The sequence below is a fragment of the Neopsephotus bourkii genome, unplaced genomic scaffold (genome assembly GCF_033783945.1).
Source record: "Neopsephotus bourkii isolate Nb327-2 ecotype Australia unplaced genomic scaffold, CSIRO-AGI_Nbou_v1 NB_1655, whole genome shotgun sequence".
NCBI classification, from domain to species: domain Eukaryota; kingdom Metazoa; phylum Chordata; class Aves; order Psittaciformes; family Psittacidae; genus Neopsephotus; species Neopsephotus bourkii.
In genome coordinates this window covers 3,464,842-3,753,199 of record NW_026902129.1, presented here as the reverse complement: position 1 = coordinate 3,753,199, position 288,358 = coordinate 3,464,842, and the positions used below count along the sequence as shown (strand labels likewise).

Here is a 288,358-nt window from a genome sequence, read left to right as displayed (position 1 = left end):
GTTGCAGGTTTTAAGGCTCGATGTCCAAATGCCCTGAAGACACCTTAAGGTTTTACTAATACTATTTATTTATATGGTAGGTTCAGGCCAAGCCAGGAAGGTAAGTATCAGCGCTAAGAATACTTTGAATCAAATCCTGTCAGCTTCTGATTAGAGAATTGCTTAACAGGACCCAGAAAGTTAATGACAAGCACCTTTGGTCTGATTGTGCTATTTCTGAATTCCTCACGGCAGTTTCACAAGTAGGGAAGGGTTGAGGAATAGAGGGACCGGGTGTAAGAGGTTCCAGCCCACCCCACACCTGCACTTAGCTGCAGTGTGGCCAAACCTAGTCTCTGAAGATGGTTAACCCACGCTTCCCTTCACCTGCCATAAGTCTCACTGGATCTCAACCAGCTCTATGCAAACCACAATTGTGGGGAGTAGGGACCTCAAAGAGAAAAGGCTCAGCTGATTGATGACTTCTTAAGAGAAAGGGAAGAGGAGTGATAACACAGGAACAGGAGGAAGACCTGGTGATAAAAGTACTGCCCGCTCATTGTTCCTCCGCCACTACTTCCTCCAAGTATCTTCTGTGAGCTACTGAGGGTGTCCTGCAGCTTCATGGTAGCTTAGCTTATGCAACGATAAAGGTCTGCAGCAAAAGTTATCTGATGCCTCCCTGGCAAACAGACAATGGCCTTAAGCAATATGTCTTGTGGAATCCTGTGCTGCACATGATCTTTCCACTGGATTAAGAAGACTTAACGTATTCGAGCTCTCCATTAAGTGCAAAGCTGGTTGTAAAGAACTGGGTATACAGCTGTAGTGAGTGCAGGTTATCTCTGTGCGGCACATTAGACTTGTGGCTTACTTTTGTGCAAATCCTTTAGTATTCCGTAAGGTTAGAAGTGTTGTGAGGTTAGAACTGCACAGTTATGTGAGCAGTTATTCCCTCTAATCCTAAGGAATGCTAGATCAAGCTCTGTCTCAAAAATAATTAAATCTTTTGCATTCACTCCTCCCATTTCCATTGACTCTTTCAGATCCTCTCTGCTCGGCTGGTTAGAAACCTTATTTCCCATCTGAGGTGTAGATGTGGCTCATTTATACTCAGTGTGAGTTGAACATCTAGGGGAAATCCAGGACACATGGTATATGCAGTACTTGAGATAGACTGTAATTGCATAGTGGAACTTCTAAGGAGCTCTGCTTGATGGATGGAGGTGTTTGGAGAAGGGTGGTGCCCCTGAAGTTGTGAAAGAAGTCTTTTTCCATGTTATCAAAGCATGAGCCTGTAGCTCAGCTGGTCTCAGTGGATGGTGAGGGTAGGAAAGATTCTCATTTTCTAAGCCAAACTTATAAAACTTCCAAACATCTTTTGCCTCTTGAGCTCAAGTAACAATAGGCTTCGTTTTCTCAGTTTCAGCTCCATTCACTGAAACGAGAAGTACTGGTTCCCAGGGGGGAGATTTGATGCTAAGTAAAACAAGCTGTGTGCAATTACTGCTTTCTGAAAAGCAGGAGAAGCTGGGCCAGCACAAATGGTAAGGTTCAGTTCTTGATAAGATTTCTTCAGTGGTATTGAAGGGCAAACCCCACAGCCCTAATTCAGCTGAACATCCCCCATGTCATATCCTGACCAAACAAAGACTGAAGAATTTGTCTGGGGACTGCAGTCACTTCTTCAGTCCCTTCTCAAAACAAAAAAATAAATCAAAACCATAGCATTTTCTACTGCATCTCATTTTGCCATAGCATTTCTGATTGCTAGGGAGGATAAGTAGTGTAGAGCAAGTCAGTGGTATCTGAAGATCAACCAACACCCTGCACTCACAGCACTTACATGTTCTTCCAGGTTTGTGAGTTTTGCTTCTCTTCCATCATTCCTGCTAGAGCTCCCTGCCCTATGCACAAAGACTGAGAACATCCACTTAAGTCTGTTTAGGGGATTGTTATGACGGACACGTCAAGAAGTCTTGGCTTCTTGTGCTCCTTATGGAGCTGTGTGCATTTCATAAAAGGACAGGTTCTCTGATGGCCTCCTATGTTCTTGCAGTGTCAGTGTTGGAGGCGGTGGTTTCCCATCCTCTCCCCAGTCTCTTCTGAACCGCTATCAGCAAGATAACTGGCTTTACTTCAGAGGCTTGTGCAGCACTAAGGGAGGGCAGCAGACAAGGTTCCAGCTGGAGTGGCCCTGCAGGTGCCCAGATATAGTTGCCACCAGCTGGGCATATAGTGCCATCGAGGACACAGGAGCCAGAAGACAGTGCAGATCCTGCTCTGAAAGGTATGGCATTACGAGGCCAAGAGGTGTTAGGGGGTGTGGGGTGTGCAGAGTGCAGCAGAGGCGTTATCGCCCAGCTTAGCTGCGCACAATGGGGACGTGCTGTTGTGATGTTAAATACGCTCTTTACCATTTCCCAGGATGGTTCCTAATCTCTGTGTTCTGCTGCTTCTCTCCCTGAATCTTTGTGTAAATGGCAGATGGGCCAAGAAACAGGCTGTATCTTCCACAGAGGCAAATGTACTTGTTCTTCTCACTGCCTATCTTTGCAGGCATCGTTTCAGGACTTTCAGGGTGTCTGTGAGCTGGGATCTATCCGAGAGGCTGTCAGCAGTCAGCTTGCCACTGCAGTGGAGCTGCTCATTTCGGACATTCTCAAAGTGTTCCCTTGTTCTGCTGCCTGCCTCACTTGGTCCTCAGAGAGGCTGTTAGCACTGCTGGGGCTTTGAAGTGTGAGGTTTAAATTCAGCCAAAAGATGTTCTTGCTCTTGCCTCCTTCTGCCCTGTTCTTCACCTTACCTTACTGTCAGTGAGGATGGGTTTTGTTCTGCATTGTCCGGAATGGCTCTATTTTAGGAAGAACAGGGCTGCTTTACTGTGTCTTGAGACTCTGTGCCAAACATCCTTGTACTTTGAGGAAAAACAAGGGGGCTCCTTGAAGTACTGTCAGTGTCTGAAGTTAAATCATGCAGCTCTGCTCTTGTCAAAACACACATCTGTGTTTACTGAGTATCTTACGTCTTTAGTGCAGTTTTTTTAAAGACCTCTTCCTCCGAACGAGCTGCCAAGGATAGTTTCAAGACACAATCAGAGTCCTAGTGTTAAATACTGCTGATGAATAATGCCCCTCACAGAGCCTGAGATGGATAGCAAGTTAAATTGTGTAGTTAAACTAAACTTTGTGTAGTTCAGAGCCCCTATTCAGGACACTGCTTACTGCTTTGTTGATTGCTTTTGGCATCTTTTTAAAAAGCAAACCAAACCCAGACTTGTTAGCGTCGTTATTAGGCTTTTGGAAATAAGTGAAGCAAACTCTGAAGATGCAGTAAGAGCTGTCTCACATGAGGCAAACAGGGACACAGTAACCGAACCGCTTACTCTGTATTCAAAGCGCAGCACACATGCAGTTTACTGCAGCAGCAGCTTACAAGAGGATGGAATGTTTTATAAAGGGGATCTAGAGAAAATGAGAAAAGAGTACATGACCATGTAGTGGTTAGTGATAACTGCTCCTTTTAGCTCCATGCTGAGCTTCAAAGCAAATAGCTAAGCCCTTCTGGCTAAAAGCAGCATGATTGCTGGACAAGTGCATGCCCTGGAGCCCACTGTTCTAGTTACAGCAGGTATCCTTCTGTTGTATTAGGTCATTGTGAAGCTTAAAGTCATGTGTTTGCTTCTAAGAACTGCAGTAATCATAGTTTCAGAAGTATTTGGCCATTTTTATTAATAATTGCAAGATTTATTTAGTATGTCTGGTTGGTTTCTAGTCTTCTCCAGCAAAGAGGAGTGAGGAACATAACCCCTAACTTTCTGGTCTGGGTTAAAACATTTCGCTACTATAAGGGAGGTGCAGCCTTGCAACTCCTCTGATGGAGGAGGAACTGAACCTGGTTCTCCCATGACAGCCAAATTGAATTGCTGGTTATAAAGGCACTAGGAACGTCACCACCACTCGATCACATCCTCTTTCCTATCTAGCTGTGCTTAGTCAGGATGAACCACAAGAGGGAGGGACATGAGGGTGGTAGGTGTGAGGTCTTGGGAGATGTGTGAGGTGTGTGAGCCACGGTTGGTGACATCAGGCACTGGGGTGAGGCAGCTGAGGTGTTTTCCATGTCTAAATGAGTTACCTTTTGTCAGCTGGGCTGGTAACAGATTACCTGCAAACTATGGGCTAAATGTATGACCTTGAATCTCTGCTTTGCCAAAGGGCAAGTGCCCACTGCCAGGACAGAACAACTGAGAATAAACTTCACCAAGCACCTTTTCCCTCACACTTTCAATGGTTATCCTAAACTCACAGATAAATACTGAAATAAGTCTTATTTGAATGTAGCCTCAAAACAAGACCTTTTGTACAGAGAAATCACTCTTCTCTGGTGTTAAGGAATTCCTTTTTAGGATTATTTTTTTTTTGTACATTCTTGCCAATGAATGTATGATGTCTTTGAACCTGAACCTACAGAATATACTCAAGCTAGTCAGTATGGTTATCTTTTTATTCCCCAGAGGTTAATTTCATGTAACTCAGCAGATCCCTGCTTCCTCTGCTCTGTCCTTTAACCACTAAGGCCATTGCCATATTGTAAAGTAAAGCTATTTGTGAGGCTGGGCCATGAGCCATATTGTAAATTGATTTTAAAACAGGGCAGGGGAGTGGGGTTGGGGAGAGCAGAAAACCACCCAGCAAGACCCACTCTTTTTTGGCCTCCTGGAACTAACAGAGGGAATTGTGTACTCCTATACAAAGTGAATGTGCCATGGGCAGTGGAGTTGTTTCAATTCAGTGACTTTTTACAGCCACCCCAGACTTACTTTGCATAGAGGCATTCAAGGAGCGAGGCGACAAAGAATTAGGGAGGAGGTCACACAATCTGAAATGAAAATGTCATTGTGGGAAGATGATCAAAGCATGCACCCAGGGAAGATAGATGCAGACCGCCTAAAACAGCTGTGCAATTCTTTAGGGACTCGGTGGAGTTTTCGCTGGATCTATGTTGCAATTGTTCTCATGGGTCATGCTTTGTAAGTCCATAGCTTGCTCGAACTTGTAGTGGTGTGAACTTGATGAACTTGCTGCTTGGGTCATTTGATATTTATTTTAGTAAGGTTTTGTTTTAGTGGGGTTTTTTCCCTCCCCCCCACCAAGTAAAATACAACTGAAAAGCAACACTCCAGGCTCTTCTACAATACTAATGTAATCCCATAGATCTAAAGATCAGAACTGAATATAACAAACACAGAAAATATACTTGAAGAGATTAGAAGGATTAAATAAATAGCTTTCTATAGAATTCAGTTTTGAAAACCTTGTTGGATGTGGTAGAAAACTGAGGTGCAACAGTGTGTGTGTGACCATCAAAGGGGTGCATTGAAAGGGCTTAGATGTATTCTGGAGGGCTTTTTGAATGGGAAACTTACAGGTTGCTTTCCTCTCAGTGCTGTAGTCTTTTCTGCTTCCTCCTTGTCAGCTGTTGAAGGAGTGGTTCTCGTTCCCAGATCTCTGAATGTGTTTGATTTGGGTTGCTGCTCCAATTTCCCAGCTGTTACTTGAAGGCCCTTTTGAGGTTTGGAGTATCTTCTCTGCCTCACTTGTTGAGCCCACAAAGGCCTCCAAGAAAACTTAGGAGATTTGCCAAAGCATACAGGGTCAGAGGGAGTCCCCAAAACTGTGGCCGCCCTTGCAGAAACAGCAGGCTTGGCAACTGCAGCCTGGTAGTCCTGGGAAGCAGTGTCGTTTGTTTATCCAGAGAATCAAGAGCACACCATGAATCTTTTTTGCATGGGTAGGATTTGCAGTTTGTCTTGCTCATGTCAGTGGCCTCATCTCTGCAGCGTCCAAATAGTTCAGCCTGAAACATCCCAGGCACGGCATTACACTTGCCGTTGAACCCTCCCCTCATTTCTCTCGGATCCCACAATTGCTCCTGCCAGAAGGTTGGATGTTTATTGGACCGAAGAGAAAGGAGAAAAAACAGAAAGAAGAATGCAGTGAAGCTGTTCTGTGGTAGGACTGCTGATGTGTTAGACATCCAAAATCCCCAGTGCATAGACATGCCATCTTTCAGATGACAGTCTTACAGTGTATTAGGGCTTGGGAGCTTTTTAAGCTTAAGGGTAAAAATAGATGGATTCAAAACATTATGAGAATAGTCACCATTCTCTTTGCATTCAGTCATAGGATTAGTTGAGAAGACACTGAGTGATATCCAGCAGACGAACAATTGTTGGCCCTGTCCTGGGATGACCCCCTGTGTTAATTCTCAGTAGCTAGGCTGTGTTAGGTTGTGGTTACGGCAGATGGGTGTGCCATCTGCAGGTGGCTGTGCTGTGTCCTCCCTTGGAATACAATTCATGGATTATTTCAGTTTCTACTTTTGAAACTACTAGAAAAATGAGAACACTATCACACCTTCCTGCCTGCTGTATCATCTAGCCAGGTTCTTCCCAAGCAGTGCTAGTCTGTTCGGTCTACCTGTGGTGGTTACTAGGTGTGTGTGCCTTACATGTCATCATCTTGCATTTGTTCAGGTACAAAAGACTCATGGTTACCCTCATAACCATTAGTAAACATGGATCTTTTAGTGTGATTAGCACTACACTAATATGGAAGACCATCCACTGTCATCTTCCAGTCTCTGTTATGATCTGAGAGGGTGTGTTCCTTTTTCCTTTTAGGGAACATTTTAGCTCATCTGCTGCTGGTAGCCATATCCTATGTTTTGTTTACTGGCTCTTCCTATAGTCCACTTACCCTTTTGCTTGTTATTTAGCTGAGTTATATGCATATGTTTTTGACCTTATACGCAGTACTTCATAGCTATTTGATAATTTTGGGTAGGCCTTTTGTGTGTTAACAGGGCAGGAAAACAAACCATCTAAATTTCACAGTAGTTAGTGTTGCAGCGTTTCGCATGTGAAAAACAGAGTTTGAGGATCACATGATGGCATGCATCTCAGAGCATTCATAACTTTCATGCAGTAAGATGATTTCCTAATTTAAAACCCATCTGCTGACACCACTTCTAACTTCACTGTATCTAGCCAGACCACGCTGAAATGATGCATAAACCTTGTTGTGGAGCCCATGGAAAAGGAGTGAGATCACTGGAAATTCAGCCCAGATTCAGTCAAGTCCTGGCCACAGTGTACTTGGTTGGTTCACAGACTCTGGAGAACCGGCTCAAATTGTGGTTGACAAACACTGTGCCGTTATCTACATATGAATTGCCACATGAAGGGATAATTCTTCTCTTCCTTCCATGAAGTTGTTCTTTCTTGAGCTCTGTGGCACCTTTTTTACACTTCCTCTGAATGTCGTTGGTGAAAATGAAGAGAACTGTGTTCAGGCAAGCTAGAAGAGGAATTTTAATGTTTGAGGGTGATCTGAAGAACTGGGTAGGAAGCTCAGGTGGGAAATTGGAATAAACGAGAAATGAGCTGTATCACCCAAGCCTCTGGGATTAAATGTCAGGAAGTTACATGTTCTCCTCCAGGCACAGCCAGTTCAAACCTTTTATTTGGAAGTAATGTTGGTATAAACTGTTTCCTTGCCAGGATCCCTGATCCAAACTCCTCTTTCCCACATTGTCCTTCCTCCCCTCATGCACATACTTGTTTTTTTCAGTGTAAACCCCTTGCAACTCGGAGAGGAGCTAAAACAGCAGTATGGTTCATTGATGTGGCTCCTGGTCCCAACCCCATATGCGTGCTTCAGCTGGGAAGAGTGACAGTATGAAACAAAGCTGGGAACTCCATTAGTGGGCACCAAGTCCACTGGATGAGGCCTGTGGACCAGTGCTCTGAATTGCTACCTATCCATGGGCAGGTTGGTTAATGTTTTATCCCTACCTTTCCCCTCCCTAAAGCCAGAAGACCTTACATGTGACCACCCATCACTCAGAGATGCATGGAGCTAACACTGCTTCAGGCCGAGATTTCCCAAACTGGTACTAGGCTTTTAAAATTTACTTGAGCCTAAAAAGTCCCAAAATACAGCTCTGATTTTTAGAAGTGTAGCTTGTTTGATAGTGATTGTATTGAAATAAATAGACTTAGGTTCACTTCCAGAAGCCTGGATAAACTCTACATTTCCTGATCATTTGAGCTTTCATGGGTGGTATTTATTGTCAGTTTTTGCCCCCTCTTTCTCAAGTTGTTTGAAGGAATGAAAGAAAAGTAGAAAAAGTATCCTGCATTAGCTTTTAAACAGAGAAATATAAACCTCCTTAAACTGTATTAGCATAATGTATTTAAAACTTCAAAGAAATACAAAGATTTTGGCATGCCACACAAAAGAGTGGAATTGCGTTTTATCCAACTCTGAAAAGCATGCTTTGTTTTATGCTGCCTACTGATGCTCAAAATATCCACCTTCAAAAGTGAACTTTTCCATCTGTGAACAGTGAACAGAATCCCACCAGCACTCTCCTTGTTCCCATGCTCCTGCTTCTTAGTGCATTCAAACCAAGTAGGGATACTAACAAGGATTAAACACAAATAAAGTTAAAACCATGGTTGTTAGCAATGCATGGTTGGATTAATTTGCAAGACTGTTGTCTCTTTTTTATCCTTACTACAGCTGATTGAGCTGTGCTTGTACTTGTGGGCAGAGACAAAGAGTAGAAAACATAATCCTCAAAGTGCCTAAGAAATTTAAGATTAGAAGATCATTCTACACAACCCCCCCCATAAGGCTTACGATCAAGTGTCTGCAAGTGTTTGCTTTTGACAATGAGATAAAGATATTTCCGTTTCAAATAATGAAAGAGAAAATTAGTTTTCTGCCTAGCAGAAAAGTTATGTACCTGACTTACGAGGCAGCAGAACAAGCTGTTTACACTTGCAGAGGATATGTAGCTTTCATCTTGCACTTCCACCTGCTGCCTTTACTTTGGGGAAAGGCATGTTTCAGATGAAATAGTAGTCTAATGTTTGGTCTTCCAGTGCCTGGATTGGGGAAGGAGTACAGAGTTATCTTGTAAAGAGGAGTGGGCATGAATAAAAATGATGGATAGGATTTAAATGTCTGATTTGTATTACTGGTTTGTATTTGTGCTGCTATATTTGGGAACGTTTCTGTTAAAATGTAAGCACATCCCAAAGTAGAGCAATTTTATCAAGTGGGCTGGGGCTGAGATCCCACGATGTGACGTGACAGTGCCCCACAGCTTAACACCCTCCAGCTGTGGGTGAGATGTTCCTGCATGAGAGAAATAGCCAGCTGTCCTCAGCAGAAAATTCAGAGAGGGATGTTCTCATGTTTATTGCTATGCTTCGGAAAAGAAGCAGCTGGTATTGCATGTTACCTGTTTATCTTCCTCTTGTCCTTTTCTGTTGTTTCCTAAGGCATCCCTTGTACAGCTGCCAAATACACCCTTTGCAAGTGAGAAAGATTAGCTCAATCTGAACACTGATCAGTTTATTTTTCCCAGGTTTGTTAGAAGATGCTGCAGCCAGTGGTTATTAGTGACTCCTAACATTTGAATTCATCTCCTGTTACTGCCAGTCAGGGATCAACAGACAGATTACGCAATGAAATAACTCATTTCAAGAGATTTAAGCTCATAAATACCTTTTCTAGGCTTTAGCTGCATCTCAGCTTCCCATTTGCAACAGGCAGTCCTATCTCAAATGAACTACAAATCTGTGATAAGTTATGAGATGCCTAATTATTGTAAAGGGAAGAAGTGTCTGAATGCAGTGCATAGCAAGGGTCTTGGAGACACAAGGTGTCTCCTTGTGTGTATATCTGCCTCTTCCTTACTGGGGTTCTTGCTAGCTTAAAACAAGAAATAGAGAAAGTTCCATGCCTGAACAGTTTCTTATGCCATTAAAGCTACTAGAGATTTTTTGTGACTAACATTTTACAGATTTTATGGAAAAAACAAAGTCTTTGTCGTCTCTCTGGTTCTCAGAATAGTTTGGTGATTTAACTCCTTGGAAATGGCTTTTCTTTTTCATCTGTTCATTTCCTCAGTCTTACTTTATGCAAGAGAGTATTTTCAAAAATATTCCAAAAAATGAAGCAATACAGGACAAATGACTGAGGTTTTGGTACACAGCAATGTATTTCTTTGGGGATCTTTGAAGCAGATGATGTGATAGGCAGAAATGTTTCACTGTAGCTTCAGCCTGGGGAACTTGTCGTTTCAGAGCAGCTGGAACATTGGCACAAGCTCCCATGTTATGTTTTTTCTTTAATCCATTCATGATTCCCCCCCACCAGATTATTCCACTCTTTGGCTTAAAATGAAAACAAGCAAATCCACTACGCACCTAGGAAAATATACAGCTCCAGCCCTTGCCTTACGCAAGCCTCAATCCACGGTCACAAAAACTAAACTAATGTGCTCCAACTAAGAATGTAGCCTTTAATCCTTTGTCCAACCACTAAAATGGAATAATCAAGAATGATTTATGGCCTGAGGTTCAGATGGACGTAAGTGCAAACGTACCATAAATCCTTCCTCTATTTTTGCCTCTTTTATTTTGTTGTTTTCTTAAATCCAGCCAGCAGTGTCTGCCCTCCCGAGCTTTAGACTCATCTTGTCTTCACAGATTGAGGTTGACAAGGAAGTTAACTTTCCAGCTGGGAGGCGTGCTCCATGTTCTCTTCCTAAACACTTTTCGTGTTTTTGGTGTGTGCTTTATACGCATTTTGTCCAAGTAGAAATAGCACGAAATAGTGTAGTCATGCAGTCTGTCTGAGGTTAGTTTAGTCTTGGACATTTTTCACCCAAACTCTGTACTACACATGAGAATCTTTTATCCCAACTCTTCATTTCCATGTTTTGCTCTTCATACTCCCAAGTTCTCTGCTGCTGGCTGAGGATCCAGTAGAAAGCCATGACTTTGGAGGAGACCAGAGACCTGCCTGAAGCAATCAGGACTGGGCTGCTGTTGCTCTGAAGTCTGGATCATTATGTGGGATAGAGTTTAAACAACATACGTTAATTCTAGTGCGCTAGCTGCATTAAAAAGTGTGAAACCGTGGCTCACTATTAGTCTGTGTTGGTGGTTTGTTGTACCTTTGCCAGTTAGCTTTTAAAGTTAAACATGCCTAATGGACTAATTCATGGGGAAAAGATGACAATAAGGTATCACAGAAAGCAGATCCACGGAATAATAATAATGGTGATGGAAAACATGGTGAGTGGAAGGAAAGCAATTCGTTACGATAAAGGGATTAGAGACCTTTCCTTTCTTTTCTCTTTTTCCCTCCTGAGGATGGGAGAATGTGTCCTTCAGATGTTCTGGGCACCACAGGTTTTTTTCCATCTGGAGGCCAAAACTGGATCATTGCAGTAAATCGGTCTGATTTCCTTTGTAGCATTAGCCACAAAAAGCCCCCAAATTAAGCCTTGATCAAAGCCATGTGTGGAGGAGGGGGCAAAAGGAGCCATGCCATGAAATATCAGCTGTTCCTTCTAGGCAAAATGTACATGCTTCATGTGGTTGGCACATCCTGGTGCTTGAATTTTGTGTGACTGCAGAGCCTTGGCAGGGGAGCTGCCACTTGGTCGGGATGGTGTCCACATGCTGAGGCTGTGAGATAGGAGGTAGCAAGGTAAAGGATGGCTGGGGTGCTGCCTTCTGTATATGTGTGTGTAGGTCTGTTTACTTTCTGTTAGCAAAAGGGAGACATACAGTTATGTCATTGTATAGATAAAGCAATGCTGTGCTGAGTCTGGGCTGCATCAAAAGGAGCATCACCAGCAGGTCAAGGAAGGGGATTCTCCCCTTCTGCTCCTCTCTGGTGAGACCCCCCTGCAGTCCTGTGCCCAGCTCTGGGGCAACAGCACAAGAGGAATGTGGAGCTGTTGGGGCAAGTCCAGAGGAGGCCAAGGAGATGCTGCGAGGGGTGAAGCAGCTCTGCTTTGAAGGTGGGCTGAGAGAGCTGGGCTGGGTCAGCCTGGAGAAGAGAAGGCTCCTGAAGGGGGGACTTAGTGCAGCTCCAGTGCCTAAAGGGGCTACAAGAAACCTGGAGAGGGGCTTTGGACAGGGGCCTGTAGGGACAGGACAAGGGGAATGGCTTTAACCTGACAGAGGGGAGACTGAGATGAGACACTAGGAAGAAGTTCTTCCCTATGAGGGTGCTGAGGTGCTGGCACAGGGTGCCCAGAGAAGCTGTGGCTGCCCCATCCCTGGCAGTGTTCAAGGCCAGGTTGGACACAGGGGCTTGGAGCAAGCTGCTCTAGTGGAAGGTCTCCCTGCCTGTGCCAGGGGTTTGCAACTGGATGAGCTTTAAGGTCCCTTCCAACCCAAACAATTTGATGATTCTGTGGCGTCTGTTACATTTCATGGGTCTTTTACCCTGAACTTCCACTGTTTGTACTCTAAAACAAGACACTGAGCTAGATGGATCTTTCAGCTGAGGCAGTATGACAGGTCTTATGTTTCAGGATAGAGAGGAACTAATCCATACGTATTGAAGAGCCTTTCCATTGCTTTCCCCCCGGGAAAGAGGTGAATTTTACCAGTTTTATAAAGACGAGACTGACAATCTGCTGGGGTTTTTTTATTCCATGTTTTCGTTTCCTCTCAGTTAATTAATCTGTACAATGTGCTTTATTAAAAAAACAGTGCTGAGGCTCAGGGCCTTGTTTCTAAGTAATTGCATAAAACCTGCCGGTTCCCAAGGCTTGTTGAATACTCCTTCAAAATAGATTTGTCAAGTCAGGAGCACACTGGCTACCTGCTTTCAAAGATGCAACTTTTCAGCTTTCACAAGAAAGCTTCATGGATCTTTCTTTTGGTGCCCTGAAGGATTGAAGTTGAGGATTGGTTTTACTCCTGGGAAATCGTTGTGAACTGTTGAATTTGCAGGGTATTTTGAGATAGCAAATAAAGTTTAAGCGAGAAGAAAATAATGGACTAGAGTAGATGAAGTACCAGCTTCTTGGTTGCAGGCATAAACTATATCTTGGTTTAGACCCTGGTGTGCTCTGTTGAGCCCTTTTATTGTATCTATCTGAATAAATCCAAAGTAATGCCATAAGAGTTCAGCAGAGAGACATTCTGACATAACGAGCCACTCTGAATTTAAAGATAATTCGGCCCATGAGGTGAGGGTTTCCTTTTGGCACTCAGCAGCCTGTCCAGTTCTGCATTTCCCATCTGAAATCAAGCAGTACTTCCCAGACCCTCCTTGTAGTTAGAATCATAGAATAGTTAGTGTTGGAAAGGACCTTAAGATCATCAAGTTCCAACCCCCCTGCCATGGGCAGGGACACTTTGCACTAAACCATATTGCCCAAGGCTCTGTCCAACCTGGCCTTGAACACTGCCAGGGATGGGGCATTCACAACTACCCTGGGCAAGCCATTCCAGTGCCTCACCACTCTTATAGTAAAGAATTTCCTCCTTATATCCAGTCTAAACTTCCCCTGTTTAAGTTTTAACCCATTGCCCTTTGTCCTATCACTGCAGTCCCTAATGAAGAGTCCTTCCCCAGCACCCCTGTAGGCCCCCTTCAGATACTGGAAGGCTGCTATGAGGTCTCCACGCAGCCTTCTCTTCTCCAGGCTGAACAGCCCCAACTTTCTCAGCCTATCTTCATACAGGAGGTGCTTCAGTCCCCTGATCATCCTCATGGCCTCCTCTGGACTTGTTCCAACTGCTCCATGTCCTTTTAATGCTGAGGACACCAGAACTGCACACAATACTCCAAGTGAGGTCTCACGAGAGCAGAGTAGAGGGGCAGGATCACCTCCTTCTTTTAAAGTTCACAGAGTGCATGTCCGAGAAGCACACAGATTGCAGGCGCGGACTCCAGTATTGCTTTGTAGGAACAGAATCCACACGGAGGTTGCAGCTTCTCCAGTGATACTGACAGCGCGCAGAGTGAGAACACGCACTGCGGAGGTGTGTGCAGTGCCAGCAGCTCATGCAGATTAAATATTCAGTCCCTTTTATTTCACTTGTGTCAGTGATTTCCTCCGCCAGGCTTCAGTGGTTTTAAAAGTGCAAACCTGCTGCTTTCTTCATCACTTGCAGGGCCGCTGGGACCTGCACTCAGCATGCTCCATGGGAGTCAGCAGCTGCTTGAATCAGAGAAGGCATGTGGCTGATTGAATCACCTGTCATATTGATTTATGGAACTGGAAGGTCATTTCTTTGTGGCTTGTAAGTGATTTTTGGGTTTTTTTTTTTGATGAAAAATGTAAGAGGAGAAATTGTCTATTACCTCTTTATTAAGAAAAATGTAAAATTAATGACTAAAGATAGATTGATTTTTATCATTGCAGTGAAGGAAAAAAACCTGTCTCACATTATGGCATCAGTAATATATTGAGAAAGGAAAGTCTCAGTCACCACTTACAGTTTCTTTACACTGTACTGTACTGATCTGTCTACTGGTTTCTGCCTTGTTGGTTAAGTACATTGGCACTCCTCTTTAGACGATTTAGGTATTTGCTCTGCAAGCTCTTGCCATAGGTTAAAATAAACCTGCTTACAATGCACATGTAGTTGCCTGATCTGCTTGTTACAGCTCTGGCATTGCGATTCACCCACCTAGCATCCAGCTCTTCATTTCATGCTTGTTTCCAGCGCATAGCCTGTGGAGTAAAATGTTGTATAAGAAAGAGGAATCTGTTCTGTAAGAATCCGACAGGCATACCCAAGGTACAACTGCAAGAGATCTATCACAATTTAATGAGGAACAACTTCTTTGTCTGGAAGAATTTAGCTTTTTTAAGCTATTAATTGGCAAAAAAACCCCCACAAAACACCAAAGATGAAAGGCTGAATAAAACATATTTTCATTTATCTTCATTACACTAGTCTGAGTATGTCTGGAGAAGCCTTTTTTTTCCTGGCATGCTAGAAATCATGTGCAAAAGCAAAAGTTAGTCTGTTTGTTTTATTCCTTATAAAGACTTTTCCGCATGTCTTTCATTCCTTTCACCCATCACTCCTTAGTAGGAATGTTGTTGATCGCATGGATAAGACTGAGGGCAAAACTCCATGAAGACCCACGGGTGCAGAGTTTCAACTTTGGTCTCCATGTATCACATGCATCAAACACTACTTCTATTTTTGTGGAAGCAAAAAGCTTTTCAATAGTGAGGCTCCTGGTCACTGAGTAATATAGAAAGCAGAGCAATGCCAAGGCTGCTACCCATCAGGAATCCTCAAAATAACCAGAAGTGCCCCATGGGAGACTCAGAGCTAAAATAAGTTAAAACTCAAACTATGCAGAACAGATTTCAGAAACTGAAATCACGGTTTGCAGAGCTGCAAATTTATGGTACAAAGTCTGAGTTTTTTCTGCTTTTTCACCTCGCTAATGAATTGAACAGTATTTTCTTGCCACACACCAGGAAATTCTATTCCGTGGACCAATGCGATTACTGGATTAGCGACCGAGCTTGGTTTCAGTTCTGGCAACAGAACTAGGTAGATCCACAGGGAGCAACTGGAGAATTACAGGATTTATAGAACTGCTTAGAGCTCTGCCACAAAACTCTGACAGTTTAAATTAAAATCAAAGGACGGACTGACTGTATTGGTGTATACTGTTAATAGAGATTTATTTCTTTACCCCTTCACAGTGATAAGTCAAAGCTGATAAAAAAAAACGCATCCTTTCAAGAGAGCTTATTGTGAAGCCCTAGTGATTGCTCTGAATGACAGCCTTTGGGCTCGCAAAGTTAGGAAAGGTGGATGAACTGATTTTAAATGTGCAACAGTTTTTGCTGTTAGAGGCAACTCAAATCAGTCTTTTCCTGTTTAACTTCCCATAAATGTTTATCCTAACTTTTCCATTATTTTATGCCCTTTTGAAATTCTTGGTTCCAGACAGGATGAGAAACAGAGCTGCAGTAATTCTGTGGAAGACATGGTTGTTCCATCATTTCTGGCTTCTCAAGAAAGAAATAAGTACTATTATATTTTCCATATGAGAGAATAACCATATGCTTCCAGGTGCAGTGACCTTTCAGATTAAGCGAATAAGACAAGAGTAGAAAGCAACATCTTTGTGAGAGGGTGGATAGTGTTGGCCCGATTGCTGCTGTCTGGAACCCTGCTAAATAATTTACACTGGTGCAAAGTGGATATACAGTGCTACCAGATTGCAGGGGCACATTCACGTTCACTGCACAGGAGTTCAGATGTCAACATAAGGCACCAAAATGGGGGGGGGGGGGGGGTGGAAGGAGAGGGTGAAAGGAAAAGGCAGAATTTATTTATATGTTTAATGGCAGGAAAACCAACTTTGGGTTTTCACAGCCCATTTGCTACAAACCCAAGAGATCTTGAGTAGCTTGGATAGGCATAGACATCCAGGCTCTTAACTGAAGCAAAGTTGACATGGTTTTTAGACTTCTTTCCTTATTTCCTCTTCCATGCCAGGTGTTGAAAGTGCCCACTCTCCCTCTCTCCTCACCTTTCTCACTGTCTTCCCATGGGAGGAGCACATAAGGCTCTGCTGTGGTGGAAGGGCCACTAGCTGGACCATGCCATTAGGAACATGTGCCTCCCATCAGTGCTTTGCCCTAGGAGAAGCCTTGCTCCAAGGCAAACGCTGCTCCATTATGGGTGGTTTCATACCCTTACTGGAGGTCATCACATGCCAGGGGTGTCTGGTTTACTGACATCAGCCAGACCTGATGTAAGGGATCTCCAAGCTGAAGAGAGACTGTGATACTGTATTGCAACAGGAAGCGCTGCAATAAAAGAACGTGGAATGCCAAAGGGATGAGACACTTGCTCAGCATTCAGGAGATTGTAATTTTTGTCTGTTATTTTCCAAAATGAGAATGTCTTTAGAGAGGGGAAAAGCAATGAAACGCAGTTTTCCTCCTTCTTAAGCAAAATCCAAACATCAAATAATTTCAATTTTCTTTTATTTAAATAAATAAATAGATAAAAACCTTAAAAATTTAAATTAAAAAAAAAAAACCCACGCATACATAGAATATGTCCCATTCCTGGCAACCTGCTCTAGTGGAAGGTGTCCCTGCCCATGGCAGGGGGTTGGAACTGGATGAGCTTCAAGGTCCCTTCCAATCCAAACCACACTGTGTTTCTATATTTACATGGATATGTATACTTCTGGTTGTTACAATTATTCTTGGCTTTTCTCCCAGAGAAGTTTTGCTTTGTACTCAGTAGCCAGTGATGGCTATTCAGGAACGTCTGCAGTGCTGCAGGTCTCCTTGTTGATCCTCAGACTTTTTACATTGATAAGAACTTACTGTTTTCTTCCTCTTACAGATGAAATACCGACAGTGACACAAGAAGAGCCTTTTTGTTGTTGTTTCTTTTTTTTTGGTTGGTTTTTGCTCCAGGTTTCTCAGAGTTGGTGCAGGGCTGAGAATGATGGTCATGCAAACCATGGCCAGGAGCTCAGTCCTTCCCACATGTGACTGCTGCATTTCAGCACTGTGTGAAAGCAAAGGAGATTTGCTGCCTCTCTGAGGAAAGTCCTGCAGGGACATCCTTCTGCAGCAGTCTGATAGGGAGAAAAATGCGTTTGCTCAAGACGTGTAATTTATCCACACAGAAAACTTGCTTACTGGCTACTACTTTGTAGTTCCTATGAGCCTTTAACAGATACAGTCTGTCTATTATATTTCCCATTTTGAAGAATGCTTTTTCATCAGAAGGGAGCAATACTCTTTTCCTCTTTGTGGCAGGGTTTGAGGACACAGGATTGCTCTGGTTTTTGTCCTGGGCAAGCACACAGGTCTGCAAGAAACTCGAAGCACTTTGGAATAAGAGTCTAAAGCCCTAATGGATGAGAAGTGCTATGTAAATCAAAGGTAGTGAAGATACAATAAAATAGGAAGTAATAAATTCTGGAAGTAAGCTGGTCAGCTTGTATACAAAGTTTGGTTTAGATTTATTGTGGGGTTTATGTTGCGGTGTAAAAGACTGGGGCATAAAATCACTTGACAGCAGTTCTCTGGAGAGGTGGTTTCAGTCTTCATTTGGCAGAGCCCTCCTGGCCCGTAATTCACTTCTAATGGGATTGATGACAAGTAAATGTGAAAGCAAGGTACTTTCAATAAAGTGAATTAACACTCATCAGAAGGCTAAACAACCACTAAAAGTATGTTAAGGTGCTGCAAATCAGTTTAGTTGAAAATAGTTTAACCTTGTGTGTTTTGTGCTGGTGTGGATTTGTAGGAGGGTAGCAGGTAGTGGGGAGGGTTGAGTTTTATCAGGGCTAGACTATGGCTTTTTTTTTACTCATCTACAATTTATGTAAGGAGCCAGTATCTCATAAAGCCCAGGTACAAGTATCTTGCTGCTGGAGTTGTTGAACTGGAGGTGAGATGGGTTGTCACTATGCAGAGGTTCCTGTTGTATCAGGATTTGGGACACCTGAGTTTTACTTTTAGCACTGTGTAATTTCAGGCCAGTCACTTTCTTTTAACCAGCTTTGATTTCTTCCCTATAAAACAGAATATAGAGATATTGTGGAGCAGGGTCACCTCAAAACAGATTTCTTAAATCCTCCAGCTCAGGAAACCAATCTTACGAAGCACTTATCCCACAGAGAGTGGGAGGAGCTCATAGGTCTTTCTCGCCAAATATTCCTTATGTTAGAGATAATGGTGAGTGGCAATTCTTCATGATCTACATTGTCGCTCCAGGAGCTGATATAGCAGCTGGGGATGAAATAGCAAACCAAAAACCAGCAGACATGAATTTGTGCTTTATCAAGGGCATATCTGGCACAGCGTTTGCAAGTTTAGCTTCCCATTGCATGACCACTTACCCACAATGTTTTGGAGAGGCAGCAATACCCTTCAGAACGAGCGCTTCCATAGTGGAGCCATAATTCCTATTTCTGTGTTGTGAAACCTTCTCTGAAACAAAGTAAGACCCTGCTATGGTGTTACCTGATTCTGATCAAAAGGGAAATACTTGTTTGTGTGTGAGGAAAAGAGTCTGAAGAAGGTCCATTTAACTTTCATTGGAAAGAACAGTAATGTGCATTTGGACTACCGTGTATGGATTTGGGTTTTTTAATTATTATTCCTTGACTTTATTACATTTCTTTCCTTTTCTTTTTCATGCAGTTCTGCCATTAAGTATTTAGACACTAATTCGTGGAATTTGTACTACAATGTATAGCACCAAACGCTCTTGTGGAGCAGCAGACAGCACGTGAGTGAGTTTTCTACGGTAGCTGTGTAACCATAGGTCTTTCCTTGTGTAATTCAGCCATTTGGAGTATCTAACAGAGATGGGATGGGGCAGACTGGAAGGCACAGTTCTCCCCTTGGCAGTCAGATTAGCTGAGCCAGAACCAGTTTAATAATGTCCTTAATTTCATATTATAAGAAAGAAGGAATGTTTAGTTGCAAGGGTCTCTGCATGGCTGCTTTCTTCCAGGATGTCTTTGCAATCGCAATGAAGTCCATGTGACATACAGGGTATTTGTTTTGTATGGATAAAAAACTAGTCTGGGTTTCAATGAAAGTTCTATGCATAGAAAAAGAAAAAAGAAAGAAAGAAAACCCAACTAACGTGTATGCAAGGGTTAAATAAATTTATTATTACCATGTACACTGTAAGGAACTTACGTAGGAAGGAATGTCGGGTAGTTCTCAATGCAGTGTTTTGCCAGAAAAGTTTAAGTGTTTTATGGACTCAATTACAAACTCTTTGATGGCACTGGCAGCAGGAAAGGCTGACCTGTAAGTTACAATGCACCCTTTAAGCTGCAGCCAAAGACCTAATTAATAATAAATCCAGCTGCTGCAACCGCAATCTACTTTTCTGGGCCATGTAGCTTTATAGGAAGTGACCTGGTAACACAGAAAGTCAATATGTGGTTTCTTTCATACTAATATGCATTTCTCTCAGTCACAGAGCCAACAACCAGGATGCAGTTCTTCCTCAGTGTAGAAGGAAAAGCAGAAATCTTGAGCCCCATTCCTAACTGACTTTTCCATTATTTCCTCTGTCTGTGTATGACTTCTGAAGTGAGAACAATGTTTTTGCATGACTAACTGCTCTGAATTCACCTTCAGAATGTATCTACAGGACTAGAATTTGGCAACAGATATGGTCATCAGTATCTCCTGTGTATGCATCTGCTTGCCAACGTTTAGGTGGTGCTTTGGTCATCTGTAGGCTAGACTGGATTTCTGTCCCTGAAGTAGGATCCCATGTGGCATGGACTAAACATTTTGCACCTAATTTAGGGAAAACAGAGGATTGCTTTGAGGAGGTAGTAGGCAGGAGCTGGGTATTTTTATGCCAATGAGTCACATAAAATGCTGCTGCCAGTATAGTTTTACCTATTGAAATTGCTTTCCATGGTCTGGGATGAGGGATTTCCATACCATAATGTAGATTATCAGTTTTCATCCTGAGAAATGGATAATAATGGTGTAGGAAGCTTACTACTAATAAATGCCACACAGTCTATAGTTCATAACTAAGTTGCAGAATGACTTTACCAGTTTTAGAATGAATTCTGGTAGACATCATGTGAAAAAGTGGTATAACCCCAGCCAGGAGCTCAGCCCCACACAGCCAGTCACTCACTCACTAACTCCCCTCACAGGGGGATAGGAGAGAATTGGAATCCTAAGAGCAAGAAAACTTGTGGGTCAAGAGCAAAAGCCATGCACACAAGCAAAGCAAAACACAAAGTCCATTCACCCCTTCCCGTGGTCAGGCAGGTGCTTGGCCGTCTCCAGGAGAGCAGGGCTCTATCATGTGTAACAGTTACTTGGGAAGACAAAACAGCATCACACCAAACATTTACCTCTTTCTCCTTCTTCCCCAGCTCCTGAGCATGATGCCCTGTGGTATGGGACATCCTTTTGGTCAGCTGAGATCACCTTCCTGGCTGTGTCACCTCCCAACTCCTTATACACTCCCACTCCACTCACTGGTGGAGAGTGTAAGTAGAAAAGGCCTTGACTGAGTGTAAACACTGCTCAGCAATAACAGAAACATCCCTGGGTCATCAACGTTTTCAGCACAAATCCAAAACAGCCCATACCAGCTACTAGGAAGAAAGTTAGCTCTGTCCCAGCCAAAACCAGCGCCAGGGCATCATCACACCTAGTCTGATCTTAATACTGTCACTTATTGCAACATCTGGGAGCAGAATGTGTGTCTTTATTTGATAGGTCAGGCTGTCCAGGGGGTTCCTCCTCTGTCAGCTGTGCTGCAGAGCTGTGGTCTTGGGCAGAAGGGCTGAAACTGGAGAAAAATCCAAACATTGCAGTCTAAGTCATTGCTCCTGCCAGCTGCTTTCCAGGCTGGACACCCCTGGCAAGGGCTTCAGTAGCTGGTGTGGCAGAGACAGGGCTGCAGGATCCCACATTAACAGTGTACCTGACAGTACCTGACACTGCAGAAGACCTGTTCTAGCTGTAAGGGTGAGGCTGGGCTAAACGTGTCTTTCCATGCAGCATGGAGGTCTGTAGGGAGAGTTTTCCAGAGGAACTGTGTCTGTTTATAGGGACCTGGAGTATACTTCAGTTTCAAGACGGTAATTCTAGACTTACTGCTAAGGTTGCACTGGGGTCTTTTGGTAACTGACTGATGTACTCTGAGAGGTTGGGATTTAACCCTGGAGACATTCAGGATGATTTCACAAGCTGTGTTACTTGGAGAGAGGAGTAAGTGTGATATAGGGAGCCTATTGCGATGCCTTTGGCTGGCATCAAAAGGACAAGGCTGGATTCAGTTGCTACAAACCTCTAGCAAAGTTCTGCCCTGGGCTGCTGCCCGGAAAACTGGCTATTTTGGAATAGTAAGTCCTCCTTTTGGAGCAGAGATTGCTGATTGCATGAAACCTTGTCTGTTCTCTTGAACTACCTCCCCTATCCCATGCTCAGTGTGTTGATGTCAAGTCCCATAGCTCCATCGAGGTGTAGCATGGATTTGGCTGCATGGAAGGAGCCCCTGCCAAGTGGTTGTTAACCCTGTTAGTGTGAGGCTGCTTGCTGCACCTTCGGTAAGGTGCTTCAGTTAGCTGCTGCCTGTTGCAGTTATCTGCCTACTACTGTGAGTTGTCTCCCAGTTGCGTTTATGGTGAAGCAAGTGTCCTGTACCACTGAGGACCCACGGATGCTCCTTGCTCTGGCTGGAAGATGAGAGTCTTGCTGCCTATGCCTTGTTCTGGGTTTCTGTGCCTCCAGGCTATAAGAGTTGCAATAGTGCAGTAGCAGGATTCAGCACATCCAGGAAGAGCTGGCTGTTTCACATATTATTTTGCTGACTACTTCGCTCGGTTTTATGGTGTGCCTCCAAGACCTTTCAGACATCACTGGTTTCAACTCATCCTTTCCCTTCCCCTCTACCAGTGGACCCACGCTTCCAGGCTGCCACTGCCCTGGAGCTTTTGGGAGCAGGATATCCTTGCTTAGAAGCCTTAAGCCACCTTCTGCTGTTTTTCAGGTAGCTTTCCATGAGTTATTCCCTTTTTACTTTCTGGATGCTTTTCCCTCCCATGTGCTCCATCTCTGTGTGCTGGAGAGTCCTCTGCATGCAGAGTAGCTTTTGCAGGCTGGGTCCAAACTGTGTCAGTGAAAGCACCGAGGCAATTTTCCCATGTAATGAATACACCTCACGTGATGCCTAAATCAGATTAGAATGGTGCCCAAGGTGTGTTTTTAATAAACAGGAGAAGAAAATCCTATCCCACCCTACCACCTTCCCCTCCGGTTATTGGGGTATTTCTTTTAACTTTGTCTTTCAAGACTGCTTAAAAATGTGTTTTTGGCCTGCTCACTCCCTTTAATCAAATAGCAAGAAAACCACTACGGGCCTTTCAATCCTGGTAAGCATCTAGTTGCAAATAAAGGATTTTTTCTTGCTCTAAACTTAATCTGACATCAACATCCAAGGGTTAAATTCAGCCATCATTCAAAGCAAGGCAGATTCTGATTTTATTTCTTGGTTAAGCTGTGCTGTGGGAATTATATGCTATTTTCTGGTATCCCTGGAAGTGTAAAACAGGTGTGTGATAGAGTAAAAATGGCAGTAAATGTCTAAAAGACCTCCAGCTGAGAGCTTGTGTCAGATACCGATGTGTTTTGTTTCGTTTTCTTTCTTCTGTGTTAGAACTCATCTGTTGCAAACTGGTCAATGTGAGGATTAAAGGAAATACTCTACTTTTGTGTCTTACCTACACAGAGGAGGAGTTTCAAAGCCTTGGCTGCGCTTGGCATCCCCATGTGTCTGAAGGACCTGGAAGGGAGGGCAGAGAACAGACCCTGGGGAGCGTGGGGCAGGGGTAACTCAGTGGCTGGGCTGGCAGCAGGAAGACTGAATCACAGCCCTGTGTCCTCTGCCTCCGAGCTGAAAGCACCTCCCTTCCCCTCTCCTTAACATTAACAGGGTTTTTCTGATCCCTCAGTCAGCACGGTGGAACAGCAGTCTAGCCTCAGAGGGAACATGATGTGCGTTTCATGCTTGCGATGTTCTTCTGTATTATATTTGTATGAGGTGCTTTTAGTTTCAAGGAGTGGGTGACAAAACAGAGGGGAACTTCACTGCAGGAGTAAAGCCCATGCTTACTACAGCCTTAGTTTAAACACGTTTGGGTTTGTGAGCTGGCCCAAGGAGGGCTGCTTGGAGAAGTGACCCTTTGGGGATATGTTCCTGGCCCTATGCCAGAGGTAGACGTGATGCCTCTGGAAGCACCGCTGTGCCAGCGTGAGGATTTTGGTAGCAGGCAGCATGCCCTTCGCCTGCCTGGCGTAGCTCTGCAGGGTAGAGCAGGGCTGTGATCCTGCCCTCTCTCCAGGGGCGTTTTGCTGGGGGCTAATGTATGAGGACCTGCCTGACGGCCCAGCTGGCTGCTGCAAAGAGGAGGGAAAGGGGGGAGCCTGCTGAGCCATCTTGTCTCCTGCCCTTACCCACTCTCAGTACCTCTGAGGTGTGTAGTTCTGAAAAAAAGTGTGGTTTGTGGAGTTTGGTGGTCAAGGAAGGATGATTTGGAAGGAAAATAGGAGCTTAAAAGAGCACTTTTCCTATGGCAAAAAGTGCTGAAGATGACCAGGGCATCCCGCAAAGATGCTCCATGATGGCACCAGCACCCCTGTGCTCACACTGCTGGGCAGCAGAGAGCTTCCACAGCACCTCCTCGTGCTTATACCCTGGGATGAGCCTCAGCCCTGGTCACAAGGGACCCCCTTCATCCTCAGAGCCCCCTTTCACGTTGCTGTGAAGTGAGGGTTTGGTGAGATACGTGCAGTAGTATAATGCAGGCAAGGAAAACAATCCTTATGAGTGCAGGGGAAAGCCCATGCATGATGGGAAGGCAGAAGGGATGGGAGGAGGGTTGAGTTTGGGGCAGGCACTTGAGTTAAGGATTTCTTGGCTATTTTTATGTTTTAATTCCTATACTTAAAAATGACTCAATTGTTCTTCCTCATACGATATAATGGGCCCCATGAGAAATTCCCTAGGTTATATGCTTTGGATAACTTCACTTTTCCAATATGTGCTTCAGTGTAGGGAGCAGAAAGGTTAAATGCCACAATTGCCAAAGGACTTGCCTTGATTGAGGAGCCCAAAGAAAACAGACTTTCTTGTGTAAAACTCCTCTGGAGCACATATCAAAACGATACAGAAAGGCAAAGGCTGGCTCTGTGTTTTATGATGCTAAAAGCAAGGGTTGGCTTGCGTGGGGAGTGCTTTGCGATGTGCCAGACACTCTGACATCAGAGGAGGGCCTCAGCCATGGAGATCTTTGGGGATTTAATGGACTGGAGGTTACAGCTACTGGCAGGACCAGATTGGGTTGTATGCAGACTCTCGGGAGCACAATATCCTATGCCACAGTCCTGGGTGAGACAAGCAGCCTTGTCTCAAAGTCCCTGTCCTGACCACAGAATGTGTTTTTGCCCTGAAATACTGTCAGATAGGAGCTCCCTGTGTCACACAGCAGTGATAGCGATCTGCTTTCTCCTGTGGATGGAGACAGGGGCTCCTGCTGCAGTGAATGATACCGGAATTACTGCAGGGCTAAGCAAAAATGTTTTGTTTAGGGAAAAAGAAAGAAAAGAAAGAAACTAAACCAACAAAAATCAATGAAGGGGATAGTCAGGGCTGGCCAAATTGCAATGTGGGAAGGATGGGAGACAGAACTCAAAGAGCTTTTGGTTCATTAGCAGGCAAACATGCTGTGACAGCTCATTGTGAAACAAATGCTTTTCTCCATATGAAAATGCAGGTGTTTATTTAAAACAAAGGCTGAGGCTGAGATTCCTTTCTGTGGCTGACTGCCTGGGTATATGGCATCCTCAGTAATCACGGCTTTACCTGTTCACTCAGGAGCAGGGAAATCTAATGGCCTATAAATAAATAAATGTGTGATCACTGTATTTGTGCAGCATGTGGCACAGTGGAGACCTGGGGCTTCTGGGGACTACTGCAGCCTAAATCATAACAGGAGGACAAGCACCTTGCCGTGAGCAAGCCTGTTTTAAATTAGGTCTCTTACTGAAGTTAGGTGAATTATACTTTCTTAATACATAATTTTGAGTGCATATGATTCCCCAGCTCTAACAGTGCATCTTTTCATTGCTTTCCTCTGCAGAGTCGATATATTTCAAGTATTGAGTTACTCCCAAAACGATGTGCAGTGTTTCTAGGCATGGTTTCACCTGAACTCCATTGTAAAAGATACCCAGCCACTGATTCGTAACCTGGAGCCATGAAACATGCATTCCAAGCTCTAGTTGTTGTGTAGAGAAACACACAGATCAACTTCTGCAGCATTGCAGAAACTCAACGGGAATGCTGAAGGTAGGATAGTTATCAAGATTTGTGTTGAATCATTAAACCTACAAATCAAACTGGCTGGTGGGTTTTAAAAACAGCTTAAGAAAAAATGAGATTGGAATCTGTACTTTTTTGAAACTGAAAGAGTTTGTGCGGATTATCTTGATCTTATACTGTTGAGAGGGAAAATGTTTAAATGGGGAATTCTTTTACTTGGATGGCATCAGTATTTTGTGTTCTGGATTTTTCCATTTCTGTTGACCTCACAGGGATGAATTTGAATGTACATATTACTATTTTATAGTGGTTTATCTGACAAATCTCTTTGAAATGACGAGCTTTGGCTCGAAGAATTAATTCTGCAGCATTCGGTTTGAAAGATGTTTTCATCTTTTTGCCCCGCTTCAAACTGGAAAAATGTCAAAATATCAGGAGTTTCTGGGAAGTTGAAGTGTGCTGTTTCTGACCTCCCAAGTCCCAGGCCCATTATGCAAAGCCCTGAAGCATATCTTGCAGTTCAGTTCAGGTTATTGGGGATTTATGCATGTGTTTAATAACTTCGTTACATAGCTATAAAGAGAAAAGAATAGCTTCACACTGTGTCAAAAATATTACCATGGCCCCTTTTCAAGCCCATAATAATATAGTATTATTATAACTGTAATTTAGAAAATTATTGCAGTTACCCATTAATTAATTTCTTGGCACTGAGGGCAGCCCCATGTTGATGGGCACTTTTCAAGTGTTATTCAGTGCTACATGTATATTGTGCATATAGAGAGAAATATGTCCATGTCTGTGAATGCGTTTATTGTGTAAATGAGAAGGTATTTTCTTGCACAGGCTTCCAATAGTTAGAATAAACACATTCATAACAGGTACAGGTAACTTTATAAATAAGATTATACTATACTGCTTTTACAGTAACAGGTAGTTCACCTGGGACACATAAAGTGTTTTTTGTTGTAGACTTCAGATCAACACTGAATGGCTGAATAGATTGACATTCAAATGAAAATCAACAGGATGATATTACCTGAATGATGCATATTTATTAATTGGTGGGTTTAGTCCTTTGAAAAGCTGTAATGTAAATTCAGTAAATAATCCGGATTGCATTTCAGCATTAAAAAGAGTGGAACCTGCCATGTGGAAAAGTGTGATGCCCGAAAAGCTATGAGCTGATTTAACTGACTAATTTTCCCATTGACAATATTGTCATAAAAATTAAAGTTTGGAATAAAAAAAGAAGTATGTCTGATATTCACCAGGAGTGTTTGAAAAATAGCATGCTAGAAATAAGGCAAGGCTTCAATTTTGATTTATAAGAAGCTGTTCATCTGTGAACAGGAAAAGTAAACGTTATGACCCAATTAACTTTGCATAAATAGATGTAGCCCATTTTGTGGAGGCCATTCAGCAAGAAAATGCATCTGTTATTACTTTGGTAAGAAAGAAGAATGTCCTGTTTATAAATGTGTTTACCGAATTAGATCTTTTCACGTTGTTTGCCATCACTGCATTAATTTGTAAGGCTCCAAACTTGAAACTGACAGTAAAGTTTTCATAGATTTCTCTGAAGATGGCCAAAGTGTGTGAGAGAGCTCATGGAACATTGCCTCTGAGAGAAATGTTGAAGGTACTGTGAGAATCTTATATGATAAATGCAATGAATCTTCAGTCTTACCAACTCCTGACAGACTGCCATGGACCTAAGCCTGTGAAGGAAGATCTGAAGGCCACCTGCACTTGTGCATTGATGTATCTAAATAACCAAAACAAGGTAATACCTTTAATATATCTCTGTATTACAGCTCCAGATACATTAGATCACCATGGGGAGCTATGTAAAACACTGGATGTGTTTTTAAACCTTTGTTGCAAGAACACTGTTGCTTCAATTTGGAGCCATGAAGTAGAAGTAATGGCTGCATCAAAATGAACGCTTCTATGGGTTAATGAGGGATGTGATTTAGAGAATCTTTATTGTCATGCTCTACTTAATTAAAAAAAAGAAGAAACTGAGGCTCTTCTGGCCAGTGCTGTGAAGTAAGTGTGTACACAGGCCCCAGAAAGGCACTTGTACAAGTTCATTGAAGATAATGGGGCTACTCAAGTGTTCGAAGATATATCAGAGATACACGTATGCTTTTAAGTGTGTTACTGACTTCAGGCCAGTAGTAGTGGAAGAAAGAGGATTTCAGGACAGCCACAATAAAATTAATTAAAATCTTGTGCATGAATTTGAGGGGTCATGTAAGGTGATCTCAATCTCCTCACCAGTCCCTCAGCCTAAAACTTCTGGCTGTTGACTGTCTCTCAGCCTCCAGGAGCAATTATTAAGACTGCTGGAGGTCAGCTCCTGCAGACACATAGCACGAAATGGGTCTACATGCTTTTTCTCCCTTACAGTCTTTCTGTTGATACTCAAGCTACTTATGCTAGAGTTTAGACAAGGTCCCCCCCCTTTTTCTTCTTCACATTCTCTTTTGAATAGTTTAAGTTTTGCCCCTCATTATTTAGAATTTGTGTTTTGTTTTAGGAAAGATGCAAGATTTTGGATTGAAACATGAGACTTTGGAACCTCTTTTCTTATGTTGCTCCTGTTTGCATTGTAGCAATGGAACGTGAGCTCTTGAGCCGACCACAGTAAATATGTCAAAGCTTCTCAAGGGTGTTACTTCTACATTACACTAATTGTACCCAAAATGAGCTTTCCTATTATACCCTTGACAGATTTGATAAGACATAGTCCACTCTGGCTTGAGCAAGCACCAGCAGATAGTCCTGCCTTGTGTGCTGACAAAACCACTTCCAGTTTTGGAGGAAACCGAGACATTTGATACTGAGAGTACCACACACCATGCAGAGGCTTGTAGGATAATGTCTTATTTTAATTCAGCTTGTTTGGATTCTGATGAGAACCCTGCTGTTATTTAATTTTCTGCAATCAAGCTGGAAGCTCTCCTGGCTCCGCCAGTATTCCAAAACATTAATTTCTTGGGGTGGTTGCAAGCAGCTTCCAGAGCCCCCTTTCCTAAGGTGGAGGTAAGCCCTGGAGCCAAGAGCCCTCACGTTTTAGCAGCTCTGGCAGCAGGATGGTAACCCTCAGGCCTGCCTGCTCTGGGGCTGAGGAGCAGATGCACGTGTGAGCTGCTTTGAGGGCTTCCAGGATCTGAACACCTATGGCCTCAGAGAAACCCTTCAAGAACCCATGTGTGGCCCAGAATCCTCAATTTAGTAAAAGTTCAGTGAAAACAAAATGTTTGTTTAAAAGCAATGGCTTTTTTTTTTTTTTTTTCAAGGAAGCTTTGTTTCCCTGTAAAATTTCCAACCTGCACCACCGAAAAGCCCGTTTATGCCTTGATTTATTATAAATTCTTGGAACACACATCAAAAGTCTTCATGCACGGAGCTACCGCTTACTTTGAGGAGAGCCTGTGTTGTATAGCTGATTATAGAACTAAATGTAATTACTTCTTCCAAAGTATACACAACAAAATCTCAGTGTTTTTTGTGTATTGGTAGATCTTGGTTATTAGAGTTTATATATGAATTTTCATCTATGCCAAGCATGATGTGACGAGGCCAGATGTTTTCAGACCTATCCCTATTTGAGGAATATATTGCAGGTCTGTGTTCTGCATGGTGAAAAAATAGCCAACAGGAGCTTGGGAAAAATTACTTATTTTCTTCTCTGATGTCTGTCTGTACAAATAGAAGGGTATATGGATTCTTTTGTGACTCTTCAGCTGGGGGGAAACTATAAGAAGCATTTCTGTCTCTCTTTCCATCAACCAACCACCTCGCCCCATGAGATGGGAGGTTTAGATGCAGGATACAGAATCTTTGTGATTTTGCTTTGAAAAATGAGTTAGTAACTAGCTCCATCTTCATTTACAGATCTACACTCTGACCTTTTGGATTCATGTTTGGATTGCTCTGATGATAAATGAGTACTTCTCTTTAACAGGCTTATCTGTCCAGGAAGTGGCAAGGGGTCTGGGCTACAAAAATGTGACCCTTTTGGTGATTCTGCATCATCCGGGAAAGGATTGATGCTCCAGATGCAGGATCGTGTCATTCTCCCAAGCACCTGCTTGGGGCGATGTGACCTGGTTTGTCCAGTGCTCTTCCTCTTGCATGCCAGGCGCTTGGAGGTACCCCTGTGTTCAGACTGTCACCGTGGCACAGGAGAGGTAGCTCACCCTGTTTGTGGTAAGGATTGGTTTTTTGGGACCACAGACAAGTGACTTGGTTTATTTATTTAAGGAATCATTTATGATTCAGCTTCCTAATCTGGTTTCTGCACTGTTGAAGGCCAGCTTTGGAAATGCAATAGGCAGCTGGCTGCATATTATTTCATTGGCCTGAAAGTACCATCCAACTAAATGTCTGGTGAGTGCTTAGGTTCGGTATACCTAGCAGTGAAACATTTAGCCTCTTGAAGTGACAGCCTTTGAATTAGACTTTGCAAACTTAGCCCACAGTTTGTTTGAAGGTAACTGGTATGTCACGCAAAGCAAGTATGCTGGAATGCAATAATGCAAGCTGAAGCTGGGGAGGCATGTTCATATTTGGAAGGCTGTGAAAACCAGACAGAGAGCAGACGTGCTTAAGAGAGAATTCATTACAAAGCTGGTGAACAAGGAGTGAACAATACCACGTTGCTCATACAATCACTCAGGGCTTTCATTGATATTCATTATTCACTCCTGTGACTCAGAAAGCAGGAAGATGCAGTCTCTGATAGAGGGAATGTCCCAAAGTGAATGTGAACTTTTGGTTGCTTCCAGGTTATTTATCAACTTACCCCTTGTTCTTCTGTTCTTGGACACCCCATGCTTCCATACTCTACGTACAAATGAAAAATAAGGTACGCCTCACATAAATGTATTTCATCTAAAGCATAGTAACATTAAGGATGAAGAGGGATAATGTAATTTTTCAGCAAATGCAGATGTTAAAGGCAAAGCTCAGATCCTAATCCAAGGCCCATGAAGAAGCAGAGGTGTTCAGACCACCCAAATTTAGCCACCCAACTTGGCTGCTTAAGCTAGCCGGCTAGGCTCTCCAGGTTCCCTCTGGAGTCAATGGAAAAGCAGAGCTGGGGAGAGAGAGACTTGCTTCCAGGAGCAAGTCAGTAAGTCTGTGTCAGGCTCCTGTTCTGAATTGCCTCTAGGAGAGCTCCTCTATTAAGAGAGTTTAAGGAGGCAAGCCAGGTAACTTAACCAGCTAGGCTGGGCGCCTGAATCCAGTGCTGTGAAAATACCTCTTCTTGTGCCATAGCAAGCAGTACCTTTACATCTGTCCATTTGTGAAGGCCCCAAAAGAAGTCCATTTTTCCACTTACCCTCAGTCTGTGTGTGTGTGTGTGTGTGTGTGTGTGCATGCTTCCCACCTTTCCAGAGTTCTTTGTCCCTTCTTTCCCTTGGACCTCAAGAGATGCACAAATTGTCTGCTTAGGAGGTTGGAGGTACCATTCACACACAGCGTAAGTGATGTCTAGTAGTAGAGGATGTCGGCCTTTATGGTTCCTTGTCTTTATGTCTTTCTACAGAAAGGTATCGTGGTTTCCTGTAATAGAAACATTTGTAGCTAGAATCATCTGGCCTCACAGAGCTGGTTGGACATCCCCTGATCAGACAGGAGTCTGCTGGAAGACGGTGAGTTGGTAGAACTGAAATGCTCTGCTGAAATAGATTAATTTTGTTGGTGTTTTTTGAAGGAAACCAGGCAAAGCACCTGGCTGCCTGGCTCGGTGCTGGGTCAGCCAGGAGGCAGGCAGGTCCTGAAAGAGTTTGTTTTGCCAGAACCACCAGGATGCCAGCTTGTCACCGTGACACTCAGCATAAAGAGTTAGCAACTCCTCAGGGGTTATCACAAAGTGAGAAATCGTTTTCCGGCCAGTTCTGAGCTACCTAAAGTTGTGGTTTGCTTTTTGTCTCTTCCCCTTCCTCCCCCTTCCCTATTACTAGGGAAAACCAGTTCATCTGAGGATCTGTTGTTACAGTTTGTTTTGCTTTCCCTCCCCCTTGTTCTAGTGCTCAATTATTTCCGATCTGCATGTTTATTGTTTGGAAGCAAACTCGCTTTCCTGCTCTTTCACCCGATGCTTCCTTCCAGAAGGTCTATCTTTCTGGCACTTGGAGAATGTGTGCAGCTCTAGCCTTGCCAACAGATGAGCTGCAGGCAGCTGCTGCTAGCTCCACTGCTTTCAGCTTTGCAGTATGTACTCAGACACAGCAAGGAAGGAAGGAATATAGCACAGACTTTGGATATCTTTTCATACTCCAAGAAGAATTTATTAAGGGACTTTATATCAGGCTGAATCAGGTAAGGGAAAGGAGGTGATGACAGGGACAGAGTGATGGAGCAACTGAAGTAGTTGTCTCTGGAACCTGAGAGCCAAGACTCTGTAGGCACATCCCGCTGGATACCTGGTCATTCAGGCTCAGGAATCACAGTCAGCCCACTGTGATAACACCACCCCTGTCCTGTCTGCTGCTGGCTGTGGAGTTGGTGTGCCTTGGCCACAGCAGCATGATGGAGTTGTAGGGGTCAAGCAGGGCTTTGTCCTGGGCCAGTGTGACTGTTGACAACCAAAGCAAGCCATTATGTATGGAGTTACAGCTTCCCGTGTAGCCTGGGAGAGGGAAAGCTGGCTAGGATGCCTGTATTTTTCTTGAAATCTCCACAAAATGCGTCACTTGGCCATTAAGAACTCTCCAGAGATGAAAGCAGGAGATGTGGTGCCATGCTGAGGCCAAAATATACAAAAGCCCTATTAGATACCATTTCAGTGGAACATAATCAGTGTTCCTTATCTGAAGGAAGGCAAACTATTTGCCTACCCTTCTGCCCGAGAGTCCATCTCTGGCTGTTGTAAAGTATGAGGAGAGCCACCTTTATAAGAAGGGTCTCAAATGTATTTTGTGAGGCCAAATTGCAAACACCCTGCCCCTGTTCTGCCTCTCATCCTGGCCTTGCTCATCTCCTAATGAAACAATGTAAATGTGTGCATTGAAAGCCGTTTATCTGTTGTGCCTAGCTCGACATGCAACTTTATTATCTGCAAGCCATTACTTTTTGATTGCTTTCTCTCTGCCAGGAATTCAAAGCAAGAAAATCTATTTCAGTCTCAGTAAAATGACAGGCTACCCCAATTTAGTGGGGATCTCATCAGTTCTCTCAGGCAGACAGTGTTAGAAAATTATACAGGGACAGGTCCCCATAATAAATCAGCTCAGGCATCTGTGCTTTTGATGCATTTATAATGATGATGGTGATATTATGTATGCGCAGAGTACCTTTCATGCAAAAGGCTCCCACACTTTGCAAACTATATACAACCATAATGTTGTATCTGTGCAGCACTGGAATACTTGTGGGGTTGTTTTATATAGCAGCTTTGATCTAGAAGCCTCAAAAACACCAGTGGATTCTTGTTTAAACAGGAGACCTTCCAAAAAAAATTGCTCTCTGATGCAAGATTAATTCATGGCAATCACATTCTTTTGGAGTTGTGAACCGAGTATATTCCAGCCTCCACCCCAGACAGCACTTAAGCGCACACCAAACTTGGCAAACATGCACCAGACTGCAGTGCATTAGCTGAAGATAAGCGTGTGCTTAAAGACTCCCCAGACTAAGACAGTGAAGCTGTTTCTTGAAGATTCAAACCATCAGTGAGGAGGGAGGAGAGGCAGGGAGTCTGTTCATTGGTTCTCAAATTTAAACCTATTGGCTGCTGCTGTAATTAAAGAAAAATGCAACAGATCTTGGCAGGCAAAGCTGAGTTTGCTGTTCTGGGTGGAAATACTTACACTTCCATCCTGAAAAGAAATGTTCTGAATGCAGTAAGGCTTTTGTGTGTCACCCTGCTTGTGTGTTGTGGGATGGAGAGCGTGTGCAGAGCCAGGGCTGGCAGCAGGTAGCCTGTGTAAAACCTCGTGCTGTTTCTCTGCTGTTTCTCCATCCTCTGCTTTTTTTGGTGCAATCTGATGGAGTCCAAAATCAGATTTATTGGGCCCTGAAGGTAAATCATCTCAGGTAGGAATGACTTAGAGAAGTGAATTTTGGCAGCCCCATCATCCTCCACAGCTTTGTATGTTACAGACTGGAACAGTCACATATCCTGAAGGAGCTGCATTGTCCCACTATAAGAGAGAGCCCAACAGCAAGGAGATGGCTCCTTGGGATGAGGTGCTCCCTTGTCCTCAGAGCACACACAGGGCAGGAGTGCCTTTGCTCAGTGAAAATGCAGCTTAGTTTGCCATATGCAAGATGGGAAAGGAGATGTCCTCTTAGCCTGTGTCTGGACCTAACACCCGTGGTGTGATCGCAGCTTGTGCAGCCACGTAGGAGCAGCATGAGGTGGCTTTGGCAATGGTAATGGTGAAAGGGTGGTGGTGAAGGCACTTGCCCTTTCCCACTGCCCACACCAGCATGATGGCTGCTTCCACTGATGAACAAAACCAATTAGCACTGGCATGCAGCACCACAAGCTGTGCAGTTAAATCTGTGTGGAGTGGGAGAGCTGCTGCGGAAATGCCCATAAAATGAAGTTGGCCACTTGTTCGCTGAGGCAGCTACGTGTTTGCTTGCTTCTTGTAAACAGGAACCAGAGGATTTCAGTCCCATTTCTGAAGGATGAACCAGCCCCCGGATCTCTCCACCTCTGGGAGCAGGAGCAGGGAGAACACGTCACTGAACTGAAACTGCAAGAAACTTTCAGTAAGCAATATACAATCCCATCGCAGGACTTGGCTGGAGCCTCGGCCTGACGCCTCCGCTCCCACCAAAGCTGTCGTGATCCTGGAGGATGCTCCTTGGCAAGGTGCTCGTGTTGCGCATTGCCCATTGTGTGCTGGAAGAGTGATTCAGCCAACAGCTACTTTTAAAGAGAAGCTCCCTTCTTCACTGCATCCTGCTGGTGCATTCCAACGTGAAACAGTGTGTGGCCAGCCTCTTCCCCTCGCCGGTTAGTCTTCAGGTACGCCTCCCTTTAAAAAGCTTTGACCCCACGGTTTAGTATTTCTGAACATAGGAATGGATTCAGCTTCACAGCTGTGCATTTTTAATAGGTTTGGATTTAGGAAAAGTAGTTTTATTTGGAGAGAAATACAAAAGTAATTGGAGTTTGGCTGAGGATAAGCACAGTCTAAAGCAACTTGGATTTTCTTGCAGCACAAAGCTACCCAATATAAACAGATCTAAAAAAAGCCCATGAGGAACACAGATATTTTCTGTCTGAAAACTTCTTCAGTGCTGAACATAAGCAACAAAGGTGTGCTGATCAGCCTGTGTCACCCACTAGACACACACTGATAATTCAAGACTCACCCAAACACTAATACACACAGATGTAGGAGACTAAACTTGGAATAGCCTGAGCACAGTTTTTCAGAGTGCTTCACCAGCACACATCAAATAAACACGGTTGCCAGGATGTGAGTCAAGCATCATTTTTAGCAGGCAAGCTGGACTGATCAAATGTCTGAAAAAAAATCAAACTTGTGTAGAATTATTTTATGAAGCTGCGTAAGATTAAAACATTAAGGCAAATAACTGGCAAACAGTCAAATCATGAGCAGTGTTTCCTTGGTTCTGAGTTTGCAACCTTTGTGGCCAAACACGTGATGATGTTAAAGGCATTGGTTTTACAGAAACTTTTCTACCAAAAGAAAAGTGGAGGAGGAAACTAAGGAAGAATTAGAGAGCCTGGAACACAATGTAGTGTTTTATGTACCTGTATGAACTGCTATATGGTGTGTGAGCCCCTCAGGCCTCATTCACAACAGGCAAGCACTCTCAGAAGCATGAGGCACCTAAATACCACTGAAAAACAAAGCCTGTAGCAGGACTGAGTGTGCTCCACCTTGCAGGTAACATGGCCAAGGAGGATGGCCTTTACATTGGGAACTGACCTTTCTTCCTCCTTTTTGGGTAAAGGCCACTTCATTATTATTTTTTTTCAGAAACAAGAAATGGGGTAAAACAAGTCAAAAAGTTGTAACTCTCGCTAAAGATGTTTAAGATTAACCCTCACATACCAAAAACTGTACATACAGAAGCATTTATGGTGGTCTGGGACCCCAGCTTTGAGGCATTGCCTGCTGTGAAGTTACTGACTAGCTGCAAAAATGCATGTCTAAAAATGCATACATGGCAATGAATAGGAAGCGTTCACTGATTGTTCACAGATCTACTACTGAATTTGATTTAGTATTAATCTGAATCTAATTAGATAGCCTTGAAAACATGTAATTAAAAACTAGAGGTTGCATCTTTGGGGTAAATCCATTTCTCCAGGATAAATTTGTCTTCTAACTACTTATATATTCCAATTGCTGAGCCAAGGCAAACTCACAGAATTAAATCAGTGTATTTTTAAAGTTCTGCTGAAGAAGAATGAGGACTGTAGAAAGTTGGGGGTGGTACCAGTGCAAAACATTGTGGCATAATTCTGATTTCATGAGTATCATGGTATTAAATTGTGAGCATCACGTCTTCACTGCCAGAAAAACAACCCAAAACATATGAAAACTTGTTCTGGAGAGAATTCTTGAGAAATCGATGGCTTGTACAGATATTCAGAATCTTTTGTCACAGTTTTTCCTCTTCTTTTCCAAAAGCATTTACAGTTCTCTGGAACAAGTATGTAGCAGGATGGGAAAAAATGGTGAATCCTTTCTATGATGGACAGAAGCCCTGTCTTCAGCTTTGGGAACTTTAATGCAACTTGTTATATTATCTACAATTAGATCAACATCTGCAAGTGTCGAAATGGTTCTGGAGAAGCAGGATTACCTGAGAAGTCAGATGAGGCTTTAGTGTTGTCCATGTTGCAAAGTCATGGCGTAATCCTGCCCATGCAGGAGGTCCTGCCTCATTTTCTGCATGGGAAATAGCACTCCCTAACAGGAGCTAACAGGGCTCCGGAGCCTACAGACAACTAAGTGCCTCTTCTAGTATCTGCAGCAGCATGATCTCCTGTTGAACTGTTATGTCATCTGGAGAACTTGTGGTATGTACGTGGTATCCCTTCACTGAGACTTATCTTGCTTTGCTCTCGGGACATGGGAAGATTTTGTGGTAATTTATGAGCTTTATATTAAACGTTAAACATGGATGGTATCTTTTATGTTATTTAAATCTTTTATTTATCCCTTTGCAGCACACGCAAAATGTGTTTTCCCATGGCTCTTACTTTCTGGGGCAATACGGAATATTTCCCCAAAAGCTATGCAGCCACCTGCCAGATTCCCATGTATTATAACATTTTCGGCCAGCTGCTGTGGTAGCTGTTCATGCCAAGGGCAAGAATTCCCTTGCTCTGGTTTTAGCTTTCATGCAGTCTGGAGCCTGCTTTCAGCCAGTGTGGAACTGTGAGTGTAAGGCCTGAGTCAGAGTAAAATGAAGGATTAAACTCTCAGAGCCCGTAACCAGTTGGTGGAGCCCAGATATCATGTCCTGTTGTAGGGTGCCAGCGCCATACACCCCCTTCCTCTCTTCTCTAGTGCTCTATCCCTGTCCTTTACTGGGGGCCTTCTAGGCAAAATAGCAAATATGTAGGCATAGTGATCCCAGAGGAGACCTTTGGCAGCAAATGGTGACTGGCTGGTTGCTGGGAGCTGGTGGTGTTCCACTGGCCGGGCTACTCTTAACCCCAGGTCTGCCAGGGACATGCCAATGAATGGGGTGAGTTGGAATTTTTTCCTGTTTTAAGAGCTAATCGTGGCTTTGACACACTTTTCTTTTTTCTTTCCTATTTTTTAATTTGTTTTTTTTTAAACAATTTAAAATCAAATAGGCTTTTATTAGTGTTCTTTTCCGGTGCCTAGCATCTCTAAATAGCTTGTAGTTTTCTGGTGGACACATCACTTCCTCGTCAGAGTACTCAGAGATATTTGGGAGTGTTCAGAAGACAGTAGCCTCCTTCCAAGCGACCATTTGTTTTGGGTGCCCAGTTCAAAACATATGCTGGGTATGGGGATTTGCTTCTTTGGAAATTCCTGACGTTCCCCTCTGGAAGTCAGATGTCTCAGATGGGACATCCAAGATCATTGGCTGCTTTTCTGAAAACAAGTCAGGCCACACTGCTCCAGGAACATATTGAATCACACTCATGTCTGCAACATGGGAGAAGTACCATCCCTGCCTAAAGAGGTTGTTTCTGCAGGCTGCTGGTACAAAGGAAGATCATAAACAGTGGCTCTGTAGGCGCTGTCAGAAAGCGTTGTAAGCATGCACACAAGGAAACTTCCTTCCCAAAACTGGTTCGGATCTGAGTTAAGTCCTCTTTTGTGCTGAGCTAGCACAGCTCAGTGATTATTTCCATGTGGGTTCTGACCTCAGGAAAGGTACAGCAGTCCAGAAAAACAGAAATCCAAGTGGGAGAGGTAAATGAACAGCTCCATAGGGGAAAGAACACTGATTAAAAATATGCTGTTGAAATTGTTGGGAAGAACGTCTCTGGATCACTGCTCAGGAGCCTTATCTGTTACTACAGGAGAGCCAGAAGAAAGGGTTGTGCTCAGCCACTAAAAAGGTCCAAGTGGAGAAGAGGACATCTAGGAACGAGCGACTCAGTGCCACTTGTAGCTGGTAACTGGGGATGCTCCAGTGTTGTAGAGCTGGGCTCCCACTAACACAGCTGACAGCTGTGGAGAAGAAATGCTAGAGAGGCAATGCATTCTGGCAGAGTTTTACATACAATTTCTTTGGCATCTCTGAATTTTGTGTGGTCTGAACGCAGTCTGTGTGGGAGTCCTGTGCATGCAGTTGTGAAATAGAAATGGCACACCTTATACGTACTGGAAAAGATATTTCTGAGTGCAGAATTAAAAGATGCATGGTAATAATGCTTCAGTCTGTGATACCACTCCCGATCTGACAGTGAATTACAATTGTGTTCCCTCAGCCTTAACTTTCAACCAGAGGCTTATTCTGCTCTTCAGTTGATCTGAAAGCAGAAAAAGAAATACCACCCACAGCTTCACTTGCTTTCTAGGTTCTATATAACAAGGACCTGAGTGGTCAGTGCTCTCTGGGGCTGCTTAGCAGCCTCTGGCCAGTTTTATCTGCCCTGGAGGGAGGATGGGAGTTGTGGGGTGGAGTTAATCATAGAATGGTTTGGATTGGAAAGGACCTTAAGATCATCTAGCTCCAGCCCCCTCCCATGGGAAGGGACACCTCACACCAGAATCCAAGATCCAAGGGCATGTCCAGCTGTTCATTTATCTATTGATTCTTTGCAAAGCCTCAGTGGCCAAGTTTCACATAACACAGCACTGCACAACTGCTGCCTGTTGAGGACCATCTCAGGTAGCAGAGATCAGGCTTTTTGCATGACATGAAAACTTTAACCTTGTTCTGACTGGTGAGCAACAGATTACAGCAGTGTTTGTAATGATGGCAAAGCTACCCAAGAGGAAAGCATGCCTCTGAAGTAAAAGGGTTAATGGCCTGCCCCCCTTTTAAAGTGGTTGTTGAAATGGGCAACTTCCTGCTTGCTGTTTTGAGTCGGTTTGCTGGCTGATTGACTCAGAGGCTGACCTCCAGTGCTCTACTGATGGGCAGAGGCAATTTGGGGCATGTGGCTGTGAGAGCAGAAGAGGGCCCCTGTGTCATTCTCTCATTCTTGTTTTTTCAGTCCCTTCCATCACAGTAGATGTCCCTCAGTGTTCTTCAGGTTGAACTCTTTGCCACACCAAGAGTAGCTGTGGAGACCTTTCTCAGGAAGCAGTGCAGGGCTAAGGAAGGTTGAGCACTTAGACTGCAAACACAAATGGTGGCTTTTTCTTCCTTGTGGGTATGTTAATCCAAACAACCTATTAAAGACTGAGCCAGTTCTCACATATTTAATCATGTGTCTTATTTGGGTTTTGGTTTAGGTTTTTTTGCTCTGCAAGTCTGAACAGCTGGTCCTGCTCATTCTCACCTTGTTCCTGTTTGTGCTGGTCCTGGCTTTTTCCTGTGAAACATCTCTCCCTTGTGAAGTAAGTGGTGCTTTAAAAAGAATTCAGCAGAAGCACAGGGGCCAAAACGGTGTGACCGTTTGTCTTCATGTGCAAAAAGACATTCCAATGGGAATTCTGAAGAAGTTCTTCATTTCTGACCACTTCTTCCATCTGGTATTTACTTATGTCCTTCCCTTCATACCTCTCCCAACCCAGCTATGATTTATTAAGTAAATGCTGAAGCATTGGGTTCTTGTACAGCTCACAAAGCAGTGCATGTCCTAGTGATTATCTGCCCTAAGTGTGATACTCTAAAATATTATTCATACTACATAGAGCAGAAAATTCTCTCAAAACACCTTTGTAAGTGGGTAAATTTTTCCATCAATTTCCACAGGCTTTGGATCAAGCCCAAAAGACGTGTCTCTGCTGCAGCCATGGTTAACAGTCGTAACAAACTCATGGCAAACTGGGCTGGCTTCTTTGGGGAAATGTGGTTAGGCACAGAGTGTATCTGAAAGGTAGCACACCCGCTTTCATCTTGCCAGCCACCAAACACAGAGCATGGAGTGGTGTGCAAATATGCATAACTGCATTTTAACAGCAGATTTTGGATTCTGCAGGCACCCTTATTCACACTGAGTAGGATTTCACTCCATCAACAATCTTGCCAGTCTTGGTAGAGCTTTTTGGGTGAGGAGCAAAGGGATATGAGTAAGGCTGAAACAGTGGTTCTTCATCTGCATTTTGAATGTGTATAGCAGAACCCAGACCTCATGGAAGAATTCATTAGCACAGAATGATTTAAATTGGAATACACCTCTGGAGGTCATTGAGACCAAAAGGAAAGACTGGGTAGCATTTTGTTATTCAAGTTTAACTTTGACTTCACGTTCCTGGGAAAACTCAGGTGTCCTGTTGTTGGGATATAGCATGCAAACTATTAAATGAAGGCATATGGAAACTGATTAATCAGAGCTTATTCCCACCTGTGATTGCTGATAATTAATAGAACCCACTTATGAGACATCTTAGGTTTTTGAAACGAAAAAAAGCAGTTTCTGTCTTGATGAAGTGCACCAAAATAGTCCTGAGTGGACTGACTGTAATCCCCCTCCAACTGGAAAGTAAGGTGAGAGCTGGGGTCCTCTGTGAAATTCCAGGTAAAATGATATTATAATTGCAGAAATTAGTCATAGTTCTGTTATTGCGTCCCACATGTGATGACAAATAACACAGAAAGCCCATCTTATTTGGAAACAGACTTTTAAGTTGGTATTCTCCAAGTTTTAGTAAGGATGAGCAAAGCCCTTTTTTGCACTACTTAGCATGTATAATTAGAAGGCTGTTCTTGGTTATACCGGCGCAAGCCAAGGCTGTCAGTGGAGTTATACTGGTATACCTGAAAGACGTTTGACCTCCCTTTCTTTTCAGACATACCTAAAAACACTAAACTCTCCAAGTAGCCCTACGTCTCAGACTTTGTTCAAGCGCTCACTTCTTCTTGCCCAATGGCAGGATTTGCTCCTGCAGCCCAAACATTCCTGGGCAGGAAGCTTCATGTCTGCCCAGCCTGTGGTTTTTCTGATTTGTATGTGGAGTACTAGAGGGCCTAACTGGTTTGATGGATGAGAAGTGTCAAAGTTAGACCATATGGCCTGCCTGGTCTCTGCCTGTGTCTGCGAATGCAAGCAAAATTATGCTGGAATTTTTCTCCATTTGGAGTTTCTTTCAGGGATTCCATTACAGAGTGTGTGCTTTTGCAGAGCCTATAATAACGGAGAGGCAGTTAAAATAAATCCTTTGGGTTTAAAGTTGGCAGCTAGAGTGTGCTTATACAAAGGGTTGTATGTGAACTAGGCTTTATACAAAGGGTTATATGTGAACTAGGCTTTCTTCTTGGGCTCAATGACATGACATCAGCTGAGGACACAGCTCTTGTAGCCTTCCTCCCTCCCCAGACTTCTTCTGACATTCCAGTCTGACACTCCAGCCCTAGTTCAATCAACAACGATGTCTTTGATGCCTTAGGTCAGATTTTTTTATCATAGTTAGATCTGTCTGTCTCATGCAGATAGTGCAAGACAGCCAGAGAATATGTAAAGAAGTTTATAACTGGCTGTCCAACTTCCAATGCTGATTAACTAATTTGCATCTTTTTAAGACAGAATGAACCTTCCTGAAATACAGCAATGGGCAGCCCTTCCCCTAGGCCCAAGGAGAGCTGTGGTGGCAGCACACTGTCAAACACAAGAAGACAGGCTCTCTGGTAGTACACACCTTCTGCAAGAGACTGAAATCTGTGGGTCCAGGAAATGAATGCATGCAAACCCAGGTGTGTTTGTTCATGTAGTTTTAAGGCTTGGAAGCAATAGTGTAATATATGTATCAGAAATGCCAAACTCTGGCTGACAGTTCCTATGGGATAGTGGCACTTTTTTTCTCTGTTCTGATATTTGCAGTACAGTGCAAGAAGGGAAAGTATGTATATATGTATGTATGTATTAAGTGTTAAGTTAGCGGGTACTCAAATGTGTGGATTCTTGCAACAAGAACATGTAGTCCTCAAAGGCTGAGGAGATGTTCAGTGCAGCAGAGCCCAGGGACCGAGGCATGGGATGCCTGTTGGGGAACTGAGGTGAGCAGCACTCTGCCTACTCCAGAGGAAGACAGGGTATAAAATACGTGCAAGAACACAAAGAAAACTCACCCAAGGCTGTACCAAGCCTCCTCCACTGTCTCCTGAGGCTATCTTTGCTCAGAGCAGAGGAGAGGGGCCCTGCCAAAAGCAGCACCTGGAGCTGTGTACGACACACCACTAGGTTGGTGTGTGGTGCCAGCGGGCAGGGAGAACTGGGGAATCTGCTTCACTTGGTGCTGCGGGAGGGAAGGGTTGGGAGGGAAACTGCACCTTATCACAGGTGTTTGAATGTCAGCTTTGCTGTGTTTGCCTGCCTTGTGCTCACATGTGTATGCTGCACCTCTGACAGCCTCTTCCCAGTGAAGAAAGTGCCCAAGTACAGGAGGCATCTCTGGAAATCTTCAGGAGTTTACATAGAGAAACAGATTCTTTTATACAACAGAAAGTCAGTAAGAATATCTTTGCACTGGCTATCATCTTCATTAGCCCTACCTGCCTACAAACTGAGCACCATCTCCATGGAGGATTGAATTCCAAGAGAGAAAATGGATATGAAAGAGAATTGCATGTATGTATGTTAATAAGAACTGGTCAAAGTATAGAATAGTTTGGAGATAATATCTAATGTTTAACTACAATTTCATGCAAAATAATCAATGTTTCATGGGCTTTCCTGCACATCCTCAGCAATGACTGTGAACTGGTCATTGAAAAGATACCACCTTCATATAATGAACACCAGCCCACAGGTTTTTGCTTATGTAGGAGTGGGCATCATGCTGGGACAGAAGGATTAATTGAGCTCTTTAGAATTCCCTTTGATCTGCACCAGAAATACCCAATATAATATCTCTGACCTGATTATATTTTAAACCTCAATTCCTTGAGCATTTGGACTCTGCACTGTCCTCCCAAAAGGCAAATGCAAGCTCAGTACTTTTGGGGGGTTTTGCTGGTATCAACTCCTTTATTTTCATACCACTTAACTATTACCTGGCCAATCTGGTGCTGCTTAGTGTACCAAAAGATGGTGTTTTCACTTGGAGAGAATGTCATGTCTGATAACTCCATCCATCACTTTGGCACTTACCCAAAAGATACAATTAAATCTCTATTAAAGCACTGGGACTCTGGAACACTGATCTTTCACAGGTCATTTAATCAAAGGGCTCAAATAACTAACTGCCTGTAAAGAGGATGAGACAAAGTTTCTGGTGGGTACATATGCATATATATAAAAATGAAGTGTAAGGGATTCTCGTGCTTTCACAGGTGGAATTTTAAGGCTCTTCTTTTGCAAAGGGTTAAACATATAGTTACACTCATGTGTGTTTACCTGCTCTTAGCTGTTCCTCTAAAGGAAAAAGGGAGGAAAACAAGTCTCAATGGAATATATTCAGTCAGGTATAATAATTAAATAAATATAAATAAATAACTGGCTTTTCTGGCTTTTCAGCTCTTCAGGGTTTGAAGCAGATATATCCGAATCAGTCAGCTTCTACTACAGGAAACTATGCACAGATTTGGGTAATCTCAAAAAATTATACATGAGGAGAAAAGACTTCAACAGGTAAAAAGGTATCTTTATTTAAACTTTACAGAAATCAGTATAAAACATTCTTTACATATGTTTAAATTCATGCATTTAGGATGGTGTCTTCAGTGTTCTTTGTATAAGTAATGAGATTTAAAATATGTTATTCTCCATCCCACTGGGTAGAGACTCCTGTTCTACTCTTTGCTACTTTATAAATGTACTTTACTAGTTAGAGTCCAAAGGCAACAAGTGGCCCTAATGATACTTACTTTTCTATATAAATGAGAGATTTCCTCTGCACTTACATGCATGTACTCCTGTAATGGCTATGTTCCCTTTCACAGTGCTTGCTCACACAGGACATGCTCTGTGCACATAAACACATATACTGGCAGCAGCGCATGAAACCTGGAAGCAAAGACATCTAGAGGGTGGTTTTGATACTCCAGCTGTTACAGCTACAGCCTTTTGGGAACCTGGCAGCCCTGTGCAACACCTGACTGGTCTGTTTTTACAATGTAGGTTCTCCCCCAGTGTCTGAATGTGAGCTTGGAGCCTGCTTTGCATAGAGAGCGTGATTATGATCACAAAAACAATGCAATGTATCCATGTGTGTATGTGCATTATAATGCAATTCAGAACACGTACACTGCAATCTTTCTGCAGAGCTCTTGCCACGTGACTAGGAGTCGATACATCTGTTACAGAAATGCACCTAATCCTGGTCCCATTGTTTTTGTCATGAAGGAAATGGTTCTCTTCACTCAGAATGGGAAAATTGCCAGTATCTCCTGTAAACTTGTTGCTGTCCAAAGGTCTTATACTTGACGTGGGGCACCAGGAAAGTAGAAAAGAAGGGGAACTTGGGAAATAATTCCTTTAAATTATTTTTAGGAAGCATGGGGCTGAATTGCCAACTTTGATGTCTCTTCATAAGGGAGGAATCCAAACTCGCAGGAAATGTGTCTTCCGTCTGAGAGGAGAGGGAGTCAGAACCCTTGGAGACTTGTACTACCTCCATGCACCTTTGCATGTCTTCTTTCCACATCTCTCTCAGAGGGATTTCCTTGCAGTCCCTCTGACTCAGGTGTGGTGCAGTGGTCCTACAGCACAAATCTCCCGCTATAGCCATCACCAGTTTGTCTACCTGTTGCTCCCATTAAGGCCAGCCAGTTTCCACCCTGCAATACGTTTTTCTCTGCAGAATACTCTGACTCCTTCCCTACTGTGTCTGGTAACTGGCACAAGCCATCTGATCCCCAAACTACAGAGATCACTTGTAAGGGTATGGGGAGGACGCTGCTAATCTGTTGCTGGAAAGCCTGAGTTTGATTCCCCTTACCCTAATCCTAGGCAGTCTGTTCTGGGGGTATTGTATTTTTCTACATTCCAGTCAAGGGGAGGAAAGAGGCAATGTTGTTCTCTGGAAAGGCTGACAGACCATCCCATGGGCACAGTCCGAAAGCACTTTGTACACCAGCAGTTCTATTACTTATACACTTGGTGATTGCACAAAGGTTACATGGTTTCAGATTTCCTAACCATAACCATTTCTGGGAATATGGAACCAGATTTTTGTTCTTGGCAGATCTCTAAACCCTCGAAGTTGTAAATGGGATCAGCATTTGACCTGTTTCTTACTATTTTTCTTTGTAAGAAAGTAACTTGGGTATTAGGTTCATTTGAATTTTTTAACTTAAATATACATCTAAAGAGCAGAAGAATACAAAAGTAACTTCAGTAAAAAACTACTCTTTCTATGCTGCTAATAAACACGGGATATGTGCCCATAGGTAACTTCAGACTCATAATCAAAATTGGGTCCTAGAGCTTAGAATGTTACTCAAGCTTCCCTAATGAGTGATGATTTGTTTATGTATTCCTTGGCAGCTAGCTAGCAAGGCTCCATTAAACAAAATGCATATTAATATTGTCCTGTCTAAGTAATGGTCTTTACAGTCCACTGTCATTATGCTGAATTAGCTCGGCAGAGATAACTTGAAGAAATGCATGTTCAAAGAAGTGGAGTATAATGTGTTCATCTTTGGGCAACATACGTAGGGTAGGTACCTTAAAGGACATTCTATGTTCAGTGATACATCTTCAAATAAGAACAGGAAAGTTCTTGGATCTCTGCGGCTCCTATACTGCCATTCATTTTCCATCAGTAGTACATAGCTATGCAGATCCTGGTACTACACGTGTGTAAATGAGTATCTGTGTGCGTCAGAGAATAAGGGGGAGTGTGAATCTCCAAAGGTTACCAGATTTAGAAAGGGCAAATAACTGATGGGGTGGTTTTGAGTGACTGACCCTTGGGATCTACCATGTACCACCCTTCAGGACACGTATTTCCAGTTATTTCTGATCACCCTGTTTGGTAGGTTTCATGTTCTTTCATGCTTTGCCTAAAGGGAAAAGATTATTCAACTATTAGGTCATCTTGTACAACTGCTTGTCTTTCTCAAGACTTCTCTTTTACAGAAAGGTACTTCAACCAAAATTGTAACAGAGATTCCTAAAGGATGAGATACCGTCAGTAAGGTTACAGGCAAAGCCAGCAAAACACAGCACTGTGTCACACCATAACAAGAAAAGGTAGATTTCTTCTGCAGCTGCTCTATGTAGCATCCTTATTGACATTTCCTAACAGATTAAATGGCAAAGGTTTTTGTCTGCCTGCCGGTGCTTGCATTTGTGCAAATACCAAAGCCCTAACAAAGATAGTAATTAGGAAAAAAAGATGTCTATTTTTATGTATGGTTTTGCCAAACACAGGTCTGAGATAACAAAGACCTTTTATCATCAAGCAAACATGATATCACCAAAATGTTAATTCCTGCTCTACCTTCTAACCTCGCAACTATATTGCTTTACCCTATGATAGCTTTAATGTTCAAACACTGAGAAGACTCTTGTGGCGATGCTTCAGGATGTCAGAGGTATTCAGCAGGTGGGTGTCACTCTCTGTTGGTGTGGTATCAAAGTGCAATACATAAACCTGTCTTCATGAGAATTTTCTTGTTGACTTTGGAGGCACAAGGCATGTTGTGGTTGGGCATTCACAGTTTGGAGGCTCATACTGGCAATCAAATTAGGTTTATTTGCTGCTGGTTGCTCCACGCTGGCTAAGATAACTGCCAAGGAATAAGGTGGCTCTGTGTGGACTGTGGGTCCTGGGAGCACTCCCTACCTCCTGCAGGAGCCCTGGACAGTTCCTGACACTGAGACCCAGCAAGACACAAGCATCCATGCGTTCTTCCTCCCACTCCCCCTTTCCTCCCATCTCCACACTGCAAATATAACCTGGATGTGCAGACTGGCTTGTCTTTGAACTAAAAAGCTGGTCTCTTAGGTGCTCTTTGCAACAAACCTGCTTTGCTGACCCAGAAACCAAGAAGTGTTTAATTTATCAGCTATGGTTTTGCCTTTATCCTGCAGCTGGTTTCTAGTGCTGGGTGGTGATCCATCATCTTTGAATCATTCTTTCCTAACTGCTGTTACTGTCTGTGACTCCACCCATTGTATTGTAGTGCTTCCCTTGGTGCAGGTGCACACCCTGGTTCCTCCATCACATATTCTTAGTCTTGGACCATGGAAAGTTTCGTGTGGAAGTTACTTCTAGGGGGCAAAACAGACAGACAGACAGAAGTAACTGTGAGCAGCAATAGTTGTTGTCCTGATACCTGACCAGGGGCACATTCCTCAAGCTCTTTTCAGTGCTCTTAAGGCACTAATAGACCTTAATAGCCCAGACTAGCCTCACCTGGGCTCCTAATTTTGCCAATGGGCCTGGGGCCCTATTTAAACACTGCCCTTATGTTTAGCTCTTGCCTGAACTGTGTTGTGGTGCTTGCTTGCACTCAGTTTTTGTCTCTGACCTGGTCTCCTGGGTGGACCTCCTGCTCAAGACTGGACCTTGGAACATGTGCTGGACCTCATCCATCAGCTTGCCCTGTAGGCAAGCTGTTGTCCTGTCACTGGAGCATGTTATCCCTATGCTGCTCATGCCGTGTGCCCTGTGGAATGGCAGCCTAGGTGGTGAGGGCACTGCTTGCACTTGGGCCACCTTTGACTTCTGACTTATCCTCTCTCATGAAGCAACCCTGCTCTTCCTGTTCTCTGACAATCTTGTACGTCTTGGCAGGAATACTCACTTGAAATTTCAGTAAGGAATTATCTTGTGTGTTGTTTGGTTATCTAATTTTAGTGTATCTTGTTAAAAAATATGCAAGTTGTACTTACTATAAAGCAATAGTTAATATCTATTCTTCCCTTGTACAATAGGTATGAGGCTTTAGAATTGGAAGCAAACAATGATGAAGATGATGGTCCACTTAGGCTGGGTGTGTTGCCAAGGTTAAGTGAGCAGATGAGGTCACTTGGCTTGTTCAGCTTAGATAAGAGAAGGCTGAGGGGTGACCTCATTGCAGTCTACAACTTCCTTAAAGGGGACAGTGGAGAGGGAGGTGCTGATCCCTTCTTTCTGGTGACCAAAGACAGGATGCAAGGAAATGGGAAGTTCAGACTGGACATTAGGAAAAGGTTATTCAGTGAGAGGGTGGCTGGTCACTGGAGCAAGCTTCCCAGGGAAGTGGTCACAGCACCAAGCCTGTCAAGAGTTCAAGGAGCATCTATATGATGCTCTTAGTCATAATCATTGAATAGTTAGGGTTGGAAAGGACCTTAAGATCATCAAGTTCCAACGGTTCAGTGTTTGGTGGTCCTGTGAGGAACAGGGAATTTGACTTACTGATCTTTCTGGAGCTCTTCCAATTCAAGATATTCTATGCTTCTACATTTTGCAAAGCCCAGGACACTTCCTACTGGCTGTATGGAGGCAATGCTCTTATAGGAACAAGGCATTTCAATGAGGAAAATGAACAGTGTATGGAAGGCCACATTTGCTGATCTAACTCCAGCCACCATTTTAGAAAGAGCAATTCACAGCCAGTTGGGTATGAGGAAGTGATGCTGCTTCCTCAGCGTCACTTATCAGAGTCCTGATGAGTTGGCAGGACATCTTGCATGCTCTTTTCCCAGCTTTGGTTGTCTGCAGGTGGGTTGGCTATGCTGCTGAACCCCTAACAGGGCCTCTGACCATGCAGGGTAACCCAATAGCACAAGAGAAGGTATGCTGTTGCCTACTGATGAGGGAATTGGAAAAAGGGCATTTCAACACATGGGTTTACACGGGTTTAGGGCCTCTGTAATCTTGCTAATATATCCAATTCCATGGACTGCAGGAGGAGGTGAGTATCCTGTGTGTGCTGGCTGTAGGCTTAAACTAACAGTAGGCGTCAGCAGCTAAAACAGACATGGGTCAGTGAGCTGTGCTCTCCTCCCCTCTCCTCTGAATCCACAACCGCAGCTTGGAACATGTTGCAACTGTCAGTCATTGTATAGGCAGCAAATCACTGAGCACCTTAAAGAGGAAAGGAAAGTACATGTGCCATCAAAGGTTAATTTGTAAAGCGTATTTGGCCCATTGGCCTACAGAAGTACTCTACAACTACATTAATACAGGTTATTTTCGGGTGAGTTGCTCTGCAAGGAATTTTCCTTGAACATTCAGCCAGGCTTCAATGGTATAAAAATTGGGTTAGGTATCCCCTGAGCAAGGACCATGTCTCAAGAGGCAGCCTAAGCCTTAACCCGTATCTAGGTGATACCCAACTCACTCAAGAGCTGTGGAGGTGGTGGAGTCTGGTTTCTTGTGGTTTTGTCTTGCAGTGGTGTTCTTTGCTGTCTGATTAGATGCAAACTCCAGTTGTTTCCCCAGAACTAGAGCATCTGGGACAATTCACTCTCTGGACTCGGCCACAGTGTCCGTGCTGTAGCCTTCTCGGTGGAAGAGTTTATGTTGGGTTTTTCCCCTTGCTATCTGCTTGCCTGTTTGCCTAGCTGGAGGAACTTCAAATACCTGAGGCTGCCATCTCTTTGATACATTGGACTGGTTGGCCAGCAGGATCAAAGGTTACTGGAGGAGACTGACTCAAGTTGATGCATACACATAAACATACACAGCATACAATTACATTAACCTCGTTGCCTTGGGAAACTAAGCTACAAGTAGCATGAGGTGTAGTAGGATTAGATGAAAAATAGTATTTTTTATCACACAGCAGGATAGTCAGTTAAGTTTGGACAACTGATGGTAGTAGTTCAGTGACATCTGAACATATATATATGTAGAGAGATAAAATAAATGCAGAACAAAAGGGAAGAAAAGAAACCCACCTTGAAAATATACACAATTTACTACCATATTTTTGAAGTGTGGGTGTGCTTTAATATGACATACACACAAAGATGTATGTCCAGTGTGTATTATTTAAGGTATGGTACTTAAAGCATGTATTTATTCTCCTTGCAGAATTAGAGAACAGCCTATTCAAGATTTGGGTGGAAGTCTGGTTTTAAACCTGCCTAGTGAAGTACTGTCCTGGCTATACTGAGCAGCAAGTCAATCCACAATGTTTTCTTTCAAAACAGGAAGAATTCAATTTCAAATGTCCAAAACACAACCATCTATCAACGGCCAAGTTGACTTGTCCGAAACATCCCCTTACAAATGATTATAGGTTAAGTTTGGCTCTGCTCCTTGTTTCACATGGAACAAGATGCTGCGGCTACTCCTCTAACCTATACGCTGTCATAGTGCTCATGATGTGATTACAGAATTTCCCAGTGCTCCAGAGCTGTTGCATGGATGTCAGATTAGGGCAAGATGCTGTTCCCAATGCTCAAGATTTGCTTCATGCCAGGGCTATTTTTGGGTGAGTTGGCTCTGCAGAGAATTCCTCCCCAGCATTCCATAGGCTTTCGATGCCCTAGGAATTAGGGTAGGTGTCAGCTGAAATCTGCAGTCCTATCTGGTGAAATTGTAAATGACTGAGGTTAAGATGCAGACAGCAGAAATCAGCTACTAAAATTCATCATGATTTGCACAGTACTCGGCAGGTAGTAAAATAATAATTAATAAAAGCAAGAATGACAATGTTTAATTCTGAATGACATCTATGGAGCTATTTCCTTTCTTTGAAGTATCGAAAGTACCAAGTATTTGTGTCCTGCTGAGTTCACTGCAGACATTTCTGAAGGCAGCTATAAATATATTTACCTCTCCAAAACTGAGAAAACCTCTGGTAAGTGCAAAATACTGTCAAGTCTGTTTTGCATTCTATCAGTCAATGTTTTGATGTCTGTCTTCAGGTTTATGCTATCACAGAGTTGGTAAAACATAGGAAAAGCATTTTTCCCAGCTCTTAACTATGTCATAAACTCCATAGGCTTATAAGCAGTTGTTATTCTCGTGGCATTTTCTAATGCAGTAAGTAGAAAGATGCCTAACAGAGAAGAGAACTACCTTTCTTAAAGGTAAATTCAGTACAATTAATTGCTAATAGAAGAAGTTTTACTATATTTTGGAAGGAAAGTTTCAAAGGCTATCTGCCACAGATTGCAATTGTTCTTGTATAAAAGCTGCTTTGAACTGTGTATGGCAACCTGACTCCCTGCTTGGGACTCCTGGAACTGAGCGATGATCCAACTCTATTCCTCAGGGAACCTTTCTTGGCATGCCCTGTACTCAGCCCTCTACAAACCCAGCCTTCATAGAGAAGTAGAGAAAGAAATAGCATAGGAGTTCTCCTACAACTTAATTGAACTTTATGTAGGAGGTGAAGAAGCCTCTATGTGGAAGATGAAAAGGAGCATCCCCAGGGGCAAGCCCCTTTCCCTCCTCCCCCTTCTTCCTGTATGTGTACAGATAATTCTGTATCCGGTGTTGCAACCTACACAAAAGTAGTGTGATTGGTTTTAGGAACCATGTCATCTTATGCATATGCTTCTTCGCCTTTTAGTGTTGCATCTACAGATCACCTTTTCAGGCTTTTTAGGGTTTTTATGCCAAAAAAGGCATTACTTCCCCTCCATTCCTTTTGTTGTCAAAACTATTATTTGTAAACATGGACTAAGCAAAATGTAAAGAGTCCAGTGAATAGCAAAAGCACAACCTTGAATAACATGCATCAGAATCAGTCAGGCTTTATAAAATGATGCCATACGGCAAGATTTGATAGGGAATCAAGTAGTTCCCTATCAAATGAGAGCATCATAAAAATGCCCGCAGAGAAGAGCTTCAGGACCTTGGAGTACTGAACTCTGAGAAACTTCAAGGTTACAAGAAATTTAAGGAAGCATTGATGCTCTGGAAGTCAAAACTCCATAGCCAACCTCCAAAAGTAAGGGGAATTCTGTCTTCATATGCTACGGACCATCTTAAATGGAGATATAACTTAATACCCTCTGAGAGTCACTTATCTCAGTAGAATTTTGGATTGAGGGTGGAAGTTTTAGCAGTTTCTACCATTCACATTTGAATGAAGTTTTTTGAATACTCATTCAACCGTCAGGTGCTTTTGCAGGGTTCAAATCCTGATGGGGAGAAGATAAACTCTCTTGGGTCTCATGGGCTCTGGTTTAGGCCCCAGTACAACTGGGCACCTCATTTGCCTGCTATCCTTCCTCAACCTGGACTTTCAGAAGAAGCCAGGGTAAGAAACAATCTCTGTCATCCTGGAGCTGTGCAGTTCAGAGCAAGACCTCTCAACAAATGTGTTTGCCTCATCACAACCTGTTCAACAAGAAGCCAGGTAAGGACCATATTTCATTGATGGGGTGAGCAGGGCTATTGGCAAGTCTTGCACAAGAGCCATAGGCGCTCTTTATTCTTAATTCATATGGCTTGGTTTCTGGGAAGCAAATTATTGGTCTGTACTGGTATGCAATCACCTTTTAATCAAGTGACCGACGCTGCTTTTTTGTTATTTAAAAATTCAGGCCTGGTAATGACCTAAAATGATTCCCTGGGAGCACTTTTCAGGCAAGGGTCTCAAGCAGCATCCTTAAGATTTCACAAAACACTTGTGAGGTAAGACTTAAATGACTGGCTCTACAGATGGGTACTTTCTGCCCTGGGAAGGCAAGAGGCCAATTTCATATAGCCTATTAGAACCCCATGGCACCCATACACTTCAGCAAATGTGGCTCACAATGTTTTGCTTGTAGTGGTGGCTGCAAGCAGAGTGACTGGTGTTTAGTTGTCCACCTGTTTTGCCTGCTAGCCATATTCTTTAGACATTGGGCTCTTCTGCCTAGAGCAAGCGATTGCTGTGGTCAGGGTGTACTCCATGTTTGCATAAGAGATGGGCTCTGCCTAGGAGGCAGCTTGGCTTTTGTTGGATTCCTTCTTCACATTCCTTTTCCCCTGGTCTCTAGGTAATAACTAGGAGGTTACAACCACCTAGACTTTGAGTAGGGTAAGATGTAGAACTCCTAATTATAGTCACATTGGACTGAAAGATACTTGCTTTAATCCTTTGTGTGTGTGTGTGTGTGTGTGTGTGTGTGTGTCTGCATTTTCCAGCATCTATAAAACCTTACTGCTGAAGTATTAAAATACAGCAGACGTTGGTCTAGGGTTTCTACAGACTTAAACCCATGCTTCCATAACTGTTCCTGCTGGAGTGAGAGACTGGGGAATGGTAAAGCTTTCTTGCATGTTTTACAAAGGCAGAAACCCTCAGGTGAGCTGTTTGAAGAGTGAGATGTATTCTCTGTTGAGATGTTTAGTGGGGAAAGCCTCTTTATGCAAAGGACCAGCCCTCTGCAGATGCCTGTGCTCTCCTGCAGTCATTCCATCTCTTGGAGTTTGTGGGCTTACTATTCGATCTGATGTTCTTTGGAATGTTTGCTTGGATTTTGGCAAGCATGTTTGCTAAACCCATCTCACCGGACTTCTTATGGATCACTGCGTGTGGATTGTCTACTTGTTTTCTTTGTACCATGCCCACCATATGATTTCTTCTTACAGTGCACTAAGCAACTCAACTAGTTATCACATTTGTGCACAGGAATGTTTGAGCTTTATTTCTCTAGGTACAAATACTAATCCATTAGTTAAATGCATTTAAAGAAAACCCAAAACAAACCAGGAAATTATTTTGTGCCAAAAAGGTGCAAGTATAAAAACTGTTGGTGAATTTGATCACTACCATATTTTTTTCCTCAAAATCACAGACTGTTTATATTCCTATAGAGAAAAAGTCAATAATATTTCCAGAGCATCTTTCATATTGCTGAAGCACACTTAACCCTCAGAGGTCTTTCCCTCCTTATCTTTGCCTACATGCGATGTGATGTGTTCTCTTCAGGCACTGTTCTCGTACATACAGATTGAGTCATCCATTCAGGGAACCAGAAGCCACGTTCCCGCGCTGAGTCACACTGACCAAATACAGAGTACCAGGGATCAAGAAGTGCAGAGCTTTTGGAAATAGAACGTTTCTCAACCATTGCACACATTTGTTGAGCAATTCTGAAAAATCCGTAAAATTCATTACTATCTTGAGAATAGGAGAAGGAGTAGTTCCAAGGATAGATGTACGAATGAAACCTGGTTTCCTATAAATGTCTATTTCATTAAATAAATATGTAAGAATCCTGTAAGAGTTAAATCTATTCAATTATTCTGGCCTTTGGTATTTGAAGAGGAGGAGTTCAGTGGAAATCCTTTTCGTTGCAGAACATTTCTATTTCTCTGTGGGCACTTTCGAGTACGTAACAAGACTGTTCTCCTCAGAAACCAGGTCAGAAGGACCTTTTATTTTTGGTAACTGGGAGTCACCAAACGAGAAGCAGTGCCTGAAGGGTTAGTAGTAGCAGGGAGGAGGTGCTGCTGGAGGAGAACCTTAGGAAGATCCCGTAATGTCTAACGTGTTGAAAGACAAAGCAATAAAGCAAGTTAGACAGTGATAAAGTTATTTGCCTGCATATGAAGTAAACTTCACGTCTCCTATAAGTCTGCTTAGGATTGCATTACCTGATAAAGCAGCAGTTTTATTCAGGGTCAGATGCAACCTTGTAGCTTGCAGAGTAGCTTCCTGTTTGAATATACACAATGAGAAATCAGACTGACTTGCCTGGTTATGGAACAGCCAAAAGCATGCTGAGGTGCTTGAGTTCAGACCTCAACTGTTGTTTGGGTGCTTTTGGTTTTGTTTTGATTTTACAGAACTGCTACCAACAGCTTCTGAGTAACTTAGGAACTTGAGGCCTGCTTACGAGGTAGGATAGGTCCAAAGTTACATGGTACTGCTTCTGTTCACAAACAGCTCTGTTCACAAACAGCCCTGTTCACATGGGACTGAACTCAGATCTGGGCAAAGACCAGGCAGACTGAGGAGCAAAGTATCATATGCCTCTTCATTCTGGGATGCAGTAACATTCAGCTTATGACTCTTAACCAGAACACTGCAGATGAAAGTAATTTGCTGAGTGTTGTTCAGTCTGTGCTAACTGGCTTGGCAAGGAGGATTTGAAACAACCAGCATCAGACTGGAGAGGAACCCTGCATGAAGTCTGGAAGAAGGGCTCAGCTCACAGAGAGCAGGAGTATCATTAGAGCTGTTTCTTTTCAAGAAGAACAGTTTAACTTCAGTGTGCAGGTGATACAGCAAGCAATACATGAAACAAGACTCAGTTGTGTACCACATGTGAGCTGCTGTTAAGACTTGAAGCTGTGAGATGTCTGTCAGACAGTGAAGGGGTTATTGCTTGGGTAAAGCTCTCATCAGAGCTAGCTGCAGTGCCATGTACTCAGGATACAATATGCCTGTGAGATTTGTTTCTGATAAAACAATATTAATAACCTGATATCCTGTGGGACTGTGGGAGGACTCGGCAAAAACTACGAAGCGTGGGCCCATCTGGAACAAACTATTTTCAGATTGCTTCTAAAATTGCACTTAAAATTGGGGAAATCGATATTCTCCATAAGTGGTTTTCCTTTTGTTTCCTTTCTCCTCCCAGGACTTTTCATTTCTGCTTTTCCAAACACAGCAATTTAAAACTACATGGAAGAAATCTGGCCACTCGCCGCTGCAGAGTGTGGAACATGACACACTTCTGGAACCTGGCCACCAGCCACACCACATTTAGTCTAGCAGGGCTCCTGCTAATTGCATAAGGGCTTTAAAGGAGATAGCAGCTATGATAAATAAGTAAATAAAAATCCCATCTCTCTAGAAAGTGGGACAGTTTTCCCTTTTTCCCCGCTGTGGCTATAGACCCTTTCCTCTGACACTAGGGAATAACTCGCTCGGCAGCATCCTGGCAGCTGCCAGTTATCCCAAACGGCTCAGTGTGGCCGGGAACATCCATGCTAGCCAGCATGGTGCAAAAAAGGGCTCCCTGGCTGCCTGTGCAGACCTGCACAGCTATTCCAGTGTGTGTGCTCTGCGAATACCAGCAGTACCACCCAGACTTCAGTTGTTAGCCTAAGGTTATCAGTACATTTCTGTGCATGGGAGCGTCTGCATTTTATATATCGCTACAGCTCTGGGTGTGTACAGATTTGTTTGTGTGCTTGCCCCATAATGATCCAACCCATCTTACGTGTATAATTTAAAATATTTTATAAAGCAAGGGTTGATACCATTATCTAAAGGAAAATGAAGTGCAGGGTCAGAGGTTGTGCCCTTTGCTGAAGAATACAGAGCAAGTCATTGACAGAGGTATGATCAGGACACCAGGTTTCCGACACAAAGCCTGCAGTCTCCACTAAGCCATGTTACATTTTCTTTCCTTGTCTGTGTAGGAAGCGTTATGAATTGTAGATTATCAACATGCTCTCAAGCTGTTGTACTTCAGAAAGCCCTGTGGCAATAGAGAGAGGAAATTGTATTTCTTTACCTAAGGACCTTTGCCACTACTGCTACTACTGACAGCAAGACTTTAAGCTCAGCAATAATTTACATTAACTAAAAGCTGAACAGCAAATACCAGCTAACAAGAGCCCTCACGTGCATCCTTTAGCAAATGTTTGGCAGAGTGACTGGCCAAGTCCAACTGCATTCATTTCCAGTGACCAAAGCAGGTGGTCATGGACCCAATTATGACCTGGAATGCTAAATCAGAGTCCAGTGGATGACCCGATTTGACCATTAGTCCAGCCCTTTGCTTTGCTGTGGGTTTGTTTACAATGAGCGCTATTTCTTGAAATGATCAGTTTTGGTTAGTGTGGCAGAGCCTACTGAAGAGCAGGGTGTTGGCCATTTTCAGCTTTGGATTTTTTCCTTCAGAAGAGGTTTTTTTTTTTCTCCCAAATTTTTCAGTAGGCCAAAAAATGTAGAAAGAATCGCTTCTGGAAGTGACATATTTTGTCCATAAATTGTTTTCTGTAGGAGCAATATTAAAAGACCTGTAGAAATAAAAATCATTCTTAACCAATAAATTAAAGCGTTTCGAGTTCAAAATGTCTAAACAGACTGGAAAGGATATTTTTGTTTCTCTTTTTCTTGGACAAAACAATTTATGGAAGAACTGAAGCAATGTGCATTATCGTTGCAGCCTGTACTAAGCTTCTTGCAGAACACTGACATTTGCATGACAATTGTGCCAACCTCCAAACTCAGAGAACAAACAAAATAGATCACTTTGCAAGAGACAAATGCTTTGCTTTGGTCTTTTTTTAGACTGCAAATCCCTTAGGGCAGGGATGGTCTTTATTTTATATCATCTATGGGACCAACCCACTGCTGAAACTTAAGATGTAATGGTTTGATTCACATCATAAAAATCAGCTTGTGCCCTCCTGTTGACACCTCTGCCTAGGGCAGGAACTGAGCATATATTCAGACTGGATGTTGTTTCATTTCAAGTGGAGTTGGTGAGATAATATGGTGTAGACTGCAGAATTTGCTCATTAAAATAACTTGGGTGTTTTTATTTGTTTCTCAGCTCTTGCGATCACATTCTCACATCTCATTGTAGATTGTGAACTGCAAGCCATATATGAAATTAAAGCAGTCAAAGAACCTTAGTGTATTTTTGTCATGTATTACATGAGTTAATTTCAACATTTACTTACGTTTAGGCTGCGTAGTCATTGAACCTAATTCTGTTCCAGCAAAAGTAACTAAGAGTTTGGTGGGGTTTTTCCCCATCTTTCTTTCTTTCAACCTTGAAACAAACTCTGTTCCTTCTCATTACAACTCTGCCCACGCCTGAGATCAGTTACAAACATAATTCATGAGGCTATCATCTGATGAGTTTGATCTCTTCTTTTGTAGTGGTACCAGCAGACAGGATGGACCACTGGGCATACCCAGCAGTGCAGAGCAGAAAATGAGCTTTCAGTCTTGTTACATGCTCTGCTCTTCTGCAGCAAAGCAAGTCTTTGTAGATAAAATGCTATCACCTTTCTGCCTCTGTGGTAAGTTATTATGAGGAATCTGCTGTTTGGGATGAAGAAAGGCCAGGCAGCAAGTGTTAATGGTTCTGAGTATCCTTGTCTTCTGTGACACACTGCTATGATCTGTGGAAACCGTATGTGTGCCTATGGAGGCTGGTCGCTTTAGTGCTCTTCAAGATAGCACATGGATGTACTTACGGATAGGTTTGATAAGCTCTTAGAGGAGCACATTCCTTAAATAACTTGTCAGCATCTTGTTACTGTGATTTGTTGGAAAATAAGATCAAGAGCTTGTTCTACAGCTGTGTAAATCAATAGGGCTTTGTTAACCTGGGCAAGCTTGAAGGTAGATTGAAGTGCTGCCACTGCTTTCCTTATTTTGCTCTTTTGTTATGCAGTGTTTTCCTAATACCATGCATGCATTGTACAAAGCAGAGTTTTACATATTCAGGATTGCTAAGGTAGTGCTCCACATTAAGCATCAGATTCCAAAGCTTTTACTCATAGCAGGTAAGTCCCTCCTCCATGAGTAATGCCGTGGAGATCAGGGAGCTCCTAGTGAAATGAAGTGTTACTTAACACGGGGTCAAGCTCTAGAGACTTTCCCCATAACATTAGGCACAAATATTGTCTCTTCCCCTCCTGTTCCTCTGGGCCAGTCCAATCCCACACATACAGATCCCGGGTAGGTTTGTGTCATGTGGGAGTGATTTACACAGCCAACAGCCAGAGGCATGTGTGTGGCAGCCTGGTATCGGAGCCAAATCAGGGGAACTCAGCCCAAATCCTGACCCACCTCAAATAGGTATCCCAGGGATCTGGCAGTCCCTAGACCCCTGTTACTCAACAGGCATTTTCTATAGCTGAACAGAGTGTGTCTCACACTCCATAAGCTCAGGGAGAGAGCAGCTCCTGAGCTGACCCTGGGAAAGATCCCTCTCTGCTGTTCAAAACTAGCTCTGGTCATGGCAGATGAAGGCTGCTCCCTCCCCAGAGGAAGAAGGGCTGTTCTGTATATATAAACACCTGAAAAGCTGGGGATCAGCGCCTAAGGACTTCCAATTTGCTTGCCAGCATTAATTCAGAGAGCAGTTGTACTGTGTCAAATTAAAATCAGTGCTTCCACGACACCTTTCCTTCCCTATCTCACCCAATCTCAATGGCTGCTGTGGTGTTAGCTGTTCCCTGAGACCATGATTGCACTTGTGTCACTGTATTTAACAGCCCTCAGTGAACTTGAACTCTTTATGTCTTGCTGACATACATCATAAGATCTTCCATCAATGAGCTCCACAGCAAAGCTAGGCACTGAGGAGAAAAGCACAGCTTTGGTAAAATAACATTGCTGTCAAGTGTGGGCTATGGGACCTGCAGGAGATGGCTGGAGACCTCTGCTCTTCTGGGCAAGTGTCAGCAGCACAAGTTTCCCAATGTCCTGGCCCTGTCCCCAACAAAGCTGGTGTCTGGAGCAATGCTGTTGCTATTTGGGTGGGAGGTAGTTATCTGTATTAGACCCAGATTTATGAAGACATTGCAGTATTTAATTCTTAACCTTAAAGAAAAGGTCTGTGCTGTGTTGAATATGAAGTGTGATCTGCCAGCTTTGAGTAGAGGCATATTGGTGAAACATTGGAAGAGAGCTTGCAGGACTCGTTCTACTTGTTCCGTGAATAAGGCAAGGCTTTCTCTTTCCCAGACTGTCATTCTGACAAATTCTACAGGCACTAAAGCAAACAAATGCCTTTCCTAGATAAATGCTGCTATTAAAAAAGCTCAGGCTGGATTTTAGTTTTAAAATGGAAAGAAAGCAAATACATCATTCCACACTGGTTACCAGCAGTGGTGAATTATTTGTCTGCTTTGGACCTGCCTATGGGCACATACGCAACCACTGTGCAGCAGAATCTGAGTTCATTGCCCTCATTCACACTGGGCTCTGAGTAAGTATAAGTGGGCTCCACATGATGGGCGAAAGGGGAAAGCTGAAGCAGCTATACCAGCTGAAACCATGGGGTTTGCTGCTCACAGGCTCTGTTCCCCCCACCTTCCCCATGCATGCAAACAGTGGCCTCCCCCAAGCTTTTCCCCTGGTATTAATCCCTTCTAGAAAATGAAGTGTCAGATGTTCGTATTAATGTAGTGGTTAGCCAGCCTGTGGTAACAGCTCTTTACTGGACTGGATAGATTGATACAGCTCCCATCACCACACCAGTAATTAAGCATAAACAGAGCAGTAATGCCAATGCTGTATCTCATCAGCTTTGCCACCTTTCTCATTCAGGGATGAAGCTTTGCTTAAGAAACGGAGTGCAGCTCTTACCTCAAACAGCAAACACCCTCTTGGACATACCAAACCAAAATCATGGTGAAAGGTCAAGAGTTTAATAATATTTAGCATTCCTAAAGCCTGTTCTGGCTGTAAAGCACCGTGTTGTTATTGAGTTGTTATCCTTGCAACTTTAGCTATTTGTGCTACTGGTTATCCCCATTTTATAGAGGGAAGGCTGGGCTCAGATAGGCTCACGGCTTATGAAGCTCTAACTCCTACTTCGGCATCTAATTTTTCAGGCCACACAGAGGAATTTACTTTCTTTGGGAAAGGTGTTTAGGTTTTTGCACTCATCAGCTGCACAGGTCTCGCAGAAAGGCAGCAATGTGCTCCCCTTGTGGTTTTGAGACTTTTTCATTGCAGTTCTTGTTTTAGCCTTGCTGCCTTCTCTGTACTTGGATAAGCCTGGCATTCAGATATGGTCAATCTTCTTGTTCTGCATGAACATTGCACATGAAACATGGCCTTCTTGGTTTCCTATCCCAAGAGAAGTCCATGTGAGGCAGCAGCCAACTCTGCAGGGAAGCCCTCTGACTTCTGTGTGGGCTTGTTCAAGTGGGTCTGGCTTCTGTTGCACTTTATGTTAGCTTCAGGGGTGAGATGCAGAGATAAAAACAAAGGTCAGGATCAGATCTGTGAATGACAAACATCAGGATCGTGGGGCGCATATGCCTCTCCCTTTATCCATAACAACTTTGGTAACCTTGGACCACACTGATGTCCTGATATAGTCTCTTTAAACTTAAAGCCTCGAGAGAGAATTCAGTGTGCTCCAATTCAAATAAGGTCATGGAGTTGCGCTCTCTAAACCTGTCATTATTCCTGAGGCACTAGCAAGGACACATTTCAACTGTTCCAAGTCAGACAATCACAGCTTCTTGCCAGCTCCCGATTTTTCAGCCTGGAAGCAAGATTCATGCAGTCACTCTGCCTATAACTCCCTGTCCCTATTAATTTTAACCAGATTCCATGGAAAAGCAAGGACATTGTGAAACCTGGTGGTAGGCAGAGATGAGAGGTTGCAGCCTCAGCAGCTCTGTCACCATCAGCCCACATGGCCAATTAACATGTATACATCTCCATACCGGCTGCTTCTGATCCAGCTAGCATTGGAGGGCACAAGAAGGTATTGCAGATGACAGGCAACAAAGGGAGAGCACAAAATCATTTGAAAGGAAACACTCTCCTGTAGTTCCACTGCTGAGAGGCCCAGCCATTTGTTTTCATTCTGCTGCAACCATATAGAAAACGGGCAAGATTTTAAGGCACTCATCCATTTGCAGACTTGTCTGCAATTCCCAGAGGACCCTTGCCTCAAATTAATAGATTGAACAAGGCACATAATGAAAAAGCACTCAGTCACCCAAATAAACCAGAAAAGCCAGGTATCAGTTTGCATGAGCTAGTGCTCGCTGGGTGAAGGAGGGCTAGGCAATGTAGCATGAATACACGAAGGAAGAACATTATTGAAGTTTAAACTGATAAAACCTTGAGGAAGCTTGAGTCACTGGTGATAAATTTCTGTCTTCAGAGAAAATTAGTTTTAAAGAAAAAGGAGCTGGTTTAAAATACATGTAAAGTATCAAGTTGCATGTATTTATGCCGAAGTCACTTTCCCACTCCCACAGACTGGGAATAGAAACTGTGGTCCTCAGTTGCCTCTTTGAAAACTGCAGCATCAGTTCTTTTACAATCCAATAAGCAGTGAGGTCAGGAAGGAAGCAGGTCTGGAGAAGTTTATGCTGTTGTGCTGGGTCTCATTTTTTAAATGAATTGGGTTTCTAGTTCTGCAGAAGTGGCTGGGAAAGGAAGTAATGCATAAAATCAAATGACGAGGAGCTTGTACTTTGGGGAGCTGCTTTTGAAGACAGGGTGATGGAGAATGTGAAGTAGCCTACCTAATCTGACCCATTTTAGAAGAAAAAAAATGACAAGAGACAGACACTTTATCCTCATATATCCCTCTCATTATATCCCTGAGCTGTTTTATGGTATGCTTTCTATTACACCAGGATATTGTGTTCTTACCAGTAGTGCAGGATATCACATACTGGTAGCTGGGGGGTCTGATGGAGGTGGGAGTGTGCATATGGAATTGATTAGAGGTTCTCATCCTCTCAGTGGCAAGTCATGTGGGGATTTGAAGGTCTGAACCTGAGTTTGGAGAAGAGGAAGCTGTGGAGACAGCTATATCTTAATTACCTCTGGAAGGTTTACTGAAATGTTTGGAGAATTGCTCATCCATCTGCACAGAAAGGGAGTACTGTCATAAAAGCTTCTGGGAGATCAAGAAGCAAATACCAGGGACTTGAGATAAAACAGATATCTTGAGGTGTGCTGGGGATCATGTTATGCATAGGAAGGAAGAAAAAGCTCAGAGCATTTAGGTGACCCCTCTCAACCCCTTTTTGTAGCTGTGTTTTGACAGCACATAAAATGTGATGCCAGCCCTTGATTATTTAGTTTGTGGATGAAGTAACTTTCCCTTGATCCAGGAGGAGCATCCGATTCTTTTCCTCTCAGGTCTTATGTATGTTTTGTACTATCCATGGTTTTACTTCATCTAGGTTATCTTGCAGCATCACTGGGAAGTGCTTGGCATTCTCGTCCCACTGCCATTTTCATATCAAGTGGTTTTCTGGGTAACCCGTTAAAGACTGGGTTTGTTTATGTTCTAGGTTTGGGGTCAGCACAGTCTGGAAACCTCAGAAACTGAATTTAGGATCCAGGTCCCATCTTGCCTTCCAAAGATTAAAACTTCCTAGAATTCAAATATTTTATTGTTGTTTCTTTTTTCTAGAAACAGCAGATTGAGGTCAAGGATATTGGCAAAGAGAAAGGGAAATAAGGAAGAGTGTAAACAAAACCCATCTGTGAAAGCATGTTGGTATGGATCATGAGTATGGTTTTGAAGGTGATCCTCTTTGTGCCATGGTCTTGGGGTGCATAACCTGTGTTTCTTCCAGATGAAGCTAAACTGAAAGATGTGTTCCAGGGCCATACATACTGCACATTAACCAGTAATGGACATTCAGTCCATAGGATCACAAGTGAGGCAGTCTGACCTAAAATGCCTAGAGACATAGGCAGTGAGAATGTCACGGCTGCTTTGCTTTACAGATCCGGTCCTCCATCATGACATTACTTGCCCAACTCTGAGAGTTCAATATGGTACATTGCTACATCAGCCAAAGTGCCATAGGGCCTTCCTCACGGGCATTTACATTGGCTCCTCCTCATTAGAAAATCAAGATGCCATTGCTGGGAAGTCAGGCACTGCGTGACCTCTCTGGTCTCCAGAACCTGTTCTTCTGCTCAGTCACATTTCATCGGTCTCCAACATGCTGAAGAAAACATTTACTTGAGAAGAATTTTGGAAGTTAAAGATATGATAAAGGGAAAAAAGCTTTCTGGCCATGCCCTGTGGGATTTGTTTAAGCAGAGTTGCAGTATCTCTGGGATATAGGTTAGATTAATCGTATTGAATTGCCCAGCTTTTGCCACATACTTCTTTATTATTTAGCTATGCAGTGCTGAATAAAATGTGATAGATTTTTTTTAAGCATTATGACTTATTTTGCTTTAAATAAAAACAACCATCTACTCTGTGGTTAAAATGCTTCGGGGACACAACCTCAAAGTATGTGACAGAAAATTCCTTTTCCCATTTTTGTTAATGACAGCTTTGCTATTGGGCCAAGTTTCCATGTGGCAAATGCAGGTTAATCGTTTCAATGGCATATCTCTGGAGTCATAGAGAAGCAACAAGTAATGAAGTGTTTATAGTCATTAGGGTTATACCTTGAGACTTTATTGTCTTAAAGGGCTGGGAGAAAAGAATTGATGATTGTCTTGGCTTTTTTTTTGTTTGCTAGAAAGGAAAATCTGCCTACTGAGATACTCTAGTTATTGAATGTGTGCATGCTGATGTGAGTTAGAAACAGAACTGCTTACTTTGAGATATTGGGAAATAGGTGATCATGTCCATATTGGTCAATTATTCAGGGGGTGTTCCCTGCACATGTGCTAGATCGTCTGTGCTATTCATTATACCAACAATCTGAGGCAAGGCTGGCTAGTATTCTACCAAACATGGTTTGAGAGGTAGCAGAGGCCAAGGATTGCTCCTGATAGGTAGTTTGGATATAACCACACCAGTCTAGAAGCTGACTGAGAAGTCATCATTTTGATGGACACAAGCTATTCTGTGGCAATTCATTTACATGCTGAGGAATGGTCCTGAAAGTGTTGAATTTGCTTATATAGACAGCCTCTGAGTGTCTTTGTTTTAATTTGAGTAACACACAGGAATTCATGTAGCAAAGTGAGTTAAGGCAGAGATACCTCCATAATGCGAAATAAGGAGTGGATATAAGGGAAGGCTGACTACTTTTACATTTGATAGTCCAAATAAGGACTGGTAGTTGCAGTTGTTTAGGAGAATTGTGTTGCAATCTCTTATCATTTCTATCTGTGTCCGCTTTGGATGCAAACAGCAGGAGATGGCTGAATCTGAAGAAACCCCCTTAGCCGCACCCTTGATGCAACGCACATTCTTTGTGCATTGACTCAGGGCTATCAGCTTTCCTCACTCTCTCTTTGCCATGGATTTCACAGCTCTACAGACACCTAAGGAGACAGTATCTTGAACCACTGCTTGCTGTATTTGCACATTGTACTGAACCCCAGGTGGGAGCTGTGGTAGACCAAAGGACTTTACTAGGAAAGGATGGGGCGGGATGAGCACAACAAGCCCTAGCCAATCATCATACCTGAGGCTGGCTTCATGGCACTTTCCCTAAGGCAAAGTTCGGGACACAGGCTTGTGCTGTGCTGTCCAATGTCTGTGTCACTGTAGACATATATGGGCTATGACAGCCTATGCAGTGGGTCAGTTAGGGGAGCAAGGGTATAAAGCTCCTTCACTTGGGCAGTGAGAGTAATGCAATTAGCAGTGTTAGTGTTCATAATCAGGCACCTACCATTACTAGTCACCCATCTTGAGTATCTATGCTGTCTGATCCAGTGATGTTAGCTCTGCTTCTACTGACACCTGATTTATTGACAGCATGTTCAACTTATATTTGCTGCAGTCATAGGGATGTATGATTTCTGGCTGAGCAAAAGGGTATATGTAATATCATAATATCAGTGCAAGTAACCCTAGCAAAGTACAGAAATAAGGCAGAAGCTTGTTTCTATGTAGGAAACTACTGCAGTGTTTAGTAACAAAGATTTTGACTATAACTTAACTCATTCCATCACAGTATCAGTTCTTATGTCTTTACCCATATGAACTGTAAAACTTACTTAGGTAAGAACACAGAAGAACACGCCTAGCTTTGGCATTTGTTGAAGTATAAGACAAGCCACAGTAGTACCTACATGATGATACAAACGCCAAAGCAATGAATGCTTTTAAGCAGGAAATCTATTCCAGCCTTTGAAATTAACTATTAGACAGTATATTCCACAACAGTTCAGTAGGAATTTTGCAAGAGGGGAAGTAATAACTTATATGGGAATTAAAACTGCATACTTTTGTCAATATAGTATAGTTATTCCCATGACACCCTAATAACATTGTTCAGTTTGTTATGAATTGTAATTTTAGAGAAGAGATTCAGAGCAGTCAGAGAAGAGATTCAGAGCAGCCCTGCGGAGAAGGACTTGGGGGTGCTGGTCAGTGAGAAAATGAACATGAGCCGGCTGCAGGGTGCGCTTGCAGCCCAGAAAGCCAACCGTATCCTGGGCTGCATCAAGAGGAGCGTGACCAGCAGGTCGAAGGAGATGATCCTGCCCCTTTATTCTGCTCTTGTGAGACCTCACTTGGGAGTATTGTGTGCAGTTCTGGTGTTCTCAACATAAAAAGGACATGGATCTGTTGGAACAAGTCCAGAGGAGGGCCATGAGAATGATCAGGGGATTGGAGCACCTCCCATATGAAGACAGGCTGAGAAAGCTGGGGCTGTTCAGCCTGGAGAAGAGAAGGCTGCGTGGAGACCTCATAACAGCCTTCCAGTATCTGAAGGGGGTCTATAGGGATGCTGGGGAGGGACTCTTCATTAGGGACTGTAGTGACAGGACAAGGGGTAATGGCTTCAAACTTGAACAGGGGAAGTTTAGATTGGATATAAGGAGGAAATTCTTTAGTGTAAGGGTGGTGAGGCACTGGAATGGGTTGCCCAGGGAGGTTGTGAATGCTCCATCCTTGGCGGTGTTCAAGGCCAGGTTGGACAAAGCCTTGGGTGACATGGTTTAGTGTGAGGTGTCCCTGTTCATGGCAGGGGGGTTGGAACTAGATGATCTTGAGATCCTTTCCAACCCAAACTATTCTGATTCTATGATTTCATCTTCAACACTGAAAGAATTTGCTATACCCCTTTTTTTTATTTTTATTTGTTGCAGTTATTTTAGATGTTAAACAAAATGCAACAGCAGTTTATCTTCTGCTTTATACTGGACAAAAATTGGGGGTCTTTCCAAAGAGAAGCCATAATTCAAAGGGTAGCTTGCACTTTATCCCATGCAATGGGTGGCAGTAAGATCTTTAGGTACAAAACCCCACTACAGCCACTCAGGCTGTATTTATGTGTTCGTTGCATACCTTTATTAGCAAAGAAACTGATGCTGCAAATCTCCCTGTCAGAATATAAAGCATTTTGAAAGTCTCTTTCTGAGTTAAGTGAAGCTTTCCTGGGAAACGCGATATTGAACTTGGTGACTGAGATGATAGATAAAACCTGGACATGTAAACAAATAAAGAACGTGTAGGAACACTCCTGAGAGAATGCTGTGGTCATGTGCTGCAATATTGACTCTGCAATTTACTGTAATTAGGGTTTGATTCCAGCACCCATGTGTGTGTTGGTCTTGTCCTTTCTAAGCACTGTTATACAAACAAGACGACAGTGGTAAGAGAAGGAAGAGAGAATCTGTGTAAAACTACATACATTTTCATCAGGGACTCTCTCTAGAGGCAGCATGATCCAAGGAGGTTTAAGCACAGTGTTTAGAATAAGCAGCTCTTGAGTGATAACCCTTGCTCTGACACTAGCACTCTGCCAAAGGCAAATTATTTTACATCTGTAAAATGGAAATGATAGCTACTCACCTGCTTTACAGGAGATTTGTGAAGATAAATTAGTTAATGTTTGTGCAATGTTTTTGACATGCAAAGTGCTGTAAAGCTCCACAAATTATTACCTCAGCCCTTGCTTTAAAACCTCAGCGAGGAGTCGTAGAATACAAACTACAATGCAAACTACAGTGTCCACAATTTCAAACACCATGCAAAAGAAATCTGAGCAAGCTGGGTTTTAAACCCCCGCTAATTCAGCTCTACTTCATTTCTTCTCTTCCAGTAAAAAGCCTGCCCTTTAAAATCACTTTTGCAACATGCAGAGAAGAGCTGCATTGCCATCAAGGAACAGTTGCTGATGAATTTTTCTGGAGGGGCAAATGCTGACCCACTTCATGGTAGATAATGAAAACCAATGCATTTTTTTTTGTTTCATTCAAAGAGAGGACTCAGCAGCAGGGATTTCTTTACTCTTGGAAGGATTTTGAGACTCTATTCTGTTTTAAAGGGAGGTGGAAGTGAGAGGAGAATTTATCTTGCTCTTTCTACTGCTAGGGAAATCAATTATTCATCCTCTTATAGTTACTCCTCTCTACATGCAGCAAATCTCTCAGCTCAGTCATGCAGCACCACAAGTGGTGATGAGCAATTGCAGGTCAGTTCTGCAATCCAGCACTGTATTCATATGAAGGAACTAACAGCTTACATGGACTTTACTTCATAAGGCCAGCATGTTTATGCTTAATATATTGAAGACTGGAGCTATAAACATACTATAAAGCAAGTGAGTCAAAAAGAAGCTGAGGCAAGATGCTGAATTTAGGGTGATATTCTCACGATGAACTATCAACTTATAAAGCGGTGGTGAAAAAGTTGGTCTTTGTCCCATGACCTTTGATCCACGCACACATGCAGCTGGTAATAAAGGTTTTGCAATATGAATATTGCGTGCCCTTGGCAAAATTTGTGTAGCTACATTAGCTTCAAAGGAGTTACACCAGAGGCAGTCACAGGGTATGTGACCAGTTGTTCAGGGGAGATGTCATGTTCGAATTCAAACTGTTTGAGAAATTGTCCAGTTGTGTAAAGAAGCGTGAAAGCCCTGCCTGTGTTCATAAGCATCTCAAACCTCAGCCATAGAGTCTCCTTATGTATCTCATGACCTGGGCAGGACCTGGCCACAGAACTAACACGTTTGTGCTCACTAAAGTGAGAGGGCGGAATTCACAGCAGCCGCTTCAGCTGCACCGCACTGAACTGCCAGCAGCAGATGACGGTCTCCTGCTGTGGCTATCTGCAGTGTGGGACAGAAAATGTAAAGGGGAATTTGCCTAGTCTTCCTTTGCTCATTATGTCAGGAATGAAGGAGGAGTTTAGTTAGGATCAAATGCTTGGGTTTAAGTGCATTTGTGTAAGGGCAATGTGTGATGGGAGGTGAAGCGGGTCTGAAATGTTCCTGCGCATAGAGTCACAACTGCACAAAAAATTCTGCAAAGCAAGTATTTGTCCTTTAGCATGTTAGGACAAGACTTGGGCAAGTTTCTGCACTGAGTTCGTATGCGAGGGATGTTTTCTTCTTTTTACCTATGTTTCGTCTGGTTTTCAATTGTCACTTTGAATCCTTTCTTTTTTGAGATATAAAAAATTCCATTGCCTTCCACAGTGGTAGCTTGATGCTCAGCATGTCTGTCTAGAGGCACATAGCTTTATTTTAGTATTGATCTACAGGGCTGATTTGAGGTTCATTTCTTGGTTGTCTTAATTGTGCTTCTCTGGCAGTGTTCAAGACCAGGTTGGACGGGGCTTGGAACAACCTGGTCTAATGGAAGGTGTCCCTGTCTCTGGCAGGGGGTTGGAACTGGATAAGCTTTAAAGTCCCTTCCAACCAAAACCGTTCTGTGGTTCTTTTCTATAGTGCAAGCTGCAGTCATTAGCGTGCTCTGAGGATGATTTGCAAATCTTCCATCCCTAGAAGGTGATCCTTTTTTCCTGGCCCCCTTTTGTTTTTAAAGATCTTCCTATTTGTCTAAATGAAGGAAAATGAATTATATGCACATGATGATTATGAAGTTGCAGTGTGTGAGCATCTTTGAAGCAAATTGCATTAATACTGTATCATAAACAGGTTCTCCCCTCAATTACAGCCACAAACCCAATCGTATGAGTAGAGTTCCTTGGCCATTACTGATGTCTGAGTTTACTTCAAAGTATATCTTTCACATTCTTTACAAAATATAATCAAACCAGAATGTCAGCTACAACATACTAAAGCTGACTTGTAATTCATCTTAATAAATTATTACAAGGCATGGTGGGAAGATACATGGCTGAAGATGTGTGGTCAGGCTTTGTGCTAAGGTAAGTAAATGGGATGGTCCTTTCTTTGCCTAGTTTGACAGTGACTAGTTGAATTATCAGAACAAGATTATACAGAGGAAGTTGACTGATATGAGAAAAGTGATGCATCTCTCAGAGGAACATGCATCACAGCTGAAAGTCAAGATACACTCAGTGGTTGTTATGCAATCTATTGTGTTCCAGCACCCTGTGATAGACACAGGCATTTAGCACTAATCTCTCAAACCTCATGTCATGACTTCGGTTCTGGAGTCGCCAATTAATCATAACAGTTCTAAGGCTTCACGTCCTATTGAATAGATATGACCTGAGTCCTCACAAAAGCTTTATGCAGAAATTACCACCAGTGTTTAACAAGTTTGAGTGTTGAATCATAATTTACTTGGAGAAATCCCAGCCTAGACAAGTGGCACTTAAATGTCGTATTTACATGCCTGAGTGACAGGACAGAGCTTCCTCCCACTTTCCGGGGAGGGAGAGGGGAAAGGCTTGTAAGCATAAGCATATTTTATTGAATAGCTTGGGTCTGCCTTTCTGTGCAAAAGATGTTTGGGGAGAAGGAGCACTGTGCATGGTGCTTATCGTCCATGGATGTCCCCGGAGCCCCTCAACAACCCTTGTATTGTTGTGTGTTTAGTAAGTAACTTGCTCCGCGGAGCAAGGAGCTCTTTCCCCCTGCCGGTGCAGAGCAATAGGAGCGGCTGCGCAGATACGGACCTGGTTATCCTTGTGCTAACACACGCATACAGACTGTGCAGTTTTATTGCACACATACACAGGGCTTAAAGTGCCCAGAGCGAGAACAGGGCTATTGGCGGAGAGGCGAAGCGGGCTCTGCCGATTTCTGGGGAGCAAAATCGGGTTTAACCTCCGGAGCTGCTCCCCTACAAAATGCCCAGTCCTTCCTCCCCCGCACTCCTCTGGCGGTGGGGTGGCTGCAAGGTCCCTGGGGAGCAGAACGGGGTTGATGTGCCTTCTGCCGGGGGGTGGGGAAAGCTGTGCCAGGGCCACGTAGCTTTTTGCGAGCAGCGGCACATACGCGTGCTCATGCCTTTGGCAGCGGTAGGGAAACGGGACATCCACCCGCCCCAACCCGAGCAAAGAGGGGCGACTGAGCTACCTTCCACCCGACTCATCCCTCCTCTCATCCCATACTCCGGGACAGGTGGCGGGCCCGCCCCTTCCCCACCTGGGCGGGGAAGGCGCTGCCGGTTCCTCCTCCCCTCTTCTCCTTGCTCCCTCCCCATCCTCCTCCTCCTCGGCGTCCCCAGAGGGAGCCCCTGCGCTCCGCGGTCAGGAGGAGAGCGCAGCCGGGCGCGCCCCGTCCCGCAGCCGGCTCCAGCCGCTCCGCAAGCCCCTGCGCACCCGCCGCCGCCTGCAAGCAGCAGGAGCAGAGGGAGGAGGAAGAGCAGGAGCAGAAAGGCAGCCAGCAAAGCGAGCAGCCCGCAGCGGGGCACGCACGTGTGCGAGCAGCCTTTCGACGGCCGCCCTCCAGCATGCTGCGGGGAGCTGCGCGGGGCAGCGCGGCGGGGAGGAGCTGACTGCGGCCGCAGGAGAAGAGCGGAGCAGAGCGGAGGAGCAGCTCCGCGGAAACCGCCGTTTGTCCGTCCCGTCCCGCCTGCCCCCGACACACACCCCTCCGAGGAAGCCGGCGGTCCCGCAGCATGGGCGGCCGCAGCCCCCTCGCTGCCGCCGGGGCCGCTGTCCTGGTGCTGCTCCTGGGGCGCTTCACTCTCTGCTTCGCCGTGGAGGAAAAGAAAGGTAAGGGAGGGATAAGGGGTGGTGGGGGGGATGAGGGGTCCTGCTGCCGCTTCGCCGGCTGCGCCCCGGGGAACTGCGGGAGCCGAGGTGCGGGCGGCCTCCCGTGGGGAGCGGCGGAGGGAAAGTCCCAACTTCTTTCCTTAATTAAAAGAGGAGACGGCGGGGGGAATAAACCTATAGCAGCGATCACGCAGCTCCGACTTCCTGATTCTAGGCTTATTTTCTTTTGTGGGGGTGGAGGAAATAAAAGGGAATAAGTCTTGGCACATCTCCTCGGTTGTGCTTCTCTCCTTTAGTGTTTCTTCCCCGCTACCTCCTTCTCTTCTACCCAAGTGTTCCCCGGCCGGGCAGCGGGCTCAGCCCTGTCGCGGGGCTTCGGGAGCCGTGCGGAGCGGGCGGCGGGGCTGAGCCCCGAGTAAGCGCCGCTGCGGTAACTCCCGCCTGTGGCCCTGGCGGGGACACCTCCGCTTGTCGTGTAGTAAGAAAATAGATGTGTGTTTTCACCTTCTATGTATGCACCTGGGAAGGGAAAGAGGGGACGATTCCCGCGGATCCTGATTCCCTCGTTATTAAAGAGGAGCGTTTATCCCTGTCTGACCCATGCGAAGCAGCCGCCGGCGCTGTCCCCCCGGCACTGACCGCGGTGCGTGGGAACGGCCGGCTCCCGGGGTCCGGTGGGGTGGGTTCGGCACCCGCTTGGGTGTCGGGGTTTTTGCTTTGAGAAACCGGTTTAAAGGGTGAGAAAACGTTTCTGGCTGTTCAGATCCATCGCTTTTCCTCGGTGTGTGGTGTTCTGTTTTGTGAGTTTGGAGAACAGGCCCCGGCTGCCGCTGTTCCAGGCTGAGCGCAGTCCTCTTTATCTTGGACATCTGCCAGCCAGGAAAAAATGCAGATTTGGGTGGTTTGGGTTTTTTTGTTATTATTATTTTTTTTTTCTTTTTAAAGAAAAAGCGGGATAAGTGAGTTAATAGTTTTTAGAAGGGCTGATGCATGGCTTAAAGTAACTGGGTTAGTCTTTTCGTGACTGCAGACAGTAAAACCGCCCTGAAAGGGAGAAACACCCTGTCCAAAAGAACTAGTTGCACAACCTTTGAAAAGTGGAGAGATTCTCTTGTTCCAGAAATCAAGTTCATACCTGTTGTTGATGTAACATGGCCAGTTTTTCTTTCCCGGTTTTCTTTCGCCTCCCTCCTTCCCTCTCCTCACCTGTTGAAAAAGATAAGCAAGGCGACTCCATCCGTATGCTTGTGTTAAAAGCCTTCTGAGATGCAGTCTCAGGTACTCGTATCCCGTAGAATACAGAAAATGTCAGGAGAAATACCCTGTTTATAGTGTTTAATTCTGCCTCTTGTAAAGTGAGGAGGGTGCCAGCTATTTGAGGATTACTAAATAGTTAACAGCTTAGTGATAAAACCCAATAGAGATTATTCCCAGTATGTTGTGTCAGCAAGTAACTGTTCCTCTGAGGAGAGCAGGAGGCTCAGTGGCAGATGTGAAGGCAAAAGAGTTTCTTCTGGAAGCATTAATTGATTGATTGGTCTTTATTGTTTTCTACCCACACTTCAGGATAATCAAGAAAATAAGAGGTACAAAATGAAGTGGTATTTGACAATTGTGAGATACTGGTTTGAAGCAACGGGTGATAGAGCATCAGTATGTGTTGAGGACCTGCCTCCTTGGTCAAATGATAGGACCTAGCAGCAGAATTCAGAGTAATTCTGGAAGTAAAGGTGCTGTAATAAATATGTGCAACACTGTTGAGTTTTAAGACCAGATTCTGTGGGGTTCAAAAGTTCAAGTCACAGATGAAATCACACTGTTAAAACCTTCAACCTGACTTGTTCTATTACTATGAAAAGCAGGTATCACCAAAAAGCCCCTCTACCTGGGCAAAAGTTTTTGTCAGAATCAACCCATAAAGTCAGATGAACATAATGTTTGAATGGAAATTTAAATACAATTGTGTCTTTTCCCCAAATTTTAGAATGAGTTTTGTGAATATAGATGAGAAAAAACTGGTTTAGTTATAACACTGTAGGCACTAAGATACGAAAAAGCCGCTAATTATTGCATATTCCAGAGCCAAATGACAGTGCTGGAGACTGAAGTATGCTCACAGGTTAGATACCTGCCTCTCTATCTCCCTGCTCTGATGTTGACCCACATTAACCACAGTGGAACTAATCCAAGTTTCCATTAATGTACCCTGGTTGGTCTGCTCAGCGGTACCTGAGATAAATAGCTGTGACAGCCAGTGTGCCACTTGTGCAAGGGGTGTTTGACCCATGTCAGTGCTTCTTGTGCAAACTGCTTTTCATTCCTATGTATTGGGTTTATATTGCTTGTTTTGATATATAGCTGCAGCTGTTGTGGGATGGTAACGTGCTGCTCTGTACTGCTTGTTAGCTGCAAAAGTTGACTGTGATGGTCTTCTGTACCTGGTGTCTTACATTGCTCTCTGAAAAACAAAGGAAACAGTTCCTTAGGGATGTTACGTTCATTTTCAAGTGAAATGTTAAAGCTCCGTCCAGTATCCTGTGCAGTGTTTACATGTGGGCTCTGTGTGTATTGCTATGATGTACTTCTGCCCTTTACATTGTTTTGTAGTTTCTGTGCTGTGTATGATTCCATACTTACTTGCAACAGATGTATACAAGCAGACTAACCTTTGTGGGTGGTGTAGGCTTGATCTGGTTACGTGCAGGCATCCGATGCTTTTTTTCAGATGCCCTCCAGTGTTATCTGGCTGCTGCTTGGTGGGAGCAGAGATCTCGCAGGAGACCCCTGTCTCATGCTCCTGTTACAGTACTGTGATTGCTGATACGATGTTCTGTCATTCCTGTATGTATAGCCACTGATGCGAGTAGAGTTTTCTATGTGAACACAGGAGCAAATCATTGAATCACAGAATGATTTGGGTTGGAAAGGACCTGAAAGCTCATCCAGTTCCCACCTTCTGCCATGGACAGGGACACCTTCCACTAGAGCAGGTTGCTCCAAGCCCCATCCAACCTGGCCTTGAACGCTGCCAGGGATGGGGCAGTCACAGCTTCTCTGGGCAGCCTGTGCCAGCGCCTCAGCATCCTCACAGTGAACATTTTTTTCCTAATGTGTGTGTGTGTGTAGGTATGTATCATGTAAGGTCCTGTCTGTGGCCATTTTTTGTTCTTTCTCCTTGATAAATGACCAAACTTTTTTGTATTTGAAAACTAGAATCAATCTATGCTGCCTTGGCAGCAAGTGCAGATAGAGAGACAGAGATTTAGATACCAATACAATCCAATTTGGTGAGATAATCTAATTAAATAAATAGTCCTGAGTGTAAACCTGCGCTTACTCCAGTACCTCAGTGTGTGAGTGAGTAAGAAAACCCAGATCCCATCACTGAGGGCAATTTCTGACTGATAGCGAAGGGAAGGTAGAACACCAGCAGTCTACTTAATTTGGGCAATCTGCAAAATACAGAGACTCTGTACAAAATGTTACAGAAGAGAGTGGCCTCTTAGTAAAGCCTGTGTATATGGAGAACAAACTACATGCTGAAGCGACAGTAAATACAAATGTGTTATTTCTTGCATTGGGAGCATATTAAGAGATTTACAGATAAAATACAAAATCAAGATCAATGCCCCGGAGACTTTATGATCAGAGTAGTCCGTTGTAATTTATTTGTTAATTTATAGAGATATGAGATTTTCAGGGAGTGTCGTACAATGCCATTATGGTCCTCAGGGCTGACTTTTGCATTTGGGTATCCATGTATCACTGAAATCACTGGGATATGCTAGCTTTAGCAGCAAGATAGCTGACTAGCCAAACCAGTTCCTTCAGGAGGTGTCCTTATCTTCCTTGAGCATGAACTACCTTTGCTTAATAGCGCTACAGAAACAAGCCTAGTGAAAGGTTCACTTCGTTTTAGGGACAATGACAGTACCTTCATGGAATGGCTTTGTGCAGGAAGTGTTGATATTGCTACAAACTCCTGCATTAGTCCAAGTTTCGATAGCATGTGTGCATCAGAGGGTGCAGTCACCCTGCGTATGTGAGCGGAGTATGCCATAGAAGAACTAACATGCATGTTATGTTATAAGCATTGGTGTTTACAGGTATGAGAACTTGTGTTAACTCTCATGTTGGTCCTGGATCTGTATTGCAAAACTGTCTGTGTAATGCAAATGTGGTTGTACTGTCAGAGAAATGCGTTGATTTGTAGGACTGTGATTGAGGGAGCCAGCATTGGCTGTACTTTTAAAAGCATTTTCTGGCCTGTGTACATTAGGAGCACTTCCTGGGGTGACCTCGTTGGCAAACCTTTATAATTCAAACTAATCAAAATGGGAGCGAGGCCTAATTCTGTAAGAAGATGACCTGTCGGCTAGAATAACTTCTTTTGGGAATAGGTGAATTGCATTATGTATCTCCTGTTTGTGTTCCTCATTACTCAACCCCCCATTCTCCTGTGCTGCTCACCTTAAGCATTTACTAGGGAAAAACGCAGTTTAGTCAGGGCTCCTCTGGCACAGGAATCGCACTCAACCCAGGCAGGTAGGATTTTGCTAGTTTTAGCAGAAAGCCATTGGGAAAGGCAGCATTCTCACTTCTCATTTCCCAGATTTACTCTGCAGCAGTTGCAGAAGGTGTATAGCCTCCAATGAATACTCAGGCAGCAGTTATTGCTGCACTGGGGATAGTCACCTGCCTTGCTCTTGCCTCGAGGTGAGCTTGAGCAACACGTCTTGCTGTAAGTGCAGTTGAAGTTAGCGCGGAATTTGCCTTTCTGGGTCCTAAGCAGCACTTCACCCAGTGCCTGTGATGAGAGCAATGACGAGGAGCTGTGTGACACTGAGGTCTGTGGCAGAAGAGCGGGAATAATCATGGAGGAGTAGCGGATGGGCCTTCACCTCTGGGATGCACCCGTCAAATAAGGCTGATGCAATGCCACATGTCGCCAGGTCTGCATGACAGGGGTGGGATAAAAGCTGTGTTGGATGTGACTCATCCAAAGTCCTTCATTCCAGAGGACTGCTGCTGCTTGTACCTGTTGGCTCTGGAGAGCTCATGAAATGCATGAGGACACGGAGAGGCAGCACTCTGGATTTATCAGCATTGTGTAGGTGTGGGTAGAAAGTGTTCAGGTGATTTTCTTTTTGCTAGGAGTTAATAGTACACAGGGCAGGAATCCACTGCTTGTTGTTTTGTGTGGACTTTGACAGTTCTTTGGCTTGGTACAGTACGCACTGACCCTGTTAAATTAAATGCATCGATTTGACCTTCTCCTATACCCCTTCCCTTCCCTTCCAGGAACACTTTATTAGTAGGTGCAGATCTAGTATTGTTTCTGCCCAGTCGGGTTTTTGATGTGTTACTTCTTGTCTTCCAACTACAGCAAATAGAACTGTAATACTTCGTTTTTTTTTTTTTTAGGGCTGAATTCTGCTGACCTAACAGTATTGAGTAATAGTGTATTATTTTTTTTTTTCTTCAGAAATAGTTACAGAACATTTGGCATGAATATGGGCAACAGAAGCTATTCCTAAAGGAAATGTGGGGGGTGGGGTGGGGTGGAAAAGATGTACTCCTCTGTATAGAGAAGTTGTACTAAAATAAATGTCTGTTCCTTCTGAAGCAAGATTGTTCTTTACTCAGAACTATGATACAGCTTCGTAGTTTGTCTTATAGGGAGAATCTGTAGGTGTGGGTCCTGTGGTTAATAATGTTGTTGCTCACCGGGAAGAAGCGTGAGAAACCCACTTGTGAGATGGTGTGTTTGAACAGGAAAGCTTTCTGATGACCGGAGTGAAAAGATGAGGCCGTGTGGGTTGACCGTTGAGCTAAAGAGTACATGTGCTACCGCACTGCATCTTTTAAAACATTCTGGTCTTTAAAGAACAGAAGGCATTGCTAGGTGAGAGGAGCACTGGATTTATGGAGCCCGTAGAGGCCTGTGCGTTTTGGGTTTGAAGTTTTAATGCAAAGTGTGTTTTGCCTGTTGACAGATCCATGCAAGGCAGATGCAAGGTTCCTCCTCCTGCTCGGCACATCTGCGTACATGAAAGTAAACATCTACGTGTTCACATGCATGTTGTACTATTAGAGTGCATCAGATCATGGGTGGGTTTTGTTTGTTGCAGTGGTTGAAGAGGAAAAAAAACTAAACCAACAACCCTGGAACAAAAACCAGAATAACTTCCAGTCAAACTGAAATAAATAGGTCAGGGTGGTTCTAGTGAAGTGAAGGGGATAAAAAACCCCAACAACAAAACGCCAGCTAAAAAACCCCAAACCTGCTTTAAGATAATCTGGAAGATTAAATTTGAGCAGAGACTATTTCTTTTCTTTTTAAGTTGGGTACGAAGGAAAATGAAATGCTGTTTGAAATGAAAATTTGCAGGTTTATTTTGAAAATACCAGAACACCACTAGATTTTCTTATGCTTCCCTCCCACTCAGTTTTCTGGCCAAGGCGTGTTTGCTGAGTTTCGCTCAAATTAATCAACTGGCTTCAGTTCCCTTATTCCCCACTGAAAAACTTAAGGTTTTGGGGGTGGTGTAATCTGTCATTTATATGCACATAAATCGCTCTGCTCTGATTGGGGTGAATTTGAAGTAGAGAGTGCAATGCAGTCCAAAATGTAATAAAAATAAAATAAAAATAAATAAATAAAAATAATGTGATAATAATAAAAATAACCAAACCATTGTTTTTTTTAAATAAATACATTTTAAATAAAGTTTAGTATCGTTGCCTCTCTGGCTTAGGTATGTTTGGTGCCTTCACCGTATCTTGCTAACCTCTGGCTCGAGGAGGAGCTGGAGGCTTGTAGCCTCCTTGCTGGAAGAGTACAAGCAGGCTGGCTGGGGCTTTGGGCAGGCAGGGTGAAAGCTGTCGAGCAGTAGCAATGCCCCAAGGCTGGTGGTGCTTCTGTGTGGGTTAATAGCCTTCTCTGTCTAGTGATTACTGCTCTGAGGCTCCTTTACCTTGCAAAGGTGACACGTGAAGGGTGGGCAGCCCTGCTGATGTAGCCTACAGCTGCCTGGAAAAGCGGTGGGTTTGCCAGTCCACTCCATCCCAAAACAAATAATAATGATAATAGTAATTAATAAACCAAATATGCAGGACCAGCAACTGTGGTTTTGCCAGAATTGTTCTGCAGAGTAGAAGGCTCCTCCTGGGGCGTGGGGGCCATTGGGGCTGGGTGAGTGAGGTGGGATGCTTTTTGGGGAAGAAGATGTGGAAGGAAGGAGGAAAGGATATAGACCAGCTGTCTTGATGACAGGATAGTAGTATTTTAGCTCTGGCTTTCATGAGAAGAAAATTATCAGTTTGTGGGAGTGAGGTTTGTATGCATTTAGTAATCCAAGCGCGGCTGTATAATCCCTGCCTTCCCGTCGCCAGATTCAGCAGTAAATAGGAAGATGACCAGAGTGGCCCTGGAAATCAGCCGCTCTTGGCCCTGAGGCACTGCGAGCTCATGCAGCACTTTTATGTAGGGAAAAACATTATTTTACCTATCAGGAGCCGTGGGATCCCAGCCGTGGAGGCTTTGAATGGTTGCCTGATGCAACACAGCAGTCTGCTGGTGAAACTGCCTGCTAGGATTTTGGCCTCTCGCCCCATGCCCAAGCCAGTGATAAACACTGGCTGGAGTTGAAGGTAACCAACATCCTATTCCGGGGTTATATGCAGGCTTTGAAATGATGTCTCACGCAGAGCGTAGTTTCTTCTCTTTCCTGAAGACTCTTCTGTGTGTCCTTCCCTGGGGACGTGTCCCTTGATGGAGGCTGGCCATAGCATGGGATCAGGTGGCCTATGGTGGTATGCATCTGGCTCGGCTCCTTCAGAGAAGCATGCTCATTCCCTGCCTGTTTTAGGGCTTAGCGTGCCTGGCTGCTTGCTCCACTGCCCCAGGGAAGCCCCAGCACCTCTTGAAGTTAACAGCAGCATGAGACAGTAGCTGCAAATCAAGGTTGGGTGTAAGCAGATGGGAAGTCTGAATTGCTCCCTGAATTATGCTTTCTACATAGCTGCAGCACAGTAATGATGGCAGTTTACATATTTACAAGGCCTAACTTAAATCTTGTCTGGGGATATGTATTCACCCCCTGCATTAAGACTGAGAGGCGTACATGCACTTCTGAAAGTTGAATTTGCTTCACAGCTGAGGTAGTAAATGTTTCTTCTTGAAAGCTGTGTACTTATTTCTGCAACTATGGGTGCATGTGTGGTTCCCTATTGCTAAGCAGTTTTCTGATCTTGGAAATACTGATTTATTTCATTGCATTAATTAATACATTGCATTATAATTCATTAGGTCTTCTTTTCTTTTCCAATTCTGAAGTTCAGAATGCTTTTGTAGAACAGTCATGTTTTGTGGTGTTCACTTGGGAGGTAAGACTAAGGAAGGAGGCAGGGTTCAAGGAAGAAGCTTGTTTTAGCAGTTGGGTCAGTTATTTCAACAATGCCTTCAGCAAAGAAGTAAGAGGCTGTTTGCACAAATCAGTAACTAGTTCCCATGATTCAGATTGAATCACGTGGTTCAAGTCATTTGAATAAGTAAATGACTTCTAGTAAATGAGACGACCTCTGCAATTAGGATGGCATGCTGCATATTTCATGTTATTTATTATGTGGTTTTCAATAGATACGATTAAGTTGGGTTACACTTGGAATGCTAGGTAGCATTTCAACACAAGCCACTTAACCAAAGCTTACATTAAAACGAGATACACGTTTGTTTTGAATGAGTGGCACTGTGCTGTATCTTCAACATTTATGTTTTCTTATTAGTTTTCTACAAGCAGATATTTAACAGGCATAAGGAGTCACCTTGCCAAGTTCACCTTCATCTTCTTTAGCTGTAGTGGGGACTTCACAAGGAGGTGCTTCCCAAACATTTACGATTTGCTGCAGTCTTAGCTTCCCTTCATGTGTTCCTGTGCCATCAGTTCCAATGGATATGGCGTAACCAGAAATGCAGAAAACTGTTTTTTTTTTTCTCAGATGTACTCATGGCTTACATGCTGTTTCTGGTGCTCCCAAGGAAACACGCTTCATGATTCACCTGCAGCTTCCACTGTTGGGTTTGGACTTGTGACAAGACCATTATAATTCAGCGTAGAAGACAAGGAAGAAAGGGTGGTCTTGGCCTTTGTTTCTTCATGTTGTATTTTGTATTTTATCTCCATTTTAAGTTGCTGTATTATGCAATTGAAAGATCCCATGTGGTTTTGATTGTGAAAGTGGTATTAAAAAAAAAAAGTCACTTTAGTACTGTCATTACTGGTTATAACATGTTATGCCATATTATACCATCGCAACGTAATAAAGATACGGAGTTGTTGGAGCGAGTTCAGAGGAGGCCACGGAGATGCTGCGAGGGCTGGAGCAGCTCTGCTCTGGAGCCAGGCTGAGAGAGCTGGGGTGGTTCAGCCTGGAGAAGAGAAGGCTCTGGGGAGATGATATAGTAACTTCTAATAGCTAAAGGGAATCTACAAGAAATCTGGAGAGGGACTATTTCCAAAGGCAGGTAATGATAAGACAAAGGGGAATGACTTTAACCTGACAGAGGAGAGATTAAGATCAGATATTAGGAAGAAGTTCTTCCTGAGGGTGGTGAGGCTGTGGCACAGGCTGCCCAGAGAAGCTGTGGCTGCCACATCCCTGGCAGTGTTCAAGGCCAGGTTGGACAGGGCTTGGAGCAACCTGCTCTAGTGGAAGGTGTCCCTGCCCATGGCAGGGGGTTGGAGCTGGATGAGCTTTAAGGTCCCTTATAACCCTAACCAGTCTGGGATTCTGTATACAAAGCAATGTTGATTAATTTAAGGAAATACTGTGTGAGCTATCAAAGACAGTAAGTAGCTCTGCCTGGTGGTGCTCTCTGGGGATATGGAGAATAGGTGAGATTTCAGGACCTTCTGGCCAGATGATCATCTGCTCTATTCCAGAGAAAATTTTGTTACTGTGTTTCTTTCCCACTTTTTCACTTAATGAAATACAAAAGATATGTAGAGATACTAGGAATACCTATTGGATAAAAAAAGCCTTTCAAAATAATGAAGATAACAGATCTTTAGTGCCAGATAAAATTACCTTTGGCATATATAATCAGTTGCTTCTACAAGTGGAAGTTACCCACTAATTCCTCTACCTGAAGGCATTGGTGGTGAACTTTGCACAAACTATGACTATGGAAGCTTGGGAGAGTTAAAAACCGTTGGCAAGGGAAAGCTGTGATAAAAGCAGAGCAGATACGACTAATACTTGACAAGCTTGCTTCTCATGTGTTAAATCTGAAGGTACACAGATCATCTACTGGGCATGTGAAGACACGGAAACCTTCCCCCACAAAGAAATAGGTGGAGAAGTCCTCATGTTCCTCAGTGACAGCCCATCACTTGCTGGCACCACTTTGGTGGGAACTGCTGAACAGAAAGTGCCTTTAGTCAAAAACTGTTACATGTGTGGAGTGCTTTTTCTGCTCCATCTTTATTGCAGCCTATTTCTTCTGAATGGAAACTTGACATTCTCACTTGTTGAACAGGGTTTGGTTTGTTCTGCTGCTCTTCAGAATAGTTTTGCACCAAGTTCGTGCCTTTTTTTTTTCCTCCTGTTAAAAACAAACACAAAACCCTAAGGGAAAAACCAATGAAACCAGAACAAGCCAATTTTTTTGGAAACACAAGTGTTAGTTGGCAAAATCCTGACTCTGGAAGCTATTTTGTCACAGCTGGATCATAATTCAAGCTATTGGGTCTCCACAGGAACATGGGTTTAGCACCACAGAGCAGTGTGTAGGACACGGGGCCTTTGGTATTTGCTGAGAGTTGGGAAGTGGTGGAAGTGTGGCTTCTAAGGGAGAGAAGTCACTCCTTGAAAAACAAGCTGTTGGAAAACATAGTAACAGCCTCATCTCCCTTCCCTCAGGGACTGATCCAGGTCTTTCCCAAAGAGACCGGGAGTAATGTGAACAGAGGTTGAATTATGCCCAGGAAAAGTATATTACCTTCTTCAGGTTCAGTATTCTGACTGGTGTCTGATCGCTCACAGCAAGACCGTCCTTACTGTGGCACAGTGGCTGGCAGGACACTCATCACCCATACAGGAAAACAAGTATTTGGCTTTCTAATGGAAACCTTTGTAGCCGATCCTTGTGTGCTTGTACATGTTGGGGACAGAGCACAGGCTTCCATTTTGAAGTTTCACTCATGGAGCAGAGGAAAGCCAGCATCAGAATTGAGCTGGGGTCTTTGTGTAGCAGACTGAAGGAAGCGCACAAGGCTTGCAAGGTGGTACCAGCTCCACACTTTGCCTGTACTGTCATCGTGGTAGCCTGTAGGAAGATATCAATGCCATTGTCACTTCCTCAAAATTAAGGATAGAAGTTCAGTCTTGGAGAACAGGATTAGGGACAAGTGTTTCACAGCAGATCTAGAAAGGGAAACATGCAAGACACTTAATGTTGTGTGCTGAGCTTCTGCCTGTCTGGAAAAGAGGAGAAGTAATTGAGTTGCAGTAGTTTTAGTTTGGAAACTAAAAAATGTGATCCTTCTGGTTTTAATTCCTGATTTGGCCACTTGCAATGAGGATACATGTAAGAGGTAAAGTCAGAACTTCAGCATCTTCAGTTATCTGGTAGGATCTGATCATTTCTTACAACACCTCTGTTGGGATACATGCCCAGTTAATGGATCAGTTTTATATTTGTCTTTTTCTTTGGAAATTGAAAGGATTATCATTGAAATGCTGTCTCATTTCCATCTGGTCTTCAAAAAGTAATTAAGTGTTGAGCAATGGTATTGTCAGTCTGCTTCCTACCTAATAAGCTCCGCAAGGTGTTCTTGTTAATGATTTTATTATTTCAGAGCTGCTCTTGTTCTGTCTTTCCCTCCTTAATGAGGCAGATCCCCTAGGCAACATCACTTTATCGCAGTTGTCTATGGTAGAGGAACTAATCCAGCACTATGGAAGTTTGTTCATCAGTGTGTAAGATGCTTCCATCAGTATGTGTGGATAATTGTCCCTGACACTTAAAGGATGTGTCAAGCATAAAAAAGGTAGAACAGCCCATTTTTCTAAATGAGGGTCGTCTTGATTTGAACAGCAGCAGTCTGGTTTGCCTCAATGAGCATGTACAATTCAATGAATTAAAAGTAAAAGTAGCTAATTAACAACTTCTGATCCTTTTGTGTCTGGTTATTAGTTACTACGAACCAAATTAATTCCCGATTGCATAGGGCATGGAAGGTGCCAATGCCGAGCTCAGGTCAAGAATTGAATTCTTTAAAGTTCTGGAGAGAAATATTCCCTTTTTCATTGCATTGTCAGTTTTGCAGAGCTGCCTTTATGTATCATGGAATTTAACATATGTATGCTTGTATGATCAGCTGATACCTGTAGTTTGTATTTCATCATATTAAGAGAAAATCTGTATCGGTTATCTGTGCTTGAAAGGAACACAGTCTATTTCCTCCTGGTTAAGTATGGTACCAACTGGATCCTGTCTATGACCTAAACTCAAACACTATTTCAGACTCTCATCATTTCAGAAATAGCAAACATATGACTTCTGAGTAAACAGACTACTTATAATAGACAGGATTGGAAAATGGATTGTTCCAGGCCAACCACTGCACAGTTGAGAGTGATGATATCGTCCTGGTAATCACACTGTTGGGCTTAATGGCCCATAAACTTTGATAAAGGCTTCTGTAAAATTGTCAGCAATAATTCCCCCCATTGTTAGGTTGCCAGTGAACGTCTTCAGCCCCTGCAATAAATTGCTCCCATCAATTGTGTTTATGTGATATAAAGTCAGACTTTGGCTCTGAAGGTGTACTAACTCAAATACAGAAAATTAACAAATACTGTCAGCTGGAAATTAATGGGTAAGGTCCACAATTACTGTAACTGCCCAGAACTCACCTGGGTTGGGCTGGGGTGGATTTACACCTGAAGCTATAGTCCAGAGCAAGTGCCTTTTCATTACCCCTCGCAAGTGCTCGCTAGGCCAGCAGAAATGAGCAGTGTTATTGCGGGTTTTGTATGAAAACTGAGAAACAGTTGAAGTTCATTATAGTTCTGCTTTGGTGTTAGTTTTGTCTCTGTGTGTTGGATTTATTTTAGCATGACAGCTATTAGAACAAGAGCATTAAAAAGGCATAATTACTTTCACAGACATTAATATGCCATTCTAAAAATAATTTTGTCCATCACTTACAAGCTGTGTCAATGTAAGGTCCATTTCAAATTGTTTTCACAGCTACAAACTTCCTACATTTCCTTCTTCCCCCCCCATCCCTTCCACACGACTGGTTAAATAACAAATTATCAGCCACAGTGTGATGCATAATGGGCTATAATCCAAAGTGGGAAGAGAAGGAAATAAATAGTACAGGGTATTTAACAGTGCATTAAGCAGCGTAGCTGTTAGACTACACTGATAATACAGTGATGGGAGCAGGAAAATACTCTGTATGTCATTAGTTTAGTCAAGCAGTGAATTGCTCTGGCTCTGATATTGTTGGTCATATTCGACATATTTAGTGCAGATGCATTGATAATGCAAAGCATAATGAAGAGCTGAACGTGGACTTTCCACCTTTGCAGCATGGGATGCAGAGGAGGCGCTGCCTTACCTGCCTGTAGGTGGAGTTCCATTTTGATACTCTAAAGGGGAGGGGAACAGAAATGTTCCTGTTGCTAAATAGACACAGGGTCTGTCCTCCTAGAGTTATGGCTTGCCCATCTTTATTTGGTTGATTTTCTTTAGGGGGTGGCGGTAGAGGCAGAAACATATCCTCGGGGAATATATTCACCAGTCTCCACCTCTGCAGCTTCAGGAATGCTTTACTCCAGACAAATACAATTCTTAATGATCTTGACTGGTCCACTGTCTGTGATGATTTCCCTTTTCCTGTTTTATCTCCACCTTCCTGATGTATTTGGCAGGGGGTGGTGAAGTGGAATTCAAGGAGGGGGCCTCGAAGAGAGTCAGGCTCGCCAGCTTCAGAGTGTGCGACTTTGGAGAAAAGCTACGTGCAGGGGAGTTTATGGAAAAGGTAAAACTATGGAGAGTTGGAGGAGAAAGAAGAAAATCTGGAACTCTTGCTTCTCAATTACAGTAATGCTGCAGCAGGGACACGCATCTTATATTGAGGCTTGATCCAGCAAACCTTAGGCATAATATCCCTTTGAAGTCTATGGATATTTTACCTGCCAGGACTGCATGATCAGGTTTTTTTATTACTTTATTTGCCTAAGAAAACTCTTCTCATCTAGTTTAAAGGGAAAAACTGATCTAGAATACCACACTGTGTTATATTGAAGACTATGCCAAATGTAATTCTCCTAAAACAGAAGGTAAGATTATAAATTATAATCACATCACAAGGTATTGTGGTGTCAGTGTTATTACTTGAAATGAGTCTTTTGCTTTGGTATGCCTAAAAGTAAGCCTATTAAGTACATACTCTGGTAATTGTCCTTCCACTTTCTTTTCCTGAAAGATTGTTTCTAGATATACTGTTGGATGGAATTAATATGGGTGAATTCTTTAGGCTGTGTAAAGAGGTGTGGCTTCCACCTTGATTTCTGCCAGCCAAAGTGGTGGTCTGATGGTTTAGCAAAAGGGAGGTATCTCTAAACTTGCTGGAATGAGCTTGATGGAGTTGAGCAGCACTTCACTTGTACACTGGATGTGTTGGAGCAAAAACTTGGGAGTTATTACAAAGAAGCATCTGCGTGTATGTGCATACATATCTCAATTATTTACTATAGCCCTGAGACGATATGTTAATATGCAGTTCTTAGCTTATAGAGGCTTCTGGCACTCTTGCTTTGTACTTAAGGAAAAAGATGGTGTTACCACAGCAACGGCTATACCACCCAGTACTAAAGCAGTTCCTGCCTATGTAGCACTTATTAAAGTACATTAGACAGATTCTCAAAGTGCATGTAACTGAAGCGAGAGTAGGAACTTAATGCTAGCTGAATACTACAGTAAAAGGAGAGCATGATTTTGTTCTGGAATTGAGAAAAGTTCTCAATGGCAATAGCAATAGCTCTGAATTCAGCAAGCTGCTTTGGCAGATGTGTTATTTGAAGTCTGTGTGATCCTTTTGACATCAGTGGAGTTGTGTGTAGGCCTGGAGTTTGTATAGGTTCAGGAGCCTTGTTTTGCAGGGGCAAAAATTACATTGTTCAAGGCAGTGATGGTTTGGAGAGACTCAGGTGACGACACTCTACTGGGGCGTGACTGGTGATGGCAGATGCTTGGCATTTCTTGCCAATGAGCCACTGAGGATGATTGCCATGGAAGTCATGACTAACTGGAAGTATCAGAAGTTGTGATTTATGGGTGCAAATTTTGGGCAAGTTTTCATATTACATTTGTGCATCACCTGTATTTGATAGGAAGGAAACAGTGTTGAGCTGAGTGCGTATAATGATGTTTTGCTGTCTGTTAAACTTTGGAATGGTACATTATATAACAGTGTATACATGTAATTATTATAGAGGAGGCAGGAGACCTAGGAAGGTTTTAACCTAGACGGGGCTCAGTAAGACTGTACCTTATCATTGAAAACCTAGTAATGCAAAGTCAATATGCTACTTAGGAGTTTTCTATGCTAATGAATTTATGACATTTCTTTGTGTTCTTATCAACTCGTAGAGCTAGGTATCCACTTAATAAAGCTGTGTGCTTAGGAAAAGCATACTTGGGATTATGGAGAGTGATTTATTATTCTCTGTGGCACTGTATTTGCAAGATTATTATTGATTGCTGTTCTCTTGTTGACTCTTTTCCCCACAGCTGTTGTTTCTTGCATAAAGCAGAAGTACAAATGCAGTTTTCTAGTTCTTGAACATAAAACCCAGAAAAACTCTATGCACGTGTGTTGGTCCCTTTCCCTCTTGACAGTAATTTCTGGACAGCACAATTAGGTTTTTATAGTGTTTTGAAATCAATGTTTGGACAAAAACCTGCATAGGTGCTAATCCTCAGCTGTGTAAAAATGAGTCCCGTGCTTTGCAGCCTGAATCGTGGTCTCCTCTGCTGCTGTTGACCAGTGAGCTATTGCTATTTGTGAGACAGATGATGTGTGGGGCTGGATGGAGCAGGTCTTCTAGTGGTGCCTCTGCTCCTTCAGGATTAGTGTGCATTCCCTGGGGCTGCTCCTGACAATCCAGTGAAAGAAAGGCAGTGCTGGGGATCTTGTGTTCTTTCTCCCTCATGAGGATCCTTAGTTGGATAATGTAGGAGTGAGCATTGCACAAGTTTGTCTGATCTGCTATAGCTGGTTGTTCAGAGCTGAACCCAAGTGCTGGTGAAGCCAGGGTGCTGTTAGAATGCCTGTGGAATTCTGATCTTCCTCACAGATATTCTCCCTTTAAGTATCTTTATTGTCCCTGGTCCTTCAGGACAGTGGAACAGGTTTATACTCGATAAGCATCCTACAGCCTCAGTGTTCTGTTTGAACGAATTTCAAAAGCACTTTGAAGTTCACAAAGTTAAAGCAGTGACAGTGGCTGTGTCCTGGGACTGGGAACTCTGCATGGGGCATCTTGGCAGTGCTGACCAAAGGATAAGGAAAGCTGAGTGAGATGGTCCCCAAGAAGTCTCTTTAGGAACACAGTTTAGTTCAGGTACCAAATACGCCAGAAGGCTCCAGTGCATGGAAGATTTTCCATACATATTGCAATACTGTGTTAAATTGGGTAGAATATTAGTGAAGGTGTTCAGACATGTAACATGTATGATAGTTTGCCTGAAACATAACAAAAAGTAATTTTTATAGTCAAAAGTAGAATTTTTAATGCTATATTTTGTTGTTTCTCTTCAGTGTTTTGAATACAGCCATAATAAGGCAGGCAGTGATTTATCTCAGAAATGTACATACACCTTTAAAAATGCAGCCTGTCTGCCTGATACCTAATTAATCACTCACCTGAAATGATAAACTTGGTGTTATGTGAGGAAGCCTTTCCAGCACTAGCAGGGTTTTAAAAGGTGCTTAAGATGTATATTAAAAAATACTTTTGGAGACAGAGAGACAAAAGCTGAGGAGTCTGATGACTGTTTATCTGAAAGGAGTTCCCAGGGGCAGAGGAACCGGGCGCCCTGTTTGTAGGCAGGGAATGTATTTGGAGACATTGAGGGAATGGTCTATTTAAAATGCAAAATGAAAGGCACTGAGATTATGGCAGTATGTGAAGTTAAGGGCCTTGCTTAAAGGACGTGGTGGTAGCTAAGGTTGATACCTGAAGATGACGTTTTGTCTGTAACTCCCAACATATGCTCAAAGTGAAAACGAGTCACTGATGTAAGAGGAAGCTTCTTGAGTCTTAGCAAGTTATTTTGTAGGCTCCATATTTCATTGCACCAAATTTATTTATAATGCTTTGTGCTCCTTGTTTGCAGTGCGTGTGTTCCTGGTTGTGTGTGATGCAGTGTGCGAAAAAGAGAGACCAAGTTAAACACTAGAGGCTTCTGAAAGTCGTGTAAGAAAATAGTTTGATAGCATAGTTTCATTTATAAGGAGGAATAGTAAATATTTACTTGTGCTGTGGTTATCTAAAGCTAACAGTACCTTTATATGGGCAGGTATGGAAGAGGAGAGTGTAAGTTTTTTGTGTATTGAGGTTTGAAAACACGAGGCCACATTCTGCCCTCAGGTGAATCTTCTGCAGCCCTGCTGAAGTGCTGAGATACTGTACTCAGATCTGAAAGCAGACCTGGGTCTACAGCCAGGAAAAGCAGTGTTCAAAAGCAGGGATGCAAGTCTCTCAATCTGGGCTGCCTGGCACACAGGGCTTGTGGCAAAAAAGAAAGTTGTTTGTCCTGTATGAATCCAAGCCCTTGTAGAAAAGTCCTATGCAGTCCTGTTTCAATTACATTGTGTTCTTTAGGGTATTTATTTCAGGCCACTATGTAACTGCAATAAAGAATTCTGCATGTAAATCATAATCTGTTGCAGATAAAGCAGGGGATTTTGGTTTAGTGTCTCAGAACAGGAGCTGGTAAAAGTATGGCCAAGCATAAAACACAGCGAGGAGGAACTAAAATTGTCTGAATTCAAAGTTCAAGTCTTCAGCAGACTGAGTTTTGGGGAGAGCTGGGGGTTGGTTTTGGTTTTGTTTGGGTGGGTTTGACTGGCTCTGTAAGGATCAGAATAACGGATTTCCCATGATACAGTCAAAAGAGGATTATAAAATCTGGATCTGTGTATTTATTATAATTGTCTGCTGTGTTATATACATTTGATACGGTCTAAGCCCCTCCATACCCCCAGCCCCAAGTAACTGTACATAATCAAGGAATTACATGCTTTGATACAGGGCACACAGGCTAAAGGAAATTACATTTTTTTTCCTCTGGCCATTTCCTTACCCATAAAACAAAGGACGGTCAAAGCGACAGCAAGCTGGGGTCTTACAAACTGCCTGTGTGTGTGAAAACAGCCATGAAACCCAATGGTTATAGCAAGTGTGTCCGTTGTCAATTGCCTCTGGCTTTCCAAGGAGTCGGTAGGCACCAGAGGCTGCTGCTGGGTGGGAGATGCCCCTATGGGAACCCACTTCAGGGTGCTGGGGAGGAAGGGCTCTACCCGCCCCGTGGTTCCCGGCACTGCTGTCAGCCTTGCATGCCCGCTCAGATGTGTGTTTGCTCTTTGGTCCGGGCTGGGAGCCTGGGGTGGTTCAAGTCTCCTTGATAAGCTGGGAGGTTGTGTGCAGGTTAGGTGCGATTCACTGGGTTAAAGCCTGGCTAGGTGTGGGGTTGCGTAACATCTTCCTTAGGGTCCTCTTAATTTATCTATAACAAGCATTTTCTTGCAAAGGGTTTGTAAGTTGTGGAGCAGTAGAAAACAAAAAGGGTGGAGGGGGGTGAATCTGTTAAGCTTTGAAGTACATGTCTGCAAAGTGCCATTAGCAATGTCTGTGAATTTACTAGTTCGCAGCTTTGGGATATTCTGCTTTCATTAATATTGAGAATTAAGCTGCACTCTTCTCCTGCAGCATTAGCAGCAATTCTGCTGAATACAAATTAGTTTTTTGCTCCAGTCCAAATTCAACTGTGGGTAAAGGTTTAAAGAGGATATTTATGGGGCATATCCATGGAATAGTGGGTTCTGGTTTGGAAGTTTGGGAGGGTGGTATTTGGTTTTGTTGTTGTTTTCAAGTGACACTGCTTCCTGCAGCATGCCAGGATAGCAGGTGGGATATTTCTGCCTCCCTTCTCACTTGCTTTTTTCTTTCCAAGCGTTTGATCCCATAGAGGCTTAGGAGTTCACAGCTTATTTCCATCAAACCAGAATTAAATCTTTTCTTATACATTGGTGAAATCTTGGGACAATAGTAGGTTTGCAGATCTCACATGATACCTGAAGACAAAAGGGCTTTGTAAGCAAAAACTAGCCCTGCAGTATTTGAGAAGCCTCAAAAGGTGCTGAACAACTTCTACACTTAACTAATGTGCTCCAAAGACACTTGCAAGCTGGCTGGATTGAGCCCTGAAGAAGCAGGGTGGAGACTTCTCCTTGGCCGAGGAGCCCAACGCCAATCTTGGGCGTGTTGTGTTTGCTTTCTTTTCTCCTAAGCCGAGATAGGCGTATTCCTTTGCCCAAGCACTTGCCCATTGCCCTCATGAGTAGTTTTCAGGTGTCTAAGCACATGCAGGGCTGATCCACACTCCTGATGGAGCTCCATAGGAAGGAAAAGCAGTTTATAGCTGGGTGATATGGGCTTGCTCTCCCCCAGGGCAGCAGTGACAGTTAATTTGCTGCCCCGGGGTATTTGTACTGCAGCCTGTTTCTTTGGGGTGAGGAGTGGTGAAGAGCACCATATGATGGCTGCCTATAATATGATTTGATTCAGAATCAAATCGTTACGTCCTCCCTTCCCATAATTTTTATTTATTTTTAATTGCTCTTTTTTAAATTACGGCCCTTGAACAGGCAAGACAAAATCCCCTTGATCTTCACAGCATTTTGAAAGTGAATGACAGAGAAAATATTTGTTCTTCAAGCTTCATTTTGCATCTCAGTCGCAGACCCTGTTTTATTGGCAATTTAAATCCATTAGTGAGAGATACAAGTCTCCACAGATCCTGTTATGTACAACAACTTCCCATCTAAATTTGAAGCGTAATCATGCACAAACATTGACTTGACCAGTATTGGCTAGTGGCATTCCTGCTAAGTGGATAGTTAAAGGTTTAATGACCCCTTTGAAACCAAGTGCTTGCTTTTTTGTCACATATTGATGGTACTGTGAGGCCAGCAATTGAATTTATTTTTTTCTCTTAGTGATTTTTATAAACCATTTCATCTGCTGGCACAGTTTGTCCACTCTGTTTCTCACGCTGGTTAAGATTGAGCTGTTTGGACAGGGTACATGGCCATGTGCCATCAAAGCTTAGCGGGTTCATACAGCCTCCTTGGGGTTTCTTCTCAAAGTGGGTGAACGCTTGCTAACTTGATTTCCTGATCATCATGGCAAGACGGGAGGTTGCCAGTTGGATGAAAAATGTATATGATGCAAAGGAAAGTCCCTCAGGCCTGGGACCTACACATAGCATTGAATTCAAACTGAAAGAGGGTAGATTTAGATTAGATACAAGGAAGAAATTCTTCCCTGTGAGGGTGCTGAGGCACTGGCACAGGGTGCCCAGAGAAGCTGTGGCTGCCCCATCCCTGGCAGAGTTCAAGGCCAGGCTGGACGGTGCTTGGAGCAGCCTGCTCTAGTGGAAGGTGTCCCTGCCCATGGCAGGGGTTGGAGCTGGATGAGCCTTAAGGTCTCTTCCACCCCAAACCATTCTATGAATATTTTCTTCAGTGAACCCAGTCACCAAAAGGACTGCTTGTGGTGCGGTCTGAGAGGGCAGGGAGGCCCTAACAGAGTGTTGCCCCTTGACTTTTTGTAGTGGGCTTTTTGTCATAGGACTTAAGGGTAGAGAGAGCAAAAATCACTGTGTACCTGCTTTCCAAGTATCTGTGATGAATCAAGAAGTAGTGCATAGGAGTCTAAAATGCAGCTGATTGAAAGAGTAGCTAGTTTGAGGTTTAGTAATGGAACAAATCGCTGGACGCTTTGGGATGAAATACATAGGGATGTTCACTTTTTATGGCACTTAGCAGCAGTTTAACACAGGAGAGTACAGCACAGGCCAGATGCTTCGCTGTTTTTACATGAGATTGGTGCTTTAATGCTTTTTGTCTCCTGCTCCTACCACACAAACTTCATCACCCACTGGCAGTGACTGAGGCCTTGGGCTGTTGGGTGAACAATTCCAGCTAAACACCAGGAACCTGATCAAAACCAAGTGAAGCTTTCACACTTTCTGAAACTACTTGTAGTTTCTCAACCCTATTGAAATATATGTGAAACTATTTGTAGTTTCTCATCCATTATGAATTAAATTAATTTCATTTAAAAAGCAGCTGGTTAAACCGAGAACATACTGAACTTGGCATCGGTCCACTCATGCGAGTCTGGGACTCATAAAAGACTTGGACATGGGATGAAGCACCTTCAAGTGGGAGCCCCTGGCCGCTACCCAGGACAGCTGCAGGGATGCTGCAGCCTCCTCTGCCAAACACGGCTGTTGCAATACACAGCCACTCCTGAGCACAGGGGCTTCGCCCCTAGCTGCCCTCTTCCATGGAAAAACATATTCCCAAAAGACCGAAAGCAGTTCTGGGACCAGCATGGTGTGGCTGGTACATCTTTTGAGATGCAGCCCTGCAGGCAAGAGATTGAATGAACATTTAGATATGCTCATCTGCTCTTTGGGACACTTAATAGTTGCAGCAGTCAGTGTTCCCCAAAGTTGTGCATGACCGAAGGCAGATGCACTTGGGTAGACAGCAGACATCTCCTGCAAAATCCTATTTGTTCATTCCTTGTGGTGCTAAGGGAACCCATGCTTCCAGATGAAGCACACTGCTGGGCTGTGTCTTCAGGAGTTCTTTCTGCTTTTCTTGCCAAAATGTTTGCATGCCTCTCCTTCTGGAGGAGCACTAGGGAATGTGGAAGGAATCCTTAGGAAAGGCGGGAAGGGTTATTGGGGTTTTGGCAGGCCTGTAAGCAAGGAGGTTTCTGAAGTCCCAGTTCTACCTTTGGAAAGCTTGTCACATTATGTAGAAGGAGCTTTGCTTACAAAGGAATAACTTGCTGCCTTCAGTTCATGGAAACATACAGTGGGTCTATACCCTTGGGTGGTTGATTCTAGGACCAGTAAAGCTCCAGTTTCTTTAAAGTCCTAAATTAAAGGGTAACTTATTTTTCTTCTTAAGCTGTGCAATTTGGCTGTTTGCAGTATCCCAGAGAGGCAGCAAAATTACTGTTGGCTTTCCCACAGTAAATCCTTGACCTTCCCCACCATTTAAGCATTAGCAGATTCCCTGCACTCTATATATGGGGGTGGAGAAAGGAGCTGTGGAGTAACACGCACATACTGACACCCATGCACATGTTTGTTAGTAGCTTCTAGCAAGCACTTAGCTTGCAATCTCAGGACACTGTTTGGGGTTTTGCTTCCTCTTCTGCACAGTCCTGGATGTGAAACAGATACACTGCAAAATGATATTGTACAAATTATGTCTAAACTATCACTCTATACAACATGTATAAGTTCCCTGGGGCAGATATGAAACGTTTGTTGGTGTGCATCTGTGCATCCTCCCGTACTGAACCCAAAGGGTTCTTGTGGTACTTGGCTTCTTCCTTCAAGCTCTCTCTGATCCATCATCTGGCGATGGCTGCAGAAGTTGAAATCTCATCTGTGCGTGATGCTGATCACCGAGATGTAGTGTGAAATGGAGGTTTTGCCCTGTGCATTTCCATGAGTCTCGGACTTCAGCAGCTTGTGAGCTTTATGTAAGCTGATGGATGCAAAGGGAGTGCTGAGCGCTGTAGGGTAGGGAGAGGGGCAGGAGGATGGCTTCAGGGCCGCGCACATCTGTTACCTTCCTGCCATGCTCACAACAGAACAGCAGGGGCTTTTGACACTTCAGATTGTGTTCAGCTCAGTTGCTCAATCCCGGCTTTGTTTTGTACATTACTGTAGTTTCACATTTCACTGTAAGTTACTCACTTGCCGTGCCAGCAATAGGAATTTTGGAGGTAATGCTGAGCTAGCTGTGAATAGGTTAAGGAAGGATGAGCAAATCCTTGTGTTGGAGGTGATTAGCTCCGTGAGGTATGCTCCTGTTCGGATGGAGCAGATGAGCCTTGCATGGCACACTGGAGCCAAGTGTGAAAGTAACGGGTAGGAGTCGCATCCATGGCAGATCCCAAGCCGTTACCTTTGAGAATAAGCCAGACAAAAGGACGTCTGTACTCTTCTAAGGGCTGAAAGACCTTATAAATTACAGAACACATTTAAAACAGAGTAAAAATACACCGTGTATTACAAATCCAGAGAACTATTGAGAGTTACCCGGTTTTGCTAGGTTAAGGTTACATCCCGGGATGGAAAATTTGAGGCTCTCCTTAGCCTGCATGTTCTGCAATAACATTTTATCAGCAGGCAAACTCTCATTAACTATACCCCATCGGCTGCACTCAGGCTGCCAATTTTTGAGTGGAAACATTGTATTAACTTGGCTGTTCGCTGCAGGATATTACTCTTGGAAAATTACAACAAAGTGAACAATCCCCAAATCAGCATTTTTCATTTATAGCAGTCCATAATTTACAGTACAGTATGGATCTATGCCTGCCTGGAGAATTCCGTGTCTGCCGTGGCAGGGAACGGCATGCATTTCTGCATTTGCCCAAAGAAAGCATTTGTCTTCAATGTACACGGCTGTTTGGATCCACGTGGCCTCTGCATTTTGCTGCATGTTACATGTAATGGCTCATTATCAGCTGTCTAATACCAGATTGCACATCCTTTTTAGGACCACATTTTTATCTCCTTCATGTGAATGACATGTGCTTCCCAGTGCCATAATTCAAGGGCATGGTTGTGTCTCTCAACCCATCAGATCCCAGCCTGCAATAACTCATTTGAGGTGAAGACTTTGCAAGGGAAAGGAAAATATGGTCTTCAAATGCTGCATAAAAATCCATCACTGGGCTTTTTAAAGAGGAGTTTCAGAGCATTCGGATAAGATGACTAAGCAAGCCATCTCCTTGCACTCTAGAAATTTAAGACTTGTAGCATCTATAATCACTTACTTAACTGGATAAAGACGAAGTAGTGGTTTCATTTAAATTTTGGAAGCTTTGAGTATGCAATGTCCTAAATGTCTGTGAAAAGAGTAGAAAAATTTGCTATAACAGGGAAAGGAGAAGAAACCATTTTTCTTCCCTCCCCCATCCATAGTTTTCTTTGTCAATCCTCTGAGTAGTTGTTCCTTTGTTTTTGCATAGCAATCTCTATCAGCAAGCGAAAACACAGTTCAAGCTATTCACTTTGGCAGCTTCTTTTTTAACAAGGGAATGCAAATACTGAATTGTAGCATGCTGGAAAAGTTCTGAATCCTGGAGGGGGGGGAACCAACCCCTAGTGTCCACAGAGGTGTGGTTGTTGGTGCATTTTGTGTATGTATTTACTTACATGTATCCATGGAAATGTATGTGTATGTATATTCATATTCACATTCACACATTTGCTGCATAGAAGTCTTGATTCTTCAGACAAATTACCAGTGTTTGTTTTCCTCAAGTGACCTTAGTTTAACTCTGTATCAGTGATTTCATGACAATGGGAGGAGAGCTATTTCAGTGCCACTACTTCTGAGAAAGCCAGCTTGAAATACAGTCTTTGGATACGGTTCTATATTAAAAAATAAAATGAAATAAAATTTAATTGGGGAAGTACAAAAGGTTTTTTTTTTTCCCCATCGAAAATGGAGGTTTTGTTTTATTTCCTGCTGAAGCCTTCTGCAGAGGCTAGATGGGAAAGTGTGCTTCCCTGAATAGCATTAGACATGGGGAGAAGGGAGCAGATATGGTCTGTGTTAGTGTTGTTCATTCCCATCAACTCCAGTATGGCCTCTCCCTTTCATATTCAATTTAATTTGACTTAATATTCTGCTTCAAAAGAGGGCAATTAAGCAAAAGGTCTGCACTTTGTGCCAACATCTTTGAAGCCAACCATGAGACTCCATTCCCAGAGGATGAAAGATAATTTCTGAGGAGGCCTAAAATTTCTAGTGTGTAAACAAAGTGGATGGTTTTACTAACTGGCTGTATTTATTAATAACTATATTAACTGCCTCTTACGGGTCTACACCCATTGATTTTTGGATTATTGTGCTGGTAATCAGGTCAGTCTTTTCAACACCAGGGAGGTGTAGTTAGTAGCTGGTGCTGCTTCTGCCCACCTCATGCTACTGCCTGGAGAACAGGGTGGAAGTGGAGCTGCCAGATCTCTTTTTATCCCAAATGTTTTCTAAGAAGGCAGCAGGAATAGTTACATCCACCCTGGACCCTGGCAGGTGATGAAATTGTACGGAGTGATCTTTGGGGACATTAGTAAGTCACATTACTTTAATTACTGTCCTGTGGTTGTGCCAAACACATTCACCAAGTTCTCCATTCCAAATTTGTTATTAAAAAAGAGCAGATTTGATGCCTCTGTGGGTGGGCTCATAAAACCCTGATCTTGCTTCATGTTCTTTGCATAATGAGGAAGAAAAAGTAAAAACACCTCTGGGGGATCATGGTAATTGAAACCTAATTCCCAGGTATTTAAGCATATTAACGTTTTTAAAGACATGGCCAGAAACTGATGGGAACATGCAAGGACTTTGTACATGTTTGTGGGAGGGGAAAAAAAAGTTCATAGCCTTTATAACATATATATATTTTTTAAATCCTTTTTTTTTTTTTTCCTTGAAAACCTAATGCAAACTGCTGGATTAAATAATCAGGAGCAGCATAAAATATTGTTTGGGAAAGTAGATACTTCTATGAGGTTGTATCTCCTTTGAAATTCATTTTCATCTCCATGGAACTGAGTAGAAGAGGTGACTTTCCATACTACACAGGTGGAATTGCAATGACCTGAAAGGCCCACGCCAGAGCTCACCCTCTTAAGCTCATGGGCTATTCACAGTTATGCTCTGCAAAGCTGTTTGTGCCTCTTAAAGATACGTAGGCTTACTAAGTGAAGATAAGGTTAGTAACTAGTGCGGTGCAACCTGTTGGTGGGATCTGAGCCTGCTGTGCAAAGAGTAGGAAGCTGAGGGAGGAGACAGTGAAGTGGCTAAATGGAAGGTAGATCTTACTTGTTGCCTTTCAGCTGAAAGGTATCTCTTCTTTTCACCTTCCAAAAGAGAAGGGACGTTGTTTTGGTTAGTCACTGGGTTCAAAATCTAAGCCTTGGCTGTAAAAAAAGAGAGAGAACAATTGTTTCCCTAAGGCTAATTTGAGGAGGTTGATTAATCATCTTTCAAACGTGCAGTGATACAGTTCAACACCCCCCCCCCAGCAGTTGAATACCAGAAATTATTCTACAGTTACTTGAATATGTGTGCAAAATACAGTGACTTACTTATAGTACCCAATTTTGACCTTTCTGGGGAACTTGTCTCTGCCAGCAGAAGTACTTTAGGAAGTCGAATTTTTTCGTATATTCCTTTCCCAACCCCTTAATTCTGCATTTGCAACACAAAGCTCTGCTTCACTGAGGACAGCTAAGACCAGAGGTCAAGTTCAGACACCGGGGCTGGTCTGCTGGACTGGTTGAATGAGCGCCCTTTGCCCCACACTGCCAGAGGTCTTCAAAGAGAAAAACACCTCCATTGATGGAGTGTGGATCAAGCATCTTCATTTGAATTGTCAGTGAGATAACTCTAATATGTGTACAACTGGCAACAGCGTTAGAAAACCAAAAGCTCAGAAAGCCTAAGCACACAGTTCAGGTTCTTTAGTATACAAATCCTGAAGTCTGGTAGTAGGCTGTGTGTGTTAGATGTGATTGGCAGTGTTGATTTTCGTAGTCTATAGTGTTGCCTTCTGTAGTGTGGGCAGTTTCCTCTTGGAGTAGCAGTAGGATTAACAGAGCATCAAGGTATGATTAAGCTGAAATGATCAATCTTGGCACATGGTCTAATGAGCCAACAGAGAGAATACTGCGTGTGCGAAGGCTTTTGTTCTGATCTGGAAGAAAGGGCCATGCTGATATGCAGAATTAGGTTTTAATAAATGAGAAATCAAGGTGTGCTATGTGAATTGCCACGCCTGAAAAGCATAATCTGAGTTTTAGAGCTCCACTGAGATTGAGTGGGTGATGTTGTACAGTCCGTGTTTATATAAACCTCTGGGGAGTGGCAAGATGCAGGAACTCCTCATACCCCATCATCCTATGACTCATATTTGCAGTGGATCTCTATCCTTCACTCAATAGAGAAGTCATTTGCAAGGCTTACTGGCCCACAGCACTGTAGTTGTAAAAGCATGTAGGATTCCTGGATCGCTTAAGTATAGATAGGATTTAAGGTGCTTAATTTATTCTAGGAGAGAGGCAGATGTTACAATTGGAGAGCTACAGGACAGTTCCAAATGTGTATTGGCTCCTTTGTCTTTATGGGTTTTCTGGCCCACACTTCAAAAAGGAAAATTGCTTTTATACCCCTGCCTTTGAAGGTGTTACGGTTTCGCACTGTCCTGGTGAGTTCTTGGGATTCTCCTGATCTTCTGTGTGGAAGCTGGATGCTTGCCAGCTACACAGGTTGGTGTGAGCCATTCCCACAGGGCTCTTGGTGAAGCATCAGATATGTCAAGGCTGTTCTAACCTGTTTTTGGGATGTCTCCAAGTTCTTGTAGATAATGTGGTTAAATTCCATACGTTTGTCTTTGGGGAAAGATTTCTGGGTCTCTTCCCACATTTCAAATTGATACTTGTCTTCATACAGTTAAATGCCCGTGGCTAACACTGCAGACTGTTGAATCCTTTCTGCATAAGACATACAGAAGCCTCATACTTAGGCCTTGGTTGGGGAAGTAATGCTCTATGTTCTGCTTGCTTTGTCTCAATCCTCAACATTTGGAAGAACAAAGGGGTTTGGGGAGGGGTCTTTTTTGACGTTTGTTTCTTTTTAAATGCTGTTCCATGGGCAGCTGGTGTGGAGTATGGGGTCTGTTGGACATCTCTTACACTAGCACTGCTTCTCTATCAGGGAGTTATCTTTAGGTTTTTCAGAATGTCTGCCCTGGGGTAACAGACTCCCTCTAAGGCTGCTTGTGAAGAAAATGACTGCAACCAATCTTTTATGAATGGGAGGCAATGAAGTATGGAGTAGTCATCTGGGATAGTTACTCCCTTTTCTATCTTTGTCTGGAAAACATGCATGTTGTAGAAGGAGCCATCTGTGCCCTTGCACTGTGGTGGTGGATGTGATGAGTGTAACTTACTACCTGGCAAGGTCATTATGTGCAATTAGGATCTGTAGTGCTACTGGGACAAATGCAGATTGTCCTGGTTTGTACAGGTCATTGCATTGTATCTTGTATTTCAGCTGAGTATTTAAAGTGTGTTGTTTGTGCATGTCATTCTGTTTCTGTTCCTTTAGTCCCTTCCAGGTGACCGTGTGCTCTTGTTTGCATTACCAAGCAAGCATGAACTTTCCATAGACCAAACCTTTGGCTTAATTAAGGGGTGTCTGCTTGAACCTGTGGACTTTGTAGTCTGAATTAAAGCCAGAAATCAGAAAAGGCTTCAGACGTTGTGGTGGAGGGACATTTGAGGGGAGACATTTCATCCCAGCCAGTCATTACTCATCCAAATTCAGTGGTTATGCTTAGCCTGTGTGGGAGGGACACTGCAATCCCGTACTGTAGAGAGAGGAAGCACAAATAAGGGATATTGCTGCAGAAAGAAATGTAGATTATTTAGGCAGTGAAACTGTGTTATGCTGTTGGCCCTTGGCCCTGGTACCAGTTGGAGGATGCAGCTTCAGCAGAATTTTGGTTAACAGTTTCTGTGCTTAGTTTCAAAATGAAATGATAAAATGGAAAGAAGTGTCTTTGCAGCAGCTTCACTCCTGGAGACTCTCCTCCTTTTGCATGCAGAGATCTAGAATTTATTCTGCTTCTCCTGCACTTTGCTAAAGCTTTGGGATTTTAAGCACTTCTCGGGCTTGTTTAATGTATGTGTTTTCTTGATGCATTTAGAATAAGATAGTTTATTTTCAAGTGTGTTAAGACATGGAAGGAGGGATGGAAGTTAAAAGCATGAAATTATCAGGGGACTGAACAGATCCCTTTTCACTGAAGCCATGATGCACCCAGCAAATGGCTACAGGTAGGAATGGCAGATTAATTAAAGCTTACGTGGAAAATCTTGTATATTAAAGAAGAAAAAAACAGAGTGAAAGCTGTGATGGACATGTGGAGCAGACACTTCTTTTAATGAAGAGCTCAGCCTGATTAATGTAGACGGCTGGAGTGACTTTTCATCAGAGCTGTGCGTGTCAGGCCATGTCTGAGCAGGAATATTTTCTCTCGGTTAATAAACATTTGTTCTTTGCCCGGGGTGCTAAACAACCCTGTTGTTCTGTGCCTCCATGTGGAACACCTCGGTGAGCTGTACAAAGGAGACAAAAAAACTCTCAGCTTGGCTGAGCAGAGCTTCTCGTGTTTATATTAAAAACTGGAACACGCTCCCCCTCCTCTGCCTTGAACTTCTTGATTGGTGAAACTACTCCCTGCCCTCGCTGAAGAGCTTCAAGTTGAGGCAGTTCCTCTGCAGCAACAGCAGCCCTCGCTGCCAGGGTTTCAGCTCTGAGATCCCCTGCAGGAACAGTGGAGGTGGGAGCCAGCGTTCCCTTCGGATGATCCAGTAGCAGAAGGACAAAGTGGCTGGAGCGAAGGGTACTGCGCATAGCTTCCATGGAGAAGGATCTCTAGAAGGAGCCCCAAGGTGCTCTGACCCCTGTATTTACATTACATGTAGCATCTCACAAGCATGTGCTAGCCTTGATGGAAGCACTGTAGCGGTGTAAGCGAAAGGGTGAATGTAAGCTGGTGTATCGGTGTAACTCCATGTGTGGCCAAACCCACTCTAAAAAGTCACAGCAGATTAGGAAAGCAGAAAACTGTCTGTTTAATGGTGAGCAGATACACTTGAAGAGCACAACATGTGGGTGGTGGTGCAGCAGAAGAGCAGTGTGTGTGTGTGCGCAAAGCTGAGCGAGAATTAACTGTGTATTAAAGCAGCCATGCCAGTTAAAACCTGAACACTCTTGTATTTATTCCATAGCACTTGGGAAGAGCTTCTGCTGTAATTGTGAACATAACACTAAGACAGCTGATACTGCTTACTGTGCTTTTATAATTTTTTAGCATCACAATTTTATGGCAAAATCTTTTCTGCTGGAAAGGAAAGAGAAGTGATGCTTACAAGCCTGTTACTAATGCACCATCTTTATTTTCCTAATATACTCGTGCCTTGCATACCTCTTAAATGCAGCATGCAGTTTAACATCTGTTGGGGACTCAGATTTGTTCGTTTTCAGAGAATACATAGGTTTGATCCTTACACTTTTAACTCAGGAAGAAGGTTGGAAAAAAATCACTGTTACAAAACCCCCAACCAAAATGGTAAAGTTAATGAACTTTATATAGAAAAACCAGGCATAAAATGACGAGCTATTCATATGCTTCTAAAAATTAGTGAATCGTGTCCACTTAATATAAATTGAATTGTATCTTCTGCCCTGGCCTCTGGGGAGGAGAGGTTTAGCAATGCTTTGTTGCAGTAATTCATATTCAGAACATCAGATAGCAGCAAACATTATAGAATAGATAAAAATAGTTCTCTTGAGGGTTCAACTCCAGTAATAATATTGTGTCTACTAAAAGCACCTTAGCTTTTGTTAGAATTAATAGCATCCTTTAGGTATTTTTCCTGCAAACTCTAATAATAATAATGTACCCTATAGCTGAGGAAGATGGTCTGATTTCCCTTCTAACTGTAATACAGCAATTATTCAAGCATTGTTCAAGAAAACCTGTGAATGATGTAGTGCAGCTTGGATTCTCATCAGACTCAAAAGGCCCGATTTGTTTCCCTGGCAAAGCTATCAAGCCCCAAATCTGAATTTCAATCAAAGCCGTGTCCACTGCAGGATGTTAAAGGGCTGGCCGAGCCCTCTGCCTTTCTTTTGCAGCGTTAAACAGAGGCGATAAGGCCCTTCCCCGCCCCATCAGCAGCAGTTTTTTCACTGATTCACAGCTTGGAAGAGAAGCCCCGAGGCTTCCCAGCAGGGTTTGAGAGCTGCATTCCCAGCCCACAAGCATCCCTTGTCTTTGGGAGACTGAGCTGCCTGGGAATTCAGTAGGTTTGGTGGAGTTTTGACTTGAGTTTATTTACAGTGCATCTGGAAGCAGTTGTGTGATGTAGCAAGGGTTTTCCTGGTTGTGCCCCCAGCTCTGTGGAGCAGTGTGGCTGCAGAAGGCTGTTCCAACCATCACATGTAAAACAGTTTTGCAGTGGGAGAGGAAGATTCCTTCTCTCTCCCACCCTCAGCACTCCCTTAGGAAGCTCACTTTGGGAATTGCGTTACTGTATTTGGCTAAATGGACCCTACTTATTTTAAAGAACATCCTGAAAAAATGAAATTTTGGTGCTACATGGGACTTCTTTATCTTTTTTTCTTTAATGTTTAATTTCGTCTTCATCGCACTTCCTTCTGAAACAAGATTGAGGTTTAAGCTTTTGCCTTTGCTGCAACCCTGAGTTAAACATCGCTGAAGTCCATGCCGGTGGTTGAATGTTCAGCCGATAAGCACATCTTTAGCTAATTGCTGTACTGATTAAACAGCAGTTGTCACCACTCCCCCAAGTGAGTTGCCTGGGAGATATTCTTGTACAGCGACAATAAACCAACCCCCGGGAAAGCAGAGGTAAATTGCTATGCATGGGTATAATTAACTATAGTTATGATGGGATCTGCCACAGGACCACACTTGCATTTGTAATTTTATTACAGCGGGTTTCTTAGTGGAGCTTTGTCAGGATTTTCCTTAAAAATCCCACCTGAAGTTTATTTCTACAAGTCAGTGTTGCGAACAGCCTGTTTTCTTGTTTGTTGGAAAGCAGATGAAATGAAACACGTAGCTGGATGTTCATACGTGCAAATGTTTGAACTGAACAAGCCCAGAAGGTGTTTGTTTGCAGTTGCACACATTCCTGAACTAAAAAACCTGGCCTATGGTTCATAAATACCCCTTGGATCTCTTGGGATAAAAGATACTCGGTAAATAGAATCATTTTTAGAATTGTTTTGCAGTGTAGCAAAGGTCATTATCTTCTAATCCTAAACAAGGGAATCTACTTAGAAAAGCCCCAAATAAGCCCTTTTAAATCTCCTGCTTTCTTTTTTGCTCTGTGTTACCGAGTGTTCCTAGAGAGAGCTCTTTTCTTTTCTGGGGAGCTTGCACCTTTTCTACTTGTATTTTCCTACTACAGCAGTCCCATCCCACTGCCTCAGCCTTGCTTGGGCCAGGGCTACCCGACTGAGGTCCCTGGGGTTTTGTGGTGCTGTGGGGCACAGGGACTGGGGCTATCTCTCTTGCTTGATAAATACCTGCTTGGCTCTGAGCTCCCTCCTGCCCCGAGAGCATGTGGAGCAGAAGGGAAGGCAGGACCTGTGGTGCTCAGGAGGAGGGATTGCTGCAAAGGTTATACCAGTCGGAGCCTCAAGCTATGTGTCTGTCAGACAAACTCTGGTCCAGTGAAGCACTTTTGAGTGTCAAAGGAGAGGTGTCTGTATGTGCATAGTGCTTGCATCTGGGGATAACACTGCATCTGTAATGCAGGACAGATTTCCAACAGTCTTTGGGCAGTGGCTGGTTTTATGTGATAGTGTGGTGTAGTGCTATGTCCAGGGGCAGGAGAGTGAGGTAAGAGCCTGTCTCATGCCTATTTTATTTTATTTTTATTTTTTAATTTCATTTTATTGTTTTGACAAGAGGAAGAGAACTGTGTATTGGCAGAGGCTTTTAAGGCTGAAACAGGCTGGAATGATGGGCTCTGAACCAGGAAAGCAAAAGATGTGAATTCTTAGGTGTTAGTTCCCTTGACCTTGCTTTGACACAGTTCATCTTGCTGTGGAATCCAAATTCTGCTGAATCCTTTGGTGACTAGGAATGTAACATCTAGTTGAGAGTCCCCAGGTTATCCAAGGCAATAACAAATACTTGATGCTCTTACAGTGTCAAGCTTTAGCCAAGGGGCATTCTTCAAACATTTACACACTTGCTTTGCTTTAAGCATGTGAGGAATCCCACTGAAACTGAGCTGGGTCTAAATGTTTGCTGGACAGGCCTTTAATCCTCCCTCGAGGCATGGCCCTGTGTCATTAATGAGTTTGTTCCTGCAAAAGGGGTCTGGAGACAGGCCCGGGCTTTCCCCTTTCCAAAGCATATACCAGTGCCATACACCAATAGCTTTTCTATGTTTGCTTTTTCATAAATACCACGGTACTGCAGCGGTACATTATATATAGTCTGTCATGCATTCAACAGCATTGTCAAGTTGTATTTAGATTTTCTTTAAACCCTTGAACTCGTGACCACAGTGTTTACATGGGTGCAGAGAGCAACCAGGGGGAATCTGTAGACGAAATATCCATCAAGTGCCATTAAACGCAACTGCATCTCCTAGCTGCGGAATTTGTTGTGCGGCAGGTTGATGGGAAGACAAAAAATACCACGAGAGGTATCTTCTTCTCTGCTGTCCTGGCTGCTTTCCTTTGCTGCTACCACTGGAGCAAGGGACAAGTTGAAGAGGCTTATAGTCCAAATGGTCAAAAGGCTTTTACAGTCCTGAGACATGGTGAGCTTGGTTTATTTGAATTCTGAGCAGGTTAATGGGGGTTTGAATGGCATCAGCTTTGAAGGAGAAAAGAAACAACAGGATCATCCTTGGAGATTAACCTAGTGCTGAAGAAAATGGGCCAGACCTGTTCTTCTCTGTGGGTAGTTACCAACCCAGTTTTAGCATGGTAGTTCATTGAAATATAGGCAGTTTCCTAATCTAAGTGATACTGTGGACATCAGGCTAGTATACATACATCAGGGTGACCTGCAAATAGGTGATCAAAGCAAAGATTTTGAGGACTGGTAAAACTTGGTGATGAATTTCAGAGATTTTCCTTCTACCCTCTAACAATTTCCAGGAAAATAACTTGGGCTAATTGTCCATCCTGGAGCATTGCCCTACACAGGGCTCTTTAAACATGACTCTGGATCTCAATGCAAACATGTGAATACTGTTGTGAAGTTCCCACCACCAGCCCCATGTGCATGTGATTTATAGGACTGTGCTTTTCTTATTCTGCTGATCTATAAAACCTTTGGAGCAATTAATCCATTTTAAGATGTTTTATAGTTAACCATGGCTTTGCTGAATGGGCTAGAGGTTATAAACCTCCAGTTCCTTCAACTGGTTGAATGTGATTCCTGCTGATCTACTGGTGCTGGCTAATGCATTCTCCTGACCCCTAGATGCTTCTCATAACTGCCATAAATAGCTTTGTGAAGCAGCTCCCTGAAGTTGCTGATATTCCCAGGGACAAAAAATCCTGAACCAGTTTCAGTTTTCTCCTTGACAAGGCAGAAGACCCTGTTGTTTCTGTGTTCTTGCCTTTTAGCATCCACTGGTTGGAGCTGCAGGGGACCATTTGTAAGATGATCGTGATGATTCCAGCTAAAGCTGCTTTCTTGCATGAAAATCTCCACCTTCAACACACTAATAATAATAACAATAATCTCCATGAGTGCTCATATGCTGCTTATTCACTTCAAATATCTCTGAAATGTTTTTGAATGAGTGTTAATTGCTCAGAGGAGCCAGGCAAATTGCAGCCATCTACTTTGCAGGATTCAGCAAATGCCTCCAAGAACCAGCACTGCTGATTCAGAGGGAATGGCCTAATTGACATCTAGGAACTTCTCCCAGTTGGAAGTCGACCCTGCATTTTGCCTGTACAGATTTGACAAAGCACAGATAGGTTCAGTTAATGGTGGTGATAACTGATGATGCAGATGCTGTGTAAATCCTATAGATTTCAGCAGCACCAAAGCATCTGTGCTAAAGCTGCAATCACTAGAAACGAGCTTTAGTTGTAAAATTAACTTGTCTTTCAATAGTGTAGAAATAGAGTGTATAATGGAAGTATTATCTGTTTATTTGCTAACAGTATCCTGCCTGTAAATGCTGAAAGAACAGTTAAAAGTGCAAAACACAGCTGTTTCTTCAGGCTTTTCTAGTGAGGCTTTGAATAACTTCAGCTCACACTGATTTGAAGAAAGCAAGTCAGTGCATGGGTGTGACTTTTGGGATCAAGCCCAGTGCTTTGTAAACCAGCCATCTCCAGTATATTAATGAGTATTTACTTTAGTGTAAGGAAATAATACATCTGTGGCATGCTTTTTATCTTGACTTTTTATTTTTCTCTTAAAGTGTGTGATAAAGATGTAACTAATACGGGTCCAGAAGCCAAAAGTGAGACTTGAAGCTCTGTTATGATCAGATGAATGTTACACAGATTTTCTATGCCCCTGCTGCTGCCTGTTCCAAAAGCTTCATCTTTTTTTTTTGTTTAAATAGTCAAAGTTCACAAGCGTTTTTCTGATTCTGTTGTGGTGGCATTATATGTAACTGATGAGATGTTTATTTGTGTGAGGAATATGGTGGGAAAACCTGATCTGCTAGACAAGGCACAATTGTGTAGTTGTATGTTTTACCTGTTAGCGTATGTACTTCAGGACATGCAGAATCCAGGCAGGAATGCATGAAGTGTGTGTCTGGAAGCATGGTGCCCATTGGTAAGAGGTAGGAGGCAATCACGTTCAGTCATCAAGGACAGAAACGGCTGTTTTGTGTAATGGCAGTAGAAGAATGTTATTGATGACTTGTGCAATCCAAACGTATGACGTGGAGACAGCTGCAGGGCTTTTGTTGTTGTTGTTCTGTGTCCTGATTCCAGTCTCAAGTACATGCCAGTTACTTTGGTCACGGGAAGTATTCCTGGACGTGCATGGTCTTCATGTGACAAAAGTGCCTTTTCTCAGAGGTTGGAGAGCATCTCCTTTGCTTCAGCACAGGGGGGCTGCCCAATCTGACTTCCAACAACAGATACCAGGTAAAGACCCCTTGGAGAAGGTTTCACTGTTTTTGCTGGTGTTTTGGGGATGCAGGGCTTCTGTGGTTCCCATTATCTCCATATAAACTCTTTGGAGAAAAGTCCTTGATTTTCTTTTTTTTTTTTTTTTTTAGAATGCATTTGCAGAAACTGTTAAAAAAAAAAAATCACAGTTGTCTCTGGTTATTGAGAGCTTTCAGATACTGGTTTGTGCTGTGTCTGATCAGTTAATCTCAAGGACGCGACCTCTTTAACTTCTTCAAGGCATTTCAACACTGATAATATCTGCTAAATTCATCAAGAACAAAATAAATAGTGTTAAGTGAATAAGGGATAATTTGTTACTGCAGGAATATGTTTGAGGCATTAGAACCCTCTAGTGTGAGACCTAATGAGGTTGGATTTTCACAGCTATATCCTCAAACCAGTAAATCCATTTCATGCATCCACCTCAGAATTTATCAGAATGAGAACATTATTTACCTGAATTGGGACAAGTGTGAAAGAAAGATGGCATTCACACGCAAGGAAGAGGTTTCCAAACCAGAGCAGCAGAGGAATTCAGGTCAAGATCAGGGTATCATCACGTTGTGACACAGCATTGCTGCGTGTGGTGCAATAAATGTAGTTTGACTCTTTAACGGTAGGTGGTTGGGCATGCAGCAGTGGCAGTGGTTGGTGATTCAGAAAGATAAGCATTTACTAGGAACAGGCTCAACTCTCCTTAGCCTCTGCGGTATCAGTGCTCCAGGTGACTTAATGTTATGATGGCATCACTAGCATCCCTGCTTGGTTTTAACCTCATGGTTGAGAAAGGCTGTTAATAACAGTGAAAAGGTATGTGCCCAAAGTTGTGCCTGGTGAGGGTGGGCAGGTTTTTGCAACCAATAAGCATGGCTTCATCAGATGTACAGGTGAGAACCTCTGTATATCTTTAATAAACACTGACTAGTGCAACATGGTCTGTCCATTTTTCTCACTGAATTAAGCAAAATACTAGTGCTCTTTCATTTTACTAAAAATTCCATGAATGGATATGGAAAAAGATGTCCAGTAGGAGACTTACGAAGGAAAAAGTTACATTAGCCAGGAGACTTGTTCTGAACCAGGCTGCCATAAGAACTAGTCAAACTGAGAGTTCATTTTCTGATTTATGCACTATTAGGTCAGTCAAGATATCTCTTCCTTCCTCCCCTGGTCTCTGTAACTGTCTTTCCCTTGAATATGTGCTTTTTTCCTCTTTGGGAGTATCAACTGGAGTATTATAGATAAAGATATTTTTGTCTTGATGAAATGCACTATTAAATCTCCAGACATTTTGCAGTGAAAGTGTTTTCTGTAATTACTTGTCTGGAATACCCACTGAAGAGTGAATAATATAGGGAATCACTTGGAAAGGCAATTGCATGGGAAAATATTTCTTTCTTTTGCTAATCTTCATGGTTTAAAGTATCAGCACATTAGCACGTGTGTTGATCTGTGCTAGATTCAGCGGACAACCTCTTAGTGTTGTTTGAACAAAGTACAGATCTCAGCTCTAATGCATTGATGTATTTTGTCCTTGCCAACAAGATAAATACAAGCAATTTTTGTTCTAATGCCACTGAGCAAATAGTGTTGTCTCACTATGAATTGCTTTAAGGGGGAATCAATATGGTGCATCCACTTTTAATAGCCCATTTGCCAATCTTTCTTTAAATCTATCTATAAAGTTTGGGCATGGATGATCATTGTTCATTTTACTTCACAATATATTGTGTATAACTAATACTACGGTTCAAGGACACAGTGAGAAGGTCATGAGGTTTTAAAAGAAAATGACAACTGAGGATGGCAAAGGAAAGTTTATTGGTTTACAGTGTTTCGTAATAAATCTTAATAGAGATTTTTCTCTGTATAAAATAGCCTTTCTTTTACTGAATTGTTAAGTAGTGGCTTTTTCCTCTGAGGATCCATAGAACACCTTTTTTTCAGCCCCCCTTTTATAGAAGAAATTTAAAGCAAAATGAGGCAATTGATCATTGACATGGTCCAGGGTGAGGTGTCCCTGCCCACGGCAGGAGGGCAGGAACTAGATGATACTAAGATCCTTTCCAACCCTAACCATTCTATGATTCTATGCTGCTTCCTTGTGGGTAACTGCGTACTTTTCTCACTTTTCCATTTCAGCATACTGCTTTCTTACATGCATTTCCATAGCAAATAGAATACATCAAAATATTTCTTAGACTTGATTTCGTATCTTGGGTTTCTTTTATCACTAGCTGCATCCAACAATTGCTCCCAGAAAGTACCTCAAGAGTGCTGTCATTTCATCCCTCTACATTTTGGCGGGCACATACAAGTCTCGCTGGACCAAACTCCTTCTATTGCTTCTTTGGTTTTGTTTTGGTTTGTTTTAGTAGAATTCACTATTGACTTTGATACCCTATTCAGACCGAGAATTTCTACGTAAAACTTGATTGCCTGTATAGCAAAAAGGTTTTTTTTTCTAACTGCAGGGCTAAGAGGGAACGCTCTGGAGGCATTTCTGCGCAGGGCGGACAGCGCTTGGCTGTTCTGAATTTACACAGGCTTGAATTTTGTGTTTCCAAAAATACAGTTTCCATCTATACTGACTACATTTTTTCTAATATCTGGGGGTTTTTGGAATCTAATGAAAAAGCATCTGATCTGTGTGTTTTCTATTCTAGCTTTTTTTATAAGATCTCTCTTTTCTCAGAAAAAAAAACAACCCACAATGTAATGGGATTTGTGTCTGTGTCCCAAAGCAGATGGATGCAGTTAGATATGGGAACAGCTTTCCCAAGGACCTGGTGCTGCGCTGTTTTGAGCACATGCCTCTGTCTTGTACTCAGAAGAGAAGGGCTGCTGATCTCAAGGGGTATGTGCTGGCATCTCTGCCTCTCACAAAGTATGAGGGTATGTTCCACGGTGGCCAGCTTGAAAGGGGTAAAGGCCTTTCACCTCTCCTCCTTTCTGCTTAATCCTTGCCTTGTGGCCTTGTTTGTGTTTACGAGAACTGTACTTCAGAACAGATGTGATGGTCTTGACCAATTTCATTAGTGTGCATTAGGAACAAACAGATTTTCCTTCAACATCTGTGTTGCGCATGTGTTTTCTATTTTATTCCTCTCCTTCTTTCAAATGTTTTTATTATGAACTGGGTGATGAAAGCTTCCTTTTTTGAGCCTGTTTTCAGAGCTGAGTACCTTTCGTAGAGTATCCTTGGGCAATAAATCAATTCATGCTGTAAGATTGTAACGCCAAATTAGAGCACCAGGGAAACGTGTGGAGGGCTTTAGTCCCAAAGTGTAGGGCAGAAATATAAATGATAACTTTTTAGGTTTAAGGAAGAGGTTATCATAAATAAGTTGTGGACAAGACTTGCATCTAAAGCAAGGTCGTAACCTCCATAATCCATATTAGAAGGACTACAATGCAAATAACAGTGGCACTATTCTTTCCACACAGAAGGTTTCGGGTGATAAGCCTGTAGCTGTTAAGAAGTGGTATTTTTTTAGTCTTTAACCCTGAAAGCGTGTACCTGAAGTTGACTGGTGTAAAAACGGATTCTTGAAGTCGTGGATAAATGTTTGCCTTTATATGAATAAGAAGTATGGCCACCTCAGCCAGGTGGGAGTTCAGGTAGCTTTGGTGGCACTCCTTAAAGGATTTGGCCCTCTGTTAAAAGGAAATAAGAACATTATGTTGCAGAGTTGCCAAAAGGCGATTACAGATTTCCATCTCCATAATGTTCAATTTGAAGAGATGTCAGAAACATTAGCTAGTGAGACTTTTTTTCTGAAATACTGTACTCTTGGTCTGTGAATTTCTTGCAATGTTGCAAGTGCTCCATAGTTACCATGAAAATTCATGGCAGGAATAGCAATGAGAAAGTCCTCTTGCTGCTTGCAGCCGTGCTAGAACTAGCCCTCACAATGTACGCTCTTTCTTCGGTGTTTAATGTTGGATTATATTTGTTTTGTTCTCTGTTCTTCTGTCAGTTCACTCTTATCCTACGTGTCTCTGCAAATGGGTGTTGCTTGTCATGTGGCACTCTGATGGTCTTTTGCATTGTGCTTCCTTCTACTTTTTGGAGTTATGCATTGAGATGATGTTGAATTGCCAAGTCTTGTGGGAATTGTTCTATTAAACTGTGTCCCATGTTCTCCCTTCAGGGCTTGAATGAAAAAACAGATGGGGTCAATTTACACATGAATAGAAAATAAAGGCATAAATGAGCAGGAAATAACCTCTGAACTTATATTGCCTTTTGTTCATTTCCGATTCTTTTCCTTTTGCTATTGCTCCACTGTGATGTCAAGTCTGCTTGGAGTTATTTGGGTCTGGGGCTTTATTCCCCCCTGACATGTCCTCATTGTTAAGTTTGCTGACTTCTGAGTCACTATAGGTACACATACCTATATAGGTCATGCCACGTTGCTCTGCGGATGTGTAGACGAGGTGTTTTGGACAGTCTTTGTTGAAGATGAGGGAAGTAGTCTGCAGGAGAAGGGAGGACTTTTATACAACACCACCCGATGCTCACTTCCATTCTCAAGCTCTTGCTGTTGTATTCCTATCTGGGTCACTTAGCTGTCACTGCAGCACTGCTACCCCTGGAGAGCTGAACCTCATAACCAGCACTGCCAGCTGGATTGTCAGAAAAGAAATGGAGGGGAAGAGCTGATTATCAACTATATAAAAGAACAGGGAGAAATCACAGGTTGCAAAACACTTTCCTCTAATTACTGTCTTGTTTTTTTCTGTAACAGCACTCTCTTCTTGAAATGATTTTAACCTCTGGTCTGTAGTTAGCTACCTGCTAACATTGCCAGCATGCTAAATGCACGCTCGCTTTGGAAAACAGGGGTAAACCAGTCAGTTTAGGATTAACTCCATTTTCCTTTTAGCACTTTCTGCTCAGGGAGAACCATATAGTGTCTGAAAGCATCTGAAATTCATGCTAAAGATTTTACTGCTAAACTTCAGTGGGGCTTAAATCTTTTCAGGTAACCTTGCCTTCATGACTGTTGCACTCCCAGTTCCAGAAGAGGTATAGTAGATGGCATGTCATGGCACTGACAGGGAGAACTTGCGTCGAGGCATCTTCCATTAGCTGTGCACAAGCCCTCTGCCTCAGGTTCTCCTCCTCCAGGAGGAGCCTTATGTTCTTCTTAAGCCTTTTGGAGGCTGGAGAAGTCATGTTTCTTGTGGGAGGCTGTTGTGAGGCATGACTGGAAGGGCAGGGATCAGGTACCTTATTAAGTAGTGTCCAAATCTGATGGGCAGTTCAGTCTGTATTCTGTAGGCACCTCTCCCCAGCTTACTGTCTTTTGCTGTGATGGCTTCATGTGAGGTAAATCCCACTTTGTTGTTCCTTGCACGGACTTCTATTTAAAAATAAGAAACCCCAAGAAAGGCTGAATGATGTAATTCAGTACTGATTGGCTTGGTGCCTCATCAGCTGTTCTTCTGCAGCTGGCGTGAAGGTGGTGTAAAAGCATGGAGTCAAAATAAATGTCATACCACATGCCCCAGCTAACCCACCAGAAATGCTGTCATGTACCCACAGCTGATCTGAACCTCTTGTGTCCTCCCGTGGGATGCTTGCCTTGGACAATGAAGGAGCCTGTTGCCTTAGGTCATAGAATCACAGTATGGTTTGGGTTGCTTAAGATCATCTATTCTAACCCTCTGTGATGAGCAGGGACACCTTACGCTAGATCATGTCTTGTTCAAACCAAAGAGAGAGGGAGGGTATCAGCATGACCCACTGTGGTCCCTGCAGCAATTTCTCAAGAGGAAACCAGCCATTCAACATGAGGGGAAGGGTCCTGCCCCACTACAGCTCCCCCATCTATGGCCATCATAGGTTTGGTACTCACCCTGTGGGATGCCACCAGTGAGCAATCCTCAGTCCTTTCGTGTACTTTGAGCCCAGTATCAGCCTCTATATGCAACCAATAATACACTTTTTCAGCGTAACCAACAGCTCATTTTTCTTTGTCAGACATCTGGCTTTGGCATCTCATCATCTTTAATGTATCCAGGATAGGCATGCTGTGATTCTGGAAGGCAAAAGAAGCTGCTGGAAGACTCTGCCTGGTTCCCAAGCTGTAAGCCAGTGAAATTTTGTGGCAAGCCCATTCTTGAATGAAGGCTTAAATAGCGAGACCTGGGTGGGGTTTGCCTCTCCCTTCAGAGCTAAGCTGAATATTCTCTGGGGCACCAAAGTGACTTTTGGTTCTTCGATCAAAGGACCAGCCAGTTCTTGACAGCCTTGACTCTTACTGTGGAAAACTAATCTGGTAGTGACAGTGTTTAAAAAACATATAAAAATTGCCAGAGTTAGGGTTTGTTTCAGAGATTGTTGCACCCTTTTGTGATGTGAAGTATCTGGATCTGGTAAAATAAACAATACCGGTGCCAACAGCAAAGAGGGAAAAGAGGAGCCATTCTGCCCTTTGCTTCTCGCTGGTGACCTTGCCTCCTGCCCTGACAGAGGTTTCTTTCAGCCATCATTCCCTGCTGTGTGCCTGCAGTGCACTGGTGGATGCTGTGGCTTTCTTCTGGCCTCAGATGTGCACAGTCATAAAGCTGTCATATCGGGTCGGCCCGGTATTTTATCTGCACTAGGACTTAAAAACAAGGAGAGAAAACTGTCTCTGCAATCTAGGTGATGAATACAGAGTTGCTGTCTTCATCTGTGATTTGGGGAAGAAGAAACATCTTGCCTGAAAATTACTCATAATAAATGGGCAAAACTATCAAATTCTGGGGAAAATGACAATGAAAAGCAGAGCTGCTTAAGCCCATGTGATAGCGTGCTTCACCTATATGGTACATGTAATTTTGGCTCTTTCAGGAAGCTACAGAAACTGAAGCTGCTGTTAGTTAAAGCCAAGTTGGCTACATTTAAGTCTTGCTCAAGATAAGAATGAAATGTAAACTGAGAGTGTGTCAGTGTTTGAGTCTAGGTCCATCAGTCCCTGGTAGCTTGGACCAGCACAGGGAGGAGATGGAAGTGTGCTCAACTGCTTCAGCTGTTTGTTAAATGGGTATACATGTCTGCGTCTCTGCCTCAGAGCAACAAAAGTGTGAAACATCTCAGGGAGTGACTCTCCATCTGAAGGTTCCCCACACCCCCTCCCCATGTTTTAGAGAACTGCTAAGAAAGAAAGCTGAAACCCATGGCTGGGTTTTAACCCTGTCTCAGTTGATGACATATTATCCATCTGCAGCTCAGCCTAATGGTATGAAAAGCAAAGATAAATGAGGAGGAAAATTACAGATGAAGACACCTGCAGTAACATTTTTCCTTATTATTATTATTACCTATTCCCCTCAGCCTGTGAGCTGAGGAGGCTGTAGGAGTAGGGGCCAGGTAGATATCCATCTTGCTTGTAGTCAAGAGCCGTATCTCCTTTTAAGGACTCTGTTGTACATGAAGTGCGTTAACGAATGGTGGGAGTTTTCTACTGGAAAAGACAAAAAAAAAAATAAATTAAGGTCATTTGTACAGTTCAAAAGTAATGTATTTTTCTGCTTTACTTCAGGAAAGTTCATGCCAAGCGTTCAGTCTTCATTTAACTGATGATTTCCATATGGACTGCCTTTTTGTGCTCAACTAATGTTAATCCAGCTGAAACCTAATCAGGCCTTAATTCTCGGCACTCAGCGCTGCAGAAAATGCGCCTCTGTTTGCCTGCATATTAATTGTGTCCTAGTGCAATGTCTGTACCATTTTTTGAGGAATTCCTATAACTGTGCTTAGGAGCAAGTTCCCAAGATCACTACTGGGCTGGGGCTGTTGCAGTGGCGCGGGTTCAGTACCAAAGAGGAGCGTTTCCAGCATCCCAGCAAAATTCTGTGTCTTGCTGATTGTTTAAAGATGTTTCCCTTTTTCTGTGTTTAGGGTACTAATTACATTTAAACTAACCTAGGAAATTAATAGGAATATTTACAGTGCTGCTGAAATAATTCATGGTGTTAATGCAAAAATAAACATTCCCAAGACAGGATTGGAAAGCAGGGTTATATTTTAAAAAGAAATAGCCAGAATATTCGTTTTGTCCCCTCTCCCAACCTGTCACTTGTGCTTGTCTCTCCCAAATGCCGCGGACTCCTTGCATGTTTATTTAGATTAAATAAAACATACAGCTTTCTATCTTTTTCATATTGGGTCAGTGAGCGTAACTGGCTCGGTCTGTAAAGCAGAAATGAAAAATATAAATATTTGAACAAGTGAGCAGCTGCTGCATTTTTACTTCTTACTGTGTGTGCTATTCTTGAAGGCGATGGGGAGGGAAATTGGGCTGGAGGGGAGGAGGGAGGAGAGATGGTAAGTAAAGAGGGATAGAGAAAATGCGTTAAAATGACACATCTTGAGAGAATCTGTTTGAAGAGTGGAGATTTACAAAGTTTTGTCCTACTCCATGGCAACTTGGGTACACAGATCAAACATGTCATAGGAGTAACACTGGCAGGTAAGCCTTGTGCCAAAATATGGGAGAGGGGGCGGGTGAAGCTGGAAGGCTTGCTTGACTTCTGCTTGCTGAACATCAGCGCAAGCCCGGAGGAGCTGGTAAGAGAAGATCTTATGCCCATCATAGGCTGCCATTAGTTACAGCTGGAGATTTCACTTCATTTTTAGAAGAGCATTCAGTTACTGATTCTTTGGGTATTTTTTTTCTCCAAAACCTTTATTTACAAGTTCTGTAACACTGGATTAAGGAGCAATACGTGTTTATTTGCTTTGCTTTACAGATAAGACTTCCTCCTCACTCTCCCATGGTCTGCCATGTATGACCAGAACACACTATACCATGTTGACTTGCTGTTTATTTTCCAATGTGTTCTAAAATTTGCCTTTCAATTTTGCTCCATGTTGACTTGCTGCCTATTTTCCAACATGTCTTAAGATTTGCTTTTCAGTTTTGGGGACTTCTTTTCATTTATTTTTGCTGACATGTCTTGATTATGCTGTGATAGCGCTGAATACCTCAGCCATTGACATTCTGTTATGTCAGAAAATAAAACTGAAGTGGTCATGTAGATTGGTGCTTGAAGACCTTTTTGAGCACCACTAGGAGCCTTTCTAATGTATCTTGATTGATAGAGCCTCCCTTGAATGGAAATTACAGTGCAAGATCCCACTGAGACACCACAGATTTCTCATGGCAGCGTAGCGCAGTCTCAGCTCAGCTTAATTCTTGAGCTTTTACCACTCAATATACGCCATTATCTTAGCTCAGTGGGTCTATCTCAATTGACAGATTAATGACAAATTGGTTTGGTTCAATTTCATAGCTGAGTTTAGGAATTAAAAAAGAGAGAGAAATGAGCTGGCTTCTTAAAATAGTTTTTATGAAGCTTAATGTCCCCTGCAGCTAGAGAATGTACATGAACTGAAATGGGAAAGCATGCCTCTCCGTGATGTTACTGTAGTTAGTGGACTATTGTAGCTGAAACAAGATTTGATGCACGAAATTCCGCCTGTGTAAAACTGGGTTTCCACTATCTGCAAGTGAGACAGTCGGGAGGTGAGCTCCTGTTATGCTTATTTCTGTGGTGGGTTAAAGCACGGGTCCCAGCATGATGAGGGTCCTCTTAAAAAGTTACTGTATAGGCAGATAATGAAGTACATGAAGATCTGATTATTGGTCAAACTATGGAAGTGCTTGTAAGGAAAGTAAGGATGAGGCGTGCTCTATTCCATCATGGCCCATAGTCCTAGGTCAAGTGAAAGAACTGCGTTTAGTTTCAGAGTTAACTTCTCAAGGTGAATATTAGAAGCATATTCCCCTCTCTGCTTCTCTTCCTCTGGCCCATTGCTTGTTGTTAAGATTGATGTAGTTTGACATGACCCAATAGCGAAGTCTGTCCCGTTTTATGTAACAGTTTGGTTTCTGATGGGAGGTGGCTCTCTATATTGTATCTGAGCTCCAGTGGGCTGGCAGTGAAGCAAATTATAAACAGGAGCATGAGCTTTCCCTGTACCATCCAAAAAGGAAGGGAGAAGAGAACAACATGGGAAAATTATAGGACAGGGGGAGATCTCCTCCTGTTAGCTTCTGATGATACTGCTGAAAAATGGATGCTTTCAGCTATATTCTTCGCTTAGTTTTCTTGCTGTGTTCGTGTACATTTCTGTCCTTTACCAAAATGTTTGAAAATGATAGCTAGTTATGAACTCCTCTCAAAGCTTTTCATTAAGTGCCATCAATACCAGACCCTAGCTAAATTCTAAGTGGAAGAATACCTGAATCAGCGTTACTGCCCTAACAGAAGGCAGAGGAGTAGCAGGGTGAGCACCATGAGGATGTCACAGTTATTTTACTAACCTCCCCAGCCCCTTCATGTTTGCTAGCACTAGGAGAGAGAATGTCCACTCAGGGAGGGCCAATTCAAGGAGAAATTGCCTTAATTTGTTTGGGTTTTTTTCTTTCCCATTGAAACCACTATGGGTTTAATCCAAACAAATGATAAGAAAGAGCAAAAGATGGTTCCACCCCTCTCTGGGATAACTAAAGTTTCTGATTTGTGAGTGACATAAATATTGTCATCTCCAGAAACTAAGGCAGTGAACAGTAAACAGGTGGCGGATGTTAAATAAAGAGGTTGAGGAGGGAGCCTGTGGTTAAAGAAGGATGGGGTGGGTCTGGGACACTTCTGCCAGGTTATGGAAGTGGGCTATCATTGTTTAGTCTATGCTGTATCCAAGAGGCTGGGTCATTCTTGTGTGACAGACCAGCTGGTCAGCATCTTCAAGTAGCAAAGATAGCAACATAGATCTAGAATATTAAAGTTTTTATAAGAACAGTGCCTTGTTTATGTAAGCTTTTGCGCTCTTTTTCATACACTTTGAACAAAGTTCTGTTGCGCAGTGGATCAGCAGGGAGTTCACTGCTGCTTTCCCAGCAGGCTTGCTTCTCATGAATGAGCAGCATCATTGTTTCATAGTTATGCTGCACTTCTGAGCAGTTAGCTTTCAGCTGAATGAACCTAAGAGGAGGCAAGAAAGCACCAGAAATTGATTCCAAGAATTGATTCCAAAACAAGGCACTTGCCTTACTATGTGGTTCATCGGAAAAACTTTGCCTTTTTCTTCCAAGACCTTTTTCAATAGTTTATCCATCCAAGAAATTAAACCAATTCTTTTGTCTTTTTTTTTCTTTTTGTGTTTATCTATGACACATCTTATGAATTCTCTTGAGCTTTGTTAGTTTCCCTGGGATTTATGGTGGGTTGAGTATTTTAAGTGGCAGGGACATTTCAAAAGAATGGGTGATTTGATCCCCTTTATTTACTACTTGGCCAGGAAGGACATCTTCAGTGTTGACTCCACCATGCTGTGTGGATGGGGAACTGCCTAACACCTCCTTGCAGCTGGAGAGGTATCAGGGCTGATCTAAGGATGGGGGCAAAAGCAATAGTCCTGTTAATTGTCACTGTAAGACCAAGTATTGTGCCAGCTTCCTGCTGTTCTTGACAATGAATGTCATGGGAGACAGCCCACACAAGGTTGTCTACACAGGAAACCCTCTAAGCTGATCCCAGCTGCTGGTTCCACCAGCACCCATTGAAATTGCAGCTGGGGTGGCTCATCCCCACAGATGAAAACTCACGGGTGACTCAGGTTTGGGGAGGAAAGTGAGAGGTGTATAGCTGATTGACTCAGTGGGATGGCTAGTATCGGTGTAGTGGACAGATATCTGTCGTCTGTTCCATGGGCTGATATGACTGAGTGGGACCATTGGAGAGTGATGGAGGCCAACGTGATCCATTGTTGCTTGTGTCCTTCATAGGAATTGGAGCTGTTGCTAAATGCAGTTCATGGGGCTGTGGATTATAGATCAGCTTTGAATTTCTCTCAGTGCTCTGCACGCTGTATTGTTGTCTTGCATTGTAATGTGTTCCCAGAGTTCATTCTTCCTGCTTTTCCTCCAGTGAATGCTGAAAAGTTTCAAGCTTTTCATACTTGCAACAAAAGGCAGCAAGCAAATACATTTGCATGTGTATTTAAGTGTGTTTTCTGGAGTATGTTTTGTGAGGGTAAACTGTTTATTGGTTAGTACTGGTCAAATAGAAGATCCTGTATGTACTTGCAAACCCTTTTTTTCCCATTGTCAGCACTGACAACAGATGACACTTGACATTTTCTTTAAATCCCAGTGTCCTGGAAGCAAGTGATTAAATGACAAAGGGCTTTTAAAAAAGCCTCACAAACCCAAACAAGCCCACCCAAAATGCAGGGTTTAGTCTTCCTGCTTGCAGAGAATGTTTTGAAATGAGACATCAGTACTTCCTAGGGCTTCAAATGTAAATAAATACAGCTATCTCCATGTATTATCATACATTTATTTTTATAAAACCCATTTCTGGACTTCCCTTTATGATTTCTGAAAATATTTAGGTGATTGTAGCAGTCTATGCAAAGATGTAGAAGTTTTCTTCTGATTAGGCCCGACTTGTGTTAATAATACATGTATGTATAATTCCAAAATGTTTCTTAATCCATATAAGAGCTTAAGGTTTTTTCTTAATAGGTTTGAAATTCTCCCATTTGAAACTAGGTATATTTAATTATAGTTGGGTTAGGCACAGGAGTGTGTATTGTGGGGCAGCCTTGACGGCAAGATTATTCTCATACTTGATGGTAGTATCAAGCAGGATGGTGAACCAAGCCCAGTCTCCAGAACTGGTTATTTTGACACTGGAGAGTGTGCAGACCTCCCTGTAGACTCACTTTTGTGCTGTGTTGCCTGGTTCCCAGTTTCTCCCAGATTGCTCATGGCTTGGTGTTGCTATCAGCTCTGACAATAAGCCCTGATTCCCTGTTATGCTCAGAAGGAGGTAAGTGCACTGAGGCTGAGATGGGTGGGAAGGGGATTGTTAGTGAGGGATGTCCAACGTGGTGTTGGACTCATTTTATTTCCCCTAGTTTTTGGCCAGCTCCAGCGCTCCGTAGATGAGAGCAGGGACTGGCAGCCATTCAGGGCTAACGTGCCAGACTGTATTTTCCTTTCCCAAATTAAGCATGCTGGTAGCGTGTCTGTGAGAGGTAGCAGCTCCTGGCTTCCAAGCTCTTGCTGAGTTTGGAAATCGCTGGAAGCCAGGGGCTATTGCGTGCCAGGCAAAACTGGCCTTTGTACCACAGCATGCCAGCTTGGTTTAGAGCATCCTGGAAATGGAGAGCCCTGTGTGAAGGCTCATTTTTAAGATGTTTTTACCTTGCCTGTGCTCAGACTTTTCCTCCTCCGTTCCCTCTGAACTTTTAAATAATTCCTGTATTCACTCACTTAATGGTGGCAGACATTTTTCTGTCCAGTTTTTTTGCCTCTGAAAGGAGGGTGCAGACATGATGTTATCTGTCTGTCAACCCACCCAACTGGCTAGTCAATGAGCAAGAGCCACAGTGTCTGCTAGGTCTGGGAGCAGGCTGGCTCGCTGTCTGCAGGATGCTGAAGAGGTGCTTTACTCCCAGCCATTTCCAATTCCAGGTCCTGGGTCTTTCCAATTCTTATGTGGTTATAGTTTCCATCCTTCTTAAAACCTGTGGTCTCCAAAAAAGCTGTTTGAAGCCAAGGTGCAAGCTTCAGAAGTATTTTTCAGACTGCTGAGGCTCCATCTAGCTGTCCTTTCCTCCCATCCCTGTGGAGTAACACTTGCAGGCTGTGATGCACAGATCCTTGCTGAACCTGGGGTAGCAGCTCGGCAACTGGTGCAGCTGCTCCTTGGGATTCCTGGGTGCTTACAGATAAACAGTGGTACTGGTATCTTAATCCCAGTCATCACCCCAAACCTTTCATTACTTTGGCTTTGACCTATGACCCTTCACTACTTTCTGTCCGTGTTAAACCCGTGACAACTAGAAGCTACTTGGTGAATGCTAATGCTCCCCTGTTACAATAGAGGGCACATGTTTGGATTTACGTTGCTGTGTTGCTTGCAATGCTCAGGCCAGTTGCTGAATGCTGTGCCAGGCTGGTGAAGCACGTTTCAGGTTCAGCTGCCTTGCCAGTTGCATTTAGCTGAAAATCCTTTCTGTGTTTTTCTTTGCCTTTTGCTTTCAATGTACCGCTGCCATGGTATTAGTGTGTTTATTGATCTGCAGCTGGTTTCCTTTTATTCAAATTAGGTGTATAAATGAAAAGTGGTATTAAGTGTAATAGTGAGATCACATGAATTCTCCCAGCATGGGAGCTCCCTGGGCACTTTTCAGGTTAACAAAGCGAAGTTGCTAACTCCGGTTGCTATTTTTGTAAGGATTCATCCATCCGTTCCCATGTTCTGTCCTGAAACCCTCTGAAGTTTGTCCAAGCAGAAGCTACCTCTGATGTTCTGGGTTATCTTTTTCCACTCAGACTTGGTCAGTCTCTCCCATAGCCATCCATAAATAAACACAGGAATCAAATTCTGCTCCATTTACAAGTAGGTCAACCTCATTGATTTCAGTGGGGCTGCAGCAGACATGAATCAGCGGAATACTTGCTCCGTGTTTTGCTAAGTTGTTGGCAGAAGGCAGATTTGTATAAGCTCACTGGGGCAGAGATTGTTCTTACATGAGAAAAGTAACACTTGGTTCAGCAGTCCCTAACTGGGTTTCTCAGAGGTGCTGCAGTAACAAATACACTAGTCCCAGTTACCGGCACTTAAAAGGATAACCTCATCCCTATTCGCTCACCCAGATGTAAGGGGAGGTATATTTAGAATAAAGCCATTTCCCCCACTACCACCACATGCAAACAAAGCTCCTCAGTTGTGGAAATACTTGAGGCAACATGTGCAGCTGATTCCCACTGGGTTTGGTGACTGAGGAGAAGCAAGCACGGTGGGAACAGCTTGGAATGAAATCTTCAAAGACTGCTTAGGACAGTAGGGTCTTTTCAGTGAGAGCCCTACTGCAAACTTTGGCTTTTATAAAACCATTTGGACGCCTGTGATCTGAAGGAGAGAATCAGCAGGTAGAAAGGAGATAAATACCAAAGGCTTCCCTTACTTTTCATTCCCAAATGTGCCCTAGTTTCCACACTATCCTCCTTTGACTAAGTCACCGAAAAATGAACAGGCCGTGGAAATTCACAAGGTAAAATTCACAGGACTTCAGTTCTTCAGGCTTAGAAATTCCCTCCTGTGAGCTTGATAGCTGCTGAATATGTTAGGGAGCCCATAGCAGTGATGAGGACTCTGAACTGGCCCTTTCTCTTCCCCGAGACGTCCTTCTAGGCAAGGGTGGCACAACTATCGGTGGCACCTATAGGTGCCCTCCAGCAGACAGGCTCCAGGTATTTGCACTGTGACCTCTTAAACAACTTGGGCAGTACTAAAGTATTTGTGCAAGCCAGACGTATTTCTGTGAGCAGAGGCTAAATCACTGCGTGCTGGTTGATTTCTTCCCATTCATCTTCCCTAAACATAAACTGCCAAGTAGTCTTCCAAATGGTTTTCTGCCCTATTTATACCTGTCCTAGAAGAACTATGCACAAAAGGGTAGCATCCAGGTAGGTGCGTTGTACACCCTCTGCCATCGTGTTGACAGCCCTCCAGATCTGTCTTTATTCCATGGTTTTCTTCAAGGAGAGCGCTCCCTGGTATTACATGTAGTATTTCTGTGTGAGGAGCTGAGTGTGCCAGAGGAGATTAGGTTGTGGTCTTTCAGAAGTATCCTCATGGGCTTCAGCTCCCCTGCCCTGAAACTCTGAAATGTACTTTAGCATTGGAGTCTGTTCCCTTCAGCACAGTTCAGCTTCAAGCAATAGCGCTGGGTTAAACTCCCTGCAAATGACCCCATTGTCAAAAGCAGCTTTTGGCAGCTGAAAAGACCATTAAAGGAGGTGTATGTGGTTTTCAAATACCAATGTTCTCAATACTGCTGCGTAGCCTCTCTTCAAAAGGCTGTAAGCTTATTACATGCTAATCCCAATTAAATACAAAATATCCCTGGGTGTTTACTGCTGTTACCCTCTCTTTTTCATTCGTAATTGCATTGTAGCTGAATAACTTTGTATCCACATTGGATTATTCATGAACAGCATATTGAGTTGTACTCCTTTACATGTCGCAACAGGGATCTGCTGTTATAGGATTGGCGTAGTCTGAGCAAGAAACCAATCTATGCGTTTCAAGTCATTAATCTTGTCATGAACCAAATAATAAGAAGTTATTTGGGTGGGTTTTTTTTCTATAGGTATGTGGTTTCCTGGTGAGATGTACAGCTTGTAGAATAAAAACATGGTGAACAAGCTGTGACCGATCAATATCGATTCTGGAGATTACTTGAACATCTACTTAAGTACATTATATACTTACACAGGCTGATGCTTTGGGAGGAAAACAATGAGACTGTGTAAGCCAGCACCAAGTTCTTTGGCTGCAAGAACACTGATGTATGGTGTAGGGTTAGAAGTGAGGGGTGGAAACCCACCTATTTTTGCTTGTCATGTTGAACATCTAGACCTCAAGTTCATCTCTGTGCCACATTACCACTGCCTGTTGGGCCTCTGCATAATGAATGGTGGCTGCCCTTGGGATGGGATTGGCACTGCTCACTGTGCCAACACCCACTGTGCAGAGGCAGAGGAGAGGTCCTCCTGGGGTAGTTAGCTGGAGTAGCTTCTGCTGCATCCCTTACTTGCAGTTTTCTGGAGATAAACCAAATGTCAGTTTCTGCAGGTATTGCAGTCTGTCAGGTGCTACACAGGTGTTTCTCTGTTTTCATTTTTGTTTTTAAAGCTTATTCATATGTTCTTTTAAATTTTAAGGGAATGTTTTAAAGTCTGGTTTATCATCTTTTAATCCTATGCAACGAGGAGGAGATGCGAGTGTTGCCAGTATTGAACTGTGGGTGTTTTAGGCAGGTGTTCATAGGGACATGTCTCCTAGCAATTTTAATGGGTGGCACCTGCTGGATAAGGAGAATTAAGCATGTACACAAGCAGGGCACAGGCGTTGCAGAATAGAAAGAGCTGCACTTGAGGTTAGTAATATTAAAACTGATCAGCTTTGCTTTTCTTTTATGTGTAAGAATAACCTTTCCTCATAAATGAGATGGAAATTGAAGCTGCAAGAACCTTGCGGGTCAAGGTGCATTTTGGGATTTGAGGGGGATTTTATAGGAGAAGGATTGTTTTGTTTATTCTTGACTTTTGAGTCCTCACAGAGGTGGGGTCTTAGATGCAGCAAAGCCTGCAGAATGGATCTGCTTTCTGGCCCAGGCACCTTCCCATACTGTCATGGGATTTACTCGAGCCTGTGTGAAGTGGCTACTGGTGGGTAGTGCTATGGAGAGGTTCTCGAGACACGTTTAGTTCCTTTTCCTCTTTGGCTTGAGGGGCAGGGGGATGTTTCTGTCCTGCTCCAAAGCAAATGCAGTGCAATTAAAAGGATAAGGCCATGTATACTGGCTCACGCTGTTGAGTGTAGCCATGTACGTGGGATACCCTAGCTGCCACGTTCTTAGGGATTAGGGTTCCTTGGTAGAAGATGGAGTGACCATGTGAGTAAAAGCTGCTTTAGCTGAAACTGAGGATTGGAAGAAAGGTTTGCAAGGTACACTGACTGTGTGAATAGATGTAAAAGCAAATGTTCATGTCAGTGCTTTATTTGGATCCTGTTGAATTTTTTTTTTCCCAAATGTTTAGCACTTCATCTAGATTTTTCCTCTTTCCTTCATCTCCATTAGCTCAGTCCCTTTCTGAAATGTTTCTTGTTGTTTTTCTTTTTAAAAGCACTTTGAATTGAATGCAAGTTGTTTTCTCTTTTCCCTTTCGCCAACCATAGCTATGTTCTCATATCTGACTGGAGGAAACCTTTGCTTCCTACCCAGGCCGACCCTGGGTAACCCTGCTGCAGCTGCTCACACGAAAAGCCTGGGATTCTCAATACAAGCTGAAAGGCACACGCAGGAAAACTTACTTTTTTCTTCCTTTTTATTTGCTGACTGACAAAAACCCGCTGGGGAACTGGAAGGGTTCCCATTTGGTTTATTTATGGTGGTCTGATGGATTGCAAAAGTTGAAGAGGAGGAGGAGTTCTTTAAATTAATCTCAACTCTTGATTTTTTTAAGTTGAGTGGGTGGGTTCTGTAGCCTAAGCAGAAAGAGAGGATACTCTGCAGTGAGAAATGTAGAAAGGCATATCAGTGAGTAATTTCTCTATTAAGCTTTAACCAAAATTAATCAGAAGCACCCAGGGGAGAGCATCTTATGTAGAACGGAGCCTTAGTTAAATAACCTCTGTTACTTTATTTAAAACGTTTGTGAAGTTGACATAGACAGTAAAGTAAAAGGTACATGCAGTGAATGAAATGCCAATATAATTTGTTGTATACATGTATTGAAAAAACTGCTTCCAAACTGTTTTCCTCATCCACAAAGGTGGCTTAGGGAATACTTGCTCTGCCCCTCTGTCTTAGGCATCTACTGTAGTTTCCCACCTCCACCCTGTGGCTGTATATCTGTTCATAGGGGCTGTGCTGAAAAACACGTCTGTGGTCATTTGCTCAGAGTAGTTAACTTGTACGTAAAAAGAGAATAATGCGAATAGTAAGTTTTTCTGTTGGAAGACTGGGGAGAGGCTAGAGGATAGCCCAGTGCTTTTTGTTACCTGCTGGGAAAAACTACTGTAGAATTACAGCTAAAGTGGGTGTCACATGGGGCGTTAAATCCCGTCGGCTGCCTCCAAAATAAGCAAGAATTGAAAGCCTTGGTTCCCTTGCAGAATCTGACAATGAGATGGTAGGGTATGGGCTGGAACTGGGGGAAGGTTTGCTGGTGGTACCCAAGTTTTGGTTCCCTGGGAGATCAGGACAGCTTCTTTCTGCACGTTCCTTGCTCCCCTATGCACTTCATATATACTAATACAGGCATGTAACCTGCACTGCCCTCCTTTCCACATGCAAAGATTACCAAGCTGAGCATACCAACAAAACAAGGACAAACAGATGAAATATAGATGTGGTTTTGAGGTTTGGTTTTTTGCACTTTCTTCAGTGTAGCTGCTGCATATACTGGTGCTGAATGGAAGGATTTGAATGTCCCAGTATCCTGTGACCTACTTAGAGAACTGGAGTAGCTTATGGTTGCAGCTCATTAGAGAAAGGGATTTTAATATCTAGAAGAACATGATGACTAATACAGTGGAATTTGTATAATAGCAGCTGTATATTTGCAGTACATCACTCCTGTCTGTATTTCTGTGAAAGTGTGTAGTATGTCCTGCTCTCCCAATAGTGACTACCCCTTGACAGCACATAGTAATTATCCAGTATCCTCTGCTTTCTGAGGAGATACAGGTCCATTTAAGCATCGATACCCCTATTTAAAAACACAGCCAGCAGCCTTTGATGCCAAGTGTATGGTGCCTATGAAAGAAGCTCATCTGTAGTTGAGTTAGTTTGTAAAAAGAGCTGCAGCTCAAGTGGCTGTTCTTAAAACATGCTGTTTGCCCTCGATAGTATCATGATTACTGAGGTATCCGTAGCAGTTCCTGTAAAGAGCATTGAATAGAGCTAGATGATATGACAGTAAATTAATTAAAGGCAAACTGCAGAGTTTGCAGAAGGGCTGACTATATATACATTGCATTTCTGGCAGAGCTTGCCATGAGCTCTGCGGGTCTGCTATGCTGTGCAGACTGCCAGCTAATGCCCTCTCTTGCTGAGACCATGTTAGGTCCAGATTTTCTTCTGTATTTCCTTTGCTTCATTGCTAGCAACGATTTCAGCAGCACTGAAAGGAGAAAGTGCTTAGAGAGGAGTTTCTTACAACAAATCCAAGTAATCCCTCTTAGGCTTTGACTGTTATGCGTTCAGCCACTTGTCCACATTGCACCCTTGGTGGGGTTGTTTTGATGCAAATACTTTGAGTGTTATTTTTGGTATCCTTGTTGCATTTTTATTTAAAACTAATAAACGAAAGCCTCTGTTACACACTGGCATAGCCTCATCTTTGATCTTTGTCATAGTTGGGAAGTGCAAGGGGGGAGGAAACAGAGGATTCACGAGAACGATGCGTGATTTCCTTGCATGTATTATTTGATATTATTCACGTCTCTGGTATGAAGGAATGCTGGTTTAGGTTGCAGCAGCTTTCTGTTTTCCAGGCAATACCTTGTGTATGCCAAAACCTGCTTTTGTTGCAGAGCATTTCAGCTCCACTGTTCCTACTTTCCTTCCCCCTCCTTTAGAAGAGGTAAAGGTCAGACAGAATCGCCCTTCCCCTTCACTCGGATTAAAATCCCTTGGCCTATTAGTTCACAGGGACTCCTTCCAAATCCTTAAAAGGGTTATTGGCAGAGCCTCAGCTGGTGCAAATCAGCCCAGTACCGTTGCTTCTTGGTGGCCCGCTGCCAGGCGCGGCTGGCCGAGGAGCCCAGATGGTTTCTTATACCTCATTCCACCTTACTGTTGGGTCTGAAATAGGGTTTGACTTGCAAAGGAAAAACTCCTGGAAGAAGAGGAGTCCTAGGAATGGGTCTGCTCCACACTGTGTGTAGCTCATGGCCTTTTCTTAAGAACTAGGCTGGATTTATTGCTGCAGTGAAAGCTAAGCAAGGCATCAGCAAGCAACAGCACCTCAGCTGCCAAGTTTCTGGTTCTTTGGCCACATGTAGGGGGCCAAGCATTTTGCTGATAACTCTTCTCTAGTCCTGTTAGACACGTTGAAAAGAGGGAGGGAAAATATAAAGAACAAAAAAAATCTTACCCTGGTTTTATATACATTGAGAGATTGATTCATACTTGCGTCCAAATTGGGCTGGGGTTACTGGCTGCCTCTGCCGCAGCTGCCCTTGGGACTGTGCTATCCCTGTCCTAGGTGTGCCAGAGGTGTCAAGCGCTGAGTTTCCAGCCCGTATTGCGTGGTACCCGTAAGTCAGCAGGCTACAGCCAGGCACCAGCTAGCCTGGCTGGCTCTGGTACAAGGCAGAATCACAGAGAGGAAAGGCAAAGAGACCGCCGGGGCTTTAACATAATAAACCATCCTAGCAAAGCCTTCCAGAGGATGGTGAGTGAGAGTCCATTGCGACTGTCTTTCCCACAGGAAAGGAGAAGGGAGGATACTAACCACCTTCGAGGAATGTGTTTAACAGATCGCAGGAGCCCGAGCTGCTGACAACTGCAATTGCAGTCTGGAATCAATACAGCCCCGGAGTTTGGAGTTGCATGACAAATTGCTTGTGAATGAAAATCTCTCCTAGATAAAGTGATACATTTTCAAGCGCACACTAGGCTTAGGGAGAAAAATAGCAGTGAACAAAATCCCCCTCTGCTGTTTTGATAGCCTCATCCTGTTCCCAGCAAATTACAACCTGACCAGTGTTATGAAAGCATTGCCTGAAAGTCTAGCTGTTGTCTGCTATCATCTTAACAGACCCAAGTTTTAGGGCTGCTTGGAGCTGAAAGTGCTATGAGGCTCCATCAGTAGCCGGTGCCTGCTACACAGATATCAAAAGCAGGCTGGAAGGTCCAGTTTATTATGAAATTCTGCACTATTCATAATCAAAAGTGAACCACGCATGCAGAAGTGAAATGTTACTTTAGTTACTGTAGCTCAGTAGCCTATCTTTCTGGATTTTCCTGTGAATGCGCTCATTTTGTACCACAATACAGTTCTGCTTCACAAAATGTTCTCTTGCCATTTACATTTAGGGTCCTCCTGGCATTATTTGCTTCCTGGCTGTTTAGAGAAGACCTCTGTGAGTGTGTCATAGTATAGCATGTTTTCAGTTTATCCCTAAAAGTTGACTGCAAGCAGCAGCAAAACAGCTGAAGGAAGAACTCATAACTGTCTCCATGTTTGCAGAGCTTCCTCCTCCCCCGTTCTATGTATAAAAACTAACAATGGGGCAGGGGGTTGGAAATATCACAGTGACACCAAACGCCTTTAACTGACTCATTGACTCGGAGTTTCCATGCTACTCAACGTAAACACAGTAGAAGTAGAGGTTGCTTGCCCTGAAGTTCCACCACGCTGCATGGTGCAGGGCTTTTTCCTTTGGGGAGTCAAAAGTCTACGGAGCTGTGACTACCTCCCAGTGCCACAGGAAGAGCTCCAGACAAGGGATGCTGAGGAAAGTAAAATGCATCAGTCAAGCAGTGTGGCTCCATACTTCAGTCAATGAGGCAGGTTTTGGAAACCAGTTTTAATTTAAGCGTAGCAGGCAGTCAATTTTGCAAAGTCCAGGCTCAGACAGGACTGGGATATTATTCTTTGAACCAAATAGCAAAATCTTTAGCCAAAGAACATTTCTAAATGCTTCCATAAGGACTTTCCCAGCAAGAGTAAAAGCTGAATGGGGACCCCTTTTTGTTACTGCAGGTTTTACGTTGGCATAACCTACTGGAAAACTTTATAGTGGAAATGAATATATGGTTGGGGATACAGGAATTAAGTTTCCCATATTGTAAAACAATAACCTTTAGTCCTGAAGTACAAACCATCACTGCATTAGAATTCAGTGTGTTAGAGCTCTAAATGGGAAAAACATTTACCATCTACGCTTTGCCTGAGGACAGGTTTTGACCTTTGTATTGATGGGAGGAATTTTTTGTTCTAAGCTTCATTTCAGGGTTACTGGTTGACATTCAGACGGCATCCAGAGCACATGCAGGTGATGGATGCCTGTGTGTTTAATAGCAAATATGTGCAGCATCCAACCTGCATCACCAGAAACCCATCTGTAACAGGGGGTAATTTCAATACCCATTCTGATCTCTAATAGTAAATGCTCAGCAGCTCATCTACCATGATGTGTGGCAAAGATGATAAATTACATTAGCAAAAAAACCCTTAGTGAGACAACTCCAATTTGTTTTCTTCATGGATTTTGAAAATAATTTCTGCTTCCAAAAAGCCTCCAAAGTCTCACATACAAAGGATTTAAGTCATAGCTGCTTCATTTCTCCACCTAAAACTGCTTCCAGGGATGGTAGTGCTGGTTCATTTGCCCTCTGTCTTTATTCTGTCTGTGCTCTGCGAAGTGCAGTGTCTTTTCCCAGGTACTTTCAGACAAGTGATAATAAAAGTGATGGTCATGCAATACCTGGCTAGCATCTGATGTAGGTTGTGCGCTCTGGTATAAATCCCTTCCAAAGAAGACTGTAAAAAAAAAAGCCTGAAAAATTCTGCACCTGGTGGCTTTCTTGGTAGATTTAAGTGTTGGTAGATTTAAATGTTTTTATAAGTCAAAATGTAGAAGTTTGAAGAAAATAGCAGTAATTAAAAATCTCTATGTTAGCACACAGGATAATATGACTCCAAAATCAGGCCATCCTAAAAGTAAGGACAGACAAAGCAGCCATGGTGAAGTCTAATGGAGGAGAAAGTGAAGCTATGTTTCAGCTGACAAAACCTTTCTTGATGTTACCTGCTAAAAGCATCCTCATTCTCTGACAGTGCTTAACCTTGCGCTAATAAGTGCCACCCCCTCACTTATACCTGCCCCGTTGTGTAACATTGGAGAGTTTAAAAATAGCCTGGGATTAAAATGGTTTGGGTTTTTTCTTTTTGGAGGGGGAGCCAGACCTGCTAATCCGGTTTACAGAGCATGGCTGCTCAAACAGTTGTGCTGGTGCAATGGAGGGGGTGGCAGCCATCCAGCCTTGTGGGGACAGGCAGGGATGGAGGAGCAGCAGGATAGCAGTGAACCAGGACAAATGCCTGGTGAAGAATTCACCTGGAAAGCCATAGCCGTAGCTCATCCTCATTTTCTGTTTCTGTTCCTTCTCCGGTGGTTCTTGATTCTCTTAGGAACCCTCATCATCCCTTCTGGGGCTACATGTCTGAGCATTTCTCTCTTTCTAGACTCTCTGCATGCTGATTTTGGGGGTGATTTCTTTCCAAAGACTCCCCAGACCACTTACCTACGGAGTGTCTGTGCAGAGCTATTTACAGGAAGCACCATACCCATTTTCATACAAATTAGCCATCAGCCTGGGACTTGTGATGAATCTCAAACAGACTTCTCTTTGTCCTGTTGGATGGGTTTGAAAAGAAAATTTATGTTTTTTTTTGAGGTTAGTGCAGTGAATTAGGAGCCACTTGTCCAGTTTCTGGTGCATAATATTGTCGTATTGCAAAGTGTTTGTGCTGGAGTCAAGAGGCACTGGTAGGCAATGGCTTTGGTGATGTGCACATCCTTCCCAGGCACTTTTTCTTCTCCAAGTGTGTGTATCCTGATGAACGAAAACCCCCTTTCTGCTTTCCCCTTCCTGAGCCCCCTCATTTGTAGTCCAAACGCCCCCAAAGCATATTGAATTAGCATTGAATTTCTGGTATGCAAGCAGAAAGTTCTGAACAAAATACAACCCTACCGTAGGTAGCTTCTGCTCACTTTCTTGCATGTGTTGACGGAGTGTGGGAAAACAGATGGACCAGGCTTTACCAAATGCAATTTGAAAAGCATGTAAGCATGTAGGAACGAGTGGCATAGGCAGCTATTAATACTTTAAACACTGGAGTTGTAGTCAAATAAGACAACTTTTAAACATGCCAAACTTTTTTTTCCATAATACCACTAATTGCTAGAACACACTTAAAAGGTGTTTAACTCGCTCCAGCCACTTCATAATGGCATCTTTCCTACTACAAAAACCAGAGGGAATGAGGCTGACTTGCCCACACAAGCTCTTTTTAATTTACTAGTCTTCAGTCTGGGTGTGTTTTGCGTCAAGATCTCATCAGTCTTTCTCATGGCTCGCAGTCTGTGTGCCCCGTTGCAGTCATGCACCACCACCGTGCTGATCAGGCTTTGCACGGGTCTCTAAGCAATTTGTTAACTTTTTGTAGCTGAGCCTGTTAAATGAGATGAAATGAGATTTCTGTCCCACAGCATGGCAGGGCTAGAGCAGGTCTCACCAAGGCTGATGAGATTTTTAGGTCAGATACTTAGCTGGTTATTTCACAAACCCTCAGCCGTGGAGAAGAAGAGATAAGTGTCTGCAGCAAAGCCACTAGTCTTCTCTGTAATAAGGTATTAATAACACTTCCCAGCCATGATCAATGACTGCTTAATGACTGCTTTGCAAACATTAGTGAATCCAGTCTGCATTCTACTCTGTGCCTGGCTCTGTAAAGAAGTGATTTACTTACCCAGTGTGTGATGGGACCCAGCCTGGAACACAAAGGTAATGTCTCCTCACCTAGAACAGTAACTCTGGCATTTTTAGCTACTTTTCTCTTGAGGATCCTTAGAAAAAAAGCGTTTCCTAGCTGTGAGAACAGCAGGAGGTCCCATTGGCACAAGATGAAAGTGGTGTCTGGGGAGATGAAAGTGTTGGGCATGGAGAAAAAGCAATACTTTGAGTTGGGCTAGGGGTAAGAATGGGCTTGGACAAAGAAGTGGAGAAGACAGTGCCCTCAAAGGGCTGGAGGTAGCCATGCTCTGACAGGTTAAAGAAACCCAATCATCCTGCATTTTAGATTGTGCAGCATCCTCCTGTTGCAGAGTTGGAAATGCTGAATGGGGCTATGGCTTTCCTGTGTTTTAAGGCTTCAGGTGTCTTGTTTAACATTCTGTTTGATACCAAATGACTTCAGTTGGAGAGCATTTACAGTGGGCAAAAATAAATAAAGCATGGGCAGGCATCAAAAGAGAAGCAACCTTGCAAACAGATCCTGCGTTCTATTGCAATTTCATCAGGCATCCTTACGATTTACCCTCAATCTGGAAAATGTATTTTATTGAGATTTGCATGGTATAAACTGTGTCCCAAGGGATTCTGGGCACTTACATCTCTCACTGGAACTTTCAGATATGTTAATGTACATTATTTATCAATAACTGGGTCCGTGGGATTCTGTGGATTTTTTGTGGGGTTTTTGGTTGGTTGGTTGATGTTGGTTTGCTTTGGTTTTTAATACTGCTTCCTAGAAGGTGTGCAGTCTGTTTCTTACATTCCCATTTATATCATTCTGGTGATAGTATCACTTCATGAAAAACTGGTATTGGGATTCAGTTAGTAGAATGGTAGAATTATCTAGGTAAAGTGGCAATGAACCCTGTGCAAGGGGGTACTTTCTTGCCACAGCTTCGGGGGGCTGAGAACAAGAAAATGTAATGTGCTGAACAGATAGCTTGAAACAAGAAACTACAATGAAACCTAGGATTTATTTCTTTCATTCATTTAGTTTGGGTTAAGTTCCTTAGTTATACAGACTAATGGGACTCATGGAGTGCATTCTTTTCATTTAAATGAGCATAGAGGTAAATGCATTCAACCAGAAAAATTTTATTAGCCAGTTCAAACCTGTTTTCATGCTTTTTTCCCTTTTCAAGTTGGTTAACTTTAACAGTGTATTGTTAAAAGTACTCCTCTTAGTGCACTTAAAAGAAATTTCATTCCAAGTAATATGGATGCAAAGCTGCACATCAAAACCCCACCTTACAGATGTGCCGCTCCCACAAGCCTGGAGTAAGCATCCCTTGCTCGGGGAGGTCTAATAAAAATAGAACATAGAAAGTCTCTGTTTTCTTTTATTTTCCTTACATTGAAATACTTTCATCAAGAAAGTATGGTGCAAATAACGTCTTGCTGCAAAGAATGTCTTTTTCTGAAGTTATTTTTGACAAATTTGCCTACGCCTTCTCTTTGTGGTGATGCTCTCAATTCAAAACGCTTAGGCAGTTGTGATGGGACCGTTCCTTCCAGGCTTGAATATATGGACAGGCATTTCAAGATTTCACCTGTATGGAGTATTTCTAACAGGTGGTCCTTCATAAAAGACAGATACAATACTCGGTAATGGCATAGTTAGCACTTAAGCAGATTTGATATTTAATTGCAACTTCTCAACCAAGACTGTGACAATTGATTTCTACTTTGTTTACCCGTCTCGACCCATCATTTTTAGGGCAGTTGCTTTCTCAGAGCAGCCCTGATGAGCTCTCTGAGCACCCCTGAAGGCTCCAATTGCAGCACAGGTCCTTGCTTTTCAATATGCTATGAAGCCCGTAGATGAGGCTTCACCAGTGTTGGGCGCAACACAGGAGGTGGCAGAACAATCTTGTGGCTTAGAAGAATTTACCAGCCAGCTCTTAGGAGGGAAAACTCATTGCAGGCCAAAGACCAAAGCTCACGTGATGGTGCTGTTCATCCCCCTCCTGGGGACCCCATAAATACACTTGCATGATCTGGTCCTGTACCACTGCGTATAACAAGAGGAGCCAGTTATCAGCTGTTGTAGCAGTTTAATACTACAACATGTGCAAGCACTAAAGGATAGTTAGTGTCCCACAGCTCACACAAGCATGTCTGGCTCCTCTATTTTGCTCCCATCACAGGTCTGCAGGTACCCTGTGAAGTCCTCCAAGCCACAGGCTGTGTTGAGGCTTGATTCCAATCTGCAGGATGTAGTGACAAGGCTTCTCACCAGCAAGCCTCCCTTCCTTCCTCACCTATTTTGCATGTAAGGGCTTTGTTTTCTCTGGAAAGGTTTATTTTCCCCATTGAGCACCATTGAGGATAGTCATTAGGGCTTGGAGGAGTGTGTCAGACCTTGAGTCATACCCCACCACTGTCCTCGTCTCTTGTTCAATTGCGCATTTTAGGAGCTTTTGGAATTGCTTTCTCTTTGTTCAGGCTTGAAAGATGTCTGTCTTTTCCTACGTGAACCCTGTTGTTTATTTTATGACAGCCTTTCTGGGAACAAAAAACTTAAACAGTCCCTAACCAGAAAAAAAAAGTGTTTACAGTTATAAGGGCTCCTAAATTAACTCTTCCATGTTCCTGTGAGGATGCTGAAACTGGAGGAAACACGCTTAAACTTTTCTTTCAGTCACTTTAAAGTAAAGTAACATCACTTTTTCCAGTCCTGCAGAATGACTTTTCTACCCATTAAGGTTTCGGATGAGCTCATGGCTGGTGAATGTTTTATGTTGGAGGTTTACTAAAATACACGTGCAAAAGTTGCTTTCAGTCCGTTTTTTCTTTTTTTGTCCCTCTGGGTGCTCATTTTCCCATCCAGGAGCAGGTATTTTAGGAGGAACTATTCGGGGGAATATCAGAAAAGAGTTATGAAAAATTAAATCATGATTATGTGCACCAGAAATCTGTTTAAGCATTAATCTCATCTGCCACAAGTTCAGTTTTACATTTCAGCAACCTGCATGCATGGGCTCTCTGTTAGCTTCTCAATGCCTTCATGTGGTCTCCTGGGTTTGGAGCTTCTTTCCCTTCCTCTACAGTTCTGGTTTTTAAACATACTCCCCGCTTGAGTGAGAAGCAATGTATTAAGGCCACAAGACCAAAATTTGGGGCATTTAAGGTGTTTGGTCTTTTTTTGTTTGTAATGTGTGTTTTTATGTTAGCTGCATGTTTTCTGTTCAGTTCTGAGTGCACAGACGTGGGAGACCTTTGTAGAGGCTGTCCCCTTACTTCCAGTTGCAGACCAGTACTTTGGAGTTTGACATTCCTGTTCAACAGTCTGCACCAGTCAACCCAGTGGCCAACGTGCTGCTCAAAACGGAGGAGCTGGTGTTAGGGTGTGAGGAGTCCTGTGCAGATCCAGCCCACCCTTCCTTTGCCAGAGATGGTTGCTATCAGTGGGATTTTATACTGAATGTTGCAAGGAAAAAGCCTTTGAAGTGGATTAGTGGGGAAGGAATGGGAAGTGCCTGTAAAGAAAGTAGAGAGCAGTGGGGAGCTGGGGGAGAACTGAAAAACTTAAGTGGGTGGTTTGGACAAGAGCACGAACACTACAAGGAGTGTGGAAATAAGTGGAGAACACAGATGTTGTCTGATTGTTGTAGCAGAGAGCACTAGATAGAAAGTTCCCAGTGTGGTACAGAAGCTGGTGAGCAGGTTTGGGAAGGTGAGCAGCATTGCCTGAGAGGCAGTGTAGTGCGATGGTCTCAGTTGCTGCAATGTGGATGGAGCAAGCTGAGCAGCCAGAGCCAGGAGCTCACAGCAAATGGGAAGTGCTTGATGGGACCAGGAGAAGGTAGAGAAGAAAGGAGAAGTTTGTAATGGGTCAGGAGAGGAAGATCAGCTGGGACTCCACTCCTGAGACATGCTATCTTCCAAATGTGGTGTTGAGTGATCTAATTCTCATTGCTTTCACCTTAAGAGAACAATGACTGGAAACAGCACAAGTTAGTGTTTTCATGACAATCTGGAGCATCTGGCTTGAGCCTGAGGAGTTGTAATTATATATCACTGGTGTAGATGCTTTCCTAATGATTCTAACAGCTTTCACGTACCAACAATATCATATATGCAAACAAAGAGATTAACAACAGCGAATATCCTTGACCGAGGTGACTTAAGTGAGCAAAAACCTTTGTGAAGTTCTGAAAGAATTAAATGTCTTTGTGCAGAGAGTTGATGTATTGGAGGGGAAAGGTACAGGAAGGGACAGAGTTTTAGTTCTTTTAATTACCAGGGACGCTCCTATCTTTGCTCTGTTTGCTGCTATGGCTGCTGCCAGGATGCAGGGATGCTGCTGGGGAGCTGCGGCTGTTCCCTGCTGGGGTGCTGCTGGTGAAATGTGTGCGGTTTCTGTCCTGAAATAGAAACTTATTTAGTTGCTGGGTTTTCGTTGCTTTATGTAACAGTCCTCCTGGCTTTGGCTAAGTTTGCAGCGTGGGTTTTAAGTAGGAAAATAAAAGCAAAAATGAAAGGAAAAGAGAGAGAAAGAAGGAAGGAAGGAACAGTTTTTAGTTGACATACTGAGCACTCATCCTTGTGTTTCCTTCAGGCAGGAACAAGAACTGTCTCTGTTTTTTCTAGGCCATTCAGGAAGTCTTACAGAGCAATAATAGCCCTGTTATCTAATAGTCAAAGTTTATTTAGGCTTTCACTGCTTCCCCTGCCCACTTGAACCCTCCCCCTCACCCTCCCCATGCAGTTTGCTGGGCTGCTCTAGCCTGAGCTCAATTTGACAGCCAAATGGGGGAGGGAAGTTGTGGCCTGCATGTCATTTCCATTACACTCACGCATATTTTCATCTGGAAACTTTTTCTTTTCCCTAAAGACAACAATAACAACAGGAAAAAAAAAAAACCAACCCAAAACGATGGCAGTAAAGCATCCTGTCCATATTCTTGGCAGTGCTTTGGGAACTCTCCTGCATGAGAGACCCCCAGAGTGTTATGCACGTGCTTTAATCCAGCGGCACCAGTAATTTTGTGTGATGTTGGTTGAAGAAACCTTAGCTGCCCAGAAGTTATAGATATTAAATGCTAATTTTACTTGGGTATGTTTCATAAACAGGACAATCAGATAAGATCACTTCTTTATTAATCATTGCAGAAACCTTCATCTTTTCCTTCCTTTCTTTTACTTCGAAGCATGCTGGCAATATTATGATAAATTTAGATGAGGCAGTGGATGATAAACCCCAAAGGGTGTTTTGGTGGTTGTATTTGCTTAGAAGCTGTCATTCAACTGTTTCTGATGCTTGGAAGTAATAGTACATTGGGGAAAGAGGTAATGTGAGCTGTGCCATCCGGTAAGGTAGATGCAGTGACGCTGCACCGAGGGAAAAAGCAAACATTCAATGATTTTGCCAGCTTTTGTTTGGGCTCCACTTGTTCAGCTAGCAGGATGCATAGATCTGAGACAGCAAAGACCAAGTGAGAAGTCACTTGAAGTTGGTTAGCTCTCAGCTCGCCCAAGCAACGCAGCAGGTTTGGCTCTAAAGGTGGAGGGGATATTGTATGCAATGTTGTATACAATCTCATGTACAATACTGAGAAATGCTTCTAGGATTTTGTTTTGTTTGGTTATTGAGGTTTTTTCCCCAGGGGCTTAAAAGCCTGTCACTAATCCAATTTTGATTGTTTTCTCATTGTCCATTTGATACCTTCATGCACTGGGAAGGTGGGCCTTGGTGGGCAGATGATGCTCACCTTCCAGTGGGAAGCTCTCGGATAAGATATTCCCTTCCCAGGGCAATTCCCTGTTTTCAGGCAGTGAGCAGCTTGAACACGTGTCACATCAGATACAGAAAACGTCAGTGCAATTTCTAAGTGAATTGCTGGGGTTTTTTTAACTTCTAAAAATAAAATCTGAGGCTGTTATTTTGTTAAGGTAATGCTACATTATAGAGCAAATTATAGTGCAGTGGAACACCTATGGGCATGTAACATTTACAGTATAGTCAACTAAGTCCATTATAGTGGGAGATGCCCCTGTGGTTACCAGATCTTTCCTTCTGTGACATATGTGAAAGAAAAGATCCAGTCCAGTCCTTTATGCTGAATCAGAGTCTTTGTATAGCTACCATTTCAACTGCTCTTCTGAAATGCTGACGTTTATTTCTGTGTTTGGTTTATCCTGTAAAAAGACCATTTGGCAAGTCAAGTGTTTAAAGGCTTCTCATTCTTCTTTCTCTTTCTATAGAGCCAGTGAGTTGTTTGAGAGCTTAAATTGCATCTTTGTATTCTATTCAAAGAAATAAAAAAGCATGGGGTCGCAGCATCTGTTTTGCAGGTTTCTGTTACAAGCAGTAATCACCTTGTGGCATTACTCAAACCAAAGAATTGGATGTGTACTAAAAAAATATGCGCAGGAATTATCCTTTATATGTCTGTTCTCCTCAGGTTTTGTTGATGATGGTTAGTGAAATTTTGCAGTTGATAATCTCAGCCCTAAGGGGTTTTCTTCTGCATTTCTGTGTCCTGGCACTAAACTGGGACTGCTATGTCCAGAAATGTAGGCTGGTGAAAAGTTTGTAGAGGGCACAGGTATTCTCCCATCCTCTGCTCTTGGTGCACAATCACTGCCTTCCATTGGCGTGTGCTAGGTTTAGCCTCATCTCAGTGATGATGGCTGGCCTGGGGTGTGGACACTGGCACGGCTTCATGGATTGTTCCCTCTTTGGCTAGATTTGGAGCAGAAAACATGAATGCATATCCCCCATGAAAGCAATCATATATATTTGAACCAGACTGTGCCAATAATGTGTATCCTGCACTCCAAGCAAACAGCTGCTGAGTGATCTTGAGGCCTGTGGTGAACTTGTGCATCTGTAGTCTGTAGCTGCATGCAGAAATCACATTTGCATGTGACTACCCCACTTTCACTCTGCCTACTTAACCCCATTTCTGACCCCCAAGCCACCACTACAGCTGCCCTCAGTTGCTGACACAGGATCCCTGGTCCCTGTGGGGTTGGTGCTGCTGCTCTACTCCAGCAGCAGACTGGAGCTTGGGATGGGTGTTATAGTCAGTGCAAAGAAAGACTGAAAAGCTCTTTCTCTTCTTAATCGACTATTTAAAACATAGCATTAGCATATTCTTTATGTTATATATTATTTATATTATGGAAAATTGTTTATTTATAGAAAAGCAGCTTTGGAAGTTTGCCAAATTTGCAGCTTTAGCCTCATTACCCACTTCTGCTAGTGCAGTTGCAGTAGGTCTTTAACATGTGCTAATGGGACAGAAGAAAGCTATTGCCAATAATAGCTTGGGAATCCTGATGCAGGTCTTGCGGAGATTCTAGGGGGGATGAGAATAAGACTTCCTTAGCATCTCTTCAGGATAGTCTGTGGCTTTGGTTTTGCTGTTCAGACATAATGTAGGTAATTCAGCCAACCTGTAAGTGAGCCACTGGAAAAATTGTTGTGCATGAGAGAAATCATAGGATCTGCTTTTTGTCAGGAACCTCATGCAAGTTACTGGAGAAGAGGAAGTGAAAGTCAGTAAGTAATCCATGTTAGGGCAAATGAGCAGGATAAAACAGTTGTGTGATCTTTGAACCCCAAATTTACATTTCTGTTTTACAATTGGTTTTTATTCTTCTGAAATCAGGTTCAGGATGAGTAGTTGGACATTTTGGCCTGTAAAGCAATTGCATTCGCCAGCTTTTCCTGTATGTATATGTTGTTGTGCCAAACGTGCAAGTCTGCAAACCTCTGCTAGACACATAGTATTTATTCTTTAGGGTTTTTAAGCTGAAACACCCCAGATAAAGCTAGTGACTTCTGCTGTAGTTCAACAGTGATTAGATTAATATTTGCTTAAAGTGTTTTGAAGGGGCTTTAATGGAAGACAGGCAAGCAAGGCATGCAAAAGTGCTCTCTCCCCTCCCTGTGTGTGCTGCAAGTGAGTCTGGGGTATGGTTGTGACCAGGAATTAGTTTATTATGGATCCTGTGGGGTCTTCTGGGCTGTGGTCCTGAATGAGGAGGAAGGGCTAGGCAGCACAGCTCCTGGGGTGGCCTGTCGCCCACTTATGTTGCTATGGGCATGTTGGGAGGGCACTTTGTCCATCTTAAGGCAGTTTTAATGGCCTAAAAAAATGTGTAAGCCATCTGTTAATTAAACTTTTAGTCTAAATGTTTTGGAAGGTACTCTGAACGTGAGGGCATGCAGAAAGAGCCTTCCTGGATTTGCAGGATGTGAGAAATGAGTCCTCGAACCTCTACTTTCTCCTCTATAACTCCAAACCCATCTGAAGCACCAGTAATAGGACCACTAGTCACAACTGCCAGTGTGTTACTCTTAGAGCTGGTCTTGGCTTTTCTTAAGTGCATGCAGTTGCCAGAGTGAATCCTCTTGTGATCAAGGTGAGAAGCGTATTTTAGCAATTAGAATGCAAGCCCCATCATTTACTAAGTATGTTTCTTACGTTAGCGAAAGAACATGCTGTCCACAACACTCCCAGAGATGCTGCACACTGAACAACTTTCCTCACTACAGGAGGGAAACATAATTTCTGAGGCTGCATCCCAAGGGGTGATGTCTGGTGATAACATTTATTCCTTTGGAACTTTTGTTTCTGTGCGGATGGCAATTGCCACTGATGGAAGAAATATATTGGTGTGGTATCAAACTGCACACCCACTTAGGACATAACTCATCCAGCCTTATTACACAAGAATATTGTTATGTTTCAGATGTCTCCTGGAAATGACTTTAGACTTCGGGGGAGGTTTGGATTAATGTTGCTGAACCAGATGCAATGATGAAATAATATAAAATTCATGTATTCTTTTTGCAGTGGTCAAATGATGTTAACCACAACCATCTCCCAAGCACAATTGTTTAAAGAACATAATTAAATTCTTTAAATGAATTAAGACTTCTAATTTAAATAGTGTTGAGCTGCATGCAAGAAGTTCTGGTCTTGTGTAAAAACCCTGGGATGTGACCAGTTTAGTGCTGTATGCCATATTGATCTGCCAAAGAAGGATATCCAGCAAAAATTAACAAGGTAGCATAGCTAAAATGTGTGTTGTTGCTCTTTACAGAGTACTCGCCATGTGCATTTTTTGCATAGCTGATACAGTTGTAAGAGCATTGACAAATGTTTACTTCTGTTCATCTACTCGAAGCATTTAAAAACCCCTAAACCTAAAATTTTCATGGAAATGTGATGTGGAAATAACTCATCAGATAGCAAACTACCTAGTGTTTGCTTAATACAAATAAACCCACTCTATTTACAAGGTGGCTTGGTTGATATTTACCAGCACAGAAAACTTTCTGATGAAACAGGTGCTATTCCGCTTTCCAGACAAGTCTTCTATTTCCATTTCATGGGCGTCAGTCTCTTCTTCCAGCAGTTGCATCTAAGCTGCAGTTCAAGAATCCCAGACTTCTGAAAGACAGAGCAGGAAATGGTCCTGTGCTTTAACAGACTGACAGGATTTTAATTGTTGAGTCTAATCTTGTCCTTGGTTTAAGTCAAGAGGAGATAAACCTGCAAAGCAAGGGCACAAAAGGACACTTCAGAGTTTCTTAGGTGATAAACGCTCTCTACTTTCTTTGATTCCAGAGGGGGTTCTGAGGCCACAGTTTGCAAACCTTATCATCTATACTCCATTTAATTCACTCCCTGATGGTCAAGACTATTTAAAGCTTCCAAGTCAGGTGAATAAGAGCTTTCACAACTGAGTACTATAAATTGCTTGAATAGTCAACATACTTCCTTTTTCTTCCTGTAACCCGGTTCTCTTTTCTCATCCATCAGCCAATACAAGTTTCTCCAAAATGTTTGGGTGTTGAGGATTTTTCTTCACTTCCTTAACGAAAGAACAGACTTAAATTTCAAAGTAAGACCTGAGACCAGCTATTCACATTGGCTCTGCTGTCTGCTTTCATTGCGTATGGAAGCCAGCATAACACACTTTGCAACCCTTGTGGTGATGCAATTATGTGAGAGACTGTATTTTTAAATGTTAACAGTGGTGTTCTTTGATTTGCTCAGCTGTGAGCAGGTTTGTCGTCACTTGCTATAGTTGAACTTTCTTTTATTACTCTATTTATTATCTGTCATGTGTCTGTGTAATGTGCTTTGGCATGTGCCTCACAAAAATACTTCCTGAAGTAACACTGTAAAGACCATCATCAGGATGCTGCATTTTGGATAATTTTACTGATTTAATACGTGAAGTTACTTCTTCATATACGTTCTTGCTTTGGCTTTGCTGGTGCTTAATACAAGGGTAGTGACAAGAGCATCGGGTTATTCCTTCCCAGATGATACATCCCTCACTGATCCAATGCTTCTGAAGAGAAGGGTGGATGGAGAGACCAGTGAAAAGCACCACATATGCCAGTTGTAGGGAAATTCTTCTCATGCCCCTAGAAAACAAGGCTTTCATCTTAGCAGGTTTTCCCCTTCGTGGTTAATAATGAGATTAACATTTTTTTTCTCTGTCTTTAATTAAAATTCCACCTACTTAAATGGGAACCTGGTAGTAAAGCACCACTAAGTGAACGGACGGGCTCCTGCTGATGCCCACGGGATCTGATGGAGCTTGTCAGCAGAGCCAGCAGCAGGAGAGCGTCTGAAATCGGATGTGCTTCTTGGCATTCAGGGGACAGCAGTATCTGAGGGAGGGCTCCCACCCTCTCATCCCGGTGCCTGACCTTCTGATGGCTCTTAACTTTGAGTCTCTTCTCCTCCCCCTCCACATATCAAACCATCAAGGACAACACTGAACTCCTCCAGCTCCTGAAGGAGTGGATGGGGAATAACGCCTTCTGTCTCCCTCCAGCTGGGCTGTGCAGCTGGAGCGGCTTTGAAGCCAGTGGAGTTTCTTTCTTTTTGTTTTAAGTTAGTTTATCTGGAAGAGGGCTGGAATTTTAGAGAAGTGAAGTGCATCTCATTAAGTGTGAGATTAAAACTGGTTCTGAAAACATTAGAAGAATCTTTCGGTGTCTGATCTTCATGAAAAGCGCTTTGTTCAAGCCCATGTTTTATTAACAACGTTGTGTTAGTGTGTGCAGTATCTCAGAATTACATGCATACTTTTCATTTGAGGAGCTGTATTCATTTGCCTTTCAAAATTCCGTGGATATGTTAATGCAGAACAGAGAGAAGCATCATGGAAAGAGCACCTTCCCTTCATAGAGTGCTGCCCTTAGCTAAGGCTTACCAGATGCACATTATTAGTAGGGGAATTAATAGAGACAGAAAGTGTTAAGTCTGACAGTCATCCCAAAAGGGTGTTTAGGGTTGTCTTTTAGTTAAAATGGGAAGATTTTTCCTTTTCCCTTCCTGTTACTGGTATTTCTGCTGCTACACTTCTCTGCTTGTAAGGTTAAAGGGATTTGTGTGTGTAGTTTGGGGTTTCTGCCTGTAAACCAGCAGCAGATATTGATACATACATCATAGACTGTTTTTTCAGGCTAAAAGTGGCTCTTATCATCTAAAATAACACAGATCATTTAACTGCATCCAGTTACTCCTGAAAGTGTTACCTCTTGGATTTTATCTCAGTGTTACTTTTGAGCATCAAGGCCTCTGTGAGTGGTAGAATTAAAGGAGCTTCTTTTCTGTTGATGTTTCCTGTGTGTCCTGGGTATGGTGCCTCATCTCATCGTGGTAGCCCCAGCTGCCCTCCCTGTTTATTTTCATGATGTTTTTGGAAACAGGCACCTTGGAAAATGAAAGGAAAGGTGCCTCGAGCTGGGTGCCTAAAAAAGGAAACCTCCCAGATGGGGATTGCAGTTGAAAATGTAAGCAGTAGAGGAGAGAGAAGCAGCAAACTTATAGCTGAAGATCCAGGAAAGAGCTCGAGGCTTAACTGTCATAGGCTTTTCCAAACCCATGCGAGTCAGAGTATGTGTGAAAAAGTGTTTTCTTGGTTTGATTTTTCTTCTGGACAATTATTTTAAAGCAAGCCAACCAACAAAAGCTTCACCTACTGAGCTTTTCATAGTAGTACCAGGTCTTCTTTCTTTAAGATGATTCTCTAAATGCCGTAATTTTCTATACTGGAAATCTGAAACAGCAAGGAAATCCCTGAGCAAATAGCCAGCTCTTTTTCATATTTATCTAGCAACTTTGATTTTTTTTTCTTAGCCTTTTGAGCCCATTGGTGCATTTGTATTTGTAGAGGACAGTGCAAAGAACAGTCAATATTTATTCTAGTCAACTGATAAATAACTGGGTGATTCAGGGAAACGTAGTCAGAATACCCTTGTCACGGTCATTGCTGACGTCTGGGACAACAAGAAGTTTATTGCTCATTAAGTTTTTGCTGGAGTCTGTAATAAAAACCTTAAACATAGTGAGAGCTCCTAATGCAGGGCCTGGGCACACAGTACATGTGGAGAGAGTTTTCGGTTGCAGAAACAAGGGGAGGGATCAGAGGTTTGCAATTGCGCCTTACCCCACCACTTGTATTCGCCAGAAACGATTCGTTGTTTATAAACCCCTTTGCTTTACAAAGACTGGATGCGTAATTAACATCCCATCTTTCTAATTCTTCATCTAAAAGGTTCTCCCTGCCTTTTGTATGGGTTATTCTCTGTGCAGTCACAGGAGCAGAAAAGGTGGTGTATTTCATCTTTTCACATAGTATGCCCTTCGCAAAAGGAAGTTTGGGAAATACTAGTGGAGCTTTTCTTTTTAAGTAGCAGAAGCTCTTCAACCAAGCTTTAACTATTCCCTTGCCACCACCAGAGTCTCTTACAGCCCTTTCCAGTTGTCACCAACAGCCGGTACAGCACGGTCTGCTAGAGAATCTGTTGCTATCTGAAAGAGTCTCCTGCTCCGAAGCTGCTTTGATTTTAACCAGCTGAGCTTCTAGCCTTTGTAGCCCAAATGTTAGAAACCATACACGGCTCTGAAAATGCAGGAAAATTAATTGTGATGGAAGCTTTTCAGCTGTGTATTGAAACAATATAATTCAGTTCTGGAAGCTTGGGATGGCCTCATTAGAACAGATCCATGTTTGAAATAAAGCTGCTAACAACTCTGGTGTGCTAGTTAAAGATGTGTGCCAGATGGTGTATGTTCAGTGTTTCTCTTCTCTAACAATATTTATGGTCTATACATTGGAAAAATAAATCTGTGGCTTTTTAGTACAAAGAGTTCTGGTTAATATTTCTATTTGTGGTCTATTGCTCAGCTTCTAATTAGCTCTGTGTTTGGCAGAGGGAAATGTGATCCTGTTATTAAAGAGTGGTTCTGGTCCACTCAGAGGAATAAGCACCCATTTGTAAAAATCTTGTTGAGATGCTCTTGTGATACTCTTGGAAAGTTTTTCCATACCTACAGTAGAGAAGAAGATTGTGATACACAAAATGATATCTCATTGCCTTCATGAGAGTGAGCAGTTATTCTGGTGGCCACACACCTTCTTCTCTGTGCTATTATTGCCTTCCCGTGCTGCTGTTAAACTCAAGATCTGGCATGGGTTGTGTGGGGAGGTGTTTTGTTTTTAATAAAACTCTGTAGGGCTCTCAAGTGCAGTTAACAGAGCTTGTATCTCACCTTGCTTCACAGATGAGAGGCATCCCAGATGACATCCCGCACTCAGATCTAGTCTACTATCAGTTTCCATCCTGCTTATGAATGACTTTTGAGGTGTCCATGTGCTCTTGGGCACTGGTGTCTGTCTGGTCCTCTTAGTCTTGAGCACTGCCACATGAAATTGTGATTGTCCTCAGATGGCACAGAGGCACAGCTATGTCCTTACACTGAAACGTTTCAGATCTTAAGTCAATCAGCCATAACATACCTCCATTTGAAGTAAACTGTGTTTAAATAAATGAAGAGCAGAGATTCTTCACCAGCAGGGAGAGCAACATTCCTATCTGGAGAAGGCTGACAGCCAGACAAGTAAGTTGTGCAGGCTTTTGCCCACATGCAGCTCAGTCAAGGGAAGCATTGCTGTGGAGTTAAAATCAGTGGCTTCCCTATACAGGCAATTACGGGATGGCAGGAGGCTGATTCGGAGAAGCTGTCTAGGGAGCTGGGGGTGGTGGTTTTCAAGAGGGGGAAGCCTTGTGGTATAGGGAGAAAACCCCGCAGGGAAGGAGGGAAATGGGAATAGTTTTCAGTCTTGGTTTCTTCTCTTAATGCTTGAATTCTGAATGAAAACTTAGTGATTTAAAAGGTTTGGCCTCAGATATTTAGGGAAGAATAGGCTAAAGCTACTAGAAAAGTAAAACATGTGCATTTCCTAACATGCCAGAGCTTCTCATCTGTAATCTTTCAGAGAAGACATTGCTTTCTGCAGTGGAGGGGGAGACTGGTGCTGCTTTTTTTGCCTTTCCTCATCATGAGCGTGTGCTCATTTCTCCTTCCAGCTCTAAGCCTTAGGACCAACACTGAGATTTTATCCACATCTGTTAACGAGTAAAGAAGCGTTCCTGGAAAATGACTTGCTGCCTATAAAATGTCACCTGAGTTAATTCATCTGGTGAGGCATTTTCCTGGTGGTTAATGAATACACTTGCCCAAGGATGGCTTTGGCAGTGGATTCAAAACTCCTAAGAGGTGACAAGAAGGAAGAGGACTTGAATGGCTTCTGAGAGCTGGAAAGAAGAAGGATCTCCAACTGCCTTTCTCAATGATCTCTTCAATGTTGCTATTGCACTAGCTCTCAACACAACTATGGGGACCATGGTTACGTGTTATGGCTAAACCAAGTTAGAGCACAGCAATGCTTCCTCTTTCCAGGTCTTCTCCTGCTTTCATGCTGATTATTTGGGCACATGTGAAGGTTGGTTTTGTGCCAGGGGAGAGGTTCTTGTTACCTGTGTAAGCAGGGGCCTCGTTTTGTGGTTTGGTTGATGATTTGCATGGGGATTTGGAGGGGTGTCTCAGCTCCGAGCCTAAAACATAACATGTGGTGTTCAGCAGGTAGACAGTCGCTCTGTTTTCTTAAAAGCTGAAATTCACTGTGTGGCTTGCACAAGGCTCTGAACTTTATAAGTGCCATTGAAACCTAGTTAGGCTTCAAGCATGCCTTGTACAAGACTGGTTTGTGGCTTAACCTACAGAGGAGGAAGGAGTTCAGTTAGATTTTAGGGTAGGTTGCTTATGCTCTTCTTCACTCCGGGCATTGAGGAGAAGCTATCCTGGAGTCCTTTTGCCAGCCTCTTTGCTATTAATTCCCCATCATTATGTGTCTTAAGTTACAAAGCATCCATCATTCTCCTATACAAATATTTGGCTAATTGTATTATTTCAGTTGCAGTGCCTGTAGTCAAAGCCTTATGTTGTTCTTTTTCATGGTTGTAAAATAACAGCAAACCCCCCCAATCTTCTGATCAGTGGAGACTGAGCCATCAGAGGTAAAATAAGAGGATTCATTCTCTTTGATTTCTCAGAAATACACCTTTTATCTTGGTGTATCCATCAGTCGTTGTATTCGGTAGATATTACATTTCGGGGCATCTCTCTCCTTCCCTCTTGAGGGAAATGCTCACCATGTCTCTCTTTGCCATGTTTTTTTGGGGGCTTGTGTGACAAGGAAGAAGGAAAAACTGCAATAGATGAGAGTTTTCCGGAGAAAGGCAATAACACACACATCTGGTTTCTTATGGTACTGTTTAGAAGGAGGAAATCGGGGGTGTGGAGTGAGGTTTTGTTTGTGTTGCTTTTTCCTTTGGCTTCTCCCACCACACGCAGGCTCAAGCCCTGTCACTTGAATTGACCAGGCTCCTTCGGATGTCCTTACACTGCTAATGTCGTGGGTGTTCAGCAGCTGTCCTACTAGCTACTGTGGCAGTGGAAAGTCTGGAGCCTTTTTTGTCCCTGATTGTTCAGAAGGGAAGTCTAAGAGCTGCGTCTCCCCATGTTCCAACCTGGTACCAAGGTGCAGAATTAATGAGGTGTTTTGATACATAACTTCTGCTGGCTGGCAGGAAATACAGTGAGACTGGGGCTTCTGCCTGGGGCAGAGCACACCCTGCGGAGTTAGTGCCAGCATCCATCATCCATGCTGCACCTACAAAGCACAAAGGAGCACTGGGGAGGGAAGGGTGTCTGGGTGTCCATGAACTGAAGAGACTTCTTCCCTTACCAGCACATCCCTTGCCTGACCTGAAGCACTAACATGGGCATGATCTTCAGAGGGAGACCTCTCTCTCCCCAGCTGCTGCAAAGATTTGTAGATGTCCTGGTGGCTCGTAAGGCTACAGAATATGGTCTGTGGGTTTTCTATTAAAAAAGAAATTTTATAAACTGGTTGGTTGGTTGGGACCATGCTGGTACTCTGAGGCAGGTGGCACTGCCTTCCAGCCCTGAAGCCTGACCTTCTGTTGGGAAAAGGATTTTCCCCTTTATCGCTCCATAATATTGAGTATTTTGTTGGTGTTTGTTGTCTAATACCACTGGCTTGTTTTTAAAGGTTGGGCTTTATGAAAAAGCACTGTACACATGTTAGGTTTAATGGTGTGATGTTCAAATAAGGAGGGGCTAGTCCAGAGGCTTATACATGGACTTGAGTTTAGGTCTCGCTTTTTCTACAAGATACTGCTCCTTATGGTTAAAGCACTGCAGATGCTCCAGTCCTTTCCTTAAGCAACAAGCACATTATTGCTGCTTTTATTGAAGCCTCATGCATTAATACAGCAATTGCTTCCCCAGCTCAACCATGCCTTGTTAAAAACTATGTGTACTGACCTTCCCCTCTATTTTCTAGGGAGCATCAAGCCTCACAGCTTATGGTGCTGGTGGTAGTTTGCTTGGAGAGCCCTGCTATGCTCTACCTGTAGTGCATACAATTAAGCACAAGTTCTCCCAAGCTGAAGGTCCCAAGCAGCAAAGAAGCCTTCTTGCCTAATAAGTTCTGGAGACCAATGTGGCCAGAGAATTTATTCTATGTCTCCTTTAGTTATATATTGAATTTTGATTACTTCAAGACTTTTATATAGATGTACATTTTCCATTTGTGAATCATGATATCGTGGTCAGGAGACTATGCAATCTCAGCTGGGTTTTGCACACAGAGACTGTATTTAGTTGTACAGATGTTTTCAGCAAACAGTTGTATCAGAGATATCTCGTAAGAACATTTGTTGTGATTTGTCTGTCTGGGCACTGGGGTTTTTGTGCTTCCCAGCAAGATGAAAGAAGGGCTGATTTGATGCATGAAAGGCATGTTGGTCCCAAACCAATTGTTTATTATTTTCTCCAGACCACTATGAGAGAGAAAATGTATTGGGTTAACAGCAGTTGACTGATCTGCAGCCTGTTTTTCTTCAGCATCCTCAAAGCCTCTGACCTTTGATCCAGTTCTTCTTACTGAAAAAAAGAGGATAACACCTGTCTCATAGTGTAAAGCTTTTGGCTCTTGTGGTGAAGGGCTGAAGAAGAACAGGACATCTTTGTTTATAGGTAACGTTTTGTTGCTCCTACGCTTTATTAATTCTACTGTGTGAAGTGTCTTGAAAGAGTGTAAGGGATATGCTGCAGCAATAGATATTTAAATAGAAAACAGGGAAAAAATCAGCTCTGTGTGCAGATTTCATGGATGTTCTTTAAAATTACCTTTTAAAATCTTTTCTGTTTGTAGGCTGTTTTTAGGATAACTGCTTTAAGAGCAGATATGGAATTATGTGAGTTTTGTGCTAAGCCATTATGAAGAAAGCAACTTAGGAAAAGAGTTTGAAGCTTGTCGTGGTTTAACCCCAACCAGACAGCTTTCACTCACTCCCCTTCCCCTTCTTGCCCACCCCTACTCCTGGGGGGACGGAGAGGAGAATCAGAAAGAATGCAACTCCCACGGGTTGAGATAAGAACAGTTTAGTAACTAAGGTATAACACAAATCACTACTGCTACCACCAATAATAGTAATGATAAAGGAAATAACAAGGGAAGAGAATACAACACCCCATCACCAGGCGACCGATAACTCGCTCCCCCAGCCCGACCAAGCACTGACCGATACCTCCTCCAAACCTGCAGTCCCCTGCCCTTCTGGCTAACTCCCAGTTACCCCCTGGGCATGACGTGCTGTGATATGGAATACCTTTTTGGTCAGTTTGGGTCAGGTGTCCTGTCTCTGCTTCCTCCCAGCTTCCCTCCTCCCTGGCAGAGCATGAGGCCCACAAAGTCCTTGGCCAAACCAAAACATCAGTGTTTTTCAGCTCTGTTCCCAGCTGAAAATCAAAACACAGCACTGCACCAGCTACCAAGAAAGAGAAAAATGACTGCCACTGCTAAACCCAGGACAAAGCTGAAACCCATAACAGATGTATAGATGTATATATACTAGATGTACTTCTTATAACCAGCTAATTTATAAGCAGAATCACTAGACTCTCCATGGATGTATTTTTCCAGATTAATAGTGTTAGGAGGTCAGGAAAGATGCTTAGCTTTTGTATATGGGTGTAGCTTTGTTGCTCAGCATGTATTAAGTGCCTAATTTTGCTCTTCTGAAGTATTTGAGATCTTGGCTGTATATAAGATTAAGTACAGCTATGAAGCTGTTGTGTCTGTGTTTAAATATGTGTCTGATGAGACTCTTGGAAGTTAATTCTACCCTTGTTATTTGGCATGAGAGAGCTGGTTGTGCTCAATATCATAATTCATGCATTGCAATAAAAGAGTCAAAATGACTGTAGCCCTGAAAGAAACTTTACTGTTTTCTTTCGCTGGACGCTGTCGTGACAAACTCAAGCATGCAGCATATAGTATCAGTTCAGTCTAGTCTGCAAATAAGATTAGCAGGGCCAGAAAAGATTGTTTTCTTTGGTGGCAGTTCTGGTTGTAGCTCTCATGGTCATGAGGCTGTGGTCATAGTAGCTTCTGTAGCTTAGGAGGCCTTTTCATGATGACATCTCTGTGGTTCAAACTTTGAGAAAGGATAGAAACAACCTTTGAAGGGTTTTTGTGCATGCCGATTCTCAAAATAAGATGATCATAGATTTTTGGCAAAGGAAGTTTCTGGGGGAAACTGCCTACAATTAAAGTATAAGCAGATATTCAACCCCCAAATTGTCACTCGTGTCTGGGACCCAGAAGAGATGCAGATCTCATTTTGGGCAGATTCTACTATTTAGGGTAGTTATGTTGATAACAGCAGTCTCATTGATATGGATTTTAATGGAATTTTTAAGTTGCTCTAACAATAAAAATACAGAACAGCTGGAATTGCACTACAGGTCCTTTTTAATTTATGTGGTCCCAAACCACAAAACACAGTTGGAGAGCACAAAGAGGCACACTCTGTCCTTATATTACAACATCTTACCTTTTCAGTATGCCTATTCCTATGTGCTTTTTCTAGTTTCTTGTCTTTGTGTTAAACACATCCAGGCTTAATATAAAGAGTATTAACATAAAGTCCTATCCAGTCCAGGAACTACACGTATTAGAAAGGCTGGTGTACTCATTATCACTTCCAGTGCTTTCCAAAAAGTTACCTGATAGTGGAGGGGAGAGGAAAGGGATTTTTATCATCCTGTATTTTTCATTAAGTTTAGGCAGAAAAGACTTCAACTGAACTTCTAATGGACAGAGGAGAATACTGAGAAGCTCCTCCAGGTACTGCAAAGTGAAGTGAGAGGCAGGAGAGCAGCAGAGGCAACTTCTGGTTTTCCTGGTAAAAGAAAGGTCACGCTCACCAGCTTGGAAATTCTTTGGAAAAGTGAATCATTGTTCATCATGTTCTATAGCCATTTTGGGAGCTTTTTAACAGTTTGTGTTGTCTACTGCCTACAAGTCATTTTTGCATGCCAGAAGGATGTGACCTTTCTCTTCAAGTATATATTTTAAACAGTGCCAGAAGTATACTTTTTTGTGTAGTAATACGAGTGATGGGAAGTAGCCTGTGTTTCTAGTTTTGAAGGTAACTGTTGTGACCCTGCTAGAAATACTGCATATGGGAGCACACATTTCATCAAAGTTGTTTTTCTCCAAACTCTGGAAATTTCAGTTAGATTCTCCAGCAAGTTATGGTTTCATCCTCTTGGTAGGGCACCAGAAAGACATGCCCATTTCGATGCTGTCCCCTCTTCTAGAAGCTGAGATCTGCCAGAATCCTGGCCTGGGAGAGGATGCTCAGCTGGCATATCTGGAAGGGGGAGGCTTCCCTTTCTGGTCTAGCAGAAACTGTTGACTTTCAGGCTATGTTTCGAGCCTGTCTAGTAGCAGTGTAGATGCTATGAAGAGACTTGAGCATTACGATTGGGGGAGGGATGTGAATAATTCACCTTGTTGCTAATATTATCAATTTATGGTGCTATTCTTTTATAGCTGATGATGCACATTAAGCAATGACTGTAGATAGCAATGTTACTTTCACAGTCAGTTTGACAGCTTTTCAAGATTTCTATTGAACTCTTAGGCACTGAAGTCTCACTGACAGAAGGCAACATGCCATACTTGCTCATGTAATGGTTGCCAGCATATAAAGGCTATTCAGCAAGTGACCTGTTCCTCAAGACCAGGATAGGTGGATGTGTTTGGATTTATCTTAGCTTTAGATGTGATACCTGCATTGGCTGCTTCCTGGAGGTTGGGGTGCAGGGGAGGCAGAGGGAGTGGATCAGAAAGGACTGGAGGAGTTGCAGGCATGGTGTGAAGATGTGCAGTGACCTCAAGGTATCTCTCTCTTCTCCCAAGTCCCATGCAGAAATGTGTCTCCTTCCAACTCATCCGAGCCCTGGGGCTGTCCCTGGCTTTTAAGTCAGGGTCTTAGGTAGGCAATCTCCTTTCTGGTTGAGCAGTGTAACTGAATTAAGAAGAGCTGTGTGGAGGATAGCTCCAGCAGCTTTACTTTAAAGAAATTTGGGATCCTTATAGCCCAGGCTCTTTGATGCAGACTGTGTATTTTTTTGTTTAGATACATCTTTATAGGGGTTCTGGTTTTTATTTGTGCTGTTCTGAGGACACCAGGATGAAAAGCTGGAAGTATAAACACATCTGGAACTGGGATTCCTTGGGGTCCTTGAGTCAACCTGGTAGAAAACAGGAGGAAAAAAAATCTTGCCTTGGCTGATGACTTACAAGAAGATTTAGAGCCTGCAGTGCAACCGCTCCATGCTTTTCTGATACCTGGCCATGTTCAATTCATTTCATGGGGATTTTAATTTCTTAAGCAGTAGCAAGTATTCAACTCTGTTTTTCTAGGCGAGGAATAAAATCAGATGCTTGACCTCAGTACTGAAGCCCAATTTCTGTATTCACATTTATCATCTCAAAGATAATCTGAGCTCAGCTATGAACATTTAGCAACTGCACTGGCTTTTTGCAAAGACAGACACAGTTACCCACAATCAATTTTACTTTGTAGGACAGAGGAGAGAGCAAGTTTGTTTCTCACTAGTGTAATTCTGAGATTTTCTTTTAACAATAAAAGGAGCCAGAAGGAAAACACAGGAATGTTCAGAAAATTCAGAAAATGAAATTTATATCAATCACCTTAGTGGGAAATTGAACTTTGATTCATAAGAGAAAGAGGGAAAAAAATAATGTACATGTTTGCTTTTTTGGAAGCCATTCAGGGATGTGTTGTTTTTTGGGGTTTGTTTTTCTTCTTCTGTTGGCTAATTAAATACCATCTTTCAATAACACACTGGACACTGATTTCTCTCTCTAACAAGGTGAAACACTACGAGATGGTCCCTCAGTCGTCTCAAAATCCAGCTTTTTGCCATTGGAAACTATCATTGCAAGTACTAAGTAAAGAACTGCTGTTGGGCTGATCCTCATTCTGTTGGCTCTTTTGAGTAAGCTACAGCGAATACCTCACTTACTTTAACTTGTGATCAGCAGTGGGATGTGAGCAGGCTTGGTCAGGGACAGAAAACAGTATGAGGAGGAATAGAAGCATCTTTATTGCCTGGTTCTCTGTTTCTGCCATCTGAGAAGGCAGTATTGTTTAACTCTTTGCCCACAAGTAGCCTGACAGTATTTTATTGTATCAATAAAATATGGCCCGATACTTGGGCCTTGGCAAGGGTTTAGAAAACAGAAACTGTGTTCAGCCACATCCAACTTATTAATATAGTAAGGACAGTCTGTGTAAGAGAGCGGGGACAGGCGTGATAGAAGATACAACCTTGCATTTAACACTGTGGCTATTAAGACGTGAGTGTGAAAAACTGATTTATACCTCTGTGCCCAAATAGTGCAGATCAGCTGGAAGAAATAAAAAGGTGGAAGGTGGACCTGTTCCACCAGCAATAGAAGTCCATCAGTCAGGTTGGTGGAGGAATTTTAGCTGCAACCATCCTCCATGTGGGGAGGATGTTTTTGAAACATCCGCTTCACTCAAGGCAAGGGGAGAGCTCATTGTTTACACAGAGCGGTTCATATTGCGAACACAGACACTTTTAAATAGAGCTCTTTCGGTGTGTTGTTCATGGAAAAGCTTGCTTTCTGGCATGAAATAAAAGGGAAAACTGTGAGAAGCAGCTAATTATTGAAAGAATATTAATAGAGGAATGACAGCTTGGACCCTCCCCTGCTAGGCTAGGCTGCTGAACTGAAAAAATTGAGCTGAATGTCTTTATTTGAAGTGTATTATCATTGCTAGTGAGTCACGAACTCCTATAGAGTTAAAACACTGCAAATCCTGTTATTTCAGGTGGTTGTGTAAACTGCTCAGTTTCTATGTAATTCTGCCGCTTCTGCTAAACGCGAGACACAGAGAAGGGGAATAACAACTCCTCGTACTCAAAACCTTCCCTGGTGAAATTCTACTTTTGAGAAGAGTGGTTCTGTGAGGAAAAACAGCACAAAATAAAATCACCTTTTTTTCCCCCTTAATACCCACCAGGCAGATCTGTGAGGCCCTGAAACAAGTCCCCAGCAGGCAGGATGGACTGTTTGGGAGCTAAGAAAAATATTTAAAGGCTGTGTAAATATACAGAGAATCAGTGCATAAACCTCTCCTGGTAACTAGATGCTGACTTTCTGTTCACTCCACCAAAGACTGAAAGTGAGGCATCTGACTGCAATAGGGAAAAGAAGAAGAGGGGGACACAGCTTGGTGCCCCCTTCCCTACAATGTTATGCTCTCACTAGGTCACTGTCACAGCTTTGACTGCCCCCAAATTCCCATTGTGTCCCTGTGGGCAGTTGTGTTGGATTTCAGCTGAGAGGGCAGGCTCTGCAAGGGCTGGCATTGGCAATAGGTGCTGCAGAGAGCTGCAGGTGCTGCAGGGAGTGTGCTCTTCACCATTACTGGGGCAAAGATAATGTGTATATTTCAAGGTATTTTCATTAATACATCTCGTGCAGACCTGTTCATGTGCTGGAGCCAACAGTGAGCTCTGATAAGTTGCTAAAAGGCAAGGAAAAGTTGCCAGAAATCTGTGTATTTTTAGGTGCAGAGCTTTGGGTTTTGGTTTGTGTTTTTTTAACCCCCAAATTCCAGGAACAGGTTTCTCAGGTTTGGGTTTCAGTAACTTTTCATGCATTAAACTAACATTCAGCAAACAGGCTTATAGCAATGCTGAGAAGTTAAAAACAGGATTAATCTGGCCACAGCTCATGCAAAGCCCCTTCTGTGTGCAGAGATGAGCTCAGCTGTGTATCTTTGAGGGGAAAAAAGCAGGTGATCTCAGATCACTTTAAAAAGGAAGGTGGGGTAGTATGCACACATTATCTATTGGTTAATACCTGTTCTCTTCTTTACAAGTAATAAGCTGCAAAGCAAGAAGGGACAGGTACAAGAAAAATAATTGGGAGCTCTTGCTTTTTCCCAGATGAGTCAGTCTTTCTGAGAATATTGCCTTTGCCATTTATGCATATGATCAACAAAAAGAGCAGAGATTTAAAGAAATACCCTCAAGTTTACATGTGGATCAAACCGTACTTTGAAACCTGCTTCACACTGCCCTTGCTCATGTTCCCTAGTGCGGGTTTTTTGCATTGCAAAAAGCCTTAAGTTACCTATTTTTTTTAAGGCAGTCCTGGAACTGAGCCATAAAATGTAGATCTGGATAAGCACTGCCTTGCATGTTTTAGGCTATGTCCAGAGACCCTGTCACCAGGAACACGTGAGCATCCATAGGGAAAACCCCTCTGGTGTTCTTGCCAACGCCGCAGGCACTAACACAATGTGAATAGCTGCTAGTTTGAACAGGGTAGATTCCCATGGCAGGTAATTCAGGGAGATGTGTTTGCTTTGGGGCACAGGTAAACTGCCTTTATCGTTCCTGTTACCTGCCCTGTGCTGTGGACTGTGTTCTGCCCCACGTCTTTATCCCTGCAAGTCAGAGCATAGCGTTAAGTGAGGGCAGGATTTGGTTTAATAACCCGAAGCAGTGGCCAGTAGCACCCCTCTCCTCATGCTGTCCTTCAGAGGGAGTATTAAGGAAATTATTCTACATGGAGCATTTTGCAGAGTTTTTCACATTTCATTGTTGTAGCCCTGGAAATCAGAAAGGGAACTGTACCATACTCAGCAAGAAAATTGACATTATACCCAGTGTAGCATCAACTACATGTGCATACATTGGAGTTCCTTTGACAATTAGTAGCCTTGATTGGCCATGCAGAACAGCCCCACATGCTACAATTTGCTTTGTTTCTGAGGGTGAGGCATCTGTGCAAGAACTCCATAGGATTTCTGTGCTTCTACTCTCTTCTTGTCCTGCTTAATGCATCTGCATCCTGGATGATACCACCCTGGAGAGAAGGGACGTCAGGGTGGTGGAGGTGGCAGAGATGTTGGTGTCCTCAGGGGCACCTAAATGGCTCTAGAATGTGCTTCAGAGAGGCCTGAAGAAGCAATAACTTGCACTGACTTCAAACTTCCTCAGGCTCTGGCATCAAGTGGACCAAAGTGACCTTTGTTTCTTCATAGTAAAACAGTGTGTCATGCCAAATCGTATGAGTAATTCCCATTTGGCCTTGCATCGGCTGCCTGTGAGCTGTACGTGAACAGTACCAGCAGCGATAAAATCTCAGGTAATACCTGACATGTAGCTCCCTTGTGTCTCGCTGGGCATAATTCTTTTCTATCATGAGATGCCAGGTATTTATTGAGAATGGGTTTTGTCCTGTCATATTCCCAGTAGTGGGCAGGAGTGGATGTGCGGGTGGGAAAGCCAACGCCATCCTGTGTCCCAGCTGGTTTTGTTACCCTGGTTTCCTGTCATCCCCCAGAATGTGAGAAGCAGAGCTGAGCGGGTGACAGATCCGGTGCCTGGACACTCCTCCTGTGTGTAATGTTTTGCTCCTTGTGGTTTGGATTTGTCCATTTGCAGCCCAGAAGCTGACTCAGTGGCCATGCAAACCCAAGCCTGAGTTAGCGTGTGCTGGCGAGCAGCCACACGCTTCCCTTCTCTCTTCCCAAACCCCGCATATGTAACTCAGTATGTGAATGCAATTTTATGTTATTATTGTTTGTGATCTTATGCATCTGGGGCTCACACTCTATTGCAGCAGAACACTGGCTTCTCTGCTCAGCACGTCCATAGCTTGGGATGGAAGGGCAAGAGCTCCTACAGCCCCTGGTAACCTTTACTTCAGTCAGCTATCACACATGGGCAAGTTTCGTCTTGCTCCGTGAGGCTTTCCTGGCCTTTCCTCATGGTGGCAGAGGCCCAGCCCTGCCTGGCTACAGAATCAGACAGTGGGCAGGATGGCTCTCAGCACCCTGTGACAGCTGAGAAACCTCCTGAGATGGGCTTTTGGGGCTGGAGATGGAAATCCAGTGGAGCAGAGCAAGCTGGGATCACTTGGCTTGTTGTGAAGGGTCTTTAGTGACCACAGATATTTCATGACCTGTTATACAATGGAGAATGCTTTGAACTGGAAGAGGGTAGGTTTAGATTAGACATTGGGCAGAAGTTCTTCCCTGTGAGGGTGCTGAGGCGCTGGCACAGGGTGCCCAGAGAAGCTGTGGCTGCCCCATCCCTGGCAGTGCTCAAGGCCAGGTTGGACACAGGGGCTTGGAGCAAGCTGCTCTAGTGGAAGGTGTCCCTGTCCGTGGCAGGGGGTTGGAACTGGCTGAGCTTTAAGGTCTGTTCCAGCCCAAACCATTGTATGAGAAAGGCTGTAATGAAGGATAAAACCCAAGTGTTTTAGTAACTGGAAATGTATTTGCAACAATTCTTTCTTTTTCTAACGATGCCTGCTCAGCATGACCGGTGTGCTGCTTAGAAAACAGTGATCCCGCTTGGCTCTGGGGAACATCCTCATGGCCTGATGCTCTACCAGCACCAGCAGCTGAGCCGGAGACAGCCCAAGCAGTGCTCCCAGAGGTGCGGGCAGCTTGTGCTGCTCCACATGGGAGCTGATAGAGACATGGTGGGGCAATTCCGATCTTTTGGGATCTGGCTCCTCATTGTGCTACCTGAGCTGAAGTGTCACCCCTGCAAATCGTGTGTTGGGAGGCTGGGGTGACAATTCTTACCTCCTGCCCATCACAGGTGCTCCCAGCACCTCTTTTCCCTATAGCTGCCACTAAGAGAACCATCAGCTGCTAAAAGTAAAATACATCCTAAAAGGCGGCTGTCTTGATTTTTGCGTATTTTTCTGCTGTTACTTGTGATAGGGTTTATTTATTTCTTTATTCATTCCTAATGACTGATTCCTAATGAACTAAATAATCTAGTTATCTCTTTTTTGTCCTTTTTTTCCCCTTGGTCTGGTCATGAAGGAGTTTTCACTCGTGGCTCCTGGAAACTGGCACTTCAGTATTGCCTAGCACTTCGTAACATCAAATACGGGGTTGGCGGGGATTTGCTATTAATGGTCACAGAGGAGATTAAACACCTCCTGAAAGTGGATAAATACATGTAGACATTTTAATAAAACGATAAGGTGCAAGGCCCCACACATTAACAAACAGCAAGTCTGCTGTTATTAGATTTACTCTGGGTAAATTTACTCTGAGCATGTCACAGCCCTGATTCTCAGCTTTCAAATGGTTTTGGATAATGTAGATAAGGCAGCCAAAAGGACTCTGCTTTGAGGGTTTCTGGATGGTGGTGTCAAGCCATGGGAAAGGAAACAGTGTTGTCTCTAGGATGGGCACGGGGATGCAGGAGCAATGACCCCCTGCCCTATGCTGACACACCTGGGCTGCTCCTCACTGCACAGTAGGCTCATGCCTTCTTCACTCCTGGGCTTTGCTTTTCAAAACCAGACCTTTCTTCTTTTTGCCTTTTTGCTATATCAAGAGAGGTTGGGGGAGAGCAGCCTTCTGGTTCACTGCTACCTGGCTGCTTGCCTGGAAGAAAGCAGGCTGCAAAGGGCAGATGTTTAAAAGGAAAGAAAAAGCTGAATCTCAACAGGAAAATACCAAGTAAAAAGATGGAATCAAGAAGAGCCCAGGATGAAGAAACATGTAGGAACAACCTTGGATGTGTTAGCAGCAGATTGAAGGTGACTGATCACAAGGAGAACAGCCCTGCTATTGATGACAGAAATACTTGTCTTTGCAGACTTTGGCTCTTCAATACTGTGTCCTAGTTGAGGCACAGGGGTAGTGGTGGGGTGGTGATGCATGTCAGGACAAATGTTGAACCAAGATTTGCAAGATCATCATTTTTCCCTCTTGCTTTTGAGATGTTGACGTTCATTTGGCCTTCAGAGTAGCATACGTTAGGACAGAGTTTATGCTTTCTGGTGTGCTTGTTTCCCTATGTGATGCTGCCCAACTGTGAGTGGTATCCAAGTCATGATAAACCACAGGATAGTTTCATGTTATGAGCAGTGTTATTATCACCTTTTTTTTACTCATTTGAACATCCCTTTTGAGGACCAGAGCAAATATTAGAAAGGATTTCCCTGTGGTTCTTTTAAGTATGTTGCTGCTGTAAACTTGGGTGTGTGTTTTGGAGCAGGGAGGCACCAAAGTGTCCCAAGGTGTGGATGCTGGGGCAGGTAGCTGGCCACGCTCCGTCCTTTCCCTGCCCCCCTCATGTGCTGTGGATGCACGTCCTGATAACTGCATAAGCAGCCCTATGTGATATCCTTCCTTGCTCCCAGCACTTAAACCCAGGGCCCTGAGAGCTCTGCAAAAGTAAAAGGTTTCATTTTGATGGTGAAGACAGATGCTCTCACTTTCATCCAGGAGAGAACATAGTCCCAGATGCCTTTGGTGGGAATAAGAGTGGTCAAACAGGCCATGGAGTGCAGGAAGATGTGACTGCCAAAGAAGTTGTTTTGACTGCAGCAGAGAAAATAAAATGTGAAAGCCATTAAGGAAATATGAGGGGGAATTCAAGGCTGCTGCCCTCTTAGAGGATAACTTCTTACTGGAAGGACCACTTAATCAAAACTCCACATTAGCCATTTATCTAAGTTAAGAAAGTTATTCTCCTTTCTGCCATAGCTTCACTGTTACAGTGTATGTGCACATTCATCTGGAATCGAGGGGAATTTTATAGTGATTTATGGCAATGAGACTAACACAGACTAGTTTTTCTTCTTGCTCCTAATTTTTAAAAGTATGATGAATTTGGATTGAATTAACCAGGTTGTCTTTAAACTGTTCCTACGCGGTATTTTCCATGAGACAGATGTAAATCTGGAATAATCTTTCCTCGGTCAGTGGCATTGCTTCTGTTTTGATGTGGATGTAACTGAGAGCAAAATCTGATTGTCCCTGAGAAACCTATCATCTACTAGTTTAAAAGGAAGACTGGAAGCTCAGTGAGTTATGGAGAGTATTATTAATGATCTGTTGTGCAAATCACATAAATTGCCTTTGTAAGAGGTAAAGAAGGGTTAATTCAGTTAACAAAGAAGACTTTTAAGTTTGTAATTTCTTTCAATTCATCGAATAGACATGGGTTTTCAGAAAGCACACACACAAAAAAACTCAATTCTGTAGTCTGGGGCATGTGGTTCATTTTATGTATGCATATGAACTTCCCTCCTTCCTCAGAGAATGCCTTCAAATGCACATTTGTTTCACGTCCCCTTTTTAACACAGCTCGATGCTACAGATAAATCGCTACTCCCTGTTTATGTTATCACTGTGGAAAAGTTCGTGAAATCACAGATTTGGCAGCCTGGTTTCATAAACGTCCTCGAATAAGAGCACCGTCTGGGAAAAGTGAGACGTTTTATTACAGGCTGAGCTCTCAGCTTAGATGTCTGCAATACCTGTGAAACACCTCCACCCTCTGAGAAAGATGGGAATAAGATTCATCTGCCAGCACTTACTGTATCATAGAAACACTGAAGGGTTTGAAGTGGAAGGGGCCGTAAAGATCATCCAGCTCATCCATGAATGCAGGGATGGGCAGGGACACCTTCCTAGGGTCTAGTAAGTAGCTCCAAGCCCCGTCCAATCTAGCTTTAGCACTGCCAGGGATGGGGCAGCCATAGCTTCTCTGGGCAACCTATGCCAGCACCTCAGCCCCCTCATATGGAAGAATTTATTCCTAACATCATTCTTTGTGCCTTAGCATAGTTTTCCAGGAGGATCTGATCCATTTTAAAGTTCTTTTTGGTGGTTTGGGTTGGGTTTTTTTTCTTACTTTTTTTTTCAGCCATAGCCAAGAGCTACTTTTGGCACTATTAGTATAAAAGTTGGGTTCGCCTCCTGTAATTTCTCGTGATCTGAACTACATGGGAGGGCAGTGTCTCAGAGAGATAAGGCTCTGTCTCAGAGAGGTAAGTATCACAGCCCTGTGTATCTGTGCTGGGGGACACTGGGAAGGGAACAGAAGCCATTACCCGCGTCAGAGCAAGCAGAGGTGGCAGCAAAAGGTTAGTAAAGGATCCAGAAGTTGTTGGTAGGTTAAAACTTAAAACTTAACTTGGGTTAAAACTTAAACAGGGGAAGTTTAGATTGGATATAAGGAGGAAATTCTTTCCTGTTAGGGTGGTGAGGCACTGGAATAGGTTGCCCAGGGAGGTTGTGAATGCTCCATCCCTGGCAGTGTTCAAGGCCAGGCTGGACAAAGCCTTGGGTGATATGGTTTAGTGTGAGGTGTCCCTGCCCATGGCAAGGGGGTTGGAACTTGATGATCTTAAGGTCCTTTCCAACCCTAACTGTTCTATGATTCTGATTCTGTATATCATCCATTGCGCTCCAGATATACTTTGCTGCTCAGAAGCAGCCAGTAGTAAAGACAAAACCCATAGCTGGCCATAGCATCACAGCAACTTTTAAACTGTTTTTGTCAACCAGTCTTGAAAACAGCTTTTTTTGCCTTCCCTGAAACATGGAAGTAGGTTACGTATCAGAGTGCAAAGAATACTTTTTAAGAAGGCTGTAATGAACAGAAAATTGGGCGTCTGATCTTCCCCTTATCTCCCTCTAATTTGCAACCAGCAGTAATGAACAAACTACTGCGTGTGGCAGTACACTCTATTGCTCCCCCAACCTCTCTGACCTTGCCTGAGACAACATTTGCATTTGGCTTACTGAATAAGTTTTGTTTTTCTGATAAATATTTGGGTTGTTTGAGGGAAAGAAAAAAAGTCAGGTTAATTGTAGTTAATGGTTAGCCAAACAGTGACAGGTAAGTAAACAGAGCTTTACAAAGGTGTACAGGAGGCAGCACTGAGTATGTTCTGAGGCATTGCAGGCAGGTAATTTATCAGGTACAGCTCATCGAGCCTCAGGGACACAGATATGACTTGTCTGCTGTGCTCTTTTAAAATCATATTTGTCCTTAGAATTTAACTTTGATTTTAAAGACTAACCTTCCTTATTTCTCCACAAAGGGTGTGAACACCAAAAAGTTGCATTGATTAAGAAGGAAATGAATCAGAGGTTAGCTCCAAGTTGCATGAGGTTTGGATTTTGTCACTGTGAAATGTGTTATATGCTACTGGAGACACACAACATGTTTAAATGTACAGTGAAAGAGGCATGGCCAGGAGAGTGTCTGTAGGAACGTAATTCTTGATGGAATTTCACAAGTCTAAATCTTCAGTGTCATCTCCAGTTTTCCCATCACTCGCCGGTCACAGCATACCTGGATCAAGCTCCTATTATGTATAGTTTAGAAGAAGTAATAAGTACTTTATTTAAAAAGCATGCAATTTAACCTGCCATCAGACAATCATGATTCTATATGGCTATGAAATAAAATGAGGTTCCCATATTTTCAAGGAATGAAAAAAACCACAGGGCTACAAAACCTTCATTCTGCTTTTGAGACTATGTTCAGCTTCAGAGAGTGTTTTCAAGGAGAGGAAAATTAAAGTATACAGTCAAAAGCTTTAGTTGTGTTAGCAAAGATCAGTCCTACCAGGCAGTCTTTCTTGTTGAGATGCTTTTGCTTTTATTTTATAGAGATAATTACTTACTTAGACTTCAGTAACCCAAGCAAAAGCATGAAATGGTGGAAGTTTACTTATCTTGAAAGAGATGAAGTGTAGTGGAAGAGTTTAAATTTGGATGAAGAACTGATTAAGGAAGACGCAACAGATTGTATCAGAAAAGCTCTGGAGACAGGTGTCTACTTGGTATCCTTAAGAGTTGTTTCTGGGACATGCCTAATTAAATATTATCATTAAGGATCTTAGTGGGCTACCTGAGCTTGTCCTAGTGATGCTTCATGGTAGAGAGCTAAGAGATGCTGAGAATGAAGAAGAAGATCTGAATGGCATTTAAGTAGAATTGAAGGATGCTAAGCAATGGAACAAAAGTTAGATAAAGTTGCACAAAGCCCAGAAGTTCATACTGACTCTGCTTTAAGCTGTAAGAACAGTGGAGCCCTTGTGTATATGCAGAAAATAACAATACACTGTGCAGAAAGTCCCAGTAGGGATAAGGCACTAATACCATTTACAATGCACTGCTAAGTCTTGTTCGGGAGTACTGTGTACAGATCTGGTCCCCAGCTTAATGGAAGATGGGTGTTAACTGGAAGAGATATAATAAAAGGAAGGGAAAATACAATGGTTTATGAGACAGGTCTGAGTCTGGCTAATTGAATAAATCAAATTAATCTGGGACTTGGTATGTGCATTGGAAAAGATAATACCACCAGACTGGGGAATGAGCTACTTCAGGATAAAGACCAATGCTAGCTCAATTTATACAAATAGCCTGAAATGTAAGGGCTGAGCTTAGGTTGAACATTTGGAAGCAACATTCATAAATGGCAAAGGGATGAAGGTCTGGAGCAACATCCTAAGAGGCACAGAGAGCCATGTGTGTATCCAGAGGCGCAATGGCATGACAGAGCTGAGCATTACGCAAGGGAACCTATAGGAACATTGTATGACCCTACAGGTTGCAATGGAGAAGTAGTAGTACTTAGAAGTAGCTTATAGCTATCACTGTTGTCATTCATTCCTATTAATCTACTAATTGTTTGTAAATTAATATATCACAGGCAAGTTAGGTCTCATTATAACCCAGATGCTTTGTAGTGAAATATGACTTACGTTGTGTCTCTATTAAAAATTTAGTTTTCTGCCAAAAAGGAACATGGTATCCTATGCAGAGGGGGTGAATAGTTCTCTGTGTATGCTTATCTCTCCCTGTTGCCTGCAAAGGCTCTAGCAAGCGCTCATGTCGATAAGACCTCTGAAATCAGCTGTGTCTGTTACTTCCTCTTCCCCGGCACAAGTGATTCAGCAGTAGGCAGTCTGTAAAGAGAGATGTGGGTTTTCTGCCCTTCCCGAGGTAGGGATTGGCAGGGAGTTGGTGGGAATTGTGTATATTTGACATGCAGTTGGGCTTGGTATTTGTTTGTCCTATGGGTGATCTCTTCCTCTGCCTGCAGCACTTTGCATGTAATACCACTTTCAGCCCTTACAGGTGGGGAAATACCTTGATACCAGAAACACAAGTTAAAGTGCACATTCGTTAAGGCACTCGGGGCTAAGGTGGTCGGAGGAAACATGAGTTTTTTAAATCCCATGTCAGTGAATCACTTTGAGAAATACCTCAGAGTCTTCAGGAATATTTGTGAGATTGTGAAATTGAAACATTTCCTGCAATTAGAAGGCACTCGGGAAGCATATGTTATACGTCAAAGCCATATCGTAAGCTTATGCTGTAACTTTTAACCTCTTAGCTCTCTTGAGCAAGAGGTTCCCAGGCTATTAAATTGTCTTTATTGCTCTATCATGTATTTGTAGCATGTGTTCAGTAGTAAATGTATAATCTCATAACAGAACTAAGGATGATCCTGTACTTTTCCCCTAACTAAGGATGATCCTGTACTTTTCCCCTAAAACTCCCAAACAAAACTCTTATTTTTTTTCTTATTAAAGACAGGAGCATGACCCTAGAGGCAAAAACACTGGCTGAGGAATTCAAGTGTTGTTTTGAGTCATGGTATTGTGCCATAGAGGATAAAGTACATTTTTTAGTCACTGATAAATAGGCTGACTACTTTCATTTAGAGACACACTGCTACATAATAGTGCTAAGAAATAATTATTGCACTAATTCAGATGTTCATTCTAGGGAAATGTAGAAAAAACGCCCCGTAATCTCCTCCCTCCTTTGCTTCAAAGCAATTGATGAGCAAGGAAAGAAGCTTTTCACGTCACAGCAAGGAAATAGTTATAGTGTCTGGGGGATGTGATGATAAACTCCTGTGGAAATCAACACAGCATTGGTTTTCACTCACAGCCATGTATGTGTTAGTGTCATATATAGCTATAAAATACATTAAGCTCGGTTCTTTTTGAACTGATCCAGAGCACTTCTTAGCCCACTGTGTCTTCAACATCAGGATTTTCATGATGCAGTTAGAGGGGTGTTTATGCATCTGATCTGGAACTTTAATTGCTCTGTATAAATTAAAGCTGATGACATGCATTTGTTGAAACTAAGAGGGGAAGAAATGACAGCAGCCCTGTGGGGAGGCTCATGTAAGGGTGTGCATGATTGGAAGTGTTTGCTTGTTAAGGGGTCTGCACATTAGCACCCGAGACTTTATGGGTGACTGTGCGTGCTGTGGGGAGAGCTCACTGTGCAGTGCTCATACCGCCTGTCTGCCCTAGGGCAGCCCTAAGGAATGTCTGCCCAGGCTGCTGAAGCAGAGCTTTGGGTGAGCTGAGACCCTCTGGGGAAGAAGGGGTACTCTCTTCGGGATGTACTGCCTGCCTCCCAGAACCAGGCTGTGTGTCCCTGTGAATTGTCCGTGCTGGGGTCACATAAGGTTTTGTGCATTCAGATGCCTTCCAGCTTCTTCATGTGGGAAGCTTTGTGTTAAGAATGGGAGGCAGGATCAGGATGTAGTTACTGCACTATTTCCTTTTTGGCACTGGGTTAGTAGGGTGAGGCAGAAACTTTTCACCCTGAAAGAACTGCAATCTCTAAGGGAGGTGGGGGGAATACATACATACATATATATATATACATATATATATTTTTAGATCATCTCAAGAGAGTGTAAATAGCTTGTTCAGCTATTGCTGATTTCCACTGTTACAAAATGCCTTTGCCGTCTTCTCATGCATGTGTTTCCTGAACAAAACGTGTATTAAAATGGGATATAGAGCACCGTCTGGTGAAGCCGAAGTGGCTAACACTGTCTTTTTGACAGTAAAGCATGCTTTCTTGCTGGCCAACTGAACTCCACAGGAATGGAGGTACCATGGTGGAGTGGGACTGTCATGGTGTGACAACAGTAGCTCTGCATCCATGTGTCTTCATGGGGATGATTAATGGGGTCAGTGAGCAGGGGCTCCAGGGGCTTGTGATGGCTAAAGGGAGCAGGGCTGTGATTCTAGCAATTAAGTTGTTTATTCCCCACATTCACTTTTGTATTTTTAATCATAATTAGGCATGTGCATTCTCTTTGTCTATGAAATGAGAATTTATACTTACCTTCTAAGCCCAAGAATTGCAGGTTTAGTTTCACTTTTAAGTTAAGATAGACTTATAGTGGCTTCAAGAGGCCACTCTAATATATACGTTTTATATGTATGTGTGTGTGTGTGCAATGCCATGGAGGGGGAAGGCAGTGGAAGGATTTGCTTTGAAGGAGTTCACAGTACATTTGGAATGCAGTTATGCATACCAGTGGTTTCCAGCATTGCTCAATGTGCAGGCACCTACAGTATTTCTAAGGGAGATGGGGTACAGACCTCTGTCTAATGAGTGTCTGTTTTTCATTATTTACCTTTCATGGGCATGAAAACAGTCCAGGGACTCTCAGGGAAATGCTACATAATACACTTTTGCAGTAATATCCACAGAGACCTAATAACATGTTCTACTAAAATACAGGCAAAAAAAGAGTTTCCAGTGTCCTGTCTTGAGAGATATGTGAATTTATTCACTGCTTGTGAAATCCTGTTGTCTCTCTGTAAGTCTTCACATAAGGACCACAGTGAGAAGCTTTCAATTAAGAGATGGCCTTCCAATTCTGTGGTATAGGATTTAATTACTTACAGGCAAGTTTGGATCTAAAAAAGAGCTTGAAACCAAAAAGAATGGAGTAAGGCTTTAAGGAGAAGCTTCAAAAGCAGCAGTATTGCCATCAGAGCTTCAGCAACATGATATTTACACGGTCATTGATCTAAGCCAGCACAGATTATCCACCTTATGAGTTATGTATTCTTGAAGTGTAAAATGTATTTTACTTTGTTGATGGAAAGCCAGATTTTGAAATAAACTCAACTGAACGGAAAAAGAAGAGCAGACAATTTTGCATGATTGAAGACCCATGTTATTAGGTGCAGGTAAGAATGCGTTTGCTATTTATGAGCACCCACACAGTTCTGGGTAGTATTATTTCCTCCTGAGAACACAAGCTTAATCCTGAGGTTTCAGAAAGCCACTATTTTGCTGTGTCCAGTATCCTGCAGGACATCATGCCAAGTGCGGCTGAAAGAGTTGTGGGACTCCTCCTTGGAACCATCAGCTAGAACATGCAGGAAGAAAAGCAGCAACCTAAAAACTACATTGGAGTTACTATTGGACCTACATTTTCTTTTCTGCATTGTGTTAGTAGCGCATTATCCACAATAGATGCATGCTGACAAACCTTTTTCGTGCAAGGATGAACTGTTTAGCCATTTATTGGGAGAGTTGAGTAGAGTATAGCGGAAACTTTCCATAGACGGTTTTGAGACTTTTAATGGAGACTTACTTTGGCAAAGCTCTGAAAGCACTCAGTAATTTTCTTTATGAGATGCGAGAGCTAAAACACAAACCCCTTCTATCAGAGGCTGCCTTGTAAAAGCAAACCTGGTGACAGCGGAGACACCCCGTAGCTGCATTACATATTCAGATCACAAGCCCAATTTTCTCATGGGTTTTCCCCACTCCTGTAACAGAACCTTTTGGGAGCTTGTAAGCTGAGTGAGGATGTAATGCATCTACCAGCAGCTGGTTCCTGTCTCTTCTAAGCCCATCTTTCTTCTTTTGTCTTTTACTGCTATTATTTTTAAGGCTGTGTTGTGCTCAGCTGCTTCAAGGTACTACAGCCCAGTACAGCCCAAGGTAATTCATTTTGGAGTGAGACAAGCTTTTGAAATTGCCTCATGCAGCACTCATACCAACACAATAATTTGGTGTTTGGGGGTGACTTTGTGCTTTTGTTCATTCAGAATGATCCTCCACAGAGGAATAGTAGGTTTGGAAACCCACTAAAAGTATCTCAGTGGCAGAACTTCCATCCTTGTTTGAGCAGTGCAAATCCATCTTAAAGAGGGGATTTTCAAAAGCCAGAGCTAGTAGCCACCTCCCACTGGTGTGCTGTATAATTTGCATGCTGAAATCCTATTCCTGCTTTGGAAGATCTCCACCTAAATGCTTTGGTATTGAGGTTTTGTAATACAGACCCTAATTTCTGGTTTGGGGAAGAGAATTGTTCTGCTTTATTTTTCCAAGACTGGCCACACAATCCAATGTATGCAAAGTCTCACATTCAACACTGCAAAATTTATTTCCTAGCCCATGGAATAAACAGCTTGGTTTGTTCAAGATGAGTATTTGTTGCCAAGTTTTGGGGAGAGTGAAGATGAAGGCAATACAAAGCTGCTTTGTTCTGCAAAGCTGGTAGCACTTCATCACTTGCAGCTAGGTGATTTACTGGGCTCAGGAGAGTTGCTGCAGCTCCTCCATGAAGAGACAGATAGCAATGGAAGACTGGGAATGCATCAAAGGCATCCAAACAGACCTAAGGCTTTAAAAACTTGCTAGGTGCCATTTTCCCCAGATAAGGTGGCTCTGGTTTTAGTAAAGCTTATCAGAAGATACTTAACACGGGGAGCAGCTTCGCAATGGGAGGGGAGGGTTGGGGATGTGATGTGGGTAATTGCTCAGAAGGCGACTGTTTTGCAATTGTGGAAACTTCCTGGGGTGCAGTGGCCACAGCCGGATCCGAAGTTAATGTCATGTCGTGGAAAGCTAAGTGTGATTGTTTCATGTATTTATTTTTTAGCAGAGGATCGTAAGTGCTTGCCTTGCATCATATTTTTTTCTTTGATATTTTCAGTACTCACTAAAAGTCCCTGAAAGCTTAAAGATTCAAGTGTGCAAATCCTTACAGCAGTTGGAGCTCAAATCTTAACACTGTTTGCCTCTAGTATCTTTTGGGCTTGCTATGCCACCAGTTCTTTCTTCCTTTGAACTTCCATGTAAGAAGCGGCCTAGGGAAAAACGTGGTGTGCCAGAAGTATGCCAGGATGTGATTTTCATTCTGCTAAAGAAACTTCTTACACCAAAAAAAATGGAAGGCAATGTAATGCCAGGGACACAAAGTGTGGTGGGATCCTTAGGAAGGTGTAGTTGTATTTTGGACGGATCGTAGCAGGGTTTGTGTGATAAGCATTTCCCACATTGGTAATCCTGGTGCTGGAGCTTACACTGGGGTTTTCCTGGCCCTGTTTCCCTTCAGTTTCGTACAGAAAACAAGAAAATCCTACCTATTGCTCTGTGGAGGATAAGACTAAGAGCCGTTCTGCATGTGCCTGGCATGGCATCAATGCACACAGGGGAAGGGTGGGTGTGCAGCAGGACTTGCACACCCGCTCTTACCCTCCCATTGCCCCTAAGTAGTCAATCACGTCGCTGCCCACGGACCCAAACTTGTGTACAGCAGTGAGTTTCCAGAATGCTGAAATGTCACAAAAGACAAAAGTCAATTATTTCTAGCCAGAGAGTGGGGAAAACCCCCAAACCCAGCGGATTACAAAAAGAACCCTACCATCCACCAAAACAAGTACTTGAGTGCAATCTGTGCAGAAGAAACATCGTGGGGACAGAGGAGCAGATGGGAACAGGAGTGAATGAGATCAGTTTTACAGTCGGGCTTTCATGTCTCTACATGCATCTTGCTGCACAAGTAAAATGTTCCTTTTTTTTTCCCTCTCAAGACATCTTTGGCAAAGATAAGCACAATCCAAATGACTGCTGCCGATAACATTTTTCCCTTCTGTACTAGAGCTTAGGTTGTAGCTAATTCACCAGCTTTTTATGTAGGATGGGACTTTTATTCCCCCCTTTGCTGACCTGATGGAGCAGTTTCTTTTCAGAAACTTTTCTCCAGGGACTGGAATGCGTTAAAACAGGTTTGTGGCATTTGTGTAAGAGTAGATTTTTCTTTTAATCCTTATTTGCATGTCTTCTGCATTTTCCTATTTGCATATAGTGGGGTTTTCTTCTGCTTGAGAAAGCTGCCTGGCGTTTTGCTTCCCTCGTTGCTTAGAACGGGTCGATGAAGAAGACAAAATCAGTACTTTGGGGACAAAGGAGTTGCAGAATCAAATTCAGCAGCTGCAGTTATCTTCATAGTAATTTTAAACCACTCACAACTGAACAGCCACAAATTATGAGTGTATAGGAAATAGTAATTTAACTTGAAAAGACTGTTACAGAATGATGTGTTGGCTTTGACAAGGCTGTATATTCATAATTTGCAGGAAAGAAAATAATTCGTTTTCTTAATATGGGTTCTTTTTTAATTAGTATTTTCAAAGACGAGGTAAATAAAGGGTCCTCAAAAGTCTGCCACAGGAACAGTTGCCTTTGTGCAGCCCATAGCATGTGTGGGCCTCAAATACTTTACCCAGAAGCAGGAATGTTTCTTTTAACTGGAGAAAAAGCAGCAGGAGGAAGTGGAAGGGTTGTTTTGGCAAGGTCAGAGAGAAATAAAACCTGTGCATGGGCCCTATTCTGTAACCAGTCAAAACAAAAGACAAACCCCATCATCTCATTTTCTGGGACCTGTGCGAATGGGTGTTGTGATGATGCAGGTCTGAGAGCATTAGCAGAGGTTTATCCGTTATAATGTGGTATTTCTGCAGCTCAGATTGCAGAATTTATAGGCTCAGTAGTAAGCCATGGAGCAGTTGCTTTGTTGAAGAGCGTGCAAGAGCATGAGGAAGGCTGCCTGCCTTCCAGTTCAGGTTGCATGGCAGAGGTTAACCATGCAAACCAGGAGATGGAGGGAACATTTTCAGTTTGAGCAGCATGTAACGTACCATAATTGTGCATTTCAAGTACCTTTGAAAATGTTCAAACTTGTTTATATTTCTTCACAGAACTAACCCCTGGCATTACATGTGGCTGAGATGCCCCATTGCAAAGTAAGACCGACTCTCAAATCAGTCCACTTGCTGTAACTTGCAACACTTATAGTACCAACAACTAAATTCAGTGTTTTTACTTCCCAGACTTTTGAAGATAAATTGGTCTCCATCTTCAAAACTTACCCAGGTGCTGTTAAATCACTTTGTGGCTTTTTAGTTGTGCTTTCAAAAACGTAATTGCAGTTCTCCTCCTTCCAGAAAAAAGGGTGGTAGAAAGTCTATTTACTGCATTTATTGAATTTCATACAGTTAAATTAAGTGAAATAAGAGCTTGATTCAGATCCCATTGGTTTCAGTAGCAGTCTTTCCACTGAGTTTTAGTCAAGGCTTAAATAAAGATCTGAAGGTGATCCAGAGCTCATTTACATTTAATATGCTCTTCAGCTATTCCTTTTAATCTTAAATATTATTGGAGGCTTTTCAAACCCAGCAGCGTGTATTAACTTGCTTTCTTGTCAACATGTGCAAATATCCGAATTTCGGCTGGAAGCCCTCATATAAGCATTAACCTTAGTGTTCATTCCCATAAATGTGTAGTTGGAGACAAGCTTTTAAAACTTTTTATCGGCTTTCTTACTTGTTCTTTGTAGTTAGTCAACGGGGCGTTTGCTACATTAGTACAGATAACTTAACAGTACCTTTATTGTTTGAAGCAGCAAATACTGTTTATCTTGGTCCCGTCTGCAGTTTTTATCTTGTTTTAGCCTCACTTGAGAAGGCTATCTCATTCCTAAGAGACAAGATGTCTCCTGGGGAATTTTGGGGCCTTTCTTTCTGTAGCTTTCCAAGCTGAATTCATAGGAGGCTGGAACTTGCTACAGTTCCTTGCTTTGGAGGAAGCATTGTGCAGTGATGCAACAACACAGGCCCAGAGGCATGATGCAGGGATTTGCTGTGGTTGGTGGCAGCTCTTGCTGTGACTTCAGAACAGCACACAGAAGTAGATGGGGTTATTGTGGAGGTGGGCATGTGTGGTTCAAGGCAGTGAACAGAACCTGCATGGTTGCTGTTGTGTTTTCAGCAGTTCTCCATATATATTACAGTCTCTAGAGATGTCAGTCTAGTCATCTAGTAAAGCTACATATACATGTGTATATATATGTAAGTAAACCCCAGAAATGCGTTGAATTTGTAATAGCAAGCTTTTAGTCTTCTACTTTGAATCAGATGTAAGTTGTTTCTCTTACCTTTTTTGAATTGATGTGTGAGCACTCACGTAGAATTTACACCTCAAGGGATTCAGAAGTGCATGTATGAGCACCACAGCATATTTCAACATAAGACTTGATTTAATATAAATAAAGAAAAACATGTGATTTCTTTTCATTGGCAGCACAAATGAAAATACGCAAGTGCAGTGTCTTAAGAAATCCCACGTGGCAAAGTGTTCACAGCATAGTTTAATGCCTCTAAATCTCATTTCTCAAATTAACTAATTTTGAAACGATTTTAAATAATTGAGCAGTGATGTAACTAGAAACCGGTCCCACATTTTCATGGGCACACATCTTCAGTTTCTTTTTATTGTGCTATAAAATCCTGCTGCTCTGTAGATGTTGCCAGAACAAACAACAATGAAGAACGTGATTTTTTTAAGACCACAGAGCACAGGCTTACGTACCCATTGTCATCCACTTGTTTTCCCAAATATCCTGGTGTAGATCTTGAGATGCCACACGTGTCTCACCAAATTAAAGGCTTGGTGAGCCATGCCCGCTGTTGGAGGCCTCTCACCCGCCTGTTGCTCTGCTCTGCACAGGCTTTTCACACCACTTGCAGTGACACAGTAATACAAAATTCACTCTGGATGGGGAGAACCGTTGCGTTTCTCTGAGCCATTTCCCAGGGCCTGAACCTCACGTGGATGGGGCTGCATGAAGACTCTTCTTCCACTCCAGAGCTATGCCTGGCAGATGGATATGGCTGGTTTTGTGATGGGTGTAGTAGCTATGCTGGTGTGTGAAGCCGAAGGGTAGGGGTGCTGCAGCCATGGACTCTTAGCCAGAGGCTGTGATATGTAGTAGGCCCATCCTTGGGGGAACTGCGGTATGAATTCTGCTGGTATTGATACCAGGGTCTTTCACCCCTTTCACGCACAACCGTTTGGGGTTGTCTTCCACAGTACAAGACAGACTTACTTTGGTCAGTATACGGGTTTCACACAGCACAAAGATCACTGTCCTGAAGCACATGCGTGGGCAGTGCTTTCTCTTAGAGGACCCAGTGTACATGGGATGGCAGTACTTCCGTCCCATGTTACAAATACACCACCATCTTTGCCTTTCCACCATCCCCAGTTTCCTCCACAGCAGTTTCCAAAGTCTCTTTCCTTTCAGTAGGCCACTTACAGACTTCATATAGCACAGTCAGTGCAGACTGAGTTGTTCAAAAGATGCTTAAAAGGGAGGAAGGTGCCTGGGTAGTTTTATGTGCAAAATTTATTAAGTGGTGTGTATAAAATATATCAACTGTTGGTTATCATTTGTGTATATATGTATGCGTATATTTGCTTAACAGTCAATGTATGTGAAGTTTCCTTATACTTGTGCTTTCCTTACTAATAAATCATAGGAACAGTTCATTATTTGAGTTCATTGGTGGTTGTGCTTGTGTGATAGGACTGGCCATTAACCTTAAGCAACAGCTCAAAAGAGAAAGCCTGGCACAAGCTCTTGGTTTCCTTTTCAGCAGCCTCCCCAAAGGGTGCCAGCAGCAGCACCCCATCTGCTGGTGAGGGCATCTTGGGGTGCTTGGCTGTCCAGCCATCACTTTCAATAAATAACCAGATGATCTCTTAAGGTCCCTTCTAACCCAAACCATTCTATGATTCTATGGGCTGAAATGCAGCTTGGAGAAGATTTGAGGCATGACTGGACCATCCTGGTGCTGTTGGGAGTGGGAGCTTTGCTGGGAGAGGGGGGCCCTCTAGTGAGGAGGCCACTGCTCTTGGGCATGCCTGGGCACTGCCAGTGGTTATTGCCAGCTCCTGCTCAGCATTTTCCTGCTGATGCACCCAAGTGCTGTGGTTTTCTATTGCATCAAGCAACGCACTGGTCACTTCTTATTATCCTCAAGTCCCTTTCAGGGTGACTGCATCCCAGCACCCCATTTTCTGCCTAGTATGTGTTCTGCAGTCTTTGATGTAAGGCACTGCCTTTGGCTATCATTCAGACAGCGTTGTTCAGGGGGCATATTTTCCTAAACGATACAAACCAGCCTGTGCGGGTCATCTGTCCCTCTTGGTTGTTTAGAACCTGGCAGTGTTTGTCACTTGCAGGCATTCTCAGCAGTGATTTGATGTGTTCCTGCAGATCACTGACAAAGCCATGGGAAGAAAACTGATCTAAACCCGGGTTATCTTTCAGTACCTGGTAGAAACATCCCCTCCAAAATTTCCCATCTGTTATTTAACTTCGGAAATCGACTCTTTCCCAAGCTGTAGAAAATCGCAAGGTACCAATTCCCATTTCTTTCTGCTGGTATATGCAGAAAATACCTGCATTCCTCCCATAGTTGTATCCTAAGGCATTCAGAGGGGAAAGCTCAAACTCTAGGCTAGGCCACTGTGTTCTTGTACTTGCTCCAAATTTACGTCAGCATCAGCAAGAGAAGGATTTAATCCCCCATCCAGTTTTGTTGAAGCCAGTGCGAAGACTGATTTCAGCACATCCTGGTCTGGCCTTAATCTGAAGGATTAATAAAGATATAGACTGAATTAAATAATGACAACAGAATTAAAATAGAAATATTACTAAATGATATTTGGGATGGAAAGAAAAGGACCCTGTGGAATTAATAAGGCTGAATCCCTTATCAGAAATGCTCTGACTTTTGAGAGGTCTTCATTCAGGAGCGTGTTGGTTTGTATATGTTTATTTATTCTTTCAGGCAAAAGCAATAACCAGCAATCAGGCCATCTAACTCACACTGCCTCCATCGCTTGCGATTCAGGATGTGACTTTCTCAGTCAGAGGACTCCACTCCTAACTGGAGCAAGGAAAACTTAAAATTAGATTTATCTGGAAAAGTTGCTTTTGTCAAATAAGTAGAAATAAGAAAACATCTGGAAAAGCTTTTCCTTAAGGCATATTCTTTCTCTCCACTATGGCATTAGTTTTGGGTCATTTTTTCAGTTACAGTTTCCATCTAAGTATTTTTAAGTCTGTCATTGTTTTGTTCCTAGTGTGTTTGAAAGTTGGGGTTGACCTCAGTAACTGCATTACTCTAAGCCACACTAAGTTTGAGCAGGGACTTAATACAGCCACACAAGGCTGTTTTTCAGTGTTTTGAATTACAGTATGTGCAAAAATTATCATCTGTGGCAGCATTTCCAGTGCCCAAATGCTGCTGTCATTAAGCTGAAACTGAACTACGTAGGCGTTGTATGCATTTGCAACCCCTGTTCTCAAGGGAGAACATCTGCCTGCAACTGCGCACTGTTTGTACTCCTCACCTGTTTTCTAGCTTTTCCTTTCCTTCTCGTAACTTCCCACAGCACATCACAGCAGATTTGGTTTTCTCTTTTGTGTCACATGCGCTTTCCTCCCTCATGAAATTCTTACCCAGTATGTAAAACACGCTCAACCCAGTAATACCGAAGTTTCTCCATCCCATCTCTGTTGAGGAACTGGTGAATAAAAGTTTCTATTTAAATGGTCAATCACATGTCATAACGTGAAGTCAGTTTCTTTATCCAGTCTCTGACATTTCCTACCCTGTTTTCGTTAAGGAAAGCATTGCGTGGTTTTTTCTTTTTCTATCAGAAATGAGGTTAATCATGATGACAAACATCCTGTCTGCTCTATTACCTCCTTGTAAGCTTAAATGACATTATCTTGACCATTTGATAATGTACTGGGGCAGCAGTACTAACTGCACTTTCCTGGTTTCCACAGTAAGTTATGTGGACCTGTTCAATAACTATATGGGAATGCTCTGAGGTCAGCTAAAAATACATACCTGATACACTGGACCTGCCTTTACAGCTGTTGTGCAGATTTGTACTTGAATGACATGAGGATCTTCATTTAATCTCTGAGGCCCCATTAGGTGAGGGTCAACGGCAGCCCTTGTAATGGGGGAAACAGTTCTTCTCCTAAGGAGGAGTGTGGAAGTGCAGGGCATGGCCAGGATCCCCCATGCATTGTGCAGGGCTGACACAGGAGGTACAGGGGGAGAAGTTTTGGGATGATGTGATTGCTTATACAGACCCATGTTGGGCAGTATTTCTTACAAAATTATTCCAGTTCATTTGAAAGGGTTTTTTTTCCCCATGCTCTCATTAAGGTGAATTGATTGTGGGCAGCACTGATGATAGGACACTGAGTACCATTATCTGTCCTGGCCTTTAGAGGCAGGTTTGTATCTGGACCAAGTGCCTGGGAAGGTACTGCTCTTCCATGAAATGCCTAAAAACAAAATGAAAGTTGAAATTGCTGCCAATGAGAGAGAGGAACATTTATAAATGTGCTGGCGGATTAAACAAATTTCTCGTCTGCAGGTTTTGTGTTATTGTCAACAATGGCTGGAAAACATGTAGGAAAAGTATATATGTTTATTATGTCAGGGTGTATAGAGTTATAAGTGATATATGAAGCATGGAAATGGACTTGCATGGCTCTGAAATTGCCTTTGCAAGTTATTCTTTGAATGTGTCTGTCAGAGCTGCAGGGAGGCTAATGCAGGCTAAGCATGGGCGGAAACAGCTGATGATGTGGGGATTGGTGATAACTTGGTTTCAAAGCATTCTCCGGGTTTTTTCCCAAGTCTGGGACAAATATGCGTGACAGGATTGAGACCTCAGTAATCAGAGATCTTCTGGGGAAAGGATGAAAACAGATTTCACTTGTATCAGGGCAATTGCTGCAGGGACCACTTTGTTTAATCTGAGCTTGTATGGATTTGGGAGAATATAGTCGCTTAGTGTTACATCTGGATGAATGTTTTCTGTCTTCCTACAATCACTTGTGGAAAATGCCAGTTAGGAAATGCTTTGGTTTCATTCTTCTTCTTCGGGCTGCACAAGAAAAAAGAGGCCAAGGAGCAGAGGGTTGCAGAGGGTCAACCCATTTGCATCACCTAGAAATACTCCTTTAAGGCCACGTTTGAGGCAGAGAAGTGGAGCAAGCATGTTCTATGGACAGAGAGGATTTTAGTATCCAGGGCAGCCAGTCCTGCATTTTAAATAAGCACTAGAACCCAGTGAGTTTGCATCTCTTGGGATATAAAATCACAGACTGGTTTGGGCTGGAAGGGACCTCAAAGCTCATCTCGTTCCAGCCCAGATCTCAGCTTTTCTATTGGTCACGGACATTTTCACCCTGAATTTTCATCAGGAAACTTACCTGTTTTTTTCTCTCCTTTGTAGGCAAAATGTGCTGCATTCACGTGTAATTGTCCACATGAAACAGATATTATGTGGTACATACTACCCACAGCTCCCAGTGGTACCATGCAAGCACCCATGCTCACCATTGACTCCTAATCTTGAATAGCGCTGGCTTTTCTACACACTGAAACAAAAAAAACATAATGAATGCATGTGGCATCAAAACCTGTCCTTTGGAGGACAAGTAGGTCAAGCTCAGTAGAGGTTAAGTCATAATATAATCCATCCACTCAAGCATGCACGTCCCACTTAAAACTCTGTGGAGCGAGGCAAGCACCTCATTGTGCCTTTGCCTCTGGCTAGGATGGCATTCACACTGTAATATACAGATAATTATAGTGTGTATCTTTTTCAGAACAGTTTTCATAAGCAGAGAAATTGAGGAATGGTATTATTCATCAGATGCAAGCAGGCCATTTTCTTTTCTTTCCAGATGTTCTAATTGGAAATGTTTTCAGCACCTTTGCCTGAGTTCTGTAATATTGCTGCAGGGGGTTAGCTTGTTTGGTTTGGGTTTTGTTTGCTCAGCATATACTGCGTATGACCCAAGTTCTCCTTCGGTAAACACTGCTGTGATGAAGTTCACTTTCTGGATGTACACAGATCTCTTTGCAGCAAACAAGGTTTTGGCCTTGTATCCCTCTGATCAAATATAAAACTTTGTGCAGAGGGTTATCCTATAGGGTGGTCTGACTGTTGGCCATATACTGTTGAGGTCTTAACAGAAGCAACCCTCTTTTGCTTTCTGGATCTTAACTAAGATTTCATTTACATCTACAGTTTGCTGCATGTAGCATATGATGAACCTGATGGAGGCATCAAGTGGTTTTGCATGTGGAATACCTTTGCACAGTGCACACCTTTGGTAGAGAGCCATCAAAGTGCTCTCTACGCACAGAACAGGGGAAGAAAGTAGGTCCTGGAGGACCAACACGAAGCCTCTTTGGACCTCATTATGTCTACATTTCCTTCTGCAGCTTCACAAGCTGACAAGCTCTTTCTCTTGATTATTTGCTCCTGCACCTTCGCTGTCCTCAGAGCTGTTTCCAGTGCAGCGGTTCACAGGGTACCATGGTGAACCAAATCAGCAAGTCTTTCTGAGCTAAAAATACCCTCTGTCCATTTATTTATTTATTGTACTGCATTATTTGTAGCTTGGATCAACTCTTTGGCACGGTTCACTGAGCAGTCACATGGGAAATTGAGAGAGAGATGTGCCTCTCTCCATCACCATGCCTTCAGCTTGCTGCATCAGCCTTGACCTAGTAAGCAGTGTCTGTGTTTCTCAAGACAGCTGACCCAAGTTCAGAGCTCTAACGCTTTTCTGATCCCAAGGGAAGCACATTCAAATCTGTGCTGTTTCTCCTAGGACTTGTTGCAGTGAGTTGGGTTGTCCTGTTGCACGATCAGAGCGGCGCCAAGCCATGTAGGGTCGATCGTAGACATGGGGTGACCGGGAGGATGCTGCGAGAGAAGGCTCCTACTTTCCCTCCTTCCTTTGGTTCAGATGTGGTATAAACACTAAAGCTATTGCATAGAGCTTGTCTTGAGTACCAGAGCAGATCTTTGCTGTTAACACTGAAGACACAGCGACAGCATCAGGCCACTTGTAAACCCTGAAGACCATAACAGGCTGACTTAAGTGTCTTCATTTCTAGGAGCACTCTATAAACTCTACTTGCTCCTGCACTGTATTTGAGTGCGTTTCAAAATCACTGTTTCAGAGATCAGATCTGATATGCCTAAACTGAGCATCCAAGCTGAGGTTTTGAACCATCTGGAAATCTTTTATTACTGACTTTTTCCTTGCTTGAAGGATAACATAGATTAAAATTCACGATGACCTCTGGGAGGACTCTTTGACTTTTCTAATCAGTTCAAAGCCTCTTCACCCTGTCCCCAACAACACCACGTTTCCCAGGGCAGAGCAGCATATGACAACATATCTAACTTTCTACCTTCAACATGTGACCACCCCAGAGAATAAGACCCCTCCTGTGACTCTGACTAATAACTTGTGGTCCTCATACTTGAGGCAGGAGAGGGCAACTGCAGATGTTAAGCACATGGGAGCAGTTAAGTTTGAAACTGAAAATCTGCGTAGAAAGTTCTCCTGTTACAGAAGTTCAAGGCAATTGTAAAAGAGGTCATTTCTACTCTTGAGGCTCATGTAGTAACAGCTTAGATGGTGTAATCACAGCCCCTGTTAAAAAGTCCCCATTTACTAATGGTTGCCACTGATCCCAAACACCATAATGTTTGTCTGGACGTATAATGAGAAATAACTGAGGAATGCGAGTGAATAGCCTTGCTTCAAACAATGATGAAGAGTACTTAATCTGTTATCACTATAGCTTTTTAATGGTGGTGACTGTACTGAGAAATAACACATGTTCAGTGAATGGTTTTGGTGATTGATAAGGAAGTTTTTATCACTGCTTATTAAGTTATTTTCCCTCCTAATAAAACATCAGTTGTTTGAATCTTCAACAGATGTTGTCTTATGTTACTAGGTCCAAAACTTGCTCCCAGCTTTATTTGCTTTACAGCACCCCACTCAGCGATGTTCCCATTTGTGACTGGTGCTTCTAGGAATTATGGCTTCACAAAAGTATAGTTTCATTTATTATTTTCTCCAAGTTAAAGGGATGCCATTCTTTCAGTGTGTTATGGAAAACCATGAGGTTCAGGCTGGGGTTGCATTACAGTGGCGATGAGGTAACAGCTTCCTTTTGCTCCCATAGAAGAGCAAAGCTGGGCTGAAGCTTTCCACCTGAAGGTGTTAAGTTTTTACCACATTGCCTTCTGTATTGTTCTCAGTTCCTCTGTGACAGCATTAAAACAGAGATGTTTTAATTTCAGCTGTGTAGGGATAACTCAGGGAATGACTGGATGAGTACAGAGTTTCTGGGGTTGTGTGTGGTGTTTTTTTCTCCAAAGCATTTGCATTTTGTGCTCGCATTGCAATTGCATGCAGCAGTGATAACTTCTGTCAGTTCCTTTAGGTTTGGTAAAGCAGAGTAGTAGAATTTTTCCATCATGCCAATATACATGTTTGTAATCTTAGTGGTGCTCTGTGTGGCACTGCAGCAAAGCAGGCTTAGGTGGATTTGTGTGCCAAAGCTGAATACCTTCCTGAAATCTTTCTGAATCATACAGCAGATATGTCAGAATGGCAAGAGATGTGTGAGCCATGGAGGTTGATCTTGCTCTTAAAACCTGCTCTTGTAGCTTGAGGGTTCCTGCAGGAACCCCTGCTCACTCCCACTGAGCTTACAAGGAAACTCAATGCCCCTGAATACGCTTTGAGTCCTGGGGGAAATCGTCTTTGGTGATAGCTGGCAGCACATCACTTCCATAAGTGTTTGAGGGCACTGTACCAATGGCCACTCGTCAGGAACCGAGTTATGTTTGTGACGCAGGAAACTTAGTGCTACTTATGTACAAAACCCATAAAACAGAAAGTGATGGAGGGTTATTCCAGCTCTTAATTCCAGTACATCCCTGTTCATGTGAGCACTGTTGCCATCAGGGTCATGCAAGATTATTTATGCGTTTCTTATGAATCTTTAGTGATGCTTCACTTCCTGTGTTGATTGTAGAAATTGGTGGGCAACAAGTCTTAACCCTGCATTTATTCTTGCTTTCCTTCATGGAGCTTTTTCCTTTCCTCCACAGTTTGTCAAGGGACAAATAACAAGCTGACCCAACTGGGACATGTGGAAGATCATTTTACCAGCCTGCAGAGGATGTACAACAACTGCGAGGTGGTACTCAGCAACCTGGAGATTACATATGTGGAGCACAATCGTGACCTGTCTTTTCTGAAGGTTAGTGTTCTTGGCCAGTATTGTCTTCCTGCTAAAGGAATATGACTGCATGTTTTTTAAGTGTAAAGGATCAGCTACCTATAAAATCATGTGGTGATCCAAAAACATAGCTTGCTAATGTCAGAGAAATTGCAGATCACAGTCTTGATTCACCTGTAGGCTGCAGGATATGATCAGACTTAGTAAATCAGGTACTTTGAGAAATACCTTTTCAAGCACTTGCCAGCCTGTTCTGGCTGCCATGCAGATGGTTTCTTTTTACAGGTACAATTACATCCTTACCCATTGCCTCAATTCTCAGAGGGCAAAAGGCTTTGTGGTGGTGTCGGTCAAAGCAAAGCACTAAGTGAGCGGCAACCCACTGATGGCAGTGCGGAAGTCCTTACCCTGCCCTCCAAGCTGTGACCATGGCAAGCTGAGAGGAGAACAGGCAGGGGATGGATGTTAAAATGCATCCATGGCATGGGGAGGAGCAGTCTCTGCCATGGGCACTTTCAGGTTCTCCACCAACAGAGACTGGGTAAGGGCTACAGCTCTGCTCCCCCACTGCCAGGCTGCCACCAGTGGCAAATAACATCACACCTTCATATATATATATATGTATGTGTATATATATATATATATATATTAAAGAAAACATTTTAAATGCATTGCTTTTTACCTAACTGATTATTAGTTTAGGAGGTTTCCAAAGAAGGAGGCAGTAGAGGAAGAAGGTTTTTTGACATATTAAGTGTATGCCTAGTATCAAGAGCTCTTGTGTGGTAGCTCTTGTAGGAATAAACAGGTTAGTCCTCTGGGTTGAGAGGAGTAATGTCTTTGTGTGAGCTTTTCTTCTCAGGAAACAAAGAAAGAGCAAAAAACGTCTCATTATAGTAAAAAGCAAGAACATCCGAAAAGAGGTGGTTCAGATGTATGGGTTACAAATACGATGGTATTGCCATTTTTCTTTCCCAAGCACAACTTGACCATGGAGCTCAATGTTCCCAGGAACATAACACATCTCTTGAAAACTCACTGGTAGTCTTCACAGAATAGGAAAATATCCTAAGTGGTAGCTCAAGGGTTTTTCATTTATGCTGATGCTTGTAGGAGCCTGCACATATTTCACAGTATAAGGCAGGAATTAACCTGCATCCAGGGACAGTGCTTCACTTGTCTCTATCCTGTAACTATTTATTACTTAAGAGTAAGAAGGTACCTCATCTTCTCCTCTGCTGAGCATAGGAGGATCTGCAAAGGAAGGGACACAAAAGAGAGTGTAAAAGCCTCAATCAGATGGCATCTCTGTGCTGCCTATGGTTAAAAGCTGGACAGACACTGAGGGAAAGCATCACGCTTGCCATATCACACATGCTTGCATCTGTTCTTCTGCACCCCCTAGGAAGCCTCATTTGCCCCTAGGACAGAACAAGGGTAAGCTGGACCTTTGGAATGGCCCCCTGGTATTTGTTCAGTTTACTCCTGCTTAGACAGCAAAGTTTTCATCATAGTCCCTTCTTGTTCTTATATTTATTTTTTAATGAGATTAAGTGATTTATTGCTCCTTAAATTGAAAGATGAGAGGAGGAAAGTTCCTGTCAAGTGTAGAAAATGCTGTGGATTGAACACCTTGTTTCTTCGGTTGTCCTTTCAGACGATACAGGAGGTTGCAGGCTACGTGCTCATCGCGCTTAACATGGTGGATGTCATTCCCCTAGAAAACCTCCAGATCATCCGAGGAAATGTGCTCTATGACAACTCTTATGCCCTGGCAATTTTATCCAATTACCACATGAATAAAACCCAGGGACTCCGAGAGCTGCCAATGAAACGGCTGTCAGGTGAGACAAGGGCTAGAAGTGGAACCTGTAAAGCAAACTTCAACTGTTAGGTTATTGGTATCAAGAGCTGATCGAAGATCTCTCAAAGTCATGTGCCATTAGATCCTGCTTTAAAAACAAGGGTCCAGAACCCGTCAGTCTGAGCCTGCTGTTGGTTGCACCAGCAGGAGCACACATTGTCCTTTCCTGTCAGCATGGCGTGACTGAGGCAAACAACTGTGTATTTTATTTCCCTTTCTCTAGATCAGAGACAGAAGACTTGGGCAGTTTGCTTCACTTACCAATTATTTTTCATTCTGTGGCAGAAATTCTCAATGGAGGTGTTAAAATCAGCAACAACCCTAAACTGTGCAACATGGACACTGTTCTCTGGAATGACATCATTGACACCAGCAAGAAGCCTCCCACGGTTCTTGAGTTTGCAAGCAACCTGTCTTCTTGTGAGTATTAACTTACCAAAAGTGCTATGTGCTCCCCCATTTCAGAGGGAAGAATGAACATCCCATCTTCCATGCAGTGGGTTTCAGGTCCACCAACTCCTGCACGCAGAGCCTCCAAGCCCTGTTGCAGGGAAACATTTCCTCACCACTGACTTAAGATGTAATTTTTCATGGTGTTAGGTCCTTACTGACAGTGAAGTTCTTGGGAAAGCTTCTGTTGCTTTCAGACAGGACTCTGCATATGTGTTCTTCAAAGACAGCTCAGACTACTGTGCACTCATTTGCTTTCCAGCCATCTTCTGATTACAATGTAAGGCTCTGGTCTAGAAAACCCATATGGGTACCTTTGTGGAGTTACTATGGGACTTGAAGCCCTTTGAGAGCTGAGACCCATGTTGAGTGCCATAAAACTCAACATGTTTTGGTGTTTTGGGCTGCCTGGATTATCCTTGCAAAATTAATGATAAACAGGCAGATAAATCTGATGCTTTAGCAGGGAGATGAATGTGTATTTAAAAGTTTGTGCAGCATACGCTTAGAGTGGGCTTAAGCTAATCCTTCAGCCTTAAGAGTCCCTTACAAAATCCCCAGTCATTTCACAGAAAAGAGAGTTTATTTTCATTTCTGAACATTTAATTTCTGGCACTGTCAATTGGCGGACAACCATATTTTCTTTATCTTCTTCCAGTTGCATAATTGCCTGAGAGCTGATAGCCAGCTTTTGTGTTGACATATTTTTCTGTGCAGCCCTAGCGTAATCAAGGAGTTGTGAGCTATACAAGTCAGCACAGGATTTTTGGCTCGAAACATCACAGAAATATTAACCTTTAACTTTTTGACTTAAAAAAAACCAGTTATTTGGTCCCACACCAAATCAATCAACTCTTGGACAAGTATTGGCATTTGTTCAGCTATTTGATGGGAGGTGGGGGGAAGGAGAATCATGTGTTGTTTGCAGAAAGAATCACTGTAGTAGGAAATGCCTCTTAAATGTAGTGAATGCCAGAATAGTCTTCTAAGACAGTCATTTATGGTTTTAATAATGATCCCATAATCTAAAATAAGTTGTTTCTCTGGGACTTTGCTGGTCATTAAAAGAAAGAAAAAGAGAGAAAAGAGCAAGGAGGGAGGGATGGGAAGGAGCTTGGCTATGAACCCCCAAGGTCAGGCAGGGTGTCCGTCCATCCTGCCACCTCTCTGTTGATTGCCCATCTGCTGCATAGTCTTACACCAAGGAGGTTTTTTGGCAGGCAAGTCAAATTACTTTGTGGTTGGAGTAGTTGCAGTTGCTTGCAAATCCAGTTGGGTTTGTTTTCCTTTTAGAACCGCCTTGTTCAGTACCATGGATTTACACGTGGCCTGTAGCGAGCAGCTGGCACATGCCCAGCTGCAAGCCAGTGGTGACTTGCCATTGCATGCAAACTCCAGCAGAAGGGCCAGCCGGGCAGTAGCTGAGATTCCTGTTCCTGGGAAAAATATGCCTCTTTCGTAAGCTAGGCTGGCTGGGTATTGTGCTCACTTGCTCAAAGGTGTGGAGAACTGCACGTAGGAAACCAGAGATGAACAAAGTATAAAGGTTTAAGGTCCAGCTCTCAAAATGTTTGAGCTTCCTCCCCTGATTTATGGAGAAGGAAAGCTCAACGCGTTGTTTTCTGTGACTCACATGATGTTGTTGTTATAGTGCATGTTTATAGAAAATAATAATGTGCTATTGTGTTTTAGGTCCCAAATGCCATCCAAACTGCACAGAAGACCACTGCTGGGGCCCTGGCGAACAGAACTGCCAGACATGTAAGCCTGCAGATTAGTTAAGAAATACTTTGTGTGCTCTGACATACTGAAGTTCTATCTACTGAAAAACTAACTTGTCAAGTGCAAATTAATGACGTGTTTCAAACTTGTCCTTCTCTACATCCCACTGTGCTGGGGCTCCTTGAAACACACTATGTATGGATGTGGCCTGCTTCCTGCTCTGCAGAAGCATAGTCAAGGCGAGGATGGCTGTGGCCACTCTCACCAAGGAGCTTCATTTCTGGAAGGGAACCCTTGAGGTTGTTTGGCTTTGGTCTGGATATCCCAATGTGGTGTTCCTCCAGAGGCAAAAGACTGTAGCTGTCCCCCGTACTGAAAGCTTTTGTCTGTCGCCCACAACTTTCTCCCATCTGCACTTGAGAACCTTTATTGTTTAAGTTATTTTACCATATAAGAGAGAACACAGTAGCAGCGTGGTGAATTGTTTGCCTTCCTGATGTTTCCTGCAGAGCCATTCTGCAGGCCAGCTGGTGATACCTTGGATGAATTTTTACTATTAGAAGCAATAACACAACCTGATCTTTTTCAGGCTTTAATTCCTCTTTTTGGAATCCCTGTAGGTTTCTTTTGTAAACACAAAAGATGTCACCTTCATGTGGGTTATCACACTACATACTGTGCTCAGAGGACCTTTGGAAGGCTCTCAGAAAATGCATGGCTCTTCTAAATTTGTAAATAGAGCTGCTTGGCATTATGAGGTTGTTCAGTTTGGCTGTCTGTGCTTTACTGTAAAGTTTTGCAGTTAGGGTGCTTGCTTGCCTATAGAAACCCTCATTTAGAAGTTCTTGACGTTTTTCAAGGCTTTATGTTTCCCAAAGTGAAGGTTGAGTTTAGAAGACCATCTCAACTTGTTTCCCCACTTCATCATTTTCTTTTTCTATAATAAGTGGGGAAATACAGTTTCTGATTCTTTGTATTGTGTAAAGCTCAGTGGAAAGACTACTAACGGCACAACACAAATGAAATCAGCATCCTGTCTTTGGTTTTCCATTGTAAATAATCACCTAAACCTAAGTTTCTTGCCTGTAAGTATCAGGCCAAATCTGTATGGCATATAGAGCTTCTGGAAAAAGGAAAATACAGATTTTCTCTTTTCCTTTAGTATAAGCTTCAGTCATCCCTGCAGTTTGAGGTGGTCAGTGCACACACAAAGCCATTCCCAGGTTGGTCCCTGTAGTTGAGACCACACAGCTGTCCTAGGGGCTTGTGAAATCTCAGGTCTTGGCCGTGCAAGCTTACCGCATTGACAAACCCGTGCTGGCTTCAGGATGATGACAAGGAGTTCATAAAGCAAACACGTTTGCAGGCTCTGGCTCTCCTCTCCAGGCATTTGAGAGTCCAGCCAACTGAAAATGTTTCCCACATTTCCATATGTGGGAAAGTTTGGGGTCATATGTATCTTTCTCCTTCCACAAAAAAGGATGGGATCCCCCACATGGGATGTTCTGTATGAAATACAAATGTTTTCCATGGTACATGTTTCCAGCAGGAAGCTCTAGTCAATAGCTATCAAAATGATGAGCTGTTTGACTCCCCTGCTGATGCCTATGAAAAAAATCAGATCAAAATGCTGTTCGTGTAGAACAATGTGCCTCCTATTGCCCTGTTTCTAGTTGAATAGAGGAGTTGCTATCAGAGAAGCTAATGCCTATTGTGGAAATAATCTGTTTCTTTGAAAATATGATACCTTGCTTACAGGCCTACAAGAAAAATGAGAATAAAGTTTGGATACAAAAGTGTGTAATAGGAAAAAAAAATAGGATTCTTTTTTTAAATCCCTGTTATATACCCTGTAGCAGGCTGTATTTTCCAATAGTTTTCTGTTAATTAACAACCATCTGCTTTGGACTTACATGAGTTCCTGGTGATATTGTAACTCATTTGTGCCAACTGTGAAGTTGGTATCAGTTACTGTAGTGCACAGCTGAAATGCTCAGGGTGCTGTAATGCAGCAGATTAGCCATCGGGTTTCTCTGATGTCTATTGCCAAGGTCTGTGGATCGGTAATTATGGAGAACAAACAATCCCATTTTGGGTCTCTGGTTCAAACACATGCTTTGATATTCAAATGGAGACGATTTCCTGATTCTCCACAAAATGTTGCAGGCAGTTTTTGCTTCCCTGAAAAAAAGCTGAACTGGGGCCAGTTCTTCCTCCGGGTTGCTGCGCTGGTGCAAACTCTGTGGGAGTTGAGTAATGAAGATAAAATTTGGCCAAGGAATTGCAGCCTAAACTAAACTGATACAACATGTGTATGAAATGGGTTTGCTGAGTAGGTGTCCCCTCTCTCTGCAATGCAGAAATGCTTCTAGTGCACCGAAAGGATCCTAACCCCATGCCAACAGTATACGGTTTCCTGTTATAGTAGAGAGTCCTGGCAGTACTCTTGTCATGTCATCTTTCCCAAAGCTAGCACTAATAATAGCAGATCTTCTCAACAAAATGGGTCAGATCCTGCTCTGTTGCCGAGCTGTGTGATGTAGGGACTCTAAGGAGTTTTTCACAGTTTAAAGCATTGATGCCACAGGGACCTGGATGCTCTTTCTAAGCAGGACATGGTTTGCTGGCTTGGACCAAAGTGCTTAGCACCTCACAAGAGCCAAGATAACTACTGGTTGAGCACAACCCCTTCTCACCACCACCCACACCAGCTCTCACCCCTCCCAAGCTTTGGCCTTAGATGAGGACAGAATATGCATCCTCTGGGGAAAATCTAGCACAGATCCTGCACCAGACTTTTTCTCTATATTTTCTGATCTCATTGCAGCAAATACAGCTTAAACATTCTTCATTCCTGATGCGTTTTTCCTTTTTTATTGTGTCTTCCAGTAACGAAAGTCATCTGTGCCCAGCAGTGCTCTGGCCGGTGCAGGGGAAAGGTGCCCAGCGACTGCTGCCATAACCAGTGTGCTGCAGGGTGCACAGGGCCTCGGGAGAGTGACTGCCTGGTAACCATTCTACACCACCTCCATAACCATAACCATAAATCCCTGGCACAGCGAGGCAGGCTTTCAGCTGCATGTCCTCTAGCCTTCTTCCATCCCAGAATGCCTCTGAGAGATGCTGACCTGGAGGGTGCTCCAGCACTTCCTCAAAGGAAGAGAACACAAACTTGGCCCTGAGTTAGTCGTTACTGACTTTGCAGGTGGACCTTCCTAGCACATGTTAAAACAGTGTCGGTGCCTTTGAGACCCCAGTGAACTCAAAGCTGCTCAAAGCTGTTGCAGGGCAACTAAGTGTTTGCTCTAGGGTGACTTTCCCATGTAGGCAGGTCCCCAGGTCTTCAGCTGCCACCACAGTGCAGTGGTTTGCATTGCCTTGTGCTCTTTAGTGCTAGTCAGTAATAATCTTGGTTTACTAGAGCAAGAACTTCTAAGGGGATTAAGGTGTGATGGATCTGCACATTTTTTGCCTTTCATTGAACTTCAGACAATGAAATTAAGGTTTCCATTTCTGTTTTTCACTTGCCACAAAAGCATTGTGTTTAGAGGACCCTGGGGCAGTGGAGGGAGAAGGAGCAATGGAGCTTTTTTGGGGAAAAAGAAAACATCCCATTGCTTTTCTACAAGAGTTTCAGGGGGTGTTGGTGTGCACTGTGGTTTTAACTCTGCTCCATGTTTGCATTTCATTCTGAATTAAATGATACCTAAGTAATTGCTCCGGAAACTGTTCGATCCAGGTTTTGTTGTTATTTGCATTCCTGGTCCCTTTATAAATTGCAAGGCTATGGTGCCCTTTACTGGCTCACAGGGAAGACAGTTATTCTCTCTCAACTGGAAAGCTAGGGAAGATAAAAGGGGAAAATAGAGTGATTATTAATTTTATGCAGAATTATATTGGAAGAATCAACTTGTCCTTCATAAATGCCTCCTAAATTGTTCATTACTCGCAGCAAAATATAATGGCTTCAGTTTAATATTTAGCCAGAAAAGTCAGTAATCAGCAGGAAAGGACTTGATTTGATTTAGGTTATTAAAAAGCAGCCAAGAAACGTACTGTATGTCTTGATCTGGTTACTGCTTGTAGGGAAAATTTTTCTGTCTAAGGCATGCAGATTTGCTCCTGTTCCCACGTGAATCCCAGCAGCTCTCCTGTCAGTGCCAAGGTTTCTTGTTCGGAACAAGAAAACCTCATATTCTCTCTCTTTTTTCTCCCCCCAAATATTAAACTCAATTGCCTGACCTGAAGCAACCTTTCACCTTCAAGCATAAGGAACCACCCCTGTAGCTGCTTGGGATTTCCTAAGCAGGAAAGAGATGAGCACATCAGAGTGTTTTGAAAAAGCTAATGTAAAACCACTGTCACTTTTTAAGGAGAAAGCAGTTTAATGGGAGGTGTTGTTCAATGATAGGCATGTCGCAAGTTTCGGGACGATGCTACGTGCAAGGATACATGTCCTCCATTGGTCCTGTATAACCCCACCACTTATCAGATGGATGTCAACCCTGATGGAAAATACAGCTTTGGAGCCACTTGTGTGAGGGAATGTCCACGTAAGTTTATTTCAGACTGCAGCCACAGAGGAGGTGGGGAGGTGGGAAGGGACCTGTGTCTTCCCTCCATGTGGTGGCCAGGAGGACCTCCTTGTTATCCTCTGCTTCTCTGGGAACCAGGAACAGGTGACAAAAATGACGGAATAGCTGGTAAATAGCCTCTTGAGACTGCCTGCATCCATCACCTTCCCTGATTTTTAACCATGGAATTTTGACTTGTGAGGATTTTTCTCTTGACTGGGACAAAAACATCTAATGAGAATCATCAAAACAACAGCCATATGTGATCAGTCCTGTGGATTGCCAAAGCAGTATCAGCTCTTAACTGGTTCTTAATTAGGACTGGTAGAAAGTTTTTGGTTTAAACACTCTTCTCAAGGCCACTGATCATGGCTTCCTATACAGGCACTTGCTTTTTCCTTCACACTGTTCCATGTCCATGTTTTTTAACCCATAAAGATGTAAGTGTAGGAGAGGATTTAGCATATAGAACTGAGACTGAACATTGCCCTGACAGGCCCTTAGCCTGGGAAGGGTGAGTGAAGGTGAGAGATCAAAAGTGCCATGTACTGGTTCTGATAATGGCATTGCTGCACAGCCTGACCTGACCTGGCAGTGTTGTTTTATCCTTCTGTGACTGTTCCCCTCTCTATAAAACAGTGATAGCACTGTATCCCCATCTGCCTTCAAAGGATGTTTGTGAGAATTCAGAACTGATGCCTGTACTTTAAGTATGCCAAAAGTTCAACTCCTCCCCCCTTTTCTTTGTCCTAGTATTGAAGTGCCTGTGCAGCCTCTTGTATTTCAATGACCTTTGCATCCTTGTTTTATCCAGACAACTACGTGGTGACAGACCACGGCTCCTGTGTTCGCTCCTGTAATACTGATACTTATGAAGTGGAAGAAAATGGTGTTCGGAAGTGTAAAAAGTGTGATGGGCTGTGCAGCAAAGGTATGACAATCATGGAATAAGCCAGTAAGGCTTTGAGATGATAGGTAACTTGCTCGAAAAAGTACATGTAGTTCTGACCTTAATTAAGTGCAAATTCAATATAAATATTCAGTGATAGTTTGAAGATTTGACAAGTGGTTTGATTAAGAAACATGGCTGTGGAGCATGCATTCCAGCTGGGATACACCACAAGTGCAGTGGATAAACTGTGCAGTATGTCTATCTTCACGTAAACCTTCTCCATCATTTGTTCTTCTTAGTATTTTATCAAATGGGAATAAAATCAAAATGGGACAGAGAGAAGGGCATTAGTAGAGATGCTCAAAGCAGAGCTGCACAACTGGGCAAGCAGGAAGCTTGCACCCTGTGGTGCTTTACGGGAAGCAAAAGTAGGCAAAAGATCAATGAAACTCATCTTACAATGGTAGGTTCGAAAGTACGGGAGTGCTTTCTGGACTAATGGCATCTCCATGTCTGTTCCCTTCCAGGTGACTGAGCTTTACTCTTCTCCCTCCCTGACTTTTGTATCTCTCTTTTAACAGTGTGCAACGGCATTGGAATAGGTGAACTTAAAGGGATCCTCTCCATAAATGCCACAAACATTGATTCCTTCAAAAACTGTACCAAAATCAATGGGGATGTAAGCATCCTCCCAGTTGCATTTCTAGGGTAAGTTGCCTGCTGGTCATTTAGCACTGGAGGAGAAGGACTAGGGAGAAATTCAAGTTGAGCTGTTCTTTTACCAATCCCTTGTTCTGTTTGTTTCAGTGATGCCTTCACAAAGACCCTACCTTTGGACCCCAAAAAGCTGGATGTCTTCAAAACAGTCAAAGAAATCACAGGTTAGCAATGGGGTTTGAGCTGAGATATTCTCTGACTGGTACTGCCAAAAACACAAAAGGAAAGAAGGGAAGTGTTTTAAGCATGTGAGGAGAAATGCAAGAGAACGGTTTCTGTCTCTTGAGCTACAGGGCTCACTCTTCACAGAGATGGTCAGCAGCACCTCGCCAGCATTACACCCATGTAACCTGTATGGGTCTCCCATCCAAGGTGTGTGGTTTGGCCAGGCCATTCCTTCTGCTGAGCTGTCAGTCATAGCAAACAGTAAAAGCAGAGGAGATCCTCAGCCACCCAAGAAGTATGTGGTGATGCAGAGGAGTGCCACTCCAGCTGAAAACAGCCAAATGTGTTTCTATTTATGGAAAACCTTTCAGCAGCTCCTTAGGGAAGCATGCTTAGGGACTTGCATCATCCTCACAGAGACACCCTCTCCAGCCTGAAGAGTTCTTCCTTGGGGTGAAGGTGTCTCCACGAGCACAAAGTGGCCATCAGAGTGCTCAGCCACCGTCTTGTGCCAAGGATCAATTAAAACTAATTTTGCTCAACTCATTATAAAATGTGTGTAACATTAGAGCTGGGTCCACAGGCATGACTCCAGTTCCCCATTTCTTTCTGTCTCTTACCTCTCTGGTTCCCTCCAGGGTAGCAGTGACTAATCCCAGAGCTTCATACAGCAGTCTGCAATCGACCAGGTTCTCCCCCTCCCTGCTGAGCAGGGAAACACGCTTGCCTTAGCTAATCCACTCTGAGCGCTGTCAGTTCTGCTCTGTTCCTGCTTTCTCTTCAGTCTACCTGTTCCCTGAGGGTATCTCACTGTAGGAGGGAGTGGTACCTTTCTCCCACAGCACCAGAGCCGGCAGCCTCTCAGCTAGGGTATCTCTGGAAGGAGTTGTTATCATCGGTGGCTCAGCGTGGCGAGGATATGTGGCTCACCAGCACAATCATCTCTTACTCTCCTTAAGCCCTCATGGTGGGATAAGTAGTAAACTCTTTATAAAGCGAGGTCTAAAAATATCTCCCTGTTCCCTAAAATGTCATGTTTTACTCTTGAGATTCTCAGATAAGCATAGGGAAAGCACAAGCACCTTCTCCCAGCACAGGGAGAGGAAGTCCTGCTGTCAATACTGACCACTGTTTGCTGTTTATTATTATTATTACTTCCGTATCTTCTTTTCTTCTTTTCAGGATTTTTGTTGATACAGGCCTGGCCTGAAAATGCCACTGATCTCTATGCTTTTGAAAATCTGGAGATTATACGAGGCAGAACCAAGCAACAGTAAGTAAATCATGTGTCAGAGCAGCTGCGCTTGTCTGAGCACACCAAGGTATTGAACAGTGTGACACTCAGGTGTCTTCATAGAATCATCATGGTTTGAGATGGAAAGAGAACTTAAAGCTCATCCAGTTCCAGCCCCCTGCCACAGGCAGGGACACCTTCCACTTGAGCAGGTTGCTCCAAGCCCCTGTGTCCAACCTGGCCTTGAACACTGCCAGGGATGGGGCAGCCACAGCTTCTCTGGGCACCCTGTGCCAGCGCCTCAGCACCCTCACAGTGAAGAACTTCTGCCTAAGAGCTCGTCTCAGTCTCCCCTCTGTCAGGTTAAAGCCATTCTCCTTGTCCTGTCCCTACAGGCCCTTCTCCAAAGCCCCTCTCCAGGTTTCCTGTAGCCCCTTTAGGCACTGGAGCTGCTCTAAGGTCTCCCCTTAAGGACCCTTCTCTTCTCCAAGCTGATGCAAAATAAGAAAAACCTGTCAAGGAGTATAGTACCATATTTGTAGCAGTAGATAGTGTGTCCTGGGGAGTGAAACCCTCGTCTCTGTGTCGCATGTGAGGGGCTGCCCTGAGACTGCCTCTCAGGAGCAGGTTCTCCCTCACCAGCCTGGAAGCACAAGTAGAACAGAGAGTGATCTTTGCAGTCTGGGCAAGTTACTATCAGAAGTGCTTTGGGATGTGAGGTAGCTGAGCGCCTGGGGCCAGACTGTGTCTACCAGATGGTATGGACACTGGCGGTGCCTCCAGCACCCTCCTGGACTTACCCCAGGAGGAAGGGTGGCTTGGTGGACCAGCACAAAATAAGAGCCGCTCTATCTACTGTCATTGCTGCACATAATTTACTTGACAGAGCATGCATGTCCTGCCAATTTTACCTTTAAAAGCCCATGCAAAACCAGATATAAGTATTGCAGTTGGTTTACAATGGGAATGTCATGTACCAGTATAGAGGACTGAGACGCATCTCGCTTGGACAAAATTCAGTTCACAGCAACATGCATTTGAAAATCAAAAGAAAAAGTGCTGAATAATACCCTGCTTACTCTTTCTTCCATGTGTTTTCTTTTTGTCCCTCTCCATTTTAGTGGCCAGTATTCCCTTGCTGTTGTTAATTTGAAAATACAGTCCTTAGGGCTGCGCTCCCTCAAGGAAATCAGTGATGGAGATGTTGCCATTATGAAGAACAAGAACCTCTGCTATGCTGACACCATGGACTGGCAAAGACTGTTTGCAACTCCAAGCCAGAAAACAAAGATTATACAGAACAGGAATAAAAATGAGTGTGGTAAGTCAGCACTGCCTTCCTGCTCCCCATGGAAGCTTGTGCTGAAATGCAAGACTAATTTGAGCAATGCTTTTTTCTCTTTGTCCCCCTGGATGCAAAATTCATCAGTGATATTGCTTTAGTGAAGATGGTATGGGAAAAGTGGGATTTTTTTTTCCCACCAAGGATGTGGACTTCATCATGTCCAGCAGATGGGAAGGAGCTTCCTCACCACTATAGTCATAGTGAAGCCATATGGGTTGAAAGACACAGAAGTTAACTCCAAACGTTGGACTTTTTTGACCAGGCTGAAGCTGTTGTTCAGACTTTGTGACTGCAGTGGTCCCTGGACCAAAATCTTACTGCTTCTCTTTGCAGAGTTGTACTTTGTTGTACTTCGGAAATTGATCAGAGAGTCCTAGAATGGTTTAGGGAAGAGACCTTAAAGCTCATACAGTTCCAGCCCCCTGTCACAGACAGGGACACCTTCCGCTAGACCAGGATGCTCCAAGCCCCATCCAGTCTGGCCTTGAACACTGCCAGGGATGGGGCAGCCACAGCTTCTCTGGGCACCCTGTGCCAGTGTCACCACCCATTGTAACTATTTCTTCCTTATACCCTATCTAAATATACCCTCTTAGAGTTTAAAACTGTTGCCCCTTGTCCTGTCACTGCAGGCCTTCCTTGTAAAGAGCTGTTATAAGCCCCTTTAGGTATTGTGGAAGGCTGCCATAACGTCTCCCCAGAGCCTTCTCTTCTCCAGGCAGAATGACCCAAACTCTCTCAGCCTGTGCCATGGTTTTGGCTGGGATAGAGTAAACTTTCTTCCCAGTAGCTGGTGCAGTGCTGTGTTTTGGATTAGTCTGAGAACAATGCTGATAACACACCAATGTTTTAGTTGTTGCTTGCTAAGTCAAGGACTCTTCAGTTTCCCATGCTGTGCCAGTGAGGAGTTGCACAAGAAGCCAGGAGGAAACAGCCAGGAGAGCTGACCTGAACTAACCAAAGGGATATTCCGTACCACAGCAGGTCATGCTCAGTGCAGAAACTGGGGGTAGTTGGCCAGGAGGCTCCAATTGCTGCTCAGGGATGAGCTGGGTCAGCGGGTGGTGAGCCGGCACATTGTGCATCACTTGTCTGTCTTGGGGTTTATTTCTGTCTGTTGTCTCCCTTCTCATTGCAATTACTACTGCTATTATTATTATTATTATTACTACTATTATTATATTTCAATTATTAAACTATTCTTACTGCAGCCCATGGATTTTACCTTTTTGCCAGTTCTCCCCATCACACTGGGGGTTGTGAGAGAGCAAGTGGCTGCATGGTCCTTAGTTGCCTGCTGGGATTAAACCACAATAGTCTGATACTGGTTTAGCTTTATTGTACAGCTGTTAAGCTGTCACAGAAGAGTTCATTCTGATTTTGAAAGGCCAGAAATCACTCTTAATTTCAGGCTTTGGAAATTAAGAGAATTATGATTACTCCTTTTCCACACTGCCAGGACCATTCATGTCTGCTTTGGAGAAACTGGTCAGGATAGAGTCACTGGCAGTGATTCGTTTGCCCTTTCTCCTCCCTTGATGTTCATGGCTTTTCTTGTCTCTCTTTCTTTCCCAGCTGCTGCCAGGCATGTTTGTGACCCCCTGTGCTCAGATGTGGGCTGCTGGGGACCAGGGCCCTTCCACTGCTTCTCCTGCAGGTTTTTTGATCGCCAAAAGGAGTGTGTGAAACAGTGCAACATCCTGCAAGGGTAAGGTGTCTGAAATGATTCAGGGGTTTTAGTGTTTAAAACGTGTTGTAACTAGAAACAAATCCAAAAAATAGGGTCTCTGGCTGCATGGGATTTCACCAGCTTTGCAGAGATTTTGTGTGAGCCCAGCACCTGAGGTACCTCTTCCTCCCCATGCAGCATTGCTTAGGATTTTGCTCCTGCCAAGAAAATATCCCCTTAAGCCATGAGGAGACTATCTGGAGGCACAGGGAGACTAAGCCTTGCATTTCTTTCCCGTAAGAAATAACAGACCTTAAAGCCCTAGTGAAAATCCAAGCTATACCTGTCATGTCTAGCACATCAAGTGAGAGCCAGAGCCATTTGGTGTCACTGCGAGCTCAGTTGCGCCCAGAGCCAGGGCTTCACCATGTGGTAGGCTTCCTTGTTACAAAGGGACTCATATTTGCTCAGATGAGCAGCTTGCCCCTGTAGTTTGCAAAGTTACAGTCAAGGGAAAATGAACTTTCGTCTGCAAAAGGACTGGGAGCAGCAGATTCAGGCAAAATTACTGCTCCATCCTCACTCAGGCAGAGGAAAACACATCACTGCCTGTGCGTCAGGGCTCCGGCTGGGGCTTGCAGTCAGTTCTACAGGTGATGTAGGCAGGAAAGGCACATCAAGCACTGAAAATTACAGGGGTATTTTTAATGAACCTTTCCAAGTTTGGCCTCCAAAAACCATGAGTATTAAGCAAGTACTTGACAGGGTGCTGGTGCTCCTGATGATGGTATTTCTCTAGCAGCTTGCAGTTCAGCAGCTGTCTTTTTTGTAAGTGAATTCCCGCCAGCAGCTATTATGACCTGAAGGGCAGATCTGGGCATTTTTTGTGTCAAATGATGGGTAGATTTAGTTTAATTAATAACACCATTACTTGAAGTGGAACAGCTTTATTGCTATTGAAACCATCTGTTCCCAACTTTCATATTTTAATGATTCATTGTGTGTTGTAGTGAGGGCATGAATTTAATTACCAGTGCTTTGCTGTTTAACTTCCCTAATTATTATTTGAAGCCTTGGAATCACTTGAACTGTTTTTGCTGATCTCTTTGCTCCACTACCAGTTAAAAGCCTTTGGAAATCGTTGTGAATATTCGTGTTGTTAGCTTAAAAGGGAAAGTAAACTCATTTGTAGTGTGCGATCTGGAGTGCTGTGTGTTTCACCGTCAACCAAGTTTCCCTTACTTTTACCTCCCCTTAGTTGAACTGAGCAAGTGCTACTGATGTAGCCAGGAGGGTCCCCCTGTACCTCCTCCTGTCCCAGCACCATCATCCCAATCTATTTAAGCTGGAAAAATCAGGAAAAGGGGAGATGAGCACAGTTTATCAGTCACTAATCAGCCTAGGGTTTTATTATTTCTTTCCTCCTTTCTTGTTTTCCAGGGAGCCAAGAGAGTTTGAGAGGGATTCCAAGTGCCTCCCCTGCCACCCTGAGTGCCTGGTGCAGAACTCCACCATGTACAACGCAACCTGCACTGGACCTGTAAGAGCAGATTCAGCTTAGCAAACCTGCACCTCAGACCATGTATTAATATGTATTTCCTGTGCTGAGATGATCCTGAGGTCTCATTTACACTTCTCCAAGATGAAGTAGAGATAAAAGGGGTTGGAAGTCAAGATTATGGGGCAGGGGTGCAGAAACTGGAAAGGGAACCTTTTCTTTCTTGTCATCCATCAAACATATACAAAGTCCCAGGTATTGTTGGGCCTTTCTGTTTTGTGCCTTTTAGAGAGAGGAAAAAAAGAGGTTTACTTATGTATGTGGTGATACATAACTTGGCAAGTATTTCAGGAACGTGAAGCTAATGAAGTGCCAAGTTGGTGTGAACAAATAGGTTCCCTTATTGAAAAGGAAAAAAACCTGCTTCAAGTAATGGATTAAACAGGTAGCTTTTTGCCTTTTTGAAAAGCCATGCTAAAATTGTCACCAAGACCAAATGCTTACCAAAAACTATGCAGGAAGCAGTTTTTACTTAGAACCACGTTCCCTCCACTAACCATGTTCCTGCCTCTAGGAGATTTCAGTAAATGCCTATGTTAAAGTAATTGCAGGTGTAAATTATATTCAAAGAAAGGCAATCAAAACAATTCGATTTTCAAGCTTATTTAAATATTCCAAATTCAAACTCGTTTAAATATTCCAATTCATTCAAGCTTCTTTTAGAGAAGTCAATGCAATGCGGTCTTGCTGGTCATCCAGTCTTCCTCAATTTTGTTGTTCTTTAATTTTGAGAACACTATTTTGTGCAATGAAATGTCCGGTTTGGCAATGGTACCAAATAGTTTCCTTTTAATCAGATCAAACTAATATCTCGATTGTAAAGCTCTAATTCTCTTTTGGGGGGGGTAATTGAAATCAAATATCATGCTTCCATCACAGATCCTTCTCTGTGCTACTTAACCCAACTCCTGAAACACTTCTTGCTATTCCCTGCAGCCGTTGAGTGTTCAACCCTTGCCCATCATGAGTCTCAAGAGTCACTGCTCAGTAATGTGAAGCATTTCCATCTTCCCTTCTAGCTTAGACTACCATGGCCTCAGGGATATTATTAACATTATAAACTCCTGCAAGCAGTGACAGCCCCCTTGTTCCATATTAGCCCAGCACATAGAAATCAGTCTATTACAGTGGCCCTTAGATTTTACAGTAATTAAGATAATCTTCCTATAGCCTGTCTTACTATAGTCCCACTGAAACTGGCACTGTGGCTCAGGTCTGGTTTTCTCCGTAGTAGAATTTGACCCAGAATTGCTGGTTCCTCTACTATAAAATACGTAGTGCATTCCTGGTGCTATTATAGTCTGAATAAAAAACATTTAAGCTAAAAATGGCTAAAGACAATGCCTTTAAATACAAACGAAGTGCTTTTCAAGGTAAAAAACAACGCAATTTACAGACTCCTTGGGTTGCCTCCATTATCCCTTGCTTCTTCCTAACAAGTGAGAGAACCCATGCTGAGAAACCAAGAAAACATTCATTTGAGGCCAGTACTTTAGGGAGGTGTTACCAGGTCCAGGTCCATCATTCTACACTGTGTGATGGTAGATTGCAACAGGCTCAGCTGGGCCCTCTGCTTTTCAGCTTACCCTTTATCAAGATGTTACTAAATTATTCCCCATTTTGCATGCAAAATGTAAGCTTTCCAAGCAGGCAGAAGCAGGGGCAAAAAAAGCAGCTGAAACTTAAGAAAATGTTAAACATCAGGCTTAATTAAACACTTTAAACATCAGGTACCACCTTTCATACGGTCCATCTTACAAGAGAAATACTTGCAAGAATATCAGGTAGCAAAGTAATAAAACCAGATGATGCTGAAAGCTTCCATCAGTGAAAACCATTTAGATTTATCTTGAGAATTTCCTCCTCAATAGGCTGGTGTAACGGCATTACAAACAAGCTGTTTCTCTTTGCAGGGCCCTGACAATTGCATGAAGTGTGCCCATTTTATAGATGGCCCCCACTGCGTGAAATCCTGCCCGGCGGGAGTTCTGGGTGAGAATGACACCCTTGTCTGGAAATACGCCGATGGGAATGCTGTTTGCCAGCTCTGCCATCCAAACTGCACCCGGGGGTGAGTAAAAGATGGGGGGAAGAAATAGGGGAACAGCTTGAATTGAGCTCTTTCTCTTCCTGATGGTCCCATTTCAAACAACTGAGAAGAAGAAAGAGAGTGAGAAAGGCCAGTACACAGGTAATGTAAGCAAACCATAGCAGACTTTGTAGATAGGCAAAGTTCAGTGACACTTCATCTTTACACAGAAGGCAAAAAAGAAAAACAGCGTTTTAGGGGTTTGAAACATGTTTGTTTGTTGATTTAAATAGGAAATTCCCTGGAATTTACGGAGCTCCTCACCAGTGATGCATTTCTTGATTCTTTTCCCACCTGGCTTGGTGCTGGGTCCTCTGGTTTTGGGAGGATCATCAGTGACATCTGGTGGATGCTGAGCTCCTGGGGGCCATTTTTCTCTGCACCTTTCATTTTTTAAGGGGGAAATCCCAGTGGGGTACCACAGTGGTTTTCTGGTTTTCCATCTTCCCAGATGCTAGCTCTTAGTCTGAGTTTAAAGCCTTGCTTGCCTCCTGAATGTCACTTTATTAATGGGGCATCACAGTAAACCAAATCTGTATAAACCATTTTTGTCCTCATTTGGGGGCATGCTTAAACTGACACCTGTAACAAGCTGTAAATTGAACACGCATTTAATCTACATGACAATAAGTAACAACTATCTCCTCTCCTGGTTTCCAAACTGCAAAGGACATGGGATGTTCAATAAAAGGTTTTAGGGATTGAGACTTGGTTGTTGCACTGCGATGCTTTCAAAGAAAAAAACACCCACATTTGGTGTCTTTTCCTCTGCAGGCCTTTTCCCTGTACCCTGGAGGTCTGATCCCAGATCCTCCTGTAGTATACCTGTAATACTTGTTGCAAGAGAGAAGTTACAACATACTCAGATGAACCATGATCCCATTGTACTAATTCAACTGTACTAGCTAATTCAACTGCCAGGTCATCAAAGAGCAAATTGTCCAGGCCCCCGCTGTCATGGAGAAAAGGAGATGAAGGGTTAAGCCAAAAAGTACCACCCTTTCCTAGTGGTCTGTTTTTCAGATAGTAGCTTTAACAGCCATGTGGGTTGCTATGATTTACAGCAGTGCCCCTCTTTTTTGTTGCAGTAGCAGGCAAGGCTTATCAGGCTTCCCATCACACACCTGAGAACAAATGATCTCAGTTGAAACAGGATCTTAATAACTTTACTCTTTATTAATGACCTCAGTAGTGCCTACTGATACAAACTGGCCACAGTGATCCAATATCCTTCTTCTAAGTGGCCACATCAAAATACAGCATAATGGGTAACCACATCTGAACAAGGCTTTCCACTGTGCAGCTTCAGTAGTGAGATCAAACACTAGACTCAAATGAATGCAAACTTGGAGAGCATAATCTGCCAGACGTGCATGTAGTGAGGAGCCATGTGGTGGCTCTTTGTGCACAAGCAAGTCCCAGGGCAGACTTCATCAGAAAAGTCAATTCCTGACTGGCTTTAGCAGAGGATGGGAGTACCACAGGAATCTGTTGCAAGATGGAGGTAAAGAGATGTATTCTAAATTAGGGGTACCCAACATATGGCTCAGCGTATTTGGCCCTGTTATTAAGACATAACATAACATAAAAAGTAGTATGGATGCATGAAAGAACTGGGCTAAGTTTGCCGCAGTTATATTGTGGACACGCTCAATGGTCCTGTTCAAGTTGCTGCCCAAATGTGGCAGAAGAAATAAACTGTATCCCTGAAGGGCTGCGGAGAACTAGAAGAAGGTTATGTTACTATATTTGCTTTACAGAGGGAACATGTGAGGCCAGTGGCATTGTTGGGTAGGGAGCCAGTGTCAGAGATGTAATGTGGGAATGTGAAGTCTGGCACAGCATTGTCCCCTTGAAGGCAATCAATCAGTAATGCCGCTTACTTCTCTTCACGCCTTTCCCTTGTGCTGCGGGAATGGGATGTGATCAGCAGTGGGTGGAAAACATCTGTCTCACAAAGTTCTCGCATCCTTAGAAACCACACTCTCAGCGATTTCTGCATAACAAGAAAACAGCAAGGTTTTTCTGTCCCTGTCCAATTTCGTGGCTAGAGCCCACAAAATCTTATCAGCATGATTAAGTGTGCTGGCTTCAGGAGTCATGCAAGTACGAGGTTCCAGGATCTGGCTCTTATTGTCCTTATTTGAAGAAGCTGGAAGTAATGAGGACTGCTCCCCCCAGCTGAGCTTTGTTGTGAAATTTGGTTTTTTTACTTAGGTGTGCTGAGTGGTAATGCTTCTCTTCTTTTGTATCACTGCGCAGAACCCTGTCTAGTCTCACCTTCTTTGCTGAGTCGTTTTCTCAGCCTTCGTTAGAAAACAGAATGGAGGAAGCTTTCTCCTGCTCAGCCCAAAAGATCCCTTCTCTCCCATTTCTCCTGTAATCTCCTGGGGATTTTGTACAAGCTTCCTTTTGCTCTGCCTCTAGTACAGCTATGAAAATATGCTCCGATAAAGAGAGCAACATTCCAAAAGCCTGGGAATTGTTCAGTTTATAACTCAAGCAACTAATGACACACACCAGCTTAATTAATCTGCTCTGTGCTGAAGGATTTGGTTTTCCTTTGCCACTCTCCCAGTGTACAGGAATTAATTCAGCCACAGCCACTGGGGTCGAAGAGCAAGGAGGAGAGAAACCACTACTGTAGTTAATAGCACTGGCTGATGCATCCAGCCTCCGCAGTCACTACCGACACTATGTGCCTCACCAGTCTTCATGTTAGATGCCAGGGGATTTTAGGAGGGGGTGTGAGAAAGCAGCTGGATGGGGATGAGAAGGAAGGTTGCTGCAGCACAGCACAAATGTGATGCCTTTGTCACATTCTGGAGGTTAATGAGAAAGAAAGGGCAGAGAAAGGTTCTTGTAAGACTTTAAAAAGCCCAATGACTTTCAGTTTCTTTTATGACTGTGGAGTAACTTAGGCTGTTATAGTCCTCTCTGAAAGGCTGTAAATCATAGCAACCTGGCTTACATCAAATTAGGAACTATGGGTCGAGGAGAAAGTTGTTAAAATCTTGATGGGTTTGGGAAATAAATAGCTATGTCTGTACTGGGGCAAGTAATATTTACGTAGACAGATGAAATGCTGAGTTCAGGATGCAATATTTTTCCAGGATTGTACACAGCACTAATTTTCCAATAGGCAGAGAAATATTTCAGAGACTGCAACCACTGCTAGGTTCCATCTGATACATCCGTAAGGTCTTGAGGCAGTTTATAACACAAGGTCACATTTCTCATTTTGGTTTCTGTAAGCAAAAGAAAAATGATTCAGGAGTGGAAAAAGTGATTGTTTAGATTCCATAAAACCTGAGTTACTTATGTTGGATGTCATCATAAAATTCCACAGTAAGAAAAATGGTTATATTTAGTCCTGGATGGATATTTTTCATAGGCTTTGTTTCTTCTTAGACTTGTGAAATGAATCAGAAAATCACATGGGACTTGAAAAGCACAAGCTGATATGTCATTTTCTTCCCAAACACCTTTTTATTTTATCCCACTAGACTTGATATGGATGGGTTTGTGTGGGAAATAATTTATAAAGAGAAGGGGACAGATGAAAATCTACACTTCTCCTGCTTCTGCTTTCTGGTGTAGGGAAATAACTGGTTGGTCATTCCTCAGACTGTAGATGCTATCTCCTCAAGCCATTTTTTTTTACTGTAAGGCAGCACATAGAGGACTTGTCATTGTAAAGGAGCATGGCAAACCAGAACTTTTAGGAAAAGAGAATTTGAGGGACCACAGTCATTTAATATTTTCATCAACGACCTGGATGAGGGAACCGAGTGTATTCTCAGCAAGTTCGCTGATGACACTAAACTGGGAGGAGTGGCTGACACACCAGAAGGCTGTGCTGCCATTCAGCGAGACCTGGACAGGCTGGAGAGTTGGGTGGGGAGAAATTTGATGAAATTCAACAAGGGCAAGTGTAGAGTCTTGCATCTGGGGAAGAACAACCCCAGGTTCCAGTACAGGCTGGGGACTGACCTGCTGAAAAGTAGCGAAGGGGAAAGGGACCTGGGGGTCCTGGTGGATAGGAGGATGAACATGAGCCAGCGATGTGCCCTTGTGGCCAAGAAGACAAACGGCATCCTGGGGTGCATTAGAAAGGGTGTGGTTAGTAGGTCAAGAGGGGTTCTCCTCCCCCTCTATTCTGCCTTGGTTAGGCCGCATCTGGAACATTGCATCCAGTTCTGGGCCCCTCAGTTCAAGAAGGACAGGGAATTGCTTGAAAGAGTCCAGCGCAGAGCCACAAAGATGATTAAGGGAGTGGAACACCTCCCTTATGAGGAGAGGCTGAAGGAGCTGGGTCTCTTCAGCTTGGAGAAGAGGAGACTGAGGGGTGACCTCATCAGTGTTTACAAATATGTAACGGGTGGGTGTCAGGATGATGGAGCTAGGCTTTTTTCAGTGATATCCAGTGATAGGACAAGGGGCAATGGGTGTAAACTGGAGCATAGAAGGTTCCACATTAACATCAGGAAGAACTTCTTTACTGTGAAAGTGGGATTCTGTGATTCTGGAATAAAGTGAGGTCTTTTAAATTTAACATCCTTATGTGCAAGCTGCTCATCCTTTGTTGCCTTAGCATGTAGAAATTCATACCTGTGTGGTAGAGCATGAGTGGGATGAGGTCTTGGGTACTAGAGCAGTTTTCTGTTGAGCACCCAAATAGAGAAGTCCGGTGTAGAGCGAGATACATCTCCTGTGACCCTAAGCAAGCTGGTGTTCTGCGCTGCATGTGCAGCCTCTCCAAGCACGTGCTTAGTTACGCAACTGAGCAAACAACCCAAGGTGTAGGCAGAAAGGGAACACTAACAAAGCTGGGCGCCCGGGATCCAGGAACCAGTATGTACAGCACTTCCAGCATGTCCAGGACACCAGGGTGCACATTCTTGCATGGGAGCCCAGTGAACTTACAAGACCTTCCAGATGCTGGGTTTTGGAGCATTGCATTGGCCCAGAAACAAGGCGAATACATGAGGGAAGATCAGAGTAATGAAAAGAAACAAACAAAAACACAATAAAATGAGTAGTTGCTTCACCTCTTCCTCCCCTAGACCTAGAACAAGTCATGAGATAAGATCTCCACCTCTACCTGCCATTTTGGAAACCTGCTGGTTCCTCCTCTCAGCAAAAGGGAACGCAGAGCAGCTTTCCTGGCACAGGTTTACTCCTTACCCTCTGTTTGAACTCTGGAGTTGGTTTCAGATGGCCCATTTTCTTTCAGTCAGCACAGGGAGCGGATACCACGAACTGGACTTTTCTTCTTGCTGTGTTCTGCATTTCAGAGGTGATGTAACCCTCTCTGTAATGCTGTTCTTGCTCAGTAGATACCACAAAGACCACAGTTCCCAAGAAGAGCATGAATCTTGTAGCCCAGCAGCATTCAGGGAATGCGTGGTGCCTTTCACACCCATTAGACCATCAAGTGAATGCAGTCACTGTGTTTTCATCTGTATTGTTTTCTGCATTTGTGCTGCCAAAATGAATTTCATCCTAAACTCAAATGGAGGGTGAATGTCATGTTAGTAGTTTCTGGCTGTCTGGATAACTCTTGTTCCTGTTTACACTTTCAACATCAGACCTTAGATGCTGAAATAAGATTATCATGGACACATACCAACAAACTGTGGCTGAAGGGAGTGCTGTCAAATGCTGTTTTCTGATGGGACTGTGTACCTGCTACCCAAGTTCTCCATTGCAATAGAAAGTCTGGAAACTGGAATCTTTTACTTACCAAGAAACAAGGATCATGCAGAAGGGTCTGCAGTGGCACGTTTCCATGTGGCTTTCTGTGTTTGTGCAGGGGAGAGGCTACTTCTGTCCTCCTCCACAGTCAGCCCTAAGCTTCTGCGCTAGCACAGATGTCCATGCACAGCAGGGAGTCCATGAATTTGTGTATCTATGACACCACCACCCCCCCCATGACATTCATGTGGTAGAATATCATTCTGCCATATGATACAAAGTTGGTTTAAAATATTCTTTAAACTGGGTATGAAGCTGTAACTATGCCTCTAGATAAGAGATTTTGGAGCAGGGCCATTGACTGATGTTTAATAGAGTGTATAACTGTTATAAATTCCAGTGTTACTACTTGGACTGCTCTGAAACACAAACTTTTCAATCAGTAGCACTTTCCTCAGTTGGAATTATAGAATTATGTATGCCTGAGCTAATACATTTCTGATGTTCATTTGCTTTTACAGGTGCAAAGGGCCAGGTCTTGAAGGCTGTCCAAATGGGTGAGTATTTAATCTGCTACAATTAACGACAGAGCTGGGAAGAATGCATGCGTGTTTACGTTTCCATGCTGGACACTGCAAGGCTGGGACTAAAGTTAAGTCTTCAGCTCTGTACAGGGAAATGACAGATTAGAGCAGAGAAAAATGATCTAAAGAACTGAGAAATATTCCTACTGGCATGAGACTCCAAAACCTCGTTCTGCTTAGCTTGCTTGTCAAGGTGAGACCTGGGATCTTACTGGAGAAGAAAAGGAGGAGCTAGAAAAAGAAAGGATTAAAGACTAGTGGCAGAGAGACATTTAGGATTGATATGGTTATCTGCATTGCAGGGGATTCATCTCAAACAGGGTTAAGCGGATGTCCAGAGTGTGCATTAATCAAAACCTAGGGCTTTTTAAATCTTACACCTAAGCGTTATTTTGTCTTTCTGCATTCCCTTCTGTCCTGCAGCTCCAAAATCCCATCTATCGCAGCGGGTGTTGTTGGAGGGCTCCTGTGCTTGGTAGTGGTTGGCTTGGGCATCGGCCTTTACCTGCGGAGACGCCACATCGTCAGAAAGAGGACCCTGCGCCGGCTGCTGCAGGAGAGGGAGGTGAGCACTGCTGGCATGGCACAGTGGCAACACCAGCTGTTTTACCTGCTTTAATGGGTGCCAGCCTGCTCATACCGAGAGCTAAAGCACCATACATCTGCCTTGTAACTCAACAAAGCCCTTAGGTCGGCGAACATGGTGTCTGCCTCAGGAAAGAGGCGATGGGCATCTAACACCTTCTCACTTAATCTGAAGGCTCATCCCTCGGGGTGTGATTTTTAAAAGCTTTAGGGTTTTAGATGTCTAAATCCCAAGGAAAATCATTGAGATTGTCTACCTGGAAAAAACTACACCTTCAGGGTGAGGTGCAGTGTGTTTGCTAATCCATAGCACTTTGCTGTGTAGACTCTCAGCCTTGAATAGTTTCTACCTCCAGACAATACTTGAGGGTGCTGTGGCAACTTGAAAATTCTACCCCTTGATGAGACACACATCTCATTTCTTCAGAAAGAAATGAGAGAGAAAGAAGAGGAGGGAAAGGAATTGAGGAAGTGTTTGTGTCTTGTCTTTGGTTTGCTTTTAGCACAAAAATCCCACAGAGCCATCAAAGTGGATGGTTCATGCTGTTGGGCACAAACAAGGCTCCTACACTGTTTTTTGTTTTCTGCATGGTTTTGTGTGTGTTACAGCATCACCCTCTGGGTACCTCACATATAAACCAGCAAAATTCATTATCCTGGACTAAAGCCACTCTTTTATTAGCTGCCTTCTTTTTCTAGTTCAGTCCTAGTAACTCATTAGCAAATTGTATTTAGCATCCTGCTAAAAGCCCAGTTGCAGCTCCTTTCTGTGCTCACTGGCTTAACAGTCAGCTGCTGAAATCCTTGAAGTCAAAGCTGTGCTGCTTTTAATGCACTACCTCACAGTATTTTACATACCACTGTATTCTACAGTTGTAATAGTAGAGTTCAGTTTGTGCTCAGCTCATACTATACTCCCTGTACTCCTCAAAATGACAATATTTCATCCAGCAGAAAGGTTGCTGGCCCACTAAAATCTGATTGTATCCAGCTAAATACGGTTTTGTTCAAAGGTAAGGAAGAAGAAGCACCACAAAGGGAAAAAGCTGACTTGTGCATCAGAAAAGGGTGAAATACCTCTGTTTGGAAGGCATTGCTGCTGTTTGGTAATGAGGCCTAGATCAGATTTTTAAAACCTTGGTAGCAAAGTCACCATCTCCTTTGTTATTGACAAAAGAGTTCCGGTTGCCGCTTGTAAACCCTGCAGTGTGGGGGAGCCACTGGTACCCATGGGAATCTCATCCAGTTAAATAAGAGCAGACCTGAATGGTTGTGGGTGATTCTTGCCCATTATTTAAAACATTTTAATAATGTATTCACAAGTTCAAAAAAAGAAAAATCTCCTTTAGGATCTCTGCTAATTCCATGGTTCTTCTTTCCATGTGCTTTAGGGCTTTGAAGTCAAAGCCTTCATTTGAGAAGTAGTGTTCCCTCATTCTCCATCAAAATGGCAGTTGGCAATTGGTTTTACCTCTGAAATTTGGAGCAACTTGAGATATTCATTGCTGCAAGTCAGAGTGGGGCTGTCTTCCTTGAAACTTCACATGGAATAAAATGTTCATTATTTTAAAGGAAGGATTTACTTGCTTTCCCAAAGCATGCAGTTTGCTGTCCTCCTAGACTGTATGGCCATCTAACATCATCTTCTCTCTGCCCCAGCTTGTCGAACCACTGACACCCAGCGGGGAGGCACCAAACCAGGCTCATCTGAGAATTTTAAAGGAAACAGAATTTAAAAAGGTCAAAGTTTTAGGCTCTGGAGCTTTTGGCACTGTTTATAAGGTAAGATACACCTTAAGAGAAAAGGGGTGTTTCTCTTCCCATTTCAGTCTTACTCCCTTATGCAGAAGCCACCCAAACAGAACATGAACTGGGAGCTGTGATCATTGTGATCACTAAGCTAGATTTTATAGCATGTCTGTATTGAATGGTAGAGAGATGACTCAGTCATCATTAGTTGAGTTGCAAATTGGGTAACATGGGAGGTTCTACATGGTATGTTTCCAAGCCATACTGCTGAACCTGGAGAGCAAAGTTCTCAACTTTAAAACTACCTCAGCCAAATACATGCTGTTGTGAGTGTTAGGAAAAAAGCAGTCAGTTCACTGCTAAGCCATTTTTCTATGTGGTCGGGGGTGTTGGTTTTATACTTGTCAGTCTCTTTCATTAGAACTGATGCACGTGTGTGAAAGTGTCTACATACTTTCAACTGTGTAGGTCCATAGGGGTTTTTTTCTCTTGGTGTTTGTTTATCTTATGTGTTTCTTATCCACCAAGTTCTATTTCTCTTTGCTTCTCTTATTTGGGATACGTGCCAGTAGTATTGAAACACAAACTTTCATAGAACCATATATCTCTTTATAAAGCTCTGTATTCTGAAGCAGGCTTCCAGCTATGGCTAGGAACCTTTGAAGCTCAAATCCCATTAACCTCTGAAAATGCATAAGTACATATGTTGTTATATTCCTGACTACATCAGCAGTGTGTCTTCACAGTGCCACACTGTTCCCCTGCTGCCTAAATGGCCTGCTGACACTGTAGATGTAGAGCACTGAACCAGTCTGAAACAAACGTACCTGCCACTGCATGTGTTTGTACAGTATGGATGCCATCTTGTTGTCATGAGAAAATGCCAATTCTTTCATCCCAATATGTATAAATTGGAAGAGGCAAGGTTTTGCCCATACAGTTGCTGTGATGTGCTGATTAGTTAGTTTTTCATCCACAAAAGTTGTTCTTTATGCATCTCTTGGGCTGTTTATAGAGGGATGGAAATGAACATAGTGTTTTTTTCCAAAAAAGATACTGTAGGGGTGACTGAAAGAGAAATACCCCTCCAGTAACAGGATTTGTTAAAACCCACAAGACTTTTTTGCCTATTTTTATTGCCTGCCATGTCTTCGCATTGCTCAGAATATGTAAGTCCTCTCAGAAGATGTAAAAGGTGTATGTAATTGTGAGAATTAACCCGGTAGATATGAGACTTGAGTAACTCTTTCTACTTTTTGGTAGGGACTTTGGATCCCAGAAGGGGAGAAGGTTAAAATTCCTGTGGCTATTAAAGAGTTGAGAGAGGCTACCTCACCAAAAGCCAACAAGGAAATACTTGACGTAAGTTTTCATGTTTGTTTTGTCAAGTTGTCAGTGGTCTGTGAATTTTCCTCTGTAACAACTAAAGGGATGTTGGGTGGGAAGAAATCCTTTGCACCCAAAACTGAATTCTCTATCTAAAGTTCTGGGCTTTGAAGCCCAGTCTGTGAAATGCTTTTATGTCTCATATGAACCCTGTGCTTGCAGTCCAAATACTGGGGTAGTACTCTTGGGGTAGCACCTATGGAGAGGTTAGGACCATACATTTACAGCTAATTCTGTTTTCTTTACTCTCACGTTTAGGCCTTAAACTGTGTCACATACATGTCACATGCAGGGCAGTAAATGCAGGAACTGCATACTGTTCGGTGATACCAAAGTACTTCCTCTTTTCAAAGTTTCTGTAGTGTATCTCCACATTATCTTTTCCTTTGAATTAGGACACTTAACAAAAGCTCTTGCTTTTTTTCAGTCCTGTTCATCTTTTAGATTATTTCATTGGTGGAATTTATTCTATATTTCAGATGAAAATTAAAAAAAAAAGTACAAAACCATTCAAAAGAAGTCAGAGGGATGACTCCAAAATCTCCTCTCAGAACATATTTTGCTACACAACCAACTCCTCAAGGTCATTGAAACTTCAGAGATAATAATGTCCAATTAAAGATGATTTACCTTACAGAAACACGCTAGGTATAGAACAGGCAAAGCAGCTTTAGCTCATATAATCCAGGCGAGCTCTTGCTAGCTTTATTAGGGTAGGGCTAATTCAGAAGATTGTTGTTGAATACCAAGCATACTTGGAGCAGGTTAGAGTGTACCGCAGAGATTTCCCAGATAAACAGTTGAAACAAAGGCCCACTTTAATGTCTTGGGCTACTTAGAGGGACCCACGACCACACAATAGCTCCCTTCTGCTCCCTGCGAGGAGGCGGTGGCCTCTTTGACCTTGCACTATCAAATGTGATAGCCAGGGCCAAGGCTTGGACACTGTCTGAAAGCTGTGTGGCCCGTACACCCACCCCACTCTTCAGCATCCCAGTTCTTGGCCCTCAGGTCAGCCCCACGGGGGCTGTGCGGCAGATGGGCAAGTAAGAAGAGCTCCAGCTCTGCAGAGTTCCCGCTCTTCCCTCCCTTCCCCCACTAAAATGAGTACAATATGGATCTGAATCCCAACAGGAAGCAAGGCAAGGAACAGATGCCCTTCGTCATTCCGATGGCTTGGGTTGGAAGCCTAGGGAGATGAGCATGTTTTGGTCTCTGCTTACATCTGAACATCATATAATGGATTTGAAAGGTTCTTTCCAAAATACTGCTGCAAATATCTATGTAACTGAACAGCAGATTGTATTCTTACTTTATCTTTCCCCAAGCTAGCTGACAGAACCAGTGCTCTCTCTGACAGAGGGTTGTTTTTCAGTGACCTGCTCACATCCTGCGGTAGGTTGAGGAACAGTTGTCCAGTTCTACTGGCGATCATCTTTAACCTCGCTGCCTGGAGGCCACTTTCATCCAAAACAAGGATACCAAACGCAGAATTAGCACCTCAGGAGAAGCTGCATTACATCATGTTTTGCTTAGGCTGGCAAGTCAAACAGCAGTACCAAGGCCAGAAAGTGTTGCTTAAGAATTGGGGTTACTTATTTCTTGAACGTCATTGCTTTAATAACTTTGCTTAATAATAGTTCTTACCAGCTACACAACTATGTGACATCTATGGAAAGCTTATTAGATGATGAGTAAAGTGCTGTGGTATTTCTTCTCTTAAGCTATTAGAGCAGATTTGCTCCTTTCCATGCCAAAATAGTCTCTTCACTATGATTTTAGGCATTGGGGGGCTGCTAGGATAATGCTAAATCACCAAGGGATGATTAATTGGTGTCTCTCCAGATGCCGAGTTAACATGCATGGAAAAGTTCTCATTTATTTCCCATTGTGTTGGTTTTCAGTCAGATGGATTTAAAAATGTCTAAATCTGACATATTGTAAATCAGACGCAAAATCAGTTAAAAAATCCAAACAACTTCAGCTGTAATTTTTTCCCCAGTTGGAATCCATCCTTTGAGCTGGCATTTGACAGTGGATGTCAATATAAATACACATCTCAATTATCAATCCATAAGTAGTTTTTGCACACAAAAAATGTGAAGTTGTGCTTTTTACCTCACAGCCATGTTAAAGGATGTGTTCAGTGTGTTCAGAATGTACTTCACCAGCCTCTGAAGGAGCATCTCCCTTCCTACAGAGGAGCAAAGGAAAAGGACACCTTAGCTCAGTACCTAAAGCTACGTAGGGTCAACCCCCGCTTGACAGAAGTTTTTCACATATTCATGAAGCTCAAACCCAAAATTCCAGTTGACCAAAGGGTTTATTATGCTGGGGCTCCCACATTATAAGTACATTCCTGGTATAATTTACATGGCTAAATGGGTCTGAAACAGCTTTTCCAATTGGGGACAACATTTTCACCATATGTACTCAAGCCTCTAAAGAGGTGAACTGATTATTAGCCTGTTTGGTGACATCAACTGAGGAACATAATGATCAAGAAGAACAGGGTCTCTTAAGAAGTCAAACCATCAGTCACATCCTAGATGACAACTCTTGACTTTCTGGGTTAGCACAAACCTTGACAGAAGGGCAAAAGTCTCAAAATACTCATGTCCAAACAGGTTGGTCAAAAGATCTGTGGAGGAGAAAAAACAATATGACACATGTTCACAAGACGCGTTGCCATTGCAATCAGGCACTTAAAGTGATGAAATCCCATCAGTTTCCAGGTGATGTTCAATTTATTAATTCTGCCTAGGTCTGCCGGTTTTGTCCCAAGGATTTTGTGTCCTTGGTGTAACAGAAATGGGAGCCTGGCTCTTCTGTGGCATCTCAGTGATGCTTCAGTTCAAAATCTGGACCTTCCACTGAGTAGAAAAATCTTGGTTCATAGAGAGGGAAATACAAGTGGTTTGTATGTGACATGAGGCACAGAGTTTGCATTTAGTATTTTAGCAACCTCTTGAACGACCAACTCACTTTAAACTCCCTCCAAATATGTGTCATGCCAAAGGGATTGTTTCACATTGCTTTTTTTGCTTTCTTCGCAGGAAGCTTATGTGATGGCTAGTGTTGACAATCCTCATGTATGCCGCTTGTTGGGAATCTGCCTCACTTCCACCGTGCAGCTCATCACACAACTGATGCCTTATGGTTGCCTCCTTGATTACATCCGAGAGCACAAGGACAACATCGGCTCCCAGTACCTTCTCAACTGGTGTGTGCAGATCGCAAAGGTAAATGGACCAGCATCCCTCCATATCAGCTAAAACCCATGCTATAACACAGAGATCTGACAGCACATGATGTATTTATTTACTTACCTGTCTCTGTAAATCTATTTCATCACGTGGTTTGTAGACACCTTATATGTGACAGTGAGTGGTTGCTTTGTCTAAAACAATTTACCATTTTCAAGCTGCTGAGCAAGCCTTAACTATTCTTCAAAACGCTCCTAGACAGTGTAATATTATCACCAACAGATTTATGTCCAAACCAAACACCCCATAGTGTGATTAAACAATGCTGTGGCAGGGAGTAGAATTTGGCAATTCCCATACCAAAATGCTGACTCCATCAGTGTATTTCTTTGGGCTGTGGCACGAGTCAAACAGTGTTGAGGCACTTTCTTTTGTGCCTCAGAGAATTTCAGGCTGAAATCTCTGAGAGCTGAGGATCAAAACTGCTGATTAATAAATACCAGCTCCATTCTAGCACAGGCTGGCTGTGACCAAAAGACATTCAGGTATATCAGGGGTGTTCTGTCATTTATATGCCCTGAGTTGGTGCCTGTAATCTGATTGCAGTGCCCATAGTGCCAAATAAAGTACTAATTATTACAGTTGGCACTGTTTGCCAAGGAGGAGAGCAGCAAAGGAGGCTGAAGTACAGCCTCTTGCACTTAGCAGCAACATGCTGTGTTTGGAAGGCGATTAGCTGCTTGCAAGCATGGAAGAATAGAGCAAAGCCAGCACAAAAAATAGGTTCAGTTTGTTGGAGATTCGTTGTATAAGATGGCAGTATCCACAAAGCCCGGCTGATTTAATGCTCCTTATTTCAGGAATGCCAGTCTGCAAGCTAACCGCACACTTACAGCCTTATCGGTCCCTTGAGACCTTGTATACATCCCAGGCTTGCCCGGCCGTGGTTTGCTTTCAGGAAACGTGCTGAGGACCTCAGAAATGTATCCACCAAAAGTACACAGAGCATTTTTCATCTCAGTGTCTGTACTTCTTTACAGCATGCTCCACAGCAAGTGAATTTTCATTTATGCATCCACCTGGGATGTGAACTGCCTCTTTCTGCTCTCTTGCTTTAAATGAATCACCGCTCTGTCCTGGATTCATTCCCTTTGGAGGATGAGCTGGAGGCCACATTTCCCTCCTCCTCTTTGTTAATTTTTAAGGTGGCAAACTCAGTCCCCAGACTGATCCTCGAGGCATCGCTTGCCCAAAAGGTTGCCATTCACAATTGTTAGCTTCTGTTTCACTCTTTTTCATGTCGGTTCAACATTTGCCCATAGCAACCTCTACCCTCTCCAGCGATGCCTGACCTTCAGCATACTCCTTTGTGCTGCTCCTCACTGAAGTTCTCCTCAAAGCGCTCGTAAATCCTGTGTTTGGCTTTTTCCCACCCATGTGTCTGGTGTTACTGCTCTGATAAAGTCGTGCCAGATCTTTGGACATTCTCTGACTCTTTAAAAATGTACTTTCAGAGGGGGGGAAAATTGAAGCCGATGTATTTATGTCTGGTAACAAACCAGCAGGAGGCAAGTTCCCTGGGAAGCTTATTCTCATTCTGTTTTCACAGCTTTGAAATAAGTTTGCTTTGCATCTTTCACAAACACCATCTTTCACTGAGGTATGGAGTCCTGTCTTTCAGATGAGATGTTATGACAGAGCATAGGCACTCCATGTGCAGCAGCACTGTGAAGTAACTCTTTGAACGCATTGGTCTCATGCTTAATGATGAAAAATGACTTAAACCCCAGGCCTGCACACAATTAAATATCTGCTGAACATTCTAGATAAGCAGTTCGGTGTCTTCGGTGTATGGTTATGTGCGTGCACAAGCCTTTTAGCCATCAGCGTCTTGAAAAACTTGGTTTGAAACTGATATTCTGCCTTTCAGCAGCTTTGCCTCATAATAAGTCTGCAGTGAGATGTGTTTAGCAGGAACTGTTTTGTCCTACTAGGGCTAGATTATGTGATTATTATTTCTTTTTTAAGATAGTTTTCTTTCGGCAGCTCAAGATGTTTTGTTTCCAGAGCTCTGCTTGCTGAAGAACTATCTGTGTAATGAAACGCACGCTCGTAGTGGCATTGCTCCAGGTTGTTTGGGTGGTTTGTTTTGGCAACATCAGCAGTGCATGGGTGAAGTTCTGCTGAGGGACTCGGGTGGAGGATTCGATGGTGGTCCAGGTTAGCAGTGGGTTTAGGAAGGGGAGGAGGCTGGAAGGGAATTATTCCCTCCAGTGCTCTGTTGTCTCATAAACATGATCATTTTGCTGCTAACTTTGTAGGTTACAAGTACTTTTTTATTAATTTCCTCTTCATAAAAATACAAGCACCAGCAAAAGCCTATGGACTGGGAATAATTGTGGTTAGATCTTGCAGGAAACTTAGAAATCTGAACTTTTTGATTCCATGCACCAAAAGACTGGTGTTGAAGGAAAGGGGAATAATCTCTGTGGTCAGAAACACAGCTGATTTATGCTTTAGAAGTCAAACCGGCACAGTTAGTTGTATTCTTCCTAAGGAGGCAGCTGTATCAGAAAAGCACGTATGCCATGGGAAACCCAGTTTAATCATGGGAGGCAGTGAAACTGCGTTTTCATAGAAGTACGTGCCTTTTCAAAGAGGCATCTGAAAACAGCTACAACTCTGAGCTCAGACATAAAGCGAAATTTTTTACTGTTTTTTCCCCTTTTTCTCACATTTGAAGTGGGATACCTCATTGTTAGCAGGGAGACGGTAGAGTATGCCACAGTAAGGCACAATATCTGCAGCTTTGAATGAATAATGTCTAAATACTCTCTGTAGGTTTGGTCTATGCGCACGTGGAAGGTGATAGTTAAACTCTGCACTATACTCTCCTGAAGTCACTGGGGTTGCACAAGTGCAGCTGCAAAAAGAGTTATTTGAAAGTCTTATGAGGAACTTCATCCCCTGCTGTATATATACCTGCTACAGTCTTGTTTTTTAATTCATCAATTCACCAGTGCATGGACCCACAAAAAAACATTCCTGGAGGGTAATAGTTATTTCTCAGTGTAACTGTCCTCACCCTGCAATAAGCATCACATAAATTGAAATGGGAAACCTTTTTCTGAAGGTGGGATAGATTACCACATGTCCATGGTGGTGCGCTCACTTGTTTGCACATCCAAACCCAAAGCGTGTGATGCCCACCAACAGCCTGTTTTATCGCAGGGAATGAACTATTTGGAGGAGCGTCGCCTGGTGCATCGTGACCTTGCTGCCAGGAACGTCCTTGTTAAGACTCCTCAGCACGTGAAAATCACAGACTTTGGGCTGGCAAAGCTGCTGGGTGCTGACGAGAAGGAGTATCACGCTGAGGGAGGCAAGGTAAAGCGCATCGGAGAATGAGACGCTGCTGTGCATTCGGCGGTGTTTGTGCTTCTGCACAAGCCTTGAACATAGAGGGGGGGGGGAAGAAAGTGTGTTTTTCAAAGCACTCAGCTGCCATCTCAGCATGCTGCCTTTGAAGCCTGAGGAAGTCCTCTGAAACCAGCCGAAGCAGTGTCAGGCCAGTGGGACTGCAGTGGGAGCAGAGGTAGCAGAGCAGCTTTTGAAATTCCCACCCAGAATGTCTGGGAAAAAGCAAGATTATTAAAAAAACATTAAAGAGGAGGAAAAAAGAAAAAAAAGGATGGCTGAATTCATCAGTGTAGCCAACACCAATAACGCTGTGCAGTTTAGGAAGAGAAAGGGAATGCTGTGTATTTATAGCAGAAGAAAGACCTGTCAGACTTGGTTCAACACGCTTTCGTGTTGTACTGCGTGCTGATGGACGGAATGTGTCCTGCTGAGAAATTAAGGAGAAGCTGCTTGCAAATATTGCAGAGACCATAAATGGAAACCATATGAGTGCAGATCAGCCTTTGTCAGGCTCTACAGCCTGAGATTGGATTTGTGTCCTGTTGTGATAGAAGGTTAAAAAAAACAGTAATCTGACCATTAAAAGTATTGCAAAACTAATTTGTAAGAGAGATTTCTAATATGCCTGATATTTCCCAAGTTCCCAGGTTTAACATAATAAATGACAGTAATAATAAGAGACTCAAAAGTTGCCTGCTCTACCACTCAGATAGTTGTGTGCTGTCATTGGTTGGGTTTTCACTTCCGTAAGCAAACTGTAGGTTTACACACCACCTGGTGGCAAATATCCCTCATAAATTTTGGGCCGGCCTCTTAAGGCTTGCTTGTGAATTTTCCTAGGTTCCTATTAAATGGATGGCCTTGGAGTCAATTTTACATCGGATTTACACTCATCAGAGCGATGTCTGGAGTTACGGTGAGTCTAAAACCAGTTACAGTAATTGCAAATGGGTTGGAAAATCACAGGATTTGCTAGTGACTCTGTGCAGACCTTTTTCATTCCCATTATGAGAAGACTGAGAGGTTAAACATAAACAGTGGTCCCAGAACTATTCAACAAAGTAAAAGTTCCATGAAATCACATGCTAGTGAGGTGTAAGATGTTTTGGAGAACATGCTTTCAGATGATGAGTCCTCCCCCTGAAAGGAGCTGCAGGTAGGAGACTGCTCCATTTGCTGAAGTTCTCCGGATGCTTTTCTTCAGCATGAAATATAACTTGGCTGACAGGAAAGCCACATAACTAGAGGGAGGACCTAAAAGCAATGTCCACACTGTTGGTCAGTGTCAATTAGTGTCACTGCTGTGACCTAAAATGCTTGTGCTGTCTTGGTATTGAAAGGACAACACTAAAAGGAAAGTAAAAACCTCCTTAGAGAGGTTTATATACCAGTTTTACATTTGGTATAGTTCATCAACCAGCTTGAAAAAAAAAAGGAAACTTTTCAGAGTATCTTATTACAAAATTTCCATTCCATGGGCTCTTATATTCCTGGAAAATACTCAATGCAGATGGTCAGATCCTGTATCCTTTCCGAAGGAGTATGGCCTCTGGTCCTTCTAATCCATTTATGTATCTTGGCACCCAAAACCTTGTTTTGTATCCTAAGCTACCAAGACAATCACAACAGCTACATCACAAGAGTACGTGGTATGTCAGCAGATGACACTGGGGCAGCTGGTGTACACATCTTTCAAAAACTGCTCTTGCTCGTCTCCAGAGAGATTGATTGTTTTTAAACAAAAAAGCAACTTAGATTTTCAAACAAAAAGACAAACTTACTCCAGCCACTTGCTGGGCTGGAGTCAAGAGGCAGTAACCTGCATTTCCTTTCTGTGGGGCTGGGAAGTTGGTGGGATGTTGAATACTGAGATAGTAGCTGCGATTATAAAAAATAAACAGGGGAAGGAGGGGAAAAAGAGGCAAAAAACAAAGCCTTAAAAGGAAGCAGGGTGATTTCAACCTGTTTTATTAATATTTCTCTCTTTAAAATCATGTAGAAAACGTTTTTCCCTGGGTGGGGCTCTGGCAATGCAGTGCCTCTGTGAGAGCTCTCTCTGCTCACCACCTCTCTGCACCCAAGCCAAGCAACCTGGCTCCTGGCAAAGCCTGTCTCATGGTCTTCTCTTCCCCCTTGCAGGTGTGACAGTTTGGGAGCTCATGACATTTGGGTCCAAGCCGTACGAAGGGATCCCCGCCAGTGAGATCTCCTCTGTCTTGGAGAAGGGCGAGCGTTTGCCCCAGCCCCCTATCTGCACCATCGACGTGTACATGATCATGGTCAAATGTGAGTTCCCATTTGGGGTTGTGGGTGCTCACCTAAGTTGCATAAGTAGCCCAATTGCCCTCATTGTGTAGTATTATATATATATAGGAGTACAGGATACGGTTTCATTAGTCACTGATTCAAGCAATTGATGCTGTTTTCACCATTCACACCACTGACTGATAGTCAGTTACTTTAGGCTGATATTGCCAGGCAGTATGATTTAGCATAGCACCATCCACTGTACCTGGTACTCTGGTTTTGTATGTCTAGAAAATAAAATCAACACTGCCTTCTCCTTCAGGCTGCCCCTTAGTTCAGTCATATGCCTCCCCTCCAGAATCACGCACATGGATTTATGTACTCCTTTTACTAAAGGAGTGCCGGGAGCACAGACACCACAATGACGGCAGATGCACATGAGGATCTGTACTTCCTCATCCAATTTATTCCTCATTTTTGAATGAAAAGGAGGCCCTTTTTTGGCAGACAGCTGTTGCAGTAAAGTAGCGCAAAAGCTGAAGGATCTCTGAAGCACTTTTCAGCTGGTTTTAGGCCATGTCAAAGGACTTCTGAACCCCAAACCCCTTTTGCACCTCTGTCAGCTGCTAGCATGTTAGATTATTATGTGGCTTCCTCTAGGCCACATCCCTGCTCAGTATTAAAAGGATGCTGATAAGCAGCCCACTAGGTGGCATATAAGACCGTCTCACTAGAGCAAAATGTACCTGTTCCTGAAGTAGGAGCCACGCTACCATGAACACCCCATAGCACAACACTTGGGGAATCTTGGAGCACCCACACATCACTTTGTTGGGACAGGCACCACAGAGGGAAAGCCTGATCCTGTGCTCAGCGAGGCAAGCAGGAACTGGGGCCAGAGGTGTGCACCTACCTTGGGAGGTACCCAGTCCCAAAAGCAGTGTTCTGGAAACACATCTCATCATCCTCAGAGGTGCTGAACCTTACTGACACCTCAGCCCATTGCCTTTCCTTTGGGCCAGTCCAGATGCAGAAAGGAGGCATTTTTCCAGACACCTAATCAGGTACCTGCAGCTTTTAAAACACAACCAGTGGGGTGTCTCCATCCCCTTTCATACCATTACACTGAATTTAAATGTGAGTGTGAGGATCTGGGGGTTGAGCCTTCCTTCTGCCACAGGACTCAGCTCCACATTTTTCATTGCTCTTCTCACTTCATGTCTATAGGCTACAGGGCAGACCCTGTTGAAGCTGTGCCAATTTGACTGTAGGAATTCAGAAGACGCATTCATATCTTATAAGCAGAGAGTATAAACTGAGATGTTCAAAGTTATTGCACATTTTTTTAAAGAAGCAGAATTTAAACGGATGCAACTCGGAAATTCAGGAATAGGAGATGCTACTTCTGCAACAGGAGCAGACTCCCAAAGGCCCCACTCTTTCTAAAAGCAAGAAGGAATTCTTCTGCCATGGTAAAAAGTCACTGGCAGTGATGAGGTTTTGTCTAATGCCGTTTTCAGATGGCATATTATCACTCGTCTTCTCCATTACCATGGATAGACTGTTTCTCATGGGTTCTTCAGACAAACAAAGCTTGACCTTCATTATTTTTAAACATAAAGAGTGTCTACATCAGCTCATCTGTTAGTTGATAACAGAAAGTGTGGGTTTCCTAAGTAATATCACATGTAAAACCACCACCTATCTAGATTGGAAATCTCTTCTAGCATCAATCCACACTAAGCTGTAGGACTTGTTTTTGTTAAAGTCCGTTTGCTAATTGAATGCAGCTTAGATACAGTTAATCTTTCAGAATGTCCCCAGAGAGGATGTTTTGAATTTTAAAAGACATCTGGTACAGAGGGTAGCTTCTGTTTGAGGCTTCCCAGGATTTCACAGAGCCGTGCAGTAACTAGACAGTCAAATCACCGTACCTCTGCAGGGGCCTGCTTAAGTTAGTTTGCTTCCCCTCCTTCAAGTACTTTTTCAAGGCTATTTTGGAATAATCCAGTGCCAAGATATGCATTTTAAATGCTGAAATTCACACCAGTCACTGAACCTTTTATGGTGGTCCCTTCTGGGTAACTCCTTTCTTTGTTCCACCCAGAACACTTCATTTTGCTGCTACATTCTGTTTTAAGCTCTGTGTTTGATCACCAAAAACAACCTCATTTGTTGGTTGCTCCCCCTGTTGTCCCTCCAGGCTGGATGATTGATGCAGACAGCCGTCCCAAGTTCCGTGAACTGATAGCAGAGTTCTCGAAAATGGCCCGTGACCCTCCGCGCTATCTCGTTATACAGGTACTAAACCCAATGGTAGGAATGTGTCTGATGGGCATTTAATATGGGGCCCAAAATTATTAGTAATGCATCTGAAAACACATAGGAGGGTGGTGAGGCACTGGAATGAGTTGCCCAAGGACGTTGTGAATGCTCGTCCCTGGCGGTGTTCCAGGCCAGGTTGGACAGAGCCTTGGGTGATATGGTTTAGTGTGAGGTGTCCCTGGCCATGGCAGGGGAGTTGGAACTGGATGATCTTAAGGTCCTTTCCAACCCTAACTATTCTATGAGTCTGTGATTTATTGCTGCTTTTGAGGTCTTTAACACATTCAACTAGTACCAACCACCAACAGAATTTCAAGACCAGTCACTGTTTTCTTAGGACTTGTCCCAGTGTAGGACCAGTAAGAGTCCATACTGCAGTCCTAAGAGGAGAACAGTTCAATCCTCTTAAAAACTGCAGCTGTTTTACAGCAGAGATTGCAGGCCCAAATTCCCCTAAACTCTAGGTAAATTTGGATAAACACACAGATCAAGAGTTTGCATCTTGGGCCTCTTGCTAAATTACTTTGTGTCTCAGAGAAGGGGATAATGTGGGCTTGAAGGGAGCCTAACCCTCTCTCATGCTGACTTGTCTCACAGGGAGATGATAGGATGCATCTGCCCAGCCCTACAGACTCCAAGTTTTATCGTACCCTTATGGAGGAGGAGGACATGGAAGATATAGTGGATGCTGATGAGTATCTCGTACCACACCAGGGCTTTTTCAACAGCCCTTCAACATCCCGCACTCCTCTCTTGAGTTCATTGGTATGAAACTCTTCCTCTTTGGAAACATGACAAGCAATTCAAAGAGTGAACTGGTTCTTATAATGTTTGTATTTTCTTTCTCTCTCTTTTTAAGAGTGCTACTAGCAACAACTCTGCTACAACCTGCATTGACAGGAATGGGGTAAGTGGGATGACCTTTGAAAAAGGAGCAACTTCTATGGGGATCAATTTCTACAAAATAGTGCCTTTAATATGGATTTTCTCTACTTCCAACCTAGCAGGGGCATCCTGTGAGGGAAGACAGCTTTGTCCAGAGGTATAGCTCAGATCCAACAGGCGCTTTCTTGGAGGACAGCATAGATGATGGCTTCCTGCCAGCCCCAGGTGAGTACCTCTCCTGTGTTTCCATCCCATGGCCACTCATTCGCAAGCCATTCAGTTGTGAATGTAATCATTGTCCTTCCTTTTCTGCAGAAAGGAAGCAATCCATATGCTTCCTACCTTTATTTGCTTGGTAAACAGGAGTGGAAATGTGTGCATGTATCCTTTTCCTAGACTTTATCTGGCTGCTTCTGGTCGTTTCTCATTTCAGTTCCTTCACCAGCCAGGTTCCTCCTGTTTACCACATGTGCCATCTGGCCGGGGAGTTTGCATGTATGGTTCTGTGTCTAAAGCTTCATACTTGGAAAAATATCCTCTAAGAACTAGGTTTTACCCCTTAAACCTTTATAGCAACATAAACAGCTTTCTGGCAGTTCCACTGCCTTCAGATGTTGATACACAGAAGGCAGCTCATGGTTTCACGTGGACTTACATCGTAGGCGGTTAAAGAGCGAGCCAAAGAGCACCAAGGGAGTTGATGCCGGGTTGTGCAGTCGTGCTTTGTGACCTTAAAAAATCCCAACCAACCCTTCCAAGAATACACCACAGCTACAAAGGGTGAAAGATGCTGCAAGGGATGGCACTGCAGTGAAATGTGTAGTGTCTGTTATCGCCAGTCCAGTATTTTTCTCATCTCTAAGCTAGAGAAACAGCTCCTGGCAGCTAAGCTCCCAGACTGCAATTTCAGAACAGTATCTGGGATGTAGCCACCTACACGTCACTAAAATCAGCAGTAGCTATCTCGCTGTCTTGTGGTCCAAGGCATCTTTCTGGGGCTTTGCAAACGGGATTCCTGAAAGTGAACTTCAGGGCAGGATGTGTGGTGCCATGGCATGTCAGTCCCTGCCTTTGGCTCTCTTTTCACTCTGGGAGGTTCAGTTCTAGTGCGAGGCATCCCTACCCATGGCAGGGGGTTTGGAACTATGATGATCTTAAGGTTCTTTCCAGCCCTAACCGTTCTATGATTCTGTCATTCTATGAGATGCTGTGTGCAAAGAGCAACTGGCAGCTGGGTTGAATCTACACCTCAAGTGATGCAAATGGCTACATTAGTTATATGTCTTCATTCCTTCTCATTTGTATTTCCTTTTTATTCCAGAGTACGTAAACCAGTTGGTGCCCAAGAAAACATCTGCCTCAGCGGTCCAGAACCCAATCTACAACAACTTCTCTCTCACAGCAAACTCAAAGGTCCCCACGGACTCCAGCTACCAGAATTCACACAGCACAGCTGTGGACAACCCCGAGTATCTCAACACCAGCCAGTCTCCACTGACCAAGACAGTCTTTGAGACCTCTCCTTACTGGATCCAGGCAGGCAACCACCAAATAAATCTGGACAATCCTGACTACCAGCAGGACTTCTTACCGAAGGAAACCAAACCTAACGGTCTCCTGAAAGTTCCCGCGGCAGAAAACCCGGAGTACTTGAGGGTAGCAGCACCAAAAAGTGAATACATTGAAGCCTCAGCATGACCATAGAGGATTTCTTCTTGCAGTGAGGCAAGCCAGACCCTCGGTGAACTACCTGGCTGCTGCAAGAATAGACGCTTGCTCACAGCGGACAGCAACCGCAATGCATCGAGAAGCACACTTTTCCTTTTCAGCACAAGGGCTGAAACTGCGAGGTCTATTTGATGGTAGTTTGGGTCTTTTCTTGCCTATTTCTGTGTAATAACTGAGGCCCATAACCTGCACTCAGATGGATGTTGTGGTGGAGTGGGGTCTTCCTGGACAAAAGAAACATGGATGCATTCCTTTCATTGTCAAATGGTAGCATGGTGAGAAGCCACTCTGGGATGAACTCGAGAGCTGTACACATTGTACAGTTTTAGATTCCTTTCTACAGCCTGTATTTTTGTACATGTTTCTAAGAGAATTTTTGGATCTTTTACATGATCAGACGCTTGTGCTGCTGGTCTGCTATGTGGTGCTCAGATCACCAGCAGAAAAAAAACCCTTATGTTGCTGAACAGTTTTCCAGTACTCCTAGAACAGAAACAGTTATTCCAAAGCACCGGATTTTTTATGAATTGGCTTCATATACTGCCTCTTGGCACAAAGAGGAGATGTGCATCTGGGGGACGTGTGGGAGATTCTGCCCAGGGCCTGTATGGAGTGGATTGCTCCAGGGAAAACTAGCACAAGAAGCGAAATGGCACGACGCATCACCTACTGACCACTACTGCTAAAAACTGACAGGAGGAACTTGCCTCAGAGTCACCTGTACATGGATACAAAGTGCTTGCTACTCTGTTTTCTGATGGTCAAACTCAAAGACATTTGTTTTCTGATCCCTTATGCGGCTGTCAAGTTGTCAAAATGCCTTTCTTCTTCAACAGAACTGTTAAAGATGTTGCCCTAATTGAAAAATGAAGTGTCAAATAATGTCTAACAGACTTTAATTAAATGTCAAGGAAATGCAAATAATGGCAAATTGGAGTATTCACAAGACAGACTGGAAGAACTACCCTAAATTAAACTTGACTAGGGCAAGAAACACAGGTAGCAAGATGTTTTATCTCCCTTGTTAAAGGGGCACAGGGCGGAAATAATTTTCCCTTGTACATCTGGCAAAGAAGAGGGGTATATCAGTGTTACGCTTCACTCACTTCAAGGCAGAATACTGCCAATTGCTTGGGGCAGAGGCTGGGGCTGGTTGCCTGTTCCTTTGGGGTTACATAGCCTGGCAATTTAGGAGGGGCAGTGGCAATGAGTTAAGGAAGAATAATCTGGAGTGATGGAAAATATGATCTCCCTCTTCTGAAACACAGGGCTGCCTACTGCTTCTTTAAAATACCCAGCATCATCTTCTGTTGCCAGTGTGCAATAGGCAGGCGAGGCAAGGATGCAATTTTAGCTTGACTGTATAAATCAATCACAGCAGCAAAAGCAGCTACTCCTTCCAGGGGCCTGTGATACACAGCTTCATATTCTTCCTTCATTAACATTTCTTATGAATGTAGGATGAGTAAAGTGCTTAACGTGTGAATTTAGTCAGTAATCTAGATGCATGCCACCAGCATTGGCAGTACTATTTTAATCAGACCACTAGATCACAAAGCAAATGCACATTGATTTTGCTATAAAGTCCCTTAACTAGTTGAACATTGACAGCTTGCTTGAGGATAGCATAAGCAGCTAAGTTGCAGAGGATATGTAGCCTATAAAGTAGCTAGAAATAGATTTATGCCACCACCATGTTCTGAATACATCAGGATGTGTTTAAGTATTGTATCTGGAGTCCAGGATCAAGCAGAAAATGTTCAGAACATCGTTTATACAGATTTATTGAGGAAAGAACTGTCATGTGAAATGACCCCTTTTGTAAGTAACATGGTGTAAAATGCATTAATATCTTATGTGTGTGCAGTAGCTCATTGGCCATACTGTAGCCTAGGGTAAAGCAGTATATTGGGTCAAAATCCAAAGATTTTCCTCTTTGGTACATGTGTGTCACTGTGACCGAGACCCAGGCACTGCAGTGTGGAGAATGCAGTGTTTGACTTTGATTATTACTGACTTGAATTTAAAACATTAGCCAGAATTTAGTTCCCACGTCCAATTAGTGGCAGATTTCTCCTTGCATTCCTGAGAGCAGATTTGCTGTGTTGCTCTCACAAGCGTGCAACATGTACGCACAGGCAGCGCTGCTTCCCTCCACCCACCGCCCCGGGAGGAATGTACATAAACCCAAAAAAAGATCTCAACAGAAATCACAGATCATTTTCAATCTGCTAAATCTGTTGTGTCTCCAAGCAGAACATGGGAAAAATCACAGTGTGTGTGCTCTCCTGAGGAATCTTTCCGACGCTGTTGCACGAAGGAATTTATTGATGTTCTGTTTTAATCTGATAGCTAAAACAAGAAAGCCACTAAAAAGTAGCAGTATATATCACCAGCATTAGGTAGCATAAAAATTATTGAATATAGGTTAATATGCTTGGCCTTCTAAAACAATTTAAGAGGGATTCAGTAGCAACTCCTTGACAGAAGCAAGGAGTACATCTAAAAATCAAGCAATGTAAGTTTGAAAGAGCATTGCTTTTTGAATGTTTGGTTTTTTTTTATGAAAATGTGGGAAAGAGGATGTAGGACCACAAACTCTTGATGTGAATACACAGACTTCAGGGAGAATTTGCAGGGGCAGATACTGCAGCAGTGGGAGCAGATGGGACTGGGCAGCTGTGTGGCTGTTGCAGGAGGCACTGGTGATGTTCGTAGGGTAACAGACATTAGCAATGTACCAAATGATTTCCATAGAGTTGATAAAAAGGAGAAGGATCAATAAGCAGCTGAAATGGTCTGGTTTTCCCATGGCAGCTCATTGAGTATTGAACAGCAAGGACCATCCTGAGAATTATGGGTGCTCATAAAGGTGAACATGTTTAGGCAGCGTAACTCAGCATCCAAAAATAACCTGAAAGTTCTGCCATTGTCTCTCAGGAGGTTTGGGGTAGAAAACACTGATTTTTAAAGTGCAACTAAACAGAGAAATGTAGGAGGCCACAGCCGCTTGTAAAAGCTGACAGAGTCTTGTCAATCCAGAAAATTAAAACTTCCCTTTTTACTGTATTTCTCAAGGAAGACAAAATAACATCGCTCACAAGTTAGGGCTTAGCATCTCTTGATCATAAAGCAGCAGCTAACATGCAGCTGCTTTTGCAATAATAATTTAAGACTCTTAATAACTGCTAAGTATATGAAAATATAAGTTGAGTTGGGAGGCTTCATCTTACTTTGATGTTTTCCAGTGATTTGTGTACAGTGTCAGCACACTTGGCTTCATCTGGGCCTTGGGTGCTGCAAGGGGAGTTGGCTTGGGAAATTTCCTTCATGTTGCAATTGATCTTGTCAGGTAAATTCATCCGGGAGGCTGGGGGCTTGCTCTTGTTTCCAGCTGGCAGGCAACAATGCAGTGAGTTTCCTATTGAGAACAGTTGTAACTAGGTAGCAGTTGATGCCCTGTCCTACCAGCATCACCGTCAGATGGCCATGTGAAGCCCCAGCACTAGAAAATACAGTCTAATGGTTTATTTGAAAGGAAGGGTTTGTGTAGGGAGAGTAATGCCAGGGAAGGGGTGCAGCCAGGCAATCCGTACCCAAAGCAGCTATCAAATTGTCCAGGGACATCACTGATGCCAGTGACTGTTCCTGCAGGTATGGGTGGGAATAGACACACCAATCCTGTCCCTGCTACCAGCTTGAAGCCGTCTTGAAGAGGTTTCCTGTGTGAAACCAATGTACATGGCACTTCTACTAGGGGGTACTTCTCTGGGAGATGCAGTTAGGTGTATCATGATGTCACAGGACTCCGAACAGGTCGCATCACCAGGTGTCTGGGGTGTCTTCTGTCTGTCTGGGGGTGCTCCAGCATGCCAAGGAGAAACTTTGCATTTCCAGACAAGCGCTCATTTTTCACATTCAGAGTTCAACATCTTCTGTTAGTATGACCGCTGCCTCTGCAGATCAGCAGTTCTGGTGTACTCTGGCTTTTGTTTCCCCCCGCGTTTCTCTGTGAGAAAACATCTGAATCAGGACAAAGTATGAACATGTACCTGTGTCCTCCTTCCTGATGGAAACTGTATACTCGTGGAATGTCAAGCTCTGTGTATAACACTTAGCAAGGATGCTTTATGATGTTTTATCACCACTGGTTCAAATTTTTATATTGGGATCCCATTTTCTAGCTTTCTAAGTGTTACCTCTTTGTTCTGACATACAACTTCTAAGGAGCCTTTTTAAAATAACTCAAAAAAAAAAAAAAGACAAAAAAACCCCCACAAAACATGACACCTTCAAGTAGCTTGTCAAATGGGCTGCATTAGGACCAAAGATGTAATGTCTTGTTTTGTTGCTTTAAAGGAATAGGGTATTTATCACCACTTCCACAGCCTCTCATTACAGGAAAAAGCTATACAGATCTCCACTCTTTGTTGGGGCTCAGCCAGACCTCCAAGAGGGCTTGACAGGAGGATGAGGCCTGTCCATAGAAAGACCAAACCAAATATGAGGACCAGTTACCACTTCAGGGCCAGATCTACAACCTCTACTCCATTTTGATTTATTTTCTACTCAACGCAACAGCTAAACAGGGGCACAGTCAAGAAAAAATGAAACAAATACATGATGTTTTGGCTTGGTATCAGGGGAAAAGATACAACGATGTGAAGATGAGACATGATGAGATAACTGCTTTTAATGTGAGGAAGTGTGTAGGCAGGCAGTGAGACTTTAAACTGATAACAGTTTTAGTTATGTATTACTTTAATTACGTGGGGGAGTTGAAATCATGGCACTTCCATGACATGCTTCGCTTCCTGCCATACATCCTGCCTCCGTTTGACATTGTGTGTTCTGGCAGATCACCTGTATTACCATGGCCATGTGGACTGAGAGCTGCAGGTTGGTCAGAGGTACTGTATGCAACCATGCAGGGAGAGAAGAGTGCAGTGATAGTACCACTACCCTCAGTAGCATCCAAAAAAGGGCTTTCAGAGAGAAAACTGATAGTTTGAGAATTAGCTGGCAAAAGACATGCTTTTTACTGCATTACTGCACCTCTGAAGACAGCCAGCCTTTGGCCAGGGCTGGTGCTCCTCCAACTTTGCTCTGGTCTGCTTAAATGGTGCGAACAGGACTGCATGCATGAGAGTATGGGCCATGTGGTCCCTCTGTACCTCTTGCCTTGAAGCAATAGATTTTTCTGATTAATAAGGTGAAAGCAATAAATCAAATTTGTCACTAACAACTGGACTGGTGGAGGGTGTCATTCCGATGTAGCTGGTACGGTACATAGGTTCCACTCGCTCTGGAATTCATCCAGCCCCTTCTTCTTACCTCTCACAAGCCAGCTGCAGAGCGCTTGTGTGCAACCACCATCAATGTAATCCTCATATTTTACAAAAGGGAATAAGTAAAGTAGGTGTCTGCAATGGTAGGAGGCTTGACTCCCATTCCTAGGTTGCTTTTATAATCCTACATTCCTAATATCATTCCCCTTGAATTTAATGGGATGTTTAACTTGATTAAGAGTATAAAACAAGGCTAATGTTGAGTGATTTTTGAAAATCCCTCGCAATAATCAGAGATCCTATGGATCCATTGCCCTTTTTAGGCTGCTTTGTATTGATGCAATCAACCGAGTATAAGGTATAATGTCTTGGTTTTAATAAACTGTCAAGCAATATATCCATAGATACAGACGGTACCCTCGCAGCATTGTAAAGTTACTCACCTATGAAAGCACTATTTGTACAATAAGAAACTCCTTTGACTTTTATATGGTTTAATGGTTTATACTGTTGATCAAAGATTGTTTGTATATTGAGCGATAAAAATGAGGTGTATATTATTCTTTTTAATTGTTTTTAATTTTTTGAGAACTTTTGTTGTAATATACTGTTGTATGTGGGGGGGGGAGGAAAAAATCAGTGGCTAGCTTGTAGGGTTTGTAGCCAGAGAAGAACTCACATTAAGGGTTCTTTATTGATGGGCTTAGATTTCAACTCTTTTTCTGGTAAAAGTTGTCACGTTGGGGATTTATCCAGGGCTTAGTGAAGCTAATCACAGGACCCTTTCCTCTCTCTGAGACTCTCTTTGACTCTCTGCATGTGCAGTGCCCGAGTTTCATAATGTGAGCAATAATACAGCCAACACTTGTGATCATTGGAAGTGCAATATGAAAGCCCAGGTGCTGCTTATCAGGGCGCTCATAAAAGCTGCTCTTTTGAATTGCATGGCAGGTTCTCATTTCACCTTCATGATACTAGCAGAAGCAGAGTCAAAGCAATCCATCAAAAGCTCATCCGTGTGATATGCAGCATATGAGCCATATTGTTGGCTCAATATACGTAACATACATTGGTTATGTTCTGGGCTTCCTTGTAAGGAAAGGCAAACAAAGTCTTGACCAGAGACACTGGTGACTTGAATAGTATTATACTAGGCAGAATAAGGAATTCTGTTAGCAAAGCTGGTCAAATGAAACTCCAGCATTCCCTGAGCATTGGCACTTAATTATCCAACTGGTGGAACATGTAGCACACAAAGGTGAAAGGAATTAGAGGGTCCTCAACAGAGCGTCTGGGTTGACAAGACAGTAAAGAAGAGAGGAGCTGGAACTGTCAGTACACATACAGCCTGGATAGCCCCTGGTGTCACAATTAGTAAATTAAATCTTTTTTGTCTTCATAGATGAACTTTGTACACAGAAAAATAAAAGCCACTACAGCACCTTTCTCATTTTCATCTTTCCATCCAGTCCCTTCAAGTACATAGGCTGCATGTTTTACCAGCTCAACCTGTTTTATGCAGAAATGATGTAGTCTTAACCTTCATATTACTGGTTCTCAGAAATGTCTAATGCGTATTACTGCATGATATTTTTATTTTAATAAAAGTAATTAAATAAACCGTTGCTTTTGGAGTATGTGATTTATTTCTTTTTTCTCCCCTTCTTTAGTGATCAGCTAGCTTGAGAAAGATTCTCTATAAATTAGTACTGATAGTATGAAGAATAATAATTAGTATTAATACTGGAAGGAAACTGAAATATCTGTTGTACATCCATACACCTCCTGTGTGACAAAGGGTGCAAAAGAAGACAGCCAAAAAACCCAGGGCTGCAGTTCAACCCCCCCCTGTTTGCCTGCACAGGATATGGTAGGTTCAGATAAGATAAAGAAAATTGCTATTTAAAGATAGGAGAGGAATTCAAGTCTCTTCCACATGCTTTGTCATTATCAGCAGCAGTGCTAAGTGAGCCTCTGCCTGCAGCACTTAACCCAGGAAACCAACACAGCCAGCCCCTAATCTGAACATGTAATAATTACATCAGATCACACAGGGAATTTCCTAGGTGCCCAGTAAAGGAGCCAGTGTGCTGAGGATGTCCCCAGCCATAGTCAGACCACCTACCAGAACACACGGGATAGACCTACTACAGCACTGCACATGGAAGGGTTTCACCACAGCGCTGTAGGGTGGTCACATTTCAGCAGTAACTGGTCACAGATGGCTTTGCTCATTCCTGTGTTAAGGCTGCCAACTGGGGCAACACTTATGCAGCAGTGTTTGACAAAGGGTGTTCGTACCAGGCATGGATCTGGCAAGAAAGAGGGACCTGCAGTTACCAAAGGTGTGTGCTGGGGACTATAGAAAAGGGGACTCAGCCTCCTCAAAGTTGCATTATGTTTGCTGGCAGAGACAGAGTCAGCTCCTGTGTCAGCACTCACCTGAGTCAGACCCATGGCAGACCTCAGGAAGGACATATCCTGCTCAGTGGGGTGACTGTTCCCCATATCCTTGTCCTGCTTGGAGCCCACATGTAAGTAGTAACCCCCCAGTCCCACAGTGTGGATTGTTGTTGCTGGTCAGTTGAGAGAGGAGTGGGAATTGCAGATCAGATGGTGCCTTGAATTGTTTGTTGGGAATTGAAATCTCTCTAATAAGCATCATCTGTGTGAAGTCCAACACCAGAGCTCTTGTTGCAGAAAGCCTTTTTACCTGTTTTCTTTCTAACAAGAGCAGAAGGGATGTTATTTAGTGCATGTGTTAACCCCAGAGACTGCTGCCTTCAGTGAGTTACAGCCCTGTGAAAGTGAGCTAGCTCAGAAATAGCACAGCATTTGTCATCTTTATCCAGTATCATATAGGCTGGTTTGCACTTTGGGTTGTTTTCCTTTTTTTTGGTGGAGCGCAGATTTATGGATTGCACTAGACTTCACTGGACATCGTCGCTCCGGTAGGAGCAATGATGATACAAGAGATGGTTATTCTTGCCTCACAGACTGCTTTTATTTAGCAATATTTGTACTGGCATTCATTTACAAAGGAAAAGTACAGCTAACAAGTGTCACAGCTGGTTGTGCAGGTTCCCATCTGGCTCTTGAAGCCTGTTAAATCATCTAAACCAGAGGACTGTCTGAGTTTAATGTTCATGGATAAGACATACAGCAGCATATGACCTCTCCACTGTGTAGAGCCCAAGCCATGCTAGGCCAAACCAAGATGGATTAGGCATAAATGTAGCTGGGATGCAGCTCTGGTGGTGTCCTCCAGACAAGTGTTCTCCTCTTAGGTTAGACCTGCCATGGGGCAAGCATAGAAAACACCTGCAGATGTATCTGAGACTTCCGAAAGGATCCAAGCTTGCAAAGTGTGTGTAGTTTCTGGGACCTGTACCTCGGGCTGGGCACTTAAAGCCCAGCCAACACTACTACGATGACCCTTGCTTCTGAGAGCAACAGAAGGAAGGCTAATAGTGCCCTCTCTTGGAAGAAGAAACTGTGCACAGCATACATAGCTCTAGAACGGGTCTCCCAGCAAACAGAGCAGAAAAACCCAAGCTTGCATAGGAGATTCATTTTCCCAGTCCCTTTGGACTACAGATTCATGGTAGGGGCCGCTGCTGAAAAGGGTCGCCACACTGATCCTGCAGATCCAAAGTTATCCTGGAGACACCTCCATGGTGCCACTGGCTGTTTCACAGCATGCGACACAGATTTAGGCTCACAAGGACTCTGGGAGATAGGAAATCATGTTACACATGGGTAGGTTTTTTCAGTTTAAAACGAACAAGATAAAGCAACACAAGCAGGGCTGCTGTGGGGTGGCTGAAGAGGGGCAAGCAAATGGCAGGGGGTTGGAAGTAGGTGATGTTAAGGTCCTCTCCAACCCAACCCATTCTGTGATTCCATGATTCTAAGTGTAACCAGCCATTTGCATTAAGAGTTCCACAGAAGCACTGCAGTTATAAATCAGGATTTTGAAAAGACCTGAAACGTTAAACAATTCAAAGTATTTGATGTTTTAGTTCATGGTGTTTTGATTGTTTCTAGATGTTGCTAAGGGCACCTGGGATACCCACCCTCCCCTTATGACCATCTCCCTGGCCACTAGAAATCCATTCAGTAGTTTCTCACATCTCACAAGTAGGTGCACACAGAAGGTGAGAGCCATGGGTGGATGGGAGGTGTTGCTTTTAAAGCATGCTGCTCTTCAGATAAAGCAGCACACTCAATTCCTGCAGCAGCGTGCCTGCTCTCAAATACCCCTGCAGCCAGCCTGCCATGTTTTCACTGCCTTTCGTGCAGAGGTGCGGCATGCGAGGGGTGACAGCTCAACCTGGGCAATGGGACAGGGTATCACATCCACCTACAAAAAGTGGAGGGTGACCGACATTCACAAATCAGGCAATCAGAGAACCAATCCCAGACTGGGATGGGTTGGAAGGGACCTTAAAGCTCATCCAGTTCTAACCCCCTGCCACAGGCAGGGACACCTTCCACTAGAGCAGGTTGCTCCAAGCCCCTGTGTCCAACCTGGCCTTGAACACTGCCAGGGATGGGGCAGCCACAGCTTCTCTGGGCACCCTGTGCCAGTGCCTCAGCACCCTCACAGGGAAGGATTTCTTCCCACAAGCTCATCTACACCTGTGTGTAGATCTCTGTTGGTAAAAGTGTCAGCACCAACAACTGAAGCATGAAGCCTTTCTTCCAACTGGGACACTCCATCATTTGTAATTAAACCACAGAGAAAACAGAAATGCAACACCCATTGCAGCTAAGAAAAACCATTTATAGCAGGTCTGTCAAAAATGTTCCCTAGGTTCAGGCAGCCCTTGGTCAGACACAGCAGTGAAGCAGTTGTTCGTTTAACATCTGTGCAAAAACAGTGTCCTGGCAACACATAGCAAAAGCAGAGCTTGGATTTACATTTCTTATCCCATCCACAGGTGCCCTCCCTTATTTCCCTATTGCTTGGGTACTCCATGGTTTACAGCCTATGTGACACACGTAATCTACATGTCAACTGTCCCGCCTCTGGTTACATCTCTTCTTACTCTAGTACATATGCCCCTTCCTCTTATTTATCTCCTTTAATGGCTTGACTTCATAACTCTCTGGCAGACATGTGGTACCCCAGCTTACTAGTTAACTACAGAACCAGCCTGCACAAGCTTAGTTTCATTGGTTGTACAAAGAGAACATCCTTTTGAACCACGGTGTCTGGTGCCCAAAGATGACATTGTCCTTGAAGCACAGTGTGTCTGTTTAAGTCACGGTATTTCAAACCTTTCGTTTCATTCCCTTAGTAACTTAGCCCCAGCTCCAGTATTGCAAAGCCTGAATATTTCAAAGTCCTCTCCCCAATATGCAAAACTTACACTGTTTCTCTCACGGACATCACATACACACAGCGAGCTCTGAAACAGTGCCCCCACCATGGCACCCCGCCATCACTGTGCCACCCAAACCTCCTTCTGCGAGCGGCCTCTGTAGTGCTCTCTCTCGGCCAACCTGGAGCACAGCTAAAACAGGGTGAGCATCCAGCCGCGGCTCCCACAGCCAAGGTCCAGGACAAAAAGATAGTGCTGGGCAGTACTTACACAGGATGAGTCCTGCAACTGCCAACAACACAACAATCCGACTTCGCTTTGTCACCTAAAGCTCCATCTGAGGACAGCCGCTTTGATACCCACCCTCAGGCATCCTAAGGAAAATACTGCTAGACTCACTGCAATGAAAAGTCATTTGTCTCTCTTCAACCCTTTCCTTACTACAGACAGAACAAGCAGCAGCCCATTGCTCACCCTGCCTCTTTTATCCCAGCTGGTGGTTTGCCCCACCCCTACCCCAGGGCATTGACGAAGAGGTTGCAGGTTTTGCCTGGGGTATATAAGGCCCAGTGTTTCAGTGGGGAACTCATTCAGCTCCTAGGTTTCAGCATGTTTGGTTCCTTAGTGTTTGTTTTGCTTTCTGTACCTTTTGGGTCTTGTGATGTTTTGTGCTGTTGTTTTCTGATATTTATTGAAATGTAATCAGTTGAGTGTATTGCTTCAGGACATGGCCAGGTTTACTTGTACATGTGTTAATAATTCTTTAAGGTTTTCCTTTCTAAGTTGTTATATTTATAGGAGGTATTTAGGATTCCTAAGGTTGCTTATTGGTTTGTTATAATACTTTTATTATTAGCCACTGAATGTTTTCTTTATTCATGATAGAGTTTTGAGGCTACCTTTTTGTTCTGTATTGGATTGTTAGCTGAAAGATTTTTTTGCTGGGAGAACCAAAGTAAAGCAGTGACAAGAAAGTACAACCAGAAGTCTTCTTTTACATGTCAGTACTTGGTGAAGGTAGAAATATGCTTGGATCTGTTTTCCTATCACCTACACACTGGACTTCAGTAGTAGTTTCACCACCATGGCATCCTTCTGTGCTTTGCTACCTAGAACTCTATCTCTCACTAGTCTGTAAAACACAATTGGTCTCCTGGAGCAGAGCTTCCCAGAGTGCAGACATCCTGCTCCTGTGCCTGATGTGCCAGTACAGAAAGCTGCTTGTACAGATCCAAGCATGTTTCTACCTTCACCAAGGTAATGACATGTAAAAGAAGAGTTCTGGTTCTACATTTTTGTCACTGCTTTACTCTGGTTCTCCCAGCAAAAAATATTTCAGCTATTAATATAGTACAGAATAAAAAATTGGTAAAAAGTAACCTCAAACTCTGACTTCAGTAAAGAAAACATTCAATGCCCAATCAAAAAAGTATTGTATCAAACCAATAAAGAATCTTAGGAATTCTAAATGCCTCCTATAAATATAAGACCTTAGAAAGGAAAACCTTATAGAAGTAAGTATTAATACATACACAAGTAAACCTTGCCATGTCCTGAAGCAACACACTCAGCTGGCTGCATTCCAGTAAACAGCAAAAAAAAAACAGTGCAAAACATTGCAAAGATACAGAAGACAAAACAAACACTAAAGAACCAACCCTTCTGAAGCCCAAGAGCTGAATGAGCTCCCTACTGAAACACGGGGCCTTATATACCCCAGGGAACGCCCACAATCCCTCCTTCAATGCCGTGGGGCAAACCACCAGCTGGGATAAAAGAGGCAGGATGAGCAAGGGGCTGCTGCCTGCTTTGTAACAAGGAAAGGGTTGAAGGGAGACAAGTGGTTCTTCAATATAGCAAGATCAACAGTTTTTGCTCCAGTACTGTATCTGTGTCCCAGGATACCTGAAGGTGAGTATCAGAGAAGCAGTACTCAGATGGAGCTTTAGGTTGCAAAGTGAGAGTGGATTGCCATGTTGGTAACTCCACTGTAGGTCTCACTTTGTGTGTGGTGTGCCCACCACCAGCTTTTTGTCCTGTTTCCTTGACTGTGCAGCAGAGGTCAGGTTCTTGCCCTTCGTGAGTTGTGCTCCAGGATGTCCAAGGCAGTGTACAGATGAAGTTTTGGCTGGTAAAGCAACCGGGGATTGCCATGGTGGTGGCAGTGTTTCAGAGCTCACTGTGTGTAGGTGAATTTCATGGAGAGAAGGGAGTTTTCTGTATTGAAACAGCAGAAAACTCTGAGAATAGAATCAAAGACTGTTGTTGATGCTGAGGTCTTGTGTTTAAATGAATAGGATGCACTCGTGCAGACTGTTCAGCACTTGGCTCTTTAAATGTTGTCATTTTGTATTTCACGGAAAGAAGGTTTTATCTAACTTGCCAGCGGCAAAGCTGCTGTCACATCTTTTCAATCTTGCAAGGGTAGGATGTATTATGCTAAGCAGAATGTCAGTTTGGGGTTGCCTTTGTAGATAAGAGCTAGTCTCAAAGACACTGCTCAATAAGCTTCATCTCTTGGCTTGCTAGGTTATGTTTCTGTTGCTTGTTGAAGTCAAGGAGAAACTGGTGGACTTTATTGTTACGAACAAGGAGGTTCTTCCACTTGGCCCATAGTGGTCTTTGCTCATGGTGTGAAATGGGGCACTTCAGTGCAGGCACCCTCAGCAGTGCTGGTCCATGGGAGAGATATGGGATAACAAAAGGCAGCAGCAGGTACACTGACAAAGTGTAGCAGGAAAACTCACCACTGAATACCTGGTAGCAAACTGGATTCACAGCAAACCGCTTCAGTGCAGCCTGCAAAACAAAGGAGCTGTCAGAAATCCCACATCCATAATCAAAAGCATGATTAGCATTAAAGAAAAAATAAAGGAAGAAAGAAAAAGCTTTTTATCTTCAAAGTCCTTTACAAATATTCACTAATTATTCCTCCATGTCTCAGTATTGCAGCTATCATGGGAAGGGCCTCAGGGAAAACGGCAGGAAAGTTTCTATGTATTCCTTTAAGATGATGGTTGAAGCATAGAATCCTTTATTTTAACTCACCACTGAATGCAAAGCATTTCTATAAATACTTCAAATAGCACTAACAACGCTACTGAGAGGTATATTTGTGTATACAACCTGTGTAAAAACTTATGAATCATTTATGTCCCTTTTAAGGCCCATTGGCCCTTTCTTCTGGAATGGATTTCTCTAGGTGGATCTGCAAAGACTTGTATATGTGATTAACTTTGTAAAGTAGTCCTATAGAAGCTCAGTGAAGCTGTTCCTGATTTAATATAAGCATGCAACATTGACACGAGGAAAGCCATAAATTGGCTGTTTGGCCCGTTATACTTGCTGGCATAGACAGACCTTTATACACAGGTAGGTCCTTCAGCCCTGTGAAGTTACTATACTCACTTGTATTCTTCTGGGCATTCTTACATCCTGGGGAGGTAACTTTATGGCTTCCTTAGAGGCCCACGATAGAGTGTGCCCCAAGAAGCCTCACCGCAGTAGTCTGCTGCCATGCCACTGATCAGAGCATCAGTCATTTGTGAATGTTATAAAAGCAGAGTTCAACTCACTAGCTGCTGGTTGTAATCCAAAAAGTAAAATGTAATAAAATCTGTATTTTTAAAAAGACACAGAAATAGACTTCTAAGTGGCTGTGTTTTTTTCACAATGGTATTTTGAATAACCAGATCGCTTAGGAGGCAGATCTTCAAAGTACACATAGACTTGGACATTTAGACAGTCTCCTAGCAGATGGATTACTGTCTGCTTTCAAAATGTGGTTCTGATTCATTTATGGGAACTTTACTCTTTTCTCATAAGCCTTTTTCAGCTGTTTTAGGAAAGTGGTCATAAAGTTTAGTTTCCCATCCCTGGCTACAGTACGATTTGAGAATGCACCTAAAATCAAATACTGAACAATGTGCTCACAGGAGGCATTTCTTCCTGCTCTGAACTAAACTTAATAATTGATGACTTTCTCACAGATTTTGTTGTCTGATGCAGTTGTGATTGCTTTCGTATCACACAACTTTGCTGAAGACTGTATTATTTAGTTCATTTCTTAAAGGTTTTGCCATGACAGAATCCATGCCTGTCTTCAGTTTTAGACTTCTATGGTACTTGTGATAAGATCGGGGCAAGCAGGCAGCAATGACAATTAGACAAGAGCAGCGAGATTTGCTGTTTACCATTTCAGTTGCAATTTCTACCGGTTTCATCAGTTTGTTAGCCAAGAGAAATTGTTAGTGGAAAACTAGATCTATGAAGTTGTGGGTGAGTAACTGGAAACATCAGAAACGTATCTTTGAGTGTGGTTTGTCAACAGCAAAGCAGAGTTATCCAAATGGTGCAAGACCTTATCAGGTTTTTGGTGTGGAAACGGTGGCAAGACACGCACCAAACCACCAAATGGGCTACTATAAATGGGGTTTTTCTGCTTAACTTCCCTGTGGGAAGAAGGGTACATCTGTGGATGCAGATGAAAGCTCTTATGTAGGCCTGCACAGAGGGACCTCAAAGTCCATTGTATCGCTCTCTGAGAAGTTTTCACTGAAGCTTTTGTCTCAGCTTCACATAAGACAACCTTCACATCTTGTTTCTTTGAGGCATAGAGCTTGTGGCTTATTTCCATCATACAAAGGGTTTCCTCATCTTTCAGGGAAACTTCCAGCAGCAGAAAGTTCAAAGAGAGCTTGAGCTCATTTTGCACAGCTGGAAGGCACCTCCTTACCTCTTATAAACCCACACCACCCTCTCCTTCTGCTAAGCTCTATGGGGCTCCTGAAACACTTTTTCCCCATGACAGTTGTTTTCCACAGTGGTACTGTTTTGCCCAACTTAGAGGCTTGGCCTGGAAGTTAGCAGTGCTAATGTATATTGCTTTGGTGTCTGGGGATATTTAAGTTGAAGTTCCTGCCCCTGATGTACTCTTAACGCTTTCAGGCTTTAAATAAGCCCATGTAGGTTTGGGTCCACTGTTTCAAAATTGCAGAGCTATTGTTTCAGAAAGTTAGGCACTGTACCAAAGACTTTGTTGATTTTTCCCTTATACAACAAGGAGAAAAATACAGCAAAATTCAGAGCCCAGTCTTCACTTTTCCCTCTAAGTGACTAAGAGCATTGCTATCAGACATATGCTAGCACAAGCACTGTGTGTTTTCTACTGTCTCATCAGCTCTCGGAGTCTCACATTAAATACATCATCATTTTGGGGGCATATTTTGAAAGCTTCTCCTTCCCTGTTTTGTCCCCTCTTCCAGTCCTTGAAGCAGCATGTGACCGCTCACTGTCCTCAGAGCTGCTACCCATTTATCAACAGCACACACCAAAACACACACTGGGACAGCTACACATTGCAAAGACAGACCACTCGGGAAGGAATTTCAGGAAAAAATCAAATCAGTGCTAACTCTGGAAACAAATAAAGGTTTAATAGTAGAGATGAGGCTAGATAACCTTCTTAAGAGCTTACTACTTTAGTCTATTGAGGTCACTTTATCTGGGTATTTACCAGTACCTAGAAACCACACAGCAATTCCTTTCTATTTGTTCTAATCCTTCCATCTGTTCAAATTAAAAACCAGGGATGGAAAGAATGAGAAATATTCATAGGGACATTTGGAAATTCCATGGAATTGATAGAAGACTAGGATGAATTTCTAAACTAATGGTACATGCCTGCTTTGAATTAAGGATTGCTGAGAGCTGGGCAACCATTTGTAGGTAGGTGGGTTCAGTTTATTTGTTAGAATAAAATGGTGACACCACCAAAATGTTGGATTTAATCACCATGAAGTTCATCCTAGGAATTAGCCCTAAGTGACCTTAGTAACAGACAAGCTTGCGATACCTGACTGTACCTGAACATGAAAGATTTCAGCCTCTGCATCTACCAGAATATAGCTTCCTGTGAGCACCAAGATCAATACATGATCAAGAAAATATAAACATTATGACCACATCTAGAGTGGGAATGGAGGCATCAAGACTCTCTTTTCTTTTTCCCACATCCTGCCACAGCTTTTCACTCAGGAATACCTGAACTGGTGTGAGGAAACACTTCTGGTGAGAGAAGCATACCTCTCCTCCTCATCCCACCTCATCAGGCTCAGGCTGCTGAATATTAACCACTCATACCAGTATTACGTTTGGTCTTCTTGTTTCTCTTGACACCTTCCCTGCCTTATCACCTCCCAGGCGGCCTGGTAAAACTCTAAAAACCACCTTCTGTCTCCATTGTCATAATCTTTGAGCAAGAAGTGCCTCTCTGGGATTGTCCCCCAAGTTTCTTAGTTTTCTCTCACTCCATTCTCACCATTCTTTTATGCTGCATGACCAAAGAACTCCTCCTGGCCAAGACCAAGAGGTTTTTCAGGACAAAGGTGGTTGTTGGTTTTTTTCTTTTTGGTTTTCTTCTTTCTTTTTTTCCTATTTCCCGTTCTCAGTTAACTTGCTGTTTAGGCCACAATCATTTTTTCACTTTATGGGATCATGTACCCTCTTCCCACCTTTCCTTCACCTTCTCAGACCACCCAATGGCTCTTCAGCTTCACATCTCTTCCCACTCTCTGACCTCAGTCCCATGCTCCTCCACATTAACATGTAGACCTGACTAGAGCCATATGCTCTCTGGGAGGTTAAATCTGACACAGCTACAAGCAGTGTGCACCCTTACTGAGGAGGAAAATCTCATAACCAAAGTCTGTTCCTACCTCCATCCTGTCAGCCACTGAACTGCTGATGCTGCCTTTTCCCCTCCAGGCTGCTTTATTTGAAAGATTTATTTATTTATGGAAATAAAATATGGAAAGGTGATAGTTTAACTTACTTAATGAAGTGCTTCTGCAGCCTGATGACTGTGATTTATTCTGCTTCCCAAGTGGTTTAATTCTACATCGGTTCTCCTTGATTTGCCATAAAGCAACAGTAATTGGAATGGGAGTCACAGTGGCTGCTTTACATCAAATTATGCAAGAATTCCCCACAGTCTTCACTGGGACACAGTTATTTCTGGCTGTAATCTTATTATTTTTTTTTTCAGTGTCTACCAAAATTGCTTATTTTTGTTGAAATTTCCAGCAGGAATAGCTCAGCAGTTTGGAACAGGAATGTTGTGTCAGAGGTGAAGGGAAGTATGGAAGCATCTTGTGTGTAAAATAATCTCATGCTTTCAACAGTCCTGAAAAGTAAAGCAGTTAGCCACTGACCTAGGCTTTCCTCAGCAACTCTGCTTCTAGGTATCACAACAGAAACTGATTCTGGGGGAGCAGATTGTTTTCCTGTGTTAGCAGGCAATGCACGTCAGAAACCATTCACTGTACCATTCACGATGCAGCACTCATTGGGCTGTGAAGTCTGGCCAGATGCTGTCATGACAAGGAGGTCTTTTGGGGAAACTTCCATCCTTTGCAAGGCAAAGAGATCCTCCCATCATTTCTTCAATGTAGGTGGTGATACAGAGATGTCCCCCATGAACATCACTGTGCAAAATCTAAAATAGGTCTTCAGTCACACATTGCTGCTGAGGGGGATCTCTGATCATGGACTTCTCCCTTGGACCAGATCAAGAGCCTGGACACTAGAGTGCTTTCTGATGGGCTGAATCCAGTGTAGCTGAAATTAAATGGACTAACAGAAAACTGGTTTTGTTCAAGTTTGGTTGTTTCACAAAAGAGAGTCCTAATTATGTTCATCTTCAAAAACTAGAAGATTGAGATGCTACAAGTCTGGTATTTCATAGATGTCTAATGTAGGAGGTACCAATGTGGGTCAACATGCAACATCTGACAACCACTGAATGCTTTCAATCTGGAAAATACTGTAAGGCATTCAAAGTGGCTTATAAACTAGAATTCTATACTGCTAGATTGCACTTGGCCTTCAAATGAATGCTGCAAAGAAGGATGGAAAGGATCATTTTCTCCACTTTCAAACTGCAGCTCAGTGAGAGCAGCCTCAGTGCTTTGTGATCTGGTAAATATGTCACTTCTGGCATTAAATGATTTTTGTTGCAAAGCCTTCAGTGTCCTATCTCATGTACTTGTAAGCCTCCAAGAAACCATTTCCTGATGCCTTCCCAATCTACTGACCTGTAGCTGCCCTAACCTTGGTTCTTGTATGTGGCAGTACAGGATATTCCACCCTCAGCTGTGCCAAGCACTGAAACTTAATGGCTCTCCAAGCTGTCCTTGTCTCCCAATACTCCCAATAACTCCCTCCATACTGTAGCTCTCCCAGAGTATCCAGACACCAACTTTCACCTTTTTCAGAATAAGGAGTTGGTGGTATTCATGATAAGGAAATGAACATGGCTGAAAAGCCGTAACAGTGCAGCAGATGGCAGTGCAGGGGTATGAGCAGGTGAAATTTAAGGAAAAATAGTTACCAGATGGGTGTATGTGCACCTTGCAAAGCCCCAGGATGCTGGCCTACATTAAGATGTCTGTTCAGCACATGGTGTCTTGATAAGATTACCACCACATGCTTAAATGGTAGTAATATCACCAAAATGGGCATTTTCCTTCCTTGTGACAAAGTGTTCCCAAGGATCCCTGTGAAATTGCATCACTTTTGACCAATGCTATCATACGTATGTTCAAGTGATACAGTTGAGCTTTGTCAAGATTTGCATCTAAACACAAATCCACTCATCTTCAGGTTAGAAAGCGCTCAGAACAAAAGAAGACCAAACTATGAAATGTGCTGTCATCAGACACCTTTTCTTAGTTTGAACATGACACTGCCATTCAGTGAGTTAAAAAACGTTAGGCAACAGAAAAAGAATTAAGAAATTGGGCAGGCAGAACATATCTGACAATTCTTTGTCTTAAGTTTTGCTCCTCCTGTGCCTGAGCTTAAAGACAGATATAGTGAATATGTGTATTCCCAGTACCCTATACAACCAGTAAGTCATTTCAGTTTGGGTGTGAACACTATTCTCAGACGATGCGCCTATGAATCCTTTGCATCCTGAGGCCCTTGGCAAGAATCCTGACAAATAAGGTTAGTCTCAAAATACCTGAGGCAGTGGGTTTCTAAGCTTTGATCTACTTGGAAAGATGGAAGCATCTCTTTTTTCAGGGAGAGAAAAAAAAGAACACAGAGAGATCATTTAAGGAATGCAAACTCGACACATACCAAGAATAAAAAAGCCCAATGCTGACAAACCAGGAGGCAGCAGGCAGAAACTATCACATCATTAATGTTGTTAGTAGGCCCAAAATAGCACAGGAATGAATTTCCACTGAACACAAACAAAAATGGTGAAGTCTGTAACTAGCTTTAGCAGCCAGTGAACTTTAAGTAGTCACCACTGACAGCTGTTTTGTACTGTTAAGACATAATGATTCCTCTAAAAGTGTTGTGATAGCTGTGATATGGGAGGGGTTATAACTAATGCCAATCTTTTCCACTAGAGGCAGATCTTTTGGAGAATAAATATCCATTTTCCATATTTTACTTAAGGCTGTAAATTCTGAAAGTGTCACAAGCACAACACACCCACAGGCATTTTATCAATGAATATGAGATTGCCAGGCCACATTTATCAATTCATCTAATGAGAGGACAGGCCACAGCAAAAGAAGCTGCTTTTCTTGTTACACCAATGCCCTTTAGCTTTGACCTTGGATGACGTGGTTAGCATCATAAGGATCTCTGTGTCCCATTTAGCTCTTTCTTGAGCTACCGGGTTGATACCGGGTGTAGAATTCATTAATACCATCAAGATAGTATGTGTAACACGCACATCTTAATTACCATAAAATTAATATACCTTTATTTTAGAAGAGAGCAATATATACATATTACAATGAAAAATTTTTATTGGTATAGTGAAGCACTACTAAAAGCCAAAATACCTACAGATAAGGACTGAGGCAATAGGACAGAATCTGTAACAGAGAGAAAAGGAAGCCAGAACATCTTTTTGAAACATGCTATAATCCAGTTCTCCACTAGCTGCAGAAATTGCTGCGTGGTGCTCTTTCCTTTGCATTACTCCTGACTGATGCACAGAGGTCCATATAAATCTAAATGTCAGAGATGAATTCCTAAAACCTAAAAGCAAAGAAAGAAGTAATGAAAAATAGTCTTACTACACCAAAATACAATTAAAACTTCTGAGTCTCCTCAAGTTCTTTCTCACAATACTTTTATTGTCAGTGAAACCAGGAAAGTAGCCTTATATGCAAGGTGTTTATTATTCAGCTGGTCTTACACAGGCATCTGCTCAGAGTCTTCTGTACTGGTTTCAAGATGAAAATACTGTTCTTTGCATCTTAGTCACAAAAGCTGTACATTTAGGAAAGCACAAACCAGAGTCTAGCTTGCTTTGCTTTTCATTGAGGGGACTGCTTAATTAAATCCCAGCCAAAAAGAGTATACAAGCTGCAGGCAGGTTTTAATCACTGGTGATGACAAGCCAGGGAAAAAAAATAAAATCACAGCTCTTAAATACCAAGCTGAGGTTCTCAGGATTTGTAAATTATCAGTGTCCTCTTGTTGCAGTCTTTCGCATTCTCTGCAGCACTCCTGTTAACAAAGGATGCTCCAATTATTGATAGATAAATAGGGACATTTACACTGTTTCAGCATTCTTAGGGTAGACGTCTGATATGAAGAAGATAAGCAGATCATGTTCTCTGGACAATGTCCTGCTGGGTATTGATTACATCTCTACCCATCTGCAAGAAAATGTGAGCTTAACTAGCTGTAGCACAGGCTACCTCATTGTCTGGAAGTGCAATAACAAGCATCTTGGATACAGAAAACAGAGATTGCATCATTGCATATTAACTTTTCTCTATTGAGGTGCTTGAAGAGATTAAGGGCTTTTTCTTAAGTTTTAATCTTATTCATTAATGAGGAAAGGGCTGTTTGTCATACAGCAAGAATACCCAAAGTTTAAAGCAAGCACTGTGCATAAATCCTTGCTTTTGTAGAGAAATAATATGTCCCATATACATCAGGCCTTTGCCTATTTTATTGCTGATGAGATCTTCTGCGGCATCACTAGCAGAATCATAGGACCACAGAATGGTTTGGGTTGGAAGGGACCTTAAAGCTCATCCAGTTCCAATCCCTTACCATGGGCAGGGAGACGTTGCACTAGGGCAGGTTGCTGCAAGCCCCATCCAACCTGACCTTGAACACAAGAGCTAACTAGCTCTGTCCTTTAGCTAATTAAAAAGTCATCTTCTTTCTTGACAGGAGTGAAATCTTGCTGTTACTTCCTCTAAGCTACACCCCCCCCACCCCCCCCACCCCCCCGCTCTTTAACTCCTCATAGGTACAAGATCAACAATTGCCCTGAATAACTCTTCAAAGCCTCAGGCATTAGAAGGCAAAGATTCTGACCTTATGGCTGCTTCTGCTTCCACTCAAAAATTGAGCAGACACATTTAAGACTGACAGGTCACTGTGCCTCAGGGTCAAGATCTGTTTCATCCTCAGGCATACACCACATAGCATTCTTGAGCCCCTGTAAATTAGGGTAGACATACATCAATTATGTCAGGCATTTGCTTGCCTCAGATGCAGAAAGATCACAATATTTTTTTCCTTTCTCAGTAACAGCAGGAGTCTGGTTAAAAACAAAGAATTAATAAATCCCATCTGTTAAGGACAGTTATCTCCCTCATCCAACCCTTATGCCTGCTATGTATTGCCACTCCTCTGATGCGCAGGTCAATGCACGTGTGCTCTCGTACCTCTGCTCGGAAGGGTAAGAAAGGCATTTGCAATCACTGGTGCTCGAGGGTAATGACTCCAGATGAATAGCCAGGAGATTAATGTGGAATAAAGCTAAAACTCATTCAAACTTAATTCCCTTTGCTTCTGAAGCTTTCTCAGAAAACCACACTTTCCTTAGAACAGCTTCTTCCTTTCCTCCTACTCAGTGCCTTTTCTAAACAGCATACCATAGTGGATGCCAGGGTTTCTGCTAAAGACTGGAAACCCTGCTGTAATGGGTCTTTTTCTATGAGACACCAAGATTCAAGATGCAGTGGGGACAGTATGCTGGTCACCAAGTAGGAAAGGGAGATCTTTTTGTCCCAGACCATGGGGCAGATTCATCTGCATCCCAGACCCACTTCCTGCGCTGAGGGTCTCCATCTCCCTTCCCTACGTGACAGGGAAAGGAGTCAGTGAGCCCAGGCTCAAACCCATGACCTGTGTTAGATGCAGAGATAATTCCTGCAGGCCCCTGTCCTTGGCAGAGTTCAGCAGAAGAGGAGTTCAAACAGATGTTGATGTTGCAAACAGGAAAGCGTATGGGGGAAGGAAGCCGTGGCACTATACTGTAAGGCTCCTTTATTTGGGAGAGCTTTTACAAATAGAGCAGGACTAAACTGATAGTACAAAGTCAGGTTTTGCATTCCCAGCTTCCCAAGAGGATTAGGGTCTTACCTCTGCAGCAATCACCATACTAGATCACATGGTTGGAAAATACAAATGAGTAAATGACAGCTTTGGAAATCTTTACAGTCTATGTCCTGTTAGTAAACACAGAGCAGATTTGGGACTTAAACACCTTTCTCTAGTATTGCTTCTGGTTCTTGAGGTCTTCAAGATTCCTGTGGCTTGCCTTTGCCTTTTGCAAAGGGTTTCAGTCTCCTGTATGCTTGCTCTTCACATTAAGGTTCTGTTGAATCTCCTCTGTTTTGTTTTCCACAATAACCGTAAGAACGGTCTTTCAGGGTACATGCAATTGCCTGATTTCTGCCAACCAGGCCACCAGCTCAACCAGCCTGCTGAGGTTATTGGGATTTCATTATGCACACCAGATTTAATTCTTTACAGGCCTCCCACAGTTTCTTAATTACATCTTGTTCTCCACGTATCATTATTCCTTAACTGGCCTCAAATTAAAGTCAGTTAAAAAAACCCTGCCACAACATAACTGGCTTCCTTTTTCACTTGTGGTTGTCTAACATCCCTATAAAACAAAAGATGCCTTATAATAGCCTTGTGTATTTGATACTTGGAACTGAAAATTATCTGCAAAGATAATAACAGTCAACCCTGCTGTGTTCCTGGTCTTAATTTAATAGAATAATGGCAGTGCAAGCCTGGGATCACATAGTCCTTTGTCCCCTCTGAAGGATAGGGCTATTATACCTAGACCATGTCTAATAATTTGTCTAGCTTGATCTTACAACCCCTCCATAAACATTCCTCCTCTGTGTAGCATATTTAGGCACTGCACCACACATAATTCCTACTACTACATCCTGAAATATCTCCAGTGCAAATTCACTGAGTTCATCACAGACTATTTTGCAAGGTCTTTCAGAACAAATTACCACCTCTCCCTTTTAACAGGTCTTTGAATACTGTTACATATTACCTCTAGTCTTTTCCTGTACCAAAGCAAGCCATTTCCTTCAATCTTTTCTCAGAAGCCATGGATTTCACTTTTGTTTTCTGGCTGTTTTCTTTATCTCCTACCCTTTTGATTCCCCTCCTCTGGACTCCTCCCAGTTTGGCAACACTTTTGGAAGCGCGGTGCCCAGAACTGTTCAGTGCCAATGTCGGCATTCCAGGGCCAAGCAAGGAAGGATAATTACCTTGCATATGTTACCTACAACACTTCCGTCAGCCCTGCACAGTATGAAATATGCTTAGTTTTGTAACAGCACCATATTATGACAATTCCATTCATCGTGGCTCCATTAGAGCAATCACATCTCTTCATTCCCTAGTTTAAAATGTATTTTTCAATTTCCCTTTCCTAAGGCTAACTGTTTGTATTTCAGTCCTTACTTCTCCTTGATTGGTTTTGGGGCCTTCAGTATGATTCTGAAGTTTGATCATGTATCTCAAAGAGCTTGTAATCCCTCATAGCCCCAGTGTTCTTTGAACAAGTCTGTTTTGTGATTCGAGTTGTTAATGAAAGTCCTGAGTAGAAACATGATTTTTGCAGAGCCCTGCTTTTAATGTTTTTCCAGTTTAACAGCAAACCACCTGAGTGTGTGCTCACAGTATCCTGACTCTGTGTAGGTACATCTTTCTTTTGTTTCCTTCAGAGCATGTTAGGCAGGACCCTATCAAAAGCCCTGCTAGAGTCAATATGTATCTACTTTGTCTCCTTTATCCATGAGAATAATTATCCTGTCAAGAAGGAAACAAGGTTAGCTTGACATGATTTATTCTCAACAAATCTACTCCAGCTGTTTTTATTAGCTTATTATTCTCTAGGTACCTTATACATTGATTATTTAATAATTTAGTAGTGTATCTGTCAAGGTAACACAGATAGACTTATCTCCCTGAACCTTTCTTTTCCTCTTCTGAAGGATGGGTTCTGTGGGTTTTCTTCTAGATCCTAGAGAACCTTCTCCTCTTTTGTTACCAATGAGTGTTAATGGTTCAGATGATGTTTCAGTTTCTTAGATACTGCAGGGTAAACTCTACCAGGCCACTCTAACTTTATTATACATAACACATTAAATATTTTCTAACCTCTTCTTTCCCTACTCAGACTTGGGCATCTGTGCCTCTTGTAAACAAGCTAATTGCTTTAGGCATTTGCTCACATTTTATGTATTACCGGAAGGAAAGATCACAGAATCATAGAATGGTTAGGGTTGGAAGGCACCTTAGATGCCTTTGAATATCTTGAATATCATCACGATCCATTATTTACAATCTTCCCCTATTAAGAAATGGGGCTGACTTTCACTTTGCCTTTTTCTGCTCTTTTAGTGCTCATACAGTCTTTTCACATTAGTTTATTTTTATCACCCTCAACAGTAGCAAGTTGTTGTGTAGTTTGTCTTTCTAGGCTCAACCACACACTTTTGGTCACTTTTTTCCACCCAGCTTTAGCCAGATGTCCTTGTTCCTAATTTGTAAATGAATCCTTTTTTCATATTCAAGACTTTTAAAAGCTTCTGCTGCAGCTATTCCTTTTTCTTACACTGATTCCTTTCTCCTTCATAGCACAATAATTTGCCATTGTGTCTTAAATACATCTCCCTTCAGTAATTGCTCTCTCTCCTGCACTTTCTTATCCTTAAATTATCTTCCCAAGAGAATCCTCTTACAAATTCCCTGGGTTTCTCAACATCTGTTTTACCAAAGCCCATTATCTCTATTTTGCTTCTCTCACGCTGCCCGTCTCTTAAAATAGCGAGCTATGATCAATTGCTTTGCAACCATTTCCTTTCCCTTAGTCCCTGGAATCTACCATTTTTACAGAAGTCATCCCAGTGTGTTAAGAAACCCCTGTGTCTGAAAGCTCCTGTAGTTTCTGGTCAAACAAAAGACATGAAAAAGCAAAGCACGTCCTGCTTAAGCCTAGATACAACGATACTTGTACTACTTGATAAGGGTCAGCATTACTCCAGAAATGTGCAAAGGCTGATTGTGCTTAATTCTGATGTGATGTGGCAACTGAGATGCAACACACATGCAGAGAGGTATTGTTAATCTATTTTGTTACTTAAGGAAACCTAAACCAGTCAATGCAGTTAGTAATCAGTCACTCACAGTATGAAAGCATACAAATTTCTGTATGACTTCTTCTTAGCACCTTTAGAACTGCAGAGGGATATTCATGCTCAGCCTTATGATGAACTGCGTCCAGTCCAACAGTGATGGAGGGACTACACAACAACTAAGTCAATCCTCTATTCTGTAACTCAAAATGCTCTTCAAAGCTAGAATATCTGAGGAAAAAGGGAGAGCACATGCACATAAATTCCTTACCTGTTCAGATTAGGAAAAACCTAAACATGACACTGTTAGTAGGTTCTTCCGTGTCAGACTGACAGATTTTAAACTGCTTTCAGGGGGGCACCACTTTCATATTCCAGCTGTCTTCTCATTATTGCTAAACCTGGAAGCTCAATACTGGATGACAGAAATATTTGTACAGTTAAACACCAGGAGAGCGGTAAACACACATGTCAGGAAACTGTCTGAATGGGGAGCTCACTTCAGACAGAAATCTCCCTTTAAGCCATACAATGAAAAGCTGCCTATACTCATCCTTTTCTAACTTTCTCTTATCTGCCAGCCCAGTGGTTTGGCTTGTCATTCCCCTGGCAGAATTTAAAGCAGGTTTAGATGTCTGCTGTCCATCCCCACGTAAACACCACACATGCAGAACTATTAATGACAATTAGATTTAAAAGCCTGGTGTAGGAAACCTCACCCAGAAGCTCAGTGAGCATTGCAACCATCCCAGCTGCCAATATACCTCCCTCAGCAGGAATTTTATGAATGGAGAAAAACAACTATGCTCTCTTTATCACTGGCTACCAGAAGCTGTCAATGAATAAGGAGGAGATCTTTCACATCTCCTGAGACCATTGTACTTCCCAGAGGAACAGGAATATGAGACTCTTGGTTTACTGGCTCACAACCACCACATTATAGCCTTTTGGTTTTAAAGAAAATATGCTTATTGAAGTATTTCTAAAAAGCCTCACTGCATTTAGAAAGGCTGCTCCAAAACCCTCCTCCTTGAACAGTTAAACCCCCTTTTTTGTTTTTAGACTGAATTGCATCACGGGCCATCTATGATCATATCGTTCAGTTGCAAGCACGGTCCTTAATCATTCTGTCTCCTCCCTAGTATAGATACAGATCTATACTCACATCTCTTTCATACTTTTTGAGCATGACTGACCAGCTTTACTGCAGGCAGAGTTACTATAACCTTGGACTGTGGTCTATACACCTCTTGCCCCTATTAAAACTTACCAATGTTGCCTATTTCTACCACTTAAGTCTTCTACGACAACATTCTGATCACTCTGCAAAATTAACTAAGTTTTTCCCTTATTTTCTCTACACGGTTTATACAAATGTCCATTAGGATCAGTCCCAAATCCACTCTTCTGTTACCTAGCCATCAACTCTCTTACCTTTCCTCTAGTCCCATGTCCCTTTGACAGCCTCCCTTTCTGCTAGATCCTTGTTTAGTGCTAGGGGAGAAAATGGCTTGCTGCAGAGCACAAAGGATGCAGCACAAACACAGCTGAAGAGGAAAGGACCAGACAAAGAAAGCAAACATCAGTATAAAAGACTTCATATATATGTATATATGGTTTTGGATTTGCAGCAGGTATAAACCAACCCGGTTCCACTGGCCTGCTGTCCTAATACATGCCAGCTGAGAAATTGCCATACCTGTTTTTCCACAGGTAAATCCTGAAGAAAGCATTTTTACAGCCTTGTTCTCCATTACATATCATGCTAGCAGGGCCCATTCCTGAAGCTCTCACTTCTCTCAGTTATTTCAGCTGAATCTCATAGATCTATATTTAGAAATGGAATCATATTAATGCCAGCTGCTACCTTGGTTTCCCAGAATTTACAAGGCACTTTACCATGGGTGCTGAAGTCACATACTCATCATCCTGTCTCCACGGAACAAAACATGGATGGGGCTGTTTCTTTCATGTATCTGGGCCATTGCACACAAAAATAAATGAGTGCTATTATACTGCAATAAGAATGAACACAGGTGGTGAAGGGACCATTAAACGTCATGGTTAGAGCTCTGGAGATTCCTGATGGTTGCTCACCACACTCATTCTGCAAGCCTGTTGCATTGCAACATGATGTAGCTCTCGTGTGAAGGACAGTTGTGTGCTAGGGTTGACTGTGACAGAAAATGCTCTTTCCCTCCTCGTTAGTTAGGATAATTTACTATGCATACTGGGAATTAAACAGTAAAATACATGGGAAAGCACAGTGTCATGCATGGTTTGTCCCTGCCTGTGGCAGGAGGTTGAAACCGGATGATCTTTAAGGTCCTGAACCCAGGACAAAGAGTAAAGGAAAAACTACCCACTGAAAAAAGCCTAGAAGTCTTTTGAACTACATCCTGCCTGCTAAGAACAAAAGAAAGGTTTGTATGCTTGAGGCTAAACACCACATTGCAACAGGGGTGAAGAATGGTGAACATGAAGTGCCTCAGGGGTGTTTAACAGGGAGTTAAACGCAGCAGTGCACAGGCAGCCAGACTGTAAAATAATGCAAAAGGCAAGGGGTGCAAACCCACAACCCACCACTCCAGAGGAAGGGAAGAAAAACAACCTGCTCTTGCCAGGTGGCAGGAAGCACCTTCACTCCCGATCTATAGGCCTTAAGCAGGTTGGTATGATTGTGTTTCTATCATACAATCACCGAATGGTTTGGGTTGGAAGGGACCTTAAAGATCATCCAGCTCCTCTGGTCTTGCTTGAGTAGCTCCGCATCCTTCTTGTGTTGTTGCCCTACAGCTGGATGCAGGGGATGTAATTATTTGCAGTGAGGTAGCTGGTTTTCACTGAGGGAGGGAAACCATTCCAGATGAAAACACACTCTTTGCATAGCCAAATGTCTACACAGAGGAAAGAGATTCTTTTTAGGAGTCTGTGTTTACCCTTTCAGATTAAAGAGGATATTTTAGCGATGATGTGTAGTTTTTGAGCGGATGCTTTTCACTTCCAGAGCAAAAACAAAGTACTTCCTGTGGGACAAACTGCTTGGAATTTCTGCTTTGTCATGAGCTCAGTTTTTATAAATAAATAAAGCATTGCCCAAAATCTATACCCTGCCACAGGGTGATGGCCCTGTCCCATTTATTCACATGTATACTGCTACAAGCAACTGTAAACTGAAGCCAATGCTCGGACAGGCATCACCTATATTTAATCTTACACGCTGAAAAAAAAGATCAATAAGTCTGCACAGTGTCTGCAGGTCTTGAATTAATAGTTTATGGTCTGGCTGGCTTACAATTACAAGCAAAAAGTGATGGCATTGTCAGGAGTAAATATTTAATGGGATTATGAGGTCTCCTGTGCCTGTACTTTTACACAATCCCGAGATGTGTTTGGCTGGATTGCAGACTTTCTGCAGGCTGTTCCTACACAAAGGTGTTCCAGTGTGAAATATGAATCCCTGAAGGCTACAATATCGACAGCATAGAATAGTAACATAGAATCCCGGACTGGTTTGGGTTGGAAGGGACCTTAAAGCTCATCCGGTTTCAACCCAGGGACACCTTCCACTAGACCAAGTTGATCCAAGCCCCATCCAACCTGGCCTTGAACACTGCCAGAGATGGGGCAGCCTCAGCTTCTCTGGGCACCCTGTGCCAGCGCCTCAGCACCCTCACAGGGAAGAATCTACTGTTTATTTGTGAATAAATTTTTACTTGTGAATAGAAAAGATTTATCCTTGACTCTTCCTGTACAGTGCCCCTTCCCCTGGAGCTCTTCTAGCTGCCGATGGAGGCGCCCATAAAACAATGGGTTACATCGATGTTGACACCGTGCCCTGGCATTCAGACCCCCCGGGCCGGACCCTAGACACAAACGCTGCACCCACCTGGGACACCTCAACCCCCAGCCGGCACCGCCGGGGCCCTTGCCCGCCCCACGCGGCGTGGAAGGGGGTATTCTTATGTTTCGGCTTTTGGGATCGCGGCCGACACCGCAGCCCGAGGGCGGGACGCGGGGAGGATGCCACCCCTTGGCCCCCCCTCCGCTTCTCCCCGAGGAGCTGCCTCTCCTCGCCGGCTGAGGCAGCAGCCGAGGACTGTCCCTGCTTCTTCCTCCTCCTCAGGGCGGGCGTTGTGGTCGCGGCCGCCGCCTCCCTCCCACCCGTCGGGACCGGTCGGGGGTCGGCGCACAGGGCCCAGGGGCTGCCGGCGGATGAGCGCGGCCCGGCGGAGGCTGCGGATGAGCCGGGCGAAGGAGCTGGTGGCATACTGCCTGCTCCTGGGGCTGTCCTTCCCCCTCCTGCTGCTGCTGCCGCTCCTCTGAGATGCGCCGGGCGACGGCTCGGCCCTGCCGAGGGGGGACGGGCGGGAGGAGCCGGCGGGAGCCCCACTCCGCTCCCCGGCGTGCGGCCGGCGGCAGCAGCAGCAGCAGCAGCCCCCGGGCCTGACGCCGCGGCGGGGGACGATGAGGAGCTCGGGCGGGCTTTGCGGCGGTGCCACCCAGCCTGCGCGGGCGGGCGGGCTGCCTCTCCCCGCGGGGGGGCCCGGCCGCGGCCACGGCCGCGTTCTGCCCCTGCGGGCGTGATGCTTTCGCCGCCGCGATCGCCGCTCCACATCCACGGGTAATGGGCCAGCGGCCGCGGGCACTGCCACCGCAGCCCCCTCACCGCGGGGCCGGCGCTCCGGGACCCTGACCCAGCCCCAGTGCCCCCCGGGCGGCGGCTGTAGCCGGGACAGCTGCCGGCCGGGGCGCTCGCGTTGCTGCAGATCCGCCGCTCTGCGGGGCGGAGTGTGTCCCCGCCGGCTTGCCGTGCGGGGAGGCGGGCCGGGGGCCGGCTGAGATGGGAGAGAGCATGTCCAAGAGGCTGAAGCTGCAGCTTGGCGGCGAGGCGGAGATGGAGGAGCGGGCTTTCGCTAACCCCTATCCCGACTACCAGCCCCAGGGAGCCGCGGCAGCTCCCAGCGCGGCGGACGCCCAGCGGGACAGGGCGCCGCTCCCGGCGGAGGACGAGTCCCTCCCCTTCGACGCCGATGGGAAGGTGAGTCCCGGGCGGGCGCGCAGACAGGCGCCGAGTCCCGGCCCCAGGGCCCTGCCTCACCCGCGGGGCGCTCCCTCCCCGCAGAACGGTGCCTGCGGCTGCGGGCGCTGCTTCGGCGGGTCCCCAGGCCCGGCCGCGGCCTCCGGAGTCGCGGCGTGGCGCCCGCGGCCTGTTGGGGCCAGTGCGGAGCGCAGAACCGCCACCACGGCGTGGCAGCGGCCCCGAGGGCTCCGGAGGGGGGAGGCGGGCGGCGTGAGCTAAGGGGAGGAGCAGGGGGAGCTCAGCATGGCCCGGGGTCGGTTGAAGAGGCTGCCATGAGCTGTTTATTTACCCCCCCGAGTGCGAGTGAAGCCGGTGCAGAGCCTGGGGGCAGCGCTGCTTGTGCTGCGATTACCACGGTGGTTCTGCCACACCTCGTGTGAGTTGCCCGTGTTTCACCAAAGCACACAGGGAAGGGAGAAGAGATGAGTTTCCCCTTAGGCGACAGCCGCGCTCAGGCTGTAGGTGATGCTGGACCGTTCTCTCCAAGGCGTGCTTTTACTGGCGTACACACGTTTATCCGCTCAGGTGCACCATGGCAGGCACCTGGCAACCAGTTCGGGCTCGCAGACACTCTTGTGGCGCTGGTCGCAGTCTTCCTGCTCCGCTTACCTCCTCAATGCCTCGCACAGAGCTGGTTGGGAAGCTCTTGTGTGTTTTAAGCTTTAAGCACAGAAGTTACTCTGGCCTGTTACTACAAGACTGGCTTAAGCTGCACAAGGAATACCAGAATATAGAGCAGCCACACCTTTCAGTACTGTGCTGCTTTGTCATCTTCTGGGTGAAAAACACTGTGTGGTGACATTTGTAGAAGCACAAACACTCTGAGTGGGAAGTGTAGTTTCATGCTGGGGTGGATAAAGGAGAGGTTTAACCTCAGCTCTGTATTTTTGTGGTAATAAGGAGCTACCTTGATTTACTGTTAGGGTGGGATGAGGATGGTGATATCCAGCAATGAGAGTAGCATTCTTCCTGAATATCGTAAGAATGAGCAGGAGAGTGTCAGCTCACCATCAGTCGGAGGCAATGAAGTGTTTCACTAAGTTGTTGCAGCTGAGGTTTATGCAGCTGAGCAGAGCACACAGAAGAAAATGCTTTGGGAGATTGGTGTCTTACTGCTGCAGGTAATTGCAGCTGTCAAAAGCAGAACGTGGCACTTGAAAGGGTTTAAAAAGCAAGAGTGGGTGTGGAAGTGCAGTTTCCTTTGTTACAAAATCGCTGGTAGTGTAGTCAGTGCTGGTAAGCAAATCTGTATTTATTTTTTGAAAAGAACTGTGATTTCTTTATTCTTTTGTATCTGGTTCAGTGTATAAAACCCAGCCAAATACCATGAGTTGACAAATGAAGGCAGAGAGGAGATGACAGAACAGCTGTAGCTGTTTACTGTTGTTAAACTGATAAAAAACATACCACAAGCTTTCTTCTGAGGCCTTCTGTAGGCCTGTCTTATGTACCTGCTTTAGATCCTGCACTCCATGCCCATTTCTGTAAAGAGAAAATAAGCTTTCGTTTGCTGCTGATGTAGGTTGACTATGGCTTTCCACAGTGAGAAGTGATAACGAAGGAGGGTGAACTTCTTAAATGAATTTCATCGAGAGAATTCTAGCTGTATTTCAAAACAGTTTAATTCTGATTTGCTTCATCTTTAATTCCTGAATTAATCCAAATTCAGAGACATTGTTCTGTGGAAGAGGTGAAGTAAGTCAGTCAGGAATTCCTAGCTGTATATTCACATCAGGAATCTTGGTACTGCTCTGCTGTAGATGAGTCTGCTCTTTTACTGTGGGTGCAAATGTTTCTTCCCAGCATCAGTGGTGGATGACATTCCTTGTTACCAGGTGGCAGTTAGCAGCTATTTGTGCAGCTTTGTTCACAAAACAGTTTTGACCACCTGAGTAGCTGTGTGTCTGATAAAAGGTGGTGTTCAGGCACTCTTAGGTTCAGAAGTATGAAGCTCCTCTGGAAAATGTCATCTTCTGTATCACATTGAAGTGATGTAACTACAGTACTGTGATCACAAAACACATGCAGCTAAGAAAACCCGGAAGACAGTAGCAGCTGCAGAAAAAGGTATTTTTGTGTTTTGTTTTTAGAAGGTTTAGATGGAGATGAGGAACAATTCCTTCCTCAAAGGATGCTCAGGCATTGGAACAGGCTGCCCACAGCAGTGCTGAAGTCACTGTACTTGGAAGTGTTCACACACAGTGTAGACAAGGCCCTCAGTGCCATGGGTTAGTGGTGGCCTTGGCAGTGCTGGGGTAAGGGTTGGACATGATGACCTTAAAGGTCTTTTCCAACCTGGTTGATTCTATGATTTTCTTTTGTTTCTGCATCTGCAAAATGTGAGGAACTGTCCGTATTTCTGGTCTATGGCATAGATATATTTATGTGTGTTTGTATTCTTGGTAGCATTTATATGTTAGTAATCCTGGTACTCTCCTGGCTTTTATGAGACTTTGTGATGAGTATTTTGGGGTCCTGTTTTTTGTGGGTTTTGGCTTGAAGTTTGGTGCTTGTTTAAGGTTTTGGGTTATTCTTTTTTTGCATTTAGCAGTCTCCAGTCCCATCAGAGAAATGTCTTTGCCTGCCTAAAGCCTCAGTGAAGACAAAAGAACTTTACACAGGTTAGGAAGTCTGTTCTATAAACCCCTGTACAAAACAGCACAAGTTTCCTAACAGTGAGAACAGCTATCAGAAGCCCTCAGTGTACTGCATGTTTTCGTCCTCCCATCTGCTGCTGTGTGGAGCAGTGAGCACTGACTCACATAATGACAGCTAGAGGTGTGTGGGGATCTGCTGTTGTCATGGAAGGCAGTGCATTATTAATCCCTCCATTTGTTTTCATAAGCTGCCACGTTTGCCATCTAAAATACATCTGGATGATAGAAGGATAAGAAGCTCTTCAAGTCATTGTCTGAATGGGAGACAGTTGGAACAGAGTGCTGCATGTGGAAGCATCTTCCTTTGTGTGCATAAGGTACCCTTCAGGAAGGTAGAAAGTGCAGGAGAAGAGAAAACAAATTTGGGGCTGCTGATTTGCCTTCTTAAAAATATTCACAGTAAATACTTCAGTTACCTCGGTGGGCTGTGATCATGTAGTTGAAATTCACTTTTTCTTAACTACATTTCTTCACCATGAAAGTATTGTGGACTTGAATTGCTTCTGTATCTTGTCTGAGCAAGCTGGAGGTAGTAATTCATCAGACAGCGCTATGTCTAGATTAGTAAGAAACAATTTTAAATGTAAGCCTTTGTTTAAAAAATGATGAATCTTTCAATTAAATACGTATTTTGTGACCCATTTCCTTTTGATGTGGATCCCATAGTGATACCTTAGCCTGAAAAAGAGTATCTATAGATGTAGAGTGGTCCAGAAGTTTCCAAAATGGAAATGGAAATGAAGGAGGCAGAGGAATTGAATAGGCAGCTGCAGACTCGAATCAAAGCATATTCTTTAGTTCATGGGAAAATAGTTCTTTCTGTTTAGTTTCATTTAATTTTAATTCACCATAATTGTTTTTTGAGGAAAACATTAATATTTGAAAAACACCAAAATTGGATTCAAACTTCATGGATAGGCCACAAGGATGTCCAAACAAAAACATCTTTTTCAGGTCAGTTTTTTCTTGATAATTTTTTTCTGACGTGCCATAATGCTTTAGGAATATTTGTAAAAGTGGTGTGTTCTGACAAACGTACAGTGTACTTAATCCGGCTTCACAGGGGCTTCCTTACAGGGAACCTGTTTTAAAACTGATGATGCTTACCGGCAAAGATCACTTAATGAGAATACTTCTGTGTCTGTAAATCTGTTTACTTAGATTATCCTTTGGGTGATTTAGTGGTGTTTAGTTTCCTGGGGCTTTCTCAATCTCCTGTTGGTTCTAATAATTCCTTGATGTGGCTTTTCAGCCTCTTCCTCCTCCTTTAAACTATATTAAAAATATATATATATATGAAGTTTTTTGTCATCACCTCACTCTTCATTCCCCTTCCCATGGTGTTTTTTGTATTTCTTGGGAATGTCTCACGGAGCATTTTAGCTGTCTCGCTGAGAGCAGGAAGTTCTCCCTGTTCTGGGAGTGATCCTGCAACCACTTACACTAGTGGGAGTCATGCCCATCATTGCACTGGAGGTGAAATTGAGCCTCCAGAGCCAGTTGATATTTCTTCCCACGTTTTTTCTGGAGATGTGGGATGGGGTAGCTGAGTTTCTTGAGACTGCCGCTTTTTTTACCATTTCCTGGCATCCCATCTCAGGTGCGTGCTGTTTAAACAGAAGGTTCGATTGCTGTAAATCACATTTCTGCTGAAGGAAAGTTTGTTCTGCCTTTTGTGAGTCTCAGTCAAAACTGGGTCTGCAAATTGGTTTATTGTGCTTCATTGTCCCTTACTAACTCCCAGCAGTTAGTGTATGCAATCTTAGAGGAAGAACTGCTGCTTCTTCCCTACAGTGCACATTAGCATCAAATGCCACTTAGCACTTTTCTCATGCTTCTGTATTGAAAGCCTCTTCTGTTACTCAGGACAATGCTTTAACCACATGGTTAAGCCTCTTTGGGTTTAGTCAACCAGTCCTGAATTGAAGACACTTCTAAAAATCAAATCCAGAGTTCTGATTAAATTGTCTCACATCCATCCACGCTTCACCAAGTTTCTAGTTTTGTCTTGCAGACCTGTGTGTTAATGAGTTGATACCCTGGCTAGTTGCCTGAGCAAGTGCAAGAAGCTTATTTTTTGGTGAAAATAAATAGTATTTGAGGTCTAACCGCAGAACACTCGTGCTGTCAAATTCAGTATGTGGAATATATCTGCCTTCTGTGCATCAAAATAATTTGGTACTGTTGGTAAAGGTTTTAGCTTTTTGTACAAATTGTGGACCACCTAAAAATGTTCCACCTAGGGCACAGACCTCCTTGTGGGGAGTGACTTTAAATTGCCTCACAACAGACTTCTATTTTCTTAGTTTTCAAGAGGTACCATGCTGATGGTAGGCTACCTGAACGACTGGTGATTTTCAGTATTGCTCTTTTTACTTTATCATTTCCTAAACATATGATAGTGTTCTTCAGTGTCTGCTAATCATGTTTGGGTTTGTTACCAATATTCTGAAGCTCTTTTGGTGACTCCTTATGATGATCTCAATCTTAAGATATGGGGATTTTGCAACATAATCACCAAGGAGACAAATAGCTTCTTTTGCACACAAATGCTTTAGAGGTGCAGTCTCATTATTTCTTACATGCTTTAGACAATTCTTTCTGTAACTCAAATGGATAGCCTTTAAATGCTGTTTTACACACCCTCATCTCTTCTGAGGTAAGGGTGATGCCTGCATTTAAAGCCTATTCCTAAACTGGCATTTAAAGCAGTGTCATAGTTTGCCTACAGCTATTGATTTCATCCTCTTCCTTTTCCTCCCTTTCCCCTTATTTTCTTCTTTATTTTCTCTTTTTTCCCCACTATCACTATATTCCAGATCACTGAACAACAGAACAATGTATTCTATAGACAGCAGTGTTTCAAATAATGTATTAAGCATGTGGTTTTGCAGAATTGGCATTCGTTTCTGGAAGGACCTATCTGAGTAGTAGCAGACAGCTGTGTTTAACTGTGGAAGAGGCTCGGTGGTGAAGTTTCTTAGCATCTGGAATTTTGAGATGAAGAAAAAACTGCTCTTGGAGCTGTAACAGTCTTTTGATTTAGATAAAACCAAAGTAAAATGTGTTTTCTGTACAAAAAGGCAGGTCACTTCCCAGATGACCTTGCTAGATTCTGCATGTGGGATCCTACTGCCTTCTAGTCTGCTGTTCCCGGAGCTCTGTGAATGTGAGCATGAGACCTCATCCTGCTTGAGGAAATCCATGCTCCAGCATGTGAATGTGAAACCAGGCTCCGTTACAGTCAGTGGCAAAGTTCCCAATGATCTCAGTATGGGCAGGATATCTTATTTCAGTAGATTTGTGAGTTGTCCCCCACCCCATTCTCCCTTACTAGTGTCTGTCATGTCCCTTGTGCAGTCTTCTGTGTTTGAATGAGTCCTTACTGCAGTGCTAGCTTGAGGTGCATTTTCTTCTCTATGAAATGCACTTTGGCTGAGAGAAAACTCAGCATCATGTTGTGTCTCCTATTCAACCCATTGCCAACAATAAAATCCCTTTTCTCTGAGATACCTTTTAACCTTATTTGAACCTAGAAGAAATAAAAAGTAGTTTTTTATTGTTCAGTAAGTAACACTGTGTGTATAGGCCATCTTATTGCTGCTTCTGCAGAATCAATCACTTTTTTCTTCAGTCTCATTTTGCACATAGCAGCAGTCCCTCAAAAGCTGATGAGATAAAATAGGGTGATAGAATGATGTTGTTTTGGAAGCTGGTGGTGCAAGAAAGACTGGTACTTGTGAAGAAGCTGAGCTCAGGTCTCCGTTGTCCTACCATGAGTCTGCACAAGTTACTTGTCATAGATGTGTCATGATGCAAATAAATGCCGAGAAATGCTTTTGAAAAACACATCAGTATATGAATGTCTTTTACAGAGGCAAATAAAATAACTCACCCTGTGTCTGTCAAGCCAAAGTATACTTCTAACCACAAAAAGAGTGCCATCAGGCGAACAGTTGCATTGTCAGACTTACATAAGCACTGTGATATCTGTCCAGATGTGCATGCAAGAATTTAAGTTGCAGGCTTCTCTTAGCTACCATAAATCATGATATAAAACACAAACATAGCAGCTGCTCATTGCTTCATCTGCTCTTGGTGCCGGTTTGTTTTAAAGCCACAGCTGTAAAGATGGGTATGGCTGTAATGAAGAGGTAGGTTGCTAAGAATTGGTATGTGACTGTAATAGCAACTGCAAGTGAAGTGTGTGTTTAATGAAGGAGGTTTTTATTTTGCATTATGGTGTATTTTTTTTGTAACCTCTGTGTGAAGTTTTAGTGCTGTGTTTACAAAAGAAGATGATGTTAAGTTCTTTTTGAAACCCTACAAATGAGAGAAAGCAGCTAGGGGAAACAGGTATTGTTGACAAGAACAGTGTAATTTGGACACCATGTCATTAGTGCCAGAGGTGGGTGATGGTACATATATGCTTACATTCCTTACATTTTTGTTGACTTTAAAAGGTTTTGGTTTGGGATGTAGCTTTGCATGCTCCCTCACTGTGATGGAAAAGGTTATGTGGTTCAAATCACAAAACAATTTGCAAAACCAGTATCTTTGTGTTTTTCTGCACAACTTTTTTTTTCATGCTTATAATGAGCCTTTCCTATTACCATAATCAGTATGGTGCAGGGTTCTGTTGGGTATAATGGGGAATGAGCTCTCATGTTTTGCGTTTTGCCAGTGTAAAACCTGAGCAGTAGTTGGGATGATAGTGGTTGTTCTTCCAGCAGCAGCAGAGATGTAATGCAGTAGTTGAATTCCTGGAAAGAACCTTTTCTAGGTTAAAGGTACTCTTTAGCTCCTGTTATCACCCAGTCTTCTGTGAACCAGGAGTAAATGTGGTAAAGGATATCAGAGGTCAGGCTTTCTGATACTAGTTTGTCCCTACAGGAATAACAGGAGTAACCTGCAGGAAAGGCTGAATGCCAGCTGGAACCATCCTCATGCAATGAATATGCTTCTCAAGAAAATCAATCTGTGCTCAACATGAATTAGCATGCTTTATGCTCAGCTGTAAAGCTGCCATAAGATTCCTTTAAGGAGGTTTATAAATCTTCTAAATCCACCTTTCAACATTCATTTCTGTATGTAATTAATTTATTCTAGGGCATGTAAGCATCTGTTGTAAGTTTATAGTGGAATCTTATCGAATGAACAGTGACAGTACTCAGTTGTTAAAGCTTCAGAGCAACAGAGCAGTGAAGTAGCTGGGGAGAGCTGCTGCCTCTCATAACCTGTTCACAGTGGCACAAGCTTGGGAGTCACTTTGGACTGATAAGTAATCATATTTTAAAATCCTTTTATCTGTGCTTTTTCAAAACTAAACCAAGACAGGTATGTTACAATTCCCATTTTAGAGATAGATATATGCCAACCTGAGCTAAATTGTTTGCATGGGACAGAGGTTTCAAAGCAGAACCAGGAGTGCTGATGCCCTTTCCTAGTCCTCCCCTCCTGCCTCTTAAGTAATTTTATTTGGTGTTTGATAAAAAAAATACCCTAGTTTGGTGACAGCAAGTGTATTGTCAGAACAAAAAGGTAACCAGCCTGCTTGTGATGAGCAGTAGGTAAATAAACTGGAGATCTGAAACCTTAGTCCACTCTTGTCCTCTGTGCCTGGACCCGTGTGGACATCCTCATGCTGTTTTACCATATGTCTTAGCATTGGCATAGCTGTATTTTGAAGGAGAGGAGCCTTTGAAAAAGGTTTTGCTTTTTGTTGAGACTTCGCTGAATGAGTCAAAAGAGTGTGAGGGGATGTCGTGTGTGTGTGTGATACAGTAAAAAGATGTTTAATGCCATATTAAGGGCAAAGAGTAATAGGCATCAGATGCTTACCATGTTTGGTTGCTATTTCTAGAGTTACTGGAGAAGGTTAAGGGGGCTCTAGCTTCTTCCTAGAGTGATATGTGTATGACATGAGATATAATGACACAATTTCCTTTCCCTTCCTATTCTGCCATCATAAAACGGGTTTGAACCATTGACCCGCAAAACTTCTGGTGTGTCAGAGGACTTGTGTAATTCCTGTTATCTTTCTGATTTCTGAATCTGTTGAATGGATGTTTGAATTCACTGGGTTTTATTTTAAGTTCCACTCAGAACAAGAGTACAAAGTGTGTATTTTGAGGAATAAGTTGCATGGTGGCATCCAGGACCCATCATTTATCTGAACCCTTCCCTTTTGGGATGTATTATAATCAAACAAGAACTTACCTTCCTAATGAGCTAATTTCTTCTCCAGTAAAAAAACCCAAGAATCATAAATGTAGATGTGTTTAACACCAAACTGAGCCTTCACCAATCTGCTTTGTTCCAGCTGCGATCTGGGAGCAGGCTGGGGAAGCAAGAGGTGAAAGATCAAGCACTCCGTAACAAAACAGTAACTTAGTGTAAGCTGACAAGTAGCCCACTTGTGTAATGCCATTTTTCTGATGATTACTGTGTTGTAGCTCTTGGTTTGGAAGGTGGGGAAGCTCTGCTGGCTTCCATGTTCCTAAAAGGTTTCTCTTCTGGCTGTTCCTGAATAACTTAAGATATGGGTGGCAAGTGATGTTATGCCTGGGGCTTTTCATAGATGTTGGAAAATGCATTCAGAAGTATTTTTGGGTGGCACAAGATTTGTGTACATCACTGTTTTGTCAGAAGCCTTTCATATAGCTCAGGAAGGGAGGAGGTTTTTTGTTTCTTCATCTCTAGCTCTGTAGTAGATAAACTGTGCTATGAGCAAACCTAGCCCTTAAGCTCTGTTTAAGTACATAAAATAGTTTGTAATAAATGTGTGATCAATAAGTGATTCTGTTTAATAAAAAAATCAAAAAAACACAAACATTTTTGACTGGTGGTCCTATGCTCCCACTCAAATCAGAATCATCCTGTGAAGGGACTTCATGAATACTCTTTCCTGTGGAAGTTAGTAGGACAGTACATTCTAGTGAATGGACTATTTCCACATTCCATAGGCTTAAAGGAGTAATCAGTAATGTATCTTCCTGTACAGTGTGCTTAATAAGATAGAGATGTTGGCAAGAGCAGTGTCCCCTGTTGTATGTAGCATTTATATTCATCTGTGTAAGCTTTTCTTTGTCAGAAGTAAAAGCAAGCAAGGCAAGATCAAACATCTGTTTCTTCACCTTCATGCATGAGCTGAAGCTGATGAGCTACTTTTAACTCATTCTCTTTGTGTCTAGCTCTTTCAGGTAGTTTTTCATACATCACTGCATTTAACAACCTCATCTCATTACAAAGCATGTCAATCCTAATACTGTTTTGGAGAGAGGAGAGAACAAGAAGCACAAGGAAGGGCATTTAGGTGACCTTCTCTGTGTGTGGTGATTGCAAACATCAAAAAAAGTCTTGGATTTAAGAAGAAAATAGGGATACATCATGGATGATGCGATTGAGCACATCATTAAATTTGACTTGATGTCAGCTTGGCTTGATTTTGACTTGATTGTCTCACGTATGGGCATTTATTTTCTTACAGCTATTTCCTGCTCCGTAGTGCCACAGCGGATGTGCAAGGACCTTGTGATGAGTGCAAGCACCTGTACACAGGGCTTGTAGGTTCACTGTGCTGTGTTCATCCATAACGTGATCTTGGTACCAGGACCCTCACTGGATCACTGGCCTGTGGAGTGGCAGCAGATGGTTGTCTTCTGTTGGTTTCTATTCACCTTTTACTGAGCTCAGAGAAGCTTTGCTTACTGTGTTAAGAGCCTGAGATAAGAGGCAGGATGCAATTACATACTTGTCACAGTGTCCATAGCTGCTCTCCATGTGACTTTAAAGCATCCTCAAATGATTTTTGTCTAATGTAGGCACTAGTAACTTACTCTAGTGTGTAATCACAACGCATTGCACGGGGCACACTTAGATGAACCATCTCGACCCTGCTGGTTGCTGTATATACTGTTTATTCTCTAGTTATTTTCTGTTTGTTCATTGTTTGGTCTTGATTTTAATTTTTTTCCAGACAAGAAAGTGGAGCAGACAGTTTGCATTCCTGGGTTCTTTCATTTCCTGACTCACTCTCTTATCTGCTGTTTTCAGGTCAGTGCTCGGTTCTCAAAACGGATCCAGGCAAAAATCAAGGACCTTCTGCAACAAATGGAGGAAGGGCTAAAGACAGCAGATCCACATGACTGCTCTGCCTATACTGGCTGGACTGGTGAGAAAGCTTGAGTTTGAATGAAGTGTGTTAAATGAAGTAATAGGGTTTATTCACAGGAGGAGGTTCTCATATTCACACAGGGGTGGCAGAAAGACTGATAGAGGCGTTTGTGCGAGTTGATTTCTTTTCACTCTGAATTCTAGGTCGCTACTGTCTGGAATGACTTCAGCAGATAAAGTTGCAGGGAAATAATTGGCTTCTGTGTATGGAGATCTTTGTCTTGCTAAAGGAATGGATTTTCTAAGGCTGCTCACTCTTTCAGCTTGCCTCTTGTTTCTTTAAAGTTTTCTTAAAATAAGTTCTTTTCACCTTTTTCTCTTCAACTTAGCAGTTGCTAATGGTAACAGCATGTTCTAATCATGGGGGGGAGGTGTTCTGTTCCACTAAAATCTGAAATATGGATAGTTTGGCTCTGCTTGTTCTGTCTGTACAAAAATGGTAAAATGAACGTGTGAGGAGGGGGAGTATGGAGGCGGGCTTGTGAGATTGTGAAGTTCATGAAGATAAAGAGGCATGTGCAAGTGCTGGTTATTGCTAGGCACCATCGTCCACATCCAAACGTGAATGAGCCCTTTGCATCCTTCAGGCAGAGCCTGCCGTTGACAAGCCTGATGCAGCCACTGCTCTTCAAGCTGCCAACATGCTTTTCCATCTAGGCCTCTTAAGTGCCACTTTGCTATTTCAGTGGCACATTCTATTCCTGCTCTGTCTAGCTCACTCTTGAGACATACTTATGCTTTTAGCACAGCATATTCGAAATGCACTCTGAGGAGATCTATTCTTTTATCTTGGTATCGGGAGGGGAAGCAGTTTGGGAAAACTTGTCAGGCTTTGGCCATGCTGAGGCTTAATTCTGGCATTGAAAGGGTACCATCTTTTTGCTGCCTTCTTGATGTTTCTGGTACAGGTGGTGCTGTGGGTGGATGGGGGGGGAAGTTTTAGACAACTCACACTTAAAAGGTAGATGTGTTTCAAGGTCTGAAAGCATGTGGCTGCTGAGTGAGTGTAGATGATCTCCACTGGTGGGCTTTCTCGCACTGACGTTACAGAACGGCTCCCGGGGAGCTGTGTTCTGACACTGACTGACAACTGAAGTTACGGCTGATAAACCAGAACATGCTGAAAATGAGTCATAAGCTAAAAGTAACACAGCCCTCATTAGCTAAAACTAGAATATAGATGAACACGTAACGCAGTCTAATGAGAGCGGGGTTTTTCCACCCTGTAGAAGGATCACCAATTGCATCTGTTCCAAGTTGTAAACTTCTTTCAAGGCTCCTATGGAAATGACTCTGAATAAAAATACTGAAATGATCTGGCTTTTAAAGTACGTAGTGCAAATACTTCCTCCTGACTTGCTCCTTGCAGCATTTTGCTAGTGTGCGAATCAGAAGGTAAAAGTAATGCTGAAAACAGTTGCCCTGCTTTTTATATACCAGGTCTAGACAGTTCTATTGGCAGTGCAGTCCTGAGCACTGGCTTGTACTTTGTGAAGCATCTTTAAAATCTTGGAGCATGTACTGTTGGCACATAACAATCGTTAAGACTCGGGTTAGAGTTCATCTTTCTTGTACAAGTACTGTTTGTGGGTGCCAGAGATCTTGGAGGAGCCACTGTAAGGGTGTTGCACAAGGAAGGATTGGATGAACTGGGCCTTGTGGCTATGTTTCTGGTCATCCATCTGGTCATCAGGCAACTACACATTAGTTGCAACATAGAAAAGGATTACAGAAATCCCAGTAAATAGCCCACAAGCTGCCATACCACTCTATTGGGCTCTGCAGCTCTCCTCTTGGATCCATCTAGAAAGGCCTGTTAATCCAGTCCAAAGAACATCTGAGGATGTATCAGCACTGTTCTTCTGTGCTGTTCTTGTGCTCCTCAGATGGCCTCTCTGGGGAGCTAAGTGGGCCTTATGTCTGCACAGCTTTAGCTGTGGCTCAGGAGAGTGCTCTCCCTGTTCAGAAATGAGTTTGAAGTGCAGTATGGTCTGGAGGTAAAGGTTTTCCTTCTGCATATGTATGCTTACAATTGACCAATAACCACCCACTGAAATGGATTTATTTTGCTTTCTTCAGTCTGTGTTGTTGACATGTTTAAGATTTGGTTTTGTTTTAATGCAAAACTATGGAATGAGTTTAATGGAGTGAAGCTTAGTAATAACCTTCTGGCATTCTCTGAGGACTTGTTTGCTTTCTGACTTTTCACAAACCAGCTTAGCTTGTAGAAGCTCATAATTATGTTGTGGAATACATTTATAAAGAGCTTGGCAAGTTGAATCCCAAAGCTCATCAAAATATCTTCTTACAAATCAAATGGAAGATAATTCACTTCTTGCATGTAATAGATGAGTATTGTACAGTCCGTGTACTTGGTCATACACAAGCTTGCTAGCCCAAATTGTTGGCTCTTCAGTGATTGGTGCCTCTTCACCAGCATTGGTGCCTCTGTCATGGATTTTCTTCATTCTCTGCAAATCATGAGTCTACTGTTGGGTGTCAGTGTTAATTCTTTAATTTTTTTAATCTTAAAAGTTTTGTCACTATCCAAATTGCAGTGTAATGAAACATTGATGATGACCTGATGCCTTCCCATTGCCCGAGCAAGGACCCTTGACTGACATGTTTTAGTTGCCCAAATACCTGTTTGCATTCGAGTTACTGTTTCAGAGGCACTAAAGAGAGGAATATGATATCCTTAAAAGGAGAAGTAAATCAAACTTTTCCCTTTCACGTGGTTGTTCCAGGTATTGCCCTCTTGTATCTTCAATTGTACCGCGTGACGAAAAACCAGAGCCATTTGCAGCGATCTCTTGATTACGTGAAGAGAATCCTTCGCAATCTGAATGGCAGAAGAGTTACTTTCCTCTGTGGTGATGCTGGGCCATTGGCAGTGGGTGCAGTGGTCTATCACAAGCTGAAAATCGACAGTGAGTCTAAAGAATGTGTTGCCAAGTAAGTGGTTGATGTCAGAAAAAGCCGTGCCCTTCACTTGCGGAGAGCATCGGTTCAGTAGCATTAGCAAGCGGGCAGTTTTGGAGGACAGGATTAAAAATGGAGACATCTTCTCCCCTGATGCATTTTCAGTAGAAGAATACATAACGGGCTTTATCTTTATTAAAGCTGGCTTACACTTGATTCATGTTTAGTGAGTTATCTTGAGTCCTCTTATCGCTGTAAGGACAGGATGTCCTGGGCATATCTGTAGTGCCTGCACGTTTTGATTTTGTCACATTGAAGTGACATTTAACAAAAGCCATACGCTTGTCGTCGACAATATACAGTGCTTATGCAGTATGTGATGCGTTCTGTGAAGAGTGGGTGTTAATTGTAGGTTCATTATCAAAACGCTTAGCTGCAGGGGTCTGGAAACATCCAGATAAGAACGTGGTACGTCGGATTGACACGTAACAAAGGTTTAATAAAACCAAGAGGAGGTATTTGCTGAACCGTCAAAGACAAGGGCTTTAGTTAGGTAAGAGCATGTGGAGGCTAGCCTGAAAAAATCCCAGCCTCTTTTCAAAGTAATCTAAATGTAACAAACATCTTTAGAAATCCCATTCAGATGTAGAGTTTTCTTGGAGAGCTGACTGTCCCTTTGCTGTCTTGGAGCTGATTGCTGTCCTGGTGAGGGCTGGAAGCCCTGGAGTCCTGTGGTGTTTGCATTCAGCACCAGCAATCCACTTGCTAGCTGTCCAGCAGCATACCTTAGCCTTCCAGAATGTGGGGACTAGCCTTATGTCCTCATCTCCATTCTGGTTTATGTTTGGAAGTATAATTGGTCTTTTTCTAATCTAGAATCCTAGAGTGATTAATTTCTGCTGCTGTTCCTGGATGAGTATGTCGGTTTTGAAATGGGTGGTAGGTAAACCTAGGTGGGGGTAGGTGGGGTGTTTTTTTGCTTTTAGAACTGGCAGTAAACTTGGGCATGTCATTTTGGGTGCAGCTAGGAAAGCAGTGTTGCTGTGAGGCATGAAGCGTGAATATAGCAAAATGAGATTAGCAGTAAATCTTTTAGTCTTGCCTCTCCTTGGAAAATAATTTCTAGGAGGATTGAAAAGGAGATTAGTTTGATTATTTGTTCTTTTCTTCCTTTTTTGGTTTACAAATATATTCATGACACCAGATGAGTGGTGCATTATAGATGTCAAAATGTAATCGGTGCACTTCTAACATTTTACCTTGTAGCTGTCCAATTGTATGATTTGAATAATAAAACTTAACAGTGGACAGTTTAAAAGAAAACAGTTTAATTTAAAATCCAAAGCATAGTTCCAAGAAAGGAATAATATAAAACTCTTTATTTTGTGAGTGGCTTTGCCCTGGTATTAAGCAGTGACAGCATAAACAAGCCATTGGGGTCAGTGTTTTTGCTCTGGCATGATGTTAATGTTAACATTTCTGATGAATAATAGTGGCTGGGGGAATCTGGGAATTGAATTTGGTCTTAATTGATGGTCTTGCCCCCTCTCCCAGTTTAAAATGTGATCAGCTCCATGGTTTCATCTAATTGCCAGATTAATCACAAAAGATGGGAAGAGGCAGAGAGGGGTTGGGCAGGAAGACGGATCTCTGCTCCACCTCAATGCCAGTGCAAACTGGTAGAGTAATAGCAGGGAGTCTCTTTGGGGAAAATGAGAGTTGCAAAGGGCCAGCCCAAGGTTTGTTCTTTTTCCATTGCTAAACACTTGTGCACAATAGCAGTGCCGTTTTCAAAACTGAGCTGCTTAAATGCTTGAGACAACATGTTATGGAGGGGCATGCTGAAGGCTGGTACTGGGGGTTTTTGGTTGTTCCCTCTTACACACCTACAGTTGAGGGTCCTCATTTGGGTGAAATTCCCAGAGATTGCAGGAGGTTTCCCTATTTGTTGGAGTAGCATTCCAGCCTCCTCCAGCTCCTGCCCTGCATGCTTACATGTGTTTCTGTTGCACAAAAACCTGGTAATTGCACTAATGCTCACCTGGCCCTGGCTCAGAGTTGCCTGTCTGTTAGGGATGGCTCCTGTGAATAAACCTGACAGCCAGCAGAACTGGGGATGATTGAAGGGAAGTGGTGGGGCTTCACACTCATTTTGCTTCTGTTTTGGTTGATGGCTTGTACAACACATAGTCCACTATGGTCTCTAGAGAAGAGGCTCTCTCTCCCCACCTTCCTTTGTCTGATGCAGGTTGTTGCAGCTACACAGGACAGTCATAAGCACAGATGCTGAACTTCCAGATGAGCTGCTTTATGGCAGAGCAGGTTACCTGTATGCCTTGCTGTACCTGAATACTGAAATCGGTCCAGACACTGTCCCACAGTCTGTTATCAAAGAGGTAAGGTACTTTTCTCTCTTTCCACTGCCACAGCATCTGTAATGACTTTTTGCATAATTCAAGGGATTAAGAGAGGGATGCTGGAGAGGAGAGGAACCTAGAACTGGGAGCTCAGTCTCATCCATCCCTCTAATCTTTTCCCCCTTTCCTTGCTGCCCACCTAGGACTGAGACAGGCCATTGCAGGTGAGTCAATGGCCAGCCATGGAAATCTAAGCTGTAACTAGTTTTGGAGCATTTGAGGATGGGAAATTGTTACAAAACACCTTCAGTCAGAAGTGTGGAAGTGTTTCAGTGAAGAGAAGGATGAGCTCAGTGCAGGGAAGATGCACTACTGTTCTGCAGATACCAGAACCAGAGAAGGCAGGCCTGGAAAAACAGTTACTAGAAATATTAATATATTAATTTTCTACACTTAGAAAGGTGTTTCCATCATTTAGGAAAAATCCATTTCTACCTCAACACTCAAGTCCAAGTGAATTGAATATTATTGTTCTGTCACTGTTTATTGTGGGTTATTTTTTACTGTGGTTTTAATTATGACAAAGCAAAACCTTCCGAATGAAAGCAAGTGAGACAGACAGAAGGGGTATGTTCTCTTTCTTAGGTAATAGATGCTATCATTGAATCGGGGAAAAACTTCTCGAAGGAGGAGCGGAAGACAGACCGTTGTCCTCTGTTGTACCAGTGGCACAGGAAGCAATATGTTGGAGCAGCCCATGGAGTGGCTGGGATCTATTACATGCTCATGCAGGTAAGAGCACTTGCTGTAGGCTGTGGTGGAACACAGGGATTTCTGGTTCTGCATCAGAGGATCTTATCTTCAGCTTTCATTCATGTGCAGTGTTGTGCTGGGTCAGGGTCTCACAATTTGGAGTTAGTCTCTGTGCAGAGATGCTAGCTCAGGTACTGGTAGAAGAAAACTGTGACTAACATGAGAGTGAATTAACCCTTCAGTTGTGGTCCAGAGCACTGGCATTCCAGGAGCTGAAGTTTCCTGCAGAGCCAATGAGGCGCTTTCCCATATCCTCATACTTAATTCTGGTGCCTGCAGTTAGATCAGCTGAATGTTCACTTACCATCCATCACTCTCCAATTTTTTGCTATTTTTAAATGAGTGCACTGCTGATGCCTCCTGCCCCCTGTGTCCTTTCTCTCTTCTCTGGTGACTGTGTTTAATTTTCACTGTTCTGGAGCTTTTGGAAGACTGGTCTTAATCACACATTAGTCTTCAGTATACTTTTATTCTGTAGATGCTCTTCTTCCTTATTCCCCCTATCTCTCCCACAAAAATCTGATGTTCCGTAGTGCATCTGTGCCCCTGCTCTCCTCTTCCTGTTGTCCTGAGACAGGAGGTATGCAGAAGAGAGGAACACTCTCTTCTTTATACCTCACTATGTTAGTCTCTTCTGTATACCTTCTCTTTCCCACACTTGAATCCATTCCCTCCTGCCCTGAGATTCTCCCATAGGATTGCAGTGTTTTTCGAAACGATGTGTTTCATCCCTCTGTATCTTCTGTTGTGCAGGCAGGAAAAAGAACCTTAAGATTCATTACAGAAGATGACCATAGAGCTGCAAAATTCGTATTCTTCCTGTTTCTGTTTTATAAAGGTGCTCCCAGTCTGTGCATTTCTGTAAATGTCAATTTTCTTAGCAGCTCCTGCAGAATGACTTCCCTTCAGGCAAGTGGAAGGACTGTACATCCTAGCAGCCTGAACCTGCGTACAGATGTTCACTGCAGAAGTGACTGAGCTGATATTCGGTGATGTCGCTCTTCCTCAGTTGCAAAAGATGCAGTGATTTCTTCTCAGCTGTTTCAGATTAACTCACACCAATTCCACCAGCAGCTCAGGCTAAAGTGGCTGACTTTGCTATGGAAGTGGCTACTTCTCTGCTCCTCGGGGGATGTGCCATTTTCTGCAGTGACCAATTCACTGGGATCTTGGGCTGCTCTGATTTACTGGCCTTTCACTTCCTGCTTTCTTCAGCAAGCTTGTCTACCTCCTTCCAGCTCCCTCATCTTCATACAATCATAGAATAGTTAGTGTTGGAAACGACCTTAAGTTCATCCAGTTCCAACCCCTCTGCCATGGGCAGGGACACCTCACACTAGACCATGCCACCCAAGGCTCTGTCCAACCTGGCCTTGAACACTGCCAGGGTTGGGTCATTTACCACTTCCCTGGGCAACCCGTTCTAGTGCCTCACCACCCTTACAGTAAAGAACTTGTCTTATATCTTCCTGGCTTCCATTTTTCCTTCCCTAGCTCTGCTGGATTTTCTGTGCTTTAAGGAAGCCTCTCACTCTTCATTTTCTATTCAAGGCTGATAGCAGAAATAATTGCACAGTGCCTCTCGGTTTAAGCAGAAGCTAGTCTGCATGTTAAAATCATAACTTTACATATAATTGCTGCTTTTAAGAATTGCCACAAAGCCATTGTTTATGCAGCACTCGATTACGGTCTTTTCACTGCACATTAAATATTGTGAGTCATGCAGAATTGAGTCATCCACCTCAGAAGAAGATGGCGTATTGGAGTTCAGCCTTTCCCCATCCCTCCCACGCCAAATGAGGATTCTTCTGTATTTTCAACAAAGAATTCAGGAGATGGTTTGTTGAGTGCTTGTTTGATAGCAAAAGAATCCAGCATTGCACCTGAGATCATCATTTCTGTACAACACCTTTATGAGGAAACATGTACTGCTGGATTTATTTCCAGAAAGCTACTGGAGGAATAGGACCTCAGCAGTGTTAAATAACTTGTCCAGGAGGTAGAGGGGGGATTCTGAAGTGCTAGCTAGGGAATCTGGAATCCTAGCCCCTTTCACTAACTCTGAAGCAAAAAATGACTGTTTGCACACCATTCTCTTGGCCAAAGGATCAGGACACATGCCTGTAGGTTGCTTTTGTAGGCTGGAAGTAGGTGCTGGGAACCTCAGCAGCTTGGTCAAAGAGCTCATTTGTACTCAGATCTTCTCAAAAGCAGAAGGTGCAGAGGTTTGTAAAGAGCTCCCAAGGACAAATGTGCTGGGCTGGGCTTGCTTTGCACAGCTCAAGACTGAAGGCATGCTGATACCATTTATTTGTGCTGCAGAGGTGCAGCGTGAAATCAGAGCCCCAAACAAAGCTTCCCCCAGTGCCTCCCAACCCCACAGGTCAGTGAGTGAGGGCTGATCAGCAGTAGGGTGTTCTTCATGACAGACTGGTGTGTACTTGGGTGTATTTCTGAGTAACAGCTTGAAGGTTTCTGTTCCACTCACCAAATGCAGAGGTTGACTTTGAGGAACCTGGTAGGCAGAAATTTGGCAAAGCTTTCCTGAAATAGAGGCTTTTGGTTTTTTTCAGGTTACTGAAAATGCAGCTATTGAAAGTCTTCCTTCATTTGGCTGTAGACTGCCCACAGCTGCAGACCCAACAGATACTGCGTTTCTAAACATTTATTTATCAAAAGCATGCAGGTTGATGGATATATTTCCTTTCTGGCAAGGTTGTAAACTAATTACAGGAAATGAGAAAGAAATTCAGAATAGCAATCTAAGGATCAGTTTGCAGTACAAAAATGTTTAGCTACCAATAGCTGTTGCTTCTGAGATTTGGAAATGCAGATTTATAGCTCATAGCTTCAGGGAGTTTTGTTTATGTTGGAAAACTTAACTTCCATAAGCCTTTTCCAGGTATGCCACTACTTACTTACACTCTTCTTCGTTTACTGGGAAACAGGGCAGGTTTGCCTGTGTTAATTCTTGCTAAAACAAAATGTGTAACCCGTTGTGTTTTAAGTGTGCATTATGAGCAACATAGCTATAAACCATCTTTCTCTTGTAAGTGTTCTCTCTATTCTAAGCTATAAAGAGAGGCCTGGGAGTCTTGAAATCCACATTCTGTTCTCAGTTCTGCCATAGTCTTTCTGTGTCACCTCCAGTAAGACAGGTAACAACTTGGTGCCCCAGTTTCTTTGTCTCTCCAGCAGCTGTAAAAATGCTCTTCACAATGGTATTGTAAGCAGACATTAATTAAATCTGTATGAAGCAATTCCAAGTATTTGGATCAAGGGCACATATGTAGGATACTTGAAAGTAGATTCTAAAATGAAGTGTTGATATACAGTTTGTTACTGCTTCTGTTAATGGTTTTGGTGGGGTTTGTGCTTTCTTGTATGTTTTAGCCGATTGCAAATGTGGGCCAGGAGACCCTGACAGAGCTGGTGAAGCCAAGCATCGACTATGTGCGCCATAAGAAGTTCAGATCTGGGAATTACCCATCGTCACTGAGCAATGAGACTGACAGACTGGTTCACTGGTGCCATGGTGCCCCCGGAGTCATCCACATGCTCATGCAGGCTTACAAGGTGAATCACTGTGTGTTCATATAGACCTCTGTTTTTACAGAGACCTGTATGTAGGCCTGTTAGATTGTAGGGCTTGGATTTTCCGTCTTTCTAGATCTATTTTCAAACCAGAACCGAGGCTAGGCACCTAAAAATCTTAAAATGCTTACATACATATGTTAGTAAAGAGGAAATAAGTGGGTAAAAGTGCTTCTCAGGGTGCTGGTGGTTACTAGGCTTTAGGCTCTCTTGGAAAAGGGCCATGTATTTAAGCAGTTTTGAGTCCTGGGTGAGACTGTTGACCTGAATTCCTCGAATCTTCATCCCAAGAGTGTTGGTTTTCAGAAGTGTAGGTTCATGTGTCTTGCCAAAGAATGTCTTCCATAAATTACTCCATTAATGAGATAGAGCTCTTGGGAGCTTACCACCAGAGCAAAGGTCCCAGGCCCCTTCTAGGGCATAAATATAACTGCTGAGCTACCACAAGCCTACTGTTTGCTCTTCTCCATCCTTAACTAGGTTTGCTATCTCTCTTGTGTTTTGCACTTTTGATTTGCATGGCATTTGAAAGTATGCCATTTAATTAAATTCATGCAAATTGATTCTTGCTTTTGACAGCCCTCCTTGGCAGATTCCCTGCTCGGGTGGGCTGATGAAAAGCAGGCTTGGTTTATGGAATAACTGCTCTTACTGCTACCTGCAGTGTGAGCTGTAAATCTCTTACAGCATTGCTGCATGGAGCAGCAGTCACAGTTGCTTTTTCTTTGGGCTGTGGTAGGAGGTTAACACTGAAGACTACTTGTTAAGTTTACTTTCTCTTTTAATTCTTCTTCCCCCTTCTTTGTCATAGACTCATGGAATGGTTTGGATTGGAAAGGATCTTGACATCATCTAGTTCCAACTCCCTGACATGAGTAGGGACACATCACCCTAGACCATGTTGGCCAAATGTGTTGCTTTCTCCAGCACAAAATACTTTATGGGAGAGAAGAGGGATAGGGCCAAGTTCTGTTTAACAGTCTCCTGGCCTCTTTTTACGTTTGAGGTGATGGGGATATGATGCTTTTGTTCTTATGTTACGCTTTTTGAAGAGGCAATAAGAAAATTAGGGTACGTTTTGCTGGCTGTGCTTTCCTTCACACCAAGCACAGGGACTTGTGATAACGGCAGTGTTTGTCCTGGAAATCAAACGCTGTTGCCAGGCTTTAATTTGAAGTTCCATAGCTAAGCAGCTGGCAAACCCCGTTCAGACAGAGGGCCTTTATCAAGCTTATGGATTTAAGAATCTTGCATGTTAATTGCTTCTTAAATAGCCTGGCAGGGAAGCTGTTTCTAAAGGACTAAGTCTACAGTAGTGCATCAGTTACTTGGTTTTGGTGTGGTCTTGATCTGTAGAGAGACTTAGGCAAACGGAAGCAAAAAAGTAGCCTTACAAAGATGGGAATCTGGTGGTGTTCAGTTTAATGACTTACTTTTATTTTCTGCTGTCTTTATGGGCTTTCTATGTCCAAAATGCACTTCAGATGCAATAAACTGTATAAAACTGGTCATTTGCCCAACTGGCTAGTGCTTCTGAGTATTTCTGGTACAAATACTAACCAAGGTACTGGGGTGTTCCTACTTGTAGCTGTGACAGAGAAAGGAGCCCTGTGCTATGCAAAGAGATATTCTTGTGCATTTTTGACATGGAATTGCAGGCAGACATAACCAAGTCTGAGTAGGCAGGAAGAATTACTCAGGCAGATCGGGACCTAGCCCTTTGGGATTATATTTGATGGCCGGTATCCTGTGTTACATTTCTTGGAGGCAAGAATTACATTTCTGTATTTCAAATCAAATGATGTTGTGGCTTGGGAATGGAGGGAAGGATCAAAAAGGACCATGCACCCTTCAAATAGATTATAGGTTGTAGACCAAGGGTCTTGAACTTGAATTTTTCCTGTGGGGTCCTGATTTCAGAAGCAAAAACCTGAGAAGTTCTATCTGTTTCCATGCAGAGAAAGGAGAAACAGCTTAGGAAAGCAAGTCTATGATGAATGGATTATTCAAATTTAAACAAAATTTCATATGGAAAAACTCCACACCAACAGTAAAACATTGCTCGGGTCCAGCTTTCTTTTGTTGTCATTAGTGTTTTAATTTCTGTGTGTTTATTGTCTGTTTGTATTCCAGACTTTTAAAGAAGATAAATACTTGAAGGATGCTATGGATTGTAGCGATGTCATCTGGCAGAGAGGTTTATTGAGAAAAGGATACGGGATCTGCCATGGTACAGCTGGCAATGGCTACTCCTTCTTGTCTCTCTATAACCTAACTCAGGACAAAAAGTACCTCTACCGAGCTTGCAAGGTGAGCTCTGCAGCATCCCAGCACTGTCACTGTTCCTTTCACATCGTAACACCCGTGCAAGAATAAACTGTGATTGGAGCAGGCTGTCGTGTCTGTGCTGCTGGTGGGACAGCATGGTCCCATCACTTGCTCCCAGTTTGTGCACGTGAAACACGCACATGTTCTGTAAAGGGGAAGGAGCTAAACACGTACTCAGACATTGAGTCTGAAAATCAGCCTCCCTGCATAATAACTGACTGATGTTACGTGGTGCTAATTATCCCATTGGGACATCCGCTGTCGTCCGCAGCTCCTCAAGCGATACTGTTTGTAGTCTTTAGTGATTATTTGTTTTCAGACTGGTGCCTGGGGGTGCTTTCAGAGCTCTGAGCTGCAGTTATTAAGTTGCTCACTTGGATTTTTTCATTAATACAAATGGCAGAGAATGACACTCGGAATTTTTCTAATGGAATTGTCCATGTTCTGCTGTCAGCCTTGCCAGTTGCCAAATACGAGCGCCTTCTCTGCTTCTGTTTCCTCATCTCATAAGACTTTGGTTGGGTTTTGGTTTGTCCTGTTGGGGTTTTGTTTTCAGCTTAGCTCACTGATGTTAGGTTTTGCATTGCAAACATAGCTGTTTAGCTGAGGTTAAAAAGTATTGCAATGGGAAGCTTTATGAGTTGCTTCTTAGGTGCTTTTAGATGAGCTTGGCTGTGTGTAAAGCTACTGTATTCATGGAATCATAAAATGGTTTGGGTTGGAAGGGACCTTAGAGCTCATCCCATTCCAACCCCCTGCCATGGGCAGGACACCTTCCACTAGAGCAGGTTGCTCAAAGCCCTGTCCAGTATTCTAAATTACCTCCTGTCCATTAGCTACCATCAGTATCATCTCTACTGTCAGCCTGTCCTCCATCAGCAGAGCTCTAAAAAGTTGCTGCTTGTTTCACATTTACCCAAGCATGATGCCATGAGGATACCTGTAGGCATACCTGCTTCCTAGAGCACTCCCATGGCACATGTGTTACTTCCTTACTTGTGGACTCACCCACTGCTGTTGTGTGAGCCACAGCACCAAGCAGGCATTGCTGTTGGCATAGCTGTTGGGCTCTCCCTGTCATCTTTTGCCAGCATTGGCAACTCCCCTTGGTGCTGCATTTCTGGCTCAAGAGAGCCCTGACATTCTTCCATACCAGCCTAGAGAAAAGCAAGCGTATCTGTTTTAAAGCCAAAAAAGAGGAGACTCAGTTACATACCTGAAATGCCTTTGAGAGGGAAGATGTAGCTCAGTGGCCAGAGGCTGTTTGCTGGAGGTGCCCAGTACAGTCAGGTCTGGCAGCATATTTGCAGCCATTCTGCATTTTAGCATCCCTGGCATTCAGTCAGGCCCTTTGGGCTCTTGCAGAGGAAACCCAGAAGCAGGGAGAGGAATTTGCTTGTCTGGCATTCTTGAAGTCTTTTCTTTTTGAGCCACAGCATGCAGGGAAGCAAATGTGCAGTTATGTTGGTACCTGAAGGGATGTAACTGGGGGGAACCTGATGGCTCCCCTCCCAGGGGTGTTTGCTCACACTGAAAGCATGGGCCCCAGGGGAAGGAGTCTGTCCAGGAATCCCTGGTTACTTCTCAAGAGCCATGGAACACTCCCAAGTGAACCAGAAGAGCCCTGTGAACCGCAGAGACCCCTGTGCTTCTTGCTTCGGCCTTGCAGCTTTTCTCCAGCATTGTCAGGAAGGCTCCCAGGAGGCTGAGCCTGCCCGGGAGAGGTGAGAGGGGCTGTGGCATCCTTGGCTGCATGCAGCAGAGAGCATCCGAGCTCTGTGCTGCTCAGCGTTGTGATTAAACCACTGCTGATGGCAAGCATGCCTGGTCTGTGTGACAAATAATGGCAGAAGTCATCCTGCTAGGAGAGGTTTCTTTCTTCTTCCCCTGGGTTTAACCAAGATGAGTGTGGCTTACTGGATCTGTGAGTTGTGCTGGAGCTGCAACCTTGTAAATGATGGCTGTGCTTCAGTAGCCTGGGGTGCATTTGTTAAATCTCTGTTGCAGTTCCCAGGCTGGCAGTATATGCAGTAAGATGTGCATGTTGCAAGAACTGATTGTAGTCTAGGAACATGCCATAAATGTGTTCAGTCCTCACATATATGGTAAGATCACATGGAGGATTAAACCTTGGTTTGATGATTTATACCTGTCAGAGGTCCAAAAATGTTTCATTAGTTCTTAATAACAGTGTGGACCACAGTGTTTGTTATTGGGGGGGTTTGCTGGGTTTTCCTCACGACATTCACACACATACCCATACCCTTACTAAGGGAAGGAAAAAACCTCCCAGTAAAACAGAACAAAGTGGGGGAAGAAGGGAGAAGATGCCACCCTTTATCCTCCTGTTAAACAGAGTGATGGCTCTGGGGTGATGCTTACACCCCATATACTCCAGCTCTATAGCTGCGGCACCTGGTAGTTAGTAGGATGTTACTTTAGTAGGTTAACTCTGTAGTTTGTTTGCTAGCAGGTTGCCCAAATTGCAGGGAGAGCTGGGAGAGACCTCTGTGTGCTTTCCTCTCCAGGAATCTTCACACTGTATTTTGGATAAGCAGTGGTTTACTTCCAAGCACAGAAATGCCAGGGGAACTTGAAGCCCCCTCTATGCTCTGGGGAGCCATAAAGGAGGAATATAGATGGTTGCTATTAAGTTGATCCACATGCGATTTGTAAGGCACATATATATGATAGCTACTGCAGCAGTGTTGATCAGACACACTGTGAACTCTTTTTAATGGTATTCCATCTTCTGCAGCAAAATATTGATGACCATAATTGTCTAACTGTATATAGAGTGGTTTTACATAAGGCTTGGCGAGAGCAAATAAATAATGCTAAGTAATGGCAGCTGGAGATTTAATACTCTCAATTGGTGCAGAGGAGTGAAACAAAACCAGAATGCAACAGCACTGAGTCCTGAGCACATGGATAAATTAAGCACCAAGACAGGTAAGAAACTGATAGTGTGAGAACAGTTTGAAACTGAATGTATCTCTTCTTGCAGCATTTTTCATTGCCGTATAGCAGGGGTGATCTATAGGAAGCAGAAGTAAAGTACAGCCCACCTAACGACTTTGTTATGGAACTGAACCTTGTGCTGTGGAAATACATCTCCTAAAACCTAATTGCAGCCTTGTCATGGTTGAAGTGGGACAAACTGATCTGGGACAGTGGTATCTGCGTTGTCTCTGCTTACACTGTTTTACATTTAGTACCAAAATGTACCTTTATGTAGAGATTAAAGAGATGCAGATATCGAAGCTTTCATTTGACAGTCTTAAATCAAAATAATGACTAAAAAAACCCCAAACCCACTTTTGATGTATTTATTTTTTGTTTCCTGCAGTTTGCTGAATGGTGTTTGGAGTATGGTGCACATGGATGTCGTATTCCTGACCGACCTTATTCTCTCTTTGAAGGTAAAGTGATGGTGTTTGTAAATGGCATGGCATTATATGGGAAATAGGGCAACCTCAGTTTTGGGTTCCTCTGCTATTAAAAATAGACTCGCTCCCTACTACTTCCATCTAAAGGAATTCTGTTCCTTAGCTCATCCTTATGTTTGTGAAACAAGGAATCATAGGATTTAAAGTAGCGCTGCTGCTTCGTGAACAGTGAGCCTAGTGTGCCACCTACCAGAAATACATGAAATTACAGCAGACCAAATAGGCTTATTTTACAGAGGCCAATCCAAGGTGTGAATACAAGTAGTTACATGCTTGATCCCTGCTATATGCTGCGTTATTGTCTAAATATTTAAGGGGAGAAATATAACTATTCTCATTCATGAGAGCTCCCTTCCATGCACAAGGGGAAAAAAGCAGGCATAAAATCTGTTGTAGAACAGCTTTGAAATCTGTTGAGATGGCGAAGTAGTGTAGCAATAGGGCGATTTGTGCTTTCATGCTGACTTACAGCTTATTTAGTTTCTTAATTTGGGGGGAGCCAAAATTATGCATGAAGTCGTCCAATTCTGCATATATGTGCACGTGTCTTGTTTCGTTTGCATCAGATGCTGTATTTCAGAAAGGTTCCTTTGTTTGTATGTGCTTAGCTGTTGATAAAATAGGATTTTAGTGATATAAAACTGTGTGTATTTCTGTGCTCCCCTGCTTTAGGGTGCCTCTGTTTTCTGTCACCCCAAGACTCTTATTAGCTCATGCTGGTGTTTATTAGTGCGTCAGGCTCTGCATGACCTCCTTATGAATAGTGAACAGTTGAATCTGTATATCATAAGTATATGATATACTATATATACGTATATGTGTATATAAATATATATAAGTATATACTTATCATCATAAGTATAATGAAGTTTTGCCTTTGTTTTTTAACCCGTGAAATGATGAGTAAGAGCTGCTTGAATTCTGAGGGACACCCCAAAGCTGGGATTTACTTTCTTAATTGAGGTAGCATTGAGCTTGTGCAGCTGAAAAGATGCCAGCGGAGAGAGCGTGGTTCTGCCATTCACCTTTTCAAGTGAAACTTGGTTTGCTGGGCACAGTACAAACGAACTTGCTTTTCTATAGTCCCTATTTGATCTGGTGAGGAGGTGTTCAAACAGGCACTGTTGCCTTTGCTGTCATCTCTGCTATTTTAGTGTCAAAGATGCACAAAAATCCCTTTCTCATTATGTTTTAGGCATGGCTGGAGCTATTCACTTCCTCTCAGATATTTCAGTACCGGAGACTTCCCGGTTTCCAGCGTTTGAACTTGGACCTCAAAGGAGGGAAAACAAAGTGGAACAGGACAGCTAAAACATCGTTTTGAAAGGAAACTGATGCCAAAAGAGATGAGACTGTTCAGTGCCTCTGATACGGAACCAACTCGACCCTGAAATGATGGATGGATAAACCCCTTTTCTCACCCCAGCCCTGCACAGAGGACCATGAAGTCATTGGAGCATGAATGGGAGAAGCCACATTTCAGTTCTGTTAAAGTGACAGCTTCAGACGTAGGACAAGAGAAGTCAAGTTTTGAACTCTCTCTCTACTGTTGTATTTGTCTTCTTCAGGTCTCTGACATGCTCTGCATGTTTATAGGTGTTGTGTGTTGACTCGAGTCTTTTGTTGTTAGCAAAAAGCTGGTCCCTGTGTGAATCTCTGTCCTGTACCTTTGTGCATGACTCACTACAGCACTGTTGCCTTCCGCAGCGTGGTTATCCAGAGAGCTCCCCCTTATGCCAGAGTTGGCTGCAGGACAGTGCCCAGCTTCACTGCTGAGCTGGCAACTTCTAAAGAGATGAAAAACATGTTCATGTTCATATTTTTCTGCATTTTTCTCCATAGTTCCTAGAAGCTAAAGTGATGGAGATCAGCCTTTTTTGGTGAAGAGGTATGTTTTCAGAGAAGTTTAAAGGGACATGAATTGTCTTCTGCTGCTAGTGTGGGAGGGTTTTGCTGAAAGCCTGGAAAAGAGGCTTCCTTTGATACCTGTGCCTGTTCAGTGTGTTAGGCACTTAGAACAGGATGGGGATGCTTGTCCCCACCTCTGCAAAGCCACAGCCCATGGCACGAGCTTAAACTGGAGGTTGAGTCACCCATGGGAACCTCCCACTGCCACCAGCAGCAGAGCAGGGACAGCATTAACTGCTTCTCCTCTCCTGTACGTGGCTTTCTAACATGCCTGTCCTGCAGCATCTAGTATCGAATGAGTAAGGGAGGGCGTCAGTGCCTGGTAACTCAGGATGGCTGTGGCTTCTGAACCAAAGCAGTGATTTGTTCTGGGCCCTTCCCTCCCTCTCCCAGCCCAGCTGCGTTTAGCCCATGTAGTATGACAGGAGCGATAAATACCAGCTGCTTGTGGAGGCCACAGAAGATTAATGAGCACTATGAAACCATTGCTAGGGGCTGTAATTGATGTTTATTTCATCTTAAAATCCAAACAGAAAGAGCCCTTTGCCCTTAGTTTTAACTGTGCTGCTGGTGCTTTGCTTCCCATTGTAGCGTGGTGGGGTTGTGAAATACTAGACCTGCCTCCCAGTGCTCCTGAGGCTCTTGGTATGGGAGAAGTGGGACACACACTGAGTACACTTACAGCAGGCTTATATGTGCCAGATAGATAGTAAATATACTTACTGCTTGAGAAAGGCGAGTGTGGTGTGCTCTCACTCGCTCAAGCTCTGTTGTCATCCTTCCCCCAGGTCTCCTTGTGCTCTGTCATTCCAGGTGCTTATTTAAATGGATGTGTGACCTGTGGGCCATCTGCTGAGCTCCAGTGTTTGCAGACAGGCTTGGAAATGCAGTGTTGCCTAAGTGACTTCCTTGAACCTTACAGAGTCTGTTCCCAAATCCATTGGGATGTTAATCATCTCCACATTCAGTTCTGCCAGTGCAGGGATAGCTTAATGCCACAGTGTGACTCCTCCTGGTTTGTCAGGTAGGACTAAAACAGCAGAGCAGCTTGGGCAAAGGGCAGAAGATGAGGTGTGAGACACCCAACCCAGCTGCATCTGTACAGCCTGGGGCAAGGGAAAAGGCATCAGGAACAAGGGATGCTCCAGGGCAGGGAGCTGGGGTGAGGCAGACCTGAGGAGAGCTGCAGCGAGCAGTGAGGGACAGGGAGAGCAGTGTGCAGTGAACCACCAGAGCCCATCCCAAATGAGATATTCCTCCACGGCACAGGCCTGACTCTCAGCCTGTGCATCGCTGATCCTGCCCATAGGTAAAGCCAGGGAGGAACCTTGCCCAGGGTGAAGTCTCTCTAACAAAGGAGGCAGGTGGCAGCTCCCATCCTGTTCCACATCACCCCACCCCTTATTTTCTTTCCCCTCCACACCTGGAATGGGTTAACAGGGGCTTGGGGCAAATTGCAAGCATGTGTTGTACTGACAGCTTCACTGGTGGGGGGGGTGGGGGGCAACAGGCAGGTGTTCAGTCAATGATAGCATAAATATATATATATATATATATATACACACACGTTGGCTGCTGAGCTTGGAGTGGCACCTGTGGGAGGTGATCTTGGCCAGCTGGAGCCCAAGGGAATTAAAACTTGCTGGTTAAAAACACACACTTGGGAGACCTGCTTGGTATTAAACTCTTCTAAGATGCTCGAGTGCACCATCAAACTTAAGGAGCCAGTCAGCTCTCAGCTCTTTGTGTACCATAGCCAGCCTTCTGCTGCACTGGGGCACAGCCCTCACTTCCTCCATAGAATCCTCTTGGAATTGAGCAAGACTGGAAACTTATCCAATTGGGAAGTGTCTGGCATTGCGTGTGCCTCATGATGTGACTTTCCCTGTGGCTCTTCCTTCCTGTTCCTCACAGCGCTGCGGGATCTGGGTGGCCAGCTGAAAAAGGGTATTGCGTGAAGGTGAAAAGAGGCATTTCACCAAGGCATTGTTTTCACAAATCACTTCAAACTAAAAATGTGGAAAATGTCTTAATATTCCCTGGTTTGCTTTGTCCGTGTGTAATAGTCTTATCTGTTGCAAAAAGCAGTAGTGTTAGTAGTGGAGATGCTCTTTGGGCAGAAAAAGAGGAAAAAATGCTGATGTTTTGTTCTTTGGCTTTATTAGTAAAGATCAAGCTGTGTGGTGGTAACTGGTGTGATTCTTTGTGGTGGTTTCCTTTTTCTTTCCTCCTGTTGCACTCCTTCCTTCCCCCAGCGCCGGGGTGAGAGCTGTCCCACTGATATGACCTGCCACAGGCAAGGACACCTTCCCCTAGAGAAGGTTGATCCAAGCCCCTGTGTCCAGCCTGGCCTTGAACACTGCCAGGGATGGGGCAGCCACAGCTTCTCTGGGCACCCTGTGCCAGCACCTCAGCACCCTCACAGGGAAGAGCTTCTGCCTAAGAGCCCATCTCAATCTCCCCTCTGTCAGGTTAAAGCCATTCCCCTTGTCCTGTCCCTACAGGCCCTTCTCCGAAGCCTCTCTCCAGGTTTCCTGTAGCCCCTTCAGGCACTGGAGCTGCTCTAAGGTCTCCCCTTAAGGAGCCTTCTCTTCTCCAGGCTGACCCAGCCCAGCTCTCTCAGCCTGGCTCCAGAGCAGAGCTGCTCCAGCCCTCGCAGCATCTCCAGGCCCTCCTCAGGATGAACTCTGTCTGAAGCCTCTCTGCCCAGCAGACTAACACCCGTTTTCCAGCTGTGATAAAAGCTGGAAACCCTTGATAGGTTTCTGTAGCTAGGCTTTAACAGAAGGAAACCTCAAGTATGCTGCAAGCAAGGGGCAGTGTTCTGTTTCACAAAGCTGCGTGAGCCACTCAAGGCTCTCCTTACTACTTAGAGCAACTGCTACATTTTTGAATGAATGGCATTTCTGCTCTGTAGGTAAGATAATCTGTACACACTGAGGTAGATAAATGCAGTGGGGCTTTTCTAACACAGTACTTCTTTGTAACCCTATCAAAATAGGGTAGGATAGAGGCGGGAGGAGGCCTGTATGCTGTGTGTCAGGTAATACCTGAGCCCTGCCCTTCAGGGTGCTTTGATGCAGCAGGCTTTGTCCTGGTGAAATTGTTCACTTGGCTCCCATTTAGTTTCATGCTGATGCAGAAGTGCAGGAACCCCCTCTCTGCCCAGCACTGCAGCTGTGATTTGTACACAGGGAGCACTCATGACCCGTCTTCAGCCACTGCTTCTCCTTGACATCTGCAAGTGGGCTGCTGTAAATCCTGCTGCAGCTAGGAGATAAGCTGGGGTTAAGCAGCAGGAGAAAGACACAGAGATACACACAGCTATCCTTGTGACTTCTCTCTATACCTCAACCAAAATAACACGTATGTGCAGCTAAGGAGCTACCTTCACCTGCAGGGGCTGGGGTGGGAGCTTCACTTGTCACTTCCCTCTGCTTTCTCTGCTGTCCCCTTCACCCTGCAGCACACAGCAGCTTGGGACAGTGCCTGCCAGTCGTCTCTCTCCTCTTTTAACAGCATTATTACCTAGCAGGTGCTCTGTAGGAACTGCCTTATGCTGGATCTTTCCCTGTTTGGGCTTTCTGTAGTGGCTTCCCAGCTAAAGAGTACTGTAAAATCCCAGAAGGTAGCTCAAATCCCCAGCAACAAGGCATTGGGGGCAGAAGGACGGCGACTCCTACATGGGTCCATTTCTTTCACCCACTGAATTAGAAGAGATGCATTAGATGATAGATCAGAAAAGGAAAATTAAAGAAGGAAAACCCAGTAAGGCTCCACCATCTGACATGGTGGTGTAACTTCCTGGCTGACCTATGTGCCAAAAAAAGGAGCATCTTGAGTATATGCATATAAAACTAACCCATCTGAGGGTCTGGGGTTGGTTTGCTGTAAGTAAGGAAGAAAGAGCAGTACCTCCTTTGCTTCCTCACACAGTCTGAAGAGCCTGTTGGAAAAGGCAGTCCCAGCATTGGAAGCTGTCACAGGGCTCTAAAGAAAAGGAAAAAGAAAACCCATCCACACAGATAAAAAAGCTTGTTACTACATTAGCTTTTCCCAAAGTGATGAGACACAAGCACAGCTGCCTGGCAGCACCAAACAGAAGTGGAGGGTTGGTACCCTCCTTGTCAAGCCTATCGACAGCACAACTGATGATGGAGGCACATAGAAGGTGCTGCAGGATGCTCCAGGCAACGCTTGCCCCTCTCCTGTGAGCCATGGGGCACTCAGTCACACTGGGGAGCAGGAAGAGAGACCCAAGGGGAGGGAATAACAGAGAACAAACATCTGTGAATCAGGTTTGTGCTATCTCAGCCCAGCAGCGCTGGCTTGACGGGGTCTCACCCACCTTGGCAGCGGTGCTTCAGCTGCCCTGAGCCTCACAGCAAGTGCTGGGGCTGTGTATTTGCTGGAAGG

At 43.3% G+C, this 288,358-nt stretch overlaps 2 protein-coding genes across 3 annotated transcripts; both read left to right on the top strand.

The window, feature by feature from the left end:
- Positions 1–71,092: 71,092 nt before the first annotated feature.
- Positions 71,093–227,364, top strand: EGFR (epidermal growth factor receptor). 2 transcript variants are annotated; one of them, XM_061374947.1, is made up of 28 exons: positions 71,093–71,630; positions 182,374–182,525; positions 184,162–184,348; positions 184,654–184,788; positions 186,511–186,579; positions 189,430–189,548; positions 190,952–191,093; positions 191,929–192,045; positions 192,588–192,714; positions 192,814–192,887; positions 194,071–194,161; positions 195,244–195,443; positions 197,043–197,175; positions 198,577–198,676; positions 200,608–200,765; positions 207,002–207,037; positions 207,488–207,629; positions 209,309–209,431; positions 210,662–210,760; positions 213,841–214,026; positions 217,222–217,377; positions 218,251–218,326; positions 219,550–219,696; positions 221,861–221,958; positions 222,580–222,747; positions 222,842–222,889; positions 222,990–223,092; positions 224,189–227,364. In XM_061374947.1, exons 1-28 carry the CDS (start codon positions 71,534–71,536, stop codon positions 224,563–224,565), a joined length of 3,660 nt encoding a protein of 1,219 aa, XP_061230931.1. In that variant the 5' UTR covers positions 71,093–71,533; the 3' UTR covers positions 224,566–227,364. The 2 variants fall into 2 exon arrangements, with proteins under 2 accessions (XP_061230931.1, XP_061230930.1); XM_061374946.1 differs by having other exon boundaries at positions 71,097–71,630; positions 222,987–223,092.
- A 27,393-nt stretch (positions 227,365–254,757) lies between these two features.
- On the top strand, positions 254,758–284,427 carry LANCL2 (LanC like glutathione S-transferase 2). Its single transcript, XM_061374948.1, has 9 exons — positions 254,758–255,697; positions 266,452–266,569; positions 269,319–269,526; positions 271,742–271,889; positions 272,496–272,642; positions 276,057–276,239; positions 278,391–278,567; positions 281,935–282,007; positions 283,230–284,427. Exons 1-9 carry the CDS (start codon positions 255,500–255,502, stop codon positions 283,343–283,345), a joined length of 1,368 nt encoding a protein of 455 aa, XP_061230932.1. The 5' UTR covers positions 254,758–255,499; the 3' UTR covers positions 283,346–284,427.
- Positions 284,428–288,358: the final 3,931 nt, after the last annotated feature.

What these genes read in the sequence shown, in the direction of transcription:
- LANCL2 (XM_061374948.1), top strand. Translation starts at nt 255,500, where the DNA reads ATGGGAGAGAGCATGTCCAAGAGGCTGAAGCTGCAGCTTGGCGGCGAG. An exon ending in TCTATTACATGCTCATGCAG is followed by an intron (nt 272,643 to 276,056) that starts GTAAGAGCACTT and finishes TGTATGTTTTAG; the next exon opens with CCGATTGCAAATGTGGGCCA. An exon ending in TGCTCATGCAGGCTTACAAG is followed by an intron (nt 276,240 to 278,390) that starts GTGAATCACTGT and finishes TTTGTATTCCAG; the next exon opens with ACTTTTAAAGAAGATAAATA.
- EGFR (XM_061374946.1), top strand. Translation starts at nt 71,534, where the DNA reads ATGGGCGGCCGCAGCCCCCTCGCTGCCGCCGGGGCCGCTGTCCTGGTG. An exon ending in ATCACGCTGAGGGAGGCAAG is followed by an intron (nt 217,378 to 218,250) that starts GTAAAGCGCATC and finishes GAATTTTCCTAG; the next exon opens with GTTCCTATTAAATGGATGGC. An exon ending in GTACATGATCATGGTCAAAT is followed by an intron (nt 219,697 to 221,860) that starts GTGAGTTCCCAT and finishes TTGTCCCTCCAG; the next exon opens with GCTGGATGATTGATGCAGAC.